The sequence below is a fragment of the Gossypium hirsutum genome, chromosome D08 (assembly GCF_007990345.1).
Source record: "Gossypium hirsutum isolate 1008001.06 chromosome D08, Gossypium_hirsutum_v2.1, whole genome shotgun sequence".
Taxonomy (NCBI): domain Eukaryota; kingdom Viridiplantae; phylum Streptophyta; class Magnoliopsida; order Malvales; family Malvaceae; genus Gossypium; species Gossypium hirsutum.
In genome coordinates this window covers 61,076,725-61,338,564 of record NC_053444.1, presented here as the reverse complement: position 1 = coordinate 61,338,564, position 261,840 = coordinate 61,076,725, and the positions used below count along the sequence as shown (strand labels likewise).

The window sequence follows — 261,840 nt, the reverse complement described above, 5'->3', positions numbered from 1 at the left end:
ATCTGAATTAGTTCTAATGTTACAGGGATCTCTTCTGCAGTCCAGTTATTCAAAACACTTCCAGGTTCGCAAAGACGAATGCCTGACAAATTTCTTTCCACCCTTTCTTCCGCGGATATGGCATTGATGTCCAACCTCTCAATCCTTCCTTCTGTAACCTCATCCTTCTCTTCAGGGTAGACCATTCCCCTTGAAACAAAAGTCTTAGATATATGGGGAAAGGTCATCGGTCCCCACTTGACTTCTATCCCGCACAAATGTGCTCTTCTCTTTTCCTGCTTTTTCTCCATCTCTTTCCTCCTTTCCCTCGCATTAGGCTTATATCCCAAACCATAACGGTCCTGCTTGTTAATTAGGATCGGCACTCCGACCCTTCCCTGGAGGTATTTTCCCAATCCTCTTCCAGCAATGCTCCTTTTCCCATCGTTAGCTGTAAGCTCATTAACGTAGCTTTGGATATCTTAGGCTCTGGGATTTTGCTCATCTCGATGACAAATGTGGCATTTACGAATTCCATGATCGGAATGAACATTCTATCGCTTCACTATCGGCCTCTATGTATGGCATATCATCGGTGACTGATGCAATGATGTCTTCTTCTGCATCTATAGTCACCAATCGACCCTCCATCACCAATTTTAACTTTGGTGAAGTGACGATGGTACAGCTCCTGCAGAATGGATCCAAGGCCTCCCCAATAGGCAATTGTAAGATGGTTTAATATCCATTACCAAAAAATCCACCTCGTATGTATTTGGACCAATCAATAGAGGTATCTCGATTCTTCCCATCACTTTCCTCTGAGTGCCATCAAATGCTCTCACTATATTTTGGCATGATTTCATGTGAGAACTGTCCACAGGTAACCTGTTTAATGTGGACAGGGGTAAAACATTCAGGGCCGATCCATTGTCCACGAGTACTGCCGGTAGTATACACCCCTTGCAACGGGCAGTGATGTGCAAGGCCTTGGTAGATCCCATACCACCTGGCGGATCTCATCATCGTTGAAGAAGATGAAATTATCGCATTTATATTGTTAACCAGGCGATCCAATTTGTTCACTGAGATATCTTTAGCGACATAGGTCTCATTTAGCACTTTTACCAACGCATTACGATGTATCTCTGAACTTAGAAGTAACTCGAGCACTGAGATGCGAGCGGGTTGCTTATGCAATTGTTCCACCACGCTATACTCGCTATGCTTCAAGAATTTTAGGAATTCTCTAGCCTCATTTTCGGTCACCGGTGTGTTAATTTGCGGTTCATTCCGGTCGTCTTCGTTTTATTTTGTTCAACCGCCAAGGCTTTTCCTTTTATAGGTTCCCTTTTTGTATTTCCCAGGTCGTAACGTTTTCCACTACGCGTATAGAACCTGCGTCATTACCCTCTTCTGAAGCATTTATCGGGTTCTCCTCTCCCGTGATCATCACATTGCAGTCGTAATTCCAAGGAACCTTTTTGCTATCCTTGTAAGGAAGGCTACAGGTTTTGGATTATGACCCTTGGCGCCAGTTGTATTCAGATCCTGTACTCGTTGGCCTTGAAAATCACCACTGGGTGATTTGGGCCTTCCCTTAGACCCCTCCTCCGAGGCATAAACTTCTCCATTTTCAAGTCCTTTGATCTCTTCATAAATTCTAGCTCTTTGTTGTCCATCAGATTTTGCACCAAGGCCTTGAATTCAGTGCAGTTTCGAATGTCATGGTCTTCTTTAGCATGAAACTCGCAGTACGTCTTCGTTCCTTCGGGCCTTTCTTTTGAATCTTGTTTGATGAGACCTCCTTCTATCATTTGTCTCCAGACCCAACTCAATGGGGTTTTTATCTCTGCAATGTCGGTTTTGATTCTCTTTTTCTCACCTTCGATTATTGCGTTTACCCCTTTATCAGCATGATTGGGTAACGGATTCGCTGCTACGTTGGGTCCTAATGGGTCGTCAAACTTCACAATCCCATCTTAATGAACCTTTCCACGCCTTTTTAACCAGTACAGTTCTCATTGAGTGTCCTGGTATCCTGCATGTATTCACATTGGGCGTTCGTGTCTACATTTGGGATATGGAGGTTGCATGGGCTCGAGATAAATGGAGATACTATGTGTGCATCAATAATTTCTGATACAGTTCCCCGTATGTTATTGGAATGGGCGTGAACTGAAGTCTCTCTGTGTTAGTCCTTGTGTTGGCCTTGTGTTGGGTTCCTGCCTCGAGGGGGCTTGGTGACTAGTGGTTATCATTTTTGGAGGGCCAACGGTATCGGTTTGAATGGCTCTTGCTATATGTGCTTACGTTGTTTACTTCGCCTCCTTTTTCCTTGGGGCTGGTCTTTTGAGCTTTCTCCCGTGTCGATTTTACCGCTCCTTACCGCGTTCTCATCATTTCACCGGACATTACCATATCCGAGAAGCTCTTGGTAGCACTCCCCAACATGTGGTTGATGAACGGGGCTTTCAAGTGTTGATAAACAACATGGTGACCTCTTTTTCCAAAAGGGGTGGCTGGACTTGTGTTGCCACTTCTCTCCATCGTTGGGCGTACTGCCTGAAATTCTCGCTAGGCTTTTTCTCCATGTTTTGTAACGTAATTCGATCGGGTGTTATATCCGTTACATGACTGTATTGCTTCATAAAGCTTGCGCCAAGTCTCTCCATGAACTAACTTTAGCACGACTCAGTTGATTGTACCATTTGGCTGCAGATCCGATCAAACTGTCCTGGAAGCAGTGGATTAACAGCTGATCGTTGTTGACGTATCCTGTCATTCTTCGACAGAACATAGTTATATGAGCTTCAGGACAACTAGTCCCATTATATTTTTCGAATTCCGGCATTTTGAACTTAGGTGGGAGTACTAAATCGGGGACCAAACTCAGATCCTTGGCGTCAACCCCGCGATGATAGTCGATGTTCTCCATGACTCTAATTTTTCCTCTAACCATCTACATCGGTCCTCCAGCTGTTTTGGCAGGTTCATTCTTGTTTTTTCTGTTTCTACCACGTCATCGAGGTCTGGGACCACAGGATTAGTGGGATTATCCCCGGGATTAGAACCCGAGCCCATTTGAAAATGCACTGGTACCGAGGCACTAGCCAGACATTGAGGTCTAACGGTAACCGGTATCCTCTGTGGGTACACCTCTGGTTGTGCTTGGATGTTAGTTGGGGTAAAACCTGGAGGATAAACAGGGTCATCGTGATCCTCCCCAGCATCAACTACGGGGTCTTTCCTTTGTTATTCCCTCCAGCCAATAACTGCTTTAATTGGTTCATCACAGTGTTCTGGGATTCTAACATGTCCTGCTGGATTTTTTCCAGTCGTTCATGCATCTGATCTTGCATCTCTCGTTGCAACTGTTCCAATCTTTCCATCCTTTGATCCATTACTTTTGTTTGGCGACGAGTACCGTAGTGATATTTGATTAGATTTTTGTTGGTTTCCAGGGTAACTGTCATAATTTAATTTTATTAGGGTCATTTTATGAAACTTACTGCATATGATGTAATGCAAATGTATGAAATGAATGCAAAAAGAGGCATTGATTCGAATTCAATTTCATTAGAAAACTCAACTAGAAAGCAAATTTCTTTACATAAAATAAATTACATATACGACTTCGCCTTTATACCCAAGGCCTTAACCTTCCTAAGAAGCCAAGCTAAATCTCGACCTCGGCTTGATTCTGACTCATATTTTAAACTCAATACATCGGCCTGAACTGCTAATGTTTGCAGATGATCAGCCACTTCCCGCACTTGAGTCACAGCTTCGCCCATAACGTAATCTCTGTCTCTAATCTGCCTTTGAGAATGATAGAATTGCTCTTGCCATTGATCATTACTCCTCTCAAGAAGCTCCATTCGTAACTCAGAATTGTGTAATGCGTCCTCAAGCTCCTCTACCTTTTCCTTCAGTTCTTCGATCTTATTTAAGCTTGCTCTTAATTCGATCATGGAGTTGCGACTACGGTACGAGTGAAGTGACTTTTCTAGCTCTGTCACCTTGGCCTTTAATCCTGCCTTCTCATTTCGGCACTCTAACAAACTCCTTTCCAAAGCATTTTCTCGAGCTCGAACATCTTGAAATTTCTTTTCCCACTGATCGGCCCTATTCTTTTCCTCATTGATCTCTTGTCGCCACTGCTCTGACGTTTTGCCCAGACCGACAGTTCTCATCGACAATCGCAGCTTCTTGTAATCTGTTTTTAGACTATCCAAATCCTCTTCAGCTTTGTTCTTTCCCTTCCTTAATTTCTCGGCTTCTAGCTTGTGGATATCAATGTCTAATCCCAAATGCACTTTTTCTTCTTCTAACTGTTCTATCCTTTTTCCCAACTCAGAATTCCTTTTCTCAAAGTCTCGTTTGATGATCTCTAATTCTGACGGAACTACTTGTAGATGCTCTTCTATAGACTGAACGCAATCTTCCCTCGGTTTAGGGATGTTGTCATTGACTCTTTTACTCCACCACCCATAATATTCTGAAGTTGCCATCGCTCCTATGGTAAATTTTTTCATTCGGTGAACCTGTTTCCAGGCGTTAGATATTTCTCGAGTTTTTCTCTTGTAGTTTTCATCTTTATAAGAAAACTCACATTGAGCCAACCCTTGTGTTGCTGGTATGAACTGTCTCGATCTATATTGTCTTAATACGAGTAAAGGGGCATAACCGGTAGCTCCCCAAATTCCGAGTAAAGGGACCCAGTCAAAATCACCACATCGATACAGGATCTTGTCGGGTACCATCCAAGGAGCTTTCCATTCAACGTCATCCTCCTGAAGATTTTGGAGAATCGTCATCCACTTCTCTTCCGTGATGTCGTCTCGTCTTGGTGTAGCAACTTGTTCCTTCAATGGGGAATAGTCTTCTGAGAAGACTCGATAGGAGACATTTTCCACCTTCCAAAAGTGACTATGGAACCACACCAATAGTAGCTGTGCGCATCCGATGAACCTTCCCTCCCCTGCTCTTCGACATGCGCTTAGAGATCTGAAGGTTTCTGCTAAGATTGCCGGGATGGGCGTGACTCCTTTACTAAGCCGATCGAACAAATCAGAGACGGCCTCATCTACATGCCCTAAAGCTCTAGGGAAAATTACCAAACCATAGATACCTAGAGCGAAGACATCCACTCTTTTTTTCACATCGGGGTGTGCTAATACTAAATCTCGCAAGCTTTTCCAAGGAACACATTTACTGTCTCCCTTCTGTTGGATCCGGGCAGCGACCCATTGTTCGCTCATCCCTGTAATGCTCATCAATTTTTTTAATAATGTTGGGACACTAGCAGCTCTAGAATAGGCTTTGTCAATTTGAATCTTTGGACACCGAAGCAAGGTCGTATATTCTTCCACGGTGGGCACCAAGTCCACTTTTCCAAAAGTGAAACAACTGTAAGCAGGATTCCAAAACTGGGCTAGGGCTCGGAATAAATGCTTGTCCACTTTGACATCAAGTAGGTGAGGCAAGTCCCCGTAATCACAGTAAAACATCTGCTTGGTCCCGTCGTCCCATTGATCCCATACTTCCTTCATTTCTCGCAGATCATTTTGGACTACGCTGATACGGGTGAAGTCCCATAACTCTGATACGTACCCTTCTGCAAGACTATCGCCCTTCTCTTTCCACATCGTCTCAGCCCATAATCGTACAGCTGCATTGTCTTCTACTTTATCAAGAAACCTTTTTTCCATGATAAGCTTTCTATCTATACTGAACGTGAATCGACACCTCTTTTGAAATGAAAATGCCATGCAATTACAAATAAAGCAAATTAGATCTAGGATTTAAAATAAACAATAATAAATAAAGCATCTATTCGGTAAGCACTAGGGTCTAGAATAGCTCTATCTCGGTGGGTTCTTATGGCTCGCTATGTGTGGTTTGGTTCTAAAGTGAGGGTACCTGAACCAGCAGATTCCTCGATCCTCACCCATTATAGGCTCATATGGACCGAGTTCAGTTCAGGGGAATACATTTCCCTATGGCCATGCGGAGATGAAAATCTCACGAAGACATAGGTACGGATGTATCCCGGAAGCGATTCACTATCCCATGCGGAGGTGAAAACCTCACGAAGGCGTAGTTTCTCACTCCCACTTAAAAGGGTATGACCAGCGGTCATGCAATGCAATGTGCGGGGGTATAAAATAAAATACAGAACACGATAAAATATAACTCAAAACAAAAGAGATGCAATGAGAGGATCGTAAATTTAAATCGAATTTTTAACTTTCGACAAAAAGACAAGAAATAATCAACACGTGGCTTGACTCTCTTATTCGTCCCCAGTGGAGTCGCCAAGCTGTTGACACCATTTTTTTGATGAAAACGGGGTCGACTTGGATTTAAAAAAAAATGAAAACGGGAGTCGCCACCAATCCTTTTTTGACGAGGTGTGATCGGGTCACCTCAAAAAGTGGTTGTTTTTAATAAATGATTTAATTTTATTAAAACAACGATTTTGGTCTACGAAATTCAGAAAGATGAGTTCGGGAGCCGGTTACGCACAAGGAAGGATTAGCACCCTCGATACGCCCAAAATTGGTACCTAGTTGATTAATTAGTGTCTTAGTGTCGAAAATTGAAAATTTGGAGAGCTTTTAAAATGCGATCCTTAAAAGAAAATCTGATACCATGAATTGAAACATAAGATTCTCTTGTTCCGAAGGAATATCACATCCAGCACGTTAGGACACGATACTCTAACCATCGAAACCAAGATCACCTTATAGTTTAATGAAACCATACTTTGAAGCTTTAAGAGGATATTTGGCTATTTAGTCAAACGAGAAATCGAAACCCAGCACGTTAGGGCACGTTTTCTCGAGTTCCCAAACGCGAAATATTGCCTTATTTAGAAAAATTTTCCTTTTGGTGTTTAGTGTCAATACTTGACAAAACAATAACGAATGCGACAAGGTGAGCAAAGTAAAATGAGTAATAACAATGCAGTAGGCAAAATGAAATGACGAGGCGATTACATAAACAAAGCATGCAAATAAATAAATAGAACTAACATTGTAGAAAAAGCACAAGTGTTCATGGATAAATAAGCAAACACCAAATAACAATGATGACAATAAACACAATTATGTAAAATGTATATATGCATGTATAATTTTAAAACCATAAAATAAGAAATATATAAATTACAGAATATGAAAACATAGATAAGTATGTACACATATATGAAATCGGTAAATACTATAAAAAATGTAAATGTGTATTTATATATTTACAAATCATGATAATATAAAATATATGTATGGGAATTATAAAATATGTGAAATATACAAAAAGCATTTTTAAGAGTATAAAATATATAAGTATGTATATGATGTAAAATATGCATAAATATATGTAAGTGTATAAAAATTATGAAGTGTGAAAATATGTTTAAGTAGGTATAAGTACGTATATCTACGTATATATGTAAAAAATATAATATTAAAAGGGGGTATATATATACGTAATATATATAAATACATATATAATATAATGTTAAAATATTCACATAATATACATAATGATAATGTTGAAAACATCTATTAATAATAAATATATACTTATATGTATTAAAGATATATTCATAAATATAAAAACATATACTAATAATCACAATAGTAAAGATAAAAATGTATATGGAACATAATGCGAAAATATATAAATGTTGTGATATCTAAAACATATACATGAAAATGAAAGAAATGTATGACGAATAATGCAAAGATATTTGTATGAGATAATGGGAAACATACGAATAGCACGATATTTACAAGTGTATGCTTAATATAATTATTAAAAATGATATAAGTAAATGGATACATGAAAATAATGCCATATACACAAAAATACCTATATATATATATGTGATGAAATATGTGAACAAATATTAATAATAATGAATATAATATATGTATATAATAATAGAAACGAAACAAAATATATATATTTAACTATAATACAATAATAATAAAACAACAGTGATAATAATATTGTATATAACAATTAATATTTAAAATTGAATTAAACAGCAAAAATATTATGAAATTTAAGGTAAAAAAAAATAGATGAAAAAGGGATGAGATTGGATTAAAAACCAAATCTCTGGGGCGGATTTTGAAAGAAATTAAAGGAGAATGGTCTTATTAGAACGCGCGTTAAACTATGGGGGATCAAATAAGTAATTTATCCAAACACTTGAAACGACGCCGTTGGAAGGGGGACTAAATCGCAAAGTGTAACGGATTTCGGGGTCAATTTATAAACAACGAATAACTTAATTGCGAAAAATAAAAAATGCGGAAGGGCCAATTGCGCAAATAGCCCTTCCGCTCAAAAACACGCGGATCCTGCCCTGGTGCGGGTCGGGTCGACCCGCCCCACGTCCGAAACGACGTCGTTTTATCATTAAACAGGGGGGGTCAAAACGGTGCGTTTTGACCCCCTATAAAAGTCAAAAAATTTTCAAAAAATCATTTGTAAGGCTGAGGGAGAAAAAAAAAAGAAAAGGGAGAGAGGAGAGGGGAGCCCGGAGCGATTTCCGGCGAAGGGGGGTCACCGGACGGCCGCCGGAGGCTCGCCGGCGCCGGCGCCGGCCACCGCACGCGGTGGCCGGAAAGGTAAAATTTTATTTTTTTTTGCTGTTTCCTTTTTATAAACCTATGCTATGTAAAAAAAAATCTAATAGATGAGTTTTTGGAATAAAAAAAGGACCTTAGATCTCGGCCTTTTCTGTTTTTGGTCTTTCTTACTTCGATCTGCTTTTATTACTTGTATTCTTAAGCAATACTACAATTGAAAAATGAAAGGAAAAACTCCCGAAGAGAGAAAAAAAAGAAAAAAAGATCCCTCTGCTGTTCTTGATTTTGGCTTTTTAAAGCCGATTCATTTCTCTTGTTTTTCGTTTCTGTTTTGTTTATTCTTTGCCCCCATTCCTCGCATGCTGCTTTTGCTGTTGTCTCTGTCTCTGTTGCAGGTCGTGGGCGCGGTGGACGAGGGGGGTAAGGGGCCACCATAGTGGAGCAGGGTATGGGCAACGGCGCCAGAAACCTTAGGGTTTCTGGCTTTCCAAAAAAAAAATTGGAGACTTGGGCTTATCGGGCTAGGCTATTTCGGGCTGGTGTTGGTTTGCTGGTATGGGCCCGGGCAAAATGGGCTTGTACAATAATCATGTATTCTTAGTTTTGGTCAATTGTTCGTGATGAAATTCTCTTTGAAACTTTGAACTGTACATTGTGATATGTGTGTTCTATGTTGAGTTTCAGTATACATTGAGTTTTATAGCTCACCCCTTTGTTTTATTTCTGACGTTTCAGGTAATTAGTAAAGTTTAGCATCGGACGGGGTGCGGGAGCTCGGATTGAATTTTTGATCAAGTAAATAAATCTGTTTATGATTAGTTTATTTTTTATCTTTTGGTTAGTAAATTTTTTATGAATTTGTTTTGTGGTTTCTACTCATTTTTGTCAGATTTTGGTATTTTTAACGTAAAACGAAGGTAACGCATGATTTATGAGATTAGAAATTGGGTTTCAAAATTAAATTCGGTAAAAAGAAAAATTTGCTGCTACAGGACTTGGTGGTTTTACTATGAAATAGAAGTTTTCAAGTACAAGTTTTTCTAAAATATGTAAGAGCTTTGCCATATTTATATTTTCGAAACTCACACTGAAATTAGAAGTTTCCAAATGACATCAGGTTAAGAGTTTTCTATAAAATAAATAAGTTTTGTGCGTAATTTTCAAAATAACATATAATTGTTTTGCCAAAAGTTAATATTTTTAGAATTTACAATTTATAAAGCTGGGATTCAAACTTTTGGGTTTTTACACAAATTAATGTAATTTCTCTAAATTCGACTATAATGTTTAAGCCGGATTTGAAGTGTTACAAGTAATTTAAAATTTTATAAATAATAAAATATCTAAATAAAATTTTTTTCATTTTAGAGGAGGCGGGGCCCTTATCAGCCCCCTTGGCTTCACCACTATGGAACACCTACCACTGCATAAGCTTCACTTTGGTTGGAGCATGGCTCTTCTCTTTAGCTTTCTTGCTATTTTTTTATTTTTATTTTTGGTTCTCTCCTAAGCTTAGCCTTCTTGTACATGAGTAAGATGCCATTTTCACCTGCTTTTCGACAGGTTGAATCTCATTGGGTTTGGACTCATCGCACTGACTCGGTTTTGTCTGGCGGTTGATCTTCCTTTGATGGTTGCGGTTGGTTTCCACAATGACTCTAACATTGCTTTCACTTTTAAGGTCTTGCCACATGTTCTCTTTACTGGAGAAGTGCATGTTGTTGATGATATGGTTAACTAGCCTTGATCATCTTAGTCGCCCTCTTACTCTTCTCCTCCAATCACAATGCCAATAGGGTGTATGGCGACTAGGGTTTGTGTTGCTTGGGATTGAGTTTTTCTTTCCTCATTTGTTACATCTTCTTGAGCTTTCTAAGCTCTTTTTTTTACTATACTATCCTTTATGGATGGGGATGTTTCCCATGAACAAAAAACATAATGTCAAATTTATCCCATTTTTTGTCAATTTGATCTTCATTCTTTCTTTTTTAGTTAAATATGACCCTCAACCTTTTTATAAAAAAAAAGTCAAATTTAACCATCAACTTTTTAAAAAAGAGTCGAATTGATGTTTTTAACGGAAATACTGACTAAAATGTTTAATTTTTAAATATGAAAACTCACACGGTAATTCACATGTACTTTATGTCAAATTTTGAATTTTATGAACTTTTTTTTTATTTTTTTGAATTAGTATTTTTACAATTTCATATTTTTTAAATCCATGTTATTATGAATTGCATGCGGATTATCACACGAGTTGTCACGCCAACATTATTAAAAAAATCATTGTTTTAGTTATTTTTGTTAAAGAAAATAAGTTAAATTATTTTTGAAAGGTAATGGTAAATTTAGATAAAAAATAAATATACACATTAAAAGCTAAACTATTGCCAAACATTGCTTTACTAGCTTGTATTATCTGTTTGTTTTATTAATTGAAACCAATTAAAGTATTGGTGGGTACAGGTCATGGAGATGTTCCACAAAGGGGAAATTTACTTGAAGGAGGTATATTGTGGAAATTTTAGATACATAGAAATAAAATAATTTAATTGGAAGAGGAGTACACAAATCAAGTTCTAAAAGTAGACTTGGAATGGATGGAATCAAGACCGGGATATAAGGAGCGAGTTTCAAATTTTAATCAAAAGAAAGAAGGCATCATGACAATCATGCTTGTTCTAGGTAAATGACAAGTTGTTGGGCAAAATCATGACAATCATATTTGTTTCAATGATCAAATATGACAATAATATTCATATTCAAATGAAGAGTTTTCAATGATCAAATATGAGATTCACTTAATTTTCATAGATGTTCCTAAGTTAAAAAAGTGTTGCTGTAATACTAACCAACAACATGATTTCCAATTAAATTATAGTATAAATTCTTATTTTTGGAAATTGTTTTCCATATATAAGAGTAAATTATATGGTTGGTCACCCAATTTTAATAAATTTTTATTTGGGTATCAAAAATAAAAAGTTTTGCGATATAGGCATTATCGTTATATACTTCATCATTTTAGTCACTATTGTTACCTATTTTTATCATGTTAGTCATTTATCATTAATTTTCCATTATATATTCTCATTTTAGTCAACTAACTTTAGTAAGCTTTCATTTTGGTCACTCATTTTTATTTTTAGAATTAATTTTAAAATTTACTAAAGTTTGATGATTAAAATGAGTTTATGTAATGGAAAATTAACACGGGTGGCTAAATGATAAAAGTATGTAACAACAATGATTAAAATGACAAAAGTATAAAACCACAGTGTTGATATTGCAAACTTTTTTTTTTTATTTCTGATGCCCAAAATGAAAATTAATGGAAGTTGAGTGAATAATTCTAGTTTACCTTGCATTAAATATCTTGTTTTTGTTTCTATCCAATGTTTTCTTTTCGTTTTCATAAATACTCTGTTTTCCTCTTCATTTGATCATCCAAATAGGTCAATCTATTTCCTTTTAACCTCTAATTTAATTGTTGTTTTTTTAGCATATATTCCCCAGTAACCAGCCTTTCTTACTTATTCACTTTTTTTATAATATAATTTTCTTGTCCATAGTTTTGTTTTTATACCCATATATATAGAAATACTAACAGTGTAGATCGATCGTTTTAGGCTTTTAGCCATCTGGGTATCTTTGTTTTAATCCCAAAAAAGAAAAAGAAAAAAAAAACTCTTTTTAAGTTTACAGTGTAGATGAATTGTTGCATACGAGTTCGAAGTGTATTTAGATTAGTATTTTTGTTGGTGGCTTATATGAGATCGTATGTATTGTATAGTTTATATTTACTTATTTGCTTCTATATGTAATCATGTATGCACATAGCTACATAGTTTACTGCTGCTGGCAGCTTGAATGGTGATTATGAGATGCTAACTTTGGGAGGTGTATTGTTTTTTAAGTCATTTTGTGACTGTTTGCTAATTTGGCAGCTTCAGTCTAAAAGTAGTGTTCTTTATCATAGAATAAACAATTCCTTGAATTATTTTTTCTTGGTACTATGCTTGTCTAGCTGAAAATTTATTTTATTTTTATTTTGGTTAAGGGCACCTGTAGAAGGAATTTAAGGTTTCCTTTTCTTCATCTTAGTTAAGTTGCTATGTTTTGCATATAACCATTTTTGTTCTATCCCATTGACACATGCTTATGTGCATGCATTTATATGGAAGTCCATAATTTGTATTGGGAATTATCCATATTTATGGAAAATCAAAGATATGGGTATCAAATAATAGAAAGTCAAAGATATGGGTATCAAATATTGGAAAGTCAAAGATATGGGTATCAAATATTGGAAAGTCAAAGATATGGGTATCGAGATATTGGCATAATAAAATCTGAGATATTTGCAATATATGGTCCCTAATTGTAAAGTGACTTTGCAAGTTGATCCCTGAACCTCAACTATAAATAGGCATAACCATCTCTCATTCTGTATCTCAAACTTGCCATTCTCTACTTAAGGCATTGTTTTCTCTCTCTCTCTTTGTAAATTCTCACTTGTATTTTGGAGTGAAATATATTTGGTAGTGCCCGAGGACGTAGGCAAAATTTGCTGAACCTCGTTAAATTCTTGTGTTCTTTATTGTATTATTCTGCATGAATTGTGTGTGTGATTGTAGTGAATTATTGTGCTATTAAATTACGATTGAGGGATATTCTGGCTAGGAAAGACCTGGTACTTAAGCGATCCTTGTGATCCACCTCTCTTTCCTGGGAATTGAACTTAGTGTGATTTTTTAGTACAATAATTTTACTCTTTTACACGCTTCCGCACAACAATTGGTATCAGAGCTAGATTCGTACTTGGGGAATACGATCGTTCACGGCACTGTTAACGTACTGTAGTTGGGATTGAGGAGAAAAAAATGGAAAAGTCATCGTCAAAGACTACTGTGACCAATGCGAAATTTGAAGTAGAGAAATTTGATGGTACCAATAATTTTGGTATGTGGCAATGTGAGATCCTGGATGTCTTATGTCAGCAAGAGCTGGATATAGCCCTTGAAGAAAAACCTGACAAGATGGATGACAAGGAGTGGGCCAAGATCAATAGACAGGCATGTGGAACAATTCGCCTATGTTTGGCCAAAGAGCAGAAGTACTCTGTCATGAGGGAGACATCAGCGAAGAAGTTGTGGGATACACTGGAAGAAAAATTTCTAACAAAAAGTCTTGAAAATAGGCTTTATATGAAAAAGAAACTTTATCGATTCACGTATGCACCCGGTATGTCGATGAATGACCATGTGAACTCATTCAATAAAATTTTAGCAGACTTGCTAAATTTGGATGAGAAATTTGAAGATGAAGATAAGGCATTACTGTTGTTGAATTCTCTTCCTGATGAATATGATCATCTTACCACCACATTGCTTCATGGGAAGGATACAATCACATTTGATGCAGTCTGTAGTGCGTTGTATAGATCTGAGACTCGAAAGAAAGATAAAAAAGATCACAGAGATACAACTACAGAAGTCTTAACAGTAAGAAGTCGTTCGCGCAGCAACAAATCTGGTAGAAGGAGTAAGTCCAAAGGGAGACCTGCCAAAGATGAATGTGCTTTTTGTCGTGAGAAAGGGCATTGGAAAAAGAATTGTCCTAAGTTACAAAAGGGTAAAGCTATTTCTGATGCATGTGTAGCGGAGCATGATGAGGAGTCAGACTTTAGCTTGGTTGGCATGGCAATGGCATGTCATACAGATGAGTGGATTTTGGATTTGGGATGTACTTACCATATGTGTCCTAATAAGGACTGGTTTTCTAGTCTTAAAGAACTAGAAGGTGGAGTTGTTTTTATGGGCAATGATAGCGCTTGTAAGACAATGGGAGTAGGTACAATCCAATTGAAGAATCACGACGGCTCAATTCAAGTCTTGACAGATGTTCGCTACATACCTAGCTTGAAGAAAAATCTTATCTCATTAGGGGTCCTAGAATCTAAAGGGCTCACAATCACTTTGAGAGATGGATTACTAAAGGTAGTAGCTGGGGTATTGACAGTGATGAAAGGCACAAGAAGGAATAATCTGTACTATTTAAATGGAAGTACAGTTATTGGATCAACATCAACAACTTTTACGAAAGATGCAGATTCAGAGGCTACCAGGTTATGGCATATGCGATTGGGATATGCTGGTGAAAAAGCTTTGCAGAGTTTGGCGAAACAAGGCTTGTTGAAAGTTGCAAATTCTTGCAAATTGGAATTCTGTGAACATTGTGTTCTGGGCAAGCAGACAAGGATAAAATTTGGTTCAGCAATTCACAATACAAAAGAAATTCTGGACTACGTTCACAGTGATGTGTGGGGACCTACTAAAGTGGCTTCTTTGGGAGGTATGCACTATTTTGTTACTTTTTTTGATGATTATTCAAGAAAAGTATGGGTGTATCTAATGAAAAGGAAAAATGAAGTTTTGGATGTATTTCTGAAATGGAAGAAGATGGTGGAGACCCAGGCTGGTCGAAAAGTCAAACGACTTCGATCAGACAATGGTACTGAGTACAAGAATGATCCATTTCTACAAGTATGTCACGATGAAGGTATTGTACGACACTTCACTGTTCGAGATACACCACAACAGAATAGGGTGGCAGAACGTATGAATCGGACTATACCGGAGAAAGTTTGATGTATGTTGTCCAATGCTGGATTGGACAAAGAATTTTGGGCTGAGGCAGTTACATATGCGTGCCATCTAATTAATCGGTTGCCATCAGCTGCAATAAATGGAAAAACTCCTATGGAGAGGTGGGCTGGTAAACCTGCTATTGATTATGATTCTTTACATATTTTTGGTTCCACTGCATATTATCATGTAAAAGAATCTAAGTTAGACCCAAGAGCAAAGAAAGCATTATTCATGGGTATAACTGGTGGAGTAAAAGGATACCGTCTCTGGTGTCCTGATACAAGGAAAATAATTTTCAGTAGAGATGTGACTTTTGATGAATCAACCATGATGAAGAACAATGATTCACAAAAGGATAACACAACCAGTGGCACTTTGCAGCAGGTGCAGCTTGAAAAGGTTAATGATGATCCAGCTAATATTGAAGGAACAAATGATGAAGAAGTTTCGACCCAAGAACTTCTACAACAACATGATTCAATTGCATATAGAAGGCCAAGAAGAGAGATTCGTATGCCTGCTCGCTTTGATGATATGGTGGCCTATGCACTTCCAATTGCAGATGATGATGTTCCTTCTACTTACACAGAAGCAAGAAGTAACTCTATTAGTGTAAAGTGGAAGCAAGCTATGAATGAAGAAATGCAGTCTCTTCATAAAAATAGGACTTGGGAGTTGGTGACACTACCTAAAGGAAAAAGGCAATTGGATGCAAATGGGTATATGCAAAGAAGGAAGGATTTCCTGATAAAAATGAAGTTCGATACAAGGCTAGATTGGTAGCAAAGGGTTACGCTCAGAAAGAAGGAATAGACTACAATGAAGTATTTTCTCCAGTTGTGAAGCATTCGTCTATTCGGATTTTGCTAGCCTTGGTTGCGCAATATGATCTTGAACTAGTTCAGCTCGATGTGAAGACCGCATTTTTACACGGTGATTTGGAAGAGGAAATCTATATGACTCAGCCAGATGGATTCAAGGTTGCTGATAAAGAAAATTGGGTTTGCAAACTGACAAAGTCGCTTTATGGATTGAAACAATCTCCAAGGCAGTGGTACAAGCGATTTGATCAGTTCATGAAAGGGCAAAGGTATACAAGAAGTAAATTTGATCATTGCGTGTATTTTCAGAAGCTACAAGAAGGATTTTTCGTATACTTGCTCTTATATGTTGATGATATGTTGATAGCATCTAAGAGTAAAGTTGAAATTGAGAGATTGAAGACTCAACTCAACCTTGAGTTTGAGATGAAAGATCTAGGTGAAGCTAAGAAGATCCTTGGCATGGAAATATGTAGGGATAGAGCTCATGGCAGAGTTAGTTTATCTCAGAAGCAATATTTAAAGAAGATACTACAGAAGTTTGGCATGAACGAGCAGACTAAAGCTGTAAGTACCCCGTTGGCTTCCCATTTCAAGCTTTCTGCACAACTATCTCCTTCGACAAATACGGAACAAGAATACATGTTACAAGTTCCGTATTCTAATGCAGTAGGTAGCTTGATGTATGCAATGGTGTGTACAAGACCCGACGTTTCACAGGCAGTTAGTATAGTGAGCAGGTATATGCATAATCCTGGAAAAAGACATTGGCAAGCTGTGAAATGGATTCTACGGTATATTCATAAGACCATGGATATTGGATTACTGTTCAAGCAGGATACTACACTTGGTAAAGGTGTTGTTGGGTACGTTGATTCTGATTATGCCAGTGATTTGGACAAACGAAGATCAACCACTGGTTATGTGTTTACTCTTGCTGGAGGACCAATAAGTTGGAAGTCTACACTGCAGTCTACAGTTGCGTTGTCAACCACAGAAGCTGAATACATGGCTGTAACAGAGGCTGTAAAGGAAGCTATTTGGTTACAAGGTATGGTTAAAACCTTGGGATTGGTACAGGAGCATATTAATGTGTATTGTGATAGTCAAAGTGCTATTCATTTAGCAAAGAATCAAGTCTATCATGCACGTACAAAGCATATCGATGTACGTTTCCACTTTGTGCGGGAAATTATTGATGAGGGGAAAATTCACCTTCAGAAGATTAAGACTGCAGATAATCCCGCAGATATGATGACCAAGGTGGTAACAACAATCAAGTTCGAACATTGTTTGAACTTTATCAATATTCTGCATGTTTAACAGTTGAAGAAGGCACTATCAAGTGTTGTTGACAAAGGCAGAGAGAATTGTGTGAAGATAAAATTACTCGAATCAAATCTTCAAGGTGGAGATTATTGGGAATTATCCATATTTATGGAAAATCAAAGATATGGGTATCAAATAATAGAAAGTCAAAGATATGGGTATCAAATATTGGAAAGTCAAAGATATGGGTATCAAATATTGGAAAGTCAAAGATATGGGTATCGAGATATTGGCATAATAAAATCTGAGATATTTGCAATATATGGTCCCTAATTGTAAAGTGACTTTGCAAGTTGATCCCTGAACCTCAACTATAAATAGGCATAACCATCTCTCATTCTGTATCTCAAACTTGCCATTCTCTACTTAAGGCATTGTTTTCTCTCTCTCTCTTTGTAAATTCTCACTTGTATTTTGGAGTGAAATATATTTGGTAGTACCCGAGGACGTAGGCAAAATTTGCTGAACCTCGTTAAATTCTTGTGTTCTTTATTGTATTATTCTGCATGAATTGTGTGTGTGATTGTAGTGAATTATTGTGCTATTAAATTACGATTGAGGGATATTCTGGCTAGGAAAGACCTGGTACTTAAGCGATCCTTGTGATCCACCTCTCTTTCCTGGGAATTGAACTTAGTGTGATTTTTTAGTACAATAATTTTACTCTTTTACACGCTTCCGCACAACAATTTGTATACAGGATTGTCAAATTTTCATGGATGTTTTTGTCACAGAATACCTCTTATGATTACTTCTCTTATTTTTGTTGCTTTGGCAACTTTGTTTTAGAGGGTGAGGGAAGCCAGAAGAAGGGAGCTTTGTTCCTTTGCAATAGAATCTTTACCTAAGGAAGTTAGGGAATCCAAAATGAATACACCTGAAGAAATCTTTCTGAAGGACTACAAGTCCCCTGACTACTACTTCGATACGGTATGTATGGGAAATAATTAAATTAGAGTATGCATTGGCTAGGGTTCTTAACCGTGCTTCTTGTTACTTAAGAAAATAGCATTTCAGGTGGATTTGAATTTTTCATTGGGTGAGGAGAAAACAATTGTTGCTTCTAAAATAACTGTTTTCCCCAGGGTTGAAGGTATTGGTATCATTATTATTTGCTGCTAAGTGCTAAAGCCTGAACATATCATTCATTTTTAGACCATTTTTCTGTTTTTGACAGTTTTTAGCAAAAAGTATTGCATTCGGCTAAAGGATCTGCGTTTTTCTTCCAGGAGAACCCGGTGCTCAAGTTTTATGTTGAAACTTGAAAAACTCACTACTTTTTTTTTATGCTAATTTTTCTTGTAAAATAGGTTCTCCTTCTCCATTGATTTTGGATGGGGTAGTACTAAAGCTAATTTCAGTCAAGGTCAATGGCAAGGAACTGAAGGTATATCATACCATTCTCAAAGTAAGTTTGATGCCATAAATGATTATAATTTATTTTTCATTTGCAGGAGGAAGCTTATATGTAACACCCCTTACCCAATACCGTTGCCGGAGTCGAGCATGAGGCGTTACTTGACTTAACTTAAAAGTTCGGGCATAAAAATTTACTTTCAAATTTAATTTCATCATTCATAATAAAGCTGTCCACCTGTACAGCAGTCACTAAAATAATTATAATTCAAGCTACGAAACTCGAAATTTAGATCCGTAAATTTTCCCTGAAACTAGACTCATATATCTATTCACCATAAATTTTTCAAAATTTTTTATTTAGCTAATTAGTACAGTTTATTAGTTGAAGTCTCCCCTGTTTCACTAATCGACTATCCTAAACACTCATCACTAAAATTTAATTATCTCTTATTAAAGGCTTCATATGGTGATTAAACTTATTTCTAATGAAAATAGACTCATTAAGGAATCTATACATATAAATTATAACTCATAATTCCTTCTGTACAATTTTTAATGAATTTCTAAAGTCAGAACAGGGGACTTCAAAAACATTCTTTCCCTGTTTCACTAAAATTCAAATATCTAAAAGTATATAATTCTTTTGCTTACTCCACTTCTTTCATATGAAAGTAGACTCTTTCATCTTTAATTTCATATCTCACTCAACTTCTAATTCTATTTCCACTATTTTTGGTGATTTTTAAAAGTTACATCAATGCTGCTGTCCAAGAACTGCTCCATTGCAATTTTTAAAAAAAATTCAATATAACCCCTTTATAATTGTCTAACCTTCCCTGCAAATTTCAAATCACAACCAATTCCAGTATTTCATCTACTTCATTTAAATACTAATGAAGTTCAACCAATCAACCATTTCAAACTAAAAACATGTATATATTTCGATATCTAACTCAACCATAACATTCAAATTTACTTTTTACTTCAATTCCCTATACATGCCATATAAATCCAAAAAGTTGCTTAACATAATCTACCGGAGTATATCTGGATAGTGTGATTCTTGATGTAGATCCGATCCTCCGAATGTATAAATACGTTAATCTACAAAAACAATAAACACACACATGTAAGCTTATAGAAAAGCTTAGTAAGTTCATAGGCATAAAACATAAATCTTACCAAACACTTGTACACTTATACAATATACACCATTACTAAATTTACCTGTCAACCACAATCTTTGGTGAGTTCCTTGGTATAAACTCACTACTACTTATTCTATTACCATAATTCCTTTGGGCCCATTTGTCACTTACCATCCTTGATCAAAATTAAGGAACGGTTACGGAAAATTGAGTACTTCACTTTCACTTTGACATATGACCACTTATCACTTGTCCTTGATCAGATAAGTGTAGCTAGGCTACCACTTATCACTTTGCCACTTGATCAGATAAGTGTAGCTAAAGCTACCACTTATCACTTTATCACTTGATCAGATAAGTGTAGCCACTTATCACTTTGTCTCTTGATCAGATAAGTGTAACCACTTATCACTTTGTTTCTTGATCAGATAAGTGTAACCACTTATCACTTTGTTTCTTGATCAGATAAGTGTAGTCACTTATCACTTTGTCACTTGATCAGATAAGTGTAGCTAAAACTACCACTTATCACTTTGTCACTTGATCAGAAGTACTCAAATCCGGCGTTCCACTTAATTTGATCATTTATTCGATTTTCACATTTTTATTTTATTCTCACTTCAACAATAAATACATTTCATCATACATTGTATAATTCATGAAATTAACATTTAATCATTAAATTTCAGCCATATGAACTTACCTGGGTCGATTTGCAGAATTTGCAAAAGTTCAGGGACTAATCAACTACTTTTTCTTTTCCTCGGCTTGCTTCGGATTCTCGATCTAAAATACAAATTTATTCATTCATCAGCATATAATTCTATTCTAATCCATTTCACAATTTATGCCCTTAAATTTTTGAAATTACACTTTTACCCTAAACTTTACAGTTTTTACAATTTGGTCCCTACTCAATTAACCCCTCAATTGATCTAATTTTTCTCAATTAACACCTTTTACAACTATTTTAAACTACTACATATCCTTTCATACTCAAAACCGCAACACCAAACCTTAATTCCCAACTTTTTCACAATTAAGTCCCTAAAATCAATTTCTATCAAAATTACTTAATAAAATCATCATATAACAAAATTAAAGCTTTAATTCCATGTTCATTAATCATATACTTCCAGCATGTATTCATAGAAACTTTCAAAATCAGCCATGAAATTAAAAACTAATGAAATAATTAGTTGGGCCTAATTGTAAAAGTATCAAAATCACAAAAATTAGAAGAAATAATCAAGAATTAAACTTACATGATTCAAATATATGAAAAACCAGCTTGTTTCAGACCTCCTATGGCGTTTTTGCTGATAAATTGTGAAGAGATCTCTAGATTTTTCACTTTTGTCTTTGTTTTAAATGTTTAATTTGTTAAGTTTCCAATTTTGCCCCTATTTCTACTTACATTCTGCTGATTTTTCTTACCCAACCGTCCAGCCCATAAAATTTGGGCCTAATTGCCTTTTAAATCCCTCCTCATTAGTCACTTAAGCTATTTAATCACAATTTAACAAATTTTACACTGTTTTCAATTTATTCCTTTTTAGTTAATTAACTATCCAAACGTTAAAATTTTCTAACGAAACTTTAATACCAACTCAATGACACTCTATAAATATTTCTAAAAATATTTATGGCTCGGTTTAAAATCTTCGAGGTCTCAATACCTCGTTTTTGATTTTAATTATTTTAATATTTATTCCTAGTACACTATTCATTATTTCAAAAATTTTTCTAACTTCGCATTTAACTTATACTTACTAAATTTATAATATTTTCTACTCGTTTGTCAAATTTAGTGATCTCGAATCACCATTCCGACACCACTGAATATTCAGGCTATTACATTATATCCTGTACTCATGCCATTTGAAACTTCCATCACTGCCAGGTAACAAATTTACTTTGGAAATTGATACTGAGATACAACCTCAGAATAATACATTACTGGAGGTGAGGCGTTATTAATTTGGTTCTATAATGTATACTATTTCACCTTAATAACTATATTATCAAATTACTTTCTCATTCTAGGGGCTTTACAAGTCATCTGGGAATTTCTGTACACAATGTGAATCGGAGGGTTTCCGGAAAATCACATTTTATCAGGTTAGGACATGGAAACATATATTGGCTTTATTATTTTCATTTTGATGCATGAATCTGTTTATATCTCATTGACATGTTTAATTTGCTTACGGGACCATCCTGATATAATGGTGAAATACACATGCCGTATAGAAGCTGATAAGTCATTGTAACCATTATTTCTATCTAATGGAAATCCTATAGAACAAGGAGAGCTTGAGGCAAGCTTTCACATATTATGGTTGGCTCTTTTGGTTAATATTTGACTGTTGTTCAAAGTTATTTTTCTGGTTTCATTCTAGGGTGGTAAGCATTATGTTGTATGGGAGGATCCCTTTAAGAAACCATCATACTTGTTTGCCTTAGTAGCTGGCCAATTGGAGAGCAGAGATGACATATTTGTTACTCGCTCTGGCCAAAAAGTGTCGCTAAGGATCTGGACCCCAGCTCAAGATGTACCCAAGACTGCACATGCCATGTATTCACTTAAAGCAGCTAAGAAGTGGGATGAAGATAGGTCTATATATCCTTCATTTTCGTTTTTGGTGGCATTGAGATTATTTTGTTTCTTCATTTAAAATCTTATTATCTTGTAGGTTTTTGGTCTTGAGTATGACCTGGATCTCTTCAATATTGTTGCTGTTCCTGATTTTAACATGTAAGATGCTTTCTCTCTTATACAGATTGGACATTTGATGTACATGTGCTATCCTTTGCTTCTTTTCTAGTTATTATGCAGCGTTTATATCTTTTATAACCAATATGATTTGTTTTCCCCTTTTCTATATATTTTCTAATGTAGGGGAGCCATGGAAAACAAGTCTGAATGCATGCCTTCTGGCTTATCTGATCATTCATATTGAATACTTTTACTGGTATGTGTTGTTCATATATGTTTTGTATTTGTTGTCTTAGAATTTCAATTCAAAGCTAGTTTTGGCTTCTCCAGAAACTGCTACAGATACTAATTATGCTGCAATTTTGGGTGTTATCAGTCATGAGGTTTGTTGTGGATGTGGATTAAAAGTGCTCTTTGTTTTCTTCTTTTTTGACACATTTGTTACTGTATGATGTGTTGTGACTTGATTTTATTTCTTGCTTTGATGCAGTATTTTCACAACTGGACTGGCAACAGGTTGGTTTAGTTCCCATTTAGGCTAATTGGCTTTTCAAGAATTACATCCTTTTCTGTTGTTTCTTACTGTTTTATTTGTTTTTGGAGGTTTGGTCTGTCATAGATGTGTTATTGCATCTTACCACGATGTTTAGATCTATGTTTTGTGATTATTTTGCTAATAAAGGAGGTTAAATCATGTGTTGTTCTAAAGACATCAACTGAAACACTGCAGAGTGACATGCCGAGACTGGTTTCAGCTCAGTTCAAAGGAGGGTCTCACTGTTTTCCGTGATCAGGTATGATGCTTCTGTTGACAAAGAGAGTAAATTTCACCTCATTACAACTTAAATGTGTTTATGGTTGTTGGTAGGAATTTTCATCTGACGTGGGAAGCCGTAAAGTGAAGAGGATCGCTGATGTTTCAAAGCTTAGAAATTATCAAATCCCATAGGTTATGTTTTTTGCGTGACTTGATAGTGATCTCATATCCAATTATATGAGCAGTTATGTTGAAACTACTACGAAAAGGTAGAATTATATCCTTCAGTGTTGACATACTTGAGAGATGACTTGCCTTTGTTTCTGTATTGCTCGGGATGCTGGTCCCATGGCTCATCCTGTTAGGCCGCATTCTTATATTAAGGTCTTAAATTATCTCCCTTATTTATTGGCATTTACTACGTTTTTGCTTGCTCATAAGCTCTCAAAAGTTTTTGCTTCTAAGCTGTTTTCCCTTTTTCCCTTTGACAGATGGATAACTTCTACACAGGCAAGTTTTTGTTATACCTAATAGAAATGTGTAATGGGTGCAAGGATCAGTTTTCTCTTTCTATATTGATTTATTTTTTAATGTGTGAATGTTTTATTTTTTTGTATGATCTTGTTGTATATGAATCTGTTATGGGGTTATCAACAACTGCAGTGACGGTAAGCCCTATCAACTTGCATTTGCATCTTCGTTTCTGTTTTTCTTTCACAAGGCATCTAATTTTAATTGTGTCTTCTTGGTCATTTTGTTTCCTTTTCCAGAGGTTTATGAAAAGGTTCGATTATCTTAACCCATGTCTGTCTTGTTTACATGTGTTTGTGTGCAAGGGCTATATTGACACATCAATGAATTTCCTTATGATTCAACTTCCCAGGGAGCTGAAGTTGTTAGGATGTACAAAACACTCTTGGGGACTCAAGGTTTCCGTAAGGTAAAATTTTAAGCATGTTTGTAAGTCTTCACTTGCATGCATTAGCATGCATTTGAAGTTGCTTATGTTGAACAGATTTGTTGGGTAATTTGTTCATTTCTCAGGGTACGGATCTTTGCTTTAAAAGACATGATGGGCAAGCAGTAACATGTGAAGACTTTTTTTCTGCCATGAGAGATACAAATGATGCGGATTTTGCTAATTTCTTGCTCTGGTATGGATCAGTATCTCTTCTTTCCAGTTACAGTGTCTGTCTGATAATTTTGATGCATAATGAAACTCTCAGGTATTCACAAGCTGGGACTCTGGTGGTAAAAGTTACTTCATCCTACAATACTGATGCTGATACTTTTTCTTTAAAGTTTAGGTATACTGCTGGAAACTTTGTTCCCACTTCCATGAACGATCATCGATTCCCTCCTAAATCTGTTGCTGCTGACTTTATGCTTGATTTTGCATTTTCCTAGTCAAGAGGTACCCCCGACTCCTGGGCAGCCTGTTAAAGAACCCATGTTCATTCCTGTGGCTGTTGGTTTGCTGGACTCAAGTGGAAGAGACATACCTCTATCCTCTGTGTATCACAATGGTACACTGCGGTCTGTTGCATGCAACAATCAACCAGTCTTGAATACCTTTCTTCGAGTAACTAAGGTCTGTAAAGAATCTTCCTACGTTTCATCTTCTTGTCTGTAAGATACTTCCATCATGGAGGATAAAAGGCAGAGAACTTGCACTCTTTTCTGGAATGTCTAAAACTGTTCCCAAGCTGCCACATATTGACATTTAGGCTGCTATAATGTCTGTTGCATATCTTTACAGTGCTCCCATCCGTCTTGAATCTGATCTCACTGACAATGATCTATTTTTCCTCCTTGCTCATGATTCGGATGAGTTCAATCGGTTTGTCCTTCTTGAAGTATGAATGTGTTAATCTATTAAATTAGGAATATATGAGAATTTGTTCGATATGTTTCTTTTCTTCTTTTTTTTTCAGTTAGGAGGCTGGACAGTTGCTAGCAAGGAAGCTCATGCTTAGTTTAGTTGCCGTTTTCCAACAAAACAAACCATTGGCCCTAAATCCCAGATTTGTGCAAGGTCTGAGAAGCATACTCTGTGATACAGGCTTGGATAAGGTATGATACTTCTCTTACCAGATAATATAAGATCTTTAATATTCAAATTCACTCTTAACTGCCTTTTGTTATCCAGGAATGTATCGCAAAAGCAATAACTCTCCCCGGTGAAGGAGAGATTATGGATATGATGGAAGTTGCTGACCTTGATGCTGTTCATGCAGTTCAAACCTTCATTAGGAAGGAGATTGCCTCACAACTGAAATCAGAGTTTCTAAACACGGTATGCCATATGAAGTTTGACTTTATATAAACAAATCTTTATTACTTCACTTTTAGACTAGAGACTGTTTTGCAAGTGGACTTGATTTTCCTTCTTGGCATTTTAACAGGTTAAGAACAATAGAAGCTCAGATGAGTTCGTATTTAACCATCCTAAGATGGCTCAATATGCACTCAAGAATGTTGCTCTTGGTTTGTATTCCTTGAATTTTATTTTCCCAAGATTTGTCTGGCAAAATTTTCATCATCTAATTACCTTACATGTATCTATTTCCAGATATAAAGGAGCTTGCCCTGCATGAATATAAAGCTGCTACAAATATGACAGAACAGTTTGCAGCTTTGGCAGCCATTACCCAGAAGCCTGGTAAAACTTGCAATCACGTATTGACAGATCTCTATAACAAGTGGCAACATGACTTCCTGGTAAATTTGCAGCTCAGCTTCCTTTTACCTGCCAGAATGTAAGCTTGAACTTCTTTTATCACTTGGTATAATCTTGTTTTCCTTCTTTGTTAAGGTTGTAAACAAATGGTTTGCCCTTCAAGCCATGTCTGACATTCCTGGTAATGTTGAGAATGTTCGCAACCTCTTAACTCATCCAGCATTTGACCTGCGTAACCCAACTAAGGTAATCTTTCTCTCTCTTACATGCATGTGTGGGCACGATTTGGGCATTGGTGGTGACTTGTTTTGTTAATGTAGGTATACTCACTCATTGGAGGATTTTGTGTATCTCCTGTGAATTTCTATGCCAAGGATGGATCAGGCTACAAGTTATTGGAGAAATAGTATTACAACTTGACAAGCTAAATCCTCGGGTTTGTTGATAATCCCAATCTACGTATCTTCCTTTGTTCTTTTGGGTGAACTGCAAAAAAACAATTTCCTTTGTGAAGGTTACATCTCATCCGGATATGGTAACTCTCTTTTCACTTCTTCAGTAACATTCCCCCCCCCTTTAATGTTGCAGGTGGCCTCCCGCATGGTGTCGGCCTTCTCAAGATGGAGGCGTTTTGATGAAAGCAGGCAAAAACTTGCCAAGGTAATAAGCTGGTAGCACTTATCTAAAATGTTTTGATTCATTTATACCTATCAACCAGTGCGTAAAGAGTCGATGCCACTATCATATAAGCTCAGTACATGCAATTTATAACTAACATGTTTTGCAGGCACAACTAGAGAAGATCATGTCTGTCAACGGTTTATCAGAAAACATATTCAAGATTGCTTCAAAGAGCTTATCTGCTGCCTTAAATTAACTTTTGCTGCTATCCCTTGTTATAGACAAATAGAAAGAACTTCATATAGAATATGCAGCAACAATTTGTTCTGTTTTTCCAGTGATTGGAGTGTAACAAGACTCATAGATTATGAACTGAAACTGCATAAATCTATTGAGCTTTTGTTTTAGAATTATTATTGAAAGATCTTGTATTTATTCTGTTTTGCAATGCCAACCCGTTTAATTTGTCTAAACATTAGATTAAGCCTGCAGTTGCCAAACAATTCTCTTTTAACTTACAGAAAATATGACAGCAACAATATATATATGCCTCCCATTTTTGTGGTCTGAGAATAATATGGTAGACTTTGCCCCTTGTGGCAATGGGCAGCTTCAAAATATCAGAGAAGCCGGTTTGGCCTTTATTTAGGAATGGCTGAAAGTGAGAATAGAGAGGGAGAGACAGAATTGCCTCAAAACCTGTCAGGGGCTGTGGAATGTGGATGTTGGATTTGATGTTGTTTAGACTTTTGGGATATATAGTTGCTTCCTCCTTTTAGTTTAATTCTTTTGATTCAATTTGATATTTAAAGTATCATTTCAAAGAAAAAATGGACTAATAAAAATGCACTCTTCTTTTTAATGGCTAGAAAAAAAATATACTTTTGAATAACTATTATATTCTCAACGCCTATTGTCATCCACAGTCAACTTTACATTAATTTGTTTGTGGGTCAATTTATTGTGTTTTTGAGTATTTAATAGCTGAGTTTTTCTGGTTTCCTTGACCTCTAGGAGCGTGAAATCGTCCCTGTTCCAACAAATATTCGTAGTTTCCAATGACTAAGTTTTGATACCAAATGTCACAAACTTATAAGATAATTCAATTTCGTAAACATTACAGCTGAAATATCATTTCACTAAAATGTAAAATTAAGTGTTTGGTTGTTGATATATAAAATTATCTACATTGTATTGCCTTTCTAATAAAATTATCTTTTCAAATTTACTTCCTTTAACATTTTTTAATATCAGAACTTTTAATTATAAAAAATAATATTCAAAAAAGACAAAATAATAAGTGATTATTATTTTAACTATTAAATTATATTAATTAATATAATAAATAAGGGGTATTTTTGTTTTATTATTTAGATTCTATCAATAACTTGTAAAAAACCTGTATATTACTATTTCCATAATGTGAAATTAGGGGATAATCACGTTGACAATCCAAACACTTTAATATTACATTTGGCAAACCAAACACTCTCTTAAAAATAACTCTTCTTTTCAAGACTAAGACAATAGACATGTTGTAGTTTTTTCTTTGGAAGTTTCTTTTTCTTGGCAAGGGGTTGAACATGGAGATTAATGATTTACAGAGACAGATGATGTAAAGTTATTTTCAAGAAGAGACAATGTGATATGAACAGAAAGAGATGATCAGAGTGACACCCAAAATCAAAGCCCATAAATTTAGGTTGAATTAATACTGCAGCCTCCAAATTGATCATCATCATCAATGAAAGTTAATACAGTTGGGTGCATTAGATATTATAATACTTTGAGCTATCATGACCTTCCATAACATTAATTAAAAAATAAAAATCACCAAAGTGGGTTAACCAAGTCAGCTGTGGTGGCAATCAATGGCATTGTTTTAAGTAATTTAAATTTTATAATAAATAAAATGGTTATACTATTTTTTTCAAAATTAGGTACTATAGATTGAGACTCAAATAATTTAATTATCATCTATAGCATATTCAAAGTGGATACAAATATTAACTATCTATTATATGTATTTGTTTTACTTTTGAAGATAATAGATTCAGATCAGTTCCGGAAAGTGGATGGGTAAAGCCTAATATAGATGTACAGTTTCACTTAACTCTTATTCGGCTGCAATTAGAGGAATCATTAGAGATGTTGGTGGTAATTGGTTACATGGTTATTCAATGACATTAGGGAAAGATGAAGTGTTTAGGATTGAAGCGAGATCTATGTTAGAAGGGGTTCGACTAGCTTGGGACAAGGGTTATCGACAGGTTGAGCTTGAATCTGATAATGTTCTGTTAGTGGAATCAATTTTAGTCGATAATTCTATCGATAGTCATATTATAGAATTATGGGACATTCATAAGCCAATACAGAGGAATTGGAAAGTTCGTATCCGTCACATTTCCAAAGTTCACAACGAAGTTGCAGACTTTATGACCAAGCATGCTGCTATAGGATTCACAAGTATTCAGGTATTCTTCGAACCTCCTCAAGTTGTGCAAAGTTAAGTTCAAAAAGATATTATGAGCTTTTGACTTTATGCTTGTTATTATAATCGTCTAGTACTGTTTTATTTACCAAAATAATAGATTCAGATTTGAATTAATCAAATCAATTTTAAGGGATATTGAGCATATTCGGATATTTGATAGAGTATAGATTTGAATTGTGATAATCAGATTTAATGTGAATAATAAACGAATTCGAATTTTAAAATAAATTTGTGGTTGTAGATTCAGACTTCATAGAGATAATAAATATCTTACTCATTATATACAAGGTATTTTAAGGAAATATAAAAAAGTTGTGGTTTTTATTTTTCATATTTTAAAGTGTTATAAATGTATTTTTTTTAGAAAGATATATCTTAGAAGTTGTTGGCTTAATTTCAATTTGAACTTTTGGGTTAGGACAAGTAAGTTAGTGTACTAAAAATGTGTAAAAGGTCATAAATGCATATAAAATTTTACATTCTACTAATTCATGGTTTATGAATATGATTTGTACATTTTGTATTTATGTTATTTTTTCTATGATATTTTTATATTATATTTCATATTTTGTATAGTTTATTGATTGTTGTGTTGTGTCTCAGTTCGTGACATGTTCTGTATTATTTAATTTTTTTTAAAATTATTTTGTATTCATGATTTGTTGAATACATTTGTGCACCGTGTTACTTTTATATATTAACAAGCTAATTAAATTCTTATAGACTCAACTTTGTTATTGAACCAAAACCCCATTGGTACTCTATTTAAAATTTAGATAATTATATTTCTCACACATTAATATAAATGTGGTATTTAAAACTTTAATTTAATATTTGTCACTTCAATTTTTTTGAAAATTTTAATTAGGGTCTTTTAATTTTTTTTAAATTCTCATTTTATCTTTTAATTTTTTGGGTAAACTATATCCAAGGTCGTTAAACTATTAGTAAGTTTATGTTTTGGTCACTCAATTTTAAAAAATTACAAGATGGTCACGAAACTATTCAAAAGTTTTCATTTAAGTCACTAGACTATTAAAGTTTTCATTTCATACTGCCTGCGCCGGTCGAAAGCTCTCCTTTCTCTTTTCTTCTACAGTTTAATTCTTTTCATGAAACAGTTTTGAACGCCACGAATTTTTAAACAAAAATACAAACATCTTTATTCTCTGATCTCTAACACTGGCCATCAATTCGACTTGGATCTAAGGTATGTTCTTCTACTTGTCAATAGGTATCGATCCACTGTACCGCTCATCAAATTGCCACTTGAAGTTTATTAGTCGGACTTCAAAAAAAACCAACAGCCCCGTGACTGAAAACTTTTAAGTAATTCAATGATCATTTAGTAAATTTTTAAAGTTGAGTGACAAAAAAACATAAACTAGATGTAGTATTTTGAAACCCTTTCAAACTGTGGAAAACCATGTCAAAGTTTTACATCCTCTCAACTAAGAAATGCTTGCAACGTTGTGGCCCTAACTGGCAGACCATTAAATATTCTTGCTGTGTACTCATTTATATATGTATATGTGTGAGTGTGGGGTTATGGCTCATGCATCTAAAGTCAAAATTAAAAGTCCCCACGACATTGATGAAGGTATTTGAGTAAAGAAAGGGATTATTTATTAGGTACTGAATTCCAGAAGAAGAAAAAGATGATTGGCTACTAAAATTAATCATTGTTGAATTTGTTTGTAATTATTAAGTCACATATTTGAATTTGTTTCCCTACCCTACACCTTAACGTCTTTCATATTAATTCTTTGGGGTTGGATTTCGAACTCAAGAATGTTTTTTATACAATATTAGGATAAGAAATAGGGTAACGCAGGTTAAACTCGTGTCAAATAAATGTTTAACTAATAATTTGTATAATTTAATCGGTCTAACAAAATATTTAATTGTCGATTTATATAAATTAATCAGTCAAACTGATAACTAAATATACGTGAATTTAAATAACAATAATAATTTAGGTAAAATGAAACTTGAAATTAAAACCCTTAATTTTAATTATTAGAATTTTATATGATGGAGCTGTACTTTTGACTTTTGGAAGGGAACAAACGCAAATTTATGTAGAGTCGGTGGAGTTTATACAAATTATGAGATGAAGAATTAAGTGATCCATCCAAAAAAAAGTAACTTTTATGATTTATCTTTTATGATTAGCGCGATTTGAATTCGGGAACTTTAAATCATATATATATTTATTAATAAGTATCGGACGCAATAATAATGTAATTATATTTTTAATTATTAAAAATAATATTATTGAGAGGAAGGATTAATTTCTATAAATTGTAAAACGAATATAACAGATATCTTAATTTTTATTAAAAATATTATATACTTTTGGAAATTATTAAAATCACCATCGACTGTGCAAAAAAAAGATATTATTATTTACTATTTTTTAAAATAAAATTTTTTGTTTAATTAAGGCTTAATTATGCAATTGGGCTTCAACTTGACACATTTTTTTAATTTAACACTATTTTTGGTCGCACTTGATATCCGAACTTTCCATTTATGTATTTTGATATTTTTTGTTGTACACTACTAATTCTTTCAGGCATATGATACTTTGAAATCATGATAGGTGACAATAATTACATTATAATGTTGTCATCATCTATAAAAAAAATATGTATATGCTTTTAAAAAAAAGATTATAAATTATTTTTAAAATTTAAAAGTATATAAAAAGCTAAAATTTTATTTAAAAACCTAAAAAATAGCCAAACTTTCTTCTCCATTATACAAAACCAACAAAAACAGAAGAAGAATTCAAGCAAGGACACTCTCGAGACAGAGATGTTGTCCGTAAAGGGTGAATTTAAGGTGAGGCAAGAGGGGCCTATAAAATTTTAAAATTTTAAAAGAATATTAATTTTATATATTTTTATAATTTTTTGAATAATGATGTCATAGTCATATCATTATTGCCACATGCACCTATATCTCAGATTTAATGGTTTTACAAAAATATACTACAATGAAAAAAAATTTCAGACAGCATAAACACTAAATTGAAAGAATATGTTAAATGCATATTGAAACCTTGAATTAAGTTATATGAATAGAGTTTTCTTTATGATTATCGGTGTCTTTGTCCAATTTACGATTTAGAATTAATTTTCTTTTTAAATTAAAGTGATGTTAAAGTAAAATCCGATAATTTCGAAATTCACTAATTGGTGCTTTTGAGCCTAATAGTAACCAAACGAAATGATAAGAATGCTAGCTGATGTGTGCTAGCTGCTCACAAAAATCCATAACCAGTCACATGGTATGAAGAACAGATTTTCAGCATAATAATAGATTGCTAAGAATGAGGAAGAAAATGGGTTATATACATGTTCACATATATATATATGAAAAGAAATACAAAGAGAGAGATTGTATGTTTATATTTAAAATTTTTTAATGATTATAAATTGGGTAATCTATAAAAATAGTCATTTTTGTTTGTCTCAAATTACATTTTAGTTACTTATATTTGAAACGTTACGTTCTAGTCACTCATGTTATTGTTTTGTTACGAAGTGGTATTCTGCCATTAAGCTTCGTTAACTTCCTAACGACATCCCTACGTGGTAGTTACCCATATTTCCCTTTTTAAGGTGGAGAAAATTAGGTTTTAGGGCATAATTTTGTGTTCTATTATCATAAGAAAAATTAAAAATCTATTCTCCTCCCAGCTAAACATCCAAGTTGGCATTTAAAATCCATTTGGACTGCCACATAGGATTGTTGCTAGGAGGTAACGGAACTTAACGGCAGAGTGATCACTTCATAACAAAACACTAATATAAGTAACATTTAAAACATAAATGATTAAAATATAACCGGAGGTAAACAAAAGTGATTATTTTTATAGTTTACTTTATGAATATTAGTATGCTTATGAATATTAGTAGGCATATATAGGGAGAATAGTTGCTCAACCAATCTAATTTACATCTTCATTAAATGCTCCGATAGTTGGAATTTAAGGAGAACAAGCTCTTCCCTGTAAAATTAGGTGAGCCCCCTTTCTTCTTAAAGTTGTTGGATCTTCATTTTAAATATGTATATATATATATACATTACAAAAGTCGACTATCGTGGTCATTTCACTTATATGACTTTCCAACGACCCTAGTCGGCCATTAATGGCATTGTGTTTAGTAGAAGAAGAAGAAGAAAATTAAGTCATGTATAATCTCAACAAATGTGGTTGCCCTTATTAATTACTTTTTGCCTTTCTCACTTTCTGTGCTATCCTATATAATCCTTTTCTTCTTCTGTATCTTCCCTTCACTCATCATTCTCACAGCCTTCTCCTCCTTTCCTTTTCTTCTTCATAATATAGAATCTGGGTTTCGTTAGGGTTTACGAAATTGAAGGTTATTGTTTTACGTGTAAATTCTTTTTAAACATGGATGGATCTACGGCTCTGATGATCTTATCAGCCATGGTGGCGTATTTAGTGTGGTTCAAGTTTATTTCAAGGTCGCTTAATGGTCCACGTGTTTGGCCCTTATTGGGTAGTCTCCCTGGGCTCATCCAGAATTCTACTTGCATGCATGAGTGGATCGCGGACAATCTCCGCGCGTGTGGTGGCACGTACCAGACTTGCATTGCTGCAATTCCATTATTGGCCCGGAAACAAGGTCTGGTGACTGTCACGTGTGATCCGAAGAATTTGGAGCATATTTTGAAGATCCGGTTCGATAATTACCCTAAGGGGCCTACTTGGCAAGCTGTGTTCCATGATTTGCTGGGTGATGGGATCTTTAATTCTGATGGAGACACGTGGCTGTTCCAGCGGAAGACTGCCGCATTAGAATTTACCACCCGGACGCTGCGCCATGCCATGGCACGGTGGGTTAGCCGAGCCATTAAGTATCGGTTTTGCCCGATTCTTGAATCGGCTCAGCTCCAAGGGAAGCGAATTGATCTTCAAGACTTATTGCTTCGGCTCACTTTTGATAACATATGCGGCTTGACTTTCGGTAAGGACCCTCAAACACTTTCCCCAGGACTTCCAGAGAACGGCTTCGCAATGGCTTTTGATCGAGCCACGGAAGCCACGCTCCAACGCTTTATTTTGCCTGAAATCGTATGGAAGCTGAGGAAATGGCTTCGGCTTGGGATGGAAGTTAAGTTGAGCCAAAGCCTTAAACACATGGATAAATACTTATCCGAAATCATAAATACACGTAAGCAAGAGTTGGTGAGTCAGCATCAAAGTGGGATCCAACACGACGATTTGTTATCCCGTTTCATGAAAAAAAAAGAATCCTATTCAGATGAATTCCTTCAGCACGTGGCACTCAATTTCATCCTAGCTGGACGTGACACGTCATCAGTTGCCCTTTGTTGGTTTTTTTGGTTAGTAAATCAAAACTCAAGGGTGGAAGACAAAATTCTCATCGAGATTTGCACTATTCTAATGGAGACACGTGGATCCGACACTTCCAAATGGGTTGATGAACCATTAGTGTTTGAAGAAGTAGATCGAATGATATACCTTAAAGCCGCACTATCTGAAACACTAAGGCTTTACCCATCAGTGCCACAAGACTCAAAGCATGTAATCGCCGATGATGTCTTGCCGAACGGAGCATTTATCCCAGCGGGATCAAATGTCACATATTCTTTATATTCAACCGGTCGGATGAAATTTATATGGGGCGAAGATTGCTTAGAATTCAAACCGGAAAGATGGTTATCAGAAGATGGCAAAAGATTCGAGACCCAAGATTCATACAAATTTGTTTCTTTCAACGCAGGTCCTAGGATTTGTTTAGGAAAGGATTTAGCTTACCTGCAGATGAAATCAATAGCCGCGGCGGTGCTGTTACGCCACCGTCTGACAGTGGTGGAAGGACACCGGGTGGAGCAGAAAATGTCACTAACATTGTTCATGAAATATGGTCTAGTGATGGACGTGCACCCAAGAAATCTAAAGCCTGTACTGGAAAAAATAGGCAAAGCTGGTGAAGTCATTGCCTCTAATGGCAACTATATGACGAATTAATCACAGCAGCTGGAGTATTAATTAAGATAGTATCATACTATTATATATATTTATTTTAAATCATATATAAATGCAAGTGAAATAAAACCTGAAACCCAACTGTATACATGGCTCAAATATTGAAATTGTGTACATTAATTTGAGGAATGATGACAAAAGTCATTGCTTCAATTGCTAATTTTTTTGTTTCCTTTTAAGTAATATCTTTTATTAACCTATAATATAGTTTTCCTATTATTTAATATAATACATCAACTTTGGTTAAATACATAATGTTATACATGAATTATGATTTTATACAATTGTATACATGAAAGTTTGATGGTAAAAGTACTATAGAGACCCCTGTACTAAGAGTTAGATTGCATTTTACCTCATCTCTTCTCAAAAAATGAGCAAATCAATCCCTATGCATTAGATCAAAGAGCAAATTAGTCATTTTGTTAAATATTTCATCTATTTCTACAGTTAAAAAACCAATCCTTATATGTTAGCACGAGGCACACGTGGCATGTCACATGTTACAGTCTGGTTATTTGTTAATCGCTACACCAATTTTTAACAATAGAAGTGAATGAAAATTTTAACAAAAAGGACCGATTTGCTTTTTGATCAAACGTACGAGGATTAAATTGTCCATTTTTTGATAGAATGGGCAAAATGCAGTCTAACTCCTAGTACAAGAACCTCCATGATACTTTTACCAAATTTTGATTTAATTCAAATTTCACAAATCACTAACACAATTATTGGTAGTGCACCATTTTACATATCTTGTACATAAATAATTTTATTTATCTATACAAAAATAAAGTGGTGTCTTTATTTAAATGTGTACACTTGAATCAAAATTAAAACTTCATGTATACATTTAAACCACAATCAAATTTTATACGATTAATCAAATTCATATATCAAAATATATATTTAAAAAATTGATAATATAAGGAGATAAGTTTAGATATAATTGCAGTGGCATCTGATATAATTGGAATAACACCTTTATCATTTTGGAAATTTTGTTATGATTTCCACTAATCCTTTATATAATTGGGCATTCCATATGATTTTGATCATATTTGTACAAATTATGATAACTTTTATAAATTATTTTGATAATATTTTATATTTCAATAAATTTTTAAATAATTTTTTTAAATTTTTAATATAATTTAGTTTAAATATGACAAAGGTTTTCACACTTTTTTGAAATTTAAAATTTAATTTGTGTACTTTAATTTTGAGATTTTAAGCCATTGTATTTTTTATTTAAAAAACTTGATTCTTTCGTCCTATTTTGTAATTATAAAAAAGGTAAAAATATTTGTTAGCCCACAATATTTACAATTTTTTTTGTCAAATTAATTTTTATTATTTAAAATTTTTAAAGTTTATAAAAATAAAAAAATTCAAAATATAAAAAAAACATTTTTTAATAAATTCATAAAATTATAAAATATATAATTAAAAAATATTAAAAAAATTGTTATTTAATTTTTCTTCTGATCAATACATATTGGAATAAAATTTGGATAAGTATTTTTTTAATTTAATTAAAAAAAACTATATTAAAAGTTGATTTAATATTGATCAAACAAATTGCTCAAACTTTGGGCATACCTTGAAGAAGTAAAAACTTTTTATACTTTTTTTTTATTTTTTAAGATATTATTTTTTCGGTTTTTTATTGAAAATATTAACAAAATTTGAATAATTTTATGTACTTTTAAAAAGTAAGAGACAAAAAAGGTAAATATTGAAAGTTAAAAAAATATATTTTATCTTTGTTATAACAGTAAAATTGGAAAATAGAATCAAAGTTTTTAATGTATTAAAAGATTAAATTTTAAATTAAAAAATATAAAAACGTATATAATTTCCACTATCTATGTCTCATATATCTATAAATAATGAAAACAATCCTGCGTGGAAGGGGGTGTGTTTGGTTTCAAAATTAAAAAAAGAATTAGTGAAGAAAATATGTTTGGTTGAAATGATTGCAAACAAGGGTTGTGCGGTTAGTTACGGGACAGCAGCGGCAGTTTACGTTAAACATGTGTATAGAACAGTGAATCAATTTGAGGACGGCATGGAGAAGTTGGCTCACGCAGAAGCGGGTCTGATTTTAATATATTTTCGTGGGTAAAAATATCATGCACCTGACTTTATAAAATACAAAATTGAAAAGGAAAGTTGTAATTATACATTTGACACATTAATACCCTAACCATATGTCAAAACAAAATTCTACACCCTAATTCCTGGAAGTCAACTGGTATGTATGGTATTACCAAATTTAATATTCATCATTTTGAAATGTTGGATCTATATTTCTTCACTTATTAAAAATATTACATCTTTTAGTATATATTCTAGTTTTTTTTTTTTTTGTACATCGATTCTATTTTATATTAATTAATTTTAAACTAATTTCCAAAAAAAGATAAAAGTGATGATGTAAAATGATTTAATTTTTTTATAGAGAAACATTTTTTATGTGGATTTTTCTAGACTTTTTTAAAATTAATTTTGTAAAATTATTAATGGTGGGTCTACTTGATTTTTAATATTAAAATACCCTTATTATGAATAATTAATATGATTATTATATAAATGATTAGTTTTAAGCAAACTATTGAAGATTAATATTAAATTATAAACACATGTTTTATGAAATTAAATAATAAATATATTATTTATAATTTAATAACTTTATATAAAATAGAAAAGTCAAAGTTCTAATTTCTATCAAATAATTGTCATTATTTATGTAAATATCAGAGTATAAAAAACAATTAAAATTTTAATCTCCAAAGATTACTTACTTAAAAAATATTAAAATTTTGGATTATAATTGTAATTTTATTTTTATAATTAAAATTATTTTAACTATGTATTATACTCATTTGAATCTTCGAATAATTTTTTATATTATTTTATTTATAATTAAATTGATAATATTAAAATAATTTTTTTGGGTTACTTAAAAAGATTGTACGTGTTTCCATTTTAAAAAAAATTCATATTTAATAAATTTAAAACTATATAATAATTATTAGAAGTGTAAAACATGCTATGAAAATTAAAATGTAAATTAATTAAATATTATGCAGCAATGAATAAATTATAGATCTTTTAATTTAAGAAAATTAATCTTTTATCTATGAGAATGAAAAAACAAGTTAATTAAAAACTTAAAAAATAAATAAATATTTTTCTTACATTAAATATTATAAAAATAAAATAAAAATAAATTAATTGCGTCAGTTTTGCAGAGGCTTATAGAAGCAATTATCAATCAAATCAAATGAAATTTCCTTTATTTTTTTTCCTACATTCAATTTTTTTTTTGTTAAAGTTGTTGTATTAAAAGTTAAATTGTCTTTTATCCTTTTTACTCAATAAATAAATTAGTCTTATAAGTTAAATTAAAGAGCAAAATAGTCATTTATCTTAAAAATTGCATCCATTTCTACTATTAAACACATACGTGGTTGACGAAATAACTATATAGTAAAATGTGGTGCGCCACTTGTACCTCATATTTATGTATAGAGTAGGGGCGAAGTAGAGGTGCTCATGGGCCGGGCCAAGCCCAGGAAAAAAATTTAGCTAGTAACCTAGGCCCGGGCCCGGCCCAAAATATGGGCCTGAGATTTTGTCCAGGCCCGGCCTAGGGAAAAAATATAAGGCCCGAGCCCGGCCCGGCCCGTTTTTTTACTTAAAATTAATTGTTATAAAATTATATCAAATATCAATTTATATTTTCTTTGTATATAATGAACAAAAAATAAAATAAGATTACTTATTTGAAGAACCAACTCAAACATTGACTAATTTTATAACAGTATATTAAAATAATATATTACAAATTTTATAACAGTATATTAAAACAGTATATTTATAACAATTTATTAAAACATTATATTAAAACAATATATTAATAACAGTATACTAAAACAATATATTAAAACAATATATTAAAACAGTATAATAATCTAGTTATTTAACTACAATAGATCAAACTTATATTTACACTGTTATAACAACAAAACATGTACTTGGAACCTTCTTTTAATTTTCATGAATAAACAAATCATAGATGAGGAATATCAAAACAACACAAGATCCTTATGGCTCCTATATATATACTATATATTTATATATAGGTACGTATGTACAGTAAGTGCGTATTCAATTAATTAGCTTGGCTGGCGGCACCACACATTAACCCATTATTCAAGTTACTGATGAAATATATATATATATATATCTATATACACCTGCATATACATAATTATTATAATGTAAGTGATGGTCTATAAGTTCATACAATATTAATTAATGGAGCATATTGTGAACATACTATAAAAAAACACAAATATAACAGCAATAATTTTAACAAATAACATCTTGCAACTCACTGAATAACCTTTCATGATGGGGTAAAATGTGACATATCGCCAGCAAAGTTAAATTAATTGAAAACATACGTATAAAACTAGTAGGAGCATTGAGTTCATTCACTAAAACACTATCAACAAAAGCACTTCACAACTCATATTTCTATTAAGTTCCTAAAGAATCTTCTAAGTATTGCTCCAAATCAAGAGAAACTTTTCGGGACAACCACAAAGTATCTCTTATAACCATTTTACGTTCTTTTAGGGGATTAATCCTTTCGAGGTTCAAATCAACTAAAGAGAAACTTTTCGGTGTAATCACAAGTTATCTTCCATGACCACTATGCGATCCATGGGTACTAACCTTTTCATGATTTATAATTGTCCCTCCCAGCAATATCGTTATCAAAAACCAACAAACAAAAACTTTTATGCATATATACTTTTAAACAAAATAATGCAGTTTCCATATATTAACTTACCATTGACCTTACCAACCAAGTTGCTACCTTTGACACTTTCATTTTGGGTCTTATAAGATGAAGCAGTACAATCCTGCAAAGAAACATAGTTAGAAAAAAAAATTATTATACACATATTTTCCAAATAAAAACAATTTCTCCTTCTATTGATGTTCGTTAAAACTCCAACACTGCAGTAAGTCAATATATATATATATATATAAGCCAATGGTGAAAAGATCAAATTCCTACGAAACCTAAATGATACATAAATGGTTAATTTTTAGTTACTTCACTAGATTGGGGTAATTTCTGTTGCAGCCTTGATATGTTAACACTTGTCGGATCATTAACCTGTATGAAATGAAATTCCATGAGTAAAACAAAACCCTAACATTATTTTCTACAAAAAACAAAACAAAACCCACCTCGGTTTGGATGGTACTATGAAACAAAAATTCTTCTGATTTGGTAGAAAAACAACTAACAACATGAAGTCCTTCATCAACAAGAACAGCTAACACTCTTGATGAAGACAAATCTTGGTCTTCAACGCCACAACGGAACATGATCTCAATACCTATCAAACATGGTCGGATTATGAAACAATGATGTGAAATTGAAGCAGCAGCTGGTTTGGTTCTTGAACCAACACTTGCTAAGTCAGACACTCTCTTCAGTTCATGTCTTTTAGCATCAAGGTCCTTGAATTTCTTCTCCAAATGTTTTATATAATTCACTGCTTCGTTCATGTGATCCGACATCAACCGCTTTCCCTAAAAATTTCAACTATTCACAAAATGGCAAAACCCTAGGAAATTTAACATAGTCATGAGAAAGAAAAAATAATAAAAAAAACTAACCTTTGATTTTGGAAATGGGTGGAGCCATGGGTTAGGGATTTGTGGAAGAGGGGAAACGGGAAATGGGGGAAATGGGTGGAGCCGTGGTCTGTGGACGACCGGAGGTGGATCGGTGGAGGACTGGAGGTGGATTCACTGGATTGGTGCCAGACCGGAGGTGAAGGTTGAGAAAAAAATTTATTTTCAGTCGGGCAGTAGGGATTTGTGGGGAAATGGCCTGGGGAGTGGGGAACCAAACTAAAAAGAAATGTTTAAAAAAAATAAAAATATATATATTATTTTCGGGCCGGGCCGGGTCGGGTCGGGTCGAGCCCGGGCTAAAAAATTTTGCCCGAGGCCCGGCCCGTTTTCTAAACGGGCCTACTTTTTTACCCAAGCCCATATTTTGGGCCTATATTTTTACTCAAACCCTCTCATATTTCGGGCGGGCCGTCGGGCCGAGCCGGGCCGCCCGACCCATGATCACCTCTAGGGCGAAACCAGAAAAATTTTTTAGGGTGGCCAAAATTAAATTGTAATTTTTACCATTTTAATAGTCTATATCTTTATAATTTTTAACAGATTAAATCAAAATTTTATCATTTTAGGAGGGCCAAAGTGCAATTTTAATAGGCCTAAATGAAAATTTTCCGTTTTAGAGGGGTCGGGGCCCCTGCCAGCCCCCTAACTATGCCTCTGGTATAGCGGCTAGTTTTTAATAATAGAAATTGATGAATTTTTTAATAGAATGGTCGATTTGCTCTTTAGTCTAACATATAAGGACTAATTTGCCCTTTTTTGAGTAAAAGAGACCGAATATAATCTAACTTTTAATACAAAGGTTTTCATAATATTTTCACCAATTTTCTTTATATATTTTTCATAGAGCACATTCCTAATATGTTCAAAAGAACACTATTAACAATTAAATTGCTATGGATGATGGGAAATTTTGTAGGCTATTTGTAACACCCCTTACTCGTATTCCGGCTCGGAACAGAGTATGAGGTATTACTAAGTTTTTTAAAAAAAATTTCGACAGCATTTCTGCTTAATTTTGCTTAAACCTCCTGCAAATTTAAATCACAATCCAATATATATATATCAACCAAACTCATTTATAATAATACTCACAATTTAACTATTAATGAACACCACATTTTAAATCAAACCATAACATATATTTACATGATGATTCCATATTTCATAGGTCGTCTATACATGCCATAATTTTCCGGAACGATAGTAGCAAAATACCCCAAGTGTGAAGGATAGTGTGGATGATTGTCTGACTTCGTTCCAAATTTCCGAGTTGTCGGAAGTCACTATAATCAAGGGAAAAATAAAATCGAGTAAGCATATAGCTTAGTAAGTAAACACATGATAAATAAGTAATTACTCACATAACTACACCAAAATATAAACTTATTCATGAATAACTTCATTGTTTAGGCAATTTCCAGCAAACTGTTTTTCTGCGTCATAGTCGCTAATTTATTTTTATCCGGAGCTACAGGGATCCAAATTGAGTTTCGTAAATTTTCCCTGAAACTAGACTCATATACCATTTCACCATAAAAATTTCAGAATTTTTTACCCAGCCAATTAGTACAGTTTATTCATTAAAACTTCCCCTGTTTCACTGTCCAACGGTTCTGACCCTTCCTCAAAAAAATTCACTTAACTCTCTGTACAAAATTTTAAAAATGGTTTCGCTTGTTTCTATTAAAAATAGAGTCAATAAGGAATCCAGGAATATAAATTTCACACCATAATTATTTTTGTACAATTTTTGGTGATTTTCCAAAGTTAGAACAGGGGATCCCGAAATCAATCCAGCCCTGTTTCAGTAAAATTCAGATATCTCCAAAAATACAACTCTTTTGCTTATTCTATTTATTTCATATGAAAATAGACACATTCAGCTTCAATTTCATATATTATTCAGCTTCCCATTCATTTTCCACCATTTATGGTGATTTTTCAAAGTTACCCATCTGCTGTTGTTCAACACAGTTTATAACTAAATCGTTCCTTTTTTCGTTTTTGATATTTTCTCCCATCTCATACATGGATCGATTTAGTATCCAACTCAATATTTGCCCCATAAAAATTTCCACCATATGGAAATATTCACCTTCCACACTTTTTCGTTGAGCACTCGGAATGTTAACCATTATTGGTGGATCTCGCACTTAGCACCACCACTTAATCGGGGAATCAGCACTTAGCAACCCCTTGGGGGAATCAGCACATAGCAACCCCTTTTTATTTTAGAGATACGGTGGATATCGCACTTAGCACCACCAATGAACTGGGGAATCAGCACTTAGCAACCCCTCGGGGGAATCAGCACATAGCAACCCCCTTTCACATTTCAAAGATACGGTGGATATCGCACATAGCACCACCAATGAATCGGGGAATCAGCACACAGCAACCCTTTATGTACAACATACTTCGGCTTATTCCAAGTGTTCAACCCATAAATCATATATTGCAACCCTTTACCACCTTTCCCGATTTAACAACATTTTTAGGATATGGCCAAACATTTATTTTAATTCCAAATAAATCTCAACATATATCAATTAATGTCAAAATAATACATCAAGTCACGTGTTTACTTACCTCGGTGCAAAATATCGTAATTTTGCACTTCACTCCACTATCTTTTCTTTTCCTCGTTTGAGATAATCTTCACGTCTTTCTTGATCTATAATAGCAAATTTAACTCATTTAATGTTCACATTCATTAAAATAATCCACCACCCAACTTTTTGAAAAATTACAATTTTGCCCCCAAACTTTTGCATAATTACACTTTTGTCCCCAAGCTCGGAAATTAAACTTCATCACTTATTCTTAGGTTTTATGACATGCTGAACATTTTTCCCTTCTATGGCAACATCAAATTCTCACTCTAACATACACTTATGAACAATAATTATTTTTACCGATTATGCCTATTTACCCGTTTTCGCTTAAAATCGCTTAGCAAAAGTTGTTTAACATAATTTATAGCTTCATATTCCACCATAAAACAGCAAAATAAACACATTTCACCTATGGGTATTTTTCCAAATATGAGCCCTAACACGAATTATTGCTAGAATAAGCTAAACCGAGTTACGAGGATTCCAAAAATGCGAAGAACATTAAAAACGGGGCTAGGATGCACTTACTATGAGCTTGAGAAAGCAAAGAAACCTTAGCTATGGCTTCCTTCAAATTTCGGCAGCAACTAATGAGGAAGATGATGATTTTTGTCATCTTTTTCCCATTTTATTTTTTTTATTACCAAATGACTAATATGCCCCCACTTAAAAAAATCTATTTCTCTCATTTCTTATGTCTATTTTTGTCCATCAACTAACTAATGGTCTAATTACCACATAAAGACCTCCAATTTAAAATTTCATATCAATTAGATACTTCTACATATAGAACTCAACTTTTGCACTATTTACAATTTAGTCATTTTGACTAAATTGAGTGCCCAAACGTCGAAATTTTCGAACGAAATTTTTACGAAAATTTTCCGTGAAATTGTAGACCATAAAAATATAATAATAACCATATTTTCCCTCGTCGGATTTGTGGTCCCGAAACCACTATTCCGACTAGGCCCAAAATCGGGCTGTTACACTATTATAATCCATTTCCTTAAAAAAAATTGTGTTTGCCCAAAAAACTTTGAATGCCATAGAAAAATATTGGTTAACCAAGATGGCTTTTGCTAGACACACCGTCCAAAAGATAAAATATAGGTTATGTTCAATTGTGGACCTAGCAAAAGCAAACAAATGATAATACAAATATTTTGAAATTTAAATACTAATTTAAAATGAGAATCATAGTTTAAAGATATTTTATGCAATTAACATTTTTCATTAATTACTAATATAAATAAGAATGTTCACAAACAATTACTAATAATTCAAGTAATGACACAAGTTATAATAGTTATTCTAATTACCATTGATAACAAAACAACATCTTTTCATCTTTGCAAGTGAGACACATAGACAAAATATCAATCCCCCATTTGTGCATCAAATTTACTTCAATAGTGAATATCTTTCTAAAAGTTTCAAGTATGATAGCATTGAAGGTAAGTCATTTTTTGTCTATTCATCTTCATTAAACCTAAATTATTCATTATGTTTTGCATCTCAACTAAAAGTTTGAAGATTGATGTTGTGTCTAATATGATAGCATTGATGGTAAGTCATTTTTTGTTTATTTATCTTCATTAAACCTAAATTATTAATTATGTTTTGCATCTCAATAAATCTCTTTAATGTTTTCTTTTCCCTTTGTGGGTCATTTTAATAAGAAATGACAACTATTGAAATAACATTTGTTTTTATAAATAAATAAAAAACTATCAAATAGATAGAAACGATAAAATAGGAGATGAATATCTTCGATTCAATGATTTTTTTACTATGTTAGCACAAGTGAGAAAGGAGAGTACAAATATTGAGTTACAGTATTATAGAAGTATATTATTGTTATACTCACTCCTTTCAGACACACTATTTGAATGTTCATTCTTCAGAGACACTTTTCAGATAACTCCTCAAGAACAATCTTTTGAACACATTTTCTGCATCCATTCCTCGGCTACATACCCATGTGGATCTCGCACGTTAACTGCAACTTCTAACGTCAACTTCCACGTCCCACCTAAAGTGATTAATAACGTGTCCAACCGCCACCCTACCTAAACCTATGATGGAAGACCACTTGGCCAACTTGCCTTGGTTTACCTATAGGAAGATGACACATAACACATTGGGATAATAACTAAAAGTATATAAGCATTTAGCCCTAACCAAAAAGGGCTTTATGTGTGTATAACACCCTATACCCGACCTAATCATCGGACCTAAACTATAAGGTGCCATATTCGTTGTCGAAGCAACTATAATTAAATTTAATATGACTCACACCATCAACCATATACAAATAAGAATTATAAGCAAAAATACAACAAATATTCATTATCGGGTCTTGTACGAGCTTCCAAAAGCTTTAAAGTTAACTTGAGATCGAATTAGGATTGAATTGTAAAGTATTCAAATTACAGGGTTAACGTCATGACGTCACATTTCCACGTTGAAACATCATCACATAGTTTGTCACGTTACGATGTCAAGCCACTCAACGTCATAACGTCACTTACTGTTTTGGCCTCGTCAAGACAACGAGGTTCTTCGTCTCAACGTGACATTATAGGTCATTTCTCATTGTGACGTGGTACGTTCGACATCGCAACATCACATATTATTTCTGCAAATCTTTTTCTTTCAAATCTACAGTTTTTAAGCAATATCAAACGTAAATCAATCTCAACATCCTTCAACCACACATATATTTCTAAAACATTTCTAAAACATCTAATATTGAATTGTACCTCTATACTCACATATAACTATTCATTTCTTTTTCACCAAATTCCTTCAATTACCTGATCAAGTTCATTAACAAATCTAACATTCACAACCTAATGATGCAAGCTTATAAATGCTCATGCATATCAGTTTAACCATGTTACAATTTCATGCCATATATCTTAATAAACTAAAGCAAATATAAGTTACATTTATATATATACATACATCAAACACACACATATCATTACTAGAACATCAAAATGCAACATTTACTCATAGGTATCATTTTATTTCAACAAAGCTTAACATATTAGGTACATGCCAACTAGAATATGAAAATTTCACACACATTGCTGAGTTGGGTTCGAATTCTAGATACTAAGAAAACCTCCTCACGATCTACCAGGAGTCTAAATTACCTGTGCACAAAGAAAACAAAATCGTGTGCTGAGCAAATCACTCAGTGGTAATTATACAATTCAAATCAATATAAACAAATTCATGCAAAAAATATGTTCAAATCATATTTTAACTTGTGCCAATTTATAAACATACTACCACTTTCATATATCTATGCTTATATTTATTTTAACTCAACAATTCTTTATGCATACATATTAAATTCTCATATAACATTTAATTTATTAGCATTTAGTTCATTTCTATATCTATTCTTGAATAATGTTAACTATTCAGTTATTAGCATAACAATTAAATTCATCAATTCCTTTTTCACTTGAACACTTCAATCATTTCCGAGCTTGATAGCTTTTTTATACATATTTGGCCCCTAGGGTTCGTTTTCAACTCAAATCGAATAATATCACATTTCATATTTCCATCACATTGCATTTAATTATCATTTAACCAATTATTATATTATTAACCCTATTAACCAGACATGGGCTTAATACGGATACACGGATCCGTCACCACGGGTTGCTTGGCAACGATAACGCTATAAAAGATATATAATACCATTTTGGATTACTTGGTAACAATGATTTTCTCAGCTCGATCAGTCTGTCACTCTAGGTTGCCCGGCAACGATAACTCAAAGCATAATATCTATCACCCTAGATTGCCTAGCAACGATGGTTTTACTCAACACTCTAAACCTATAGTATATCAACTATAACCGGCATAGTTCAAACAGTTAATAGGGTACCCAATTTCCAATTTTGTTATACAATTCAATTTATACCTTAACATGCTAAATTAATAATCAATGTATCAATTAAACACATATTATAACATGTACCACCTCAATTTTTATACCAATTGTATATGTATCAAGCAAGTCATGAAATTTTCTATTCTATTCAATTTAGTTTGTCACACCCCGAAATGTCAAATTTGAGTTGGAATGGTGAATTTGGGGACTAATTTGAAAAGCTTACAAATTGAACGGGTTCTAGTGGAAATAAGAAGAAATGGCGGACCGGTTATGATAAGGTTGGACTTCAACCTTGGTTCTATTATATTTGAATTAGAAAGTTTCCTAGTTGGATACATAATGGTGATGGATATGCACACTTGGCTATTGGAATTGAAATTAGTGAAAAAAGTGCGTGAGTAGTATATAAGGGAGAAACATTATTCTCTGGTGTGGTTCTTTCATTTTTTCTGTTATTTTTTTCATCTTTTTCATTAGTCTGGATTGAAAAGGAAAAAGATTAAGGAAGGATTTGCATGAAAGAAGGTAGCTAAAGTTTATCCATAAGTAGCTGATGATTTCTCAAACTAGTAAGCTTCTTAACCTTTCTATGTTTCTGGATTCAAGAAAAGGGAAGAAAGTTAAAGATTTCAGCTATCCATCGATTTTGTTCCGTTTTGGACAAAATTGTAGGTAATCATTATTATGGCCTTTGCATGCAAACAAATTTTGGTTTTTATGATGATAAATTATCTTTATTGGAAATTCTGAAATGGTTGTTATGTTTTGTAAGCTAGAGGCTCGGGTAGCAAGAGAAAAGCTAAGTTGATGGATTTGGCGTCAACCTCTAGGTGAGTTCCAAAACTCAGGCCTTAGATGGTTATTCATTTATTTCAGTATCATGTGTTGAGCATGTTGGTTGGGAGTTGTGTAAATGATGCGTCAATTTATAGTTGAATGTTGTGTAAATGGTGAGTTACTTTATAATTGAATATTGATGTATCGTGAGGCCTATTGTGTTGATAAGAACATGCATGAAATGTTTGGCGTAATGTGTGTCATACATGAATAGTGGTATTGGTTGTTTACTTGTGTATGAATTATGCAGAGTTGTGGAGGGTAGTCGAAGTGTGATTGAGATGGAAGACAGAGAAGGGAATATGATATGTGATTTGCCCCGGTATGGCATGTAAATGCAAAACGTGATTGGTGAATGCCCTAACCTTGCGGGGGAACACGTAAGTGTTTGAATTAACAAGGATGATTTACGGAGGTTCGGGTGAACTATATTGAAAATGAATATTGCTAATATGTGGCTTTGGCGGAGTTTCGGATGGATTGTACGAAAAAAGGTGCACACTAATATTAGAGCCCTTTATGAGACGTATGAAGGCCTTTATGGGTGGTAAAGGACTCTATGGAGTCAAACTTTGAGCCATATGAATTAATGCAAGTCTATGGCCATGGTAAGAATCGTAGAGGTTTGCGAAACAGATCGTGTTAAGGATTTGCCCAACTTGCCTAGGTGGCATTATCCAATGGAGGTTCACCAGATAAAATCGCTATGTGGATATGTGTATATATGTTCACATCTATGTCTTTGCAAATATGGGATCCACTTGATAAGTTTGCCAAGAATGAACTATTTGTTTATGCGAATCCGTATGTGCAAGATATGACAATTTGTTAGGACTATCTTACATATATGATTTTGCAAATAAGGGATTCACTCTTAAAGAATCCACCTACATGTTATTTATTTCTAAAAGTGAACCACTATGAATGGGTTATCTATTATTGTGAGACAAAGGCAAGATACGACAGTTCGCTAGATTGGTCTGTTTGATTAAGATGAGTTGGTTTTCTTTATTAACCCGTAATGAGGGATCTTTTTTATGAATCCACTGGTATGTTTCATAAAGGATGAATTCGCATACTTGGGTCTGAAACATGAATCCATGAGGATTGTACTATGAATCTATTTCCATTGGGGCAAGCTACTGTTAGCAGGTTGCAATAAGAACTATCTGCCAAGATCCATCTTATTTGGTTATCTATGATGTGAAGACTACGCAAATGAGATTGGTGAACTGTCCTAATATAGACAAGTCAAACGTGAATGCTAAGCCATGAAATACAAGCATGCTAGCATCATGTTGATAAGGTATGGAAAACTCACTAATTTCAGTTGAACTTGCATATGTGTTATTATGTATTGTAGGTAAAAAAGGAAGTTCGAGAGTTCGTAGAGGGACCAGGCCAAAATTCGTCGTACTTTGGCAAGTTTGCTTCTTAGTTGTAATATACATACAGCAGGGCGACCTAGAGGCGGAGTCTCAAGGTCAAAGTCGTGTTTATAATTAGCTTGATAAGAATATTATTTTCAAAACTAATCAAATATTCAACATGTTTAAGCTACCTTGTAAAATATTTTGTATCTTAGTTTAAAGTTTCATAATCAAATTAAATTCAAGTATATGGCAGGGTCAATTAGATATTTGTGTTTTAATAAAAATTGTATTAAGTATGAATGGCAAGATATATATATCGATAAATGTGTAGTTAAAATTTGGATTTAGAGCGTAGCACCCTGTAGCCCGGATCCGATGATTGGGTTGAGTATGGGGTGGTACATAGTCCCTACTTCGATATTCAATTTAAAGAATATCATTTTAGCTTAAGCAATGATCAATAACTCACTCCAAATCCATATAAGGCAAAATGATATAAATATGTAGAAAATAAATGGTTCCCAAATCATAAAATTACAAACTAAAAATTCCGAGCTATTTGTCAATGACTTTAGATTTTCCTTTCTCTCTCGACAAATCCAGGTCAACGTTGGCTATGAATTAACTTAAATAAATAACACTATCAATATTAAGCTAATTCACAATCAATTATCAATTTATGCAAATTTTACAATTTATTTAATTTAGTCCCTAAAATCAAGACTAACCTAACTTTCTATTTAAAGTTCCAAATTAAATTCCGATTTCACTATTACTCATTAGAGACCACCTATTTCTTATTTCTACAGCCAATTTTACATTTTATTCAATTTGGTCACTAATGTACAAATCTATCAATAATGATTTACAATTTAGTCCTTTTCTTAAGCTAAGTTTAAAATCTATCAATTTAACTCCTAAAAATTCAAGAAATCAACAATGGCAACTTCCTAAAACTTTAACAATTTTACAAATTGGTACATAGGCTAGGTAAATCAAGCTTCCATGACCTCAAAAACATAAAAATTACAAGAAAATGGATTAATTTGCACATACCAATCACGGTTGAAATCTTCAAACTTCTTAGGTTTTCTTTCTTCTTCTTTTTTTTGTTTTGGTTTAGAGAGGAAAAAGATGATGAAATGTTTTCTTCCTCACTATCCCTATATTTTAAGTTATTAAATCTTAATTTAATTAAACTAAAATTTATTTTAATCAATTAATGGACATATAACCTTACCATCCACTAGTGTATAAATTAGCATGGTGTGGATTTATTCACTTGTGACGTTCATAGTGTAGCATACCTAAATCCTGAGTGGATTGCAGATTATGTATGTGTGACTCGTACACTTTGATGTAAGTAAAAGTCTGAGTTCAAATATATAAAGAACCGAAAGCTGATGCATTGAGTGTACGACTTCTGTAGTATGTAGCATCATTCACAATAGTGGAATTCATAGCTCAAAACATAGGTAAATGATATTCTCTCATTGGCATTACATGGTTGATGAAAAGTAAACGTGGTCACGGGTTGTTCGTCTTTGTGATGGATGACTTGATCACTATTTGATAATGATTGACTTTCCATAAAAGAAGGTGTAATGGTTACTATGATATAAAATAGAATCATATTGGGAGAACAGATATTATCCCAAAGAGATCAAGAATCATATTGGATGAGAACTGAGTAGTTGTTATCGTAATGGTATGTCGTTGGGGAGAGCTTAGTCACGATGCTATAGTGGAATGACTTCGTGACTAAACGAGTTTATAATTAATAGGTGAAAAGCCGTAACTTAATTATAAATCATTTGAATCTCAACTACATATGTCCAATCTGTCCCTCCACCAGCTTGTTGAAACCAGAAATGAATTGCATGTTTAAATAGAAATAAATAGAATGAATAGGAAAAGTGAAGTAGGAAACATTCAGGAATGATTATGGTTTTCTCCGAAATAGAAAAATAGAAATGGAACTAAAAATGGAAAATATTCATTTGCAATCCTATATGGATTACTTAAAAAATAATTAGAGGAATTAGTTTATGTTTTTTGACTATTTTGAATGCCAAAAATAAAAATAAATCATTCGGTCATAGTGAACATGTTGAGTTGTGAAATATTGAACATATTTTTGCGAAATTTTACAAAGGGCAAAATCATCAAAATTTTACTAGGAAAAAATAGGGATGAGAAAATTGTTTTATATATAAATATTGAAGCTTATTTTGGGAAATAGAAAAACTGAATTGGGTTGGATCACATTACAGAGTACTAGGTCAAAAAGGCCTAAGAAGTACTCATAATTTGACCCGATGTGAGAGAGGCCCAAAAACCCCTCATGGACATGAAGGGGGTGGCAACCCTAGTAGGAATACTAGGGTGTGTCGTCCACCATATTCCTATTCTAAGTAAGATATTGTTTTTCTATTTGAAATAAACCACTACAACTCAATAAGGGTTTTACCTTCTCTTTCTATAAATAGATAGCACCGGTAGAGCTATTAATACAACTTTGAGATATTTTTATTTTTTTCAAAAAATAAAGAGAATTTATTCTCAACTATTACATATATTCTTTCAGAATAACAATTTTACCGGTTTCTATTAAAAAAAGAGAATTTTTGTTTTCACCCCAAAAAGAGAGAAACCTTTTTCTAGTTCTGTGTTTTGATTCAATTGATTCGAGCTCACACTCGAAGTAGTTCGTGGTACGAGAATAGTGGAGAAGATTGTTTGATTGAAAGCCAGAAACAACGAACATCTACTAAGCCGAAAGCACAGGTACAAATTTGATTAAGGTTTATTGATATAAATATCACAAACTGGGTCAGTTTTCAAAATTTTAATTTTCTGCTGTGTAAGAAAGCCATTTTCAAACCAGGATTTTTCTAACGCACAAAATGTATAAATACATGGAAAATAAGATCGTAATGGCTTCCGAGTTGAGCTTGAGTGTTGGATGCTTGACTGTGAAATTTCTTTAACTTTATCTGAGACCTGCACACGGAAACAAACAAATTCGTACTTTGAGTAAAGTATACTTTGTGGTGCTAACATAATTTGAATTCAATCATAAACATAAGTAAATCATATATAAACAACTAGCTACCAAACATAATATATTAATTAATAACTAAATCGTTACCAATTTCAATAACACGTATATACCATGGAACTAAATAATTCATTATTGTACGATCATATTTATTTCATTTAGATGTTCATTTACATGATAAAAATCCCAATACACCCTTAGGGTATTGGCATCTGAATAATTATATCCAAATCATATTTCATATTAGCATTAATTTCTCATTTCAATTACATACGTGTTCAACATTCTATTTTGACATTTTAGTCCCTATTAATGATAACTAATACTCAAATCAATCCACCATCACACCAAATATGCACCGAAGTGCTAATTGAGCATAAGTGCACCAACCACACCAGAATCGCTTGTACCCCTAAGGTATTTGAGCTGGTGATACGTTCTTGACTCTCGAGTTATTAGAGAATTATCACAATATATACACGCATAATACTAAATCTCCTAACTAAATAAAAACCTTATGACATGCCAACTATACCCGTGACTGTATTCAACAACGTTAATTAGGCAATATCTCGTTATTAAGTTTCAAATATCAACAAGTACTCATATATAATTACGATCATTTCAATAAATGATTACAATTCACGTATTCAGGTATATATGCACCTTTCAACATAATCACATAATTTATTTACCATTTTCGAACATTTAACGAATCAACATCTACATATAATATTATTTAACGAACTTGAATTATGACAACACAAACCAAGATTATTCACTAGTCGATGGCTTTAATCTTCCCTTTGTCCCGAGAAAATCCCACTGTCATCTTTAGCAATTTTCCAATGGAAGCTACTGCAATGGTGAAGTTTAAACAAAATATTCTTCTTTTCTTTCTGTAATTTGGACCACAAGAGTGGGTGAGTAAAATAACCTTCTCTCTCACTTACATTTCATATTATATTTTGATTTCTAAGTTAATTAAACTAATTATAATGCTAATTTAATGGATTAATTAGCTTAACAATTGTTAGTAGGAAATGATGACTTCATTAACCATTAAACATAGTTCATCCTTTTATATTTGGTTTAGTTATTAATATGCTCTTAGATTATTTTGTAAAAATAAAACGCTGGTAATGACAATATATCACAAAGAAAAGAGAAATAAAGAACACACAGATTTTTACGTAGACACCCTTTAGGGAAAAAAACCACATGCAGAGGAGAAGAAAATTCACTATATCAAATTCGAATGATTACAAGAGGAGTTTCGATTATAACTATTTATAGGTTGAAAAAACCTAATTCTAATCAAAGTTAAATATATTGTGCTAATAAATGCTAAATATATCATACTCATAAATACTAAATCTTCTAGAAAGAAGATATATTTTGTTTAACTTGACTTGTAAGCAATCTCTTAGAATTTGGGTCACGCAACTCTAGCAATCTCCACCTTGACACGAATTCTCAACGAATAAGTTTTTCACCTCTTCCATAAAACCCCTTAAGGGTTTAACTTCAACAATGAACACCAACCAAGTCTAAGTAATGCTCAAACTTGGTTATAGGAAGTGACTTAGTCATCATATCTGCAGGATTTTTTTGAGTACTAATTTTGCTCATAAAAATATCACCACGAGCAATAATATCTCGAACAAAATGATACCGAACATCAATGTGTTTTGTTCTCTCATGAAACATTTGATATTTTGTAAAGAAAATGGCACTCTGACTGTCACAAAATATTGTACTGATTTGAAGGTCTTCATTGAGTTCACTAAAGAGTCTCTTCAACCAAATAACTTCTTTATAAGCCTCAGTAATCGTCATGTACTCAGCTTCAGTGATAGATAAAGCGACTGTAGTTTGCAAAGTGGCTTTCCAACTGATTGCACAACCTCCAATTGTAAAGACATAACTTATGAGAGATCTTCTTCTATCAAGGTCTCCAGCAAAATTAGCATCAACATACACAATGACTCCATCTCTAGTTCTTCAAAACTGTAAGAAAATATCAGTAGTACCTCGTAAGCATCTTAAAATCCACTGAACTGCTTTCCAATGTTCTTTATCGGGATTCACCATGTATCTACTAACTACACTAACTGCATAAGATAAATCTGGACGTGAACAAACCATAGCATACATGAGAGACCCCACAACACTAAAGTATGGAACATGTGGCATGTACTCAATCTCATCATTTGATTGTGGAGACAAAGTCAATGAAATTCTGAAATGGACTGTTAAAGGAGTACTAACAGGCTTAGCACTCTACATGTTGAACCTGCAAAGCACTTTCTCAATGAACCCCTTCTGACTTAGGTACAATTTACTTGTTTTTCTATCTCTAAGAATCTACATACCAAGTATCTTCTTTGTTGGTCCCAAATCTTTCATATCAAATTCTTCATTTAGTTGGGTCTTGACCTTTCTTATCTCTCATTTATCTTTTGTTGTTATCAACATGTCATCAACATAAATGAGTGGATACGTAAAAGAACCATCACTATTTTTCTTAAAGTAAACACAACTGTCAAAACTACTTTTTTTAAATCATGAAAAGTCATAAAGGAATCAAACCTCTTGTACCACTATCTTGGTGACTGTTTCAAACCGTAAAGGGACTTTTTTAGCAAGCAAACATAGTCCTCTTTTTCTGAGACTGCAAAACCCTCTGGTTGTTGCATGTAAATATCGTCCTCAAGTTTCCCATGCAAAAATATAGTTTTTACATCTAACTGCTCAAACTCCAAATCATGCATAGTCACAATACTAAGCAAAGCTCGAATCGAACTATGCTTCACAACTGGGGAGAACACATCTGTAAAGTCCATTCCTAGAATTTGACTGCAACCCTTTGCAACAAGCTTTGCTTTATATATGGGTTCTTCAACTCCTAGATTCCCTTCTTTCTTTTTAAACACCCATTTACAACGAACAACCTTTTTACCTTTAGGAAGTTTTGCAATGTTTCATGTTCTATTTTTGTGGAGTGATTCCATCTCCTCTTGCATAGCAAATATCTACTTTTCTGAGTCTTCACAACTAATCGCCCCAGAATAATTAGATGGCTCTTAGTTTGCATATATATATATATCTTTAGCCACATTTAAAGCATAAGCAACTAGACTAGCCTCGGCATAGTTCTTTGGAGGTTTAATTTCTTTTATAGTTCTATTTTTGGTGATAGAGTATTGTGGTAAAGAAGCAACTCTATTCTGAATTTTTGTATTGGCTTGAGGAGTCGACTCTGTTGTAAATTCTGGATTAAATCTGATGCTCCACCTACTTTTGATTTTCTTTATTGAAAGAGTCTTTAAGAGATAAGTTAGGCAGCATAACAGTTTCATCAAAAACAACATCTCTGCTAATCACAACTTTTCTATTTTCAGGACACCATAACTTATACCCTTTTACACCAGTTTTATAACCAAGAAAAACACATTTAATGGATCTCGGTTCCAATTTTCCATTATCAATATGAGCATACACAAGACACTCAAAGATCTTTAAATCAGAATAGTCAGCAGGATTACCAGACTATACCTCTTGTGGAGTTTTTTTCTCAATGTCAACAGATGGATATCGGTTGATCAAAAAACATGCAGTAGAGGTTGCTTCAGCCCAAAATGACTTTGGTAAGTTGGCATTTGACAACATACATCGAACCTTTTCCATGATCATTCTATTCATTCGTTCTGCAATACTGTTTTGCTGTGAAGTATGACAAACTGTCAAGTGTCTCACGATCCCTTCAGACTTGCACAATTTATTAAACTCATCAGAATAGAACTCTAAGATATTGTCTGTGCGGAGGTATTTTATTTGTTTTCCCATCTTTTTTTCAATCATAGTTTTTCAAGACTTAAATGTGAAAAACATATCGCTTTTCTGCTTCAGGAAGAACGCCCAAATTTTTCTGGAAAAATCATCAATAAAAGTTAGCATATAATTAGCTCCACCTCTCGAAGGCACTCTGGATGGCCCCCACAAATCAAAATGAATATACTCCAGCATTCCCTTCGTGTTATGGATTCCTCTAGTGAATCGAACTCTCTTTTGCTTCCCAAAAACGCAGTACTTACAAAACTTTAGTTTGCAAATTGCTTGCCTATCAAAAAGTCCTATTTTGTTCAATTTTGTCATGCCATTCTCACTCATATGCCTTAGGCGCATATACCAAAGTTTAGTAATATCATCATCTAACAAGGAAGAGGAAACGACAACTGCATAACCAGTAACAGTAAAACCCTGTAAAACATATAACTTGGCAGTCTTTCTCTGCCCTTTCATCACAATGATGAAACTTTTGGAAATCTTCAAAACCCCACTTTCAACTGTGTATTTGTACCCTTTTGAATCAAGAGTATTCAACGAAATTAAATTCTCTTCAATTCTGAAACATGTCGCACGTCACTAAGTGTTCTGACAATTCCGTCAAACATCTTAACTTTAATCGTTCCAACACCTGTAATTTTACACGAAGTATTATTTCCCATCAAAACAACACTTTCAGACACTATTTCGTAAGTTGTAAACCAATCCCGATTGGGACTCATGTGAAAGGTACAACCCGAATCAAGGATCTACTTATCGCTCACTTTAGAATTGTTGATAGAAGCGAGTAGAAGTTCACCATCACTGTATTCTTTTACAACATTAGCTTCAGCGAAATTTTCTGGTTGTTTTCCCTTTTGATTCGCAACCTCCATTTTGATCTTATTCTATAGCTTATAACACTCAGATTTAATGTGTCATTTATTCTTGTAGAAGTTACAAGTTTTACCTCTGTTTGAAGACTTCGATCTACCCTTAGATTTACCTCGAGGATTTCGTTCCTATGTTATTCAACGATCATCATCAACATTCCATTATTGTCTCCCACGAACAATGAGACTCTCTCCCTTAGATTCGAATTTAACCACAAGATGCTTCATCTTATCATACGAGGTCAAAGAATCATAAATCTCATCAATTGTGAGAGACCCACAGCTATATAAAATTGTGTCTCTAAAGGTTGAATAAGACGGGGGCAACGAACAAAATAGAATCAACCCTAGATCTTCCTTATCATACTGAACCTCCATGGCCTTCAAGTTTGAGAGAATTTATTTAAACACTGTTAAGTGTTTGTGCATAGACGCATCTTTCTCCAAACACAGCTTCATATGTAACTTGCTGGTTAGAGTTTTCGACATACATATTTATTCCAACCTCTTTCATAATGCAGTGACGGTCTTTTCCTTCATTACATCCTGTAAAATTTTGTTAGACAAATGCAGATGTAATTGTGTTAACGCATTTCGATCCTTACGCTTATTCTCTTCATCTGTTAATGTCGAAGGCATATTATCTATCCCTAGCAGGGCATCTTCTAAATCCATTTGCGCAAGAAGTGCTTGTATCTTAATCTGCCATGATGCAAATCTGGTGTTGCGATCCAACAGCAAAATTTCATACTTCAAAGATGTCATTACCATGATCGAGATGAACAACCCAGAACTCGGATACCAATTTGTAAAAATAGAACGTCGGTAATTACAATATATTGCAAAGAAAAGAGAAGTAAAGAACACATAGATTTTACGTGGAAACCCTTTCGAGAAAAAAACCACAGATAAATGAGAAGAAAATTCACTATGTAAAATTCGAATGATTACAAGAGGAGTTTCGATTACATCTATTTATAGGTTGAAAAAACCTAATTCTAATCAAAGTTAAATATATTATGCTAATAAATGTTAAATATATTATGCTAATAAATGTTAAATATATTATACTCATAAATGCTAAATCTTCTATAAAGAAGATATATTTTGTTTAACTTGACTTGCAAGTAATCTCTTAGAATTTGGGTCACACAACTCTAACATTTACCATTTAAGACACTTACTAATTCAAGAATTAAATTTCCGTTTATTTTAGTCATTAACGATTAATCATTTTAATTCAATAACACATACTAATTCGACATTTTCAATTCCCACTTGACTCATAGTTATTCTGTTTTAAATTATCTATTAACTTTATTTAATTAATTCGGTCCAAAATCAAATTTTATGACACCGTTAGAAATCGGGTTGTTAGTCTCTCTCTTATCTTCTCCTTCTTCTCCCAACAACTCCATAACCGTCATAATTGGACCACCATGCACGACTCTCCGTTACCCTAAGTAAGGTGAGCCGCCCTACGTCATCGTCACCTCCACTTTATATGATCCCAGCATCAACAGTTATATATGTAATTTAATCACTAACGAAAAGATATTGTTCTCCAAAACTGGTGGAATAAGAAGCATATACAGAATGGTCGTTAATGTATGATAGAAATGAGAGTAAAGAATACTTATAGAAGAAGGGAGGGATCCAAGGTGCAATTTAATAATGAGTGTCGTTTGTGACTGGTAATATAAGGGGAGGGTTGGGTAGGCTCGGTTCATACTCCAAAACAACAAGACAAAAGTATATATTATGTTTTGTTTGGACATAAAGTATATAACATGCTATTAAATTATCATATTCGATAAAAATAATATAATTTTAATTGTGTTGAAGTTTTTTAAATATTTATCGTGATTTATCGATTGAGTCTTAGTTTCGTTGGTATTAGTTTTATTGTCAGTGTAGGCAAACTTAGGTTCGAGCGTATTCGAAGCATGTTTATCCTCTTATTTAAAGGTCGTGAGGGATTATAAGTAAGTATAGGTATGGTATAAAAAATATTTATCTTGAAGTATAGGTATGGTATAAAAAATATTTATCTTGATTTAATTCTAAAATATTTACAATTTTATTATTAATTAAATTGTGTATAATTTTTTTTCTAGTATTTATATAATTTAGTTCTATAATTTAAAAATATATAATAGTGAAGGATTCGCTTAAATTGGTGTAAACACATCATTTCGTATATATTTGTACCAATAATATTTAATGATTCAACCGTTGAATTTATTGATATAATTATATTTATCATGCATGTAAATTTTTTAATTGATCCGATATCTCTATTATATCGACTTAAAATACTATATGTATTAATTTTTATTGAATGGTTGGAAGTTTTTTTACATAAAACAGATAGTTATAAATTTTTGGTTTGCATCAAATTTGACATGCATGACCTAAATAAATAAAAAATAAAATATGATGATTTTACACTAATATAAATGATCCCTACCCTAAAAAGATTAATTAAATAGTATTATAACAATGAGAAATTCATACATCGCTTGGGTTTAAAATTAGTGTGATATTGGTAAAAGTACTACAAAAAATCTTGTACTATATCTTAGATTGCATTTTAGCCTCTCTACTAAAAAATTATAATTATTAAATTTAAAAGGGCTTAATCATTTTTTTAATTTATTACTAAGGATTTTTTGACCTTTTAGCCTTATTAGTTAAAAAAAAATTTTCTAAGTTGCTTCCAATTAAAGAGTAAGAGTCAAATTGAATACATGTGTAAAGATTGGGGACTAAATTTGTTATTATATCTTACATATAAACACCAAATTTTAACAAAAGGACTATTTTGCTCACTCATTTGACGTACAAGGCTAATTTGTCTATTTTTCAATAAAAAAAAACTAAAATGCAATCTTAAATATAGTACAGAAATTTTGTGATACTTTTTATTTTGCGATATTATTTTGGTAACTTCTTTATATAATTTTGGCAACTTTTTAAAACCTTTTAATATAAATTTTCTTATTTTTTGAAATAATATTGATAGTATTTACTATAATTTCGTAATACATTTGTTAAACTTTACTTTTATATATATATAACATTAAATTTAATAAACTTTGATGCAGTTTTATACCAAATTATAAAAATATATATATCTACTATAGATACACCAAAAATAGTAAAAATTAAGTAATAATAAACTTAATTATTATTACGAGGGATAAATATCAAAACTATACATGAAGTATGTTTTAATGTGTAATTGTATACATGAAATTTGATTTTGTGTAATTCTATACATTAAATTTTAATTTGATCCAATTCTTGTAAATTATTAACACAAATATTGATATAACATCATTTTATGTTTATATATTGCATACATAATTAAATTTATCCAATATAAAAATAAATTTATGTATTTTATTTCTTTAAATGTGTAATGATTAAATCAAATTGAACCAATTGCACATATATAATTTTGAAATTTATGTAAGTAATAGTAAAGTAATAAAGTAGACAGAACGAAATAAATAATGTGGACACATTACATTATTCCCTTAGGAAACGCTTATAATATAAAGGCTAATAAACGCGTCTACTATACATTATAAAAATAAATAAAAGGAGGCATAAACAAAAGGACAACCATTTTGATCCAAAGCCACCATGTTTGGTTGGGTGTAATGGATTAGCCATTACACCCCGATTCGGTGGCCCCACCCAATACACCGTTTGGTTCACCGTTTACTGATTCGGAGGTTTTGCTATTCCTTGCCTATTCTCTCAACAGTTGTAATAGGTATTCCGGGCTTTTAGTTTGTAATAGCTATTCACCGTTTTCTTTTTTAATTTTGAGACCAAAATAGCCTGCCTTCTTCTCCCCAAAAATTTCCCATCGATTTCATATCCTCAAATCAAGCCAAATCGATTCGCCTTCACGTTTTCACATATTCTTCCAGCCAAATCGATTCGCCTTCATCTTCTTCCAGCCAAAGGTATGCTGGCAGCCAAAGGGCTTCACCATTCTTCCGCTTCTTGCAGCGACTGGGAAACAGTAGCGGGAAGGGAGGTAATCTTTTTCTGCCCTCATCAAGCTTCATCCTCTCCGACTTTTCCCTTCCATTGATTGCAGAGGTAATCTGTTTACTTCTTTTCTTCATTGATTTTTCCTTCTTACGTTTGAAAACTTAAAACCGATTTCTGCCCTCAGCTCCATCTTCTCCTACGTTTTTGCTCTTCATTTTATCAGGAACGAAAAATGTCATCACTTTCACATATTTGAACTTCCAGCACCGCCGCCTGCGCCTCTACTACCAGTGAGAATAGCTTGTCTCCTTTCCTTTAATTTCTAGGCTTCAGATCTTTATCTATGTTTCCGATTATCCTAAATTTTAGTGTTTTTAATTTATTTAGTTTAAAATTTTGATTTAGCTCCAATCTTTTCTTTTTCTATCTGTGTTTATTTCGTTGTAATATTAATAAATTTTATAATATTTTCTGTTAATGCCACTATGCAGTATCAATTAAGCATTTTTTTACATTTATTTCTAATTATAAATTTAGCGAAGCATTTAATTTTGTTTAGAACTTTCGAGAAGGATTTTGATGAGGTGAAGAAACTATGGCAAGCAATTCAGGAAGAGGATACCCTACAAATGGTTCCATCTATGTTTGTAATTTACCTGAGGGAACTGATGAAAGTATGTTAGCTGAGTATTTTCGAACCATTGGCTTCAGAACTTGAACTTCTCCAGAAGTGCATAATTAAAAGTTTAGAGTTTATGCAGTAGTTAACATTTACTTTGCAGTAATTGTAGAAGTTTGGGGTTTTACTTGATCTCTTTAGTCAAATAAGATAATGGACAAGAGGAGAAATAGTAAGTTTCATTATCTTTTTTCAAGTTCTCATAGATTTCCAACATCATAAAGCTGTCATTGCTACTTTGCTTTTTCCTGAAAACATCAAATCAGAAGCTTGTAAGCAATATGAACCTGCAATTGTAATTTGTGTTTTTAGATGTATCTTGATGGTGTTTCATGTTTTCAGTAGGAAAAATAATGAAATTTCGTTTTCAAATATTGCTTCTATACTGCGGCTAGCATCCGAATCCTATGTTTTTGATTAATGTGATAAGTGATAATTATGTTTATTATATGTATATCTAGAGGGAGATTTGTTAATGTTTGCCATGAAATTATATGATAATGTGGTAAGAAGGAAATTTTGTGAAAATATGTTGAAAACCAATGCTAGTTGTTTGAATGAATGAAGTCAAACAGTTATGCTTTGGGTTGTGTTGGCTATCACTAGAGCTTCTGGATTGTTAAAGCAATTGCTGGTTTTGATTAATTACATCTATGGTCTGTCCAATAGGAGGATTGAATTGCTTTGCACGTCATCAAGGTCTTTTCTTTTAGAGTTTCTAGTTTGCTTGAGCTTAAAATGTGGATGTGTTTTAATAGCATTTTGTCTTTATATGTTTCTTACAAAAGTTCCTCTTATGTGCCTTTTACTTTTGTGAATCATGAGGATATTGATGGAACTTGAGCTTCAGTTTAGGTTTCTGGATTGGAGTGTTTCTCCTTGTATTAGGGCTGTTAATACCACCTTGTGTTTATCTCAAAGCTAAAGAAACGAGGTGTCAAACTACATTTCTTTCTGCTTTCATTTAAATGGGGCCTGCTTGCTACTGCTGCCATTACTGTATTGAAAACCTTGTTTCTATAGGAAGTCTCCAATGATACCGTAATGTTGTTACTGACTATTATTGCAGTGAGTGTTGGAGCATTTCGGAATTAGTTCGTTTGATTAGTGCTTTTTTTTTTGCCTCATATTTTGTGTAGATAACTGTTCTGACTTGCTTGAGCATCATATGTTTCATGTATGTTGAGTGCATTCGTTCAGTCCCTATATTGTGAGCCAAAAATTGGAGGTTATGCTATTTCACTGCTGCTGCTGTTGGCGCTGCTAACTATGAATTCTATTTTTATCTTGAAAACAGGTTGTGGTGGTTGATCCAGAGGCGTATACCTATGACGATGAGGTGCTAAAGAAAGCTGAAGCTATGGGCAAGCCAGGTCTTGTGGAGATATATGCCAAAGAAGACAGTTTCATCTTTACAGTTGAATCCACTGGTGCGATCAAAGCTTCTCAGTTGGTTCTTAATGCTATAGAAATCTTGAAACAGAAGCTGGATGCAGTTCGCCTGTCTGAGGATACTGTGGAAGCTGATGATCAGTTTGGTGAACTAGGTGCCCATATGCAAGGAGGATGATCTGCTTGTAATTAAGAACTAGCCATTGACATTTGTAGGTTTCAGAAAAGGCGTGTTTACATCTAACTAACTACCTTTTGTTTAAAACTCTTGAGATATTTTGGGTAGAACAGACTACTTGTTTTCCTCGATGAAAATTGTCAGCTATATGCCATCTGTTTTAAACTTAAAAGCCAGCAAAGCATGGACTGGCAAATCTTACTTGTTTTGAACCGATACAGTTGAAACTAAATTTTACTTAATTTATGTAAATCTTGGCGGTCCAAGAATTCTCTTATCAACTTAAACATGAAACAAGCCAAAATAATACAATGACACGTTTAATAATCGTCTTCTTTGGCACGTATGTTTGGAACTCGGATTGAGTGTTTATGCAGATTATAATTCTCAAGTTATATTTTGATTTTAGTAAATTCATATAAGAACATTTTATTATTAAGAATTTTATGAAATTATATATCATTATTAAATTATATTTAATATTAATTATTTTAAATTGTATAAATTCATATAAGAAAATTTATTATCAAGAATTTTATGAAATTATATATTATTATTAAATTATATGTAATAATAATTATTTTAAATTATACAAATTCATATAAGATAATTTATTAGTTATAATTATTTTAAATTTTATTAAATCATATATTTTAATTAAAATATATTTAATATTAATTATTTCAAATTATCTTTTATAGTATCATATATTATGATTTGAGTAAATTCATATAAGAATATTAATTATTAAGAATTTTATTAAATTATATATTTTAATTATAATATATTTAATAATAATTATGTTAATTTATATTTTATAGTATCATATATTATGATTTGAGTAAATTCATATAAGAATATTGATTATTAAGAATTTTATTAAATTATATATTTTAATTAAAATATATTTAATAATAATTATGTTTAAATATGATTAAATTATTTATTATTGATAATAATATTATTAAAATTTAAATAACAATAACAATAATCATTTACCAAAACAAATTTATGCTAAGGGTATTCTAGTCATTTTAGTTTTTTCCATTATGCTATTACACCTCTATTCCATTCAACCAAACACAAGATTACTATTACGCCTCTATTCCATTACATTCAACCAAACAGTGGATTAGTTATTACACCTCTAATCCCAATACACCTCTAATCCAATACACCTCTAATCCAATACAGCGAACCAAACGCACCCTAAATTTCATTATTTCTTAACATAGGCTCCGATTATTCCCAATGTACTGCCCTGCTTTCAATATCCACTCTCATTAACTCCTATCATTTTAACACCTTTCAATATCACACTCAGGGCACGTTTGGTTCGCTGTATTGGATTAGAGGTGTATTGGATTAGAGGTGTAATGGAATAGAGGTGTATTGGATTAGAGGTGTAATAGCAAATCAACTGTTTGGTTGAATGTAATGGAATAGAGGCGTAATAGTAATCTTGTGTTTGGTTGAATGGAATAGAGGTGTAATAGCATAATGGAAAAAACTAAAATGACTAGAATACCCTTAGCATAAATTTGTTTAAGTAACTGATTATTGTTATTGTTATTAAATTTTAATAAGATTATTAATATAAATAATAAATAATTTAATCATATTTTAACATAATTATTATTAAATATATTTTTTTATAATATATAATTTGATAAAATATATGAATTTATTAAAATTATAATATATAATATTATAAAATATAATTTAAAATAATTATTATTAAATATAATTTAACAAAAATATATAATTTAATAAAATTCTTAGTATTAAATATTCTTATATGAATTTACTAAAATCATAATATATAATACTATAAAATTATTATTATTAAATATAATTTAACAAAAATATATAATTTAATAAAATTAAATATTCTTATGATTGTATCAACAAACTTCATCAATTTCTTCTATCAAATATTAAAATATTTGAACTTGACTTTGAATAATGATTTTATGATTGTTACTTTACCATCAGCAACCCAAGTTAAATTTACTTAACAATATAATGAATTAGGGTTTTTCTTCATATTCCCAATTATGTATTTTGTTTCCCAGTAATGAATTATGTATTCAATTTCATTTTTGTTTCTAGATTTGACTTGCAGCAATTTTGGTCTTCAATGTTGTTTTCTTCGTTTATTTTAACTTTTTTTTTGTTATATTTTCTGTAGAAAGATGGATTTTTTATGATTAAACTTTTAGACATGTTTATTTTCAATTTTTTCCACGAGCATTTAGATAAGAAAAATATTAAAACTATTCAAAAGTTACTTGTTTGCTTCAAAACGAATTATATAAGGACTAAATTGCTCATTTTTATATTAGAGGACCCAATTTGCTCTTGAATTTCTAATAGTTTAACCAACAAAAGTCTTACATGACCTAACAAAAAACCTCTCCAACTAAATTGCACGCATAACTTGTTTAGCAAAGTTCATTATATTGTGATACAAGAAAACTGATCTGAGGCAGTACATGAACTGTCCTCTTTCTCTTCCAATGTTCGGCACAACTCATCTACTTCTTCCCTGCATTAGTAAACTGATCACTTAATTTGCTTATATAAAATTCAACATGCAAATACTATACACATTCTCTTAGACATGCTAAAGAGTAAAGACTTCAAAACATGGGGCATATACCATATACACACTTCTAGACATGTTCATTAGAGGTTTAACACTACTTTCTTTGTTTTTGGTTTGATTGCAGTTCTTTATGGGACACATACTTTCTTTGTCAATGCGAAGATATCACCTACTTTAGCCTCAAATCTTTGAACAAACATTTTGCAAATTACATGGCAGGCAGTGCATTAACTTTTCATATTAAAAAAACCATGCAAATGATAAAAGAAATCCACAAAGTTTCTAAACATGTTCCATTCCAACACAATCAAAACCGAAGCATGTGAACATAGCAGGATCTTGAAACAGAAGTAAGTCATGGCATAAAAAGACAGGAAAATGCACAAAGAACAAATAAGCACAGATGTGACTACCACACAAATGATGCAACTAACAACATCAGTAACAAAACATGGAAACCTTAAGTTTAGTTGTTAAAGTGACATACTTGTCTTGATTAAATAGGTCAATGATCTGTGTTCTTCCATTGTCATGGTTGAAAAAGATGAAGAGGCTCCAATGCATAAGCCATATTCTACTCTGAACTTGGTTCAAAGGTGATGAGAAGCTCTGCAGCAAAAAGACCAATAAATGAGTCAACGAATAATCGGAAAGCAAATTGTCAAAATAAAAACCGAATAATCAATGGGGATATAACCAAAACCTTGGAATCGATTATTTCTTTCAAACGATTAAGTTCTTCAAGAGCAATATCCCAGTTTTGCATCAGTATCTCGGCAGCAAGCTTCCCCCACAATGCACTCAAGCTCCTTTCGTTGTTAGTACATAAACCTACAAATCTGCCCCTAGAATTCAACTTTCAGAAGCTATCAACCTACAAATATATAAATAAGGCAGGCTCAAAGGAGATGAATGCTGAATTGGCAGCTGTATTAAAGCAGCAAATCAATCAATTTTAGTCAGCTGAGATTTGTCCTTTTTTATCAGTATATGGCATGCAAACATAGCTGAAGTAGAGTCTTGTCATTGGCGCAGAATTTGCTGGAGCTGAAGCACTTGATTCCTTTGCTCTGTAGGCAAGAGATTAATCTGTTCCGGAGTGAGGCTCATCACCTGCTGAAGTAACGCCTTCTCCATCTCAGGAGTCAACTATAAAGAGCCAATGGAAACTGTTAATGGAACCACTCAAACTACTGACTAATTCTATTTGCTTGTATGAAACTCAAAGTTTGGATAATCACCGATGCTGGACGAGGGGGCTGATTTCCTGGAACCATCTGACTGGAAACCAATGGTGAGGATCCTTGCAACTGAGTTAGTGCTGAATTATCTGGTTGACTATGTGTCCACGAAGATCCTCTATCTGCCTGCATCGAACCCCCTACTTGGTTGCCAAACTCGGATCCTAAATGCAAGGCTCCTGCCTGAAAGAATAACCATAACACATACAAAAGATGTTGTCAATTGGCAGAGTCTATTAAGCCATAGACATTTCCCACAGGATACTATTACATTAGAGATGGAACTTTAGTTTCAACTAAAAATTGAAAATCAAGTGCAGGAGATTAAAACTCCAGTTAATATGTAACTTTCCTCATTAAGATCTCATTATTTGCTCTTTGATTACTCAAAAACTACTACATAAATAAAGTTGAATAGTAAAAAATAAACCATATTTGATTAAAAATGACTTATAGTAAAAAACAAACCATATTTGATTAAATATAAGTAACTTTAAATTTAACATTAATCCATATCTTTTAGCCCCATGCAAAACTAAAATCATGCTTCCTTATAATGTTATTATAAACCTTTATTCTTTCAGAAGTACCTTTTTTAATTGGTATCCAAAACACTTTTCTTATTTCTTTTTGCATTTGGTGGGATAATGTAACAAAAACAATAACTAAAAAAAAAAAGAAAATAATTTAACTACTTGCACACAAATGTAAAAGCAACTAAAGAGCAAACTTGAAAACAATGATCCCATCTTGCATGTTAAGGATAATTTAATTCAGTTATTAAAGCTTTACCTTTTATTAAATCAAGACCAGTTACAAACTCATAACCTTTCTTCACCTCATTCAATGGATTATAATTACTCTAGCCTGAGCCAGAACTCTAACTTACATAGCTAGCTGAACGAATTTAATTATTCAAAGACAGCAAACACTGCTCAATGGTAGCTACAAATATATTTCCCCTTATTGACATGCGTGCAGTGGAAGAGATACCACATGTAATCAGACATTTCTCCACCTTGAAGTACATAAATTCCACCTAACTGCTATTGCAATCACAATTGTGTGCACTTCTAACTTGCAATTGTGTTTTCATCTACATGTACAAGAATTATCAAGGAAAAGGGACTCAAAAACAGATTTTCACAATTTTAATGAAGCCCGAAGCCAATCAGTTCAACAATCTGTTAGCAGTGGTGTGAATAACAAGGCAGACATTTGTCAGACTTTTTCAGAGAGACAAAAAATAATCTAGTACACACACAAGGTAAACTATGGAATGTTTACAGCCTGCCACTTAGACCAGTAGCGTGATAAAAAACATGAGCTCATTTTTTTTAATAATCAACCCAATTAGAATGGTCCACTAAGTGATAAAACCAATACACATCAAACAACTAAAATTTGCACATACCTGATTTTGATACGTTAATTGAGCTGGCAGCTGATTTGCATGCGGTGGCTGCCCTTGTGGAAACGAAGGTCCAAGGCTAGGAGGTCTATTACCTGACTGAGTAATTCAAAAAATAAGAGAAATTATTGCAGAATATGTTATGAAGGAGACACCCAAGACTGACTTCCAAATTGTAACTTTTTACTTACATGGAACATCGGCTGTGAAAGATGCTGAGCACCAGGGTGTTGGAAACCAACACTAGGACCCATTTGTGGGGCATGCTGATGATGGAAATTCGGTGCTGATGAAAGTCATGCCTGTGGTTGCATTGGTGGCTGCTGATGCATATGAGGAATTCCAGTTGTTTGAAATGACTTTTGCAACGGGCTGGAGGAGCAGATCGAAGAAGCATTCTAAAACAGAGGATTAATTTGCTTCCCTCGATTGAACTCCCTCAAATTGAAAGATCTTCAGAAACTCATTGGATTTTTCCATGAAGATTATACTATTGACTTCCCAGCCTTAAAGATTATTGAGATAGAAAACAGTCCAGACTTGAAGACAAAGATAACCCTACTGGTGGAGTTTTGTTCAACGAAAAGGTACTGTTTTTAACGCAGTGAATTGTACCTTATTTCCATTTCTCTTGTTATAATTAACTCTTCTAATCATTTCTTCCACAGACATGAATACTGACATCAACTATATTACTTCTGTTAAATTCACCATCTCTAAACAACATAAATTCAAGGATTAACTAAACATAACAATAAAAAGAATTCAAAACCCCAAAAAGAACAAATCTTGCAGAGACCCAAAATTAAAAAAAAAAGGAAACATGATTACATATGGCTTGTAAATTGAAGGTTTAGTTGACCTGTAATGAATATGGATTTCCTTTGAAATAAATTGAAGCCTTGAGTGGAGCCTGGAAAGAAGCAGAAATGGCGATAACTAGGCGCAGGCAAGGCAACCAAGAAGAGGAATAAATTAGGAGGAATGGAAAGCTTAAAAACCCAAAACACTAACCTGTAATAAATGACCAAATTCGGGCACAGTGCGATGAAGAAGAAGCTGTAATCAGAAAAGGGGAAACCGATTACATGCAGAATCAGCAGAGTGAAACAAATCTGGAGGTATTAACTTACCAACAAGGAAATCGGCAGAGGCTAGAAGGAACAGAAGAGAAACGGGGAAGCAGATGGGAGGGTATAACAGGGATGGTAAACCTATGCGGCGCCTAATCTGAGCAAATGGGGTGTATTAGAAATCGGTGGATTTCACCGATTAGGTTAGTATTGTATTACAGGCGTAATAGAAAAACCATGAACCAAACAACGGCATAGAGGCGTCTTAAGTGGGCCCCACCGATTAGGGGTGTATTGGCATAGCCAATACACCCAACCAAACATAGTGTCAGAGTCAATTTGGATTACGAAGACAATTTCTTTTTAGTTATTTTCTACGGAGCATTCAAATTCTTTCCGCTTGACTCAATCTCAATCTTACACTTTAACAACAATTGAGATTTAAAAAATTAAAATTAACTCCTTTTTTTTTATTTAAAAACCACAATTTAGTTTTAAAATCGTAAATATTTTCTGTCAGAATTTGTCAACTTGAAATTTTAATTAAGTTGTTCTCGCATGACGTGGTGTATAAATAACAAAGAAAATAAACATGTTAAATTGATAAATTTTGAATTAGAAATTTTAAATTGAAAAAAGAAAGAGGATTGAATTTTTAACTTTTAAAGTACAAATACCAAATCTCAAATTCTATACAACTATAGGGACTAGCAACATATTTTTACCAAAAAAATTACAGCAGTTTTGGGGGTCGCATTCATAAAGTATACTTCACTTGTGGCCCCACAATACTAGTTTTTTATTTGGTTTATTTAATAATAGTGTAAAAAACCTGGAAAATGCAATATATAAATCTAATCTCCAGCAGTAACTATTAGTTGGCAACCTATCCAGCTAGGTAGGTGCATTCTTTTTTCTAAAGATGAAATGATTTTATTTGTTGTTATTTATTTCTATTGCCAATTAAGCACATGATTCTACAATTCCATCTTATATTTTTATTCATATTTATTTCACCATCTATATTCGAAAATTATATTCGTTCTTTTACATAATACCTAAAATTATTCATAAATATGAGGATAACGTGTTTTAGCGCATTCTAATCCACGCTCTCATATGTTGAGAACAATACTCATACTAATCAAACTAACTATTGTTAGATTGTTTATACACTTGCCCTTAATCTCATTATTGTGTTTTCTTTCTTATGATAAGTTTAATTTTAAAATGTCAGCAGAGTTTACAAATAAAACCAAATTAATCCAGTTTGTCAGAATGTCATTTTCATGTGTCAGTGAGACAAAAACAATGTTTGTTAGTTTATAATTAGAATAAAATTTTAAGACTAGAGATTTTATATGTACGTTTTGTCAATTTGGATTATTTTCTTTTTCTTTTTAGTTATTTAATCTTTAATTTTTTTAAAAGAGTTAAATTTAACTATTAAATTTTGAAAAAGAATTGAATTGATTTTTTAATGGAAATACAGATTAAAATGTTAACTTTTAAACATAACAGTCGACATGATAATCTATGTATACTTCATGTTAATATATATTTTGAATTTTTATGAAGTTTTTATAATTTTGATTTATTTTTTAGTTTTATAGTTTTTACATTATTTGTTAATGTGACATATAAGGCAAATAATGTTATATCAACATAAAGTGCATGTAGACTGTCACGCAGTTTACCACACCAACTTTAATAAAAAAAGAGAGTAATGTTTTAGTCAGTATTTTTATTAAAAAACAATTTGACTATTTTTAAAAAGTTAATGGCCAAATGCAATTAAAAGAGAGAGAGACCAAATTGATAAAAAAATGTGAACGTTAAAGACTAAATTTATCATCATGCCTATTTTTTAATCTGTTTTACGATTTATGTTCGAATTTTATAATTGTTCCTCCTAACAATGTCATTTTTAAGGTTTGAACTTGTATTCTCCTATTGAGAGTGGAATGTATCTTATCACTACACCAATATTTTTAGATTTTATCATTACAATTTCAACCTTAATAATTCGATTTTATGATATATATTTTAAAAAAAATTGACTAAAAACTAAAGATTTTATTTAAACAAAATAAAATAAAATAAAAACTTTACATAACATAGGTTTAGATGGGATAGAAGAAAGATAAAATGACAAAAGATTAAGGTACCAAATTCTGAATGATAGGAGCAAATATAAATTGATTGAAAATAAATTGAATTTTATTTTGTTTTTTTAGATAATTTATTTTAATTATATTTTTAAACAGAAAACATTTAAAATAATTAATTAAATAAATATCTTAAATAGAACTAAAAAATAAAATAAATAAAAGACACGCAATTGCGTAAAGCATATGGGATAAATGATAATGGGAATATTTTTTTAAGTAAGTTGCCGTTTAAATAAATGAGGAAAAGGGGGGAGTGATCAATCCAATGCATCAGTTAGCACGGTAATCATAGCACACCCATTTTGCAATCAAGAGTTAGAGTCAACAAAATTTAATCTAACGGATATGATTTATAGATAAAAATAATAAAATCTAATGTAGTTCTTAGTAGATCATTTTTCTATTTTTTAATAATTAATTTTTCTGGTTCTTATTTAAACGCACAAAGACAGCACTCTATTATTTCACTCACTCAAAAAAAATATATATATAATTATTAAAAAATAAAATTAAAAAAAATCTCTCTTTTCTCTCTCTGATTTGCTTTCCTTTTTTTTTTTTTTCCTTTTCTCTTTCATTCATTCATTTTAGAGCCTTTTGAGCTTTCTCTTTGCCGTCTCTCTGAAAACTGACACTTCTTTTAGACGGGCTATACTTACACTTCACTTGTAAGTAATGGTTCTTTTCTTTTTTCTTCTTTATTTTGTTTTTCGTTTTTTAAGTTTTTTTGGGGGGTATTTTGAGCTGAAATTTTGGATTTACTTTGATGATTTCTGAAGGTTATCAGCATTTGATTTGTGTATTGTGTTCAAGTTTGGAGCTAGTGAACTGAGGGGTTACTCTGTTTTCTAGAGTGAAATTTGAGCGTTTCTTTCTTCATTTTGAATCACTTTGTTTTATTGTTTTAACTTATGGGGCTATGGGTTTTCTTCTTCTTTTTTTAGGTTGTGATGAATTTAGAGAAGGGATTCTGATTTTGGAGTTGCTTTGTTGTGTAAATTGTCAGATTTGAGTTCTTAGCTTTTGTTAATTGTAGTAAGTTCGTTTCATTTTTCTTTATTTGGATATATGAATTGGTTTAATTTGTAGATCCAGCGTTTAAAAACTGTGTTTTGGATTTTTGAGATTGAGTTTACATCTCACTTTGTGTAAAAGATGGGTACCCGAATCTTGGATCTGTTTTGGTAATAATAAATTGAGTGGCAAGGTCCCCCTTTTTTGTTTGTGCAAATTGTTCAATATCTGCTCTATTTTTAGCTGTAAATTTGAGCTGGATTGCTATGTTTATTGATTAGAACTTTAAAAGTAGTTTTGGACTAAATAGTCTAAGCTAGAATGCGTCTTCTGGTTGTGGACCAATGATTAGTTAAGCAATAAATTCAAAGTTATGACTTTTAGATGTGAAATTTGAAATTAATGCATCTTATATGGCTGTTTTTTAAGGAGGAAGTTAATGCCAAATATTTTTTGACATACTAAGATTTTTGCCGTCTAACTCGATTCTTAACTTACTCTTTCTGTGTGCTTATTGAGGGTCCTTTCTGCTTGTATGTTATCATTGTCTTCCTTCCTGCACTTTTAGTTTAATTCTTGTTTGTGTTTTTATTCTTTTTTTTTTTTTCTGTTACATCATTTGCTTGAGGTTTATAATGCTTTTATACAGGTTCTTACAGGATGATGTATTTTTAGAGACTGCAACATGCTTTAATTGGCAAACCCAATTCATGTCCATTCTTTGTGCTTGTACTGTAATTATGTTACGGAAAAACTTGTTGGACTTGGTTCAATTTTAATCAGTGTGTTAGCAGCAAGTATGATAACTGGTGTCGAGGTCGGCACCAACTGTAATTAAGAAGGGGATCTTGTACTCTGAATTTACCCTGTATTACGTAAATATGCCTCCATGGTGGGGAAAGTCTTCATCCAAAGAAGACAAAAAGAAAGCAAGCAAAGAGAGTTTCATTGATGCTATAAATCGTAAGCTTAAGATCACATCTGATGAAAAATCCACTAGCAGATCTGGGGGTTCTCGAAGAAGCCGTAGTGGTGCTGTCTCGCAAAGGGGATCTCTGTCTCGAGTCCCATCGCGATCACCATCGCCCTCCACGCAAGTATCACGCTGTCAAAGTTTTGTGGAAAGGCCTCATGCTCAACCACTTCCTCTTCCTGGGGGGAATCATGCTAATGTTTTACGCTCTAATTCTGGAATTAATGCATCTATAAGACCAGGATTTGACAGAGGGTCAAAGCCATCACCCTTGCCAAAACCTGGACAATTCTCTAAGAAACTGGATCGTGTAGATGGTGAGGGAGATTTTGCTACTGCTTCTATTTCTAGTGATAGCTCTATTGATAGTGATGATCCATCTGATTCCCGTCTACTTAGCCCATTGACTTCTGATTATGAGAATGGCCAGAGAACTGCAGCAAACAGTCCATCTGGGTGAGTTTTAACTAATTTGTTATCATTTTAACTTATAGTATTTCTGAACTGCCCCTCTTTCAGTTATTGTATGTTATCCCTGATCAATTGTCATTTTAATTTTTAATGTAGCACAAAGCACATGGATCAGTTGTCTGACGTCAGTCAGGAGTCAAAAGAGATACTGAAGCCATCTAATATATCTTTTAATAATCAGTACCCATCCACGTCACCTAAGCGAGGATCAATGAACAATCATGTGCAGAATTTACAGATACCTCAGCGTGGTGCTTTGTCTAGTGCCCCGGACAGTTCAATGTCAAGTCCTTCTAGAAGTCCATTGAGAGCATTTGGTCTTGAGCAAGTTTGGAACTCTGGTCCTGGTACCGGAAAGCCTTTCTCTGACATAGTTTTCCTGGGATCTGGACAATGCTCTAGTCCTGGTTCAGGCCATAATTCTGTTGGTGGAGATATGTCAGGGCAGTTGCTTTGGCCACAAAGCAGGTGTAGCCCTGAGTGTTCTCCTTTACCTAGTCCCAGAATGACGAGCCCTGGTCCCAGCTCTAGGATACACAGTGGTGCTGTCACCCCTTTGCATCCGCGAGCAGCAGGGGCTGCTGCTGAGTCACCTACAAGTCGACCTGATGATGGGAAACAGCAAAGCCACAGGTTGCCTCTTCCCCCAATAACAATATCTAATACTTGCCCTTTTTCTCCTGGGTATTCTGCAGCAACATCTCCATCATTACCCCGAAGTCCTGGTAGGGCAGAAAACCCAACAAGCCCTTGCTCCCGCTGGAAGAAAGGACGATTGTTGGGGAGGGGTACATTTGGACATGTCTATCTTGGTTTTAACAGGTATGTTAGAAGGATTATGCTCCAGTATCTATCTTTTGTTCTTTTATTTCTTTTATATGTTCACTTTTGAGTACTGCATTTGTGACATTATTTGTTTCCATAGTCACCACTTTATCTTCATAAAGCTATATGTTAGATTGGCCCCAGCTATTTTTCTAATTATAATGTGTCTTGAGTTTGGATTATCATCAAATTTGAATGTGGGCACTCCTTGTTCAAGGTTGTTGATTTTCGTGTTTTCCCCAGTGGTCCTTTTTTATTTTTGCAATTTTCCTCGCTATTTTGATGCTTGAACTGTTTTCTATCTCCTTTTTGTCTTTTCTTTCTCTTGGATCAGTGAAAGTGGGGAGATGTGTGCAATGAAGGAAGTAACCTTGTTTTCTGATGATGCCAAATCAAAGGAAAGTGCACAGCAGTTGGGACAAGTATGTCCTGTTTTTTTAGTTTTATTTTTTTATTAGAAAGAAAGTTGCTGGCAATTGTGGCTATAAGAACTGAAATATTTTTCCCTGGTGTTCATTGAGGACTTGATTTCTTGTTTTGGTGTTAATAATTTTAGTGATCTTTATACTCATGGGTAGTGTTTTGGCAGGAAATTATGCTGCTTAGTCAGTTACGACATCCAAATATAGTGCAATATTATGGATATGAAACTGTGAGTTTTCTGATCTTTTGATTTTAAGATCTTGTAAAGGCGTCATTCCTGTAATGATTTTGTCATCATCAGAAGTTCCCTTGACTTCAAATATAAATAGATCAACAGGAGCAGTTGATGATTTATTCTAATTACGTTGTATACCTTTTCATTCATGAACAGGTAGATGATAAACTTTATATATACTTGGAGTACGTTTCTGGTGGCTCCATTTATAAACTTCTTCAGGAGTATGGTCCGTTTGGTGAAAGTGCCATTCGGAATTATACTCAACAAATTTTGTCTGGGTTGGCTTACTTGCATGCTAAAAATACCGTTCATAGGTGAGTTTCTTTTCCAGTTATACTTGGGTTTTCACATTGGGAACATCATAACTCCTGTGTGTCAATCATGCTGGAGTATCATTTGCTACATTGTGCAATATTTTCAGAGACATAAAAGGCGCAAACATACTGGTTGATCCCAATGGACGTGTGAAATTGGCTGATTTTGGGATGGCAAAGCATGTAAGAGCACTTTATCTATAATTTCGTAATTAATGGTTTTACCTAGAAAACCTAAAATAAGTCATGCATATGTTGCTTTGCTTAACCAAATCAGACCTTGGCATATGATATTATCGTAAGTAATTTAAATTCCTTAGTCATCTTCTTACATAAATCCTACAATCCTAATCCTAGTAAGAAAAAGTATTACCTGTAATTTACCGCTCCATGAGTTAGAATACTTTATGCATAATTGCTGATTTTGCACATCTCTAGATGCTAATATAGGTTGTCTGAAATAATTTGCAGATTACAGGGTCATCTTGTCCGCTATCGTTCAAAGGAAGCCCCTATTGGATGGCACCTGAGGTCTGCATGGTTTTGTAATTTCTATTCCAAGGTCATCATTTCTATGATGATTTCTGTTAATATTGTTTATTCCATTTCCTGTTACAGGTTATTAAAAACTCAAATGGATGTAACCTAGCTGTTGACATATGGAGCCTTGGGTGCACTGTATTGGAGATGGCTACCACAAAGCCTCCTTGGAGCCAGTATGAAGGGGTTAGTGAATATCTATACAGAGGCATGAATTTTGCTTTTGCCTATTGTAAAAAATAGATGTTCATCACTAATTCAACAAAATTTTATTTTTTAAATTTTTTTCCCCTCCTGCATGGGCATCCTAATGCTTCACATTCCTTTCTATTGGAGTATGCTGTGTCTCCATGTGAAAATATCTTAACCACTTAATTTCGTTTTTATTCTTTTATGTACTATTTCAAAGGTTGCTGCTATGTTCAAAATTGGCAATAGTAAAGAACTTCCAGCAATTCCTGATACTCTTTCAGAGGAGGGAAAGGACTTTGTGAGGCAGTGTTTACAAAGAAACCCATTACACCGCCCCACAGCAGCTTGGCTTTTAGAGCATCCTTTCATAAAAAATGCAGCACCGCTAGAAAGACCCATTTTTAGTGCTGATGCATCAGACCCATCACCTGCAGTTGCAAATGCAATGAGAACACTGGTATAGAGATAATTACTAATTTTGTATCATTGATCTGTCTAATGATTTGATTTGATCATTAGTTTTTTTACCGACATTTCTGACTGCATTCTGCTTTTTAATTTCTCATTAGGGAATTGGAAATGCTAGAAATTTTCCATGCATAGATTCAGAAGGGACAGCTAGCCTTCCATGTAGAGCTTTAAAAACGGTATCAGGATCCAGGTCTGTTTTTCTCTCTAACATGGATGCACACATGTAAATAGCCAATGATACTTGTATGTGTAGCCTATCATGCATGCTTAAATGTGCCGTAAATGTGCATATGAGTGGTTATGCTCTATACAAACTTTGGGCGGACAGAAGGCCTTCGGTTGCTTTGCAGCTTAAAATAGCATAATTTTTAAAAGAACTAGCAAAATATCTGGCATATGCTATAAATTTTCTCATTCTGCTTGAACAATGAGGGCACTGATGTTGTTGGCCTTTGAGGGGAAGTTAACATTGGTAACTGCTTTTCGAGCTATCATTTCCTTCACAGTGAAGTAATAGCAGCCATAGCTATGTCAGCTTCTGGTCAATGCTTAGAACACTTTCTTCTTAAACTGACTCCTAATGACATTTTGTATCATTATAATATGTGTCATCATATGTTGTGCTATGATTTCATGTATGGTAATAGATTGTTCACGTGTAGCTAAGGTATTTTTTCTGCCAAATCCTTTTGGTCCTAATACCTTGGTCCGGTGTATTGATTTTTATCTACTTTTATGATTGCATTTAGAGAAAATGTGTCTGCAACCAATATTTTGACATGTCAACTATATCTGCTCCTATCTATATATGATCATTATCTCTTGGTTTTATCATATATAATTTTTAATCATCTATTGCAGTGACATTCATACACCTAGGAACATGTCATGCCCAGTTTCGCCCATTGGCAGTCCTCTACCACATCCAAGGTCACCGCAAAATTTTAGTGGAAGGATGTCCCCGTCTCCTATATCTAGCCCTCATGCTCTCTCTGGTTCATCCACTCCTCTTACTGGTGGCAGTGGCGCCATTCCATTTCATCACCAAAAACAGCCAATGGCCTATTTGCATGAAGGTCTTGGAATAATACCAAGGTCTCAAACTAATTTTTATGGAAATGCCAACAACCCTTATCAAGAACCCAAGCCTGACATGTTTCGAGGGATTTCACAAGCTTCTAATGTTTCTCAAGAAATGATTTCATCAGATACTGGTGCTTTTGGAAAACAGTATGGATGGCCAGGGCATGGGGATCATAGGGATTTCTACAATGGACAGCCAGCCCTGGCTGATCATGTGTCTCAGCAACTCTTAAGGGACCATGTGAAATTGAAACCATCACTGGACCTTAATCCTGGTTCATCGATGCTTGGTCGTAATGGTGGAATCTAGTTTGCTCCCGAAATCTCTGTCAGGGAAGGGCCTCCAGGCATTTTAGGTGCAGCAGTTGTTTCTGGAAATTTGAATGGCAGAAGGGAGATAATGTTATTGAAGTGGCACTTTGCTTGCTTCAGTTCTTACAGTAAGCAACATGCAAGAGGCTTTTGAGGCTGGATATTAACCGCACTCTAAATTGTTGCTGGTGTCTAAGACTCGGCACATATTTCACCATCATAATAGCAGCAGACAATCTGTGTTTTTGTGAGTAGATTGCGCAAAAATGGAGGCAAAGTAAGTTGAAAACCAAACTAATCTCTGGAGTCCACTTAAGCAGTTCCGGACAATGAACATTTGCTAGTGTAAACAGAACTGTACATTTTATTACACCCAAGAAACACATAGTTAGAAGAAGAGCTATTCTTTTGCCATTTTCCCCTCCCTCTTACATTTTTACAGGTTGGGGATTAAAAGTTCTGTACAGAAGGTGGGGAACCAAAACCAAATCTAGGCTTTTGTCAAAGATTGACTTGTGGAAATTAGCTGAGACTGGTTCTGGTAATTTTCTTTTTCTTTTTAATATATCAACTGTAGAGCTTAGCCGAAAACTTAATTGTGGCTGTTGATATTGATGTACCTATATATATCACACACTGGCAGCATATTGATAAAACTCAAATTTGACCTGTATTCACTTTCCAATGTTGGAAAATGATTTATGTTGAAAATTTTTTGCTAGTCTTTGTATGGATTTGGTTTTAGCTCCAAATTGTCCAAATTTCAGACAGATTATTATAATTTTAGTAATTGATCCTTTGCGTGAGTAGCAAATTAATGATCTAAGAGGAAAAGATTGGCAGGTTACCACTGCTGCTTTGGTATTTGTCTCATGCAAAATTTTCTACATAAAAGTCCTACGTGAAGCAAATTACTAAAAAAAAAAAAAATGACAGCTCTAAGCCTAAGGTTTCTAGAACCGATCATCAGTTTCCGACGTTTTTAGTTTTAATTTGGTTTAAATGAATAAATTATTAAAAATTATTAAAATTAAAAATGATTCAGAGCTTTTTCATATTTATACCGGTTTATGGTAAAATGGTTTAATTTCTTGTTCTGGAGTAATTCGTTTTTGAAAATAGTTATCTAATCTGATCCATATAAAATCAAAGCGAATGAATTTTGGTCAATTAATTTCCAGATTTATGCGGCCTAGTTAAAACAAAGTCAATACCATTGGTAGACACACCGTTTTTTTTATTGAAATTAGCATGTATTACTATCGATACGATATATTGTACCATTTTAGATAATGATATTTTATAAAATTATTTAATAAATATTTACAAATATTAAATGAAGGTGGTACTAAATAAATTGTAAATATAAAATATAAAATATAACATTCTAATTTTTTAATATTATTTATGCATCAACCACTGCACTACCTTCAGTCACCGAAATTTTAACCAATGAATAAAAAAGAGTTAATTGCATCAGTTTATTACTGCTACTGTGTGCACCGGCTGGAACGACCGAACCTGAACAGACTACATCGGTTGAAACCACCTACAGATTTCAGAGACTAGAGTTTTCCGCATTAAATCCTGTCCCTTCAAACTGGGTGCATATCTGCAACTCTAGAATCTTATACCAAAAATATATACATATATTTTTTTATTTTCATAGTTTCCTTAAACAGTGAACATCTTATACCGAGATCTAGTCATGCAATTTGGATTTCTTAGATCAAAGGAGAGTGCATCTCTGTCACTCCTCCCCCAATGGGTTACTGTTAACTAACTACTTGGGATTGGTCAAGCTCAAGCTAAATTCTCACAGCCTTTTTGCCAAGTCTTCATCTTTAGCCTTAAAGCTTGGTAGTAATACAAGCATCAATTAAAACATTAGAATTGTTTAAGACATACGAGACTCTCCAATCTGCTGCAAAGGGAAGTTTGTTCATTTTGAAGTATAGAAAAGTAATCTAACTTGTTTTTAATTTGGGTTAAATCACTACTTGGAACCTGAACTTGGCAACTATTTTCACATTGGGACGATTGTTCCTATATTGGAGTTTGAACTTTTTTTTTTGTCTAAATTAATCTCTGAATTTGACAAATGTTCTCACATTGGGGCTTGAACTTTAGACCTCAACCTGGGAACAATTGCCAAGTTCTAAGGCCTACTAAAAAAGAGTTAAGGCCCCAATGTGAAAAAAGTTGCCAAGTTCAAATCCAAGAAAGTGATTTAACTCTTTCGATTTCCAATATACAAAGATCTTTAAAAGGCAAAAACATCAACTAAATCTTATATGATTTGAAGGATTACTCTTAATAAGACCGTGATGGCGCATAAGATCGGTCATAATAATTGATCCAGGATGAAGTGAATTTGCTGTAATCTCCACTCCCTCGTCCTGTTTATATCAAGAAAAGAGAAATAACATTGAAAGATTTGAACTCATTGGGCACATTAATGGCATATGAGAAGCTGAACTTGTAGTAATTAATTAAAAATGGTATAATAAAGAAAACCTAATGAGATACTATATTCTCTGTGTCAACATGCTATAACCTACATAGGTTGTACATCAAAGAGAAATTGATCATGTTGTGTACCTTTAGACGCCTTGAAAACTCATTTGCATGCAATATGTTAACGAGCTTTGATTGTCCATAAGCAAACCGAGGGAAGTATCTATATGTCAACAAGAAAAATAAGAGAAATGACCTAGCATTTTAGGAAGTATTCAGCCAAGATTTTGCACTCCATAAGGGGGCAAATTGGTGAAGCTTATCATCAGTTTTACCCTGATTCATCATTGATGTGATCAAAGGGATTTCCCTCACCATACACAATCCGGTGACCTTTTGAAGATAAATTAACAATCCTCCCTTCTCTTTTACTTTCACGTGCGGTGAGTTTCATAGTATCCAACAAAAGGTTTGTTAGAAGAAAATGACCTGCAAAATAGTTGCTATATCTCATTAGGTTTGATACATCACAGCTAAATTGCAATCCGAATAACCTAAATGGTTGGTCGCAAACTGCAGTTCTATGTTGTCATGTGATAGCATGAAAGGAGTTGCCATAACCCCTGCATTGTTACTTTCAAGCAAAGAAAGAGAAGCTATTAGTCTTTGCACGCACAGACACGAGCAGTTCTAATTTCTAAAATATGTCCTATATCAATTATAGTGGATAATAAGTGTAAAGGATCATTAGGTGAACCACAAATGATTGTAAATGCACACATAAACGCGTGCAGGAGGCCGTAAACAGTCGAACTTGCAGCACTTTATATGATTTATTACATTAGGATATTTAAGGGAAGAGTCGAGGACTGAAATTCTGATGCGAATTTCCTTACAGACGCCATGGAGCTAAGATCTAATTGCATCACATCAATCTTAGCACCATTTATTTCTTTATGTATAGCTTCTTTGACATTCCTACCAGCATCCAAGTTCCTTACTGCCATAACCACAAGAACACCACGCAATGCAAGAACTCGTGCTGTCTCTACACCAATACCACTTGATGCTCCTGAAATGGAACTCGTACAAGCTCTTGGGATATATATAACATCAAAAACACCATTATAAAAGGTTATACAGTAGTAGTATTTAATAAATATAAAATGTGCTTCCCTTGAATGAAGAAGACTAAAACTTTCATCTACCGAAGAGATTTCAGCAAATAATATAAACTTAACCGTATATATAACCAAAACCCAGAAAAAATTATACGCCGCCTCAATGCCAACAGATATCATCAACAAGTTTATTAAAAATCCAGATTAAAAAATAATAAAAAAAACCGGTAACGATGGCAGTGAGAGCAGTTCCATCAATCCCTTGAGTAACGTCGTCTGCTGTAGAATATGCAGAGAAGCCAGATGCTCCTTTCCTGCTAAAAAGCCACGTACTTTCTTTCACAGATCAGTTTCCAGCTACAACCAAGATTGATGGGTGGGTAGGAGGAACTGTTATCGGACCGCAAATCGCTGATCGGTTAGTAGGAAACTAATAATCTTTTTTAAACTAGGAGAGCTATAAGTTACTGTTGCGGAAAGGATCGATTCGAGAACTCCGATATGACTACAAGTAAATTGACCGGAACGAAAAATAAAGTGAACACAAGGATTTACGTGGTTCGGCTTTAATGCCTACGTCCACGGGCAGAGGCGAAAAGAAATTTCACTATAACAAGATGAAGATTACAAGTGTTTTACACTCAAGACACAACCCGAGAACCTCACAACTCTCAACCCCTATAGAAAACCCGAAAGCTAAAATCCTAGCTTTCAAAGAACAAGCTTTGCTCTCTCTTGGTTTGGGATGATTAATATGGCTAATGAACCTCTCTATTTATAAGAGAGTTCAAGGACATAATTGTCCAAAACTTTGGCAAAGATTTGTGGTTGAAAATGGACACCAACAACCATCCACTAATCCACTACCACCAACAACCCACTACCAACAACAACAATCCACTACCAATTTTAAGCCATTTCTTAACAAATCTCCACCTTGGCTTGAAATTTACCAAGCTGAACATCATAGTGAATTCCTCGAACTGGATCACCTCTTCCAAACGCCTCTCTGGCGCTAATCAATCCCGAATACCTATCAAGTCCAAGCAATGCTTGAACTTATATGCAGGGATCACCTTAGTTAACATATCTGCAGGATTCTTCTCGGTAGCAACCTTGCTGATAACAATGTCACCTTGCGTAACATGTTCCCGAACAAAATGATATCTGACATCAATGTGTTTGGTCCGTTCATGAAACATCTGATTTTTAGTCAGATGTATGGCACTCTGGCTATCGCAAAATACAACAGTGAAATCCTGTTGTAAACCCAAACTGCTTACTAGACCTTTCATCCACAATGCTTCTTTCACTGCTTCTGCTAACGCCATATATTCCGCCTCAGTCGTAGATAAGGCTACGGTAGACTGTAACACAGCTTTCCAACTAATGGCTCCTCCAGAATAAGTGAAAACATAACCCGTCAGAGATCTTCTTTTGTCCAGATCTCCAGCATAATCAGAGTCCACATAGCCCGTGACACTGCTAGTGCAGTCACTCTGATCATATACCAAGCATAAATCTGCAGAACCTCTCAAGTACCTGAGAATCCATTTCACGGCCTGCCAGTGTTCCTTGCCAGGACAACTCATGTATCTGCTGACCACACTAACTGCATGTGAAATGTCTGGACGAGTGCAAACCATTGCATACATCACGCTTCCAACTGCACTCGAGTATGGAATGTGAGACATTTGCTGCTTTTCTTCATCAGATTGTGGTGACAACTCTGCAGAGAGTTTGAAATGTGGTGCCAACGGAGTACTCACAGTTTTCGCTTTATCCATGCCGAAGCGTTGAAGAACCTTTTCAATGTAGTTCTTCTGCGACACACGAAGCTTGCCCGCCTTGCGATCTCTGTGAATATCCATGCCCAAAATTTTCTTGGCAGCACCCAGATCCTTCATCTCGAACTCACCACTCAACTGCGACTTTAACTTGTTGATTTCCGACATGTTTTTGGAAGCAATTAACATGTCATCAACATACAGCAACAAATAAATGTGCGAACCATCTGAGAGCTTCCGATGATAGACACAAGCATCATAGTCACATCTTGTGTAACCATGCTGAATCATGAAGCTATCAAACCGCTTGTACCACTGCCTTGGGGATTGTTTCAATCCATATAAAGACTTCTTTAATAGACAGACATGGTCTTCTTTACCAGGAACTGTAAAACCCTCTGGTTGACGCATGTAGATTGTTTCCTCGAGCTCACCATGCAAGAACGCCGTTTTTACGTCAAGCTGCTCAAGTTCTAGATCAGACTTGGCCACCATGGCAAGTAATACACGAATGGAAGAATGCTTTACGACTGGGGAGAAAACTTCATTGTAGTCAATCCCCTCTTTCTGAGTGAAGCCTTTAGCAACCAATCGTGCCTTGAATCTAGTTGCTTCAACCCCTAGGATGCCTTCCTTTTTCTTGAAGACCCATTTGCAACCAACTATCTTCTGGTTACTTGGCGGCTTAACCAACTCCCAAGTATGGTTCTTGTGAAGAGATTCTATCTCCTCACTCATAGCAATTGCCCACTGTGCCGACTCATCACACGTGACAGCCTCATTATAACTGGAAGGTTCTATACCAATGGACTCCGCCACACTGAGCGCGAAAGACACCAGATTAGCGTAACGCGGATTTGGTTTGATTTGTCTCTTCGTTCTTCCAGTGGCAATGCTATATGGTTTTTCTTGAGGTGACTCATCTTCATCGGAATCTTGCACCTCAACTTGATCATCCTGGACTGAAGTACCTTCCGTAGGAATTGGAGCGTCCACCTGACACTCCACCTGCTTCTCAACACCGTGATCTCCCATTCTATCTGACTCCTCCTTTTCCCGGGAATTTGTGGTGGATCGAAGCATGGATGACTCATCAAAAGTCACATCTCTGCTGATGATGAACTTGGACGAAACCGGATCAGGACACCACAACCTGTATCCTTTCACCCCTTGGCCGTATCCAAGAAATATGCATTTCTTCGCCCTCGGTTTGAGTTTTCCCTCATTTACATGAGCATACGCAGGGCAGCCAAACACTCTTAAACCAGAGTAATCAGCAGGAGAACCAGACCATACTTCCTCAGGAGTCTTCAGCTCAATAGCTGTTGACGGAGATCTGTTAACCAAATAACAAGCAGTATTAACAGCTTCAGCCCAAAATTCTTCACCGAGCCCAGCATTTGATCGCATGCAACGAGCTCGCTCCAAGAGAGTTCTATTCATGCGTTCTGCAACTCCATTTTGTTGTGGTGTTCGACGAACAGTGCGGTGTCTCACTATTCCTTCATTTTTGCAGAACTCATTGAATTCACCTGAGCAAAACTCCAAGCCATTATCCGTCCGGAATCGCTTGATCTTCTTTCCTGTTTGATTTTCGATCAAAGCTTTAAATTGCTTGAAGTTGATGAGAACCTCATACTTGCTCTTCAGAAAATACACCCAAACCTTTCTCGAGTAATCATCGATAAAGGTAAGCAGATATCTGTAACCACCTTTAGAAATTGTCGGAGAAGGCCCCCAAAGGTCAGAATGGAAGTAATCCACTGTGCCTTTTGTCTTGTGAATCCCAGTGCTGAACTTTACCCGAGTCTGCTTACCGAAGACGCAGTGCTCACAGAAATTCAACTTTCCTGTACACTGCCCAGACAATAATCCTCGTTTGCTTAGCACCGATAAGCCTCTCTCGCTCATATGCCCGAGCCGCATATGCCATAACTTCGTGGTGTCAGAATCTAGATCATCTGATGATGACACTCCCGCAACACCTGTAACCGAGGAACCATCGAGGAAGTAAAGGCCCCGCTCCAAATTACCACGTATCACAGTCAAAGCACCCGAGAATACCTTGAGAACTCCACCTTCAGCAGAGTACCGAAAGCCTTTCTTGTCCAACGTACTCAAAGAGATCAAATTTTTCTTCATTTCTGGAATGTGCCGAACATCAGTTAGAGTTCTAACAATACCGTCAAACATCTTTATACGAACTGTGCCAATCCCCATGACTTGACATGCGTGGTCATTTCCCATTAGTACTGAACCAGAATGCTTCTCGTATGTTGAGAATGCATCTTTCGAAGTACTTATATGAAATGTAGCTCCCGTATCAAGAATCCATCTCCCACCAGCGTAAGAGTCGGATACTGCAAGAACGATCTCGGCATCACTTGAAGAATCTGCATCAGCTACATTCGCACGATCATTTTGTTGCTCCTGTGATTCTGATTTCTCCTTCCTTTTCGGACAATCTACCTTCATGTGCCCGTACTTCTTACAGTAGTAGCACTGTATTCTCTTCTTGGACTGCGATCTAGGATGGCTTTTACTTGAACTTCCACCCTTTGCCTTGGATCTTCCTCGAGCAACCAAGCCTTCGCCTTCATTGTTTTCGACCACCTTACCAGTGATTTTCTTCCTCAACTCACTGGAACTTAAGGCATTTTTCACCTCCTCTAGAGTCAGGTCATCACGACCGTACATCATTGTATCAACAAAATTCTCATACGAGGGAGGCAAAGAACACAAAACAATTATTGCTTGGTCCTCATCATCGATTTTGTTATCGATATTATTCAAATCCATGATAATGGAATTGAATTTATCCAGGTGCTGGGAAACAGGTGTACCTTCCTCCATCTTCAGGGCATAGAGTCTTTGCTTGAGGTAGAGCCGGTTCGTCAATGACTTCGTCATGTACTTGCTCTCTAACCGGAGCCACAAACCGGACGCGGTTTTCTCATCCGCTACTTCTCGTAGCACTTCATCTCCTAGACATAGCAGAATAGCACTATGTGCTCTTTCTAGCATGTCATCCTTTTGCTCTTCCGAAAGCGTGCTTGGTAATTTATCTTTACCAGACAATGCTTTTAGCAATCCTTGTTGAACCAGCACTGCCCGCATCTTGATGCGCCATAAACTGAAACTATTTTTCCCGGTAAATTTCTCGACATCATACTTAGTCGATGAAACACTTGTAGCCATAATTTGGAACCTTTGAATGAATGATAATATTTTCTTCCTGATGTGAAAGATCAGACAAAGCTGCAGTCACAGGGCAATTCAGAAAATATTATCACTCCTTCAACTACGCTCTGATACCAATTTGTTGCGGAAAGGATCGTTTCGAGAACTCCGATATGACTACAAGTAAATTGACCGGAACGAAAAATAAAGTGAACACAAGGATTTACGTGGTTCGGCTTTAATGCCTACGTCCACGGGCAGAGGCGAAAAGAAATTTCACTATAACAAGATGAAGATTACAAGTGTTTTACACTCAAGACACAACCCGAGAACCTCACAACTCTCAACCCCTATAGAAAACCCGAAAGCTAAAATCCTAGCTTTCAAAGAACAAGCTTTGCTCTCTCTTGGTTTGGGATGATTAATATGGCTAATGAACCTCTCTATTTATAAGAGAGTTCAAGGACATAATTGTCCAAAACTTTGGCAAAGATTTGTGGTTGAAAATGGACACCAACAACCATCCACTAATCCACTACCACCAACAACCCACTACCAACAACAACAATCCACTACCAATTTTAAGCCATTTCTTAACAGTTCTAAATAAGTCTTAACTCTTAACTTCTGTTGTTATTTGAGTGAATATTTGATATATTGATAATGTACTTTATTTTAACTTCTGTTCTTGTTTGAGTGAATATTTGATATATTGATAATATATTTTACTCTACTTGTACCTGTAGAGTCTAAAAACTTTTCAAACAGTGTACTCAATAATTTTCCTCCTTATTTTTAGAATTTTGTTTTCATGTATTACACTAGAAATTAATTATCCTTATATTCTTAATTTTTTATTAAATAGACTAAAATTTTATTTAATTTCTATGATTGTTCACTCTCTTTTTTTTAATCTTTTTACAGCGCCAATTTCTTTCCTTTATGAATTCACCCATCAACATATGTTTTTGTTTCCTTCTGCACAAGCTTTGTCATTTGGGTTTTTACAAAATTACTATTTTTTTTCATTCATGGTCAAAAAAGTATATTATATAAAAACAAATAGTAACGATCAAGATGCGATTTTTCTTGGGATCTTTCGAGATTCAAAATAATTAATGGATGAAATTAAATGTCAGAAAAATAAACTCTATTCAACTTTTCATCATGTCACATTAGATTTTTGGGAAAAACAATTGTAAAATTTTAGGAATTATGAGTAAAAAGAAAAGTATTTAATATATATTAAATATAAAATATGATAAATAATAAAAGTCAAACCTTTCACTCCAAATGCTTAAATGATTTTCATTTTGGAATAATTTCTGTTTGAAATCTTCTTTATTTTAAAAGTTTATGATTAAGGCTGCGTTCGGCATTAATTATCTAATGAGCTTTTAAGGAAAAAATACTTTTGTAGTAAAAGCAATAAAGAACGGGATAAAAATTAGAAGCTTTTTCAGCTTAAAAAAAGACATTTTTCTCAGATGAAAAAGCTAATTTTTGGTGGTTTTTTTTAGCCAAAAGTGCTTTTGAGGCTGATATTATATTTTTTACCTTATTTGTTGTCTTCCTTTTTTTCTCCTTTTTTTAGACGTTAGAACTCATTTTTTCCCCTTTTTTTCTTTTGTCTGAACTCACTTTTCCTAAAATATTTAAAATTAATACTATATATTAAAATATTAACAATAAGTTATAACAAATAATTTTTTATATTTTTGTTAAAATATCATAATATTAACTAATTTGAATATTATTTAAATACATATTTGTTACTTTATAATATCATGTCTAAAATGAACATTTTATTTCTCAAAAGTACTTTTTTACAGCAATACCAACCACTCAAAATTTTCAAAAATACTTCTCAAAAGCACTTTTCCACAGTATTTTTCAAAAATATTACCAAACTAGCCCTAAGTCTTTCTCTACTTATGTATTTATATTATGATCCTTTATTGGTTTTAAAATTTTTTAAATTTTATCATTGCCTTTAATTAAATTTATATTATTATTGAATTTTATTTATATTTACGAATGTATTATGAAAGTGAGTGTTATTTAAGCATCTCGTATTACGTGGGTTGACTTTCTAAAATTTATTTCATATATTTGATTTAGTTTAATTATTGCCTTTTTAAAAAAAATAGTTATTTCATGCTATCAATTTTGTTTTTACAATTTTGCATTGTATTCATTTATTAATTTTACTTGGGAATAAATAGATAAAATATAATTTTATGTTAACTATTTATTGTTTTTGGAATTTGTTATCAAAATCATATGATATAAGCTAAAATTGCATATTTTATGATAATAGACAATCATAATTACTTTCGCCAGTTATAATTAAAACAAAATAATAATTTAGTTTATAAGTATTATTTTTATTAATTTTTTAAAATATATATATTTAATTTAAGTTCGTATCATTTTGAGTTACTTGTTTTAATTAGTTCGAGTTTAAGTTGGATGCATTCAAATTACTAACTTTTCATAGTAAAATCGGATTGGTTGAGTCAAACTTTCATGTTTGAATCAAATTTAAAATACTTATGCTATTAGTACATCAATCTTTCGTAAATAATAATTCATTTGTAATTGGACCAGTTAATAAATTAAAATAATGTTTGATTTAGTCAAACAAAAATAATTTACGGTATAATCATTAGGCTCACGTTAATGTGATTATGCTTTATTTTACAAAAAAAATAATATTTAACTTGTAGAAAGTATAAATATTTGATCACAGTCCAAGTCAATTACAAGATAAAAATTAATCAAACAAATATATTTTTCAGAAAATAAAAAAGCATAAATTATAATTTTAAAAAATATTCCCAATTGTTAAAAAATAATAAATAAACCCAGACTGACAAGATTTATTTTTCTTTTAATTTTTTTTCTCGCAAATTGATAGATCCAACTTTCCCCGAGTAAACTGCCTCTCATCAACAGCTGTTGCTGTTGGTGTTGCCTCTTCCTCAGGTCCCCCCTCCCCATGTGCCAATTTTTTTCCCTTTGTAAAATTTTATCCATTGCATTTAATGGCAAAACTTTTTTTTCTTTTTCAATCTTAGAATTTTCAAAATTCATTATTCATATGAATATCGATTAAATATAAAACTTGAGTCGAGTTAAAATTTTAAATAGAGATAAAATATTTTTAATATTGATTTTTTTTTATAAATTTGAACTGATAAATTATTTAAGGAGCATCAACATCTTTATCACTCAACTTAATAGTAGGTGTTAATAAAAAAATGTTTTCAAATGTTGTTTAATTTTAGAATTTGATCAATCAATCACTATCAATAGAGACTTTATTTTGGTCAATTAACCATTTGTTCAAAGCAAAAGAAAAACTCAAGTCACTATACAAAGCAACCAAGAAAGAACCGAAACCAAAAAACTTAACCAGGCAGGACTGGTAGGCCATATTTGTCTAGAATATGGACTAAAGAAGATGGTGGCTGCAATCAGTCAAAAAAACACATCTCCTTCCTATAATAAGAAGCCACTCAATCAACAGCCAAATTAGCAGCACGATCATTAGAGATTAAAAGTAATTTTTTTTAAAGTTATGGTTTAGCTGGTTGAATTACCTATGAATTAATTTTATAATACTTTTAATTGATTTTTTAAATTTATTTAATTGATTATTGTTAAGCTTGAATATATGATATTTAATATTTAAATATTTAATTTAAAAATTAAATTCCAATCAATAAAGCATATCCATATTTAACAGAAGTTCAGTTAACATTATTATCATTTTAAGTCAAGTAAAAGAGATTAAATACTTGAAATTAAAAATACATTTTAAAAAGTATATAAAAATTAAAATTCAAAAGGTCAAAGAGTAAAGGGATTGGATGCAAAATTACACCAATTTGGAAACAGTGGATGAGGTAACCTTCGCGTAGCACTGATGCAAGTAAAAAAGGACTAGCTTAATTATTTGTGAAATATTTATTTATTTTTGTACATATTGTGAAATATTTATTTGTGGTGGAAAAGGTGAATCATAAAGAACGTTACTTGAAAAAATGGACAAAGGATATTGCAAATTTGCTTTTCAGCAATAATAGAGTATGAAGAAAAATGACAAAATTAAAGTAAATAACATTATCATTTTAAAAAAAAAAACTTTGTACTGTATATGTAAAAAAAAAGCTAGGTGTCTAGGTGTACATATCATAAATAAAATTAAATACAATATCAAATATAACATAAAAGGTAACCCTAAACACTTTAAAATAATTAAATACAATTACATATGTGTGAAATGTGGTAATATTGGTAGTATTTTTATACAATGCCTAGAATTATCCATAGCTTTTCCCTAACTCTTAAATAAGAGGATAATACGTTTCAGTAGACTCAAACCCATGTCCTCCTTCACTAACAACAATATCGATACCTATTGAACTATAACTCAATCAACACTTGAATTATTTTAGTACTAATAAAAAACTTGATCTAAATTCATCTTAGTCAATTCCTTAAATGTTACATGATCTAATATTAAAACTCTCTCTAAAGCTCAATTTAAGAATGTGAGATCATGATTTTATGACAATTAAGGTAAGGAAATAATTCTTTTTAAGGAAATAATTTTGACACATTTACGTTGTCTTAATATTATTTTTCATATATGATATTAAAAGGATTAAACTTTATTGTTCCTACCATTTTAATTTGCAATACACTAAACTTTCTGTAATGCTTTCGTCTTCATCGATCGATACTGAGAACAGGAATGGAGATGATATCTCTATTCTTGAGGATTCCAACACAAAGAAGGTTCGATTTAAGGAATCAGATGCAACTCCTGATGATGTGATGGTTGTGGATCCAGTACTAGTGCCTTCGTTGTCATGGAAGGATATGTTAATGGGAAAGGAAACTTTAGATTAGAATAACAAGAATGATGACCAACATTTTGCTGATAGCTTCTCCCTTACAGAGCAGGATGTCAAGAAATCTTTTGTTGATGGTGTTCCTTCCATTGACTTTTCAGAGAGAGTTTATCAACTTTTGGAAAAGGAAATGTTAACTTCTGTGGTTCTTAAGATGCTGGGAAGAAACCTTGGAATCACGACACCTTGGATCGAACTAAAAAAGGAAATAACTTGAAAGGGAAGAAAAATTTGGGATCGCGCTTTCAATCTTTAGCAGATTTGGAGGCGGTTTCATCGGAAGAGGAAACGATTAAGGATCCCCAGACTGATTTGAAGAAAAAAAGGGAAAGCAACTTTAATTGGTTCTCAAAATAAGGTTTCAACAGGCAGGAAATCCATTAATGATGGTTTTAAGAAATCCAATTTGGGTCTGTCGTTAGGAAAATTTCATAAGGGCGAAGCCCAAGTATTTCAAGCCATTATCACTTCGGTTGACCAGTCCACGGGTGGGACTAAGACGGGTGTAGATTCATAGGCTCCCTTGGCTGCTAAAAGTCTTTCTCCTTTTTAATAAAGAACATGCCTCTAGCAATACCTGCGGTGGGTTACAGCAGGAGGCCCAGGATCGGGAAGTACCTGAAACAACACTTTCTAAAGTCTCAAGTGCCATGCATGATTCTCTACCAAACAATGAAGGAAACAACAGACCTTTAATTTCACGTAATTCTGGCTCGTTTTTTCCTTTGGTTTTAAATTCACAAAATGTTGCTGTTACAGGTCAAATACAATTATACAAGTGAAACCCTAATTTTCTCTTCACAAAAAAGTAGACCATGTAGTGCATTTTAATCCTACTTTTGAAGAGAATTCTTTTGTAAATGTAGAGGTAAATGAAGGTGTTTTGGAGGCCAAAAATCATTTGGCAGTTGTGTTTACTAATAAAAGTCTTCTGGTGACTGTGAATGAGGAATTGGGGGGCAATCAATCGGCTGGAATTAATTTGCCTAGGGACGTTTTTAATGGACAGAATGCTAAAGGGACTGGTCCAAAAAGAGGTAGGAAACTTAATAAAACATTAAAAGGACCAAGAAATCGTTTCAAAAATTCTAAAAATATTTGAGTTCCATTTGCAGATTCTATGAAGAGGGCAGTGAAACTTATTGCATCTGAAATTGATAAAAATTCTGCTAAGGATTTGTCACAACAACTAGGAGAGAAAGCGGAGTTTTCTTCTTCCATTCATCAATAAGATAAGTTTTTTTTACCTTTTTAATATTTTATTATTATGAATTTGTCTATTTTATCTTGGAATGTACAGGGATATGCGTCTGATAAATTTTTACGAGCTTTTCGTGAGTATAATAATCAGCATAGGCCTGATATAGTTAGTCATCTTGAGCCAAGAATTAGTGGGAACAAAGCTAACATTATCATTGCAAAGTTGGGATGGGATAAGTCTCATCGTGTAGAAGCAGTAGGATTCTCTAGAGGTATCTGAATCGGATGGAAAAATTTGATTGACTTAAAGGTGGTTGGTAACCATCCTGAATTTATTTCGGCTCGTATATGTTCTAATTTTCATCCTAAGCCGATCTTTGCTGCTTTTGTGTACGGGAGCCCTGATAAAATGAAAAGGAAGATTTTGTGGAATGATATAAGTCGCTCAATTCCACTTGGGGATCTCCTTGGATGGCCATTGGAGATTTTAACGCCATTCTCTCTTCAGCTGAAAGAAAAGGTGGTCATATCGAAGGTAACAGATGTTAGTTTTTTTGTGAGTTTATGGATAAAGCTCAATTGCATGACCTGGGTTTTTAGGGACCTCCTTTTACATGGTATCGTCGTAATCTCACTGAAAGACTTGACAAGGCTGTGGGTAATGACGTTTGGATGGAATCTTTTCCTAACTATTCGGTGTCCCACTTACCCATAATTAAGTTTGATCATCGTCATCTTCTTCTCAAATTTTGCCATGAGGATAGACTTACTCCTAATCGCCCCTTCTAGTTTTTAGCTGGCTGGTTGCATCACAAAATTTTTTCTGATTTTGTCAAGAAAAATTAGAGTTTTGACAGTAATATGACTAATGTGATTGCTGGTTTTACGGGTAAGCTTAAAAGCTGGAACAAATATGTTTATGGACATATAAACCAGAGGAAGAGGCAGTTAATGCATAAGCTTTCTAGAATCTAGCATGCCTTAGACCTTTCAGGGTCTAATTCTCTTTTTCATCGCGAAATTTTGATTCGAGATGAGCTTGAAATATTCTTCATCATGAGGAGATGCTCTAAACGTAAAAATCAAGATGCGAGTTGCTGAAATTGGGAGACCGCAACACTAGTTACTTTCATAGACGCACAGTTCAGAGAAAATTTTTTAATAAAATCACTGCTTTACGTAATGCTGATGGGGATTGGATTTTTGATCCTGAGGTTCTCAAGACTGAAGCGGTTAATTTCTTCCAATATCTTTATGGGGAGAATCTAGGCTCGTTAGGAATTCTGCATCCTAGTGCTTTTCCTTGCCTTAGTTCTGAAGATGTTAATTTTCTCAGGAGAAATGTTACGAACGAGGAAATAAGGGTTGCTCTTTTTGATATGGCACCATTGAAAGCCCTAGGTAGCGATGGTTTTTAAGGTGCTTTCTTTCAAAATTGGGGATGCCATTTGTAAGTGGGTCAAGAAAGCTTTCGATTGAGGTACCATCTATCCGGAGTTCAATAACACACTTATTGTGTTAATCCCCAAAGTTTAAAATTCAAAAAATTTCTCTCAGTTCCGGCCTATCAGCCTTTCCTTGATGTTGTACAAGTTGATCATGAAGGTCATTGCTAATAGATTTAAGAGTATTTTCCCGAAGATCATAGGTCAAGAACAAGCAGGCTTCATTGTTGGAAGAAGTATTATCGATAACGTCATTATCGCTCAGGAAGTTTTACACTCTATGCGAACTAAGAAGAGACTCTAATGGATGGTAATCAAGATTGATTTGGAAAAGGCTTACGACAGAGTCAGATGGGACTTTGTAAAAGCCTCTCTCAATGCAGCAGGTATTCATTCTCATTTGGTTAAAGTTATTATGAATGCTATCTCGTTTTCCTCTATGCAAGTATTATGGAATGGTGCACCAATTTAAAAGTTTAGGCCAGTAAGGCGTATTCGACAAGGCTGCCCACTGTTACCATACTTCTTTCTCCTCAGTATGGAATGGTTGGGTCATAGATTTCACAAAAGTATCTCTACAGGGGAGTGGAGTCCCATTCAACTATCGCACATAGGACCGAGTCTTTCGTACATGTTCTTTGCAGATGACTTGGTGATTTTTAGTCGAGCTGATTTGATTCATAGTGGCCTCCTCAAAAATTTACTGAGTAACTTTTGTAAGTTATCCGGTCACAAGGTTAATGCTAGGAAAACAAATGTATTATTTTCTTCAAGAGTTAATGAACTGTTAATGAATGATATTAATGACATCATTGGTTTTCAAGAAGTTAATGATTTGGGCCACTATCTCGGGGTTCCACTTCTTCATCGAAGAGTTACTAAAAGCATATTAGAATTTTTGGTGGAAAGAGTTCACAGTCGACTTTCTAGTTGGGATGCTAAGAGACTTTCCTTTGTTGGAAGGGTTACCTTAGCACAGTCGGTTCTGTTGTCTATAACTAGTTATCTCATGTAATCGACTCCTGTCCTTAAAGGAATTTGCGACTCTATTGAAGAATTAGTAAGACAATTCATTTGAGGAGCTGCGAAAGGCAAAAGAAAGATGGCTTTAGTAGGGTGGGATGATATCTGTCAACTTAAGATTCATGGAGGACTCGATTTTTGTCACTTGGGGGATCAGAATAAAGCTTTCATGTTGAAAATTGGCTACAACCTTATTACAAAGTCTGAAGCTCTATGGGTTCAGGTCCTTAGAGCTAAGTATGGACTGTGTAAAAGTATGCCGAACTCTATTATGAAGAATAGTTGCTCCTATATGTGGAAAGTAGTTGCCAAAGCTTGGCCTCTGTTGCGTAGTAATATGATATGGTCCACAGGAAATGGGAAAACTGTTCGGTATTGGGAGGACAATTAGGTTACTAATATGGGGCCTCTTAATCAATATGTTCCGGGTCATGAAAACATTGATCCTAAGATCAAAGTTAATGAGATGGTTTTGGTCAATGGTGATTGGAACCTTAATCTTTTCAGATTGTGATTGCCAGAAGAAGTGGTTAAACTTATCATTAGCATTCCCCCTCCTTTAGACCATGCTGGACCGGATATTCTATCTTGGTCTAGAATGACGACCGAGGTCTTTTCTGTGAAGGGTGCTTACTATTTGTTGAAAGAGGAATCTTGGAATCCGAAGGAAGAGAATTGGAGCATGATTGGGAAAATTCTATAGCCCCAACGTGTGAAACAATTCATCTGGTTAATCCTCAAATAGAGACTTTTAACTAACTTTGAAAGAGTTAGAAGGGGTATTGCGCAAGACGGGTCGTGCCATCTTTATGGCCATATTACGGAGGATATCCTTCATATTCTTAGGGATTGTTCTTTTGCGAGGGAGATTTGGCACCATATCATACCTGCTAATCATATTGAAAGTTTCTTTTCTGGTAATATTTCGGAGTGGCTTTTCTCGAATTTACAATATCTTTCTACAAACAAGTTGAGTGATTCATCTTGGGCTTGCCTCTTTGGGATCATTCTTTGGCGCATCTGAAAGAATCGTAATTTCAACATTTTTTAAGGAAATGCTATGAATCCGAAGGATATTATCAGTGTCTCTTACAGTTGGGCAAAACACTTTCTCTCCACCCATAATGAAGTGTTGGTTTCTCAGTCGAAGCAGTACTCAGTTCGCCAAAACTCAGGTATGTGTGTATTCCTTAATACTGATGGTACTGTTCACTCGGTGTCTGGTTTCTCTGCTACAGGTGGTGTGATACATAATAGCAAAGGGGAGTGGATCCTAAGTTATAATCGTTTTTTGGGGAAATGCTCAGTAGTTGTGGGGCGTATTGGATGGACTACTTATCCTTCAGAAATAAGGCTACGATGAGGTCATTATTCAATCAGACAATCTTGAAAATGTGATTTCTATCAGCAAGAGCAAGTTTGGTGGTCCAAAAAACTCACTGATAAGGAGAATTCAACAAATTCTAGCCTTTAAAGAGAATTGGTCCTTGAATTATGTTCCCAGAGAGACCAATCGGGTAGCTGATGCTTTGGCAAAAATGGCTCTGTCGAGTGTTGAATCTTTGCATATATTTGAGGATCCCCCTTTGGAGATTAAAGAGATCTTGAAGGATGATAACTCTTTTGACAACTTGTTTATGATCTACTCTATGTAATTCTTTGTTTGATTTACCAAAAAAAAATTATTTTTCATATTATAATGTATTTTAATTATTTTTTATGTTATATGCTGTCTTCATCTTAAAATTTATATAATTTAAATTTAACTTTAAATTTATTTATTTGAAATTAAATAATTTTGAATATTATATATTAATACAAAATATAATATTCAAAATTTGTCTGGAACATTGTGAATGGCATTCTCTAGTTAAATAAATATTGGTGTATTCGATTTTTAAAATTTTAGATTCAAGATATATAATTAAAGCGACTCATATTTCCTAAGCTAAACTCAAATTAATTGAATCTAATTAAAGCTATCTTCTCTAAAAGTATAAACAAATAAATTAATTATAATTAACATGAAATTAATGTTGGTCTAGCTAAGCTAGAGGTGATCATGGGCCGGGCCAAAAAAAATTTCAGCTCGCTTCTTACGTCCGGGCTCGGCCCGATCTAAAATATGGGCCTGAAATTTTGTCCAGGCCCAGCCCGGGGAAAATACTAAGCCCGAGCCCGGCTCGGCTACGCCTGTTTTCAAAAGATTAAATTAACTTTTTTTATCATTTGAGGGGCAAAGTGTAATTTTACCATTACTATTTTAAAATTTTATAAATTATAAAGAGTTAAAAAAAGAATTTTTAGTGTTTTTTACAATAATATTATAAAAAAATAAAAAATAACCAAAATGTTATAACTTTTTTTTATTTACCAAAATATATATATTTTATTTACCAAAATATATAAAAAAAACAAAAAAAATCTGCAAAAAAAATCTAACCGATGTTACGGGGCACCTTGGTCACGCCAAAGCCATTGGCGGCACCAATGGTGCCAATGCCATTGGCGGCACCAATGGTGCCATACTGATTGGCGGCACTACTCGTATTATATAATCCAACCCTGTCCAGCTGAAGAGAGAAAAATCAAAAGAAAAAGAAGAAGAAGAGGTGCTGCGGAAAAGAAGAGAAAAAGAGAGAAAAAGAATGTATTTTTTTTAAATAATTGATTATATTGTTGTTATTATTTTGTAAATTTTGTAATATTTTTTGTTTTAGTTTAGTTATTAAGATTAATAAAACTCAAAATAATAGTAATAGTTAGTATTATTATTATTATTGTTGTTGTTGTTGTTAGTATTAAGATGTTATTAATGTATTAAGATGTAACTTAGTAATATTATTGTTAGAAAAAAAACTAGTATATTATTATGGTTACTTATTATTTTTATTTACCAAAATAAACTAGTTAGTAAAAAACTAGTATTATTATAGTTAGTTAGTTAGTTAGTATTTTTAGTAAAATTAATAATTTTATTGTGTATTATTTTGAGTATAAAATTATTAATATTATTAGTGTGTTAGTTATAAGGATTAGTGGTTAAACGGTTTTCATGTACAAAATTGCATATTTAAACATTAAATTTTATTTAAGTAATTTAGTTGCCGTTCGAGAATTTTTATGAGATTTTTTTTGACAGATTATATATTAAAGATGGATGCTAAGTTTCTTGCATGCGTTTATTTCGATGGAGTGATCTTGACAACAAGTGTTGGATGTGTATTTGAATGTCGGCAACAAATAGTAATGAGATTTAATAGAAGTGTATCGTTCGATGAAATGAAGGCAAGGATTAATGCAAAAATTCATAGACGTTGTGGGAGAAGGATATTAAAAATTTTCTACAAGTTTCCAGTTTCGACAAATCCGGTCAAATTCGTGGAAATGGAACTTGTAGACGACGAAAACATGGAGACAATGGTCGATCTATACTGTGGGAATGGGAGTGAGAAGAACGCACCGATTCACTTATTTGCTGAGTTAGTCGGTATGGAGCAAAATGAAGATGTTAATGCATCTGATGAAGAAGACGGGGCTGAAGAACCGTGGATGGTGGCTCCAATATCATACGTTGATAGTGAATCAACTATGGGTGGGATCGGTATCGACCTAAATATTACACCCGATGTTGACATGGTTGGTGGTGAAGAAGAAGGTGGTGGCGAAGAAGAAGGTGGTAGCGATCATTGGGATGAAGAGGTCGATAGTGACGGTGATCCCGATGTGGACAATATACCTGATGATATTGACGATGAAGATGTCAACAACGATGAAGGCATTAACGCTTCTTCGGTCGGGGAGCAGATGCGGCGTATTTTGATACACAATAATCCTGGGCCACACATGTCGCTCATAGACCCCGACGCAGCGTATGTAGCTGAGTTTCTGGAGTACCCTGAAATAGTTCATTGTCACGGGCTGGCCGTAACATCTGATGATGATGAGTTATTCATAGGCCAGAGATTCGCTGTAAAGAAGAGTGCGTATATGCCATTAAATGGTACAGCATGAAGATATCGGTGGATTATAAAGTCTCCGTGTCTACTCTGACAATATATGTTGGGGAGTGTTGGAAGGCAGCGAAAGGCTGCAATTGGTGGGTACGAGCTGCATTCATTAGAAGTTCTCAGATGTGGGAGATACGAAAATTTATTGGTACTCATACATGCACATCAACACGTATGACAGAAGATCATGGAAAACTTGATTCGAAAACTATTTGTACGTGTATCATGCCGATGGTGAAGGACATGCTGACCATTAAAGTTTCGGTACTCATTGCGGAAATGCAAGCACGATTGCAGTATCGAGTCTCATATCGGAAGGTATGGATAGCTAAACAGATGGCGATGGAGCAACTGTATGGGGATTACGATTCGTCGTATAACGAGCTTCAAGGTTGGATAGCTGCTATGCGGGAGTACGTACCGGGGACTGTGATTGAGTTGTAGACAAGTCCATATTACGGCCCAAATGACCAGTTACAGCCGGCAAAAAGGATTTTCCATCGGATGTTCTGGAAGTTCAATCCATGTGTGCGGGCATTTCCCCACTGCAAGCCACTTGTGCAGGTGGATGGGACCTGGCTGTATGGAAAATATACACAGATCCTACTTGTTGCAGTTGCTCAAGACGGTAACAGAAACGTGCTCCGGTAGCATTTGCTATCGTAGATAAAGAGAACATAGAGTCTTGGGAATTCTTCCTCACAAATCTGCGGAGGTATGTTATTAGGATCGATAACATTTGCATCATCTCTGATAGAAGGAAGGGTTTAATTGCAGCTATTAGGCGTTTCGGTGTGCCGTGGAGATCCGTTTACTGCATTCGCCATATTGCGTCTAACTTCCATAAAGATTATAAGAATGCAGACTGGAAGAGACAACTCGTGGCAAGGGTAAATGATAACCTTATCTTTTCAATATAAGTTGTAATGTTTGATGTTATCGACTTACTAGAACTTATTTTTCGTTAATACGTATGCAGCGTACGAGTTAGAGCCACATATTTTCCGGCAAAGAATGATCTGACTTGAGAGTGACATGGAGGGGCAGACAAACGCATCTTTCTGACAATGGCTGCGCACAATGGAGCCGTGGCAGTGAGCTCAAAGTTTTGACGAGGGCTTTCGTTATGGCCACATGACCACAAACTTAGTCGAGGGGATCAACGTTGTCTTGTTGAAAACACGTCATCTTCCGATTGCATCAGTATTTTCTACTACTTTTTACAGGCTGGCTACTTTGATGCCAAGAATGGGTCAGCAGCAAGTCGACCAGATTCAGGCGGGACATGTGTTTGTCGAACATGTAAGGGATGCAATGGTCGTAAACCGTCAGTTGGCGAGGTCAATGAACGTGGAAATATATTCACACGACTGGAAATGTTTCGAGTTACAGAGAACATCGGTCATCAACCTAGGTCCTACGAAGTTGATCTTCGGAATAGACGGTGCGAGTGCAGGAAGTTCGAAACACTTCATTATCCCTGTGCGCATGTCATGGCTGCGTGTGCTAGAGTCAACCTTGATGCTGAACAATATGTCGATGATGTGTACATGCTGGAGCGCACATTGCATGTCTGGAAGAATGAGTTCCCCGTCCTGCTGGACCTATCTACGTGGGACGTGCCACCGATCACTTTCGAGCTTCTCCCAGACAGAGGGCTAAGGAGGAATCCAAGGGGTCGTCCGCAGTCAAGCAGAATCCGTAATGAGATTGACATTAGGGAAAAAATCTGACGGAAAGCGTTGTGGAATATGCAGGTTAAGTGGTCATAGCCGGAATAAAGGCCCTAACCGAAACTTTCATGTTGGTTAGTCGTCCGGATTGGGGCGAAATTGATTTACTTTGTATTTTGTTATAAACAGTAATTTAATTAATAATAATTTTTTTATTCGGCTTATGCTTACGCTTAAATTGTATCCAATTTGTTTCCAAATTAAGTTATAAAATACCATGTGCGCATTTGGAATTATTAAGATTGTATCGAAAATAGAGGCATTCATAATTCGATTGAGCTTTAATATAATAAAAATATAATAATGGATATTTATACAAAAAATTCAGAAGTAAGGTCAATTAAAATACAAATATGGCTTTTTATACAGAAAGTGCATCAAACCCCTAAAATCGATGGTTCGATGGTGTTGTCGGGGGGGTATACCTCTGCGCAGGTCGACGCTTACGGTCTGGGCGACGACCAACATCCGCATCGTCCGCAAGTGGGGGCGTGGAAACCATAGACGAAAGGTCCTGTGCCTCGTTCGCCGCAGACGAACTTGAACCATAATGCTGCGGATACCTGTCGGACGGGCCAGGCATGCCGTACTACGGCCGGGGGGATCCAAACAGTTCAAACTCGTACGCGTATTCGCCCTCTGTGAAGCTCAAATAATATTCACCTCCCACCAAATCCGGACGATAGCCATGTGAATCCACATTTGACTGTGATTGTCCGGGATCTGGCTGGCTGGGGGTCCTGCTCCGGCTCTGCCAGTTGCGGAGAACAATATGCCATCGGATCTGGATCATCGGGCTCGCTACGTCCGATCCCCCAACTTGCTGCACGTACGGGGGATTATAGTCGATTGCCCTCCAAGCAAATATGGCTTCCCGCAACTATGATGCCGTTGTGTATACTCTAATGATGGTTGCAGGTCCGTAGCCACAACCATTTGAGGAATTCGGTACAATCGATGGTTCCACAGTGCGACGTATTTTCGGTGCTTAATTCCCCAGTCCAATTGAACTCTTCCTCTCTTTGTCAAGCTGTGATCATCCCCCAACTGGCACGGCGAATCCGGGATAGGTTGGATGCACCCAAACTGCCGAAGCACCCGATCGCCGTGATACAACTCGACGAAGTTGAAATTAATAATTGGTGTGTTACTGCACCATATGTGGGAATCAACGAGTGTGGACGAGGGTACAACATTTGTAATTTCCAGCCTCCGGTATGGCATCTATATAAACTGCATGAGTAATAACATTGTAACGAGTTAGACCAATAACATGTGAGTAAGATATAAAAATAGAATAGATGTCACGAGTTAGACCGGATCAATGCTACTGACCCAAATCCGGCTAGCTCCAGTTACGGCAGCAATCGATCATCCGGAGCTATCTTTAAAACACTCACACGGCCCCTTAATACTCGGAATGAGTTCTGATAGTGTTAAATTACAGAAACAATATTACGATAACATAATTTATTTATATATACTGCGTATATCCTTTTTAAATAAATAGAACTCCTGATTAACAAATAATAAATCATACCGCGTTATTAGCCGTATCAGATATGTGTCTAACATCGCTTCGAATCAATCGAGCCATTGCGATGCCTGCAAGTTGAAAAAAAAGTTAGTAAAAAAATATCATAATTTCTAAATTTATAATTTCTAAATTTATTAGCCGATCAGATATGTGTCTAATATCGCTTCGTATTTTTCTCCGCATTTTATTCCTTTAAAAAATATCGTAATTTCTAAATTTATAATTTTACATTATTTTAGTGCATAATGTTTGAATTTTATTAATCTAGTGTGTTATTTAAATTAATTTTCTGTAAAAAAATAGCCCTTACCCCTGCCCTTTGCTCGTATTATTTTCTCGATTTTTATTACTTTAAATAAAAATATATTATTCTCGTATTTTATTATTTTACATTATTTCAGTACATTTTTGTTTCAATTAGTTGTATAACTTATTTCTGAATTTTTAAAAAAAATTTACTAATACACTCTTACTTCGGCCATTTGTTCGTATTTTTTTATTCCCCTCCATCACCCTTTTTTTGCAGGTTTTTTTTATATATTTTGGTAAATAAAATATATATATTTTTTGGTAAATAAAAAAATTATAACATTTTGGTTATTTTTTATTTTTATTTTTAATATTTTTGTAAAAACCCATTATTTTGGTAAATAAAAAAAAGTTTATAATATTTTCGTATTTTTTTTATTTTTTTGTAATATTTTGGTAAAAAACCCGAAATAAACCCTTTCCCCTGCCCTTTGGTCGTATTATTATTTTCCCGATTTTTTTTACTTTCAAGAAAAATACATTATTTTCGTATTTTATTATTTTATATTATTTTAGTACATTTTGTTTCAATTATTTGTATAACTTATTTTTGAATTTTTTAAACAAATTTACTAATACACTCTTACTTCGGCCATTTGTTCGTATTTTTTTATCCGTATTTTATTATTTTTAAAAATATCGTAATTTTTTATTTTATAATTTTACATTATTTCAATTTATTATGTTTGAAATTTATTACATGTACATTTTCACATTTTTATTCGTATTTTATTATTTTCGATAAATATACAATTCCCGTTTTTTCTTTTCGTATTTTATGTTTTCTTAAAATACTTCTTTGTCACTTTACTTTTAATGCTATTTTCCTAAAATTTAAATTTCAAATTCCTAAGTAAATTTCATAAAAAAAATCCCTATTCAACCTACAATGTACATTCCATTATTTTTTCATTCTAAATATATTTCATAAAATATATATGCTAAACAAAATAATAAAATAACTATAATGTACATAATATAAATTTTAAACACACAAATATTACAAAAAAATTTAAATTTATAAAAAAAATTACCTTTTCTTTTCTTTTTTTTTCCTTCCTTCCCTCTTCTTCTTTTTTTTTCTCTTCTCCTTTCATTTTCTTTCCTTCTTTCTTTCTTTTTTCTTCTCCTTTCCTTTTCTTCTTCTTTCTTTCTTTTTTTCTCTTCTCCTTCCCTTTTCTTTCCTTCTTTTTCTTTCTTTCCTCTCCTTTCTTTCTTTCTTTCTTTCTTTCCCTCTCCTTCTGGTCCCCCCACCACCGACCCCCCTAATATACATTGGTGCCGCCAATGGTATGGTGCCGCCAATGGCTTTGGCGTGACCAACGTGCCCTGTCACATCGGTCAGTTTTTTTTTTGCAGGTTTTTTTTTGTTTTTTTATATATTTTCATAAATAAAAAAAATTATATATATTTTGGTAAATAAAAAAAGTTATAACATTTTGGTTATTTTTTATTTTTTATTATAATATTATTGTAAAAAACCCGAATTTTTATTTTTATTTTAGAGTAGAACCCTTGCCCATGAAATATTATATCAACAAATTTAACAATACTAATAATTAAAATTAAATTTTAAAATTTGAAATATAAAAATTAAAAATTTTAAAATAAAAAAAAATTCAAAATATACAGGCTTAGGGAAATGGGAAATGGGGAGGGGAAATGAGAAATTTATTTTTAAAAAATATATATTTATTATATTCGGGCCAGGCCGGGCCAAAAATTTTGCCCGAGACCCGATTCGTTTTCTAAACTGGCCTCATTTTTTACCCAAATCCATTTTTCGAGCCTATATTTTTACCCAAACCCTCTCATATTTTGAGCGGGCCGTCGGGCTAGGCCAGACCGCCCGACCCATGATCACCTCTAAGCTAAGCTAGCTAGTTTGGCATCCATCCTTCGACCGTGGTTATTTATTTAATAAATTAAGGAAAGACATTCGTTTCTTAAGCATATCAAATAAGATATTTTTAAAGTGTTTTTTTTATAACTTCGGCAACGTTCAGAAGGATATAACACCAATTCTATGATAGTGATGTGAACAATGCCTTTAGCGGTTAGAAATTTCTTTCCTATGTTATATTATTGTGTTATATTATTGTCGAGGGGTTGATTCCCTCTCAATAAAAATTTCTAAGCATAATTCATCGAATAATTGATTGGATTTTTAAATAGTGAAAGTATCATGTTCGATTTTATCAAGTAGTAGTATTTTTACCTATTATGATCTTTTAAGGGTATGGGTTCAAACCCCACTCAAGATCAAATGCTAAACATTTTCTTAGTGGATTAAGCGTTCAGGTCAACCTCCATAAATCATTTTAAGCTCTTCTCAGAGTTGGGAAATAAAATTTGGAGCTAAAATCAAGTATAGACACCTCAAGCATAATACCTCCACTATTTGAGAGTCCGATCGACTGCTCGATGGATGATAGTTCAAAGACTTCTCCTAAAAAAACCCAATCCCCATCAATAATTATATATAACATTTGTTGAGTAAATTGATAAAGAGTGAAATTAATAAAAGTTTAGATTTGAGTCTTGTGGATGAAAATGAGAATAATGTTGAGAAGCTTTAGTTCTCATTTAAATGTTCAACCTGACTCGAGTATGAATTTAATATCTGTATTTTTTAATTTATCTCGATTCGTTTATTATTCATAAATTATATGTATAATACTATCCAAACCCAATTTTGAATTAAATATTATCCTTTATTGTGAAATTTCCAATAAATTTTCGAATATTTAAATCTACTAATTTTCAAAAATAGATAATTAAAATTATAAACATTTTGATAGCAAATAATAAGTTTAAACTTCAAATTTGGATGTTATATTTGAATTAAAAGCGAAAATGGGATAGGGAAAAAGTATGGTAATATAGATGGGGTACACAAGGTTTGACTAAAGAAGGAAACATGAGAATGAAAGTATTTTTTCATACCAAAGCAGCTTAGACTGTCAACACGCAAATATGAAGACTGTCGGTTCCGTCCTGTTATAGGCCAATTTTGGCCCAGTCTATTTACAATAAACCACAATAAATAGTTTTTTTACAATGGCCCGGCAAGCCCAAAACCAAATTACCCGTACCCAATTCCCAAACCCTAAACTAGCCCATCTACAACCAAAACCCTGGCCCCATTTTCAGCTTCCACTTGTTCTGACACCAGCCATCAGCCCCATACCCTGGCGCCCCAGCTCTCCATGCCACCATGTCGGCCACCACGTACGCCACTGTGCCTCTGAGGGTCAACTGACACCTGCAAAGTGAAGCAAGCACCAAGACAGAGCAGGCGACAAGGAGCAATGGCAAGTAACTTAAAAAATGTTGTATAGAAATGGATATAAAGGCCAGATCCGAATGTAATATAGGGGGCTTCTTCTTTTATTTTATTCGGCAGTAAGAAAAAACACAAAAACAAGAAATAAAACACTCCATTTTCAGAGTCAATATAGTGATTTCAATCAGTGTTTAAAGATAGAAGTAGCATCCAGACAAACAAAAAAACACCAAGATCAACAAATCAGAAGCTAAAATCAGAACCGACCTAAGGTGATTGTTTTTTTTCTTTTATTTTAATTTCATTTTTTGGTCGATTTCATACACATATATATATCAAAAAATATAATAAAATAATAGAATAAATAACAAAAAAATAAAAAAAAAATTTACCTTTTTCGGCCACCGCGTGCGGTGGCCGGCGTCGGCGCCGGCGAGCCTCCGGTGACCGGCCCCTGGCCGGATTCCCCTCTCTTCTCTCTTCCCTCTCTCTTCTTTTTTTTCTTTCCCTCTCCCCAAATGATTTTTTTTGGTTATTTTAGGCCTTATATAGCCCTCCAAAACGACGTTGTTTTGGGGGCTACACTTAAGCCCCAAAACGACGTCGTTTTGACCATGCCCGACCTATCCGACCCGACCCGTCCGGCCAGGGTCCGCGTGTTTTTTGAAGCGGAAGGGCTAATTGCGCGATCGGCCCTTCCGCATTTTTGCTATTTTACAATCAGGTTTTTAATATTTTAATTTGGCCCCAGAGTTTTGCCCATTCATCAATTTAGTCCCTCCGTGCTGTGCTGCGTTTTGGTAATAGAGAATATTGCACTTTTGGTCCTCGTTGTTTTCACGCGTGTCCATTTTAGTCATTTATTTCTTTATTTCTTTTTAAATTCGCCCTGAAATTCTGTTCTTATTCCTATTTAATCCTTTTTCGTTTATTTTCCTTTTTTTACATATTACTAATATTGTTACTATTATATTTATTATTATATTATTTATTTTCACTATTATTATTATTATTTTCATCATTATTATACATATATGTATATATTTATGTAATATTATTAATAGGCGTCCCAACATTATTATTATGTATGTATATACATTTTAATACCGTGCATGTATATGATTCTATTTAATTGTTAGTTTTGTATACTAAATTCATACGTATATTTCTCATGTCATTTCATATATCCATTTTTATTATATATGTATATAGGTAATAATTTTTCAAAACTTCGTTTTAATCTTATGCATTATTTGTTTCGTTCCCTTTCATAATATTATTATATATATTGGTATATATATGTTCTTTAGGTGCATGTGTTCCTCAATATTTATTTTATGTACATATGTAAATATTATGAATATATATTTAACATTACTAGTTATATATTTTTATTATCTTATATATCTTTCTAATACCATTAATATTTATATATACATATTTTACATATATACTCTTAATTATTTTCATGTGTATATTCATCGTATTCTCTTTACGTTCTCGTATTCAATGCTAACATTGCATTTGATCTTGCATGCGCGGTTATTATTTTCCAATATCATTGTAATATTTGTTATTTGTTTCAAATATGTTTATAGTTCTTCCATTTATTTATGTTTATTTCATATCAGCTTGCTTCACATTATTTCGAAAAATTATCCATGTTTTCTTATTCACTTCAATAATCAAGGAAATGTACCGATTTAACATTAAGTCATCGAGTTCATCGCTATGTTGGGTGAACGTCAATTGACTCGTGTTAAAACGGCATATCCTTCTCAAAAACCGGAATAAACTAAAATCCCTCGTCCTCTTTTAATTGGATCACGACTAAATTTTAATATTGAACTCGTATTTTTAAAAGTCAAGACAACACGTGTTTAGGAGATACCAATTTTTGGGCGTCGCGAGGGTGCTAATACCTTCCTCGCGCGTAACCGACTCCCGAATCCTAATTTTTCTCTGCCTTTTAACGTAAACCTTAACTCGGCCTTTTCCTCGTTTTTAAAGAAAAATCTAATAGGTGTCCGATCACACCTAGAAAAAGGATCGGTGGCGACTCCCGGTTTATTTTAAAACCAAATTTCAATTTCCAATTTCCTAATAAATCGCCACAATTTAGCGACCCCAAACCAAAATTTTTACGTCGCTACAGCTGGTGACTCCACTGGGGAAGATTTTTGAGAGTCGAGTCGAATTAAACTCGCGTTGTCAAAAATTTCAAAGTTTCTTGTTCAAATTAACATTTAGTCGTGATCCTTAAATTTTTTGTTTTCAAAAAAATCATGCATTTGCTCGTGTTGTATATATTCTAACTTGTTTTATCAGGTTGTTTTTCAGCTTTAAATTTTTGCGATTTTAGTTTTGGTTTAGTTTTTCTAAATAAAACGTAAAGGTTTACAAGTTTCTCCCCACACACCGTGCACGTACATTTTTGTTGCATAACATGAGCTCTATACCCGGGCTCCGTCCCTGTTAAGAGAAAGTAAACGCTACGCCTTCGTGAGTTAACTCGTTCCTCCGCACAGGCTAGTGAATACTTTCGGGTTACATATGACTTATGCTTTCGTGAGTTAACTTGTCCCTCCGCATAGGCATAAGTAAATGTAATCCCTCGAATTGATCTCGTAAGCCTATGATGGGCCATGACCGAGGCTCTGTACTAATCTTAGTAGATGACAGTGCATACGATTCGAGTACCCATCTAGAACCAAAACCGCATATAGTGAACCATACGAGCTATCCAATTAGAGCCATGCCGAACCTCTGTCCGCTTATAGTCATCAAAATAAGTACACGGGGAAAATGCCTTTTGCCTTTCATTTACACTGTTTATGCAAAATAATTGGATTGGGTAGTTTAATTTGTTTTTCAAATTATATTTGTTGTGTTTACTAACCAAGTTTGTTTGTTTTTACTTTTATTTTCATCATGCATCATAGGCATCATATTAGGAAGGTGTTGATTAAAAGTTGGTTGCCAAAAAATGGGTTTCTGATGGAGGAGTCAATTACACAAATAACCGAGAAGAATGTCGTGATTCGGGACTGGTCTCTAAAAATTCAGAGAGAAAAGGGGGATAGTCTAGTGGAAGGGTGTGTCGCCAATCTGCCCGACCATATAACTGTAAATGTTCGCCAAAATAACTTTGAGGATTTGGTTCGAATTTGGAATCAGTGGGATTCAGACACTAGAGACATTTTCACTGAGAGGTATGGAGATATAGCTCACCTGATCACCATCCGTTTAGACGAACAGTTGATTCAAGCCATGGTTCGGTTCTGGGACCCAGCTTATCAGTGTTTCACCTTCAATCAAGAAGACATGACTCCAACCATAGAAGAGTATGCTGCTTTACTCCGCATCGACAATGTAAAATTCGGTAAAATATATGTGAATGAGCCTAAGCCGATGACCTTCAAGAAAAAGTTAGTGAGACTGACAGACATGACTGATGCATGGGCCGAAAAACAGATAAAGAAGAAGAATGAAACCATTTGCATTCCATGGTCCTCCCTACGAGATTTGGCTCTGAACCATCCCAACATGCTGAAAAGGGTAAATCTATTCGCGTTGGCCATTTACGGTTTGGTCATTTTCCCAAAAGTTCTCAGACATCTCGAAGTTGCAGTAGTTGATTTCTTCGAAAGGTTAAAACAAGGAATCAACCCTGTCCCGACCATCCTAGCCGAGACCTTCAGGTCCCTGAGTAGTTGTCGAAGAAAAGGGGAGGGACGATTTATCGGATGCGCGCAGTTGCTCAATGTTTAGATTTTGAGTCACTTCTGGAAGGTAGAGCGCACTCCGTTCCATATGTTTTCTAAAACATTCTCCCCGCTAGAAGCTTACCTCAATAAAGAATGGCCGAAGGAAGTCACCGAGCAACATTGGGTATCAGTTTTTCAAAATCTTCGCGCCGAGAATATAACATGGAGAGCACCCTGGATCCGTCCTTCAGTTCTGCTATACAAATGTGGAAGCCAAGATTGGGTACCTTTACTCGGGTTATGGGGAGGAGTTGGATATGCTCCGCTATTAGTTCAAAGGCAATTTTCTTCGCGACAATTCCTCCCCGCAACTGGAGGATTAGCACAGTTTGAGTTCGCTTTCGCGGGTGAAGGATATATGAAGAGAGTCCGAGACACTGCAAAGTATTGGAAGGAAATTCATTTCATGGAATTAGCTTTGTATGTTGATACCCTTACCCAAGATTACGACATATGGAGGAAGCAACGGGTAAATAGTCAGCAAATCTCATCAACAAACTACACCATCCAGAATCCTTTCTCGGAGGAAACGCCGTCTGAGCTAGAAATGGCAAGACAAGAATTCGAACGAGAAAAGGCCAAGATGTCTCGGGACCTTAGTGCCCTTCAAGAAGAAAACTATCAACTGAAGATTGAAGTTCAGGTTGAAACGACTTAAGTACAAAGAGAAGCCGAGATTGTGAGAAACGACTTAAGGGACCTTCATTTGGAAAACAAGAAATTAAGAAACACTATAAAGAATAGCGGGTTGGGCAAGTCGACAGCAGAATGGAAGGAAAAAATTAGCAATATCAAGGGAGGAATGGAGTTTTGGAAGGGAAAAGCAAAGAAAGAGGAGAAAAAGGCTGCGCGCGCTGTGATAGAGTTAAGAAGGAAGAACACCGAGTATGAAATAGTGACTGTAAAATTGGCGAATAGTCAGTCTGAACATCAAGAATTAAAAAGGAAAACACGAGATCTAGAAAATATGCTGCAATCTGGTCAACAACAATTAGATAACCTCTTGAAGGCTCTAGAAGAAAAGAGTGAGCAGTACGATAGGGACATTCACGCGTATGAAGGAACTCTCAAAGAAAAAGAAATGCAACTTGACTTCTTGATCAATGAAATTCGTAAAGCGGCTATGCAAGTTGTTCAATTATCAGATGAAGCCGAAGTTCTCAGTTGCCAATTCCCTCCGAGCCAAAGATCGAGCATATCAGAGTTTTTAGAGCAAGTGAAGAAACAAGGCAATGTGACTAGGAAATTTGTGTAACTGTTGGAAAAATGAGAACTTTGTGTAATAGACTATGTTGATAAATGAAATGCCTAAATATGGGGCTATCTTGAAATCAACACCAATTTCTTGCATTTCATTCATAACTGACATTCATTTGACATTTATGCATTCATTCATGCATCAATTCATTCATTGCATATCCCATACTCGTTCGCTGAGGTTAAAACGTACAATTCGCAGTTGCAAGACTTCAAGACTGGAACCACGTCATCCGTATAAAACGCGCCGACAAGCTAGAGTAATGGAGAATGAATTCAATGAGAGAATTGAAAGGATGGAAATGGCTCAAAAGGAATTACAAGAGCAACTGGCCAAATCGCAACAAGAGACGAGAGACCTAATGGTGAGATCTCGAGAGGAATCTTTCGAGCAAAGAGATCAGATGGCTAAAATGATGGAGATGATGACAACTTTGGTCAAAGGAAAAATGCAGAACCCCGATGTTATGGAACCTCGGTCAAGAATTCACCATTATCAGGATCCACTCTATCCCCCGGGATTCACTCCACCGCCCGCATATACAATACAAAGAGGGTATAGTCAAGAGGAACCCACTGGCTTGGAACATCGACCTATGCCACCTGCTCCACCCACTAATTTGGGGCAAGGAATGTTAGCGTCGAACCCAAGGGCTAGTCCTGCTAATTCACTAGTTCCAGATCTGGATGACCCAGCAGAGGTAGCCAAGTTGAAATTGGATAACCATGACGCAAAATATAGGAGTCTAGAGGAAAGACTCAAAGCAATAGAAGGCACTGAAGTCTTCTCCGCACTAGGTGCCAAGGAACTCAGTTTGGTACCTGATCTAATTTTGCCTCCGAAGTTCAAAGTGCCTGATTTTGAGAAATATGATGGGACAAGGTGCCCAAAAGCACATCTCATTATGTTCTGTCGAAAAATGACCGGTTATGTGAACGAGGATAAACTACTCATACATTGCTTTCAAGATAGTCTAACAGGGTCAGCTCTTCGGTGGTACAATTAACTTAGTAGAGAAAAGATTCGATCTTGGAATGACTTGGTGTCAGCATTTTGCGAGCAGTACAAGCATGTATCGGATATGGTGCCAGACCGTATGACCTTGCAAATGATGGAGAAAAAGCCATCAGAGACCTTTAGACAGTATGCGCAGAGATGGAGAGACGTCTCAGCTCAAGTGGAACCCCCACTAACAAAAACGGAGATAACCGTTCTCTTTATCAATACTTTAAAGGCACCGTTTTATGACAAATTAATGGGAAGTGCCACGAAAGATTTCGCGGATATTGTAATATCCGGTGAACTCATAGAGAATGCCGTCAAGAGCGGTAGAATGGAAGGATCAGAAGGCTCAAGAAAAGCAGCACCCTTAAGGAAGAAAGAGCCAGAAGCCCACATGGTGGGAACTGGGAGTCGTTACATTCCCAATTCGTATCCTAACCAACCCCGACCTCGAAATTATCCACCCCCGAATTTCTATTATCCCCCTCAAACACCTTACTACCAAGCACCACATCCGTCCTACCCCGTATACGCCACGAACAACCAAAGACCCGTCACCACTTTCCCACAAAACACGGTACCCGCCCAAAGCCAATCAAGGCATAATCCCGAGAGACCGCAATTTACCCCCATCCCTGTGTCGTATGGGGAATTGTACCCAAAACTTTTAGAAAAACAGCTAATATCTCCCCATTACATGACACCCCTTAAACCTCCATACCCAAAGTGGTACGATCCAAACGCTAGTTGTGCATACCACGCAGGGAACCAAGGGCACTCTACTGAGAACTGTCTCGCTTTCAAAAGGAGAGTTCAAGGACTCATTGACGCGGGTATCCTACGATTCGATAGTGCTAGTAACACCACGGGGAACCCGTTCCCTAACCATACCGAAGGAAATGTGAGCACAGTGGGGAAAGAGGATGAATGGAAGGTCAGAAGATGTGTATCAGAAATAAGGACGCCTCTGCAGAAAATCTGGGAGGTATTGGTTAAGAAAGGATTGCTCTGTCACTCTGATAGAATTTTTGGAGAAGAAGGTCAAAGTTTTTGCAATTTTTATGGGATTGTTGGACATGACATTCAGTCATGTGAGGACTTTAAAAGGTTACTTCAAGACCGGATGGATAATAAGGAGATCAAGGTCCTTAACAAAAGTGAAGATGCCAACGAAAGAGAAGTATGCGTCTCTGATAGCCAATCATCAGGGCCCCCTTATAGTGCTGATCGACCGTTGGTAATTTATTACGACGCGATGAGAGAGCCATTGAAACCACAGATGGTAATTGAAGTACCATCTCCTTTCCCGTATAAGGATAACAAAACAGTACCGTGGAGATATGATGTTAATATCGTTACACCGGAAGTTGAAAAGTCCAAACCCATAATTGAAGATGTTGGGGAGGTAGGTCATTTTACTCGAAGTGGACGATGCTATTCTAAAGAAGTTGAACCGATAAAGAAAAGTAGCGACTCGAAGCAAAAAGGGAAAGCAGTGATGCACGAGGTCGAAGTCGAGCAAGAAATTCCACCCGTGCAAGAAACTAAAAAGCCTGTGAATGAGGAAGAAGCTCAAGAATTCTTGAAATTTATTAAGCACAGCGAATATAGTGTGGTGGAACAATTGAGCAAGCAGCCAGCACGAATCTCAGTTCTATCTCTACTGTTAAATTCAGAGCCACACCGGAACGCTTTATTGAAGGTGTTAAATCAAGCTTACGTGGCCAACAACATATCTGTCGAAAAGCTTGATAGGTGGGTAAACAATCTGAATGCGGACAACTTCATCTCTTTTAGTGATGATGAGATACCGCCAAATGGTAGAGGCTCGGTGAAAGCGCTGCATATCACGACCCGCTGCAAGGGCTACATAATACCGAACGTACTCATCGATAATGGGTCAGCGTTAAATGTTATGCCATTGGCTACGCTTTCCAGAATACCGATGGATTTGTCCTACTTAAAGCCCTGTCATTCCATGGTAAGGGCATTCGACGGGACGAAGCGCGAAGTCATGGGAAAGATCGAAATCCCTTTGGAAGTGGGCCCCTACATCTATGAGGTCGAATTCCAAGTCATGGACATTTATAACTGCCTTTTGGGAAGACCTTGGATTCATTCTGCTGGAGCAGTCCCATCATCCCTCCATCAAAAGGTGAAATTCATCATGGATGGCTGTTTGGTCATAGTCGAGGGCGAAGAAGACATCGTCGCATCTATCTCTGCTGATGCGCCATACCTGGAAGTAAGCAATGACGCAGTGGAATGTTCCTTTTGATCCCTTGAATTCATCAATGCCACTTTCGTCGCTGAGGGAAATAGAATTTCGATGCCAAAACTGTCGAGAAATACCAGAATGGGTGTCAAGTTGACCGTAGGAAGGGGAGCTCGTGCGAGAAGAGGTTTAGGGAGACATTTACAAGGAATAGTGAGGGCTTTAAAGCCAGTGCACCACAAGGTCCGATACGATTTGGGGTTCCAGCCTGACATGCGCTAAAGAAGAAGACAGTGGAAGAAGGATCAAGAGAGAAGAATTGCAAGAACTTTGGGCCGAGAAACAGAATGGGAACTAATAGAGTACCCTCCTTTGTCAAAAACAGTTACATCTGCGGGAATGATGTACCCTGGACAAGATGATCCACGAAACATGCTGGGATTAATTAAAAGGGATTTTCAGAATGTCAGTATAAATGTCATTGACAAAGAAGCTGGTGCAAGTAAAGATGTCTCGAGGATACGCCCTTACCCTCATGCTTTCATGTTGAACAATTGGATTGCTGAGGAGCTTCTTGTAGTTTATAAGCCTTCAGAGTAATGCTAAACATCAACCTTCTATTGTGTCCTTAGATATAATGGAATTCCTTTGTAGGAGCTTGCATTCGCTCTTTATCATTTAAGTGAATATCAATGAAGATGCATTTTGTCACGATTTTTCGCATTATCACTAATTTCATAATCATTTTCTCATTTCATAGCCTATCCTTACATTTGCCTCATTGCCATGACATAACATTTTGTTTGTTGTTTCCAATACTTGGATGTCCCCCGATAGCTTCCTTTTCCATTCAACTTCCAGGTGCTCAGATATTGACGACATGAATAAGCCCGTTACGAATCTTGAAATTGATTTTGAGAAGGCTGTTTGCTTAGGAGAATTTGAAGCCGAAGAAAATGCTGAAGATTATGTCTCGTCTCCTGAATTGTTAAGAATGGTGGAACAAGAGGATAAACAGGTTCTGCCTCATGAAGAATCTGTGGAAACAATAAATTTGGGCACTGAAGAGAGGAAACAAGAAGTGAAGATTGGGACTTCTATTTCAGAAAGTACCAGGCATAGTTTGATCACTTTACTCCGCGAATACAAAGATGTTTTCGCGTGGTCATACCAGGATATGCCAGGGCTAGATGAAGATTTAGTGGTCTATAAGCTCCCATTAAGGCCAGAATGCAAGCCCATCTAGCAAAAATTAAGACAGATGAGGCCCGAAATGCTGTTGAAAATAAAAGAGGAAGTCAAGAAGTAATTTGACGCTAGCTTCCTACAAGCCTCTAAATATCCAGAATGGGTGGCTAACATAGTCCCGGTACCAAAGAAAGATGGAAAAGTACGAATGTGCGTGGATTACCGTGACCTGAATCGAACAAGCCCAAAAGATAATTTTCCCTTGCCACATATTGACATGTTGGTGGACAACACAGCAAAACATTCATTGTTTTCTTTCATGGATTGATTCTCGGGGTATAATCAGATCAAGATGGCCCCTGAGGATATGGAGAAAACTACCTTCATAACAATGTGGGGAACGTTCTGCTACAAGGTGATGCCATTCGGGTTAAAGAATGCTGGGGCAACATATCAGAGGGCTATGGTGACGTTATTCCATGACATGATGCATAAAGAAATAGAGGTCTACGTCGATGATATGATTGCTAAATCTCGAGGAGAAGAAGAGCATGTAATGAACCTCAAGAAGTTGTTCGAAAGGCTGAGAAAGTTTCAGCTAAAGCTTAATCCAGCCAAATGTACATTCGGGGCTACCTCGGGAAAGTTGCTAGGCTTCATTGTCAGTGAAAGAGGTATCGAAGTTGATCCAGATAAAATAAAAGCCATCCAAGAATTACCACCTCCGCGCACGCAAAAGGAAGTTAGAGGATTTTTAGGGAGATTAAATTACATCGCCCGATTTATCGCTCAACTTACCAACCAATGCTACCCAATCTTTCGGCTTCTTCGAAAACATAACCCGGGAGAATGGAACGAGGAATGCCAAGTGACCTTTGATAAGATAAAACAATATTTGTCCAGTCCTCCAGTGCTAGTACCGCCAACTCCGGGAAGACCATTAATTTTGTATCTGACAGTGTTCGAAAATTCAATGGGTTGCGTACTGGGACAACATGATGAGTCAGGGAGAAAAGAAAAGGCGATCTACTACCTCAGTAAAAAGTTCACTGAATATGAGGCAAAATATTCGTCCATTGAGAAATATTGTTGCGTTCTGGTTTGGGTAGCTCGGAGACTCAGACAATATATGTTGTATCACACGACATGGCTAATTTTAAAGCTGGACCCAATAAAATACATAATGGAATCACCGGCACTATCAAGAAGAATGGCACGATGGCAGATCCTCCTTTCGGAATATGACATTGCCTATGTAAGTCAGAAGTCGGTAAAAGGGAGTGCAATAGCTGACTTCTTAGCAACTCGAACGACAGAGGAATATGAGCCTTTAAGATTCGATTTCCCAGACGAAGACTTAATGTGCATCACAGAAATAGAATCCGAGTCATCAAAAGAGAAGTCATGGAAGATGTGCTTTGATGGTGCGTCAAATGCTTTAGAGCATGGAATTGGAGCAATCCTGGTATCACCAGACGGGAATCATTATCCGTTCACTGCAAGACTGAACTTCTTCTGTACCAATAATATCGCAGAATATGAGGCCTGTATCATGGGGCTTCGTGCAGATATCGAACGAAACATCGAGATCTTGGAGGTGTACGGGGACTCAGCCCTAGTGATTTACCAAATCTGTGGAGAATGGGAAGTGAGGGACTCAAAATTGATTAAGTACAGCGATTTAGTGTCTGGATTGATCAAGGAATTCAAAGAAATAACTTTTCATTACTTCCTACGAGAAGAGAACCAACTGGCTGATGCCCTAGCCACTTTGGCTTCAATGTTCAAAGCAAGTAGAGAAGCGGAAATAATGCCCTTCAAAATGAGCATATACGAGGTCCCTGCACACTGTTGTAGAATTGAGAAAGAAGTAGACGGACGGCCTTGGTTCCATGATATCTTAGAATATACCAAGAATCAAAGGTATCCCGAACAAGCGAATGAGAACGATAAAAGAACAATTAGAAGAATGGCAGCGGGATTTGTTCTTGATGGGGATATCCTGTATAAAAGAGGAAAGGATCAGATGCTTTTGAGATGTGTGGATGATGTTGAAGCCAGAAAAATACTTGAAGAGGTCCATGAGGGAATTTGCGGAACGCATGCCAATGGTTTCAATATGGCCAGAAAGATCATGAGACTCGGTTATTATTGGCTGACAATGGAAAGCGACTGCATCAATTTTGCCAGAAAATGCCACAAATGTCAAATCTATGGCGATAAAATTCATGTAGCCCCTTCACCCCTTCATGTCATGACTTCTCCGTGGCCTTTTTCTATGTGGGGCATGGATGTCATAGGGCCAATTTCTCCAAAAGCTTCAAATGGACATCGATTCATTTTTGTGGTTATCGATTACTTCACAAAATGGATTGAAGCCGCTTCGTTTGCCAATGTGACGAAGACTGCAGTGTGCAAGTTTTTGAAAAAAGAAATCATTTGCCGATATGGTTTGGCTGAAAGAATCATCTCAGATAATGCCACGAATCTGAACAATAAGATGATGAAAGAAGTGTGCGAGCAGTTCCAAATAAAGCATCATAAGTCCTCGCCCTATCGCCCAAAGATGAACGGGGCTGTTGAAGCAGCTAACAAGAACATTAAGAGGACCATTGGGAAAATGACTGAGACATATAAAGATTGGCACGAGAAACTTCCATTTGCTTTGTTTGCATATCGCACATCTGTGCGAACATCTACGGGAGCAACTCCTTTCTCTCTAGTCTATGGAATGGAAGCTGTGCTATCTATCGAGGTTGAGATCCCCTCTCTGCGAGTATTGATGGAATCAAAGTTAGAAGAAGCAGAATGGGTTCGAGCTCGATATGATTAGTTGAACCTCATTGAAGAAAAACGTCTAAGGGCAATTTGTCATGGGCAAATGTACCAAAAGAGAATGATCGCAGCCCATGACAAGAAGGTACGACCAAGAGAATTCCATGAAGGAGAACTCGTTCTGAGAAAGATTCTTCCAATACAAAAAGACCTGCGAGGAAAATGGGCACCAAATTGGGAAGGACCATACGTTGTAAAAAAGGCATTCTCAGGAGGAGCTTTAATCCTTACCGAGATGGATGGGAAGGAGTTACTGAATCCGGTGAATTCAGATGCGGTGAAGAAATATTATGCTTAAGATGAAAACCCGAAAAGGGCATCTTAAAAAAAAAGGGATCAGGGCGAAAACCCGAAAAGGGCGTCTTGATTAGTACAAAAAGATTAGGATGAAAACCCAAGAGGGCGTCCTAATGAAACAAACCTGGCGGTCGAACGATAGGTCAAGTAGTGAGACTACAGTATTTGAAGCACTTCTGAAAGCTCGAAATTTTCTACGCAAGAAGCCATGCTCGAAAAGATTATTGATTGAGGAACGTGGAAGAGTTCATGTGTTGAATATCTAGAGCATTTGTATCCGTTGAATACGACCTTTTCTTTCTTTTTGACATTTTTACTCTCATTGGTTAACTTTCTTTGTTTGCCACATTTGAAATAAAAGAATATGAGATATCCTTTTTGTCCCTACCTGACCATTTTCATGCATCTCATTATGTGTTTATTTAATGATAAATAGTGAAATGACATACTCTAAACAAAAGAAATGTCAAGCATTACCTGGATAAGAATTTGATAAGTGCAAGATCTTCAAAGCAAGAACAAAGTTTAACCAAGAGCAAAAGGGTGATATCTGAGAAACGTCGATTACTCGTAAAGCTCGAAGACAGGTATGAGGCCTGAAGAGAAGGTCGAGAATCAAAGCAATGAACGCAGATCCTCAACAATCATGGCGAAAATGACATATGACCAATATGCTTAAGGAGCACTGCATAATCATGTAGGCATAAAGGCATTTAAGACAAACATGTGCATATCATGATGACATCATGCATGGCATATACGGGTAATCCAGTAAAGCAAGAAATCATGAATGAGAGTCGCACTGAATCAAAGGAAAAGATACCCGAGTTCTACCAAAGGACTGGTTTTGGTATTTTGATGTTTAATATTCATGCTTTCCAAGGAAAATCAACTCATATTGCGAGAGATGAGTTGAGCCTCAAGACACGTTGAGGTATTTTTAATTTTTTTTCAAAATCAACTCATATTGCGAGAAGTGAGTTGAGCCTCGGGGCACGCCGAGGTATTTTTAGTTTATGTTTTAAATTGACTCATATTGCGAGAGGTGAGTTAAGCCTTTTAATTTTTGTTTTTCAAAATCAACTCATATTGCTAGAGGTGAGTTGAGCCTCAGGACACGCTGAGGTAATTTCAATTTCTGTTGTTAAAAAAAATCAACTCATATTGCGAGAAATGAGTTGAGCCTCAGGACACGCTGAGGTAATTTCAATTTCTGTTTTCAAAATTCAACTTATATTGCGAGAAATGAGTTGAGCCTCAAGACACGTTGAGGTATTTTCAATTTCTGTTTTCAAAAAAAATCAACTTATATTGCGAGAGGTGAGTTGAGCCTCGGTTCACATGCTGAAGTATTTTCAATTTCTGTTTTTAAAAAAAATCAACTCATATTGCGAGAGGTGAGTTGAGCTTCAGATTACACACTGTGGTATTTTTTTCAATTCATATTGCGAGAGGTGAGTTGAGCCTCAGGACACGATGAGGTAATTTCAATTTCTGTTTGTCAAGAATCAACTCATATTGAGAGGTGGGTTGAACCTTTTAATTTCTACTTTTTCAAAATCAGCTCATATTGCAAGAGGTGAGTTGAGCCTCGGGGCACGCTGAGGTATTTTCAATTTTTATGTTTTAATTTCAACTCATATTGCGTGAAGTGAGTTGAGCCTCAGGACACACGCTGAGGTATTTTCAATTAAGCCTTTTGATTTCTGTTTTTCAAAAAAATCAACTCATATTGCGAGAGGTGAGTTGAGCCTCAGGACACGCTGAGGTCTTTTCAATTTCTGTTTGTCAAAAATCAACTCATATCTCGAGAGGTGAGTTGAGCCTCGGCTCACATGCTTAGGTCTTTTCAATTTCTGTTCATCAAATCAACTCATATTGCAAGAGGTGAGTTGAGCCTCGAGGCACGCTGAGGTATTCTCAATTAATTTTTTTTCAATTTATACTTTTCAAGAATCAACTCATATTACGAGAGGTGAGTTGAACCTCAGGTCACATGCCGAGGTATTTTCAAATTTGTTTGGCAAATTCTGTTTTCAAAAATTAACTCATATTGTGAGAAGTGAGTTGAGCCTTTGCTTACGTGCTGAGCTACTTTTCAATTTCTATTTTTAATGTCTAGTTTTTAAAAGTCAATTCATATTGCGAGAAATGAGTTGAGCTCAGGACCACATGTCGAGTAAAGAATGAAGATTGGAGCTGATTGAAGACACCGGATTTTGTCTCCCTGAAGTTATAGTAGAGCTGATCGAGGATATCAGATATTGCCTTTCTAAAGTTGCAGAAGAGAAGACCACAAACCTTATCTGACTGAAGTAATAGAAGAGCAGATTAAAGCCATAGATCTCATCTTTCTGAAGCTACAATGAGGCAAATCGAAGCTAGGAACCTCATACCCCTGAAGATGCGGGCAGATTGAAGCTACAAGTCATGTCAAAAGATGCAGTGGACTGGAAGGAGACTACTTGAACAAAAAGAACATCAAAGAAGTCAAGACTCAGCAAGACCAGGCAAAATTGGCCTCTCTTTATGTCTTTGCTCTATTCCCGTTATACGATAATGAGCAAAATTGACCTCTCTTTATGTCTTTGCTCTATTCTCGTTATACGATAATGAGCAAAGAGGGGCAGCTGTTATAGGCCAATTTTGGCCCAGTCTATTTACAAATAAACCACAATAAATAGTTTTTTTTACAATGGCCCGGCAAGCCCAAAACCAAATTACCCGTACCCAATTCCCAAACCCTAAACTAGCCCATCTACAACCAAAACCCTGGCCCCATTTTCGGCTTCCACTTGTTCTGACACCAGCCATCAGCCCCATACCCTGGCGGCCCAGCTCTCTATGCCACCATGTCGGCCACCACGTACGCCACCGTGCCTCTGAGGGTCATCTGACACCTGCAAAGTGAAGCAAGCACCAAGACAGAGCAGGCGACAAGGAGCAATGGCAAGTAACTTAAAAAATGTTGTGTAGAAATGGCTATAAAGGCCAGATCCGAATGTAATATAGGGGGCTTCTTCTTCTTTTTTATTCGGCAGTAAGAAAAAACACAAAAACAAGAAATAAAACACTCCATTTTCAGAGTCAATATAGTGATTTCAATCAGTGTTTAAAGATAGAAGTAGCATTCAGACAAACAAAAAAACACCAAGATCAACAAATCAGAAGCTAAAATCAGAACCGACCTAAGGTGATTGTTTTTTTTCTTTTATTTTAATTTCGTTTTTTGGTCGATTTCATACACATATATATATCAAAAAATATAATAAAATAATAGAATAAATAACAAAAAAAATAAAAAAATTTTACCTTTTTCGGCCACCGCGTGCGGTGGCCGGCGTCGGCGCCGGCGAGCCTCCGGTGGCCGTCCGGTGACCGGCCCCTGGCCGGATTCCCCTCTCTTCTCTCTCCCTTCTCTCTTCCCTTTCTCTTCTTTTTTTCCTTTCCCTCTCCCCAAATGATTTTTTTTGGTTATTTTAGGCCTTATATAGCCCTCCAAAACGACGTTGTTTTAGGGGCTACACTTAAGCCCCAAAACGACGTCGTTTTGACCATGCCCGACCTATCCGACCCGACCCGTCCGGCCAGGGTCCGCGTGTTTTTTAAAGCGGAAGGGCTAATTGCGCGATCGGCCCTTCCGCATTTTTGCTATTTTACAATCAGGTTTTTAATATTTTAATTTGGCCCCAGAGTTTTGCCCGTTCATCAATTTAGTCCCTCCGTGCTGCGCTGCGTTTTGGTAATAGAGAATATTGCACTTTTGGTCCTCGTTGTTTTCACGCGTGTCCATTTTAGTCATTTATTTCTTTATTTCTTTTTAAATTCGCCCTGAAATTCTGTTCTTATTCCGATTTAATCCTTTTTCGTTTATTTTCCTTTTTTTACATTATATTTATTATTATATTATTTATTTTCACTATTATTATTATTTTCATCATTATTATACATATATGTATATATTTATGTAATATTATTAATAGGCGTCCCAACATTATTATTATGTATGTATATACATTTTAATACCGTGCATGTATATGATTCTATTTAATTGTTAGTTTTGTATACTAAATTCATACGTATATTTCTCATGTCATTTCATATATCCATTTTTATTATATATGTATATAGGTAATAATTTTTCAAAACTTCGTTTTAATCTTATGCATTATTTGTTTCGTTCCCTTTCATAATATTATTATATATATTGGTATATATATGTTCTTTAGGTGCATGTGTTCCTCAATATTTATTTTATGTACATATGTAAATATTATGAATATATATTTAACATTACTAGTTATATATTTTTATTATCTTATATATCTTTCTAATACCATTAATATTTATATATACATATTTTACATATATACTCTTAATTATTTTCATGTGTATATTCATCGTATTCTCTTTACGTTCTCGTATTCAATGCTAACATTGCATTTGATCTTGCATGCGCGGTTATTATTTTCCAATATCATTGTAATATTTGTTATTTGTTTCAAATATGTTTATAGTTCTTCCATTTATTTATGTTTATTTCATATCAGCTTGCTTCACATTATTTCGAAAAATTATCCATGTTTTCTTATTCACTTCAATAATCAAGGAAATGTACCGATTTAACATTAAGTCATCGAGTTCATCGCTATGTTGGGTGAACGTCAATTGACTCGTGTTAAAACGGCATATCCTTCTCAAAAACCGGAATAAACTAAAATCCCTCGTCCTCTTTTAATTGGATCACGACTAAATTTTAATATTGAACTCGTATTTTTAAAAGTCAAGACAACACGTGTTTAGGAGATACCAATTTTTGGGCGTCGCGAGGGTGCTAATACCTTCCTCGCGCGTAACCGACTCCCGAACCCTAATTTTTCTCTGACTTTTAACGTAGACCTTAACTCGGCCTTTTCCTCGTTTTTAAAGAAAAATCTAATAGGTGTCCGATCACACCTAGAAAAAGGATCGGTGGCGACTTCCGGTTTATTTTAAAACCAAATTTCAATTTCCAATTTCCTAATAAATCGCCACAATTTAGCGACCCCAAACCAAAATTTTTACGTCGCTACACGTCCCTTTTATAGGGTCTTGTTGACCATTGTTTTTTCAATTTTATTTTCCAATTAAAAAAGATAAGATGTTAAAATGGATTAATTTTTCAAACTTGTAAAGACTTGAATCTCATTGTTAGTCCTCTTTAATAATAATTTTATTTGTTTATCAAAATTTTGAAGGTTATCAAAAAAGAAATTACTACATATCTATAACAATATTTGAGATTTAGATGATCTTTTAATAAATTTTACAAATATAATTTTATTTTATTAAAAATTATTTACATTTATTAAATATTTTAATGAAATAATATATTAATTAAATTTTATTATATTTGAAATAAAATTAATTTACTAAAATTTGAGATAAGAAATTGTTATAGAAAACAAATTTAATAAAGAGTATATTTAATACTTTATTAATTGTTATGTTATATATAGAAAGTTGTTACAAAAAGAAGAAAAATAAAATATAAAAATAGGCTGTACAACAAAATTGATTGTTATAATGAAATGCTATTATAAAAGTACCATTGTAGAGAGGGCTATTGTCAATGTTTTAAAAGCCAATCTGATGATCAAATCATTGATGCCCGATTCAACTTATCTAACAATCGGTCCTATAATTATAAATAAAAATAATTTTTTATTTGTTTTGAGTGATTTACTTCAAGATTAGTTTGAATTTTTAATCTAACCGATTTAATTCCAACAATAATAGTATTATTATTGTGTACTAAAATGTCTAAATTTATTTTAGGACATTTGGAATTTGAACGTTAACTTTTCCCAAACCGTGTCGCTTAAGTTTTTAATTTTTATGGTGTAAACACAAGGTTGATTATAGAAGGTGACCAATTTATTCTATTTTATTTCATTAATCAACAATTAATTTTTTATAAAATATTTAAATATATCAAAATGTTTTATATAAAGATGTCTTTAAAATATTAAGCAAATCATATCTCGATTGTGTAAAAAATAATGGTTAGAAGTAGAAAATCCTTTGACTTAAATGCAAGAGTTCAAATCTTATGATTTTGAAACTTGCTTGTCTTTGCATATATGAACATACAATACTAATTTTTAATTTAATTTAATTGATTTATTCAATTGTAGATTGAGTTTTAATTTAATTAGTATTAGTATAATTGTTAGTGTAGGAGGATATAGGTTCGAATACGCTGAAGCGCATGCATTAAAAAAAATTTATTCAATTTTTAATGTTTTTTTATCTATTAAAATTTTAAAATAATTCAATTTTAATTTGATGTGACAATTTTGTTTATAAAGAAATATTTGATGGCTTGCATGTGACTTTTGAAACTCTTTTTCCTTTATTTATGATTGATGATGATTGACAAAACTAATATGAGTGTGTATGAAAAGTCAAGGACTTCTTAGAAAAAGCATTAATCCTTATACTTATACATCCCAAATTAATTTGATAAATGCCAACCTTTTCTATTGATTCCAATTAATTGTTTTGCTTCAATTATTACTACTATTATTGGGTAGCCTTAATCATCACAATTTTATTTGCTTGTTTGTTTATTTAGAAAGAGCAATGTTAAATAAATAAAAATTATTAGTTTAAGCATTTGAAATGTGAACAAAAATATCGAAGGTTTTTTTTTCTTCTACTATTCGTTAATTACTTATCTCAAACTTTATTTTAATTTTACAAGTTTATATCTAATTAGGATGATGTGGGTTCGAGTGTGCTAAAACGCATTATCTTCCTATTTATAGGTTGATGAGAGGCTATAGATAATCCTAAACATTATGTCAAGAAAAATAGATTTAATCAAAACCTAATTTAATCCATGGACTAGCAAAAAGAAATAAATAAAACTATGTTTCTCATTTGTCAGTTCAATTCCAAAGGAAATATTTCAAATAAAAAATCTTTAAAAACATTAGCTGAATAATATATTTTAACCATAAATATCCTAATAATTAATTAATTAATATAGGGATTAGTTCAAACTAGTCGCTACAATAAAGAGACTTAGTAGGTACTTTACCCATATTCTTGGTCCCCAAGCTTAATACATGTCAAACTCTATAATTCAAAGTAGTGGGCCAATCCTTTCGATTTTAGTCCCCCAATTTTTCTATTCCCCCGTACCTGCTGTCACTTAATTAATTAATTAAACAAAAAATAATTTATTTTTTAATTCACAATAATCGATACACCGAAAGTCTGAAAACAAGTTTTTTTTTTCCAAGCCAGAAAACTTGTCGTGGAAACTTGATAGAAAAATTTCACACCAACTACGTACTCACATTTCAGACCCTATTTTTTAATTACTTTCCCTTAAAATAAAGTTTCCTTTTTCAAAAATTGGTCAAAGTTTATAAAAAATCCCTATATTTTTATGTAAAGTTCATTGTTGTCCCTCTACTAAAAATTGCTCTAAATTAATTCTCCTGTATTAATTTTTTTCCAAATCATGACATCTTTATAATTTATTATTAAATTGTAGATAATATAGATGAAATATATAATACTCAACTAATTTACCCATGACTTGATCCGGCTTATAAAATAACCTAACTATCCCAAAAAAATTATGTATTTTTTAAGCAAGAGATGATTAAAAAGTGCACTATTTTTTTTAAGATGGTTGAGCTTTTTTATATGGGTAAATCAGTTGGGTAAAATACATTTTATTCAAATTCACGACAAATTGTAATAATGTTGTGATTTTAATAAAATTTTAATATACAATGACTAATTTGAAACAATTTTTAATAAAATGACTAAAATGAACTTTATACAATAATATAGGGACTTTTAGTTACCTTAAAAAAATCCATTTAATTCAACATATAATGTACCCATTTTCTTGTCCCTAACACCTCCCTCATTTATAGCCCGCCTGGTTTTTTCTCTTTTCTTTTCCCCCTCTCTTCTCCATCTTCTTCCCTTTTCACATGTCTCTTTGATTGACCCCCTTTTTGCTCCTCTTTCAATGTGTAAACCTTTGTATGTTTGATTTGTTTTGAAGATCCAAATAAACCCTTTTCTCTGCATTGCTTGAACTTTGAACAACTTGTTCTTTTCCGTGTGTTTAAATGGATCTTGTGACCAAAATCCAATCCTCACAACCACTTTCACCAATCACAAGTCCAGGTAAGTCAATCTTAAGCTCACATTCCCATTCATCTGATACAAGTTTCCCTATCATAGCCATCGCTGTCTTAGGAATTTTAGCAACAGCTTTCTTATTACTCAGCTATTACATCTTCGTCATCAAATGTTGTCTCAATTGGCAAAGGATTGATCTTTTAAGACGGTTTTCTTTATCACGAAGACGACCCGAAGACACTTTAATGGTTTATTCGCCGGCAACGGAACAACGTAAAGGACTCGATGAATCGGTGATAAGGAAAATCCCGATATTTCAATTCAAGAATGAAGGAGAGAGTTGTGAATGTGCGGTTTGCTTGAACGAATTCAACCAAGACGAGAAGCTAAGAATAATTCCGAATTGCAGCCATGTTTTCCATATAGATTGTATCGATGCTTGGCTTCAAAACAATGCTAATTGTCCACTTTGTCGAACGAGTATATGTATATCTAATGATCGGTTCCAACTTGACCCCATCATTGCTCTGAGCTCAACATCACGAGATCCCAATCCGTATAACGAAGCTGTCATTAGTGGCGATGAAGATTTCGTTGTGATTGAAATAACTAACAACAACCAAACAGGGGATGGGTCAATACCCGTACCGGTGTCGGCTTCGCCATGGAAGATTGAGCTGCCGAAAAAAGAAACAAGGAAGTACCGTAAAGGGAGTAGTATGGGAGATGAATGTATTGATATTAGAGATAAAGATGAACAGTTTGTGATTCAACCAATAAGAAGGTCAATTTCAATGGATTCATCGGCGGATCGACAGCTATATTTAGCGGTACAAGAAGCTATAAGGTTGAACGGTGGCCGGCAAGTGAGTGAGGTTAGCCCCATTGAAGCTGGTTGTAGTAGTAATAGAGTGAGAAGATCTTTTTTTTCTATTGGTCATTGTAGAAGGTCTAAAAGTAGTGCACTTTTACCTGTTTATTTGGAGCCTTAAAAAAGAAGAAGAGTTTTTAGGGGTTTTTCTTTTTTGCGTTTTTTGAACATAAAGATTTAGGAGAGTTAATTAAATTTGTGAGATAGAAATGTTTGATTTCAAACTTATTTAAAAAATTGATTATTTTATTTGAATTTCTCTATGGGGTTTATAAATTATAATTGTTCATGGAACATTGGGTTCTCAGTTATATACATATATGATTATAAACATCATTATCGATTGCTTAAACAAACAATTCTATTTTATAAAGTACTTATTAAATTTTGTTTTACTTGGCCGATTGAGTCTTAACTCGATTGGTATGAGCATTATTATTAGTGTAAAAAGACATAAGTTCAAGTACATTTATCCTCTTATACTATTTAAGGGTTACAAAGGATATATGAGTAATTATAAGCATTATATCAAAAATATTTCTATGAAATTGTATAATTCAATTTCAATCCATTTAAATTTTTTTTTTCTTAATTCACCTGTAAGTATCGGAAGTAATTACTTCACGATTGCTTGAGCTTTATGAAAATGGCAGAAAAGGGTCGGCTTCAATTCAATTCAGAGAATCCGACAGCTACCAACTTATGTTACTAATAATGTTATGGTTGTTGAAGAAGGAATATATGGTTTGCTCTAAGTTAGTATGTCCTAATTTTTTCTCTTCAAAGTACCCATTAAATTTCCAGCCTGTTAGAATTCACTCAATACTTATAGGGATTAATATAATAAACGGTAAAATTTCTGCAATAAAATTACAGTTTAATTTTAAAAAATAATTTCTGGATTCGTGGACTTTTCTGCAAAATTGAGGGTGCTTTGAATGTCATTGGCGTGGTCAAGTCAAGGGGTGTACTATTTATCTTCCACCTCGTAAAAATCTATATTCCAGCTCAATGTTTCGCCATTTTCAGTGACAAAACTGTTCAAAAAATAAATGCTAAGAGATTCAGATGGGGGAAAGAGTTGAAGACAATGAAATAATTTGCAATTTCTTCAAAATAAATAAATAAATAAATAAAAACCCTTAAATGTTGCATTGCATTGAAGATAAATGGTTAAAACATTATCATGTTCAAAGCACCACTCTTTTGGAGAGATAAAAATTACATATCTATATATTTTAATTACTAATTGTTACGATAAAACAATACTGTTGCGGAAAGGATCGATTCGAGAACTCCGATATGACTACAAGTAAATTGACCGGAACGAAAAAATAAAGTGAACACAAGGATTTACGTGGTTCGGCTTTAATGCCTACGTCCACGGGCAGAGGCGAAAAGAAATTTCACTATAACAAGATGAAGATTACAAGTGTTTTACACTCAAGACACAACCCGAGAACCTCACAACTCTCAACCCCTATAGAAAACCCGAAAGCTAAAATCCTAGCTTTCAAAGAACAAGCTTTGCTCTCTCTTGGTTTGGGATGATGAATATGGCTAATGAACCTCTCTATTTATAAGAGAGTTCAAGGACATAATTGTCCAAAACTTTGGCAAAGATTTGTGGTTGAAAATGGACACCAACAACCATCCACTAATCCACTACCACCAACAACCCACTACCAACAACAACAATCCACTACCAATTTTAAGCCATTTCTTAACAAATCTCCACCTTGGCTTGAAATTTACCAAGCTGAACATCATAGTGAATTCCTCGAACTGGATCACCTCTTCCAAACGCCTCTCTGGTGCTAATCAATCCCGAATACCTATCAAGTCCAAGCAATGCTTGAACTTATATGCAGGGATCACCTTAGTTAACATATCTGCAGGATTCTTCTCGGTAGCAACCTTGCTGATAACAATGTCACCTTGCGTAACATGTTCCCGAACAAAATGATATCTGACATCAATGTGTTTGGTCCGTTCATGAAACATCTGATTTTTAGTCAGATGTATGGCACTCTGGCTATCGCAAAATACAACAGTGAAATCCTGTTGTAAACCCAAACTGCTTACTAGACCTTTCATCCACAATGCTTCTTTCACTGCTTCTGCTAACGCCATATATTCCGCCTCAGTCATAGATAAGGCTACGGTAGACTGTAACACAGCTTTCCAACTAATGGCTCCTCCAGAATAAGTGAAAACATAACCCGTCAGAGATCTTCTTTTGTCCAGATCTCCAGCATAATCAGAGTCCACATAGCCCGTGACACTGCTAGTGCAGTCACTCTGATCATATACCAAGCATAAATCTGCAGAACCTCTCAAGTACCTGAGAATCCATTTCACGGCCTGCCAGTGTTCCTTGCCAGGACAACTCATGTATCTGCTGACCACACTAACTGCATGTGAAATGTCTGGACGAGTGCAAACCATTGCATACATCACGCTTCCAACTGCACTCGAGTATGGAATGTGAGACATTTGCTGCTTTTCTTCATCAGATTGTGGTGACAACTCTGCAGAGAGTTTGAAATGTGGTGCCAACGGAGTACTCACAGTTTTCGCTTTATCCATGCCGAAGCGTTGAAGAACCTTTTCAATGTAGTTCTTCTGCGACACACGAAGCTTGCCCGCCTTGCGATCTCTGTGAATATCCATGCCCAAAATTTTCTTGGCAGCACCCAGATCCTTCATCTCGAACTCACCACTCAACTGCGACTTTAACTTGTTGATTTCCGACATGTTTTTGGAAGCAATTAACATGTCATCAACATACAGCAACAAATAAATGTGCGAACCATCTGAGAGCTTCCGATGATAGACACAAGCATCATAGTCACATCTTGTGTAACCATGCTGAATCATGAAGCTATCAAACCGCTTGTACCACTGCCTTGGGGATTGTTTCAATCCATATAAAGACTTCTTTAATAGACAGACATGGTCTTCTTTACCAGGAACTGTAAAACCCTCTGGTTGACGCATGTAGATTGTTTCCTCGAGCTCACCATGCAAGAACGCCGTTTTTACGTCAAGCTGCTCAAGTTCTAGATCAGACTTGGCCACCATGGCAAGTAATACACGAATGGAAGAATGCTTTACGACTGGGGAGAAAACTTCATTGTAGTCAATCCCCTCTTTCTGAGTGAAGCCTTTAGCAACCAATCGTGCCTTGAATCTAGTTGTTTCAACCCCTAGGATGCCTTCCTTTTTCTTGAAGACCCATTTGCAACCAACTATCTTCTGGTTACTTGGCGGCTTAACCAACTCCCAAGTATGGTTCTTGTGAAGAGATTCTATCTCCTCACTCATAGCAATTGCCCACTGTGCCGACTCATCACACGTGACAGCCTCATTATAACTGGAAGGTTCTATACCAATGGACTCCGCCACACTGAGCGCGAAAGACACCAGATTAGCGTAACGCGGATTTGGTTTGATTTGTCTCTTCGTTCTTCCAGTGGCAATGCTATATGGTTTTTCTTGAGGTGACTCATCTTCATCGGAATCTTGCACCTCAACTTGATCATCCTGGACTGAAGTACCTTCCGTAGGAATTGGAGCGTCCACCTGACACTCCACCTGCTTCTCAACACCGTGATCTCCCATTCTATCTGACTCCTCCTTTTCCCGGGAATTTGTGGTGGATCGAAGCATGGATGACTCATCAAAAGTCACATCTCTGCTGATGATGAACTTGGACGAAACCGGATCAGGACACCACAACCTGTATCCTTTCACCCCTTGGCCGTATCCAAGAAATATGCATTTCTTCGCCCTCGGTTTGAGTTTTCCCTCATTTACATGAGCATACGCAGGGCAGCCAAACACTCTTAAACCAGAGTAATCAGCAGGAGAACCAGACCATACTTCCTCAGGAGTCTTCAGCTCAATAGCTGTTGACGGAGATCTGTTAACCAAATAACAAGCAGTATTAACAGCTTCAGCCCAAAATTCTTCACCGAGCCCAGCATTTGATCGCATGCAACGAGCTCGCTCCAAGAGAGTTCTATTCATGCGTTCTGCAACTCCATTTTGTTGTGGTGTTCGACGAACAGTGCGGTGTCTCACTATTCCTTCATTTTTGCAGAACTCATTGAATTCACCTGAGCAAAACTCCAAGCCATTATCCGTCCGGAATCGCTTGATCTTCTTTCCTGTTTGATTTTCGATCAAAGCTTTAAATTGCTTGAAGTTGATGAGAACCTCATACTTGCTCTTCAGAAAATACACCCAAACCTTTCTCGAGTAATCATCGATAAAGGTAAGCAGATATCTGTAACCACCTTTAGAAATTGTCGGAGAAGGCCCCCAAAGGTCAGAATGGAAGTAATCCACTGTGCCTTTTGTCTTGTGAATCCCAGTGCTGAACTTTACCCGAGTCTGCTTACCGAAGACGCAGTGCTCACAGAAATTCAACTTTCCTGTACACTGCCCAGACAATAATCCTCGTTTGCTTAGCACCGATAAGCCTCTCTCGCTCATATGCCCGAGCCGCATATGCCATAACTTCGTGGTGTCAGAATCTAGATCATCTGATGATGACACTCCCGCAACACCTGTAACCGAGGAACCATCGAGGAAGTAAAGGCCCCGCTCCAAATTACCACGTATCACAGTCAAAGCACCCGAGAATACCTTGAGAACTCCACCTTCAGCAGAGTACCGAAAGCCTTTCTTGTCCAACGTACTCAAAGAGATCAAATTTTTCTTCATTTCTGGAATGTGCCGAACATCAGTTAGAGTTCTAACAATACCGTCAAACATCTTTATACGAACTGTGCCAATCCCCATGACTTGACATGCGTGGTCATTTCCCATTAGTACTGAACCAGAATGCTTCTCGTATGTTGAGAATGCATCTTTCGAAGTACTTATATGAAATGTAGCTCCCGTATCAAGAATCCATCTCCCACCAGCGTAAGAGTCGGATACTGCAAGAACGATCTCGGCATCACTTGAAGAATCTGCATCAGCTACATTCGCACGATCATTTTGTTGCTCCTGTGATTCTGATTTCTCCTTCCTTTTCGGACAATCTACCTTCATGTGCCCGTACTTCTTACAGTAGTAGCACTGTATTCTCTTCTTGGACTGCGATCTAGGATGGCTTTTACTTGAACTTCCACCCTTTGCCTTGGATCTTCCTCGAGCAACCAAGCCTTCGCCTTCATTGTTTTCGACCACCTTACCAGTGATTTTCTTCCTCAACTCACTGGAACTTAAGGCATTTTTCACCTCCTCTAGAGTCAGGTCATCACGACCGTACATCATTGTATCAACAAAATTCTCATACGAGGGAGGCAAAGAACACAAAACAATTATTGCTTGGTCCTCATCATCGATTTTGTTATCGATATTATTCAAATCCATGATAATGGAATTGAATTTATCCAGGTGCTGGGAAACAGGTGTACCTTCCTCCATCTTCAGGGCATAGAGTCTTTGCTTGAGGTAGAGCCGGTTCGTCAATGACTTCGTCATGTACTTGCTCTCTAACCGGAGCCACAAACCGGACGCGGTTTTCTCATCCGCTACTTCTCGTAGCACTTCATCTCCTAGACATAGCAGAATAGCACTATGTGCTCTTTCTAGCATGTCATCCTTTTGCTCTTCCGAAAGCGTGCTTGGTAATTTATCTTTACCAGACAATGCTTTTAGCAATCCTTGTTGAACCAGCACTGCCCGCATCTTGATGCGCCATAAACTGAAACTATTTTTCCCGGTAAATTTCTCGACATCATACTTAGTCGATGAAACACTTGTAGCCATAATTTGGAACCTTTGAATGAATGATAATATTTTCTTCCTGATGTGAAAGATCAGACAAAGCTGCAGTCACAGGGCAATTCAGAAAATATTATCACTCCTTCAACTACGCTCTGATACCAATTTGTTGCGGAAAGGATCGATTCGAGAACTCCGATATGACTACAAGTAAATTGACCGGAACGAAAAATAAAGTGAACACAAGGATTTACGTGGTTCGGCTTTAATGCCTACGTCCACGGGCAGAGGCGAAAAGAAATTTCACTATAACAAGATGAAGATTACAAGTGTTTTACACTCAAGACACAACCCGAGAACCTCACAACTCTCAACCCCTATAGAAAACCCGAAAGCTAAAATCCTAGCTTTCAAAGAACAAGCTTTGCTCTCTCTTGGTTTTGGGATGATCAATATGGCTAATGAACCTCTCTATTTATAAGAGAGTTCAAGGACATAATTGTCCAAAACTTTGGCAAAGATTTGTGGTTGAAAATGGACACCAACAACCATCCACTAATCCACTACCACCAACAACCCACTACCAACAACAACAATCCACTACCAATTTTAAGCCATTTCTTAACAGTTACCGTTAATCAATCTTTGAATTCTTAAGACCTTCTTGGCGTCATTTCCCATTTTTGATAACGATTTCTTCTTGTAAAATGGGGAACCATAAGATCAAATGAAATCATTTCATGAAACATCATAAACTCAGAGGATGGGTAGTTATTATTACTGCATAACATAAGGTTAAAATCTCTCATAGGTCCCTTTACTCTTCACGAATTAAGAATTTAGTCTCTCTCTTTTTCAGATTTTCAAATTCAAGTTTAACAATTAGACCTTTTCATGGGTCGGGCTACACATTCAACTCAAGCCCAAAGACCCACTTGAAACTTAAGATGATTTAGACAAAAATATTAGGCCGAGCTCGACCTAACCCATTTTATATTTTTATAATATATTATATTATGTTATATGTATATATCATAATTTATAACACAAAAATTAAATCTATAATAATATATAATATTATAATATAAATATTAGAAAAAGTAAGATGTTTATGTATAAAATTGTAATAAATAAAAAAAAATATAAAATTATTAAATATTAAATTAAAAATAATATAAATCGTTTTTAAAAAATAAAAAATAATATGGATGAGCTTTGATAAATTTATGGGCTCATATTTCAAGTAGAGTCGATCTTGGGCAAGCACAAAGTATGTTAATATAATGCTTTAATCTAGTTCAAACTCGGTCCAACTCGACCCATAAACACCTCTAGTCCAATTGCTAACTATTGATTTCATAAACTAATTTTCACGTCTTAACAATTTGATCTAAATTTTGATATCTAAAAAATAATTAAATTTCAAAATATAAAGTATAAGGACTAAATTTTAAATTTGTGAAGGGTAAAAAACTGATATATTAGCCTTCAATAAATTGCTATAAAAATTATGATTTAATATTATTTTTATATATTTAATAATTTGGTAAAACACCATATTTAAAACACTTTGGCATCTCATTTCCTCACCTGTATAAAAAAAAATCAATAAAACACCAATAGTGTTAAAGTAGAATAATTTGACATTTACAAACTCCAAAAAATTGAGATTAAATGGACATTAAAGTTACTTTTAGTTCTACTTCCCCGAAATGATTGATGTCTGAAAGAATTTATAAATTAAAGATTAACAGTAAGTATTTGTAAACATTTAAAATATTTATGAAAAATAATAAAAATAAGTTCATTTTCATTAAAAATATTTTGTAAAATTGGAGAAAATTTGAAAATAAAAATTTGTAAAAATAATTTTTTAACAACCTTTAAATACAAAATATCGAATGTAATATTTTTTTATTCAACCACTTATTTATTAAATTAATTTTATCCAATAACTATTGAGTAATTATTTCTCATATATCTTTTATGAAAAGAATGCACCAGTTTTCATATTTTCATTTTTGGAAATAAAGTTTCACTTTTATACAATAATCATTTTTCTTTCAATTTCTCATAAAACAATTGATAAAGTAAAATGTGTTTTACTGAATCATTGAAACATTACATATAAAATTTTAAGACCGCATCTTTTTAATTTCATTGCATTGTTAATAATATCGTCTTTAAAGTTTGAACTTATATTCTCTTACAAATACAATGTGTCTTACCATTACACCTAACATTTGTTGGTAAGTTTTTTTTTCGTTAACTAACTATGAAAAATTATAAAATAATCACTTAATTATTATTATTTAGACTTTTTTCTTTTTTTGGTTATCAACCATGAAATGACCAATGGAAAGATGTCGTGACAGCCTTTAAATTTAACATAAAACAACTTTAATTCCCAACATTTATATATTGTGTTAATTTAGTCTCCATTCTATAAAAATTAACCCTCAACGTTTACACATTGTGTAAGTTGGAGGTTTTTTTTTTTGCAATTTTACTTTTTTCTCTTTCACCTAAAAAGCTAAAAAAAAAGTAAAAATAGAAACACCAAAAAATCCAAGATAATAATATTCATCTCTTTTCATTCTTTTAAAATTAACTTTTATGGCACAATAAAAAAACCGAACAAACAAATAAACAAACTAAATTACACAATTTGTAAATGTTAGGAGTTAAATTTTTTTAAGACTAAATTGACACAATGTATAAACATTGAAAGTTTATGTTACTATTATGTCAATTTTAAAAACTGCTAAATTATTTTTCCCTTAATAATTTCACTGGTTACAAAAGAGAAGAAGTCGAATAGTTGAATGTGCATTTTGTAATTTTTTTATAATTGTTGCATAAAAAAACCCTTCCTAATAGTTAGGTGATTACAAGTAGACTTGATTATAAGCCGGGTAGGGCTGAATTTGAACAAAATTTTAAACTTGTTTTTTTAGGCTTAGCCTAAAAAAAATGGGCCTAAAAATCTACCTAAACCCAGCCTAACCCACTCATATTAATTTTTTAAAATTTTTTATATAAAAATAAAGTTAAAAAATATAATACATTAAATATACTAAAATTAATGCTTTAGGAATGGATTAAATTATTTCTTTTAATTTGGAAAAAATCAACAACCAAATTTATTCAAATATCTGGTGTTGGGGTAGCAAGTTTTAATAACGCCATGTACACTTTGCCCTAAAATTTCGTATCAGTTAACAAAGAACGTGGATGGAGTTTGCCACCGCCGAGGTGAGTTAAATTAAACACTGATAGGGCGATGGACCAAATCACAAGGAAAGTAGTAGTTGGAGGAGTCATTCGAAACAACAAAAGTAATTGGGAGATTGGTTTCAACCGTAACATTGGGATAGCTTCAGCTTTGGAAGCAGAGTTGTGGGCTGCTCTTGATGGTCTCACCATTGCTCTGGAAAGGGGACAAGACAAAATATCGCCAGAATCTCGGAACAGAGAAAAAGAAAATAATCAATTATATTTTTGTTAGGGATTTAGAGGGCTGCCTGTTAGGGATTTAGAAATTGGAGTCGAGGCTGATTCGAGCGAAAGGAGAAAAAGAAGAAGCAAGTATTATCCACAGGATGTCAAGCCCAGGCCAAAAAGCCTAATTCAAAGCATGACCCGTTTCAAAAACGACCTGACCATGATCAAATTTAATTACATGCTTATTTTTTATTTTTTGAAGAAGCTTTCAAGCTATGCTTATTTTTTATTTTTTGAAGAAGCTTTCAAGCTTTCGAGTTTAAATGAGTCACCCAACCAGTTCAATTACATGTTTATGTTTTCATAAGAAAAAGAGACATTGGGACATGAAATCAAGCCCACAATCGATGTGGGCTCTGGAAGTTCATTAATTAATTTTAATGCAATTCCAGGAGTGAGGACGGAAGTTGGTATGGAGATCGTGCATTAATGTTGTATGCATCGACATGGGTCCTAATCAAACAAATGTCGACTTGCCCATTGAAAGACGGAGCATGTTCCGTTGGCAGGCCAAGCTCTGTAATGGTGGAACACAATTGCAAAATTGATGCTAGTAAGCAAAAAATGCCTCCCCAACCTATTTGAAGGAATTGAACTACTACCCAATAAAATTAGGAAATACATAAAAGAATCCTCCATTAATAAAAGCTGAATACAGCACAACTCTAGGGATAATTTACACACATTAACACCATAATTCAAAATGCAGTTCAACACAACAAAGGACTAGTAGGAACACAAAAAGTAGATGAAGATCCCAACACACACACACACACAGATTTAATCATTTCAATCTCTGGTCTTGAATGGAATAGCTCTAATGATTATCTGGTGGTAAACTGCAGCAAGTGCAGCTCCAATGAAGGGTCCAACCCAGAACACCCACTGTAAAACAAAACACAAACACACTTTACTCAATCTGTCTTAACAATGCCAAAGCTAAGAAACAATAGGGAATGAGGAATGATACTAACATGGTCATCCCAAGCATGGTCTTTGTTGTATATGATGGCAGCTCCAAGACTCCTTGCTGGGTTAATACCAGTTCCAGTGATGGGAATGGTGGCCAAATGAACCAAGAACACTGCAAACCCAATCGGAAGTGGAGCCAAGATCTGCATTGTAGTTGCAACAAATACATTACAAAAAGTCAGGCAATTTATATAATATATATGCACACTTGGCAGTGGAATGTGTTACACCATAGATTGCAATCCTTTTTCATATTGATGTGGCTAGTATTTAGTTTCAAACATATAAAATTTATCACTAAATTCTTGCCACATCAGCATGAAAAAGGATTGTCCACTTAATCCAATCACTTTAGTCCAAAATGAATAAAAGTATAATGGAGGTTCTTGTATAAAGAGACAAATTACATTTTACCCCTCTACAAAAAAAAAGAAGAAATAAATTAGTCCTTTTACGTTGGTTCAAAGAACATATTGCTATTTTTCCATTAAAAATTTCATGCATAAAACTAATTTGTCCATTTTTTTAATAGAGGAAACAAAATTGCACAAGAGCCTCCATGTTACTTTTACCTCCAGAATGCACAATTTATGTATCTCTTGTTCTCCAAGCTTCTCAAATCTTTTGTGAAGCAAAGGACTTTGCTCGAGTCTTATTTAACACTTTCTCTTTCATCCCCCCCCCAAAAGAAGCGTCTCAATAACATGATTTGGTGTTGAACCTAAACTAAAACCCTTTTGAATACTAAATACTATTTACTTTTAAGCCAATTTATATATGATATGTAGTGGTTAGACACCTAAAAGTTCCCTTCCACTTGACACCTCTAATATAGGCATATATATAGTTAGATCAACTACATTAAGTAATAATAATAGTTCCTGCAAAATCGAGTTATGGCAAGTAGAAAATAGTACATACAGGAACATGGGAGTCTCTGGCATTTCTCTTAGCATCAGTAGCAGAGAAAACAGTGTAAACAAGCACAAAAGTCCCAATTATCTCAGCACCAAGACCATCACCCTTAGTGTAGCCATGGTTCACAACATTAGCTCCACCACCCAACATCTCATATCGGTTATCTCCTTGGAATCCCTTCACCACACCAGCTCCACAGATAGCACCCAGGCACTGCATGATCATATAGAACAATGCCCTTGTAAGTGACAGTTTCCTTGCTAGAAACAATCCAAAGGTCACAGCAGGGTTAATATGACCACCTGAAAAACAAACCCAGATCTGGTTATTAAACATCTTTTTACCACTAAATCTTCGTCATCTTCAACAAGTTCAAGATAAAAAAAGAAGGGGAAAGATGACCTGAAATGCCGGCAGTACAGTAAACAAGGGCAAAGATCATGCCACCAAAAGCCCAAGCAATGCCTTGAATACCAACGGTTGCACATTTGGTTTTAGACTGAGACACACCCATGACAGTCAAGACGGTGATGTAAAGGAACAAGAAGGTGGCTACAAACTCGGCAATACCAGCTCTGTAAAAAGACCATGATTTGAGTTCACCAGGCTCAAAGAAGGGTGCTGCTGGTGGCTCCTTGTAGTCCTTGTCTGTCTGGGCTGATGTCCCAATAGGTTGTCTCTCTGAGAACTTGTTTGCTCCTAGCTTAACATCTTCTTCTTTACCCTCCATCTTCAAAAAAATAGATTCAAGCTTCTTCTTCTTTTTTTTTCTTTCCCTCAAGTGCAACCCAACCTAAAGTAGTGATGGTAAGAGAAAGATGAAGAATCTGGTGCCTTTATAGATGGGATAATGTAGTGAGTGTAATGGAATTATTTGGCTCAAAGCAAAAAAGTTGGGTTGTCTTTTTTTGTTCATTATTTAAATTAAATTTAAAGAATTTTATTTTATTTAAAAAACATATTAATCAGAAAAAAATATTTACTTTAATATAAATATAACATGAAATAATTTTTATTTAAATAAAATGATTGCATTAAGAGTATGATTAGGGTTTTTGGAATTGGAAAGATGGTTCTGGAAAGAGCAGGAGGATGTTGACAGGTTTCTTGTTGGTTTATACCCTTTGTTCTTATCCTCAACAGAGTTTCTTTCAATTTTTTTATTACAAACAAAATAATAATAAAAAGTATCAGTTTTTTATTTTGGTTAAATAGTTATAATGTCCCTGTACTTATTGTAAATTTGTAATTTAATCTTTTTACTTTTTAAAATTTAAAATTTAAGTCAAACAGTTAGCACTATTTAAATTATTTTATTAAATTCAAGTCTATTATGTCATTCCTTTAATTACATAACTATTAAGTGAGTATTTTTTATTACAAAATACCACACCAATAAATTTAATAATGTTAACTATTGAACTTAAATTTTAAAATATTAAAAATAAAAGAGTTAATTTTATAAAAATAAAAATATAAAGAATAGTATATGGTTAATTTTATTTTTAGTTTTGATTACCTGTTTTGGGCCTTGTGATTGTCCACTCAATGTCCTCATCGCAACAAAATAAAGCAAATTCTCAGAGTAAGCAATAAAACACATCTGTTTGTGAAGGTAGTAGTTGATTGGGCGGTTACAAAGCTTACACCACCACAATGAATAAAACAAATCCAGACACTTGCCTGCTTCTTTTCAGCCTTTTGGACGGTTGTGATTTTGTTTTGCAAAACACGTTGTTTCACTTTCGTAATATTTATTTGTCAGTCTCGTGAGCTAACAGGAAGCAAAATTAGGATAAAATATGTCATTAGTTCTACTTTTTATTAATTTAAAATTTAAAATTTTTATTTTTATTTTTCAGAATTTAATTTTATTATTTTTAAATTTTATAATTTAGATCCAATTAAATACTGTTGAATTTTTTATTAAATATTTTAGTGTGATATTTTAAAATAAATAAAATATTTATTTGGTTATAGGTTAACTAAAAAAATAATATTATAATGTATCTAAATTTGACAGTATTATCAGTTAAACTTACATTTTTAAATTTAAAAAAATAAAAGAATTTTTTAAAATTAAATTTTAAATTTATAAAGAATACATAAATTTATAACATATTTTAACAGAATAAAATTATAGTTTAATTTTAAAGTAATGTTAAGATATTTTTTCAGGAAAACGGGAGCCAGAAGCAGAAAAAAGGGAAATGGGAATATTATTATTATTTATTTATTTATTGGATGAAAAAAGGGGAATATTATTAAAAAAGAAAGCAGAAAAAGATGGATAAAAAGTGACCCGTTGGGGGGGGGGTTACCGTTGGGGAAAGTGACAGCCACGTGAGGAGTGGGCAAAACAACAACGGCTTTGTATGTGTGGGGTAATAGAACAGGAAGCGAGGGAAGGCCAGGGTAAATGACTGTTGTTGATTCCGTATCACCACTCACCCTCCTACGTTTAATAACATTTAATATAACATATAAAAAATATTTATTTAAGTTTTGTCAGCATAGCATCAATAGTTTGTAAATTAAAATTTAAATAATTTTTTTATTTTTATATTATATATTAATTTAATTTAAATCTAAGATATATTTAATAAAATATAATATAATAATTCATGTAAAATTTAATATTTGGTTGAAACAGTCATACTTTATAAAAAAAGAATATTAATATAATTTTATGAATCCAAAAGAAATTAATATAAAACGGGTTTTCATTGTGGTTGATTTTTTTTTTTTTTTGCAAAAATGGTTTTAGCATATTTCCAAGATTAGAAGCTTCATGGAATGGTAAGGCAGAAGAAGAATCCTTTTCTCGTAACAATCTGTAAGAGATTTGTTCCTTCAGCTCTACTATCCATGAACAAACCAACTAATATTTGTTTACTTATAGACAAGACACGGATTCAAGATTTTACTGCAAAGGGGTAAAATTTTAAATCTCAACATTTTTTTTAACGTAAAAAAGTTTTTTTTTTTGGATTTTTTCTCATTAAATAAATTTAATATTTTATAAAAATATGAATAGTTTAATTGTATAAAAATTAAAAAAATCACACTATATAAAAATTAAATATTTCTTTTCAATATATAAAAAGAAATAACTAATACTATACTAAATTTCATCAATATTATTATAATTCAAAAAATTAAATTAAAAAAACTTGACATTAGTCCTATTTCTCAATACTAGGCATCCTATATTACACCATCCGTTTTTTTATAAGATCAAACTCATCAATGATAGAATTTGTTGAAAATTCTCAAGGTATCTCTTTTTCGATATATGCCACCAAGTAAGTTGAAAGAAAGTCATCCTCCATTCTATTGTGAAGTTTTGTCTTCATAATTTTATTGGCTAAAAATACTTGTTCAGTTGTTGTAGTAGACACGGGAAGAGTTAGTACAAGATGAATAATTCTATCAAGGAGAGGATAAATACTTAACTTATTTGTTTAGCTAGCACTTGATACAAGTCAATAATTGTAGAAACTTTCTACAACTCCATTTTTTGATGAGCATCAAGTTGAAAATACTTCAATTTAATCTTCACGTGTAGCTTTTCTTATTCCGTAAAATCATTTATAAGTTTACAGATATTTCCACACAAAAAACTTTGCAATTATCGCATGGATCCAAAGCTAAGAACAAGTAACTCCACTACCTCATCATTAAAGCAAGAATTCATTTTTGTTAGCAAGGAATCAATACTAGCAGTGAATATATCAAACCGAAAGTAATGTTCAATTGTGAGGTTCTCTTTGGATGCAAGACATACAAATCAAAATATAAAAAAAAAAATCACTAACCTAATATATATGTATGTGTATGAGCCAAATCAATTAATTCTAAAATTTAACTTTAAAGTTCATATTAGGCCTCTAAATATAATCTTTCAAGACTCGTCATACATTAATATTTAATTATTATTAAAATTATATGATTAAAAACTAAAAAATACTTTGTTAATATAAAATATAAACTTATAGGTTAAAGGGACCGAATTGTATAAAACACAATTTAGCCAAGAAAAACGAATGTCATAAAATTCATAAATCTGAAAATTTGAAGAAAGTGGTATCCCCATCGCCTGTATCCATCCCTGTATACACATGGATTGTACTAGATTATCCTTTGATAATTTTTAAGTATTTTTGCTCTACATATATTAATATTTCCATCACCTAAACATACGACATGATAATAAACAAGAACAAGTATAAAGTTCCTGTCACTTTATTTATTTATTATTTTAATTTTGCTGTTAGCCAGAGAGGAAGAGGAGAGATCCTCCTTGGCAGAGTGATATACTCTTGTCTTTTCAACTTTATATGAAAAAGCAGGAAAGCCAATCATGGTAGACAACTCACACTTATGCTCACATGCTGCCATAGCCCCACACCCTGCACTTGTGCAGCCCTTTTAGTTCCTCCCAACATCAATTTTAGTTTCAAAAAAACTGATTTATTCAGGAGCTTTCTTGTAGTATTAGAATTACACTCCTAATCATCATCATCATCATCATCAACCAACCACCCTTTCCCATTGGCACATGGCATTTGCCCATTTGTCTTTCTTTTGTCAACAAGGTAGCAGGTGGGTATCAATTAGACAACTGGCAGCTACCTAACGGTCGGTTTGACTGATAATCAAAGTTATTATCATCCCAATCTTTCCATTCCCTTCATCAACATGCAACTGTATTCTTTTCTTCTTCTTAGTTCTGCAAAAGATTTCTGCCATATCATATAATGATATGTGCATGTACAATTTAGTCATTGAATTTTTGGCTTCCATATATATATTCTAATTTCTTCTCCAGTCAATAATTTCAGCTCAGAGACATCTAGACATTATTGAACCGTTCATGTTCCATGAAGGTAATCAATTATTTTTAAGCCTTCAAATCTCTGGTGCTCTCTTAACCTTGAGCTGTCATGATCCTTGCATGATTTTAGGAAATATGCTTGATAATGCAGCATGTTATATATAGACAATATAATATAATCTTAGCCACAGGGGAAACTAAAAGAAAATTTAGATTTCTAAAAGATTACATACTGAAATACTTACAGCAAAATGGAGCTGGGCTGAAAGCTGTGAATTATTTCATAAGCAATTCTTCAACATTATCAAATACTGCAAATTACTTGTATTATTTCTGTTTAAAAAAAAATGGGACATACTAATGCTAATTGATAACATGCCCTACATAGCTTTAAAGGGCATTGAGATTTATGCTAGAGCAAAAGTAGGTTTTGAACGATCATCAGCCTCAGCCACACAGTTACAATATTGTAACTACGGAAAAAGGTCTTACTTTTCATCGTTTAACTCATCACTATGTTGGGTTCGAGTTGGATAGGTTCGAGTTGGATATGGGGGCAGGGTCTTTCTGATTCTCCTCTTGTCCAGAGAACTCTCAAATCACTTAGCTTTCTCTCCAGAATAAAAAAGGTTCCTGCAACAAGGCATGGAATTTATCAAGCTGACAGTAAAGAGACTAAGGCGTTCAATTTCTTGACAGTAACAAATTTTACGGAGTGTAAAAGGGGCAATGTAAAGGAGTGCAGGTTGACCATGTCCATCCATCAAATTTAGTGCCACGTATGTAATGAGAAGATGTGCCATAGGTGAGAAAGGAGTTATATTTTAATTCCTTTACCAACAACAAACAAACCATTTTTTTCACGGGCACTGTAATATCATCTCTTACCTAAGCCATAAGCAATCATCACCCACAGGAAGTATCCAGCTCGAAGAGTCTTGTTTGCCAGCCAATCATACCTGTAACCGTAAGCAGTTCGAGTGATATCTAACTTCTAAGCAGATAAATAAGCAATTTCAGAGTTCAATATACAAAAAAGTATGTATACAGCATTTGGAAAGTAGTATGAAAAAGACGAGGTTGCCATCCCAAAATGGCAGGTACAATAAGGAACAAGTTCGCAGGAACAAACATTAACAGGAACAAAATATTTTGCAAGTGAAGACCGCAAAGTTCCAAACTGAGGGAAAATGCTATCAGCAATCCAGGTAAAAGGATATCACCGAACCCTATTATGCTATAACCAACCCATGGATCAAACATGCGTGGGATCTTCAGTGGCATTGGAATGCAATCCTCTCCACTTTTATCACCACGAGCTACCTATGAAATAGACAAGCAATCAATATCACATTCCAAAGACTAAACCTTCTAATTCTGGTGTAGCATGTGGGCTAAAGTTTGATAAAGTAGATACTTATACCACAATCATCACACTTTCATGGAACAACTTCTTTGAAACAAACACCCAAAAGATGTCATATAAGAAGGCACAACCGAGTAGAGTTGTTCCCACCCGATTCACAAACCAAAAAGAATTATGTTATAATATAAATAGTGTTTGGGGAAATCATTACATATTCAATTATTGAGAAATTCCAACGAGAATTTACAGAATTAAGAAGCATTCATGCTAATCGAAAATACACAAATGCTACCTTGAGATTAGGTACATGGACAATTTGCAGAACTGTGATTATCAGTGCAATTCCTGAGAAGACAAAATATTATAACTTAAAACTTTGCAGTGTAAAATCTCGCATCAACTTCTTGTCAAAATAAGTAAACGAAGGGAGAGACTATAGGACCTACAGGAAAACATGACTCGTATACCTAAGGTGGTTGTATGCACTAATCACTAATGTGATAATGTAATGCGTATCACATGGATGGTTCCATTAATGAACAATAAGAGTATTCTAAACCCACTATTTGGAGTGAATATTCTAGGCAAGCAATGACTTGATGAAAAAAAAAAATCTGGATAATGAACCCAGAACAAGAATAAAGGTTGTCATCCATCAATTCAAACACTTGTTTTGAACTCACTCTTCAGCATTAATGGGAAAGAACAAGATAGGGTGTCAATGGTACATTAAGATAGGCACAATTAAATATTTAAGCACATAGCTATTGCATTCATGATAGTACTCATGTATCGAATTCGCTTGTCTCTTATTACCATGGCATCCACTATTTATTGCATCAACAAGTGGAAGTGGAAAACATTTATGCCAAAGAAAGGAATTTTTAATAATTTATAGTACAAGGAACTTGGACAATCTTGAAATATATTAGGACAGTTAACAAGAAAGTACATTCTTACTAGTATATCTTGATCTATCCAAGCAAAGGAAACATTGCGGTAAACAGCCCAAACAACAGCAAATGCTACGCAGATAGGCAAAACTGTCAATGTAAGGTATGAGAGATGTCCAAAGTGTTGAAGATTTGCTTCAGTTATCATAATAGCTATTTTTAGATATAATCATATCTGTGATTTATTTCAGATTTTTTAGAGATTTTTGTTAAAGATTATGATTCTGTTATTAGCTTATTTTTAGTTAGTAGTTGTTAACTTGTTTACTATATAAACAACTAGTTTCAGTTCAATAAAATGTACCTTTTTCATTTCAATTACTTGACTTTTCAGTTCAGTTTTCTTCATCATTTTAGTTTTCTTTTCTGATAAAATACCAACAATTGGTAATCAGAGCTTTCTTCTTGAGGGACCTGTGTTAGTGTTTGCTGCATTATGAAAGCTGAAATTAATTTCTCTTCGATTGCGCCGCCTATTTTTGATGGAGATAATTATTAGATTTGGGTTGTGCGAATGGAGACTTACCTGGAGGCTATAGATCTTTGGGAAGCCGTGGAAAAAGACTACGAGATTCCTACATTGCCTACCAACCCCACTGTGGCACAGATTAAAACACAAAAAGAAAAGAAGACAAGGAAATCAAAGGAAAAAGCCTGTTTGTTTACTGCAGTTTCACTAACTATTTTCACACGAATTATGTCTCTAAAGTCAGCAAAGGAGATATGGAATTATCTTAAGACTGAGTACGATGGAGACGAGAGAATTCGCGGGATGTAAGTGTTGAATCTTGCACGTAATTTTGAGCTGAAGATGAAGGAGACTGAAATAGTCAAGGAGTATTCTGAAAGGCTCCTTAACATAACCAATAAGGTCAAGTTGCTAGGTTCATCTCTAGCAGATTCAAGGATTGTGGAGAAAATTCTTGTAACAATACCTGAAAAGTTTGAGGCTACCATCACCACCTTAGAGAACACGAAGGATAAGTCAAAGATTACTTTGGCGGAACTCTTAAGTGCTTTACAAGCACAAGAGCAAGGGAGTATAATGAGGCAAAAAGGGGATGTTGAAGGTGCTCTACTAATTAAGCATCAAGATGATGGAAAGAACAGGAGGTCAAAGAACAAAAAGTTTCATGCTACGAGTGGAGAAAGCTCTGTTTTTGGGAACAAAGTAAAATTTGAAATAGAAGATCAGGAGTGAAGAATGGTTATCCTCCATGTCAACATTGCGACAAGAAAGTCACCCTCCTTTCAAGTGCTGGAGAAGACCAGATGCAAAGTGCAATAAGTGTAACCAAATGAGACATGAAGCTGTTATTTGTAAGTACAAAAATTAGCAAAGGACATGAAGTGCAATTGGCAGATCAAGAAGAAAAAGATCAGCTTTTTGTTGCAGTTTGTTTCACTAGTCACGAAGCAAGTGAAAGTTGGCTCATTGACAGTGGTTGCACTAATCATATGACACATGACAAAGAGTTGTTCAAAGAACTGAAGAGTACCGAGTCTAAGAAGGTCAGAATTGGGAACGGTGAGTACATTGCAGTCAAAGGAAAGGGCACTATAGCCATTACAAGTTGTTCAGGACAGAAGATGTTCGAAGTTAAGATGGCAAGAAGGAGTTTTTCCCTCAATCCAATGCAAGAGGAGCAATAAGCTTTTCTAATCAAAGAAAGCCTCACAATGCTGTGGCATAAAAGGATCGAACACTATCACCATCAGGGGATACTGCAAATGAAGTCCAAAAAAATGGAAATTAATATTCCAGAACTTGATGATCACCGGCATGTAAAGCTTGTCAATTTAGAAAGCAAAATAGAAAGCCATTTCCCAAGACAGCATGGAGAGCCACTTGTAAGTTGTAGTTGATTCACACAGACATTTCTAGATCTCAAAGAACTCTTTCATTAGCAGGTAGTCGGTATTATGTTGCTTTTATTGATGATTTTACAAGAATGTGTTGGATTTTATTCTTAAAATTTAAGTCAGAAGCGGTTGGAGTATTTTGGAAATTCAAGAAGACTGTGGAAAATCAAAGTGGCAACCACATTCAAATATTGAGGTCCAATAACGGCAAGGAGTATACATCAGAAAATTTCAATGCATTTTGTGAAGAAGCTGACATTGAGCATCAATTAACAGCTCCCTATACTCCGTAATAGAATAGAATTAGTGAGAGGTGAAACAAATACATCTTAGACTTGACCAGATGTATGTTGTATGAGAAAAATTTACCCAAAAAGTTCTAGGCAGAAGCAGCTCATACCGCAGTTTTCCTACAGAATAGATTGCCCACAAAAGCGGTCAAGGATCAAACACCCTGTGAGGCTTGGTATGGTCATAAACCATATTTAAATTTGCTCAAAATATTTGGTTGTTTGTGCTTCACTCACGTTCCTCAAATCAAGAGAGACAAGTTAGACAAAAAGGCACTTCAATGAGTCTTTATCGGCTATAGCACTGTTGCAAAAGCTTACAAAATTTTCCAACCGCAGTCTGGGAAAATTGTTATAAGCAGAGATGTTCATTTCGTGGAAAATGAAGAGTGAAACTGGGATGAGAAAAGTGGCCAAAGCACAACAGATTTAAAGCTTAAATTTCATGTTTCAACCACAGATAAAGATAAAAATTGGCTGAATGATGCTCTAACAAGGGGTACTAGATTGCTCACTGACATTTATGCAAGATGTAATATAGCTGTTTGTGAACCTGGAAATTTTTCTACGGCAATGAAGGACATAAAATGGGTGGTTGCAATGAAGGAGGAGTTGTCCATGATTGAGAAAAACAAAACATGAGAGTTGGTTGATCGAAGCCATGATAGGAAGGTGATTGTAGTCAAGCGGGTGTACAGAACCAAGCTTAATGCTGATGGCTTAACCAACAAGCACAAAGTAAGACTTGTGGTCAAAGGCTATGCACAAGTTTTTGGCGTGGACTATTTAGACACCTTCGAACCAGTTGCTCATTTGGACACCATAAGACTTTTACTTGTTATAGTTGCTCAAATGAATTGGAGAGTGTATCAGCTTGATGTAAAATCAGCTTTTTTAAATGACATTTTGCAAGAAGAAATTTATGTTGAACAGCTTGAAGGTTTAGTGAAGAAAGAAGAGGAAAACAAGGTGTTTCTTCTCAAGAAGGCTCTTTATGGATTGAAACAAGCTCCAAGAGCTTGGTACAGTAAGATAGATGATCATTTGCTAAGCTTGGGTTTTGAAAAAAATCTGTCCGAGACCACTCTTTATGTCAAACATCAGAATAATGATATTTTGATAGTCTCTCTTTATGTTAATAATCTCTTGCTAATGAGAAATGATGCACGGTTGCTTGAGGAATTCAAGCAAGAGATGATGAAGGTTTTTGAGATGACAGATCTCGGATTGATGTCTTTTTTTATTGGAATGGAAATTAAACAGGCTGAGCATGAAGTATTCATCTGCTAGAAGAAGTATGCCAAGGAAACCTTGAAGAAATTCAAGCTTGAAGAGTGCAAGGAAGTAAACACTCCTATGAATCAAAAGGAGAAGCTGTGTAAAGAAGATGGAGCTGATAAAGTTGATAAAGGATATTTTAGAAGTTTGATTGGTTGATTAATGTATCTTACAGCAACACGTCCTGATATTTTAAATGATGTAAGTACTTTGTCAAGATTTATGCATTATGCCAGTGAATTGCATCTCAAGGCTACCAAGAGAGTAGTTTGTTATATCAAAGGCACGAGTAATTTTGGTGTTAAATTCACAAGAAGCAAGGAGTTCAAGCTTGTTGGCTTCTCTGATAGTGATTGGGGAGGTTCCATTGATTACATGAGGAGTACATCAGACTATTGTTTTACTTTTGGATCTAGTGTCTTCTCATGGAGCTCGAAGAAGCAAGAAACTATGGCTCAATCCATTGCCGAAGCAGAATTTGTTGCTGCAGCAGCCACTGATAATCAAGCTTTGTGGCTTTATGGTTGAGAAAATTATTAAGTGATCTTAACCTTGAACAGAAGGAAAGCACAAAGATTTTCGTTGATAATCAAGCTGCCATTGCAATTTCTCATAATCCAGTATTTCATGAGGAGACTAAACATTTCAACATTAAGCTTTTCTTTTTAAGGGAAGTGCAAAAAGAAGGTAACGTTATACTGGTTCATTGCAAAACAGAGGAGTAGGTTGCAGATATCTTCACCAAGTCACTCCCAGTAAGCAAATTTGAAGTTTTGAGAACAACATTTGGTGTTTGCAGCAGCTGAAGCAAGGAGAAGTGTTGAAGATTTACTTCAGTTATCATAATCTAGCTATTTTTAGATATAATCATAACTTTGATTTATTTCAGATTTTCTAGAGATTTTTGTTAAATATTATGATTATATTATTAGCCTATTTTTAGTTAGTAGTTGTTAACTTGTTTACTATATAAACAACTAGTTTCAGTTCAATAAAATGTACCTTTTCCATTTCAATTACTTGACTTCTCAGTTCAATTTTCTTCATCATTTTAGTTTTCATTTCTGATAAAATACCAACACAAAGAAAGGCACTTTAATGTATGATTCTCCAGCATGCTTGAACCACCTGTGACTGTGAGATATAAAAACTTAGTCACAACCTTGAAAAGACAAGTTAGATAGTTTAACTAATGAAGGCTGTAAAACTGAAAGAATGGTATTTGTATCTACACAGTTGGACAATATACTAAATGCCTCAGCATCCAAAGAAACAAACTGCAACCATTTTTCTTCGTTTATTGATGAAAGTTGACGCTATTATGAACAAAAAAGTTTTCAAACTAAATCCTTTTATTCGGCTTCTCATAATGCTTTGATGGTTATCTAGTTATGTAAAGAATAAAATAACGATAGATGTTTGGCAGTAAATATAAAAATACTGAATCAACAATGATCCACAAGTGTGACATGCAGATTGAGCATGTATTTAAATGCAAACTTCTTCTAACATACTTAATTCAGATTAAGAAATACAAGCATACCTACAATAGAGAAACCACGCAAGTTTGAAGGCCCTGCATATACATAAAACTTCCAAGTTATATACTAATACTTCATTGAAATATCTGGTATATACATAAAACTTCCAAGTTATATACATAACGGACGCTATTGCGGTTATTGCGGATATCGTGGTCGTGAATTTTTTTAAAATTTGCACAACTTATTATAAAACATAAGAATTATAATTATAATTATAAAAAATCATTTTTTATGATTTTTAGAGTTTTAAATATTTGGACTTTGATTGCTTTTTGCTGTTTATTTGGACTTCATTTTTCTTTTTTTTAATAACATTATATTAGACTTTTATTAATAGAACAAAATTACAAAAATTCTAAAAAAGGGCCAAAGTAGATGGGCCCAAAATAAAAAAATCTAAATATTTTTAAAGTAAAAAAATCTAGATATAATCCTAAAAAAAGGCACCGATTCCTTGCCCTGCCCTCTCTTCTTCCCATAATCCCGTCATTTCATTTTTAATTTGACCATTTCCTTTTTCAAAACTTTTCCTTCCGAACCGTTCCATTTTCTTATTGTTTTAAAGCTTTCTTCCTTCCGTTCTTCCTCTCCTGGTTCTTTCTAGTCTGGTTCACATAGTTAATCGTATCTTCTTTGTTCTTCAGCGTACTCAGGCCCTCAGGGAGCTCCATTTCCAGGCATACCTCCTCTTTTTTGTTTTTTGTTCTTTTTCCCGTTATCTTCTTTGTTCTTTGTTCTTTTTCATTTTTTTGATTGAACTGTGTTTCAGTGTTTCTGTTGATTTTTGTTTAGAGGAGATGATTTTTTTTTAATTTGCTGTTAACGGGAAATAACGGGAATAGCGGCCCGTTATTGCCGCAATTGGCCGTTACCCGTTAAATTGCGGCCGTGATCCACCGCTATCGGTGTGACTCCGCTTCTCACCACTATTTTCAGCAATTGCAGTTTCGGACGACGCCGCTACCGCTATATAACGGCCGCTATTTCGGTAACGGACCGTTATTTAAATCCCAACCACCAACAGCTCAACAAACCAGTATGACATAAGTTTGTAAAGCATAACCAAGAAGCAAGAAGCAACAACAACGAATAAGATGGCTGACTTGGTGTTGATGTCTACTACACCACCAGAACCTACATGTCTACTTTCTGGGATTTCATCCAAAGCATCCTGCATTGACAATATAAGCTCTTAATAAGAATAATATAGCTGTAAGCATACAGACACAGATGTAGATATGTTGCATTGTGTAATACGTTAAATTAACTCCAAGTGACCTTTAATAGTTTGTCCTGTTCAATAGCAGCTCCTCTTGCACTCCATACTGACTAATATGAAGCACATATTATGGTACCAATAGCCATCAACCATAGGAACACTTCGGCTATGTCATCTAGTGGTCGCTTTGGGGAGTAAAGCTGTACAGACACTGCAAAAGCTCAAAGCATTTAAAAAGATATCATATATGTCCTAAAAGGAAGACCATATATGTGGATAAAAAAAAGTAGAACAATATTCAATAGAAGCTTACCTGATGGAATTACTTGTTAGCATTTTTTCCAAGCTTGCACTAGCATCCTGTGGGAGCATGACAACAGGTATGTGTATATCTAATCAGTTTCATCAAAAGCTCACATACCATCTTGTAGAGTTCTGCAGTAGATGAAACAGGGTTGACCTTTAGCAAGGTACATATTCTCCAATATGTCTCTTTCGGTCAAACTATTTATCCAAAAAATGATTTAAAAAGTGAATACTATCAATCTCATACTTATTCATTGCAATCCAAAAGGGTAAAATTCAAATTAGTGACAAAAGAACATTTTTTCCAGTTAACATAATAATATCACCCTGGTTATTTGTCAATAATGCATTTAAAAACCTCAACTACTCGCATCAAGTAACAATTTAGATCATCAATTACCTTTTTGGTTATTTATAATGAGAACAGCTGATGCATGAGCTGCTTGTGCATTATTTGCCTTGGTTGTGAATTTGCAGTGGCCTCGGTCCACCATAATAAAATCATTAGCAAGCTAACGAAACCAAAGTTATGCATTGGTTAATAGTATCTAAAATATGCTATACTTGCTTGTTGTGATGACCATACATGAATGCATGAGTATATCAATACCAAATAAACAAACCTTATTCTTTGGGTGGCTACAACAATCACAAGGGTCAGAAAGAATGAGGCATCTTTGGTTTGCATTCTTCTCCTTTGACACTATCGTAGTGCCAAATCTGGCACCTACACCAACATACTCAGAATCCTCTATGCAATTAACCTAAGTTTGAACTTTAACCTAAAAAAATCCGTGATGATTGACAGTTAAACTCAATAAACGAAACAAAACATGGATAAAGCTAAACTTTATACAACAGAGGTCCATAATAAATGTTGAGAACAACTTTACTCCAACAACGTGGACATGGAGAGTCCAAAACTAAGAGAAACAAATTGACAAAAAAAGGGCAAGTAATCGAATATTTTATCACTATGAGCAATGAAAGTAAATCGCTATTAATAAAGGGGAAAATTTACTAAGACCAATAGCTGACTATCAATCTAGAAATATAATCTAGAAATATAATAATATATCAATCAACAAAGAAGGGGAAATTTTTTCATAAAATCAGAGAGTAACAATTGCTGAAGAAAAAAAAGAGAAAATACAGACTCACCCACCAACTTAAGAAAATAACTAAATGCTATATAACTTACTAAACTAGAGCTAAATTAGTTTTACTAAATGCTATACAATATATACCCAAAATGCCAAGCCTTCAAGATTCCATTTTGTCTCGGGACTTGAAACATCGAAGTTAAATTGTTGAAAGTACGACTGAAGATTGAAGTCTCGCTATATAGTGTGATTGTCTCAAGACATAGGAGTCAAGGTCTTGAGACATGACGAGACATGGGTCCATTGTCTCAAGAGATGAAACTTCAAACTTAAAATTTATAAACAATGACCTATCTCAAGACAGTGACATGACTTCCTTCTTGAGACATAACCTACATTTTACTAGTTTAACCCAGGATTCTTAACGTACTCTATGTTTAACTATCATTGACCTTGGATGGTTGTGTATGGATTTTTTTGAGTTCATTTATGTTGGTTTAACATTTGTATGAACTTCTTATTTTAGTTTGATTTTTTTTTAGCTTCGGTTATCATTTTAATATTTGTTTGAGTTGCTTCAAACATGGCGTATTGTATTCTATTGGCTTTTTGGTCGGGTATAGAGTGATAGGGAAAAGCAACATTATTGAAAGTGCTTGGTTACTTACCACTACCAAATTCAATAAGAAAAACAAAATTAAGGAAACCAGTGGAGAAACAAAGAAATGAATAAATAAATAGAAGAAAGGATTTAGAATAATTACTAGAACAAAATTGTTCTCACAACCAGGCTTCTTGGGAGCTAAATTGTCGTCGTGTACTATATCACCGGCAATGACAGAAATTGGCTGACAGACAAATGAAATCAGAGCTGATACTAAGATTACTCCACAAAGTCTCTGCAAACCCATTAATGGGAGAGAGCTTTTCCTACTCCTCTCCCTATTAATAGTCCTTGTTCAGGTGATCCTTTGAAGTGGGATCACAGTAATGATTGCTTTTGGTGTTGTCTTCTCGGAAACGATAAAAGTTAAACAGGAATCGTAGACTTTTGGGGGCTGCAGGTAATGATAAATTGATAATAAGATGAGGAAATGGATCTACTAGTTTTGGAAGGAAGTGGCAAAGCAACCCTCTAAACTCCCAAAGCTTTAATGGTCACTATCTACGAGCTACTCAACTCATTACTCCAAGGCGCATGGAATACACTACCCTCCTACAGTTGAAAACCCGCTAAAAGAAGTTCCCGGATATTAAGGATTTTATTTGGTTAAAATCTGCCATAAGTCCCTGCACTCTTCTTAAATTTAAAATTTAGTCTTTTTACTTTTATTTTTAAGAATTTACTCTCTCTACTTTTCAGATTTCAAAATTCAGGTCTAATTATTGATAGTATTAGAATTATTTTGTTAATTTCAAGTTTATTACGACGACTTTTTTTCACTCGCATCATAGGTGTGTCATAAGTTATAATAAAATCACTGCCTAAATTGGTATCATAAGTCAACAACCTATCAACTCAGTTAAGAAATGATTAAAAAAATCTTTCTTTATACAAAGTTACTTATATAATTAATAAAGGCTAATAAGCCTCTCCGTGAAAAATGCACTCAATTAAATCCTTTGACCAACGTTTTCCGTCTTTGATTGTTATAGCGTTTACGTGGCCGTTAATAGTGCTGACATGTTGCTCCATGTCAACAACAATTGCTGACATGGCAGTGCCACATCAACATAAAAAATTCTTTTTTTAAATAGAAAAATTAAAAGAAATATATTTTTATTGGAATGAATTTGGATAAATGATTGTATATTTCGAATTTATTGTTTATAAATATTATAATTTGTACATTTTTTGAATTTTAAATCATTTTTATAATTTTTTATATTTTATTGAAAAATGATTTTTTAATATTTTCCTTCCTATTTTTTTTTGGAATTTATTAGAATTAGGACTAAATTGATAAATTTTGTTAATGTTGAAGGCTAAATTTTTAAACATTTTAAAATTACGACCAATTTCATAGAAATATTGAAGGACAAAATTTGTTATTAGGCTAATAAAAAAGCCCACGTTAGACTTCCGTTATTCACTACATGACAAGGTAATTAAAAATGTAATTTCCAAAAATTTAATAACTAAATTAAAAAAAATTATAGTTAGGTGGCCAAAATATACACACTCTCATAATTGGATGAACATTTATGTAATTTACCCTTAATATAATTGCAATTTTTAACTCCAAATATTTATAAGTTGACTCTTACTTCTCAAGTGAATGTTTTAAAAATCGGATTAGTGATCAAATCGATTAGACTATTTGATTCTCGGTTTGATTATTGATTCAAAAATAATTAAATAAATAGTAAATATAAAAAATATAAACCGATTAAACCATATTTTTTTTATTCTAAACAGTTTGCTCATAAATCAGTTCAATCCCTTTATCCAGACCAATATATCATCTAATTTCATTCCAATAGGTCTAATCTGATTCCATCAACCTTTACACTCTCTCTTTATGTAAATGGATGGCTTATCCAAAGCTTATGCTGTAACACCCCCTAACCCCAAACCATCACCGGAACAGGGTTATGACATTTATGGTACCACATTATTCTTAAATAATTTGCTACCACATTTGCCTTTCATGGATGATAATCTATAACACAATCATAATCTTTTAAAAGTTCTATCCATCGTCTCTGTCTCAGATTCAACTCCTTTTGTGACAGAAGATATTTGAGACTTTTATGATCAGTGTAAATATAACATTTCTCACCATACAAGTAATGCCTCCAAATCTTCAATGCAAAAATTACAGCAGCTAACTCCAAATCGTGTGTCGGGTAGTTGCGTTCATGTGGCTTCAACTGTCGAGATGCATAAGCTATTACTTTTCCATCCTACATCAATACACAACCCAAACCATTCAACGAAGCATCATTGTACACTATGAAATCTTTCCCCGATTCTGGTAAAGTTAGAACTGGTACCTTTGTCAGCATTTGTTTCAATGTCTCAAAACTCCTCTGGCACTGATCATCCCAAATAAAAGGAACATTCTTCTGTAGTAACTTGGTCATCGGCAAAGCTATATTCGAAAGCCCATTTACAAATATTCTATAATACCCAGCCAAACCAAGAAAACTGCGTACCTCAGATACATTCTTCGGTGCTTTCCACTGAACAATTGCTTCAATTTTCTTCGGATCAACTCTGATTCCATCTGCCGATATCACATGTCCCAAGAATACTACCTCTGATAACCAGAATTCACATTTACTCAATTTCCCATACAATTGTTTTTCCCGCAGGATCTGTAACACGGTTCTAAGATGCTGATCATGCTTTGAATCTAACTTCGAATAAACCAGTATATCATCAATAAAAACCACCACAACTGGTCTAAATACGGCTGAAAAATACGATTCATCAAATCCATGAAAGCAGCTGGAGCATTAGTTAACCCAAATGGCATCACCAAGAATTCATAATGACCATATCGAGTAAGAAATGCAGTCTTCGGAACATCACTTTATTTTACTTTCAGCTGATAATACCCAGATCTCAAATCAATCTTCGAAAATACCGAAGCTCCTTTTAACTGATCAAATAAATCATCTATACGGGGCAACGGATACCGGTTCTTGATCGTCACTTTATTTAACTGCCGGTAATCAATATAAAGCTGCATTGATCCATCTTTCTTTTTAACAAACAATACCGGAGCTCCCCAAGGTGAAATGCTCGGTCTAATGAATCCACGATCTAGTAAGTCCTGTAACTGCACCTTCAACTCTTTTAATTCAGTGGGCGACATTCGGTACGGAGGTATAGAGATTGGTACTGTACCCGGATAAACTTTAATAGCAAATTCAACCTCTCTGTCAGGAGGTAAACCCGGTAATTCTTCAAGGAATACATCTGGAAACTCACATACGGTTCTGATCTTACTGCATTGACTACCAACCAAATTAGAATTAATAACATAAGCTAGATATGCTGTACAACCTTGTCGAAGTAATTTATTAGCCATTCACATCAATTTTGTCCCCGTATTCTGTCTGAATACTAAACCTCTTTTTATAGCAATCCAATACCACTCCATGTTCAGACAACCAATCCATACCCAAGATTATCTAAAAGTCATCGAAAGGCATGATCAATAAATCAACGGAAAACATTTTATCATGTATCATCAACGGGCATCTCCGGCATACTCTATCTACAGATATAGTTTGTCTCAAAGGGCTAGACACTTCTATTAAAACTCTAGACATTTCAGATTTTAACTTTCCCGACTCAACCAGTTTGGAATTAATATATGAATGCGACGACCCTGGATCAATTAAAGCATAAATAGACTCAGAATGTAATAAGAATATACCTGTTACAATATCATGGGCATCGCCTTCTTCCCGAGTCTGAACTACATAGGCCCTGGCTGGTGCTCTTGCCTCTGACTGTTGTGTAACTATATCACCGTTCCTACAAACACCTCTACCTCTGGATACCGAACTACCTCTACCTGACCCTCTGCCTCTAGTAGATACTGATCTCTGTGATGTCACGAGTGCAGTACTATCAGCCTTTGGACAATCTCTGATGAAATGGTTTGTAGAACCACATCGAAAACAGCCTCAAATTCATTTCCAGCATTCCCCTCTATGTTTCTTTCTGCAGTGCTGACAGTCTGGAATTTCTACACTCAGAGGTGGACCTCTCACACTACTAGTAGATACTGTTGTCTGTTTCCCTCTGCTTCTACCACCTCTGTCTGATCTATAACTGGATCTCCAACCACCTTGGGATTCCTTTAATCTTTTCGGCTGAGGATTCGAACTGGTAGTTCCTGTACGTTTCCCGGTTGGTCTAACAACTTCAGTCTTTTTGTCGAGGCCCAGCACTTGTTCCACCATTTTGGCTCGTTCAATCAAATCTACTAACTCAGTAATTCGATGCGATATTAACTGTACCTTAGTCTCGTCTCGCAAACCCCGTAAAAATCTTTTACAACTATTAGCTTCTGTTGGAATAAACTCGGAGGCATATCTACTAAGTCTCGAGAATTCTCTCTCATGATCTATTACAGACATATCACCCTGTTGTAACATTAGAAACTCTTGTTTCTTATCTTCAATATACATTTCTCCGACATATTTCTTTTGAAATTCCTTCTGAAATAAATCTCATGTTATATGATCCTCCAGTAAATGTCGAATCACTGATTCCCACCATAAATAAGCTTCCCCTTGTAGCAACGATACAACGCAAATTAAACACTCCTGGGGGGTACAGTCCAACTGCTGCAAAATTCTTTTAATCGACTCCATCCAATTTTCAGCTGCGGATAGATCGACTTCTTTTAGACCCATAAATTCAGTAGCACCATATTTCCTCAGTTCTTTTATCAGGGCCTGTCTTGGAGTAGGTGCTGAACTCGTAGCAGGAACAATCCCTGCTACTTTTTGCAAAGCATCGATAATAATTCTTAATATATCAGAATCATCTCTATTATTTCTTCTATCTGCTCTAGGAGATTGATTCCTTATCGGGTTAATACTAGGTGTTGCCGATTCAGTTTCATCTAACCTATAAGTTTTTCCTTCTCCGGGATACATTTCTTCATCAGTATTATTTATTCTTTCATTAGATATCTTTAATCTATAAAACAGAAACAAATAAATAGGTCAGCATCCAAAAATCCCGACTCAGTTTGACTCAATGGTGGCATGTACATCTAAACTCAATTCCGAGCTCGATTTAGACCGAGAATCGGCTAAACTTGATAGCTCTAATACCAATAACTATAATACCCCCTAACCCTAAACCATCGCTGAAACATGGTTACGAGGAATTACCGGACATATCAAACAATTTACAGATAATTCTTAAATAAATGACAAACATATTAAAATATAACCATAAATTTATATGTTTATTTTATAAATTGACTTCATTCATTTCTTTTCAATTTTTTTTTATAAATTTCGACAACATTTCTACTTATTTTAACATAAACCCCCTGTAATTAAAAACCGCAACCAATTTACAATTAATACAGAAACCAACACATTTTCACATTCAAACATGTCTAAATCATGCCTAAACATTTACTTATCAAATTGATCAACAATATTCATAATACTTTATAAAAGTTAACTAATAAACTTTGCTCATCTCATTTCAATTTTAATACCGGACATACCATTTTATAACTTAATGTTTCATTTATCATTCAATGATGGGTGTCGAATCCACCAATATAAACCTACACCTAATTTTCCAAATTTAAGCAGTATAGGGAGTAGGGTTGATCCCTCAGAGACTAGGTTTACTACAAATTGTTTCTCTATTGACTAGATTTATGTTGGGACAGCTGTCGTGCCCAAGAAATTCGGAGGGATAAAATTTGAAGTCCTGAAAATAAATAAATAAAATGCGTGAAAAGAAAAAGTTGAAAACAGAATAATAAAAACAGTGAAATAAATATTAAGAAAAATTAATTAAAATAAGCTCAGCCTTAGGTACGGATTTTCCCTCGTCTTTAAACCGATCATCGAAATTAAATGAACTCCTCTTCTCCAATAAGCTCAAGGACGCCTCGGACACCAACTCTTCCTTGTGTAAATTAGTTATGAAACGTCCAATAACTAACCCTTACCGATCGAACAACCACGAAACGTTCGTGATTTAGAACTCCGGCAGCTTTGGGTTCTAAAAGAGCCTAGCTCAAACTAATGCCCTCAACCGCGTGGGACATTTAAATCCGATTACTACTTCCCTTGACGGAACCAAACAACTATCTCCACTTGGCACGCCAATGTGTTCACAGAAAATCGATTAGAAACGTTCCTTTCGGAATTCCAACTATACATCTAACCACACTAAATCAAATGACGTCTTTTTGACTTAATGTTGATCTGACTTTGTGAGTTGACAAAATCATACTCTTAATCCGGAGAAATAATAAGTACTGGAATTTAGGAGTTAAATCGGTCGAGTTCGTAACTCACGGGTTTTGACGAGGCTAATTCCGGCCTAAAGCTGAAAATGGATTTAGTTGGCTAAGGTTTGAGGCATGTTGGTATTGGAATAATTAAATAAGGTAAAATGGATGAAAGGAATGGGAAGCATGATTTAATTTGGGGGGGCTGAAATTTTGGTGGTGAAATAAAGTAATAAAGTGAATTATCTACTGGAGATGGAAAGAAAGTTTGAAAAGGAAATTGAAAATGGTTTAAGTGGTAACAAGCTGGAAAATTAAGAATTGAAAGTAAAGGAAACTAAAGACAACAAATAAATTTGTGAGAAAAGAGAGAATGTATTGAAAGATGAATGCTTGATATTTCAATTGATGATTAAAATGAACAAATGTAGCCTCTATTTATACTAGTGGCCTTGCTAAATTAAGAGCCAACTAGTATAGAAAATCAAGAAAAATATTCCATAATATAAAAAATATCCCAAAATAATCTCCCACTAAGTCAACAATTTCAGCTAATTATTCTTGGAAAAATCCTGCTTTGGCCCTCATTCTTTGCTTCTTTCTTCAATCTAGCCCAATTTAGCCCCAAATTGCATTCCTGCACAAAATTCAATAAATATGGCAAAATTAATGGTGCATTCTCATAAATTAACCAATTTAATTACATAAAATATGTAAATTTAGCATTTAATCATTCAAACATTAGAAGCCAATTCTTTACAACCAAAATTTACAAAACTCTTTAGTAAGACCTAAGTACATGCCATATTTACCAAAAGGAAAAATACATCACCGAAGTTATGTTGAAGTCGGGATTGATCTGGATGCTGAACCGAAACCTTTGACTTCTATCGACCTGTGCATGGAAACAACCGAAGTTATGTTGAAGTCGGGATTGATCTGGATGCTGAACCGGAACCTTTGACTTCTATCGACCTGCGCACGGAAACAACCGTACGCTGAGTATTTCATACTCAGTGGTATTACTATAATTTAAATTATTTAAGTAAAATAACAAATAAACATGTCAAATTATATAATAATTAATTCATTCATAAATAAACTAATTTATTCTTAATTTTCATTTCTCAACAATAACTACTCAATTTGGCTATTCATCAATTTAATATCATATAACAATTTTATTGAACATAAATCTCTTCGTGAATCTTTGGTTCATTCTTTTCATTCTCATTTCTCAATTCCAATTTCACTTTCCATTTCATGAATAAAGTCGATCATTTTCATTCGATTTTTTCTATTCCATTTATTTGCCCCTATTAACAAGATTCAGACTTTGTCGGATACACGGATCCAACCAAACACACCAGAATGGCACCTAGTGCCTCATCGGATAGTTTGAAGCAACGTTGACACCCAGTGTCTCATCGGCTAAGCCGAAGTAAGTTGGTACCCAGTACCTCATCGAATCTATCCGAAGAAATATAGTGACACCCAGTGTCTTATCGACTCGAGGTCGAAGTATCCCTGAACTCTTCCAATCCTATGGCATGCCAACTATATCCGACTCAGCCCGACTAGATAATAGGGTATTCAAATCATTTTTCTATTTTAAATTTACTTTCGATTCAATCACAATTCAATTCAATTTCACTTTCCACTTTTTAATCAATACACAGTTCAGATAATTTCACTTAGATTCAATTCATTTCATTCACTTTTACTCAATGCAATATTTTTAACACTCACCTCAATTTCATTTACCAAGTACTTTAATTGAAATTTAACAATTGAAAATAAATAAATTCAAATTATAGTACTACAAACCGTAAATCTCCCGTTTTAGTCCTTGATATCTTTCTCCTTTCCTTTTGATGCCGATGCGTCGGGTTTTTTGTTAGCTACGAAAAATAATAATTTACACTATTAATTACAGCACTAATTATGATAAATAATTGAATTTCTATTCAATTTCTTCTTTATTCTCAATTTGATCCTAACTAAGTTCACTTACTTTCCTAATTCAATTCACACTCTATTTCTATTCAAATTTCATCCAAACTCAAATTTAACTATTAAAATTTCAGCATATTTTCCTAATTTTGAATTTCTCTAAATTTAGTCCCTAAAACTCAAAACTTATAGCTTAGTTTACAATTCAATCCTTTATTTAATTCCAATCAAAATTTCTATCAAATAAACCCTCAATTCCATCATTTATTCAACATAAACCCTACTCAAAAATCTATTAACTTTCAAAATTTCAACTTAAATCCAAGAGTATTTCACTCTTGGATTCCAAAAACATCAAATTTATAAGAAAAAGACTTGATTAAACTTACCAATTAAAGTTTCAAGCTTCAAATCCCTAATTTTCTCTTTTATTTTTCTTTCCCTTTTTCTTTCGCTTTTTCTCCCCTGCTTCTCGTCTCATTTCTGTTTCTATTCTTTGTTTTTGTTTCTTTTTATATTTTATTTATTTTATTAACATAATATAATGATTATAATAAATATCTATTTTAATAACAATATTTATTTTACATTTGGTCACACCTATATTTCTATATTTGTACCAATAATTTTATTACAATTGTCATTATTTAATTTGTTTATCAAATAAAAATCACACAGTTTAATTATTTAATTTAATAAATATCTTTACCTTAATAATAATAATTAGTAAATATTTATCTTCATCATACACTTGTCATGTCTTTAATTTATCATTATTTAATTACCTTATCATCATCATACACTTGTCATGTCTTTAATTTATTTATTATATAAAAATCACATAATATAATTAATTCAATTAATAATTATAAAATATCTTCATACTTAAATTATAAGTAATTTAGGTGTTTAGTTTACAAATGTACAAATAAAATTTTTACACATGTATATTTTATTACCATACAATTGTCTACTATTTACTTTATTTAATAATAATAATAATAATAATAATAATAATAATAATAATATAAGACCATAATAATGGTTAATAATTATAATAATTATATATATAATATTTATGTATAACTTAAATAAAATCTTGGATTTTAATGCATATATGCCGTCTCATTTCATATAAATGGCTTAATTTCCATTTTAGCCCTTTTTACTTTCTTTTAATCGATAATTAGGCTTTCATTCTTTATTCAATTTGATCCTTTTTCCTAATTACTTTAAATTACGCTAAATTCACCTAATTAATATCTAATTAAACACTCAACTAAACTCATAATTACTTCTAATAATTATTTATGACTCAATTTACTAAGACGGATGCCCGATATCGTACTTTTCCGGTACCCGTGAATTTTGGGTCATTACATATGCATAAGCCATAAGGTTGTAAAATAAGTTAAATTAGAATGGTTGTCTCGTGTTGGGTTCATCATTTATTTATGTTAAATTATGAAGTTTAAACCTTTTGTATATTTGAATTTTAGGTCTAATTGATATTATTAATTATGAAGTTTAAACCTTTTGTATATTTGAATTTTAGGTCTAATTGATATTATTGTTAAAATTGCTCTATTAATTTTTTTAATGTGATATTTTAAAATTAATAAAAATCACTTGATAGTCATGTAAAAATAAAAAAAAATGTTGAAATTATTTTTTTAGATTAAAAAAAATTATTCAAACTCGTTATGATAAAATGATTTTTTGTTGGAATAGCATTCTTAAGAAAAATTGATGTTAGCATTTTGATTGAAATAGTTAACAATGTTAAGTATTTAAACTGACAAATGTCATTATAAAACTAAAAAGACTAAATTATGTCAAAAAGTAAAATATATAGATTAAATCTCTAGTTTCAGTATAGTATAAGGAGCTAAATCTGAAATTTGATTATTTTTATAATGTTAAAAAAAAGAAGAAGCAAAGCAAACCCAAAAGAAATGGAAAGTTATGTATCCATCTCTGATACCCTTAGAGCATCCAAATTATATATATCCACATAACATTTTGACTAAAAAATTAATAATATTAATTGTTTGGACTAATTAAAAAGTATATGGATCAAATTATATTAGAAATTAAAAATGGAGCAGCTAAATCTCAAATGTAGACATAATCGAGAGATCAAAACTAAAATTTAATATTTTTAAAAGGCATAATAACTTATTTGCCTTTTAACTTTACAAAAAAAAAGTCATTTTAACCCTTTATTTAATTTTTTGTTGCTTTTAACCCTTAAACTTACATTGTTTGTCAAAAGGTTAACATGTAGTTTGCCTCCTGAACTTGTCAAAAATTACCTAGTTGGTATCTGAACTTTTTTTTTAATACCTAGATGGTACTTGAACTTGTATTTTGTTACTCAGGTTGATATTTCTGCTTAACACCATTAGTTTCTTCTGACGTGGTATTGATAGCCAATCTAGTGGTGACATGTGACAATTTCTCAGTATAACATATGACAAGCACAAATTATTTTTTTTCAAATCTTTAAAAATAAATAAATAAGAATATAAATTTTTGTCCAAGTTCATTCTTGATGTGAAAATTTTATACTTCTTTTATTAATTTATATATTTTAAAAGTTTTTTTATTTTTAAAGTTTATATATGCCACGTGGCATACTGAGAGATTGCCACATGTCACCAACGGATTGGTTATTAGTGCTTAACATAAACTAACATGTTTGTGTAGAGGTACCCATATAGGTGACAAAATACAAGTTCAGGTACCAACTAGGTACTTTTTGACAAATTCAGGGGGCAAACTACTTATTAACCCTTTGTAAAATCACCCAAAAATGGATGGAAAAGTTAACCTCTATTAACTTTGATGATGTGGCATTCACGTGTATACCATATCAACAATTAATTAATTATTTAAAAATTTAAAAAATATATGTTATATATATTATATTTTATATACTTTTTTTAATAATGTTAATAATTTATTTAATAAATTTTATATTTTTTAAAATTTTTAATATTAAAAAAATTAATTAATTGTTGGCATGACTTATGTCACATCAGCAAAGTTAAAAAAATGTTGAATTTTCATCTATTTTGGGATGATTTGATAAACAACGCAGGTTCAAAGTCGAAAAGAGGTAAAAATTTAAATGAATGGCTAAAATGATTTTTTTATAAAGTTGAAGGGCCAAATAGGTTATTATACATTTTTAAAATGCAAAAGAAGAAGAAAAAGAAAGCACCATGGTAGCCCACGTGTCAGTAAATAAAATGTGTGTACTATGCATTTTTTAGTGGGTTTAATCTTTTTATTATTATCCACTTAATTATAAGCAGAGTGAAATATATATAATATATATTTATATATATTTAAGACCTCAGTTGATATTAATATAAAATTTGATCCATCAATAATTTTTACTGCTTACTTTTCTAAAGAAAAGTCCTGTTATGAAACTTTTTTTTTATCATTTCTAATTCCTTTATTTTTTCAAAATCTGTATTTTAATCTCAAATTTTAATTTTTTTAATTAATTCCATCTTTGACATTGTTTATTTATATTACATATACACCCTTATATTTGGACAAAAAAATACAAAATAAAAATAAAAAATGTATAATATTTGTTTAATTATATAAAAATGCAAAATGTATATAAGTCATAACACTATTTAAAAAAAAAAAAGAACATTTCATGAAATTAACTGAAAATATTTGCATGTTGAAAAGTTAAATTGTCCACAGATATTAATTTTGCCGATTGAATCTTAGCTTAGTTAGCATTAATATTATTGTCAATGTAGGAAAGCGTGAGTTTAAGTAGGTTAAAACGCATTATCCTTTTATTTAAGTGTTGGAGAAGGATTATGGGTAGTTCTAGACATTATATAAAAAATAAAGACTAAAAATCTACACTCATATGGAAGGAGATAAATAAATAAAAAGATAAAAAGGAATTTTTTTTTCTAAAAGTGGTAGTATTCCTTTTAAAGAAGTTATGTATAGTGGACAAAATGAAAAAAAAAATTGTATTATTATCCTTAAATTCATATAATTCCATACATTAAAATTAGGGTTTTTTTACATTTATTTAATTGAATTAGTGTTCAGTTAATTATTGTTACAAATTCAATTAATCATTTAATAATAGTATAGATTAAGAATAAAATACAAATATCACTAATTAAAACTAGATTATGGCGTCGATTAAGTCTTAATTCAACTGGCATGAGTATTGTTGCCAATGCAGGGAAATGAGTTTGAGTGCATTATCCTCCTATTTATATGTTAGTGTAAAAATTATTTTTATAGTTTCTTAAGTTGAAATGGTGAAATTGAAAATCTAAAATCCGTAGTGTTGAAGATTTAAATCTCATTTTGACTAGATATTTTTTTAATTTTATTTATATAAAAGGATAAAAACACCATCATAATAGTATAACTTAGTTTGTGAAAATGCTCTCTTTTTTTTTTGTAATTTTTAATTGATTTGGTGCCAGGTTAATTTGTGACACCAACTCGATTTAAAACTTAAATAATAGTATAGATAACAAGAAATTTATAAGATTTACTGATATGCAGTTTTGTTTGTGATTACCTTTTTTTTTATTTATTGTAATGTCAAATATTTATTGAGAGGCTTAAAAATAGTCAACATTATTTGAAAAATGTTTTAGAAAGAAGTTGATGCAAGCAAGAAGTGGAATTTTATGAATGATGCCAATTACAATGTATATAAAAATGGATTAATTTGTGATTATTAAATATGAGTGTGTGGAATGACAAGGCTAGTTGTCTTTATTTTATTATTTCAGAGATTTGTAATTCATATTGCTGACTTCAAACCAAAGATAGTATTTTTTTAAACTCAAAGTTAGCATAGAATCTTCTATTTGACTGGATTCTGAAATGTGGTTTATTTCCTGTAAAAAGATTTAATTTATTTGTAGTGAATTCTTTTTAAAACAGGAGAAGGTGATAAAATATTATTTAAATGTTGTAAAAATGTGATAAACACTTATATATATATATTTATTAAATTATGATAAATTTAAATATATTTATAAAAAAATCTTTACTTAAAATAATAAAGTTAAATGTTTAAAATTTATTATGCCATAAGTTTAAATTTTATTGTGATTGAGCTTTATTGATTTAATATAAAAGTGTAAAAATAAACACTCTTACAATAATATAATTTACTTTGTATATAAAAAATATTTTAATAATTTTCTAATTGGGTTGACTTTTGATTGACTTGTGACACCAACTCAATTAGGAGCTTAATACAAACTAAATTTTGACACACCCTTGACGTGGATGAAAAAAATTATTTAACAAATCTATAAAAAATTGATAAGAAATTATCATGTATCTTTTATTAGAAATGTAAAAAGATAATGCATTAAACATTCATCGCATCAAGTATTACAAAAGCATGTGTATAACATTAAAATAATTATAAAATAAAAATAAAAATATTGCACGCCAAATTAGTTAAATGGTGTGCAACTGAATTATTAATACATAAGAAAAGGAAATAGAGGAGGTAAATATTATTTATAAGCCTCCCAAAGGTGCACGCCAAGCAATAATAAGTCTGTGCCTCTCGAATGAAGTCTATTGATCATAATCATGGACTCACCCTCGATTGCTACACCAAAATAGCTTATGCTCGTAGCGGATTTGAGAGCCATGATGAAGGCTTTTTGCTCTATTAGATTCGCAGGGTAAGTGCCTTTGGATGGTTCTGCAATGCCTCCAAGAATAAAGCCCTCAAAGTGTCTCGCCACCACACCCCATCCATGGCTATAGTATCTCTCGAAGTAGGCATTGCCCAATCTTAATAATAGAATCAAGTGGAGGAACCCATCTAACTTGCCTCGGTCTTTTGGGGAGAACTGGATTACGAGCGAAATTGAGTAAGTAAAAAGCAACATGCAAAGATTGAGCCCACTCAAACACCACTCTAGGAGGAGTCATCTTTCCCTACATCATGAACTCATTACACATGCTTCAAATCTGGCATAGTAATACAATAAAGTTGGAAAAGTCAAGGATATTTGATGGTTTTGGATAGCCTTATATACTTGGTTCTGAAATTTATTTTTTATTTTTTAAATACTAAGTAAAGATACTTGGTGTTTTTAAGCCTGTTCGTATATTTAAAACTCTTAACTACTTATATATTAAATAATTATCTATAATACATAATAAAAATTTTAATATTATTTGTGAAATTAAAAAAACTTTTATACTAATTATGTATTTAAATTTTTTATAAAATAATTAATTGTGTCTTATTTCAAGCGTGCTTAAGCATATTTTTTCTTCAATTTAAGAGTTTGAGGGGTAGAAGTGTGGATTGCATAAAAAAAAGTTGAAATATCAAATAAGTCTTCTGAAAATAATTAAAAAATCAATTAAGTCCATCATCGAAAAGTGCACTCAATTAAGCTATTTGAATTAATTTTCCGTTGAAGGCCATGACATGTCATTAAGTGCTGGCATGGCAGTTGACATGGAAAGATGATTACTAATAGTTTTATTAATTAATGACTTAAACAAAAGCTTTCGAATAGTTTAATAATCATTTTGCAAATTTTTTAAAGTTAAATGATCAAAACTTAAATTTACTAATAACTTAATGATATTAAGTGTAGTTTACCTTTTATTTTATTTTTATTTTTATTTTTATACAATTATGATTCGAACTCAAATTATTCCTCAGAAAATAAACTCCAAATACATATATATAAGGCTGAAGGGAAAAAAAGGAAACATCAATGAGAGAATTTGTGATGAATGGTATTTTTGCTTCATTTGAAAGTTTACCCCTACAGTCGCTCCGCCCCTTAAAATGTATAATTGCAATATTGATCTCTTAAAATTTACAAAATTTTAATTGAGAAAAAATTAAATTATATTTTAATTTTTTAAAAATAATAAATTTTAATTTAATCTTTTAACATTTATAAAAAAAATAGGTTATTAACATTGAAAAATTATATTTTAACTCTCATAAAAATATACAACTTAATTTCAACACGACGATTACCCCATTGCCCATTCATTGCCATAAAGGCTGATATATGATTTGTATATTAAAATGTCTAACTTATAATAACTCTTTTACCATTCTTCAATCTTCATCCAAAATGGCTCATATGAACCAAATGCCAGACCACCATTCTTATAACAATAACTCTTCAGACCTCATATATTGACCAAGCTAAAGAAACTCATTAAAAAATTAAAATAAAATAAAATGAAAGATGCTCACATGGGTGGATGAAAGGACAGTTCTTTTTTTTTTTTAATTGACTTTTGGAGATGATGAACAATGCATGAAAAATTGAAAATGTGTGTGCATTGCAAGTTTTTGTATATATTTTATGTGAATGGTTCAGAACTTCAGAGAGAGTTGAAGCATGAATAGAAAGCCCTTGTTTCCACGATACTGAAACAAGGGAGGTTGATTCTGTCCCGTCCTGTCCTGTTCTGTTCTTTCTCCTCTTCTACTACTTGAAGAAGACAACATTTCAGGTACTTTCTCTTGTTCTTGTTTGATTCCTTGTGTGCTTTTGGAATTCTAAATGAGCCGTAAATGAAAATGGAGGTTGTTGTTTCATGGACAGGAGACGCAAAATGTGCCATCATAATTAGTAACTCATCATCCACCCAAAATGGGCACGACATTGCCTCGGAGCCCTATGCTGTCATCTAAAACTCCTGTAATCTACGAAAAGTACAAATCAGGATGTGCCTGGGGATTAATTCGCTTCCTCAATTTTCGCCGTCGTAAGCTCGCAAACAGACCGTCTAAAGGTAAGAATCTCATCATAATCTTATGTACTGATAAGTTCTTATGGTTGTAACGATGCCCAACCAGGTGTAATTATACTGCAGGAGGCAATGGTTATACAAGGAATAAGCCTAATTTTCCCTCTAGTGAAGACCTTAGGAAGGTAACCAAGAGTCGTTATCCGGCTCGAGCTAGTAATGCAGCAACGGAGGGGTATAGGCGGTTTTCTGATCGAAATATGGTAACTAACAGAGGTAGGAAGGATGATCATCACACTAAGATTAATCTTCGAGTTCGCATGAATGAAGCGGTCGAAGCATTCATAAATCAAAGGTTAATAAGTAACCAGTCTACGGATTTTATCGATGCATTGGAGATTTCGAACTCCAACAAGGAATTGTTGATGAAACTCCTGCAGGATCCAAATTCACTGCTGGTGAAACATGTTCATGAATTATGTGATTCTCAGGCAAAGAAACAGCAAACAAAAACATCATCACTGTCCCAACCATTGAACACAATAGTTGTCTTGAAGGCTGTCAAACAAAACTGTCCTAATAGAATCAGTAATTGGCCATCACCAAAGTCTCATTATAGTAAAAAAGACAGGGGTGTTAGGCCAACATTGTTGTCTTTTCAACACATAAAAAGGAAATTGACACATGGTTTAAGGGCGAAGAGAAAAGAGCAGTGGCAGGTGTCCCATGATCGAAAAAAACCCGAATCATCCCGTGATGTCAATATAACTCAGGACTTTGGTTCATGCATTGGAAACAAAGCTGCTTCATCCACTGAAATTTGCTATACAACCTCAGACCTATTAAAGTCTTTGCCTGAACATGACGTGTTGCCTATGGTTACACCAGGAAGGGACAGGGAACATGGGTTTGATTCTCCACAGATGAGATTTTCACCCTTTTCAACTGTTAATGGATACAAGAGGAGGGTTCAAATAGAAAACATGAGTGGTTGCTTAAGTTCTGTTACCATTGAAGCTATAGAGGCACAGCCCTTGTATGATGGATTGCATGGTGGTGCAAAGAAGAGTACCATTGGCCATATATCTCCTAGCACTGTATCTCCAGCAGGTAAAATCCTTAAACTACAAACTACTTTAATTGTATGTGTTTGAGGGGACGTCGGTCTCAGATCAAACAGTAGAGTTATTGTGCTCGGGATGTTTATACTCGGTTTTATTATCGGGTTTTGTCTCCCAACTCCAAGGAGAGGCCTGATGGGTTCATGAAATTTAAGGAGAGCCTTAAACCAAGGAAATGTGAGCATTTGACCTTGGCAAGGTTTGAATCCATGCCTTTATATGGCATTAGTGGGTAATAAGACTACCACTTGGTTAGACTATATTGTCTCTGGATTGTCTATGCTTAGTTTTATACCTGGGTTTGTCTCCCGACTTCCTTGGTGATGAGGCACTCCCTAAACTCTTTGAACCCATTGGGGCTCTCTTCAGAGTTGAAAGACAAAACCTGAAGATAAAATTGAGTATAGACACGCCAGACATAATACCTCTACTTTTTGAGGGACTGAAACCGACCTCCCCTCTCTCAACAATATGTATTATAGAGTAATTTAGTTAACATCTGCATATGGTGCAGCTGAGCCACCAGTTGAATCATTTTGTATAAATATTGAAGAACTCTATGAATCTTCTCATGTGGAATCCCATTTGGACATGAAGAACAATGCAGGCACTTCAATAGATAAGCAAGAATCTTTGTCCAAATACATAAGATCAGTTCTGCAAATCTCTGGTCTGAATTGGGATGAACTCTTTAGGAAATGGAATTTGGCAGATCAAATGCTTGATTCATCTATGTTTGATAATGTCAAATTATGGCATCACAAGTCCTGTAGTACTGATCATCATAGACTGATTTTCAGCTACATCAACGAAGTCCTTTCGGAGATGTATCGGTGTTATTTTAGATGCTCTCCATGGATATCACTTCTTGACCCGAGACCTCGACCGGCTCGGTTCTCCAAAGACATCGTTCATGAGGTGTTGAGACATGTTGATTGGGTACTCTTAACAGAGCTGCCCCAACAAACATTACAACAACTTGTTGAAAACGACTTGGCCAAATCGGGAACGTGGTTCAATCTCCGGTTCGTTACAGAGGAAGTTATTATCAAGTTAGCAGACAGCATATTGCAGGATTTGGTAATGGATGCTGCAATTCAGCTTCAAATTTAAAAGCAGTGCAGCACAACATGTGTTCCATGTTACCGAGACATGATCAGCAACTTACAGCAGTTATCAGTGCGATGCGCAGTGCACAAATTCAATCTATGTCCAAGAATCCCCCGATACTCATAGTTTACTAGTTTACATTAAATCCATATTACAATTATGATTCATGTTTGGAGTTAGTGACTATTCATTTCAATAATATTGTCTCCCAAATTCGAACTTAAATTTTCCTTTTAAAAGTACAACGTGTCTTACCATTATACGTAACACTTATTGATACCAATTTAAATGATTAATATAGTTCTTCGTGCCATTAGTTTATTTGTCCTATTTTCTCTTTCTTTTATATGTATATATTACTTTATGCTATACAACTCAGATCAAAGGTATCAAAATTATATAGTTTAATGTAAAATTTAATATCTTAATTTGAAACTTATTTTAATTTGGTATTTAATTTTTTTTATCAAATTTGATACTTAAACTTGTCAATTGTTATAGGAGTTACTCTAAAATACTAATAATGTTAGTTTTTTTTTATGAGGTGATAGAAATAACCAATGTATGGCTATCAAGAGGCTAATGACAAGAATTTTTTATACATATATTTTAAATGGTAGACTACCTAGCTGATCACCAAATTTGTAAGGTGTTTTCATTTTGGTCACTTAAAATAAAATCTTGCAATTTTGTCATTCAACTTTTTTGGGTGCTTTCATTTTAGTTACCCAATTATTAAATCTCTAATGACAATTAACTTGTACATATCATATCATGTTCAACCTTTCGTTTTGGGTCACTCAACTTTTAGGTCGTTGTCATTTTAGTCACCAAAAAAATATTCAGTATTGATTGGAGTAAAAAAAATTAAGGATTAAAGTGAAAAAGTGGTAGAAACTAAAATAATGCATTAAAAAATTGTCAAATTGTACTTGTTTATCATATTGCCGAAAATTTTAATTGTTTATTTCAATATTGAAAATTTAAATTTCAAAACATAAAAACCAATTAAATAAATTGTTGGAAAAAAAGTTATCCCTTGATAATGTTAATCGATTTGTTACTGTAATATTGAAATTAATTAAATTAATCTCCTTCTAAATTTTAAAATGTTTCCATATTATTCTTAATGAAATCATTTTGATAACTCATTGTACCAACCCGTTTTCAGTGAAATCGGAACAATGATTTTGGAACCACAAATTCGAAGACAGAAAAAATTTATCATTATTATTATATGGTCTATAGTATGATAAAAATACCATAGAAAAATTTTGTTAAGAAATTTTATCGTTTACATGTCTAATTTGATAAATAGGACTAAATTGCATTAAGTGCAAAAGTTGAGTTCTAATAGCTATTGGTATTAAATAGCTATAGAATTTGAAATTGGAGGTCCTTATATAGTAAATAGATCATTAAAATGCTTAGTGGATAAGCATGAATAGTCATCATTAGAAATTTCATGAAACATTAAGGTTAATTTTTGAAATTATCAATTAAAGTTATAATAAATAAAATAAAATAAAATAAAATAATCTATTATCATCATCTACCACCAAAAAGAAAAAAGAAAAGAGAGAAAACCTAGCCATGGAAGCTTGAGATATTAGCAAGCTTGTTTTGCTTAATTAGGTATGTATTATTTCCTGTTTTTAATAATTTTTATGTTTCCAAGATCGTAATAGCTTAATCTAGCTAGCTCGGGGATTAATTTGCAAAATTGTTAAAGTAATAGGGTTTTCCCATTGATGAGTATATTTTGAAGTTTTATGATAGAAAATGAAAGGTTGTTATAAGATAAACAACTTTTGTAAAGAAAATTTTGATGAAATTATTAATTAGGGATTAAATTGAAAAAGATGATAAATTTATGGTAAAATTGTGAAATTTTGAATTATGTGGGCTGCTATTAATATGTATAAAAATTTAATAGGCTTGAGTAAGGATTAAATTGCATGAAAGTCATTTTCCAAGCCTAGGGACTAAATTGCAATGGATTAAAAGTATAGGGGCACAATATTAATTTTTCCAAAAATGTGTGTTGGACTAAATTGAATGAGAGTTATATTGAATTGAATTAAATTCATTCGTATAGATTCAGTTAGACCAATACGGTGTAACACCTCTAACCCATATCCATCGCCAGAATAAGGTTTCGGAGCATTACCGAAACTTATCAATCAAACAAACATAAATTTATACATTGATATCACATAATATTCATGTCAAAAACCAATTAAATTCATACGTAATGTCCCTTATTTGAGCCATCGAGGCCCAAAATATGTGTTAGAAACAAATCGGGACTAATTCGGAGACTCAGAGAATTTTTCGTAAAATATTAAAAATTTTCAAAGCTGCAGGGTTCACACGCCCGTGTGTCTGGCTGTGTGGACTCAAAATGTACCTTTAACAACAAGTTTATCATTCCCTGCAAGCTTGGACAATAAGCAACTCAAAAATCATTCGTTTAACCAATTTAAAACACAATTAAATACATCCAAAATATGTCAAACAATCATCCTAGGTGACTAATCAATGTATCCTCATAGGTACCACAATTATATCATTCAAATCCAAGTTGTAAACATGTCAAATTCAATCTATTTTACCTATTTCATATTCATTTAAACATTAACTTAAACTTGTTATAATATGACCTCAAACATCAACACATATTTATATGTATAAACCATCCAATATTAACTTATAATCTTATTTACAATCAATCCACAAAATGATTAATATTTAGACACCCTAGGTACATGCTGACACAAAAGGAAAAACATCACCACGTTTGAGTTCGGGATTGTTGTTGGATGTTGAATCGACGATCAAAATTAAGTACCTAACCTGCGCACGGAAAACAACACCATACACTGAGTAAAAACTCAATGGTATTTCTATAATCTGAATATTTAAAAATAAAACAATATAATATGTATAATAAAATGTTAAGCACAATTGAACATTTAAAACCATACAATACTAAATTTTCCATCACTTGCTATAGAAATAGCTTTTCACGATTTTAATCACATTTCATTTATGCAATTGCTTTATCCATACCATATTCAATTCACTATTCCACTTTATTTCTCATATCATTCCATTTCAATATCAATTATAAGACTTTATTATTCATTTACCCATATTAACATGACTTGGACTCGAACAGATACACGGATCCAACCAAAACACACCAGTTTGGAACCCAGTGCCTCATCGGATAATTCGAAGTAATAAATTGACACCCAATGTCTCATCGGTTAAACCGAAGTAAATTGGCACCCAGTGCCCCATCGAATTAATCCGAAGTAATAAATTGACACCCAATGTCTCATCAGCTAGAAGTCGAAGAAATCTCTGAACTCTTCCAATCCTATGGCATGCCATCTATATCCGACTCAGCCCGATACAGTTAATGGGGTTTCAATTCACTTTCCAAATACAACAAATATCCAATATTCAAATTTCACATTAATATTCATAATATATATTAATTCAATCCATTCAATCAACTTTTAATTCAATTCAATGTCAAAGTGCCAAATATTCACCTCAACACTTACCATATGCATTAAATCATAAAAATAAAAATTAATAACTAGTTTCGGATTATAGAAATACAAACCAGAAATTCCGAGCTATTCCTCGTCGACTTTATCTTTTCCCTTTTTAGTCGAGGATTCCGGTATAACGTTAGCTATGGAATTAAAACAATTAAAATTCATCAATACAACACAATTCAATCTCATATTTAATATTTCAATTTTTACTCAATATTTACCTAAATTCCAATTTAGTCTCTAAATCGAGACTAATTTTATTTCTTCACAATCAATCTTATATTTTCATACAAATTCCACTTTAGATTAGATTTAACTCCCCAATTTCACTTAAATCCCTAAATTTTGAATTTTCACAATTTAGTCCCTAATACTCAAACTTTACAATTTATTCTACAATTCAATCTTTTTTTCATTTCTAAATTAAAAATTTATCAATTTAATCTCTAATACTAAAATTATTCAACATAAACATCACTTAAAAACTTAATAATTTCTAAAATTTTGACATAGTTCGAGTAGTATTTAATACCGGGATTCCAAAAACATAAAAATTACAAGAAAAAGGGACTAAATTGACTAACCAATTGAGCTTTGAACCCTTGAAACCTTAACTTTTCTCCTTCTTTCTTTCTTTTTTTCTTTTCTTTCTTTCCTTCTCTGTTTCGTTTCTTTCTCTCATTCTTTTTCTTTTACTTTATCATTATAATATAACAATATATATACACTTAACTTTTAAGTTTTAATATTATAATATTATAATATATATTTTAAATTTAAATATTTATAATATATATACTTATGCCGCCTCAATTATGACCATTGGCATAATTGCTCCTTTGGTCCCTTTAATTTTACCTAATTACTCTTAATTCATACAATTTCACCTAACCAAAGCTTAATTAACTACACAACTAACTTCGTAAATATTTATTATAAATATTTACAAGTCCGATTTACAGTAACAGAGTCTCGAAAATGCACTTTCTGACACCCGTGGCTATCGGGTCATTATATATGGAGTTAGATCGAGGCAAAAGAAAATTATCGGATTAGTCGCCTTCGTATCTACGTAAACTCGTTGAGGTAAGTTTGTGTAATTAAAGTATACATTTATATGTCTTTAATTGAATTATTGTTTGTGAATTGTATAATTGCCATAAATAAATACCGGTTGTATATTTGACAATTATTGAGCCCCGATTGAACCTTAGGAATTCGTAGGATACAAATGACATGTCATTAGGGTTACTAATTTGGTTGGGGCCCTACATGTGTTGCGGACACATCACAGCTCTTATGAGCTTCCCGATACTCAGCTCGCATGAGCTTCCCGTTATTCAGCTCACATGAGCTTCCCGTTATTTAGCTCGAAAGAGCTTACTGTTTACAGCTCGTATGAGCATACATGTATAAGAATTGACAGATTACAGTTCAGTACACCTCGTGTGTAATACCTATGTATCCAATGATATTCTAAATGGTTTAACGGCACAGTTATGTTACGAGATTAGATGAACTCTTCTTTTCTAATAAGCTAGTTATAGCTACCAAGGATGCCTCGGACACCAACTCTTCCTTGTGTAAATTAGTTATGGAATGTCCAATAACTAACCCTTACCAATCGAACAACCAACGAAACGTTCGTGATTAAGAACTCCGGCAGCTTTGCGTTTTAGAAGAGCCTAGCTTTAACCAATGCCCTCAGCCGCGTGGGACATTTAAATCTGGTTACTACTTCCCTTGACGGAACCAAACAACAATCCCCACTTGGCACGCCAATATGTTAACGGAAAACCAATCAGACAATTGATCCTTTCGGAATTCCAACTGTACGTCTAACCACACTAACTCAAATGACGTCTTTTTTGACTTAGTGTTAATCTGACTTTGTGAGTTGACAAAATCATACTCTTAATCCGGAGAAATAATAAGTACTAGAATTTAGGATTTAAATTTCTCGGGTTCGTAACTCACGGGTTTTGACGAGGCTAATTCCGACCTAAAACTGAAAATGAATTTAGTTAACTAAGGTTTGGGGCATATTGGAGTTGGATAAATTAAATAAGGTAAAAATGGGTAAAAAGAATGGGTGGCGTGATTAAGTATGGGGGCTGAAATTTTGGTAGTGTATTAAAGTGGGATGGCTAGCTACTGGAAATGAAAAGGAAGTTTGAAAAAGAAATTGTAAATGGTTTAAGTTGGTGACAAACTAGAAATTAATAAATTGAAAGAAAAAGAAACCAAAAACAACAAATAGCTTCGTTAGAATGAAGAAGAGATTGCATTCAAAGATGAAAGCTTGATTTATGACTTGATGAATAAATAAACAATGTAGCCCCCTATTTATACTAGTGGCTTTGCTAAATTAAGAGCCACTAACTATAGAAAATCAAAGAAATAAAATAATCCATGATATAAAAATCTCAACATAATCTCCCACTAAGTCAACAAAAATTTCATCTAATTACATCTTGGAAAAATTCTGCTTTGGTCCTTCTTCTTTGCTTCTTTCTTCAATCTAGCCCAATTATTTTCTTTTTCTTTTATTTAGCCCTAAATTGCGCCCCTGCACAAAATTCAACATAAACATGGAAAAATCAGTGGTGCACTCTCATAAATTAACCAATTTAATTACATAAAATATGTAATTTTAGCATTTAATCAAATCCCCCTACTTAGCTCATGCTAGTCCTCGAGCATTTTGTATGTATCTGCAAAAGGAAAACTTTCCTCCATAATAGGACTTGACCCCCATGGTTTGCACAATTCAACAATTTAGTCTTTTCATATAATCATCTCAAATAACTTAGCCTAAGAAATAAGAAAGACTTACCACTCATTTTATTATTTTTGTACTTAGGGTATTTTCAATTTTTTTTACGCGAGACATGATGACAACCCAAGCACCATGTTCCGGTTACTCGTTTCTGACGTCTATAAGCGGGTTATTTCGCCCTACTCATGATAACTTGTTAGCGAAGTGAGTGCAAAGAAATTTGGACAGCTACACGAACCTTTTTACTCGAGATGTGATGACAACCCAAGCACCACATTCTGGTTACTCGGACCATTGTACAACCCCAATTTTCACTCTTAACATTCATATCAGAAGAGTATTGTTTTTTCTTTTCTTTTCTTTTTTCTGCATTCAAAGATGAAAAATCTATTGAAAAGTTTATACATAAAGTTCTAAATAGCTAAATATGACAAACCATAAGTGGACCATCCTATTTTATCAACGAAATTATTTACCTTCTATGCAAAACATGCAAAAAGATGATAACGTATAAGCAAATTTGAACCAATTTATATTTCCCTCCCCTACTTATTTTACATTGTCCCAATGTAAGTTAAGGAATAAAAAGCAAAAATAAGTAAGAAAAATAAAGAAAAAAAGAAACTCCCCATGTATTTCAACATCGTGGAGGGTGGTCTCATAGGTGTGTAAGAACGTCTGTCACTAAGGTGCGTAAAGATTCGAGTCCTTCCTCAATTCGGGTTAACCGAGATTTGACGGAAGTTGGAGGCTCCGTTTTGTGCTGGTATCTTCGTCGAAATACACGATGCAACCGATCTGTTCTCGTACCTAGAGAAACAAAATAAAAAGAAGAAGGGGTACCGGCAAGTAACCCCATAGAATCTAAGCAGTACGTATCTAAAGAGTCCGTTTTGTATGCCAAATTCAAATAACTAAAATTGATAGCTGATGGATTCAAATTGGAAGCTAAAAGTGTGATGTAAGTACCCAAAATTAGTGGCCGATTCAACCTCAAAACATGTTGAAACTGAATAGCAAACCAATAGCCTAAATTTACCTTCCTACCCGAATGCATGCACCATAGAAAAATAATTCAGTCCTAGTTAAAGAGGCAGGCGCATCACTACATCCAGAAAAATTGAAAGCAAGGAATCGATGTATGTATCGAAGTGCAGGACTATGAATTCCTATGTCCTTGTAACGTTTCGGATCGTACGAAATCTGTCTCATTTCGGTTAACAATGCTAAAGCTTCATTAGCATCAAAGTCAGATGGTATGTCGAGAAATGAGTCATAATAGTCATTAGTTGCTAAATAGTCGTCACTAACGAATCCCAAAGCAACATTAAACTCAGAAATGGACAGATTATGATGCACACCTAGCAAGCGAAAATTGACAGCATGAGGCGTATTTGTGGTGTTAGCAGAACGCTCGAAGTAAAATGTAGAATAAAATTTAAAAACCAACTCATAATATGCAGGTTCATCAATGGCAGCAAAATCAGTCCACCCAATAGCATCAAAATATTGATTAACAGATTCTTCAATATCTAAAGAATATAATGAGAATGAGTCGACGTGCTTACATATCAGAAGAGGGCAATGTTAGATTTGTTCGAATTATGCTTGATATGCCGGGTTCGTGAACGTTAGATTCCCGTGAAATCTGTTCTTCGGGGGTATGAATCCTCTTTCTTGTCGAAATTGACCTCACTCACGTGGGTGATACTCAGTGTCCTGATTTTCCGTTTCATTTTCGCAATATTCAGTATCGTCTGCTGACGGAGTTGATGAACCGGCTAAAGGTAGCTGTTGGCGACCTCGGGTTCGTCTTTGCGTTGAATGTGGTTTAGCACCATCATTCGGAGGTCGCGAAATTCTTCTCGAAGGCCCCAGTTGTGTTGGTTGATGTGTATGGACGTTTGGTCGGGGGGATAGGCGGTCTTGGCTGTCGGATGAGTTTGGTGGTTCGACTGGGCTGTTTGGAGGATGGTCAGCTGAATTGGGTGGCTCATGGGACGGGTAGACTACAATTATCGGAGTTGGGCTACAGTTTCTTCTAGGACGGCGCGGTTGCAGTAGCGGAGATGGAGGAGACTTATCGGAGTCGATGGTGCCAAAGGGTGGAGCGGAGAAATGGTGTTGACGTCGGTTTACCACTGAGGGTGGTTCTTGTGCTGCGCGGTCGTTGGTGCGGACCATGGTGGGGTGGTTGGTTTGAAAGAAAGAGGTGGTGGGTGGTGGTTTTGAAGATGGTAAAGGGAGGAACTTAGTAAAAATAAAAAAAATTGTAGGATTTGAAAAAGGGGTTTTAGTTTATGGCAGGTCAAATGGGGGGTAACTAGGTATTTGATTGGTGAAAGTGTTTTATTTGTTTGAGGAGAGTGGTAGTGGAGTTTTAATTCCCTAGGTGAAAAAGTATGATTTGATGGGTGAAAGGTTGATGGGTGTAGGGTTTTTTTTTATTTGAAAAGGGGTGGACAGTTGAGGGTAAAAATTTGGGTTTTTGATTTTTAATTTTTTTTGTTTTTTTATTGGAAAGGGTGGTTGGGGTGTTTTTTCCTTTTTTTTATTTTTTGGGCTTAATTTTTTTTGGGGTTTGAATTTGGGTAGGTATGATAGGTTTGGGTTTTGGTTAATGGGTTAGCTTTGGTATTAAATTGGTTTAAATGGTGGGTAGGTGGAGTTGGGCCTTGGCTGAAATAAAAAGAATTTTGTGGGCTAACATGGGGAATTTAATTTTGTCTTGAAATGTTTCCCTGCAAAAATAAAATAATAATAATAAAAAATTAAAATTAAAATGTGTATATTTTATTTCTCGAATTTATTAGCTAAGCTATAAATTCAAGAAATAAATTATTTGAAAATCAAGATTACGAGATTTAGTAAAATAGTCGTGATAAATGTACCAAGTAAGTTCCTAGGAAAGAGAGGTGAGTCACAATGGACATTCTTATGTACCAAGTCTTTCCTTAGACAGAACCAATCCTCGACATGCATTTTCACTTCCATTTTACCTTCCAAAAATTTATTTGCATAAAGGGAAAATTTGGGTTGCCTCCCAACAACGCTCTGTTTAACGTTGTTAGCTCGACCTGTTATTCAAATTCTGGGCTCCTCGAGAACAATCTCCTCAACTGTGTGTGTTTGAAAATTCTCGTAGAAGGGTTTCAGTCATTGACCATTCACCTTAAAGCACTTTCGGGTTTCTTCGCTTTGAATTTCCACTGCACCATTTGAGAATAAATTAGTAATAGTAAATGGACCTATTCATCTGGATCGAAGCTTACCAGCGAAAATTTTTAAGGTAGAGTCGTATAGGAGAACTTTTTGTCCTATTGAAAACTGCTTCCTAGTGATTAACTTAACGTGGAACGCCTTCGTCTTTTCTTTATAAACTCGAGTATTTTCATATCCATCGTTTCTAATTTCTTCAAGTTCCTGATTGTCCAACTTTCGAGCCCTTCCTGCAGTCTCTATCTCCATATTACATTGTTTAACTGCCCAAAATGCCTTGTGCTCTAATTCGATCGGGAGATGGCACGGTTTACCAAAAACGAGTCGATAAGGTGACACGCCTATTGGTCCCTTGTAAGTTGTCCTAGTGCGTCATTTAGTCTCAAGCTCCAATCCTTTCTGTTAGGTTTAACAGTCTTCTCCAAGATGGACTTGATTTCACGGCTTGACACTTCAGCTTGCCCGTTTGTTTGTGGATGGTAAGCAGTGGCAATTCGTTGAGTCACTCCATATTTCTCCATAAATGCACTTACGAGCTTATTTCAAAAATGAGTTCCTCTGTCACTAATTAATGCTCGTGGAGTGCCATACCTGGAAAAAATAGAACTTTTAAGAAAGTCAACCACAGTCTTAGCATTATCATTGCGAGTAGCCTTTGCCTCTATCCACTTAGAAACGTAATCAGCAGCTAAGTGTATATAAAAATTACCGAAAGAAGAAACAAAAGGACGCATAAAATCAATACCCCACATATCAAAAATTTCACAAATATGAATAGGAATAAGGGGCATCTCATTTCGACGACTAAGATTGCCAACTTTTTGGCATCTTTCACAGGTTTTGCAGAATAAAAAGGTGTCACGAAATATATTTGGCCAAAATAGTCCACACCCGAGAATTTTATGTGCGGTGCGTTTAGGTCCAAAGCGTCCTCCACATGCATAAGAATGACAAAAAGTTAAGATAGACTGTACCTCTGTTTCTGCTACACACCATCGGATTACCTGATCGGAGCAATGCTTCCAAAGGTAAGGATCATCCCAAATGTAATACCGAGCATCCTTTTTTATATTATCTTTTCTCGATATTGGTAATTCTGAAGGAACAGTACCTGTAACGAGATAATTTACTATGTCTGCGTTTCAAAGATGAATCGCTTTTGCTGAAAACAAGATTTCATCTGGGAAGTTGTCTTTCAATGGTGTGTCGTCTACTGGAATCGACAATCGACTCAGATGGTCAACTACTAAGTTTTTGCATCCCTTTTTATCCCAAATTTCAAAATCGAACTCTTGTAGGAGCAGAATCCACCTAATCAGTCAAGGTTTTGTCTCCTTCTTCCCTATTAAATATTTCAAACTTGTATGATCAGAAAAGATAATCACTTTAGTTCTCAACAGGTAAGATCTAAATTTGTCTAAAGTAAACACAACAGCTAATAATTCTCTCTCAGTGGTTGTGTAATTGTTTTGGGCAGCATCCAAAGTCTTCGAAGCATAATAGATAACATGAGGCTCTTTCCCTATTCTTTGGCCAAGAAGAGCTCCCACACTTCAATCACTTGCATCACACATGATTTCGAACGGGAAGTTCCAATTTGGTGGTTGCACTATGGGAGCGAAGACCAACTTCTGCTTCAGCATGTCAAATGCGTGTTTACAAGTCTGGTCAAATTCAAATTCTTTATCCTTTTGTAACAGATTGCAAAGCGGTTGCGTGATTTTCGAGAAGTCTTTCATGAATTGTCTGTAAAACCTTGCATGGCCAAGAAACGAACGAACTTCCCTCACAGATATGGGGTAAGGTAATGAGTTAATAATATCTGTTTTCGCCTTATCAACCTCAATTCCTTTCGAGGAAACTATATGACCTAAAATTAATCCTTTGTCAACAATGAAGTGGCATTTCTCATAATTTAAAACAAGATTAAATTCTAGGCATCTTTGTAATATCTTAGCAAGATTATCAAGACATTCGTTAAAAGAGTTACCGTATACCGTGAAGTCATCTATAAAGACTTCAATGATTTTCTCGACATAATCAGCGAATATGCTCACCGTGCATCTCTAGAAAGTAGCCGGAGCATTACAGAGTCCAAATGGCATTCGTTTATACGCAAACGTTCCAAAGGAGCACGTAAAAGTTATTTTGTCTTGATCCTCAGGAGCGATCAGAATTGGGAAAAATCATGAGTACCCATCGAGACAACAATAATGGGTCTTACTAGCTAATCGCTTGAGTATTTGATCGATGAAGGGAAGTGGAAAATGGTTTTTCTGAGTAGCCGCGTTCAACTTCCTGTAATCGATGCAAACCCTCCATCCATTCTGGACTTGGGTAGGGACCAGTTCTCTTGACGAGTTTTTCACCACTGTCACGCCAGTTTTCTTGGGCATGACATGAACCGAGCTAACACAATCACTGTTGGAGATCGGGTATATCATGTCAACATCTAGCAGTTTCTAGATCTCCTTCTTTACTACCTTCAACATGGGTGGATTAAGACGCCTTTGAGCATCTCTCTTTGGTTTCGTGTTATCTTCGATGGAAATTCTATGCATACAAGTGGATGGACTTAGCCCTTTTATGTCGGCTATTGTCCAACCAATAGCTTCCTTATAATCCCTCAGAACTCGAACTAGACTTTCCTCCTCATCTTTGGTTAGTTTGTTTGACACTATCATCGGTAAGGTGTCTTTCTCTCCCAAAAAGACGTACTTGAGGTGGTCTGGTAATGGTTTAAGCTCCAAGGTTGGTGGCTGCAAAACCGAAGGCAACATTTTAGTTTGGGAAGGTAATAGTTCAAATTAGTTACCTCGATTCGTCAATGATGGTTGTGTCTCTAAGTGTTTGACAATTTCTCGCAACGGATCTCTTATAATTGATAATTCCTCGAGACGACTTAAAACATCCATGTCAATACTTTTGTAAAGGACAGTTTCTAACTCATCAAAGTCATGATATTTGAAATAAGATTGAGTTAAACAATCTATACTATCGATACTAGAAATATTTAATAGTGAGTTAGGATGACTCATAGCTTCATAGACATTGAATTTCACGATTTCGCCATCAAACTCGATTGTCAGTGTTCCACTCCGAACGTCAATTTTTGCGCTTGCGGTACTTAGGAACGCCCTTCTAAGAAAAATGTCAGACGAATTAGTTGAGTTATCGTCATCTATATTAATAATATAGAACTCTACAGGGAAAAATAATTCGTTAACTTTAACAAGGACGTCTTCAAGCAACCCTTTGGGATAGACGACTAACCTGTCCGCCAACTGGATAATTACTCCTGTCTTTTTCAAAGGGCCCACATTAATCAACTTATAAATAGGATAAGACATAACATTAATAGAAGCCCCTAAATCACACATGGCTTTCTCAATGCCTACATTACCTATCTCACAAGAAATAACAAACATACTTTAGTCCTTATATTTGGGCGGAACTTTCTTTTGCAGTACTGCGGAGACATTTTCTCCTATATTTACTCTTTCGTTACCTATTAACCTCCTCTTGCTAGTACACAATTCCTTGAGAAATTTTGCATAGCGAGAGATTTGTTCGATAGCATCGAGCAAAGGGATATTTACCTCCACCTTCCTGAATGTTTCGAGGATTTCTTTTTCCTCTTTCTCTATCTTATCCTTTGCGAGCCTCCCTGGAAAAGAAGGTGGCATCACGAATGGTTTTCGAATTTCTGATTCTGGTCTGACTGTTAGATCAAAGATTTATTTTTCCCGTTCCTTGTCTTGCCCATGACTTTTTTCTAGAACTATTTCCAGAACTTTTCCGCTACGAAGAGTTATTGCACTTGTATTCTGCCAATGATTCAGCTCTGTCTGGGAAGGTAATTTACCTTGAGACTCCAAACGATTAACTACCATCAAGAGTTTACTAACTTGATTAGTTAACTCTTGTATTGATGTGTCTGTCCTTTGTTGGTATTTTGCAGTATCGACGGTAAGTTTTTCCATAATAGCTTCTAGAGATGTGCTCGGCTTGAATGGTGGTTGCGGAGGTTTCAGTTGGTATGACAGGTTATATTGGGGATTAGCTCCGTAATTCAAGTTGGGATGATCCTTCCACCCGGGATTGTAGGTGTTGGAGAAAGAATCATAACGCCTTTGCAAAGGTCCCGAAAAACCTCCGACAATGTCAACATGTGCCGTTGAATTGTAATTAAGGATTGGGCAGAAATCCGTCGGATGTTCAGAAGTAGTACAAATTCCACACAGTTAGGTCAGATTCTTCTTTTTTATAAGCATAGATTGAACAATATTAGTAAGCTTATCCAATTTAGCTTCTAAGGATGAAACGTTTACCCCATTAACCCGTCTTGTGGGTTCTGAATTCGGCCGATACTGTTGAGAATTTACCGCCATGGTAGATATCAGTTCTCTTTCCCTTTGAGGAGTCATATTGACAAGCGCCCCTCCACTAGCAGCGTCAATCATCTTCATTTCCATAGGGAGCAAACCCTTGTAGAAATACTGAAGAAGTGATTGCTCGGTCAAACCGTGTTGAGGACAACTTGCACACAGTTTTTTGTACCACTCCTAATAGTCGTAGAACGATTCACTCTCCATTTGGTGAATTCCCACTATGTCTCTCCTAAGTTCAGCTGCTCCCGATGTTGGAAAAAATCTATCAAGAAAGACACGAGATAAGTTATCCCACGTTGTAATAGAACCGAGGGTAAGTAAAATAACCATTCTCTTGCTGTATCAACTAAAGAAAAAGGAAAGGCCCGAAGTTTCATTTCATATTTGGTTACTCCCTGAGGCTTCATGCTTGAGCAGACCATGTGGAATTCTCTCAAGTGAGTGTGTGGATTTTTATTCTTCTAGCCTCGAAAAGTGGGTAAAAGGTGAATCAGGCCTAACTTCAACTCGAACAGGGTTTCTCCGGTTGGATAGTTGATGCATAACGGTGCTTGCTCGTTGGGAGCAGCGGCTAGTTGACGAATGGTTCTGTTTGCCATCCTTTCTGGTTCACCGAGGTTGTCTTCTGCTTCTTTCATTTCAGGAAGTGGTTCAGTCTCAGGTTCAACCACTTCGACTTATTTCCCACGTCGAATTGCCTCTGCACGAATTGCTTGGCTCAACTTTTCGACGTCGAATTCTAGGATCCCTTGTCCTAGCTCAACGTCTGCTTTACTTGCACGTTTAAGAGCTTGTCTCTTTTCTTAGTGCTCGTGTTGATTTCTCAATCTCTGGGTCATATTTGAGATCTCCGGATGAAGATCTGGTCATGAAGACGATTTAAACAATTGTAAGTGTTGCCAATCCCCGGCAACAGCGCCAAAACTGATGGCTATCGATTCCACCAATATAAACCTACGCCTTATTTTACAAATTTAAGCAGTATAGGGAGTAGGGTCGATCCCTCAGAGACTGAGTTTACTACGAATTGTTCCTCTCTTTCTCGACCAGATTCACGTTTGGGCAGTTGTCGTGCCTAAGACCTGGAACCTAAAATAAACAAAAAAAATGCGTGAAAAGTAAAAGCTGAAAATAAAATAATAAAAACAGTTAAATAAATCTGAAGAAAAATTAATTAAACTAAGCTCAGCTTTAGGCACGGGTTTTTCCTCGTCTTTGAACTGATTCACGACCAGATTGTTCCTCTCTTTCTCGACCAGATTCACGTTTGGGCAGTTGTCGTGCCTAAGAAATTTAGGGGGGGATAAAATTGAAAACCTGGAACCTAAAATAAACAAAAAAAATGCGTGAAAAGTAAAAGCTGAAAATAAAATAATAAAAACAGTTAAATAAATCTGAAGAAAAATTAATTAAACTAAGCTCAGCTTTAGGCACGGGTTTTTCCTCGTCTTTGAACTGATCCTCGAAATTAGATGAACTCCTTTTTTTCAATAAGCTAGTTATAGCTACCAAGGACGCCTCGGACACCAACTTTTCCTTGTGTAAATTAGTTATGGAACGTCCAATAACTAACATTTACCGATCGAACAACCAACGAAACGTTCGTGATTTAGAACTCCGGCAGCTTTGCGTTCTAGAAGAGCCTAGCTCGAACCAATGCCCTTAACCGCGTGGGACATTTAAATCCAGTTACTACTTCCCTTGGCGGAACCAAACAACAATCCCCACTTGGCACGCCAATGTGTTCACGGAAAACCAATCAGACAATCGATCCTTTCGGAATTCCAACTGTACGTCTAACCACACTAACTCAAACGACGTCTTTTTTTACTTAGTGTTGATCTGACTTTGTGAGTTGACAAAATCATACTCTTAATCCGGAGAAATAATAAGTACTGGAATTTAAGAGTTAAATTGCTCGGGTTCGTAACTCACGGGTTTTGACGAGGCTAATTCCGACCTAAAGCTGAAAATAAATTTAGTTAACTAAGGTTTGGGGCATATTGGAGTTGGATAAATTAAATAAGGTAAAAATGGGTAAAAAGAATGGGTGGCGAGATTAAGTATGGGGGCTGGAAATTTGGTAGTGTATTAAAGTGGGATGACTAGCTACTGGAAATGAAAAGGAAGTTTGAAAAAGAAATTGTAAATGGTTCAAGTTGGTGACAAACTAGAAATTAATAAATTGAAAGAAAAAGAAACCAAAAACAACAAATAGCTTCGTGAGAACGAAGAAGAGATTGCATTCAAAGATGAAAGCTTGATTTATGACTTGATGAATAAATGAACAATGTAGCCCCCTATTTATACTAGTGGCTTTGCTAAATTAAGAGCCACTAACCATAGAAAATCAAGGAAATAAAATATTTCATGATATAAAAATCTCAACATAATCTCCCACTAAGTCAACAAAAATTTCAGCTAATTACATCTTGGAAAAATTCTGCTTTGGTCCTCCTTCTTTGCTTCTTTCTTCAATCTAGCCCAGTTGTTTCCTTTTTCTTCTATTTAGCCCCAAATTGCACCCCTGCACAAAATTCAACATAAACATGGAAAAAACAGTGGTGCACTCTCATAAATTAACCAATTTAATTACATAAAATATGTAATTTTAGCATTTAATCATTCTCCTATTAATTTTCAAGTTTAAAAACTTAAAACCTAAAATCAATTAACTGTGAACACTTTTAGCTTTGAAAACCTAAAGCTCTACCAAATTGTTTGAAAATTCATGTAGTACTTGAAAGATTGCATCCGGTGGTTTGCTTGAATATATTTTTATCCAACAGTGTTGAGAACATCATCTTTGCCAATCCATCTGCTACCCTGTTATCCTCTCTGAACGCATGTGTTAATCATATCATCCAATCTTGTTGAAGTAAGTCCTTAATGGTGCGTATCACTACTGAGCTACCTCGCTTCTCTCTAGTTGCTTGAATTTCTTGAATAACTTCTTTACTATCTGTCTCAAGGATCATTCTTCATGTCAAAACTTCATGCAATTTGGAGTCCATCCAGTATACTCCATAGCTCCGCCATGATCGCCGAGCAATGCCCAATATTCCTTATGAACCCTACAATTCTTTAAATACATTTGATAGGGATTACTTAATATACCTTGTGAAAATTAATATTTTTAGTAACATAATTCTTTAAATACATTTGATAACCTATGAAAACTACTATACAACAATTTTTTTCTAAAAAAAGTGTGAAAAATGATAAATAGATAAGGATTATTTATTACTTAATAGAGAATAAATCCAATTTTTATTTTATTTTATTTATTTTATGATTATATTATTTTTATCAAACAATCTAATTATACTTGTTATTTAATTTTAAGTAATATCAAACAGATTTTTATCTATCTATAATCTACATAAAAGCATGAATTTGATAAAACTCTTGAATCAACGAAAATACATTTTATTTTCCATCATATTACTATATTGACATTTTAAAATAATTATAATATTTTTACATAAAATATATAATGATAATAATTCTATAGTAATGATATTTTTTTGCTTAAAATAGTTATATTATGAAAATAAGTCTAAATATAAAATTTCTTGATAATTAAAATATTTTTTACACAAATTATGCTATGAAAATAACTCTATAGTAATGATATTTTGTTGTTGCATAAAATAAAGTTAATATAATGAAAAAGAAGTATAAATAACTATTAATTTATATGTTTTTTTTACAATTCATATGGTAAAAAAAAACTATTGCAGTGATAAATTATTTTTTATTTTTATTTTTCATTTAACTTCTATTATTTTATGATAAAATTTTAAATCAAAGTCCAACTCAATTAATTTCATCTAATATTATTTAATTAATTCATACCACTGATTTTATTACTTTCAAATTTTTTGGTTAGAATTTTATAATAAAATTTCAAATCAAAATCCACAGCTAATCTCATTTAATTAATTAATAAGACAATAATTGATTTTATTTTTAAGAATTTTTATTATATATAATATGTTATAATTCATTTATTTTAATTAATGATTAGTATTAAAATTATATATCAATTAAAATTAAAATTTTAGATTTATAAATAGAATTCAATAGTTAAACATTTTCAATCATGTAGCATCTAAATAAAATTATGTATAAAAAAGTAAAGATTATTGTTATTAAAATACCTATAAAAAGTAGAGATTGTTTCTATTCCAAAAAAATAGATGGAAGATTATTTTAATTAACACCTTTGTGTTTTGGGTAATTTATATAATATTTGACGATAATAAATACCTAATTAAATGTCAGATTTGGAAAAAAAATGAAAAATTCAAATAATACTATAAGTCTTATTATATCAAACATTTAGAGATAAATTCAACCCAATTTGTTTTTATATATTTTTGGTTTATCAGACATTGCCTAAATTTATTTATATATTTTTTTCAAAAGAGCTAACTATATCTGGAAATTTTTTTTTACTTTTTTGGCAAAGAATCTCCAAAAAATATTTTAATGTGTATTTAAATTATTTTCTATTTAGTATTAGTTACCATTTCTGAGAATATATGTTGAATGTAATAAGGTTGCTTAATAAGCCCTTATCTCCTACCTGTTTTATTGAGACCTTTCCATTTGTGAATTTCATGCCAACTATCAGCAATAAATAATCAATTATAGCACATTATCATTTAATTTTTATGATTCTTAGCCAAAAAAATGGCAAAGCCATAATGTTTCATGTATTCAAATGACTATATATTGCAAGAACAATAAGACAAAACCAGTATCATTTGTTTCAATTGTTGACAGAACATGGAAGCAAGTAGGTTGATGATAATGTCCGCAAGACAACCTAGGAATTTGGTTTTACTTACAATGTTAATGCAAATAATGTTTGGTCTCTTACAAGCAGTTGAAGAATGGCAGGCAGTATCGGAAGAAGAAAAGCTGGGGATGGAAAGACAACTCAAAATTATTAACAAATCTCCCGTTAAGAGTTTCAAGGTAAGCTTGAAAAATGATTCAAACATGGCATTATATTAAATCTACATCTCTTTTGACTATTTGTTTTCATGTAAAAAACAGACAGATTATGGGGATATCTTTGATTGCATTGATATTTACAAACAACATGCTTTTGATCATCCTTTGCTCAAGGATCACAAAGTGCAGGTCAACAATCTCTTTCTTTCTCTCTCTCTCTTTTTTTTTTGTTAAAATAAGTTGTTAATCCATGTACTCTATAATTTGAGATTTAAGTTAAAAATTCAATTTTTATTTTTCAATTTAAATATCTTAGTCCAGTCATTTATCGTTTTGATAGTTTCTGCCAAAATTTGTTAACTTAAAAGGAGGGGGCAAGCAAGGGCAGTAGCCCCATAAGTTAGTCCCTAAATTTATAAAATCTTAAGTTAATATATAGTAAAATTATAATTTACTCTCCAAAATACTAGAATTTCGATTTAGTCTTTTTGAAAACCATAAAGATATAAATTAATATAAACGGTGAAATTTCATTTTAGCTCTCATAAAAAAAATATACAACTTTGGGCTCTAAAAAGATCTACCTTCACCCTTGCATAGTCAAAATTCTAAAAACAATTTTAAAAAATAGTTATGATTTTAATAATTGGATTGATTTTTTTAAATAAAAAAGTAAAGAGGACTTAACCTCTCAAATTTTATACAAATATAGAGAATAATAATATATTTTTTTAAAAAATTATCGCTTTGGTTTTGGGTAATCAGTCTATTAACATTTTTTTTAATACAGATGAGACCAAAACATATACCAGAGTCGATGGTGAGAGGCAAATCTCCAAGGTTTTTGCCCAAACACATAAAATGCCCACCAGGATCAGTGCTCATCAAAAGGACTACCCAAGAGGATCTAATCATGGACAAGAAAATAAAAGCTTTAGGATTGATTAATTATCCTACAAGCTCCCATTTTAACACCACCGGTGTTGGTCCAATTGATTTAACAATAGGCAATGCCGTAAGCAAAATCTACCATAAATTTGATTATTGGTTTTATATACTTACATATATGTATATATATACTGCTTTTCACAACAAGGTCATCCATGGTTTTTTCCTTTCTGTCTGTACAGTATGCTGCTGCTCATTATGAAAAGCACAATTTTGGAGCAAAAACAATCATGAACGTGTGGAGCCCGACTACTTTATCTGATCAAGCTAGCTTCGCTTATCTATGGATTGCAAATGGCCCTGCAGATGCACTTAATGTTGTACAAGCTGGTTGGGGAGTAAGTAACACTTGCCACCTCTTTATATTCTTGCCAAAAAGAAAGCCATTTGCTAATGGTTGGACGGAGGAATGGGGTGGTGATAGAAGGTTCACTCTGTTTAGGACAAGATGGAGAGTCGTTTGATTGGCTGGTCAGAGTTTGTGAATAAAAGAGAGATGTATTTGTAGAAGAGGGAAAAAAAAGAGAGTCTTGTCCCAATGTATCACATATCAACCCATGGTTGGTGGACACTAAGTGGTGTGATTTTATAGGCTTAAGTAGAGTGGTATTATAACATGCCCTAAGTTGCCTTGGATAGGATGTGGTAGTTAGAAGTTGGAGTGAAGGTTAATGAGTGTATCCCATTACCGGAGCTAAGAGATCCTGCGAGGGGTTATTCTTGAGGAGGGGCGAATTTAAAAGACACATGCAAGAGCCTTGGCTACTCTCAAATGGAAAAATTGTCTTTTAATCCCTTAATAAATGATAGAATTAAAAGTTATTATGTGATAAAATTACACTTTAATTTCTCAAAAATGAAAAGATTTCTAATTAATCTTTTCAAAAGTTATGAAATAATAAGATAATACAACATAAAAATACACTTCAACCTTAAAAGTTTGTAATTTAATTCCGTTCCCTAAAACAGTTTCTAAATTCATCCCTCCTCAAGGGGTCTGCATGTATTGCTGGCGACGCCTAACGGGGTGTAACACATTGAATTTTTTTCAGGTTCAACCACAGCTTTTTTCAAGCAACTACACCAGGCTCTTAACTTACTGGACTGTAAGGGTTTTATTTTATTTTTCCTTCAAAATCACTATTCCTTGTTCGTGCTAATATTGTTCTTACACCCAACAGGTAGATGGTTACAGAAAAACAGGTTGCACTAATTATCTTTGTCCAGGATTTGTACAAGTTCACCGTCAAATAAGCCTTGGAATGGTTCTAAACCAGATTTCCATTTACAATGGAACACAAAGTGATATAGAGATTGCCATACTTAGGGTAACCATTTTTTAGCTGTCAAATCTAAGCATTAACGTGTTTAACTGAAAATCTTTAACAACCAATTGTCTTATAGGATGGAGAATGGTGGCTTAAGTTATTTAACCAGTTCATAGGGTATTGGCCACAAAAACTGTTTTATTACATGTACGGTGGTGCCAATGTGGCTGTATGGGGAGGAATGGCTGCTAGCCCTACAAACGAGCTTAGTCCTCCGATGGGGAGTGGCCATTTCCCTAAAGATGGTCATCAAAATAAATCAGCCTACTTCAAACAAACACGAATATGGGACAATGTGAATTTTGTTGATCCAGAGGCCGACAAGCTTGTGTTGTCTGCGACCAGACCTGATTGTTACGGGTCTGAGACTGCTCCCGATGATGCTGCACCCAATGCTATAGATTTTTTTATGGGGGACCAGGACAATGTAATCTTTGAGACAAGAATGAAGTATAGTTTTTTAAAGAATTTCATTCTCGGGGGGGGGGGGAATAAAAGTGATTGGACAAGAATGTTGTTTGTTATATGAGTTGAATGAATATGGGGTTCGTTGAAATGTGTTGGAAAATTGTTACTCGTGAAATTCTAGTCCACAAGTTTTGTCTGAATATTATTTTAAGAATCAACCAATTTTGTTCAGTTAAAGTAGGGTGTGATTGAGATATTGATGTTCACATGTTATTTAAGTTGAATTTGAAAAAACACAGACTCAATTAAGTTATTATTGAGTTTAAGTAATTAAGTTATTAATCGAGTCGAATTCGAACTTAATAATACTTGATTCGAATGACTCTCGAGCTTTATAGCTTTTCATATATTTTATATTAGGGTAAACTATACCTAAAGTCACTAAATAATGACAATATAGAACTTTTGTAAAGCAATAAGAAAGAAAAATAAAATACACAAATTTTATGTGGAAACCCTTTAAAAAAAAAGTTACGAGTAGAGAAGAAAAAAATTCACTAGTGTTGAAAATCGAATGAGACAAGAGGAGCTCCGACTACATCTATTTAAAGGCTGAAAGTGTTGCATGGTCCGTGCTGTAGATCCCCTAGTTTTACCACTATATTATTTGTTTATTAGGAATTTAAGTCACATAACTCTAACAAATAGTAATTTTATGTTTTGGTCACCCAACTTTAAAAGGTTACAAAATAGTTATTAAACTATTCGAAAGTTTTTATTTAATTCATTAAACTATTAAAACTACTGTTGTATAGCCTTCTCTATTCATATAGCCTATATCAACAAAAAGCCCTTCCTCCCATTCTCTTCTACAGTTCAATTTTTTTTTCATGAAATAGCTTTGAACATCATGAATCTACAAATCAAAATCCAAATAATTTTCTTCTCTAATCTCCAACGCTAATTGTCAAATTGACTTAGATCTAACGTATGTTCTTCTACTCATCGATGTGTATTGATCCACCGCACCAATTATTGAATCATCACTTGGAGATTGCTAGTCTGGCTTTTAAAAAAAAACCTTTAACAGCCTTGTGACTTAAATAAAACTTTTGAATAGTTCAATGGCTTAAATGAAAACTTTTAAATAATTCAGTGACCAGAACATAAACTTACTAATAATTTAGTGGTAATTTATCCTAAAATAAAAGGGTTCATTTATGCTAATTTATGAGAGGATATTGGAGTTTTGATGGAGAGATGCAACTCAAAGTGTGCCGTAGGTGAAGATTTTCTATTATTTAAATGTTTAGTCGTTGAAATGTACCAAAACGAAAAGAAATGTTTAGTGGTTGAACTTGTACAAGCATCTATGCTAATTTAAACGGTTTAAAACATGTAGAAATCTTGGAATTTTTCCTAATTTTTTTAATTATATTATTATTAAGTAAGTATAATCGGTGTAATGGATCAATTGACGAGTAAAAGTGTTTGAATTTTGGTTTAGAATAATTAAATTTACTAATAGTGTAATTTACCCTTGCTAATTAAATATCACTTCCCGCCGATTTTTTTCCCACTTTCCCAAACCCCATTGCCCCTTAAACCCTTCCTTCCACCAGCACTTCCTTTTCTATCCAAAACGAATACACATTCATCACTTGCCACAATGGACCCAAAAGCCGTGAAATCTGACTTAGTCCTCATCCTGGACTTCGGTTCGCAATACACCCATCTCATCACTCGCCGCATTCGCTCTCTCTCCGTCTTCTCACTCTGTATCTCCGGCACTTTCCCACTTTCCTCCATCACTTCCCTCAACCCCAAAGTCGTTATCCTTTCCGGGGGACCTCACTCTGTCCATGCCGATGATTCTCCTTCATTTGCTGATGGGTTCGTTGAGTGGGCTCAGTCCAACGGTGTTTTTGTTCTGGGTATCTGTTACGGACTTCACTTGCTTGTTCAGAGACTTGGTGGAGAAGTTAGGGTTGGGGAGAAGCAGGAGTATGGGAGGATGGAGATTGAGGTTGAGAAAAGTTGTGGTATTTTTGGGGGAAAGAAGGTTGGGGATAGACAGGTTGTTTGGATGAGTCATGGGGATGAGGCTGCTACTTTGCCTAATGGGTTTGAAGTGGTGGCTAGGAGTCAGCAAGGGGCCGTCGCTGCCGTTGAGGATAAGGATAGGAGGTTTTATGGGTTGCAGTATCATCCCGAGGTAGCTCGAGCTTTTTCACCGTTTGTTGATATTTTGGGTTTTATTTTGTGTTTATTAAGGTTCTTTTGATTGTTACTTTTTCTTATATTTTTTATTTAATGACTGATAATGAACACATGATTTAAATGCAACACCAATTTAAACGTAGTTTTTTTAGTATAAAAATTAAATCATGCATTTTGCACTTTAAAAAAATTAGTTCTTTGGCAATTCTTGCATCTTGGGAGTAACTGGCAAATAGGACCTAGGTTCTATTTTGAGGTTGGTTTTTAAGAAGTAATTCTTTTTTGGTGATGGGGGCTTATAGTTATGCTTTTGATTCATTTGAAGCAGTTGAATAATTTTATGTGATTATATATAGGTCACACATTCCCCAGAAGGGATGGAAACGCTGAGGTCTTTCTTGTTTGAAGTTTGTGGAGTGAATGCTGGCTGGAAAATGGAAGATGTAATGGATGAAGAAATTAAGGTGATTAACAACATGGTGGGGTCTGATGATCATGTTATCTGTGCTTTATCTGGAGGTGTTGATTCCACAGTTGCCGCAACTCTAGTTCACAGGGCAATTGGAGACAGGCTTCATTGTATTTTTGTTGACAATGGTTTATTAAGGTATGAAAGGAACTACTTGAATTGTTTGAAAAGAATTGCCAAATAGTACCATTCTTAATAAGTTTTTTTAATTCTTTGCCTGTACATTTACTACATGTTTCTGTAGGTATAAGGAGAGAGAACGTGTGATGGAGACCTTTGAAAGGGATTTACATCTGCCTGTTACTTGTGTTGATGCAACTGAGCAATTTCTTAGTAAGCTAAAAGGGGTTGTAGACCCTGAGCTTAAAAGGAAGATAATTGGGAAAGAATTTATCTGTGTCTTCGATGCTTTTGCTAAAGAATTGGAGAATAACTTAGGAAAGAAACCTGCTTTCTTGGTTCAAGGAACCTTGTATCCAGATGTGATTGAATCTTGTCCCCCACCAGGAACTGGAAGAACTCACTCTCACACAATCAAAAGTCATCATAATGTTGGAGGTCTTCCTAAAGACATGAAATTAAAACTCATTGAGCCGCTTAAACTTCTTTTCAAGGATGAGGTTTTGATTCTTTTCCTTGATGGATGACATTTAGTTCTAAAATTGGTTTTTCACCCTTTAAACTATTTCCCATTTTCTTCTTTTAATATGCAAGGTTCGTCAACTTGGGAGGATATTGACAGTTCCTTATTCATTTTTAAAGCGCCATCCATTTCCTGGGCCTGGCCTTGCTGTACGAGTCTTGGGTGATGTAACTGAGAACAATGCCTTAGATACTCTACGTCAGGTATTTTGGTATTTACTTGAGGAAGTGCAAGCTTGTGTATAATTTGTTATGATTTAGCATATTTTTCCTCAAGAACTTGTTTTCCCCAGGTGGATGAAATTTTTATTCAGTCAATTAAAGATGCTGGTATTTATGACTCCATTTGGCAAGCTTTTGCTGTATTTTTGCCTGTAAAATCAGTTGGAGTTCAAGGTGATCAAAGAACACACTCTCATGTTGTTGCTCTCCGGGCTGTTACAAGTCAAGATGGAATGACAGCAGATTGGTACGTTTTCATTGCTCTGCATTGCTTTGCTCTCCGTGATTGGTGCAATGTTTATGTGCCCCACCTGAGCCAGTTGTATACAGTAACAAGCATATGCTCAAATGTGTCTGTAACTTCGGGCTGAGTTTATAATATGACTATATGCAAGAAGGATTAATAACCAGATCATATGGTTCTCATGACTGGTTGTACTTAAAGCAGTTTAAGCTGGAAATCTTGGGAAGAAGATTGTTAGTGTTCTACAGTATTGATTCTAATATGTAGTAGATTCAATCCAATTCTAGTGGTGGCTGAATAAAATGTGACAACTTCCTACGTTAATTAATATGGAAGTCTCTCCATCCTCTTATTTATTATACGTTATAAGTTTCTCAATATTTATTAAAAATCACATTTTCCTTTGTCTTATTGATTGTGGTGCGGCTAAAACCAAAGAATTTAACTTTAGGTCCCTTTTCCCACCTCTTAACTCCAAAATTCCGAAGTTCTCATTTTCCTCTTGCAATTTTGGAATTCCAGGTACCATTTTGAACGTGAGTTCCTTGATGATGTTGTCCAAAAAATTTGCAACAATGTTCGTGGTGTGAATCGTGTTGCTTTAGACATTACATCAAAGCCCCCATCAACAATTGAATGGGAGTGATGCCATGTTGGATGTCAGTAACAACTCCATAGCTGTTAAGAGTGAAGGTGATATATTCATTGTGTCTTTACTCCCCGTTCTTGGTGACAAGAGAGAAAGCTGTGTTTAGCAGGATCTCTTAATACAAGTTACTGGATATGTAAAGTCTATACCATATGCTATTTCTGCATTGCCTATTTCTCACAACGAAATTGTTGTCAACAGTTGGTGTAAAATATTTCTATTAGAAAATTCTCACTATTAAACATTTTTTCTGTGAAAAATTTTCACTTTTAAACATCATAATATACAGGTCATTTATTTTTCTCGAGTGATGATTTTTTTTTTGCCAAATATGAAGAGCATATTTCTCCGAGTGTGCCTACAAGTGTTTGTATTTTTATGTTGTTTTAAAACTGTATCCTAGAGTAAATTGCATATGATCTGACCTGTCATTTATATAGTTTCTTACCCTTCTGTTCTATAAGAAATTTAGCATATGAGAACAGAGTGCAAATGTTTACTTTGGCCATGTGCTCTAAAATCGTTTTCATCTCTTGGATTCAGTGGATGTAACCATTAGGTTATGCCTACCAGAGTTTTATGCCAAACCAATTACTGTAAGTGTCAAAGTGTTGCTATGTTTTCTATGATGCATTTTATTATGGATAGTTGGTGGTGGTAAATGATGGCTAATTTTTACTAAGCAAATCATTCCTGAAAGGTACTGGTATGCTATAAGCAGATTCTTCTACCATGTATCCTTAGATTGCAATCCAATTGAAGGATCTTGTTATGTTTCCATATATAATAATTTGTGAACTGCAAGATTCTATGCACTTTCAAATGATATTATTTAACAAAGTTCGTGCACTTTCAAATGATATTATTCAGCCTTTTCCTCAATATACCGAACTCAATCTAGGTCTATCATTATCTATCAAAACATACACTCATTCTGAATGTTTAAGAATAAGTGGGCTGGATTTGTTTGCCTCTCTGATGGTCATTAAACTAGCTATAAATACGATTAAGGCAAGCGCACCTATCAAGTAATAATATAGTTATGGTGAGTAGGGAATATGGCATCCACGAGGACTAAAAGTATTAGTAATTATCGTTTTTCTATTATTTAGCCGATAAATTGGAGTGATTGTTTTTAATCTAAAATAACTAAACTAATTTAACTAAGAATGTAACAGAGAATGAAATAGGAAAATAATCGAAGATAACCAATGAAATAAACAATACCCAGGAAAGAATCCACTTAGACTTTACCTATTATTATAAATCTGAATTAAGTGCTAAATTATGTTAATATCTCTTTTGAGAGTAAAAACAACTGACTCTAGGTTGATTAATTAAAATCTCTTTCTAATTAAAATCCCTATTGTCGCATTAACTCTATCTATGGATTCTCCTATTAGATTTGACTCTAATCTGGTAGATTTATATCGTCCTATTTATAGAATTGCATGCAACTCCACTCAATTATGTTAGATCTACTCTTAAACAGAGACTTTTGCTCCACTGAAATAAGCACATTAAACTTGAATTAATATCTCAGAAATATTAAAACAAGAAATAAGCATACATAATTGAAAACAAGAAGCAAGTATTTATCGCGTAATCAGAAATCAAATGATAAGATTCATCATAGGTTTTGTCTTCCCTAAGTATTTTGGAAATTTAGTTCATAATCCTGAACAGAAACATCTCAAAGTTAGGATAACAACAAGACATAAAGAAACTTAATAAAACCTCGAAGTAAATTAAATGGAGATCTTCGATCTTGAAGGAGATTTGCTTCTGAGTTGATTCTGCCAGCGTTCTTCGAGTGTTCTCTTCAATCTTCTCTCAGTGTACCCTTAGATCTTCTTCTAATTAGTATTTATAGATTTAGAATGCTCGGAAAGCTTAAAAATTGAGTTTTTTCGCGTATTTGGGAAGCAAGGTGCAATATCAACACGGGCTGGCACATAGGCATGTGGTCAGCCCGTGTGGAAATGCCCAGGCTGTGTGGATCCTGGAAACAGCTCTATTTGTCCAATTTTGGCTCTTTTTTGTTTCTTTTTGCTTCCAAATGCTCTCCTAAGTATAAATACATGAATTTAAAGGATTAGGAGTATCAAATTCACTAATTTACATAATTAATCATCTAAAAACGCATCAAGAATGGGATTAAAAATATGTTACTTTTATGGCTTATCACTCTCCGAAGCTCCTGTTAATGTTAATTTACTGTCAGACCTAAATAAATTTGATTTTTGGTATTAATTCTAGTCAATGCTTGAACTCATTAAAGAATTTAGAAGAAGGTTATGAAAGGGAGTTCTATGAATGTGAAATTGGAAACCGTCATGGACATATGAGGATATTAAATTATAATCCAGCTGACCAGCATATGATATGGAACAAAAGAAAAATTGGAGTGGGAATGCACATTGATATGAACAGCATAACAACTTTATACCATGATGAGCTTGGTGGGGTTCCAAATGAGATCAAAGGAATGGAGCAATGGGAGTTCAAGATCATCACAACACCAGGTTTTTTTGAAGCAATTCTTCAAAAGGTTCTCTCTAGCATTCTTCTAGTGATTTGATGATTTACCATCCATTTATGTTGCTTGGATTACATAAAGACAATATGATTCAACAGTGATTAGTCATGAATTCTGAAACACATACTGTGATTGGTTTTCTTTATGTATATGGAATCTATGGTTAGAATTATGAATGATGAGAGCTTGTTAGTGGACTCGATGTGATTGTTTTTGTTCTCTTGCCTTTATACAAACTAAAGTATTAATACCCTTTTTGAGAGTTACGATAGGGTATCATGCAAGGATTGTTGGGTCCCAATTGGACCCTGTTTGGTCAAACATGGCTTGGGATTTTGATTGGGATGCTTGCTGCTGCCAGCTTAGGTGCCTGACAAATGCTTTCATAAGATCTGACTGAACCCTTTGTTTCTTATTTAGTGATAAACATTGAATTAAGACTAAACTAACTGGTTAGATATAACTAAAGATTGAGAGTAACTTTTTGTAGTGGAATTTGTAGGGAATGATGAATAGCCATGATTAACTACACTATAAAACCCCTTCATTTCAAGGTCCCCACACTTCACTGCAATGCAAAGCAATCTTGAATTATTATAGTTTTCCTGGTAATCAACTTCACTATGTTTTGACTATTCCTTCAGTTACAGAATTTAAGATGCTTTTGTTTTTATTTGAATGAACAGGTTAGGGCAGGGGGAGGTACTGACCAGTGACCACCAAATCTTGGCAGTAACAAAGCAAAGGTTCAACAATATTTTCGGTGGAAAAGGTAATTGAGTTATTGGAAATGAGGGAAAAAAAAAGGTGCACTTTAAAACTCATCAAAGCCTTCAAAAAGAAAGAGAGAATAAAAAAATTAAGACTATTGCTAGGGGGTGAACTGGTTCCTGTCAACTTACATATATTAAAACCCTAAAATTTGTCATGTCTTTGCAAACTTTGTCAGCCTTTTTCTTTTTTTTCTTGGTTTTTTTTTGTTCATTTTTAAACTTAACACTTTTTTTTACTTTGTTTTTACCTACCCAATCGTGCTCTGCTCCCTCTTCTTACCTTGTTTAAAGCTAGAAAAATACTTCACTTTCTTGGCCCAAGAGAAGTCACTATTTGGTTAAACCTAAGTTGAATTTCTTTTTTATTTTTTAACCAAGTTGAATTTTATTAATCGAATTCTAGCATGTGAATGTTTTGAGGGGATTTTTCTATATTAGTAGAAGAAATAGTATTTGGGTAATTACTATAGCAATTATAATAACTAAGCGTAACATAGTGGTTATTCATCTCGTTATTTAATTATATAGTCTGGGTTTTAGTTTATACTTTTGAGAATAAAGCACATTCGTGACTAACTGATTAGAGCACTTACAGAATGTATACAATTTTGATTTTTAGCATTTATAGGCTATACTCTCTTATTGCATTTATGTTATGTTTGGTAGGATTACTATTATTTTCACATGTTTACATGTTTTAGTCATGTTAATCACACGACTTGTTTGTGGTAGAAGGAAAGAGAACTTTTTACCTATTTTAGAGGACTTATTTTTTATAAGAATTTTTACACATCTTTTTAAATTTATACTAATTATTTTTATTTTATTAATCACTATTTATTAAATAAAATTTTTATTCAGATTATTACGGTTAGGCTGCTACTTTATGAATTCTAAGTAAGTATCTTCTCTCTAGGTGTGTTTCATTATGATGTTGATCAAGTTTGCTTGGTGTTGTGTCTTTTCCAACCTTGTGAGTCTACACTTTTGTTCTATTCTTTTTAGCTTTAAAAAAATTATTTAGAAAATTTTTATACCCACATCATTACCCAATGCTAGAAAAAAAAATCCCATGTGAGCTAAAATAATATAACGCACCCCCATTAGGTGGGTTGTCAGAAAAAGAAAGAAAGAAACGGGCTTCATCATATCAGAAGCAATAAAGCTATAAGTAAGGAAAATGGGAACACCATTACCAACATAAAGTGTAAAGCCAACTTCCTCAAATGAGATCATGGAAACCTAGATTAATACCATTATTATACCATAGTTGTTGAAATTCGAACCCCTACCAATCCTGTTTCCATGTTCGAACAAGGCTCAAAGCTGTTTTCCTGTTACAGTTGCAAGGAAAAGTTGATATTTCTCAAAGTTAATGCATGGTGAAAAAGATTGATGTCCTTGGTCAAGCTTTGTTACAAGGCTCCAAACAAGGTTTAATTGCCTTTACTTTTACTACTTGCATGCAGGATCAATCTTGCTTCTGGCACCTTATGACATGGGATCTTACAAAAGAAACTGGTAAAATCTAGAACAAATAGCTTCAACACTTGCTAGCAATTCTTTGCAATGCTTGCTCGATTGGTCCTGCTTTTGCAACACTTGATCCTTTGTACTGCAATAACCACAGATAGTTTTGTTTAGAGTTTGTTTGTTTCAACATAAGAACGTTTGCGAACGTTCTGAATCGGTAGCAGATTCGGTTTTATTTACCTTGGATTTTATGGTCAGGGAGAGAATCCCCTCAGTGGTAGATGACTGAACTGAGTGGCAATCCAAATTGAGAATGCTTAATGCATCCATTACCTCAAGCAAAATTCCTTCTCGCCATGGACACTTGAACTCGATTAGAAGCTCCTTGTTGTTCATACTGAGAGTAACTTTATCTGTTGAACCGTCTTTAGATGCAACATAGCCGATCTCTTGATCAGCTTCATCAACAACATCATAGGCTTTCCTTTTACTTAGGGACGATTTCTTTCCGTTGTTGGTTTTATTATTGCCGTAGTTATCTGATGTTCGCTCGATTTTCGTTCTTGCTTCTGACTTTCTGCAAGATTCCAATTCCGCAACCCTTCTTTCGAGGGTTTGTAAGTATTCTATCGTGACATCTAGTATAGAAACCTTGTCAGCCTGCGTAAAGGATTGAAGAAAGCTAGTTACTAATTAATGTTCAAATTATGAATAACTTAAGGGGAGTGTTAATTTAAGCTACCTTGTTATTTGCAGGGACAAGTGATTTCAACATCATAAGTCGTTCGTTTATTTTTTCCCTCCGCTTCCTCTCCGATAACACATGGTTTCCGCAAATTTCATCAGCTTCGGGTCTCCAAGCTGCATCTCGAACAGCATTAGTTTCAGGAGATTCAATCAATCCTCTATCATGCATATGAGGAACCAAGAACAATATCTTCTTCAGTAACTTTTGAGGGGTTTCATCTCTTTCTTTTTGAGGCTTCACCAAGCCATTTTTCTGCCATCTGATAAAGCTCGATTCCTTGTTAGAGTTTCGAAACTGTGGTCCTAAAATCAACGGGTGTGAGCTCTTGAATAAGGCCGAGAGAACTTCATGGAAGTGCCGATCATCGTTTTGACGATCAAAAGATGTTAGTTTAGTCTGATTGCACTCTTCAACATCTTGCAAACCATTATCATTTTCTCCCCGGCAAAGAGGAACGACCTTTCGATGATCCGCAATGGTTTGAGATATGCAGTCACTTGAATTCAAGGAATGGTGAACACAATTGCTGAACTCTTCATCCATGAATTGCCAACTTTGTACTTGAGAAGCTCCACCATTTATCCCTTCAATCAATAATGAATCTTCTCTTGATTGCTTAGGCTCCAAGCCGTCCGGACTATCATCAGGAGAAACCGTTTCTAGTTGTTCACAGCCTAATATTGGACTCAATTTGGTGGCAAGGATCAAAGGATCAAGAGCTGGACAAGCAAGATCGTTGTTCATCCCATCGACTTGAATCGATCTCTTAGAAACAATCGGCTGTGGATCATCCAAGAGCAAAGTTTTAACGCGCTGAATGAGGCTCAAATCTTCAAATACCTACACAAAAAGCAATCAATATAACAGCATTAAGTAAACCGAAAGCAAATTTCCTCAAACCAAAAACAACAGCGAAAACCAAAAAGTTACCAAATCAGTCACACCGAGCTCAACCACACCTCCTGAAAACGGAAAGCATACTGCAGTCTGAAATTGAAACAAGTACAAGGATTTCAGTAAGAAACATCGACATATATGTAATAATACTAAAGCCCTTCCAAGGTTTACCTGAATCGATGCACTCTGCGAGAGTCGGTTGCCGGAATTTTGAGCCATGAAAACAAAAACCAAATTGTCATTTCTGAGACCATATGAACTTAGCTTGAACTTTAGCCAAAAGCATAAAGGGACATACCTTAGCTAGTAGTGAACGACCAAACACTTTACTGTCAGCACAATGAGCATTACAAAGCCAAACAGGTTGACCACTAGACAATGTTCTTCCAGGTAATCTAACAACAAATTAGATGAATAATTAACAACCAGAAACATTGATTTTTGTTTTTTTTTCTTTTAAGAACAAAGAACATGTAAGAAAGATTACCCTTGGCCAATGTTGAATACAAATGACATACAAACCAAGTAATACCATTCAGTATCAGTAAGATCTTCAGGAGATAATGCTGCTGAAGGTCGTTTAGCTTGAGGACTGCTTTCACCAGCTGAAAGAGACTCATAAAGCTGTCTCAGTTGCTCACTTCTCTGTAAACTCAATTGGTCAGTGTTGAGTTCTACAGATTGAACTGTTTTCCTTGTCTTTATATCTCCATTGTAATAACCTTCTCCCCATTCTAACACCCTGAAAAGTGTTTTAAGTTAACAAACAATAATAGCCAGAAAAAAGACAAACAAAAATGGAGAATCTTGTACCCTGGTTGTCTAGTTGATATGGACCAGAAAATTGCATAACTCCATTGAATGTTCCTCACAGCAAGAGCAAGTTGTTTCTTCAGGTTCATTGGTACTCTCTCTTGATGTTGAACTCCAGTAGACATTTCAAAGCTAAAAGCTACATGTATGTGTGTGTGTGTGTGTGTGTCCACCAACAATTAGATCAGATGCAAATAGATTCCAACTATACTGGACAATGGTGAGTGGCGACTCTTTATTTCACAAACACTCACTGTAATGAAAACTCTAGAAGGTTGTGGAATATTCCAACCAAAGCATCAAGAAAAAACATGTGGTAGAGTTGAAGTTCATGATTATTTTACCCCTAAACAGCAAAATCTAGATGGGTTTTGGTCTCACTGCTGCTGTTTCCTATACCAGAAACAACCCAGAGCTCAATACAAACATATTATTTTGTCTGAAACAGAAACCAAAGATGAAAACTTCAATAGCTATGAAGTCAAAGGAATGGGGTTTAGAGGTAGCTATGAAGGTTGAAAGGAAGAGGAAAAATGGGTACGGAAAGGAACTTGCGAGGATTATTTGCAGATATACTCAAAACTTCAGGCTAAGAATAGATGCAATTAGTTTACTATTTTGTGTTCAGAAAGGAGATACTGTTTTTGAAGATCTGTGTTTACTTATATGCTAGAATTATTGCCACGCATTTGTATTTTGGGGGGGGGGGGGTTTAACAAATTATTTTAATAAGATTAATCTAGTTATAAAAAGTAAAATTTTTAAAATTATTTGATTATCATAACTCTTTTTCTAGTAGGTCGGGTAGATTTAAATCTTCGAGTGAAAGTGTGGATTATTAAACATACATGTAAATTATCCGCTATAAATAATTTTAGACATTATATAAAAAAATAAATATGATACAAATTTATAACAAGATTAATATTAAAAAAAAATTTAACATCCAAATTAATCACTTTAATTAAAATATTCTTTTAAATATTTTGTTTCTTTATCATGATAAATTATTATATACATCATTTACTTTAAATAAAATATTCTAACACTAAGAAACAAATAATATAGGGTCTATTATGTATCGTATTAAAATAATGTTTTAAAATTTTCATACAACTCTGATACATATTTCACTCGACTTATAAATTGAGGGTAAATTAGGGGTTTTCAGAAAATAATTAAGGCTTTAGGTATTCTTTGTGATATTTAAAAAATAAGTCGATTTTTAGAGAGAAATAGAAAACGTGTCTTGCAGAAAAAGTATATTTTTTTGAATAATTTAATTACAGATTTTGATTATATCTGTTTTTTATACAAGATTTAGAATTATTTATAGTCTTTTTTCAACCCATAAATAAAAAAATAATGCATTTCAACGCACTCGAATTAACAATAATACCAATATAATGGAAAGAGATAATAAAATCTTAATTGGAAAAATAGATTATATAAACGCAAATTGACAGAAAAAAAATGGTCCAACAATCATAGTCAACAAAGGCACGCAACTTTTTATTTCTTTTAATTGTTGTGAAACCAAAGAAAACACTGTTTTAAATTTAAAAAATTTGATTTTAATGGGAAATAAATGAAACGTAAATAAGCCAACTTTCTTTCTTAATAACTTGAAAGAAAAACAGGATTGTGTCAGAATAAACTATTACATCAAATACCCATATGCTGTGCCAATCAGATTTATGTCTATCAGGATGAATTTTGAGAGGGTTTATTAGAATTCTTTTAAAAATTTTATAAAATTACTGAGAAATTTTTAAAATTTATAAAGAAATTTATTAAAATTTTCAATGCATATAAAAGTATAAAGAGAATTTTTAAAAATTTAGAGACTTAATTAAAAAAATTAAAAAATTTTAAAGGAGAAATGAATCTGGTAAAAATCCTGAGAGGGCAAAGGCCTCCCTTGGCTATCATATTATTGTCTACCTCTAGTTTTGTTAGAGACCGACTCGTATAAACAAAAAAATATAAAAGATAAAAGTAGATAAATCAAACACACAAATATTTAAGTGGAAAAATTCCTCCGAAGAGGTTAAAAAATCACAAGTAAAGATAATTAAACTAATGGTCTGTTTGATTGCCAGTAAAATATTTTCCGTAAAATGATTTCTGAAAAATGTTTTACTTTTCTGTAAAATGATTTACTGGAAAATATTTTCTGGTGTTTGATTGAATCTGTGTAAAATATTTTCTGCTGCTTGGCAGATTTTTTAAAAATATTTTTCGGAAAAGTTGTTTTTACATATATTAATATATATTAATAAATTTTTATATTTTAAATTATTTTTACATATATTGCATTGATTTATTTATAATAATACTCAATTATTAAGCTACAATATTAATCGTTATAAATTGAAAAAAACTAATATCAAATAAATTATTTGTAATTGTGTTAAAAAAACAAGTATTGAATAATTAAAAAAACAAGTTATTGGAAAATCGATAAACAGAAGCAATTTTCTACCGGAAATGAAGGAAGGAATGAAGGAGGTGATAGAGAGGAGAGCACGGAAAATGTCTTACGGAAATTGAAAGGGTAAGACATTTTCCCTAAAATGTAACCCATTTCCCCTTATTTTGGAGTTCATTTTCCAAATGGAAAATATTTTCCGCCAATCAAACGCTGGAAAAGTTGGAAATGATTTTCCGGAAAATCAATTTCGTCAATCAAACAGACCCTAAATCGACAAAAACGAAGAGTAAATGATATGGAGATAAAAACTAAATCCCAAAACCTAAAAATAAGAACTCACAAAACTTAAACACAAAATTCCCTAAAAACTTGAAAAAGCTATTACATAAATGTGTTGTGGGTTAAATCTTTCAATGGTAGAAAATTGCCTATTTAGAGGCTAAATTTCATGTACAAATTTGACTAAAACATCCCCAAAATAATCAAAGTTTAAGTAGGGAAAGAAATCAAAATTTAATCGGAAGAAGAAAATCGAGAAGCCTTGTGAACACATCGCTACATCATGACATGTCGAATCTTCTCGTAGTGACGTCGATGGTCGTCTCATTAGGACAACGCTTCTTCCTCGTCAGGACGTCAACTCTATTTCGGCCAAAAATTGCGAGGCACACTCCACAAGTTCAAGTTCTACTTGTGTACATCATGTGAGGATGAGTTAGTTTATTGAGTTTATTGAGTTTATTGTAAAAGGTATAATGTCAAATTTAGTCTTTCACATTTACATCTTTTATCAATTTGGTCATTATTTTTTTTTCACTTAAATTTGTTTCTTAACTTTTTTAAAAGAGTTCAATTTAACCATCAACCTTTTGAAAAAAAATCAAATTGATTTTTTTTAACAGAAATACTAGATAAAATGTTAAAGTTTTAAACATAACAACCCACATAGCAATTTGCATGTACTACATACTTTTTTAAAATTTTTACGAACTTTTTATAATTTGTTTGATTTTTTTTAAAATTTGTAATTTATTTGTTGATGTGGCATATAAGACAAACAATGTCACATTAGCATAAAGTGCACGTGGCCTACCACGACAACATCGCTAAAAAATTAACGTTGCAGTCAACATTTCTATTAAAGAAAAATAATTTCTCTTTTTAAAAGGATAATGGTCAAATTTAATTACTAATTTGATAAAAAAAATTGTTAAGAACTAAATTTATCATTATAAAATTATAAAATTATAATTGTTGTGGGGGGCCTCTTTCCAAATTTCGTAATTTATATTCATAGTGTGTTTTTCTCATTTTTGGAACAAAACTCAAAGATTATGAAGAAAAGTACAAGATATAGAGGTACTTCTTTCCATTGAAGTAGGGTTGGCTTTGCTTTTATATTTGATCCCAATGTACAGGGATGTGTGGCCAAAGACGAAAAAGATATAGAGATAAAGATAGAAGGGGGACACCATTGAGCATATTTAGATAGTTGCCTGTCTACTTGTGTTAAAATGTTTTCATAGATACGATTTTGGTGAGAAATAATTGAGAAAACAACACAACAATATTTACCAAATCCAGAAATAATGGTTCGGGGAAAGATACTTAACTGCTTTTTATTGTAAATGGATGAAATTTTAATAGAGGGATCAATTTATTTTTTTATTTAATATATAGGAATTAATTTACTTATTTTTAGTATAAAAACTTTCATGATACTTCTTTTTCGATTGTGCATAATTTTATGCATTATCACGAACCGAAAAATAATTCAATAACACATCACCTAAAATGAAATTAATTAAGTTTATTTATTTAAAAAAATTCTGATGTATCATCGTCTGGTTGACTAATGTTGTTTTCTTATAGAATTTTTAATTTATAAATATATTGATCAAAATAGGTTTCAAGTCCTTTTATTTTTTGTATATTTAGAATATAACATTTTTATTTTTATTTTAAGAATTTAATCACTCTACTTTTAAGATTTTAAAAATGCAAGTTTAATTATTAGCATCGTTAAAATTCTTTTACTAAATCTTAGATCATTACAATGCTAATTTTTTTTATATGACTATCAAGTGGATCATTACAATGGTTTAATATGTCCCTTTTCTGATATAAAAAAGGAGCAGCTTGACAGGGGTATTGATTGGTTGAAACATTCGATGAGGAAGCTAGATAAAAAAGCCTTTACGAGCCTCCTTGTGATCTTGTGGCTGCTTTGAGAAGCAAGAAATTCGGGCAATATTCAAGGGCTGAACCTTGTCTCCTCAAGATGTTATGATTTGGGCTAAGACTATTCTTTGGGATTTCTGAGTCTAGAATCTCATGTTTGTACCTTTGCTCCATAGGAGGTTAAGAATTGCTTATTGGGATCCCCTCTTGTGACGGAGAGCTAAGCCTAATGTCAATACAACTTAGATTAGTGATGAGAGACGCGTAGCGGTTGGAGCGATCGTTCGAGACTAGAAGGGTTTGTCCATGCTGAGTATGTGGGCACCTTCGATGCCCCTTCCACCGAGGCTTTGGCAATTATTGACTCTCGCAAGAAGGCGTGCAAGTTGGGATTTAACCATATTATTGGCAAGTCAGACTGTTTATTTATTGTTAACAAGCTTAATAGTGACATTTTGGACTTGTCAGTGACATTTATTCTAAGGAGTGATTTTTAGTTTATTTATTTAAAGATTTTATATAAAAATATTTAAAGTAAAAATACTATTGTAATAATATTTAATATTTTTTTAAAGTTTTTAAGTTATTTTCTAATTAAGTTAATATCTTGTCAACTTGTGACATCACTTTATTAAATATTTTAAGTTAATAAAAATGTATATAGATGCATGAATAGGAGTTGTTGAAGAGTTGATTTATTCATCCTAACTTGAAATTTCCTCAAGGAAAGTTTTTGTTATAACCATTAATTTACATCTAAAACCTAGCTTGACAAAGTCACTTTTAATTTTGTTTATTGTGTATGCTTTGCAAGAGACACCTCCTCCGCACTTCATGAAGAGGTTATTTTTGCCAAATCTCACCTAGGATCGAGGATATGTCACTCAACCACTTTGATAGATGGTTGTCAATCACACCATACAAAGAGGTTATTTTTGTCATATCTCGCCTAAGATCAAGGATATGTCACTCAACCACTTTGATAGATAATTGTCATTTGCCATTTATAACCCAGTTAGATCAAATCTTATAGTCAATCTAATAAGTCCACCCTCCAGTTGAACCCTCATCTCTATTTTCATCCGCATTTCCCCTAGCAAGAGGTAATGTAAACCAAGGGTTTGATGGATGAATGGACTATCTTGTCATTTAACGTAGGTGTAGCCCACCATCACCTAAATATGCATTAACTAGTGACCAACTAGAAAGACTTTTCAGCTCTATATGAAAAGACACAAATATACAAAAATTGAAGAGCTTCGGGAGCTAATATGCAATCTGCTAAATCCTTCGTCGAACCCCCACCTCACAATTTCAATAGCTCACATAGGAGCCGCACTCTAGAATGGTTAGAGTTGTGTAATTCGATTTGAAAAGTTTGAAGTGTAACTCACTTGTTAAAAAAATAAAATAAAAAAAATAGGAGGATATGCGGCTTATTCCTTAAAAACGTGTGTAGTCAAAAATCTCTTATATTATTATTTTTCAATATTAGTAAATTTTTCCTCCTTTACCCGTGATTTTTTCTGATAAAAGTTTTTCACGTAAAATTTACGTGTTCTTATTTTTCTTTTTTATTTTTTTACAATTATTTTTATTATTATTATCAACGTATAGTACAACAAAAAATCAAAGGCGAAACCGTAATGTTAGCATACATAAATTCACTACACCAAAACAGGCTTTTAGCGGCACTTTTAGCGGCGTTTGGATAAAAAACGCCGGTAAAAATCAAGCATTAGCGGCGCTTTCTGGAAATCGCCACTAAAGATTGAGCATTAGTGGCGTTTTTAAAAAAATGCCGCTAAAAATGAGCATTAGCGGCGTTTTTCAAAAAAATGCCGCAAAAAACCTTAGCCCAACGGTGTCGTTTTCTAACATTTCGTGGCTTTAGCGGCGTTTTTCAAAAAGCGCCGCTAATGCCTGGGTCTTTAGCGGCGTTTTTGGAAAAGCGCCGCTAATGGTAGGGGCTTTAGCGGCGTTTTTGATAAAGCGCCGCTAAAAACATTTTATCTTACTTGGTTTATTTATATTAATTAAATAAATTTCAATTTATTTCTAATTGAATATTTAAAATATTCAGAAAAAATAATAACACGTAGAAATAATTTGAAAATAGAACACATGGAACAATTAAAATACCATTATTTAAAATAATTTTAAAGTTTTTTAGGTATATGATTAATTTAAGATTTAAGGCCGGTTTAGGAGTTACTGTTTTAAGGTTTATGGAGTATGGATTTAAGGATTATGGATTAGGGATTATGGTTTAAGGGTTGAGATTTAAGGTTTAGGGGTTAGTGGTTAGGGGTTTGGGGGTTAAAAGTTAGGGACTTAGGGTTTATGAGTTCATGGGTCAAGTTAGGGTTTTGGGTTTAGATTAATTATTTTTTAATTTATTTTTAAATATTTTTTTAATTTATATATTAAATAATTTCATATATAATTGAAAAAGATAAGATAGTATTAATTTTAAAATAATTAATTAATTATTATTATAGTTTAGGGTTGATATGGTTTACGGTATATGGTTAATTTAAGATTTAAGGCAAGTTTAGGAGTTACTATTTTAAGGTTTGGGGATTATATATGGATTTAGGGATTATAGTTTAAGTGTTAGGATTTAAGGTTTAGGGATTAAGAGTTAGGGGTTAGGGGTTAAGAGTTAGGGATTTAGGGTTTCAAGGGTCGAATTAAGGTTTAAAGTTTAGATTAATTAGTTTTTTTAATTTATATTAAATATGTTATTATATAATTGTAAAAGAGATAATAATAAATTTAATATATAGAAATTATGAGTATAGTTTATATTATTTAAGAGATATATAATAGATAGACTTTATATATATTGAATGGTTAATTTAGGGTTTAAGGTTTATTTGAGATTTGTTAAATGATACAATTTTATACAATTAATTAATTTTTTTATATTTAAAAATATTTAATTTAAACCATTTGATATATTTGATATGGATATATAGGTAATTATTTAATTTGGATAGGACCAAATTATAAGAAAAAAATACAAAAATAAAAATGAAATAAAAAACTAAAATTTATAATATTATCTAATTATTGTAAATATTACTTAAAATTTTAATAATTCTTTATGTAAAATTTATATAAAAGATACAATAATTGAATATAAAAAATATGTGAGCTTTAGCGGTGTTTTCAACAAAAAATGCCATTACTATGTATTAAAATTTCCCAACTTTTCAATAGAAGAATTTAAATTTTTTAGTGGCGTTTTCAAGAAAAACGCCAGAAAAAGTAGACATTGCCGGCGTTTTGATAAAAAACGCCGCAAACATGTATTGTAATTTTTCAATACAGTGTCGTTTTGATAAATTTCTTAGTGGCGTTTTTTTCTTAAAACGCCGCAAATGTGGAAGGAAATAAAAGGTAAAATCCCGCTCACTCCCAAAAAATGATTTTTGGTTACCCGCTCATTACTCCCTTTTCTTCTCATCTCTGTCGGTCGTCCTAAATCCCCAAATAAGAGTTTGTTTTTCTTAGCTGAAATCCCCCAAATAGAAATCGGACCGAGCAGCTTTGCATCAAGGAAGAAGAAGAGTCGGGAAAGCACAAGCAGTTAAGTTGCCCTCATGGCTTGTGAAGGCGAGTATTTTTGGCATGTAATTCAGTTACAAAATTTTCAGTATTATGGAACCATTTATGTTGGGTTGATTTATTGGGATTAACTCTCGCGCTTCACGGTGGTTGTAGGTAGGCAGGCAGTAAACAGGAAAAATTATTTTCAGTCCCGCGGTTCTCGTCAAAGGTCCTCAAGCTTTAAGCTTTTTTAATCTTTTCCTTCTCTCGCGCAAGAATAAATAAATAAATATATTGTTACAGTATAGTCGTTTTAGATGTTATGTGTAGCAGTGTTCTCTATGTATAGATATTTACATTTTGTGATTCCTAGCAGCTCAAGCTAAAGGATAAAGTGTAGTCCTAAAGCTTCTTGGTGTATCCTTGTGTGTTCCTTATTCAGCTAAAGGCTAAACCCTCTTCTTGATTATTTAAGGAGGATTTATGCTTCTTCCCTAGTTATGATGACATAAAATTCCCAAACAAACTTGAAGGTGATTTATATATCCTCACTTTTGCAGCATCTACTTCGACTGCATTCCATCCAAAGCATGTCTGAAGAATCTTCTAAGCAACTGAAGAAAAGAGGTCAACCAAACCATTTTCCAACCGGCAACCAAAAGACGAACAAGAGAATCACCGATCAAAAAGCTCGACTGGAAAACAGGGTTAGAGCCTTTTGCTTTCAGGTTTCAGCTTTGAATAAATGTATGACTAAAAAATCTTTACTCTCAGGAAATTGTAGTGAAACTTACAGAAGCAGCCCCAATTGTTAAGCAGCTCTTGGAAGCCTTTAGCAGCATCAATGAAGGCAACTTGCTGCAGACAGTTACATATATACGGGTAAGTCATGATGCCTTATAGGTTTCTATATGTTACTGAATTTGCAGCTTGGTAATATTATTTTTGATGAACCATACAATACAACAACATCAAGTTTCAAGTATTGGATTTAGGAAAGTTATCGTTAATAAATCTGAAATAGCAGCTGATGTAGTTTATACAAATGGAGTTCAATTTAATTTATTGAATCATTGAAATTTGCCTTAATCATTTTACTTAAAATTGAATCATTGAATTTCATTTTTGATCCTATAGTTATCTGGTTGGCCTGCTTGCATTGGCATCCTATATATTTTGAGCTCAATATTCCCACTTTGCAGCACCAGCTAGTCTACTATATATTTGATTATTGACAGTGAATATGATGGGTGGATGGAGATTGATTTTGCCTTATTAGCCTCGACCCTTGCTTCAAGCTCCACTACTGGGGTCTGGCTTCCAAAACTATGATTTCGTCATTCTTGATTCTTGAAGCAATGTTGTTGAAGATTCTTTGCATCCTAAAGACATTTGTTTTAGATTCTTATTTACTGATTCCTTTCTATTTAATGGATGTTTAATTATGTATGCTTGAAAACATATAACTAGTATATCTTTTAACTCTTACCGTGTGTTAGGAAAGAAGATTTGCTGTCTTGGTATCATCACTACTATCTAGCCAAACCAAAGATCATGTTACTCATGGTAACTCCCTAATCTTTTAGTTTAGTTTACAGTTATATATCAATTCAACTAATCATCTTCTTGAAGTATTAGACATTCTAGTAATAATTTGCAATAGTAGGAAATTGGGGCATCTAGTGCTTGTTTTGCTTGGGGGTTGTAAAAAGTTTTGCATCATAAAGTTCTTAAGCATTATACTTTCATGACTATTTATGATGAAAAAGTTTTCTTCAAAGTATATCATGGTTATGCTTACTTTTAATATATATTTTTCATAATCTAAATTCTTATAAAATCTCAGTCAGGGATTTTTAATGTTCTCATTTCCCTTTTTCTACTGGATCTGTAAGAAGTTTTTTTCATGTTTTTATTTTTGGCGAAGAAGTTTATCATGGATGAAACTTGATGTAATGATGAAATAAGTTGTTCATTGTGGTTGCTTGGTTGGTGACTTTCTATCCTAACATCTAGATACTTGAAAATAAGTATATGCTTTTTAATTTAATGCGTGCCTTAAGAGTTTGTGCTTGTAATCTTAACTGCGAAAGGGAATGATATGGAGAAATGTTTAAAAGCTTATATAACTGTGGCTCAACATGAACATGAAAATTCTTAAATAGCTCATAGTTATGGGCAGTGGGCACTCGAAGTAGGACAAGGACATTACCAAATCAAATTAGTTTATGATTTTTTTCCATTACTTTAAACCAGACTTATTTTTCTTAATGTTGTTAAGTGAATTTAAAATCCCCCATATAGTTTGCTTTATGACCCCTCGGTTTTTAAAGTTTCACAATTTACTTCATATTCGTTATTTTAACCCTATTTATAAAGTCTAAAAACTCTATTATATAAATCAGAAAATGCCCCTCCCCAGCACAAAAATAATTAGAATCATGTTAATGAGTTGATATGTAGGGATTTCTTTGACTGGTTAGAGCAATTCTTATGAAATACAAAAATTACAAATGATTCTTTTTAGTAAAAAAAAAAGGAAGATTAGTTGATGATGACAAGCTAACAATTAGTTTATGATGATAAGATTGATATTGTGAGCTATTAGGAGTGGTTTTATTTTTAGTGATTTGAACTTCATCTAGTGTAGCCAAGCTAACAACTAGTTATCTTTTTTGTGAAAAGAAAATTCTTTGCTCTGTTCTTATTTTATTTAAGATGTTATATGTTAGAAAATATTGACCATTGTAGATGAGCAAAAGAGGCAACGGCTATGGCCAGAGGAAGGCAGAAAATCTTTCTGGTTTTGAATTTGTGAAAAAACTAAAGCATAGTTGACTGCTTACGTGTGTCAGAGGAAATTAGAATCCTAACACAGATATTTTCTGCCTTATGCTGTCTATACGGTACCACATCCCAAAGGCCTTTTATTTGCTAATGCTTGTGGTATTTTCTTTCAGCTATGTTTTTGATGGGCAGCCTCTAGATTTGAAAAAACAAGAGCTTGCTAAGCGGTACTTTATTGCAAATTATTCAAATTGTTTTTTTGATCGTTTCCTTCAATATGACCGGAGCTTGATGAGTAGAATGTTGATTTTTCATAATTTTTATACTAAATTTGTTATGTAGTTACTCAAAGAGGGCAGATGCTACTGAGGATTTGCAAGAAGCCATGGTGGTATTTTTCTTTGGTCAAACATAGAGTGATAAGTAAAGTTTTCTTTTGTTGTTTCACCACTACGGAAATTAAGGTGCTGTTGTTTTTACCATTAGACTGGAAATAAGGAGAACATTGAAAAATTAAATATGTAGCCAAAATTTTGTCAGCTGTCAGTAGTAGATACTCGTAGAGTTCAATCAATTCAACGCTGCAAGAAAACGGAAGCGTATGTATAATAACCGTATTTGTAGTAGTACTAATTTTTGTTATATAATACTGAAAGGAATATATGTTCTTTTCCCATATAATGAAATTTATTTATTTATTTTTTGTTAGGAAATTTAATTGTTTATGTTAATTTATTTATTTATTATAGGTGAATGTTGAAATTTATTACTATAATTTCTTTTACTTTTATTGTTAATGAAAAGTAATACATTCAAAATAAAATTTGACCTTTCCATTTGTTATTACAAAAATTTATTTAATAAAAATGTTTAGCGGAATGGCACTTTTAGCGGCGTTTGCGAAAAAAACGTCGCTAAAAGTCATGATCTATAGCGGCGTTTATAAAAAAAGCGCCGCTAAAGGTCTTGATCTATAGCGGCGTTTGTGTAAAAGTGCCGCTAAAGGTCCTGATCTATAGCGGCGTTTGTGGGAAAAGTGTCGCTAAAGGTTCTGATCTATAGCGGCGTTTGTGGGAAAAGCGCCGCTAAAGTTAGCGCCGCTAAAAGCCTATTTTGGTGTAGTGATTGGATTTATAACACTGAATCAATTGATGAAAATAATGAAATAGGGGTTGAGCCAGGCCCTAGTCATGGCTTTCATGGCTCCTGTGGGGTTAATCAGAGCCAACCCTCCTAAGTTCTCATCTTAGAGTTATCTAAACAAAATCAAATTTCAATTAAATAAAGGTTAAAATGTGGCATCAATCCTTAAACTTTTTACAAATTTAGAATTTAGTACATATATTTTTATTTTCAGTAATTTAATCTCTCTATTTTTCAAATTTTAAAGTTTAAATCAAAATTCAATTGTTAATACTGTTAATTATTTTCATTAAATTTATTAGTGTGACTATTAAGAATAATATTATAATAAATATAAATTTAACAAAATAAGTATTGAAGATGTAATTCTCATATAAAGTTGAAAGCATGCAGTACAGTTGGAGTTTGGTGATGTCTGGACAAGATAAAAGTAGATCCATATTCATGTGTGTGGTTGGTACAAAAGAATTGATAAGTGGACATGATAATACATAAATTTTATAATAAATTTAAGTGAACTAAACTTTACCAATACCTCCCTTTGCACGTGACTAGCATTTCAATGGACTTGTCATGTTAGGCGACTTTTTGCTACCTTTCTTAGACTTAGCTATGGGGTCTGAATCAAACATTTTTTATTAATTAATGGGTTAATTACCCCAATAAATTCCTAAACTACAACTCAATTTTTAAATTCATCCTAAACTTTCAAATGTTATAATTGAATCTTCAAGGTAATTGTATTTCATCAACTTCATTGTTAGCTTAAATATTAAATTTCAACTTAAATCTAACGTGGAGTACATTTCAAATACATTGATCAAGTAACAAACCCGCAATATAATGACACTTTTACATTTTTAACACGATAAATCCAAGTTATTCATATAATCCCTATAAACATATTTACAGTATAATCTTCATGTTAAATCTATATTTACATACAAGACTTAAATTCAGAACCAGGTTAATGAAAAAACTTAATTGATACCATATTTATATTTTTAGAGTTGAGACTAATTTAAAATATCGGGAATTACTTAGAAAAAACATTTCATATAATTAACCTTTAATAATATTTTTTTGGAAAAGAAGTGTCTTTTTCTTTAAAAAGAATATCCTTGAATCTGACTTGGAATAGAGACAAAAATCCACGGTCTCTCTCTCTATATACCCATTGATTTCTCAAACTTGTGGCATCGAAAGCCACATATTCTATGCAAAGGTGTAGGTGTTTGGGTTATAATTAATTAGTTTTAGTCGATTCTTGAATTAAATATTTAATTTAATACTTGTAAAGATTTGTTTTAGGTTAATGTGAAAAACTCTATTAAAATTTATTTTGATGTTAAAGGTGCATATAATTTCTATTGTATCAACAAGAAATTAAAATAATAATTTGAAATACAAAGTAATTTTACTTTAATATTAAAACCATACGTAAAAATCATAGGATAGGGACTTATTTAACTACAAAAAATAGTTTAAAAGTTTGTTTAAACAATGTGTAGTAGTTTAAGGGCTTTTTTAGCATATTAGCCTTTATTCTAATTAAAAGGGTAATATAATTGTAATTAAAAAAAGGCTTAATGATAACGTTTGCATGTTTTGTCAAAATGGTCCTAGTTGTATTTTTGAGCCTTTTTTGCCATCAATTTTTGTTCTTTTTTCCAATCTGCTTTTTCTAATAGATTTAATGAATAAATTTAATGTTTCAATTTTTCTTTTCTTTCAAAAAGTTTCAAACTAGACCTGTCCATGGGTCGGGTGGCCCGGCCCGACCCGACGGCCCGCCCGAAATATGGGAGGGTTCGGGTAAAAATATAGGCCCGAAATATGGGCTTGGGCAAAAAAACGGGCCGGGCCTCGGGCACCACTTTTTTGGCCCGAGCCCGGCCCGACCCGACCCGAATATAATAAATATATTTTTTTATTTTTATTTTTTAATTTTAAAATACTTTTAAAATAATTTTTTTATTTTTTTATTTTTAAAATAATTTTTTAATGTTTATTTTAAAAATGGGTTGGGTCGAGCCGGGCTCGGGCTCATGATATTTTTCCCAGGCCGGGCCTGGGAAAATTTTTAGGCCCATATTTCGGGCCAGGCCCGGGCCTAGGAAGCGGGCCAAAAAAATTTTCAAGCCCGGCCAGAACCCGGCCGATGGACAGGTCTATTTCAAACGTTAGTTTACTGATAAGTTTTTCTACCGAGTTAATTTCTTTTAGATAATTACGTTTATTTTCTTTAAATTAAGAATTTTTTAATTTAATTTATTATTTATTTATTTTATTATTTTTCACGTGTAATTATCTTATTGAGTTATCCAAGTAATAAATTTCATCTCATTAAAAATATTCCACATAATCCTTGTTAACTTTTTTAATGGTACTTTCATTAAATCTGCTAGAAAAAGTAAATTGAAAAAAAGAATAAAGGTTGATGGCCAAAAAAGGCTCAAAAATACAATTAGGGTCATTTCGATAAAACGTGCAAATGTTAGTGGTCAAATTTGTCATTAAGCCTTAAAAAAACTAATGTTGGAGTGAAGAGATTAACCACCGTTAGATACTCGGATTTGAAAAAAGAAGAAGGCTTAATATATAATTTGATACTTGAGTTTGACACTTTTTTCTAATGCGAAACGTGTGTTATTTTTTGGTCCAATGTGGTAGAGGTGCTCATGGGCCGGGCGGCCCGGCCTGACCCGACGGCCCACCCGAAATATGGGAGGGTTTGGGTAAAAATATGGGCCCGAAATATGGGCTTGGGTAAAAAAACGAGGCCCGTTGGGCCTCAGGCACCACTTTTTTGGCCCGGCCCGGCCTGATATAATAAATATATTTATTTTTTAAATTTTTTTAATTTTAAAATACTTTTAAAATACTTTTTTTATTATTTTTTAATTTTAAAATATTTTTAAAATACTTTTTATATTTTTTTAATTTTAAAATACTTTTTTAAATTTTTAAAATAAATTTTTGGTATTTATTTAAAAAAATAGGCTGGGCCGGGCCGGGCCCAGGCTTATGATTTTTTTCCCAGGTCAAGCATGGGCAAAATTTTAGGCCCATTTTCGGGCCGGGCCGAAATTTTTTATAGGCCCGGCCCATGAGCACCTTTACAATGTGGTACATGTATTTGCAGGGGCAAAACCAAAAAATTTATTTTAGGGGAGCGAAATTAAATTGTAATTTTTACGATAGAAAATATGCAATTTCACCATTTTAATAAACTATATCTTTATAATTTTTAAAGGACTAAATCAAATTTTTATATTTTTAGGGAGCAAAGCGCAATTTTACCTTTACTAATTTAAAATTGTTTGCTAATTTAAAATTTTAAAAATTTTAAAGGGGCCATATGAAAAAAAAATTCATTTTACCCTATCAGCCCCCCTAGTTTTGTTACTATGTCTTTGGCAAGAGTTGCACATTTTGATACTTGAAGGTAATAATGTTAACTTTTCAGTATTTAATTTGAGTTTTAAAGTTGATTTAATAAAAATTCATAATTAGCTAATAATATCAGCAATTAACTTTCATCAAATCAACCTTAAAACTTGAATTATATCACAGTCATCGGATTCTATTTGACAAAATAAACACAAAATTAAACAAATTCACAATTAAAACTGAATTTATTCTATTAACAAAATCATGAAAAATTCAGACCTAATAATGTTAGCAACTAACTTTCATCAAATCTGCCCTAAAACCCAAATTAAACATTATAAAGTTAACACCATTACCTTTGAATATGAAAAAATATAACTTTTGTCAAATATAAATACCAAATCGGACCAAAAAATAACATGGATATCAAATTAGAAAAAAAATACGAATTTTAAAAACAGTATTGGTGTACTCAGATAATAGCATGGGAATGGAATGGTGCATTGATGAATTGAATTCCAAAAGGTTGTTTTCAAAGTAATGAACTTCCGAACAACCAATATAAATGTATTGAAAATTATGTCGTAGGGGATAGGGCTTCTTCTTTATACGTTAGAATTCGATATCTTATTCTTTATACGTTAGAATTCGCTATCATAAATAAATAATAATAAAAAGCAAAGAATGTCGACAAGGCATATTTAACTTTATTATAATCTTGACGAAGTGAATAAGGGCTAAATTAGGGAAAAAATTGTCGATTTTAAAAATTAATTGAGTGGTTAGGTTGATTTGTAGCATATTTATTGGAATATGTCGGTTTTAGAGAAAAAGGAAAAAATACGTCGCTCATCTAATGGCAACTAATGGAAGAGTCACTAAAATATTTGATTTCGAAAAGTCGAGTGATTAAATTAAAAAAATTAATAGTTCGGTGACCAAAATAGAACTAAAAGCATAATTTAGTGACTATTTTTATAATTTACCCAAAATAATTTTAATTAATAATCAATCCCTAATAAATTTGAACTCATTCTTGAGCTTGGTTAATTTGATTCAATCATGTCAATTAGGTTAAAATATGTCATAATTTCCTGTATCTTCCACAAAATTAAAAATTTGTCTCTTTACTTTTATTTTCAGGAATTTTGTTTATCTACTTTTCATATTTCAAATTTCAAGTCTAATTTTTAACACTATTATTTTTTGTTAAATTTTTTAATATGACATTTTAAAATAAAAAATACTCGCTTGGTAGTCATATAACTAAAAAAAGGTTATAATGAACCTAAATTTAATAAAATAATTTTAATAATATTAATAGTTTGACCTAAATTTTGCAACCTGAAAAGTAAGACTAAATTCCTAAAAGTAAAAGTATAAAGACTAGTGGCATATTTTAACCTTCAATTATTATTGAAAATATATATTTATTTTTATATTTAAATTTTAGGGATAATATAATTTTTTTATCCCTAAACTTAGCAATTAGGTTCACTTATGTGACTGGTCTTCTTCAAACAAAAGAGTTGAACGAATGGAATAAGAAACTAATTGAAATCGGTAAAAATTGAAAACTGTGACAAAAACTCGTAGTTGAACATGTTGAATCAATTCAATATTTTATTTTTATTTTCATGAATTTCTAGTTATTTATTTAATTATCGTTGGTCTAATAGTTGAACCGATCAAAATCAATTGAATTGGGAACCATTGGTATGACCAGTTCAACCACCAGTCCAGTTATTAAAAAGTTATACGTGACACTCTAAAATTGTGCGACGTCATCACTTAAAAATTTAATGTCATCACTTGAAAATTTATATATATATTTTAATTTTCATGTGATAATGTGATACAATCTCAAAGTGATACATTGTTTATTTTTTTATATTTTTCAAAAGTTAACAAATATAAAGGAGAAAATATATTATTGGAATGAATTGAGGTATTTTAAACATAAAAGCAAAATTATGATTATGGGATAATGATAAAAGATTAGTGGGTTGAGTGAAGGTATGCAATTGCAAGTTGATTTATAGTTGAATGGAATGGGACGAACCCGACCTTGATGGAGACATTGCCAAATGCACATTCATTTATTCATTTCTTCCATCCACTAAAGGAAGAAGCTTCATAATTTGAATACCTAGTAATCATGCTTTCGTCTGATGTTGTAGTTGAGGATGGAGTCCACCCTGTTCTGTCATTTTGCATTAAACCCCTACACCTTTTAACCCACTAACTTCACTTCCCTTTTTTATATTTCATTTCCATGACAGAAGACTATACTCAATGCGGAATTAAAGGTGGGTTTGGATGGACGGTACAGTACGGTGCATTTAATTTATTTTTTGCCTTATGTTATAGTATCGTTACAGTATCTAATCTCGCTGTCATAACTGGTTTTACACTAACTGCAGGTAAACGCACCACCCATCCAAACCCACCCTAAATTTTGGACAGCTTAATTATTATTTTTTATTTTAAGAGTTCAATAAAAAAAATTTAATATATATAAGAGGCCTAATTAATATTTTAAAAAATGTATAATGAAAACTTTCAGAATTTTAAAGGTCTAATAAAAAGTTTCAAAAGATTTCAAAGGAATATTAAAAATTTTCAAAAAGGGGAGGCCCCCTCGGCTATACTCCACAAAAAAATGATATTTTGGCATTGGCCTTAGACAATACGAGATTATTTGAAAATTATAGTGTTGCGTTGATTTAAGGAATAATGAAATGTTTCTCACATTTGGATATCAAATCTAGATAACATTTAGATTTCGAAATTTAGGAGTAATCTCAATATCATTTCTTCTTACATTTGCTTAGTAATGTGGCATTTTTGACAAATTTATTCTATTTTTAATAACTTTAATTCATTTTACTTAATCATAAAAATTAATGAATCAACATTTCTTGTTTTTTATAAGCTAATTAGCCTTTTTCTCATGGACATGGACTCCAATTTCAATGTCAAGTAAATAAAATAAACAAATGAACAAAATAGACAAATAGGGTTTGACGTATCAGATGTTGGACTTTGTTTAATGGCCCTAATTTGGGCTCACTTTTAGCTTATATGCATATCATTTAATATTTTAATACTGCATTTCCATTTAACTTAATTTTATTAGATTTTATATGTCATTAGGTTTTTATGTAATTTAGTTGTTTATTTTAATTCTTCCTGTTCAGGTCCTTTTCAATTTAGTTTTTGAAATCAAATGTAACATAAATAAACTATTTCATAAGTGTTTTTTTTTATTCAGATAACTTATTTGACAAAATTTTGTTACTTTCTTAGTTACTCTTATTTAATGTTTGATTAAACAGATGGAATAAAATAAAAAGTTAATTGCATTATAAAAAAAAACTCATAAATCTAATTAAAAGTAGTTGCATATTTTTTTTATAAATAAACAAATAAAGATATATTGATATATATAATTTCCGATGTTGTCGGACTGAATGTGTTTCTTAGTGGTTGTCGTTATGTTTGAGATTCCATCACTGTAGTATTCATGTGTACTTCATATTAACAATGTACTATTTGTCTTATATGTTTTGTCAACAAATAATTTAAAATTTATTAAAATATTCAAAAAAATCATAAAAAATCAAAAAAAAATAGTATGAAGTACATGTGAATTGTCATGTTTAAAAATTTAATACTTTAGTCAATATTTTTGAAAAAAATATATAATTTGACTCTTTTTGAAAGGTTGATGGTTAAATTTAAACTATTTTTAAAAGATTGATGGTCAAATTTAACTCAAAAAAAAAAAGGTCAAATTGACAAAAATGTAAACATTAATAGCTAAATTTATCATTTTTTTGGTATAACAGAGAAAAGGAAAAAACTACAGATGCACACTATCATGTTCCCTGGAATCCTCATGCAAGAGCGACAACAAACTTAAAGGCGGATTGGACAAGTACACGCCAACACCAGCAATAGATTTCGCTTGAGCTAAATTAGCAAGGTGATCAGTACACTGGTTCCCTTCCTAGAGAATGTGACAGACATTCAGCACCCAGCCCTCCCCTATCAAAACTAAACAATCATCCACTAGTGTCCCCAAAGGGTGGCCAGCGTCAAAAGGTCAAGGCAACATATTCACCACCCAAAACCCAAAGCGCATCAATATATGTATATTATATATATACCACAATTATACTAAATACCTTACCATCTCGGCTCTCAGGCTCGTTAACCAGTTTGCAAATTAAATCAATTCACAAATTATATCACTTATAAACATGACTTAGACTCGAACAGATACATAGATCCAACCAACACACCAATTCGGCATCCAATGCCGCATCGGAAAGTTCAAAGCAATTTAAATTGTGCCTAGCGCTCATCGGTATAACCGAAGTAAAAGTTGTACCCAGCACTCATCGACATGTTGCCGAAGCAACCCGTACTCAATTTATCCTAAGGCATGTCAACTATATCCAACTCTACCCGAACAGTTAATAGGCTAACTAATTATTCAATTTATCATTTAGCTCAATTTCACATTACATCGTTTTCAATTCATTAACCAATTCATCAATTTATTATATAACATAACATGATTCAACCTAATTCAAAGTTAATTTCATATTTTCATCAAGTTACTCTATTTTTAATTCTATTCAATTTAGTCCTCTATTCGATAATCAATCTCAAACATAACATTTCAAAATAAATTAATTATTTTCAAGTTACCTTGATATCTTACTATACAAAATAGTGTAAATATGTAATAATTATGATGATTCGAATTATAGAAATACAAATAAAAAATTTGAAATACTTGTCGTCTACTCTCGTCTTTCCTTTCCCTCTCGACGTTCTCGTGTTGTCTTTAGCTACGAATAATAATCCTATAATACATCATATTAAATTCCAGCTCAAATCACAATCAATTACAAAGTCACACATATTTTGTAATTTATTCAATTTAGTCCCTAAAATCGAGACTAGCATAACTTTTAATTTAAAGACTCAAATTAAAATCCGATTTCTCAAAAACACATTAGGGACCCTCTATTTTTTATCCCTACCAATAATTTATGGCAATTTTTTATTTTATTCAATTTGGTCCCTAATGTACAAAAATATCAATTAAGCTTTACAAGAAATCAAGAAGTCAATTTCACACCTAAATCTTCAAGAAATCAATAATGGAATTTTCTAAAACTTTAACATATTTATAAATTGGTACATGGGCTAGCTAAATCAAACTCACATGACCTCAAATCTACAAAAATTACAAGAAAATGACTTAAAATTTGCTTACCAATTTTAGCCGAATGTTTCAAGGCCTCAACTTGATTTTCTTTCTTTTTCCTACTATGACTAAGTGAGGAAGATGATGATATTACCTTTTCCAACTTTCTTTAATATATATACTATAATTATTCTTAATTAATCTTGTTTAGTTTAACTTAAGGCTTAAATCATACTAATCTAATATTAATTAAACTAAGTGGTTTCTCACATCATCATCCACCAATTGTATAGAATTTATGGTTTAATTGTAATTTTGGACCTTTGATTACTTGTTATTTAAGTCCTCAAACCATTTACTAATTAAAATTTTATAGTGATTAGACTTTTACAGTTTAGTCTCTAGGCTTTAATCAACCACAATTCTAATTAAATTACTTAATTGAATTCCAATTCATTAATACACTAACTCTATAAATATATCTATTTAATCTTTACGGACTTGGTTTATGGAAACAGGATCCCAGAACCATATTTTCTAACACCATTGGAAATCGGGTAGTTAAATGAGGTATGGAAAAGCTATGACATTATAACAATGTGGATATAGCTAAACTCCAAAGAAGCCACATAAGAACAAAACACATTGATAGAAAGTATCATAAGGGAGACGGTAGTATTTGACGGAATAGTTGATGTAGTCAAAGATCGCATCTGAGGACAAACCTTAGGGATTTGTTTTACCAAGACTCTGTTAGCTAGAGAGTTCTCTGGGAAACATATTAAGGGCATAGGAATGTGAAACATGACTCATTTACTTCACTAGGGCAAGTGGGAGATTGTTGGATCTGGTGCCCTAAGTGTAGTATTTTCGTCTATATACACTTGTAATTTTTCGAACAGATTTGTTAATAAAATTATTTTTGAATTACATTGATACCTTTTGTATGTTATCCTTACATGGTTTTTGCATATAGCGTAAAATAAAAGAAAATATTGACTCATTGGTTGTCTAATGTTTAAACTAATACTAAACGGTATTAAGTGGTCAGATCGTAATACGAAAAGATAGCTTATATTGGTAGATGAACCTAAATATGTCCTTAGTCTAATCAGAAATGAGCAAACTGATTAAAAGACTAATATGTCTTCTATTAAGCCAATTGGAGAGATGTATAGTCTTTGAGTATCGGAGCGAATTACTCCCAGAAAATAGAGACATAGATGTGACTGACTGGACTGATAGCACATCGAACTGGACAAGCACTGATAGAGTTGTTGGCCAATTTGTTGACTCTTCCATTCCTTATTAATCTTAACTGTCGGAATAGCGGAGAAGTCACAGTCACTGTCATCCATTTTAGAATCAGAATTCGTATCATCCTCCTCCACCAATAACGACCCATGAAACATGTCAGAAAACATCGAAGACTGAATGAGCATGTCTTTAAAGCTTGCGGTGTGCTTGCGCCTTCAATCACGTTAATTTTCTTACTACTGCGCACTAGATGATCCTGTTTATCATATGAGAGTTCGTCAGTTTCCATCAGTTTAACAAAACTATTAGGAACCGAATTATATCGTTATTTGACTTTAAATATATTGTCAAACACTAATTAATTCAAGTTTATTTTAAATAATTAATTCTTTGAATGGAAAATAATTTTTTTTTATCATAATGTCTTATAAGCATCTTTAAATTAATTATGATATTTGCAGGTTTACCATGTTTATATTATGGCATCTTCTCCTCTAATGTCTACCTACCTTATACTTTCATGATTAAATTACTTAACCCATCCTTATACTCTATAAGTTGAAAAGCAAATTAATTTTCTACAATAAACTATACATTTAATTTTAAAATAAAGTGGTAAAAATTTTAAATAACCATAAACTTACTTTCCAGTTTTGTTTCTTTGGTAGATTGCATGGTTTCAAAATGATATGGTTGGATTATTAAACATACTGACACACACCTTGTTGCAATTCATTTGGCTTGATGCTTGAGAAAATAATGTACTGAGCCATACTGATTTAACCATCATAAAGTCTGCAAAAACAAAACCCAGAATGGCAAACTTGGTTCTTGTCTCTGACAAGTTTCCCAGCAGTGTTATGTTTTACCACAAAATTTTCACATGTCCTGTAAGGGTAACAGTTATCTGGCAAAACAAGTCAAGAAACAATCTTAGAACAGGACTAGTTGCAGAAACAATTGAATTATTGAATATGAGGGTCAAAACGGATAAAATGGACTAATATTATTAAGGATGTACAACACTTTCTTTTTCTTTATGAACGATGTTGGCTCTAAAAACATAGTAAAATGACTAAAAGAGTACTTTTAGGTAAATTTTTCTATGATATACCATTACCTCAGAGTCTCAATAGCTACATCACTAATTTTCCTTGCCACCAAAGTTACAATATGAACGTTATGGTGTTTCTATCATAGAACGAATTGGTAGTGCAGTGAAGTTCTTGCTCAAGTGATGTAACCATCGATTCGTGCAAGATAAGACGTTTTTGTATTTACCGTGGATCAGTGCTGCTCTTAGTCTGAACATGGCAGAATGCTTGGAGAAGGATCAATAGGCCAGTTTCGATTCAACAAGGCATTATTTCGGGCTTAGACACGAGCGATTGGAGAGAAAGGAGGGTTAATCACATAGGATGGTGGGATAGCTTCTACCTTCTTGCTGACTTTCTTTTTCTTCTTATTCTTCGTCTCCTCCTCTGTGACCGCTTTTATTAACGATTTCACTTCCTCCTCGATAAGCATTTTTAAGGAATTGTATTGTGATGAATGTTTGCTTTCTATCTCCCCAGTAGCAGCAGCAGAGGTTTCTGTACAATGTAGTACTGCAACGCAAATGGAAAACGCTTGTAATGCGGATAACTTCGCATGAAAATCGATTGCATACCCTCCTTCAATGGCCATCATGGTCAACGCCGGTGTACTCTCTTTGGCACCCTACAAAGCAATTACCAATATGAAAAATGAAGCAAATCGCTTTCCAACTATCCATTTTCGAGGCAGATTCTGTATATTATCCACATTAGCATATGAGCAACTAAAATCTCACCTGATGAAAAAGTTGAAAAGGCTGTTCATTATCCACTAGTGGTCGATCTTCAAAACAATTTAGACCAGTATTGCCAAAAACAACAAGGGGACAAGCCATGTCCCAGCCACCACAATCACAGCCTCCACCAAACCTCCACCTATCAAGTAGTGATGAAGGACCCCGAGTCCCAGCACAGGGAAAGCCGTGGTTTCCGGTTGGAATAACGACCTTCACCTTCTCTTTGCTCCTGCTGTCTTGTATCGTGCTTTTGCTTTCTTCAGTCATAGAGACATTGAGTAGGTTTGAGTGGTTCCTATCATCAATTTTATCTCCTCTTCTGTATTTTAAGCTCTCTCTATTCTTAAATGGTACTTGAATGACTATGGCTGCTATTTCAAGGTTTGGATGCAATTTGGCAGGTGGTCCATTTATGAATTCAACCTCATCACTGTCACAAGCATGGTTTAAATGATCTTTAAGCGTCACCACATTAGAGCAGGCAGGGGCTTTATGAACATCAGTGGATCCAAGGACAGTAACACGTTGTTTTGCACGTGCGATATCATACAAAACAAACTCGGTAACCACGGAGTTGTCAACCTCCCCACCCTCCATCATTTCTGAGCATAAACGGCTTGAAACTTGCATCTGCGCGATAATTGAAGCAGCATCTTTGCTACTATTATCACTTGGTCCCGATATACCAGCATTGGTTTTCTTTTTATTGCCAACAGAGTGAAAGGTATACACCCAATTGAAACCATTATTTGCCTTCAATGTTTTGGCTAGAAAAACATCTCCTGGTTCATTCATTGAGAACTCGAAAAATGGTACCCCATGTTTAGCTCCCAACTTAAGACAACCATGTAGGTGAATCGGTGAGTGAACGTTGTCTTTCTCGAAAAAGTCGAAATCCGATTCAGCATTATGCGAGAAGTCATGTAACAAAGATTTCCGACATGTCTTATTTCTTCTCGTATTTCCCATCACACTAGTATCAACATTGTCAGCATCCGTGACCGTGAGATAACCCAAAGGACTCGGTGGAGACTTTGATTTCACCAATGGATCCAACATTTTTCTAATAGGACTAAAGTTAGCCCTTGAGCTGGTCCTGGAGAATGAGTCACCTTCAAGCGGTTTGTGCGGATTATAAGCTGCGTCATCGTCGGGTTTAAATCTGAAACTAATGTCCATCTTGTTATCTGAACTTAGACAGAATTCAATGAAATCATCTGATGAACATGATTCCAAATAAGGGCTGCTAGAGGATGCTAAGTTCAAGTTCGAGCCGACATACATCACCAGATCTCTTCCTCGTGGCAAGCTTTCCTCTTCTGAATTACAAAGAGAATCAACAATTCTGAAGGAAAAAGAAGTGTCACTACCACAAGATAATTCAATTTTTCTCCTCCCCTTGACAGTGCTTGTACTTTTCATTTTCCTTACCTCTTCGGAGCTTCGATATGTAGAATCGCTTCAACCGAGCATTACAACATGGTTTTCCCCTTCCGATATCGCTTTAAGACACGGAACAACAGTCTTCGGACTCAGATCAGACGTGAAGTTTTCCCTAAGTCTTCAATTCATACATTTACAGTCCTGCAAGAATGCAAAATCATATAAACAAAGATAACATCCTCATTAATACAGAAGAAAATAAGCTTTCCCTAAATTAATTACAGGACAATGTTTCTGAAACAATTGAAGGAAAAAAAACAATTTTTAGTCTGTAAATTGAAAAATAAGACCTAATAATCAAGCAAAAAGCATTTTCCAAAACAAAACCAAAAATCTCTGGTCATAATTCATACACAAGCAAAACTGGTAGCCTGATAAAAAAAAAACTTTGTAAAAAAGCAAATGGCTGTGATCACATAAATAAAGCTAAAACGTTTGAGACAACCAGGAATCTCGTGATCTCTATAAACACTCAGGAAAAAAAAAACAGAGTAAAGTGACAGGGATAAAGGCATATACAATTATTAAAGAAAAACAACAACTTTAGTTTCACTTGCATTCTAAGCCAACAAAAAGTAGGTAAAAGCTAGAAAAAAGAATGGGGATACCCCAATATAGATCATACAGAATTGAATTAAAAGAAGAACCAAAGAAAAACTGTAATAAAATGCAAATCATACCCTTCAAACTCTTGAGCTACACATCAAAAACCTTTGTTTAAACAAGAGTTGAGACATGTTCCTCAAAGGGTAGTTGAAATTCTAAGAGAACCCAACAAAACAGAGAAGTACAACAATGCGAAAGCAACAAGAACAGGGGAACAGTAACTAGGAAAAAGCGTAAGAGACACAAAAAGGTCGGAAATTTTTAAAGAAAAAACATGGCTTGCCTGTGTGATGGATTGTGCTAAGAAATTTGGAGGAGGGACAATGAGTTGTTCAGGTTTCTTCTGTTCATGTCTAGAAAAAAAGCAATCTTGTATGTTTCAAGTCATCATATGCGTGCTGGTTATGTCGTCGTCACTAGTCATTTTATGTGTTTATATGTCTTTTTTTCTTCTCTTTAGCCTGCCTTTTACTCTCTTTTTTTCTCTTTTGGTCGGATACATGATAATGGGAAATGACCATAGTACCCACAAGTCGTACAAGTCTCATTTCATTCCCATGGGTGTTTTCGGCTTTTTCTACTTTTAGTCATTTCCTTATTTTTAGAATCAAAGTATCATTCATATTCGATTTACGTTAATGTAAATTAATTTTTTCAAAATTCGTGTCTATTCTAATTAATAATGTCATCTTTAACTTTTAAATATCTTCTTCTTTAATTTAAAATTTTTATTATAAAAAGAGAAAATATAAACATATTTAGAATTAAATTTAAGTTCAAATAATATAAATTATAAATTTATCAAATAATATAAGTTATAAATTTATTAAAATTTTATAAAATACATCTATCATATCTAAAGTTATTATACGAGTGAGATCCACTTTACACCATTCATGTTTTTACTTTTTACACCTTTTTTATAATTTTTTTTATGATTGATATTTTAACAACATCGGATGTTATCTTTCATTCATGTAAATCATGCATATTAAGTTCGAAATAAAAAAAAATTAACTATTTATTTTATATCAAAAAAGAATTTCAATCGTTAAATATGTATTAATATAAACAATATTTTAGATTAATATAATAGAGATATTAAATTAACTTGAAACTTTCGTGCATAATAAATATAATTATATTAATAAATTTAATAGTTGAATTATTAAAATATAAATAGTAAAAGAAAAACATAAAATAGTGCAAAACTAACAACGGGAGTGAGTGGATGTCTTCGTTATTATGATAGAACTTTACATCAAATATAAATCTTGAAATCATTCATTAGCAAACCCCAGAGATAATAATGTCCTGAATAGTAAAATGGTGATGAAGTTAATTGCATTAAATTTTGGAACCAATGGGATCAACTTAAAAGTGGCTCAACTGAGTTTGCATGAGAGTAAGACAAACCCATATGGAAATAATTACCGAATTCAGAAATTAATTTGGTATATCAATATAAAAACACTTACCAGGTTGGAACTTCAAAGAACACATCAACCCTAAAACAAATGGATGAAGGATTAGAGACCCTCCCATTGTATCATGCAATGGGACCTAAGGAATGTACTAAAATCAAATGAATGCGTTAGGATTAGACATTGAAGCCTCTTAAATTGAATTAGCAAAAACAATCAATTTCATTAGTTGTTGGTAAATTAAGGAGGAGATGCTAAAAAAGGGCATGTTAGTGTAAGGTAATTAAGACGCAATTGGGATGATTTAACTCTATTCTAATATTCATCTTCATATGAAAGAGTGGATAGATGAAAATTTTATGAAAAGAGGAAAGTGAGATTTCTCGTGTGGGACAGGCATTTTTTGCTACAATTGTTCTAAGCATTTACCTTTATATGCATGTGGCTGGTTATTATTATTATATGTTTTGGCACATTAAAACCAAAGGTTGTTCGGTATTAATAAATAAAAATTAAGTCTTTTAAAAAACAACAACATTGTAAAAGTATATATGTACCCTTACATGGAAGCTTTTACCACTTAGAACTAAAGCCATGTAGAAGATGAAAACAACAGGAATAATACCTTTTGGTGAAATAAAGAAAAACTTACTAAGAAAGAAAGTTAATTATGAAAATATGGGAAAAAAATTTAAGCTAATAATATCATACAAAATGAAAGTAATATAATCAATAAAATGTTAAACCTTCTCAATTAATAATAATTAAGATTATCATTGTTATATAAGATTAGGTTGTAAAGCATATGAATTTATTAAATACAAGTAAATTCTAATTTTACCTTAAAACAAAATACATAAGAAATTGCATTTAACATGAGATGTTAAAATATAAAATCAATTTAATTAGGGATGAGTAAGTAAATTAGGTTTGGCAAATAAAGAAATCAATTATAAATAGCTCATATTATATAGATATTGAAATTTGTCATTATGTTTCGTTTTGAATAACCTCAATCATTATATTTTAAGAATATGGATAAATTTATTATTCTATTTATATGAGCTATTAAAATTTGAATTTTAATTAATTTTTCCATCAATTTTAATTTTTAAAATAAAATTCTACCATTAGATATTAATTTTTAATGATTTGGAAACAAAATTTAATGAAAAAAATATCATTTCAAATATTTTGTTTTAATAGCCAACATTAAGTTATTTAATAATAGGAAGAGCTAAGAAATTTTAAAATATATAAAAAAATGAATGTTTTTTTTTATAAATAACAGTTTTTATTAAAGTTTAATATTATGCTAATTAATAAATATGTTAATTACTTAAATAAAATATTTTATTAAATTTAATTTAATTTAAAATTTAATAAAAAATTACTTTAATTTCATAATTTAATCAAATAAAAGTGAAGTGACAAAATTCAATATAGAATTAAAGTGATAAATTTACTTTTAATTTAAAAGTACAATGACAAGTATCAATAGTGATAAATTTTAATTTTTTATCTAAAAATAGTGACAAATTTACATAATAACCCGTCATAAATATTTGAACCTAAATTTAAATCTTAAAATCGGAATCACTAAGAGACCAGAGGGGCCATGCCCCCTAAAATGATAGGTTTTTAATTTAGGTCCTTTATAAATTTTAAAATTTTAAATTAATAATTATAAAATTACATTTTAACCCCCAAAAATGATAAAATTTAATTTAATTTTTTAAAAATTTATAAAGATATAGAATATTAAAATGATGAAATTACATTTTTACTACCATAAAAATATACAATTTAATTTCAACCAAAAAGAATTCTAGCTTAAAATAATTACAAAAATAATTACATTATATAATAAGAGGATAAACCTATATCTTTAAGAGTAAAATGATAAAAATGTTAAATTAAAATTAATATAAAAGTAACATTCCCTTGAAAATTCTGTATCTTTTTAAGAAAGAGGTATTGACAAGAAAAAAAATATTAACTCTCTATTTTGAAATTTTAACACTATTGTAAGATTATTGTATCAAAGTCATCAAAGTCCACTATCTCAAAAATACGAGATTCTAAAGAACCAAACATATCCTTCTAATTATTTATAATAAAATAGTAAAGTTCACCGCGTAAATGAGCACATTATAATAACCTGATACAGCTTATATTTTCGAAAATATGTTCTGCACATTTTAACCCTAATAAATTTTTGAGATATAATAAATTCAACTTTTAATATTTACATTTTCTTTTAGAAGTCGAATTTTTGAAAAAATATTGAATTATATTTTTAATGATTAAAATATTAAAATCTTAGTTTGACAGTTCACACCCATATTTTATTTTATTTTATTTTTTAAATATTTTTATAATTGTAAAATTTATCGTTAATATGATATACAAAAATAATACCATCTTAACATTAAATCTACATGGACTATCATACGAATAACTACACCAACATCATAAAAGATTCTTATTCTACTTAAAATTTCATTAAAAAATACAATTTAACTCTTTTTTATAAACTAGGGGTCAAATATAATTTTAAAAAAAATCTTTTTAAAAGTTAATGATCAAATTTAATTTTAAAAATACAAATTAAATTGACAAAAAAAACAAATAGATGAACATTATACATATGAATGTTTCCAAATATACACATTTACCCTACTGGAAGCTGCTGCTTGTGTACGTCTCCTACTTATTCACTTCCAAGATTTCCTATTATGCCTTCAAGATGGAGTGGTTAGAGATTTCTAATCTAAGATTAACACGGCCACCTGCAAGAGTCAATAAGTTGGTATAGCTTTTAATAGCTAAAACGAAAATGGAATCTCTTCTCTTGCTATAAAAGTAGCATTAACTACTACAGCTGGGCAACCACCCATACAAAACATGGCCGCCATATTAATCCTTTCAAAAAAAGATTGATGGCGTAGGCGCCAACCTACGCAACCCCACTCCATTATGTTAGCCACCCCTTTACTTCAGATGGCTCTAGCCACGTTTCTTGGCAAAGTTGCTTAAAAATAACCGGTAAGAAGAAAATGGTAAAAATAATCTTATGGCTCAAAATGGGGATCTAAATTGATTTTTGTACATTGTGCTACTATATATTCAGTACCTTGTAAAAATAATACTGGTTAATTCGACTTGTTTCAGCAGAGATCAATAATAATTCTTTGCTGAAACGTCTCAATGTTATATCCTAACCTTCATGTGGATGTAATGTATATGCGTATGTACTCTGGGTTTTAACTATCACTAGATCGCCATTCAACTGTACAAATGGTCAATTTTGTTCCTAACCGTAGTGATTTTCCTACTCTACCTTCACTGTAGATTCTGACTCACGGAGACTAACTAGCTTCTTCTCTGAATTTTCAGGCTTAGCTGTGGCTGATCACTCCTTACCGGCAACTTTGGCAGTGAGGGCTCTATTGTAAGTGAAGCAGCCTCGTCTCTAGAAGCATACCAGGAATGTCCACAAGCACCACATTCCAACTGTATCGAGAATGGATGTTCAAAGAATGTTAATGGTTAAAAATGGAAATTATATGACGTATATTAAACAAAAAACCATATATACCATGCTTAGGTTTTTAAACTGCAATATGTTTTACAGTGCACATAGTAAATAGTACTAAGCTGCACGCAGTTGCCTCTAAATATCATAATAGATAACATGGTCTGTTTTCAATAATGTCAAGGCCAACAAACCCGAGACTTACTAGGAATTCCAGTCCTAACTCAAAATACTCATCCTTGAAGTTAAATTATATGTTAGCGATTCCATACATAACATTCATCCTTGAATCATAATTGCCATCTTGAACTTTTCTTCATAAGTCTGAGAGTCTATTACTCTCCATCACCCCTAACATACAATTATCTGTTCTGATGCTCATTATGCGCTTTATAAATGTCATATCTCATCAAATTTTTAAATAGAAACATAGACATTGATGGATGAAGGATGCATGTCTATATCCAATTCATATTAATGAAACAATAATAATATCTGGCAAGTTGCAAGTCTGATATTTTAGCTGGGCCTACATTTTGCCCTAATAAAAGATAATTTGTACCCAAAAATAGTCTTCTTGTTCAACATGGTTAGGCAAGGAACATGAGGTTTTATTTTAAATAGTAAGAGTGACTTCATGATAGAAGAAAATATGAGATCACCTGGTAACGGTCTCCATGTCCTGCTTGGATGATGTCCCTTAGACCAACTTTAAATTCCATGCATCTTGAGCACCGAGCATCAGTCATCTGCTTTCACGATAGTAGAACAACTGACGAGCATACATCAGCCACAATAACAGAAAGGTCATTAAATTCTATGCTTAAACAAAATTAGGTAGAGAGAAGTGACCTGCATGCGCTCTGACTCATCAGGCTCTTTTTTGGCCGTCTCTTCTGCAGTTAAACCCTCCTAGAGTTGAAATTGTTAGTATATATTTTTCGACTCACAAAAAACCAAAATACTAGTGTCATAGATGCAATAAAATGGTGCAGAATAATAGTTAAATGCCATTGTTCGAAAAAATTTTAAATAAACACCTTAAAACTTAATGGCACGGATAATTACTAACAAGTCAACGTAAAACTATTAATAAGATTATGTGTATAAAAGAAGACTTCTATAGCCAAGGGCCACCACGTCTATGCAGACAAGATCATGTCAAAATTCTACTCTCCCACAAAAGGTATATTTTATCACATTCTCCATTCTAAATTTAATGAGAACACAACTCCTAATAGATGACCAATTTATATTTCATGTGTTCAAGAGTCATCAGATTCAACACATTAGACATTTCAACCTACATAAGGTTTCTATCACTCTCAAACAAGCAGGAAAGAAGCCTACTCCTAACAGACTCAGACTGTACCTTTAACTCATTTGGCGACATGTTCAGTATTGTTGAAGGTTCTAATTCTCCATTTAGTAAACGACGAGCTAGCAATGCATTGTTCTGCCAAAAAGAAACAAAAATTAACATCATCCTAAATGCAAATAAGGCAACAGCTCTAGAGATTTATAAGCAGAAAGCCCTCTACCTTCAGATTGAACTCAAGCTGCCGTAACTTCTGGTTATACTTCTGGAAATCAGAACAAAGTGCATCATGTGAGGCCTTCTCGAGGGCAGTGATAGCAGGAACAGCAGCATCTGGCCATGTAAAAGATTTGCCACTCTGCAAAGCAAGAGAGACAATAAATATTGTGCAAACCATAGAATCTCATCAATTAATAACACCTATACTGTTTTTTTAGTAAATAAAACCTATTCTTGTTAATCATAAATTGGGAAAAGATAAAGATATTCCTACTATAGAAACTAATTATAGGCCAAAAAGGAAATCACTGCACACATTTGAACTCTTCTCTTGAGATCCATTAGCAGTTCTTGGACTCTTAATGTCTCTTTCACGTTCCAAGCCATCAGGACAACTACACATGTACTGAACTCCTTGAAGAAGCCTGGTCATCCACTTATCACGATGGGTTTCTCCAGTTAGCACCTTAGCTTTTGACAAAATTGTGTAATATTCATTGGTATTACTTGGACAGCTTCCAGGTGTTTCAGCTTTCAAACTTTGATCAGACCTGGTACTTCCTTCATCATTCCTGGTAACATCAAGGGGTGAAATGTTCTTTTTTCTGAGAGTTCTTTTTGCCTTCAACTGCTCTTCCTGATCAAAAACTGCAGCAGTAGAATCAAACTCAAGGTCAGGAAGGTCTCCCAATCGCGATAAAGTTTTCTGAACAAGAAGATCAATCTCATGCTGTTTATTATCCTCATAATCTTTATCAGTCAGCTTCCAAAGCTTCTGTTCCACTGTGTCATAGACCTTCTGCACAATAAAACCTGGATGCTCTTTACGGTTTGGAATTTGCTTGTGTATGGGAACAAAGTGAACCACACACTTGTGCATCACGGATTCTGCTGGAACCTCATCACGGTGGAAGCTATAGAAAAGTTCTCTTGTATCATTTAATGGCCAGCTTCCACCACCTTTTTTCTCAGCCTCTTCAGGGCGATAAAACCACTGCCCAGTAACCATAATGCTCCCATCTTTAGTCTGACTAATGTCCTATCAATATATAAAAGCTCCATTATTTGCGAAGGAATATGACTAAAAACTCTTTCGGAAATAAAGAAACTGTACCTGTAATAGAAGGCAATCTAATTACCTTAATGATAGCCACATAAGGCTTTTGCTTTGTATCTTCAGGAACTAAAAGAACCGGATCCTCCTGTAAACCAACACTAGTAAACACAAATAATAATGCAAAAATGCAAAGGTATAAATCAGAAAAATAGACCATGTATGGGCACAAATAACTAATACCGAGTTACAGAATACTAGCAACCAAAATAAAACAGAGCACCACAAAAATAAACCGAATGAATCTTCAGTAACTACTCAAAGCAGCTTCACAAGTTATTATTCAGAAAAAAAAAAGTCCAAATCCACCAAAAACACACACACACACACACAATAATAATCCGTCAATCAGTTATCAGTCTTCACGAACTTGGGAAAACAGACACAAATGACAAAACCAAACATCCATAAACCAAAAATATACGCTTCTCCCAGCAACAACTGAAAATAATATAATATCAAAATCACCATAAACAAATATTAAAACAAAACGAACCTCAAGCAAGCACGAAAAATACATTAAGAACATTCAAATATCCTAACGGATCATATAATTGTCCAATAACCAACAAATCAGATCATAAATCCCTATATCCAGAACGCAATACATTAAAAATCCTAAAACCCACGAAACATAGCAAACAAAAATCAGCAAAAAACCAGAAGCCAGAAAAAAGAAATCACTAAACTCAAAAAACTTAAAAAGCCATTCCAAGAGATAAAGCCTTGAAAAAAAAAACCCTAAATGTAAATAAGAACTTACGAGATCATATCGATTGCCATCAAACTCAAAACTCTCATAATGACTCCTCCTCCCTCTCCCTTTCCCCGAAACCCTAACGACTTTCCCTATCGGCTTGGCATCCTCCTGAATTCCCTCTTCCTCCGGCTCTTCTTCTTCTTCCTCGTCTTGCTTTTTCTTCTTCCTCCTCTTATTGGATTCCATCTGTTCATCATCCTCTTCTTCGTCTTCGTCTTGTAACTTCATTTTCTTCCTCTTCCTTTCTGGTCTCTTATCTTCGGACCGAGACCGTTTGCGAGTCATCGGTACTTCATCCTCGTCGTCGCTAGTGGACACCTGAGCAACCCTTCGGTTCCTCATTACGTAACAGGGATTTTGACTTTCGCCGGTTCTTTTTTCTTTCTTTCAAGTGGATTTTCAAATGACGATTATTAGTGGGAAAATTTGGAAATAAAGGAGATTGAAAACACGCCCGCCACACCCAACTGTTTGTACTCTTTTTGAGGTATATATATAGTACTAAATGTTTTTTATTATTGGAATTGGGTTTGTTTTTATATTATATTACCATTATGCCATTTCCACTTGTTTCTAGATTCTTCCACAGCCAAAAAGAAATATCTCTAGTAAGTAACAATGAGTATAACACATCCCCTATTGAAGAAATAATCAGTGAGGCATGGAATTCACATGTTATAGGTTCTGCTGCCTTTTCTTTAATGAGGAAATTGAAAATCAAGTATTTTCTACCAAACATGTTGGGATGTAGTTGGGATGTGGTAGGCTTTTGATAGTGAAGACTAATTTAACCTTTTTAAACTCAATACTCCTTATGGAGAAACTAAATAAACAATTATAGCAGTCGATTAAGTCTTAATTTGATTACGATGTCTTAAGGAATAGAACGATTCTTTTATGCTTAAGCTAGGTTTCAATTTTATAGGTTAGAGTCATCAAAACAAAATATAAGTTTACTGAGGTAATTCCAGAAGACATCTATCGTAGTAAATGTTCTTTCGTCTGGAGATCGATTTCAAAGGTTTGGCCTCTACTACGCCAAAGTCTACTATGGTCTGTTGGTGATGGGAATCTTGTGAATTTTTAGACTGATAATTGGATAGTGGATGTAGACCCTCTTCTCAATTTTTGTAGGTTCCCATCTTTTATTGCTGATTCTATCACATTGAATGAGGTTGTTTCCACCGATGGAAATTGGAATTGGAATTACTTACGTTGCTTTTTGGATAGTGATACTCTCTTATATTGTTGAAATCCCAACCTCAAATTTTCTGGTTGGTCAAGATGCTCTTATATCGAAATGGTCTCCAAATGGTATTTATACAATCAAATCCGCTTATAGTATGCTCTTGGAAAATTCTCTTAACCTTTCGGATGACAAATCGAAGCTTGTTTGGGCTTTGGATGGTCCTCAGTGAGTTCATCATTGTAACACTCCTAACCTGTCTCCATCGCCGGACTAGGGTTATAGAGCATTACCATATAATCGAGAATGTTAAACATCAAATCATTCAAATAGGCTAAACATATTATAATTCATCCAATCGCATGCGCTTTGTCCTTAAATTGAGCCCTTAAGACCCTAAAAATAGCTTAGAAACATTTCGAGATTAATCTGAAACAAATTGGAAAGTTTAAGAAAAAAATGTAAAATTTTCAAAACAAGGGTCACACGGCCGTCTGACATAGCTCTAGGCTGTGTAACTTTCGAACAAGGGACACATGACCGTGTCCCAACCCGTGTAACTCTCTGAGTAAGTCACAAGGTCGTGTCACACGCCCGTATGCCAGGCCATGTAACTCATTAACTTGAACCCTAAGAAATCCTCATATGACACACGGTCGTTTCTCTAGGTCATGTGCCTTACACGGCTGTGTCACACGCCCATGTTCCAAGCCATGTGTGTAACACCCCTACCCCGTATCCATCGCCAAATTTAGGGTTAAGAGGCATTACTAATCAAACATAACTCAAAACAAACATTCGTTATAGTTTAATAATTTTGAGAAAATTATTATTAAATATAATAAGCAAAGTCTAATATTAAAATAAGTATAATATATAAATTCTACTTTGATCATTTTAAACAGAACATAAGATTTGAATCCAGTTAAACTATAATAAAATAAGCCATATTCGTATGGCTATTAATTACATATATTGTACATCAAGTACGACTTTCAAAATATTATCCAGTCTATACATGCCATAAGTTAAAATTTTAAAACATTTAATATCGAGACTGTAGATAGAGTGATGATCTTGCTGACGATCCCCGAGCCTGAAACTTGCTCTTTAAGTCTATAAAACAGAGAGACGTAAACAAACAAAGTAAGTTTTTATAGCTTAGTAAGTCTATAGGATAACTAAAATACTTATAAAAGAATCATATAATTCCTTAAGTAAAATTGTTAAGATCACAAATATCCAATATAATTACTGTTCAAACACTAATATCTTAAGTCATTTTGTTGATATCTAAAAGAATTTATATTTAACTAATACATATAAACGAACATATGTATATACATTATATGCATATAACCGAGTTATTAACATTCTCATTAATTTTATATTTTGATTACTAGTGTACTTATCACTTGCACTTCTTCGAATGCATATATATATTATTCAAATACATATGCCAAAAGCAAATAATTATACTTATCAACCACATGTGACGATGCACATATATATACTTATAATTCACATATGCCGAATGCATGCATATATATATCCAACAATTTCATGATAACCAATATATATATATACTCACCAAACACAAAGATTCGAGCTTTTATATGCTTATCAAAAACATAGAAACAGATGTTCATATATTTATCCAATACAAATAACCAAATCATATACATATATACCCAATGTATATAATCATTTAATTAAAACAGATTCACCGGCACTTAGCCTGCTAGGCTTTGAGCCTGAATACACAATTCACATCAGATATAATTCATTTTCAAACTATATTTGTATACAAAGTCCATGCATAAAGATTTAGCTTAAAATTCATAACTTATATCATTGATACACATGGTTATATAAAGTTCAATCACCAATTTCGAACTTGATAATTCAATGATTCAACCGAATACATTTATATATATATATCTTTATACTATAGATTCAACTACTACCATCATAATATATAACTTCTATTATACTTAAATAATATACATTTCACATTCGAACATATTAAAATAATCTAAGCTAACAATTTCATACTTTTGATTCAATGCAAATCTTAAACATATATATACATATACATTCGACCATATATATCAATATATAATTCCATACCTAATTTCAATACAAGAAATTATACTTGTACGTATATATATACATATTCGAATTTATCATGTACTTATGTAAATTCATACTTAATTTCATAACAAGAATTTATACATGTATAATGCATAATCAAACCTCACACATTTAAATAATAACATATCTAAATTCAATACAAAAAAACACACGCATGTATATTTACATGCTTAATCGAATTTATTATATATTTTTAAAACATACATATTATAAATCAAATCCAAAAGTTTACCGTGTATATACTTATAAATTCATTCGACCCTTTCGTATATATTTATGTTATCCAAACTTTTGATTAAATCAATAATTTATACATGAATATACATACATGAACTTGAATCTTGTATATAAATATAAAATTCTCATACTTCAATCATGATCAAGAACATTTATAAATATATATGCTTATATACCTTTCATACTTTAACCGTTTGCAAAAATTTATATAAGTATAAACTTATATGTTCGAACATTAGAAATATATATATATAAATCATTCATACTTTAAATATATTAAATAGATATACTTTAAATTATAGTTCTGCAAAAATACAATACATATACATGTATATATATCAATTTAATAACATTTAATAGCTAATAGACTTGCCTCGGACGGTGAAAAGTCGAAACTGGACTATTAATCGACAACTTTAGCTTTTCCCCGATCCAACTCCGATTTCTTCGGTTCTTGATCTAAATATATTAAAAATGAGCTAGTTTAAATATAATTACATTCAATTTAGTCCAAAAGCACATAATTAGGAAAATTACTATTTTGCCCCTAACATTTACACTTTTTTGCAATTTAATCCCTATTGCATAAAACACAAAATACACAAAATTTCCCCACATTATACAAGGGCCGAATATCCCTAATGCTCATACAAGTCCACACATTCCATTTATTTTACATTTTAGTCCCTCAAAAATTTAATTTCACAATTTAGCCCTAATTACTCAATTTCACGAAAAACTCAAAGACAAAACATGTTAATCTTCCACATATCTTCCATATTTCATTATCAACTATTACAAAGCTCAAGCATTCATCAATGGCATATCACAAAATCAATATCAAATTCAAAAATTAAAGCATGGGTCTTGTAGTACACAAAGCAACGATCTCAAAAACGTAAAAATTATCAAAAACCGAAACAAAATTATACCTTAATCAAGTTTGTTTTGTGCCGAAACCTAGCTTGGTTTTTCTTTCTTTTCTTTTGTTAATATTCGGCCATGGAAGAAGATGATAGCTAGTCTAAATTTCATGTATTTTTAATTACATATAATGTAATAATAAGCTATTTATTTGACTAACCTTTTTTACTAAATAATATATATTTAAACATTAAGGTTAGTCTTGTCCATAAACATCCACTATCTATATAGTGGGTTTATTGCACTTTTAAGCCTCCTAATTAATAAGACATCAACAAATAGATGCTTTTAAATTAGATCCCTAAGTTTTCATTTTACACGATTAAACCTTTTTTATCAAATTGAGCACTCAAACGATCAAATTTTCATACGAAATTTTCACACTGAAATTCACATACTATAAATACTAAAAATAATTTTAAAATATTTTTCTGACTCAAATTTGTGGTCTCGAAACCACTTTGTCCGATTAGGGTCAAAATCGAGCTGTTACAATGTGAACCCAAAATTTACCAAAAATCCAGCTATTTCAAAACCATTTCATACATAACTATTTAAACTATTTGTGCACACATTCAAGGGGTTCAATCACCATTCAAACTTGCATAAACATATCATTTCAAGCATCCTAATTTACCCAACCAATATATCATTCAAAGGCACCACAAATATGCCAAAACATAACATGCTAACATAAGTCAACATTACCTTATTACAAGCATTATATATTGTTTCAATTACTTACCAAAACATACCACAAATTGGCCATTATCAAGTCATTGCAAACATACCAAAAGAACCTTATATACATGTACTTAAAAGTGACCAAAATGACATGGTTAGGTAAGGGACTATAGTTCACCAAATCAAGCATAACTTCAAAGCTTAAACTTACCAGAACTTACATTAACACATTCATTAAATACCATTACACAACAACCTATACATGTTAATATTCTCATTTCCATACATAATAGCCTAGTTCAAATATGAACTAAAACATGTCACAAGTAACCATTTTCAAGCCATCATCAACATGCCAAGAGAACCTTATAGACAAACACTTTATAATTACCAAAACAACATAACTTGGTAAGGCATCAAAGTGTACCAAATCAACATAGCTTTCTAAAGCTTATACTAGCCAAAACGCCATTAACACACACACCATAATACCATTACAAATCACCCTATACATGTCATTATAAATCTTAGCCAAATCACTCAAAAACTACTGAATTGATTGCTGGATAGTGTGATAGGTCTTTGATGAGCTTCCAACCGATCGAAATTCTGATAATCTATAAAATAAAGGAAAATAACTACGTAAGCAACGAGTGCTTAGTAAGCTCGTATAAACTTAAAACATAACTTACCATTTTAATAATACAAATCATAGAATAAACATAAGCCACTACTAATGTCATAAACTTAGTAAAAGCCTATTCAACACCATCAAATCCACAAGTTAGTATACTTGTTCATGATACGTATGAAATCAACCATGTATAAACATAACATTTAACTTATCATCGTTACCATCAGATTATGATTAATTCCATTTGCATACTTACCATTTCACATACCATGAGTTTAATACAAGCTTTTTTAAGCATCATCAAGCTTACATGTTAGTAGATTCATTGACAAATCATATAAACTCATTTATAACATGAATAGATTTCATAAGATACCTTACATATGCGTCGAATCTTTTATAAAGTCATGAACCTTTCCATTGAGTCACTTACCGTTCCATTCTTTTTCTTACCCGTTGAACCATCTAGAATTACATCGGATACTCGGGAAAGCTCACACGAAGTGTACCTTTACATATAACTGTAACATTTTCTTTACATCAATGCTCACACAAGCTGTGAGTCAGAATGTAAGCTACACGATGCTGCTCACACGAGCTGTGGAGAATCCGCGACAAATGCAGGACCTCAACCATCGGTAGGACATTCAAGACCAACACTCGAAACATGAAATCTCTAATGACATGTCATTTGTATCCTAAGAATTCTTAAGGTTCAACCGGGATTCAATATCTGTCAATTCGTCATAATATGGATACATTCTCATATATACTGATTCATTTACATTAAAAACAACATGGTAAACATTTAATTTAAATAACATTATAACGATTATAGTTCATATGAACTGACCAGACTAAATTGCAGCAACAGCCAAGTACAAGGGCTATTTGATAATTTTCTCTTCTCCTCAATTTTTCACTCCTTCTTGATCTAAAATAATAATTCCATTCAATTCACCAATTCTAACAGAAAAATCAATTCATTTTATGTAATACCCCGAAAATTTTTACAGTAAGATATTATCTTTGATATAGTAAGGAAATAAAGTGACAAAAAGGAGAATTTTGAGTTTTGACAACATTGGGAAGTATATTATGACATATTAATTAAAGAAAGGATTAAATTGCAAAAGTGAGAAAATTTTTGTTATCCAAGAGTAAATACTCAAAATTTGAGGGGTTAAAGTGTAAATATGAAAAATTTGAAGGACCAATAGTGTAAATATTTTAAGGGTGGAATAATCTAGAAAAGTAATGATGATGTTGGAGATATTTTAGATTAAATAAATAAATATTAGTTTATTAACATTTTAATTTGATTTTTAAATGACATTTTATCATTTTATTATTATTTTATTTAGTATATATATATATGTGGAAGAAAAGTTGAAGAATTACCTTCCTTTCCCATGCATTTCACGTTAGAAGAGAAGAGAAGAAAGAAATTTTTGCTTTCTTTACAATTTGGTCCTTCCACCAAAAATTTACCATTTTCACCTAGAAATCAAAAGAATATCCATAGCTACCAAAAGAGAAAAATGTTAAGGAGACTATGGGGAGCTAGAATATCAAGTTAGATTCGAGAATAGAAGCTAGAGGAGAGAGAAAATTAAGTTAAAGATTGAAATCAATAGAGCAAGGTAAGAACATCAAGATTTCAATATATTTTTAAGTTTGATATTATTGAAAAAGTATGAAATTGATGTTAATGTAGGGTTTTATTATATAAGGTTCTATTTTCTTGATATGTTAGTGAAGGGAAACAAGAGGAATTGATAGAAAATATTTTAGAGAAAAGAAAGGAGGGTGTTATAAATTTGATTATCAACATCTTGCACTAAAACAGTTTTGGACAGCAGCAGTAGGTTAACTTTGAAAAAAATCACCATAAATCGTGGAAATTGAATTAGAGGATGAAAAAAATATAGAATTAAATCTTATTGAGTCTAGTTTCTCATAGAATAAATGGTGTAAGTAATGGAATTGTAAATCATGAGATATAATGAATTTTGTTAGATAAGGTCAGAATGAATTCGGGTTCCCCTGTTCTGACTTGGAAAAATCATTAAAAATTGTATAAAAATAATTATGGGTTATAATTTATATATTTAAAATCATTAATGAGTCTATTTTCAATAGAAACAAATGGGTACATCATCCGAATTCTATACAAAGAGATAATTAATTTTTAGTGAAGAGAGGTTGGAACTGTTAAACAGTGAAACAAGGGAAACTTTAAAGAATAAACTGTACTTATTGGCCAAACCAAAAATTCTGAAAATTTTATGGTAAGAATATATGTGAGTCTAGTTTCATGAAAAATTAACGGATCTTAATTTGGAGCTCTGTAGCTCAAGATATAAATAAATTAGTGACTCTGACTCTGACAAATAGCTTGAATTTACATACAAGAAAATAGTGATAGTATGGATAATGTTGTTTAAATGTGTTATACACATTAAGGATGTGGAATGGAGAGGAGGAGGAGGAAAATTGGGAAATATATGAATGATTTGTGTATAATTGGTCATATGCTTGATTATAATTGATAAACGATGAAATAAAAATGATGCTTATATTTGTGCATTATTGGTCATGGTCTAAGCTCATATGTGAAAATAAAGTTTTATAGAATGTGTGTATGGTATATTCGGTATATGATTTGGCATGAAGTAATGTCATGAATGGTTTATGAATTAACACATGTTGGTAAGTGTGATACATGAATAAATGTTGTGCTCATCCATGCTTATAATGTTTATGCTATATGTGTATTTGGCTAACATATTTGGTGTACATGCTTAGGCTTTGGCCAAGTAGTGGTTGGATTATGCCACGTTAAATTTATAAGTTATGCATTGAAATGGTAAGTGCCTAATTGGAAATATGCTTGTGATCATGAAAAGGGTGGTAAGGTTTAAATTATGTAATCTCTAGTGAAATGGTTTATCATGTGGTTAGTTCCAAAAAGAGTTATGTTTAAATACACTAGCTTGCGACTATGGTTGAATGATATGTTTATATCTTGTGTGATGTGCATAGGAAACGAGTGTGGAAAGATAATGAAATAGTAAGTTCATATGGCTGAAATTTAATGATTAAATGTTAATTTCATGAATTATATAATGTATGATGAAATATATTTATTGTTGAAATGAGAATAAAATAAAAATGCAAAAACCGAATAAATGATCAAATTGAGCGGAACGCCGGATTTGAGTACTTTTGATCAGTGACAAGTGATAAGTGATAGCTTCAGCTACACTTATCTGATCAGTGACAAGTGGCAAGTGATAAGTGATAGCTTCAGCTACACTTATCTTGTAACACCTCAATCTGAGTCCGTCGCCGGATTAGAGTTACGAGGCATTACCGATCAAAATCCGACTCAAAATTATTATTATTTTAATTGAATCAAGTAATAGATATTTATTATTACCAAAATTGGTCAACAATTTACTTACAAAATTCGGACCAGATATTAAAACATAAATAGACACAACAATTGCCACTTTTGGACAGCATTGCTACAAGTTTCAGTTAATTTTAACCTTTATTACTCCAATCATTTAATGTTCGCATGACTCAATCAAAGATGTCCTATTTTGGACAGCATAATTACATGCTTTAGATAGCAATAATCCTCCTCCTAACGGCATCATTTAACAACTAAAATACAATAAGTGTCTTAAATCGGACAACCAATGATTCACATCACAACATTAGCATATTAATTATCTAAATACCATAATTGTGCTCTAATTAAGACAGTCAATGCTTCATAATATAACAGCAGCATATTAATTAGCTAATAACTTGTCTTAAGTTCAACTTTAACTCCCTCATGCAGTACAAATCGAACAGCATGTAAATTAACTTCAATTTTTTTATATATATCGAATGCAATAATGAATAAGCATCAAACTAATTAAAATTTCAAAGTATTGAGTTCAGCAGATTAAATAACACTTACTTATCTATCATAGCTTATAATTTAATCAACTATGCATAAATAAAATCTCCATCTTAATGACATTTAAAACTATATGCATAGGCACCAAAATGGTCAAAACAAAGTAAGCCATTTTCGCATGGCTCATATTCACATATCCCAAATTTAAACCTATTAACTAGACTATACATGCCATAGGTTCGAGTTCAAAATATATAAAATACCAAAGACGGTCGATAGTGTGATAGACTATGCTGACGATCCCCGAGCTCGTAACGCGACTTCAAAATCTATAAAACAGAGGTGAACAAATACAACACACATTAAGCTATTAAAGCTTAGTAAGTCATGAGCAAAAATTTAAATATATATATATACTTATACTTATTCCATCATTAAGTTAAAATAAACTAACATCATTTATATCTTTATATATGTATATCAAATGCATATAATCACTTAATTTAGCATATTCGGATCACCGGTACTTAGCCTGCTAGGTTTATAACCTGATTAATATCACCGGCACTTAGCCTGCTAGGCTTATAGCCTGATTCAGATCACCGGCACTTAGCCTGCTAGGTTTATAACCTGATTCATATCACCGGCACTTAGCCTGCTAGGCTTGTAGCCTGATTCAGATCACCGGCACTTAGCCTGCTAGGTTTATAACCTGATTCAATTCACCAATTCCAAACTTGATAATTCAATAATTCAACCGAATACATTTATATATATATTTGAGTCTATCATATACATATATAATTACGTACTCATAATCAAAGCATGAATTTATACTTGTATACTCATACATATTCAAATCTAATATATACATCCATAATTTCATTCTCAAATCCATATAAGGTATCATACATGTATATGCAAGCTTCTTCGATCCACACATATATATATATTATATATATATGCCTTTGATTAAAAAAAAACAAAAATTGTACATGTATATACCTTAATATATTCGAATCTTTTATAAACTTATATAACATTCATACTTCAAGTAAGATCAAGAATTTAAATATATATATTACACACATATATATTCGCACATTATATAAATACAACCATAACATTTGAACTTTTAATTGAATCCAAAAATTTATACTTTTATATACATACCGATTCGAACATCACATATATATGTATAAAATTCACACATCAACTAACATAAATTTTATACTTGTAGTTATAGCTCATTAATTATAAAATAAATATACTTATATATATATTGATTTGATAACATGAATTTTTCTAACAGACTTACCTCGGATATCGGCGAACACGATCGACTATTCGATTACTTTCGTTTTCTCCCGATCTAAATTCGTTTTCTTCGTTTCTTGATCTAAACATAATCAAATTTAACCTTTTTATTCATCAAAACATTCAATTAATTCAAAAAATACATAAATGGGCAAATTACCATTTTGCCCTTAATATTTTACACTTTTTGCAATTTAATCCTTTTTGCATAAAACACAAAATACACAAAATTTGTGTATACCATATCTAGGCCGAATCTTTCTATAGTCCATCTAAGTTCACACATTTTATTTATTTCACATTCTAGTCCCTAAAAATATTGTTTTTGCAATTTAGCCCTAATTACTCAATTTCACCAAAAATTCCAATACAAAATATATTAATATAAAACATATCTTTCATTATTCATTATCAAACATCACAAAACACAATTATTCATCAATGGCATAGCTCAAAATATTCATCAAAATCAAAAATTCAAGCATGGGTCAAATAGTAATCGAAGCAACGATCTCAAAAACATAAAAATCATCAAAAACCGAACAAAATCCATACCTTAATCAAAGCTTGAATGTGCCGAATGAAACAAAGCTTTAAACCATTTTTTTTCTCTCTCAAATTCGGCTAAAAGGTGAAGAACATGACATATTAATTTGTTATATTAAACATATACTAACCTTATTATTTATTTACTATATTAACCTTTACTAATATATATATAAAACATATATAATAAGGTTACTTTAGTCCTTTGCCACCCACTAACTTACATAGTGGCTAATTGCATAATAAAACCTCTAAATTATAAAAACAACAACAATTAGACACTTCCATATTTAACCATTACATTTTTATTTTACGCGATTTAATCCTTTTATTTAATCAGACACTCAAACGGTGAAATTAAAGCACGAAATTTTCACACTAGTAAATTCACACATAATGAACACAGAAAATAATATAAAAATATTTTTCTAATTCGGATTTGTGGTCCCGAAACTACTGTTCCGATTAAGGTCAAAACCGGGTTGTTACATATCTGATCAGTGACAAGTGATAAGTGGTAGCTTTAGCTACACTTATTTGATCAGTGACAAGTGGAAAGTGATAAGTGGTAGCTTAGCTACACTTATCTGATCAGGGACAAGTGATAAGTGATCATACGTAAGGCCATAGTTATACTATGGAAAGTGGAAGTGAAGTACTCAATTTTCCGTAACCGTTCCCTGATTTGATTAAGGATGGTAAGTGACAAATGGGCCCAAAAGAATTATAGTAAATGGATAAGTGGTAGTGAATTTATACCAGGATGATGAGTTGAATTGATGTTGTTATATAAGCTAAAGTGACATTTTCATTGCAAAAATTGAGAATTTCATAAATGTGTTAATGAATGGTATAATCAATAAACGTTGAGTTAAATGATAAATACGTATTAGTATTGAACTTAATGATTTTAATTGTGAACATGAGAAATTTGTGAATTGAATGAAATTGAAATGAAGCATTGAATTATTAAGACTTGTGAATTGCATGAATATGTATCGGGTCTCGTAGGTCCTATTTATTATGAATATAATATTTTGAGGATATATTATGAAGAATTATAAAATCATGTTAATAATTTAAAAGTTTTAATTTAGATGAAGTTTTATAACTCGGTTAAATACGTTTACAAGTGTATGTGTTTTGGTAATGCCTCGTACCCTATTCTGGTGTCGAATACGGGTAAGGGGTGTTACATTTTATGTAGTTAATCCTAAGTCCAAAACATGCAAATTAATCATTTTTATTCAATTTTAAGTTTAGCCGAATTGTTTTGGAACCCTATTACAGCTCATATTTGTTATTATTTCATAGCAAGTCCTTGTACTTTTACTAACTTCACATTTTAATCATTCAACATTAAAATTACCAAAAATACTTTACACAATAGTCTTATTTAGCAACCAAGCTTAAGATTTTACCATAAACTTTTAAGAAAATCTCAAATTCATCAATGATAAAATTTTAAATATTTAACAATTTAACAAATTGACCCCCGAGTTAGTTACATTAAGCTGCAACGATTTTAAAAACGTAAAAATTATTAAAAACAGATTTTGAGAGCATACACATGCAAGGGAAACAAAATACCAAAGCTCCAAGCTCTTTAACAATGGTGGTTCGGTCAAAGAAAGGAGAAAATAAAAAGATGGCTTTCATGTTTCATATTTTAACATTATTATTTTGTTTTAATAATAAAAATAACATATAAAAATAAATGTAATTTAAGCTCAAACCATCTCACTATCTTAAGAATGGGTAATTTACCAATTAAGGCCATCCAATCATGTTTCTTTAATAAATTAACACTTTTAAATTAATAGCGATTGACTTTTTCAACTATTACAATTTAGTCATTTTCACTTAATTAACTACTTAAACGTTAATATTTCTTAACCAAATTTTAATATGACCCTAATAACACTCCATAAATATGTAAGAAAATATTTATAACTCGGTTTATAGAAATGAGGTCCTGATACCTCATTTTCTAAAATCACTTGACTTTAGGCACATACCACTTGAACTTAATTATTCATTCAATTATTATAAATTGCCAATTCTTAATTTATTTTAATACTATATTTGACTCGTAAATATTAAATAATAACATTTACAAACTTACTTATCAGATTTGTGGCCCCAAAACCACTGTTTCTGGCACCACTGAAAAACAGATTGTTATAGTTATTTTCTTTGGTTGGTACTCAAAGAACACCTATTGACTAATGTGGAATGTTGTAAACGAGGAGTCTCGATGGGCCCTTCTTGTGTGATTTGTGGGAGAGCCGAGGAGTCTTGTATTCACGTTTTAAGAGACTGCTGTCAAGCATGGGAGGTTCGGAAACATATTATTCCCTCTAGTTTGTTAACTCAATTTTTTTCTTACTCATATTATTCCCTCTAGTTTGTTAACTCAATTTTTTTTCTTACTCCTTGTAGGATTTGGTGTTGGCAAACTTGAGGAATGTTTTTGGCTTAGAATATCAGGATGTGATGTGGCAATCTCTCTTTGGTATCATCTGCTGGAAGCTTTGGAAACAAAGGAATCTTACGATTTTCCAAGGGATCTCTTTTAATTCTGCCAATATTATACAGTCCTTGTGGTGTTGGGCGAGTTATATTAGGACGAGGCCTAGCAGACGTAGTGCATCTATGAGTAATCGACATCGGAATTATAGGTGGAGTCCACCACCTACCGGTTCTTTCAAAATAAATGTTGATGATGCCCGTAATCCGTCTTTAGGCCTTGCATCTTTCGCAACAATAGCAAAAGATGAGTATGGTAGGTGGCTATAGGAGATTGAGAGAAATATTAGAAGATGTAATGTTGAACAAGTTGAACTTTGGGCTATTTATGATGGTCTTCATCTTGTATGGGATTTCAAGTGGAATGAGGTTATTTTTAAGACTAACTATGCTCAGGCTATTAAAGGTATTCATGAGGGCTTTAAAGGACTAGCGAATAGAGATTTGATACTACGAATCCAAGAATTATGCAAACATGATTGACAAGTGGTCGTTAAGTAGATTCCAAAAGAAATGAACTTTGCTCCCCACATTCTAGCAGGTCTAATGAAAGAATTTCCAATTGGGCCCTATGTTTTTCATATTCCCCTACTAAAGTTGTTGATCAGTCCTGATTAGATAATCTTTCCATACTATCTAATTCTAATGTTGTCTCTGTTTGATTGTAACAGACTCTTTTTTTACTGCAAAAAAATTAAAATTCTTTTTAAAAAATCAAGTTTTATAAATACTTTAAAATGTGTACTCAAATGCTTTGACATGTATTTTTTTTCTTTTACGTTAATCTAAAATCATTTCAAATATTTAAAATCGTGTTTTTAACATTTTAAAAGCATAGTAACAATTCATTTCAAGGTAGGATCGATCCGTAGCTAGGGGTTGATTAATCCCTATTAATCCCCCTACTCAAAAGGACTACCCCTTACATATGGGACTAATCCCCCTGCTTGTTAATACCTGGAATTTAATCAATCCCACATTTCGTAGGATCAATCTCCCTACGCTTATATGTAAGCATAAGATGAAGTGAAAATATAAGAGAGCTTTATTTTCATCTTATTCTTGTACATATATTTTATAGAGTTTCTTTGCTATAGATTTATTCAATCTTCTAGTGAGCTAAAACTTTGTGAACACACCCCTTAGAGAGGGCTTTTATCTACACAAAAACCCCTAATTGTAGTCGAAGAGGTTTTTAGTTTAGCCTTGAAAGCTAGAGAGATTGCTTGTTGATCCTTGAAAGCTGAAGTGGTTCCGTGTTAGCCATTTTAAAGGAGAAAATATGTTCTATCTAATCATTAAAAAGATAGGAATCGTAAATGTTATACATTGTAACAATTCAAATTAGTGAAATGAAAAAAAATCCTTAACAAGAGGGGCTAAAATAGATGATGTTGGCAATTGAGGTTGAACTTCTATAAATCTATTTTGTCAATCTTTTCTAGTTCACCCTCTCTTGGTAAAGGCTAATCCATTAAGGCTTTTCATTTGGTATCAAAGCAATGTCTTCATCAAATATTTCACTATTGAAAGAAAATATTTTTAAACTCAAAGTGTCCGAATTGAAAAAGGATGTCATTTGATTTTGGGTCAACTAGTTTTGAATAAGGGTATTCTATCATGTATCCTCCACTTCTAATGGTGAAAATTACTCCCTTGGAAAGTTAAGATCAGTGATGGAGCTTAGTAGATGGCCCCCCAAAATGGAAAATTTTTAATTAGGTCATATATAATTTATAAATTTTTAAATTAGTAATGGTAAAATTGCACATTGACTCCCAAAAATGATAAAAATTTGATTTAATCATTTAAAACTTATAAAGTTATAAGCTATTTAAATGATGAAATTGCATTTTTACTATATTAAATATATACAATTTAATTTTAGCCCCAAAAAAGAATTTTTTGGCTCCGCCATTGGTTAGGATGAAATGTTTTTTTTTCCAAAATTTGATTAGGTATTTGGAGAACTATTATGAATGTTCCTCTAGAAGTACTTAAGAAGGGAAAAAAATGAGAATTTGGGTTTAAAGGAAAAATTGGTAATTTTTACTTCCCTACTCAAGCAACAATGTCGAAGACAGAATCGATACTCCCTCCAGAATTGCATGTCTGGAAACAAGAGAAGGAATAGTTTGATTGTTGTAGCAAGTCCTTCCACAGAGGATGCTGCAATTGCTATAGTGCCATTGACAAAAGAGGATCTTGTAAGGGCTAGTTTGGCAATACTTTTGAAAAGTGCTTTTGAAAAGTGGTGTGGAAAAGTGCTTTTGAAAATTTTGAGTGTTTGGTATTGCTGTCAAAAAGTGTTTTTGAGAAATAAAATGTCCATTTTAGACATGATATTATAAAGTAACAAATATGTATTTAAATAATGTTCAAATTAGTTAATATTATGATATTTTAGCAAAAATATAAAAAAATAATTTATTATAACTTATTGTTAATATTTTAATATATAATATTAATTTTAAATATTTCTAAGTAATTAACATTAATTATTTATTAAATTTAATTAGAATATATAAACTATATTTAAATATTTAAAATAATAATTAAATATTTGTAATTAGATATTGACACAATTGTATTATTTTAAAAATTATTTTTTATTAAAAACCCTAAAAGCCAAGAGTGCTATCCCTGGTGTCCTAGCGAAAACAGTGGCTGTTGTGGCTTGGGATGATGGAGAGTGGTGGCATCAACGGGGTTGGGAGAGACGAGATCTCCCTATTAGAAGAGGAACTTACTCAACTATCGGTCAAAAGCTCAATAGTGGAGCCAAACGGTAAACCTTCTCTGATTTGTTCTATATGGACAAATAAATCTTATAATCATGATAGTTTCAAAGCACAGATGAAAAGTATCTGGAAAACAAAGGAAAAGTTTGAGATTCAATTGGTGGGGAAAAATATTTTTTTGATAACGTTTGAATCATAGGACGATTTAGAATCTGTGATGGAAGGCCAACCATGGTTGTTTAGGAAGAAATTAATTTTTTATCAGATTTTTAAGCAGATAAAGAGAGACCAAATTACGTTTGTTTCATCTCCGTTTTGGATTAAAATTGGACCCTGTTTACCAGAGTTTGATAAAAAAGACCTTCTGCATGCTGTAGGGGTCACGTTCGGTGGAGTGATCATATCTGAAATTAGCGGTGAGTTTTGTCGCCTTAGAATACAGCTTAATGTGCAAAAACCACTCCGTAGAGGTATATTTGTGTCAACAGGGAATGGGAATAAATGTTGGATCCCATTCAAGTATGAAAAATTGCCAACCTTCTGTTTTGGATGTGGAAAACTGGGGCATGGTCTCCAGGACTGTACAAGCATTACACCTGCAGAGAAAATTAGAATTAGAGAGGATCCACCTTACTCTTTGGCATTAAAAGCAGAATTAAATTTGATTGGGAAAGAAAGTCTGAAGTTTAATGCTTTATCAAAAAAATTACAAGTGCAATGTTCGTATACAGGAGATAGTACAAAGAGTTCGAAAACCTATTTAAACAGTGAACAAAGGAGCGATACGATGGAAGGAGTACAGGAAGACGCTTGGCTGGAAACATTAGGAGCAGGATTACAGATACAACAGAATGAAGAAACAAATGGAAGAACTACAGAAAATAGAAACGCAAATATACTGAAGCATGGAAGGGAAGCTAGGTGGAAAAGAGCTGAACAAATAGAAGTGATGAAACAGTATGAGGCAGAGAGTAAGTTGCAAAAATGAAAATGGAAAGAGTTGGTACAAGAGGATTACGGTGTAAACGGGAAATAGGAAGAAGCAATTAAAAGGATGAAATTTGGCGATCAGGACTTAACACAGGAGACGGACATCAATTTGCCAATTGAATCACCCAACCAGAATGAATCGACGGCTGCCAAAAGGCAAGCCGACCGATCGCAATGAAAATCATATGCTGAAAAGTCCGTAGATTGGGGAGTCCACGGGCAGTGAGAAGGCTTCGGTTTTTACTGAAGCAAAATAATCTTCAATTGGTCTTCTTCATGGAGACTAAGGTTAGTGGAAAGCGAATGGAGAAAATTAGGAGGAGGTGTGGGTTTATGAATGGGATAGATGTAGATGCAACAGGTTCGCGGGGAGGCATTTGCCTAGCATGGAAAGAGGCGGTACAAGTTGAGCTTAAAACTTTCTCAACCAACCATATTGATGTGCTGATTGAAGAAGGAACTAATAAAGAGTGGAGATTCATCGGATTTTATGGATCCCCTTACTCACAGAATAAAAATACTTCATGGGATTTATTAAGATCTTTAGGACAGGAACAAGAGCATCCTTGGTTGGTAAGTGGAGATTTTAATGAAATTGCTTATTCCTTCGAAAAAATGGGAGGTCAACCGAGGGAGGAGAAAAGGATGGAAGTGTTCCGTGAAGTTCTAAAAGAATGCTCTCTTATTGATGTGGGATACTTGGGTAAATGGTATACATGGGAAAGGGGAAATTTACCGGAAACAAATATCAAAGAAAGACTAGACAGGAGTGTAGCGAGTGAAAAATGGATGAAATTATTTCCAACAGGTAGCGTACACCATTTAACGTCTTCACTATCGGATCATTGTCCTCTTTTAATTAGTACCAGTACTGAAATTAATTTGAAGAGAATCCCAGTTTTTAAATTTGAAGCATGGTAGACTACAGAGAAAACGATTGAAGAGGAGATAAAGAGTTCATGGGAATCATTAAATGGATCCGTTTTTTAAAAGATAGAAAGATTACAGACCAATTTGACAAGATGGGCCAATTCATTAAAGAAAAAACAGAAGGGATTGGTGGGAAAACTTACAAAAGAGCTTGAACGATTATTAGAGGAAGAACGAAATGATGATATAATGGTGCAGATTATTGACAAGAGAATACATCTGAATATGAAGATTGACAAAGAAGAAATGTACTGGGAGCAAAGAGCACGGGCTAACTGGCTTAAGCTGGGGGATAAGAATAAGGCTTTCTTCCACAAATATGCCTCAATGCGAAAACGAATCAACATAATTAGCAGGTTGGATACAGCTGATGGGAAGGGGATCTATGAGGAATCAGAAATAAATGCAAGTGCAACAAAGTATTTCCAGGAACTCTTTTCAACTAATGGCATAGGAGACCTATCTCATCTTCTATCAGGTATTAATAACAACATTTCTTCAGATATCAACACGGCCCTTTTAGAAAAATTTTCGGAAGAAGAGATCTTTAGTGCAGTAAAAAGTATGGGACCTACCAAAGCACCTGGTTATGATGGTTTTCCGGCATTATTTTTTCAAAAATACTGGGATATTGTGGGTAAAGATGTTGGGAAGTTTTGTTTGGAGTTTCTGAATAATAGAAAGGATATTGAAGATCTAAATTTAACGGAGATTGTTCTCATCCCGAAGAATTCCAACCCTACAAATCTAGCCAATTTCAGACCCATTAGCTTATGCACAGTAATATATAAAATCATAGCCAAATCTATTGCCAATCGTATGTAGACAATTATTGGAGGGTGTATTGATAGTGCTCAAAGTGCATTTGTTCCAGGGAGGCTCATTTCGGATAATATCTTAATAGCCTATGAAATTTTACACACACTTCGTCAAAAGCGTAACGGGAAAAAAGGTCACATGGCATTAAAGTTGGATATGAGTAAAGCTTATGATAGAGTCGAATGGGGATTTTTTAAGGCAGTTATGATCAGTATGGCATTTGCAGAGGAACGGGTGTCACTAATTATGCGATGTATCTCTACAGTATCTTATGTAGTTTCCATAAATGGAAAAAGAGGTAGAGTTTTTAAACCTACCAGAGGACTCCAACAAGGTGACCCGCTTAGTCCTTTCATTTTTCTTATTTGCAGCGAAGGACTTTCGTCTTTGATTAGAATCGCAACACGGGAGGGGCTGATAAAAGGAGTAAAGGCCAGCAGAAGAGGTCCGACAATTTCACACTTATTATTTGTAGACGACTACATTTTGTTTGCTGAAGCGACTAAAGACAGAATAAGAATCTTAAAGGAGATTTTGAAGGAATATGAGATTAGTTCTGGTCAATGTGTGAACTTTAATAAATCCTCAATCTTTTTCAGTTCGAATACAACGAAAGCGGATAAAGATAGCATCTCGGCTGAATTGGGGATAAGGTGCTCGACTAATATAGAAAAGTATCCTGGACTGTCAAGCATGGTAGGAAGAAAGAAGAAGGAAGCTTTTCAAAATCTAAAGGACAGAATTAAACAGAGGATAGATAATTGGAGTACACGTTTCTTATCTCAATGAGGCAAAGAAGTTTTCATTAAAACAATACTTCAAGCAATCCCTATTTATGCGATGACATGTTTTTTGCTACCAAAATCTTTCTGTGAGGAGATAGAAAAATTGTTTGCCAGATTTTGGTGGCAGAAAGGAAAAGGAAAAAAAGGAATACACTGGTGCCAATGGGAATATATGTGTAAGCCTAAAGAGGAGAGGGGTATGGGTTTCCAAAATATGGCGCAATTCAATATCTCATTATTGGCTAAACAAGGATGGCGGATTATGAATAACCAGGGTTCTCTTGTTACGAAAGTTTTTAAAGCCAAATACTTCCCAGAAAATGAATTTTTAAACTCCCAATTAGGAAACTCTTGTTCTTATGCGTGGAAAAGTGTTTGGGCAGCCAAAGCCTTATTGATAAAAGGGCACTGTTGGAAGGTGGGAACGGGTTCTAG

General features: G+C 33.4%; 15 protein-coding genes, 3 long non-coding RNA genes and 2 pseudogenes across 39 annotated transcripts in view; 12 read left to right on the top strand and 8 right to left on the bottom strand.

Annotated features, from left to right (window-relative positions):
• Positions 1-10,551, top strand: part of LOC121219907 (uncharacterized) — a 12,460-nt gene extending 1,909 nt beyond the window's left edge. Inside the window, exons 2-3 of the long non-coding RNA XR_005916975.1 lie at positions 9,321-9,380; positions 10,149-10,551. This is a non-coding gene — a long non-coding RNA (uncharacterized lncRNA). The remainder of the gene's footprint in view (positions 1-9,320; positions 9,381-10,148) is intronic.
• Positions 10,552-22,249: 11,698 nt separating this feature from the next.
• On the top strand, positions 22,250-27,145 carry LOC107941514 (puromycin-sensitive aminopeptidase-like; annotated as a pseudogene).
• A 6,289-nt stretch (positions 27,146-33,434) lies between these two features.
• Positions 33,435-35,375, top strand: LOC107941510 (cytochrome P450 86A22). Its single transcript, XM_016875061.2, has one exon. It carries the CDS (start codon positions 33,593-33,595, stop codon positions 35,195-35,197), a length of 1,605 nt encoding a protein of 534 aa, XP_016730550.1. The 5' UTR covers positions 33,435-33,592; the 3' UTR covers positions 35,198-35,375.
• Positions 35,376-39,166: 3,791 nt separating this feature from the next.
• Positions 39,167-41,056, bottom strand: LOC107941516 (transcription factor bHLH120; the record flags this gene model as incomplete). The annotated part of the gene is made up of 4 exons (XM_041100067.1): positions 39,167-40,155; positions 40,353-40,415; positions 40,490-40,837; positions 40,925-41,056. Coding segments are annotated over 4 exons (669 nt in total), but the record flags the coding sequence as incomplete, so codon positions are not given.
• A 20,433-nt stretch (positions 41,057-61,489) lies between these two features.
• Positions 61,490-62,198, top strand: LOC107941517 (uncharacterized). The gene is made up of 3 exons (XR_001695642.2): positions 61,490-61,593; positions 61,709-61,775; positions 62,045-62,198. It is a non-coding gene; the product is annotated as an uncharacterized lncRNA (long non-coding RNA).
• Positions 62,199-62,984: 786 nt separating this feature from the next.
• Positions 62,985-63,734, top strand: LOC107941515 (DNA-directed RNA polymerases II, IV and V subunit 3-like). The gene is made up of 3 exons (XM_016875064.2): positions 62,985-63,045; positions 63,304-63,341; positions 63,462-63,734. Exons 1-3 carry the CDS (start codon positions 62,985-62,987, stop codon positions 63,732-63,734), a joined length of 372 nt encoding a protein of 123 aa, XP_016730553.2.
• A 2,315-nt stretch (positions 63,735-66,049) lies between these two features.
• On the bottom strand, positions 66,050-69,345 carry LOC107941511 (cleavage stimulating factor 64). The gene is made up of 6 exons (XM_016875062.2): positions 69,186-69,345; positions 68,998-69,093; positions 67,584-67,766; positions 67,046-67,491; positions 66,830-66,951; positions 66,050-66,282 (listed from the first exon to the last, which is right to left on the bottom strand). Exons 1-4 carry the CDS (start codon positions 69,246-69,248, stop codon positions 67,366-67,368), a joined length of 468 nt encoding a protein of 155 aa, XP_016730551.1. The 5' UTR covers positions 69,249-69,345; the 3' UTR covers positions 66,050-66,282; positions 66,830-66,951; positions 67,046-67,365.
• Positions 69,346-72,699: 3,354 nt separating this feature from the next.
• LOC107941518 (mitogen-activated protein kinase kinase kinase YODA) lies at positions 72,700-79,767 on the top strand. 3 transcript variants are annotated; one of them, XM_016875066.2, is made up of 12 exons: positions 72,700-72,906; positions 73,902-74,681; positions 74,793-75,518; positions 75,856-75,943; positions 76,111-76,173; positions 76,336-76,496; positions 76,604-76,679; positions 76,968-77,027; positions 77,115-77,222; positions 77,446-77,685; positions 77,798-77,889; positions 78,561-79,767. In XM_016875066.2, the coding sequence occupies exons 2-12, from the start codon at positions 74,134-74,136 to the stop codon at positions 79,090-79,092; spliced, it is 2,694 nt and encodes an 897-aa protein (XP_016730555.1). In that variant the 5' UTR covers positions 72,700-72,906; positions 73,902-74,133; the 3' UTR covers positions 79,093-79,767. The 3 variants fall into 3 exon arrangements, with proteins under 3 accessions (XP_016730555.1, XP_016730557.1, XP_040954593.1); XM_016875068.2 differs by lacking the exon at positions 72,700-72,906 and adding an exon at positions 73,188-73,273; XM_041098659.1 differs by lacking the exon at positions 72,700-72,906 and adding an exon at positions 73,216-73,232.
• A 700-nt stretch (positions 79,768-80,467) lies between these two features.
• Positions 80,468-135,153, bottom strand: LOC107941513 (short-chain dehydrogenase TIC 32, chloroplastic). Of its 2 annotated transcripts, XR_005916974.1 has the most exons (4): positions 135,063-135,153; positions 81,887-83,062; positions 81,696-81,774; positions 80,535-81,493 (listed from the first exon to the last, which is right to left on the bottom strand). XR_005916974.1 is itself a non-coding variant. In XM_016875063.2 (3 exons), exons 1-3 carry the CDS (start codon positions 82,063-82,065, stop codon positions 81,374-81,376), a joined length of 378 nt encoding a protein of 125 aa, XP_016730552.1. In that variant the 5' UTR covers positions 82,066-83,253; the 3' UTR covers positions 80,468-81,373. The 2 variants fall into 2 exon arrangements, 1 of the variants encoding a protein (XP_016730552.1); XM_016875063.2 differs by lacking the exon at positions 135,063-135,153 and having other exon boundaries at positions 80,468-81,493; positions 81,887-83,253.
• LOC107929029 (RING-H2 finger protein ATL16) lies at positions 127,584-128,937 on the top strand. Its single transcript, XM_016860355.2, has one exon. The coding sequence runs from the start codon at positions 127,805-127,807 to the stop codon at positions 128,807-128,809; it is 1,005 nt and encodes a 334-aa protein (XP_016715844.2). The 5' UTR covers positions 127,584-127,804; the 3' UTR covers positions 128,810-128,937.
• Positions 135,154-138,553: 3,400 nt separating the features above from the next.
• LOC121202832 (aquaporin PIP1-3) lies at positions 138,554-140,905 on the bottom strand. Its single transcript, XM_041098658.1, has 4 exons — positions 140,227-140,905; positions 139,828-140,126; positions 138,909-139,049; positions 138,554-138,819 (listed from the first exon to the last, which is right to left on the bottom strand). The coding sequence occupies exons 1-4, from the start codon at positions 140,552-140,554 to the stop codon at positions 138,724-138,726; spliced, it is 864 nt and encodes a 287-aa protein (XP_040954592.1). The 5' UTR covers positions 140,555-140,905; the 3' UTR covers positions 138,554-138,723.
• Positions 140,906-147,791: 6,886 nt separating this feature from the next.
• Positions 147,792-148,181, top strand: LOC121220371 (uncharacterized). The gene has a single exon (XM_041100066.1). The coding sequence runs from the start codon at positions 147,792-147,794 to the stop codon at positions 148,179-148,181; it is 390 nt and encodes a 129-aa protein (XP_040956000.1).
• Positions 148,182-152,619: 4,438 nt separating this feature from the next.
• Positions 152,620-155,737, bottom strand: LOC107936683 (uncharacterized). Of its 2 annotated transcripts, XR_005916973.1 has the most exons (4): positions 153,881-155,735; positions 153,488-153,609; positions 153,234-153,385; positions 152,620-153,126 (listed from the first exon to the last, which is right to left on the bottom strand). It is a non-coding gene; the product is annotated as an uncharacterized lncRNA (long non-coding RNA). The 2 variants fall into 2 exon arrangements; XR_005916972.1 differs by having other exon boundaries at positions 152,620-153,385; positions 153,881-155,737.
• Positions 155,738-170,747: 15,010 nt separating this feature from the next.
• LOC107936684 (uncharacterized) lies at positions 170,748-173,712 on the top strand. The gene is made up of 4 exons (XM_016869430.2): positions 170,748-171,019; positions 171,112-171,301; positions 171,383-172,366; positions 172,892-173,712. The coding sequence occupies exons 2-4, from the start codon at positions 171,160-171,162 to the stop codon at positions 173,488-173,490; spliced, it is 1,725 nt and encodes a 574-aa protein (XP_016724919.1). The 5' UTR covers positions 170,748-171,019; positions 171,112-171,159; the 3' UTR covers positions 173,491-173,712.
• Positions 173,713-192,224: 18,512 nt separating this feature from the next.
• LOC107936688 (uncharacterized) lies at positions 192,225-195,262 on the top strand. Its single transcript, XM_016869437.2, has 7 exons — positions 192,225-192,434; positions 192,516-192,602; positions 193,204-193,428; positions 193,544-193,699; positions 194,414-194,467; positions 194,543-194,689; positions 194,766-195,262. The coding sequence occupies exons 1-7, from the start codon at positions 192,243-192,245 to the stop codon at positions 195,216-195,218; spliced, it is 1,314 nt and encodes a 437-aa protein (XP_016724926.2). The 5' UTR covers positions 192,225-192,242; the 3' UTR covers positions 195,219-195,262.
• A 1,418-nt stretch (positions 195,263-196,680) lies between these two features.
• On the top strand, positions 196,681-199,844 carry LOC107936680 (GMP synthase [glutamine-hydrolyzing]). Its single transcript, XM_016869427.2, has 6 exons — positions 196,681-197,312; positions 197,674-197,924; positions 198,031-198,406; positions 198,501-198,632; positions 198,722-198,897; positions 199,417-199,844. Exons 1-6 carry the CDS (start codon positions 196,767-196,769, stop codon positions 199,538-199,540), a joined length of 1,605 nt encoding a protein of 534 aa, XP_016724916.1. The 5' UTR covers positions 196,681-196,766; the 3' UTR covers positions 199,541-199,844.
• Positions 199,845-204,082: 4,238 nt separating this feature from the next.
• On the bottom strand, positions 204,083-207,377 carry LOC107936704 (transcription factor EGL1-like). Its single transcript, NM_001327402.2, has 8 exons — positions 206,787-207,377; positions 206,461-206,715; positions 206,272-206,368; positions 206,145-206,159; positions 206,007-206,063; positions 205,071-205,916; positions 204,569-204,988; positions 204,083-204,470 (listed from the first exon to the last, which is right to left on the bottom strand). Exons 1-8 carry the CDS (start codon positions 206,909-206,911, stop codon positions 204,399-204,401), a joined length of 1,887 nt encoding a protein of 628 aa, NP_001314331.2. The 5' UTR covers positions 206,912-207,377; the 3' UTR covers positions 204,083-204,398.
• A 7,893-nt stretch (positions 207,378-215,270) lies between these two features.
• Positions 215,271-218,155, top strand: LOC121219906 (uncharacterized). The gene is made up of 5 exons (XM_041098657.1): positions 215,271-215,663; positions 215,731-215,838; positions 216,456-216,522; positions 217,917-217,970; positions 218,086-218,155. Exons 1-4 carry the CDS (start codon positions 215,547-215,549, stop codon positions 217,940-217,942), a joined length of 318 nt encoding a protein of 105 aa, XP_040954591.1. The 5' UTR covers positions 215,271-215,546; the 3' UTR covers positions 217,943-217,970; positions 218,086-218,155.
• Positions 218,156-228,561: 10,406 nt separating this feature from the next.
• Positions 228,562-233,077, bottom strand: LOC107936705 (uncharacterized). 18 transcript variants are annotated; one of them, XR_005916967.1, is made up of 6 exons: positions 232,924-233,077; positions 232,023-232,175; positions 230,592-231,936; positions 230,042-230,479; positions 229,482-229,667; positions 228,562-229,016 (listed from the first exon to the last, which is right to left on the bottom strand). XR_005916967.1 is itself a non-coding variant. In XM_041098651.1 (4 exons), the coding sequence occupies exons 3-4, from the start codon at positions 231,873-231,875 to the stop codon at positions 230,135-230,137; spliced, it is 1,629 nt and encodes a 542-aa protein (XP_040954585.1). In that variant the 5' UTR covers positions 231,876-231,936; positions 232,023-232,175; positions 232,924-233,077; the 3' UTR covers positions 229,750-230,134. The 18 variants fall into 18 exon arrangements, 9 of the variants coding, with proteins under 9 accessions (XP_040954585.1, XP_040954588.1, XP_016724950.1 ...); XR_005916968.1 differs by having other exon boundaries at positions 232,715-233,056; XR_005916970.1 differs by lacking the exon at positions 232,924-233,077 and adding an exon at positions 232,388-232,411.
• A 4,047-nt stretch (positions 233,078-237,124) lies between these two features.
• On the bottom strand, positions 237,125-241,479 carry LOC107936679 (uncharacterized; annotated as a pseudogene).
• Positions 241,480-261,840: the final 20,361 nt, after the last annotated feature.

What these genes read in the sequence shown, in the direction of transcription:
- LOC121219906 (XM_041098657.1), top strand. Translation starts at nt 215,547, where the DNA reads ATGTCTGAAGAATCTTCTAAGCAACTGAAGAAAAGAGGTCAACCAAAC. An exon ending in AAGCTCGACTGGAAAACAGG is followed by an intron (nt 215,664 to 215,730) that starts GTTAGAGCCTTT and finishes CTTTACTCTCAG; the next exon opens with GAAATTGTAGTGAAACTTAC. An exon ending in AGACAGTTACATATATACGG is followed by an intron (nt 215,839 to 216,455) that starts GTAAGTCATGAT and finishes ACCGTGTGTTAG; the next exon opens with GAAAGAAGATTTGCTGTCTT.
- LOC121202832 (XM_041098658.1), bottom strand. Translation starts at nt 140,554, where the DNA reads ATGGAGGGTAAAGAAGAAGATGTTAAGCTAGGAGCAAACAAGTTCTCA. An exon ending in CCAGAGACTCCCATGTTCCT is followed by an intron (nt 139,050 to 139,827) that starts GTATGTACTATT and finishes ACTACAATGCAG; the next exon opens with ATCTTGGCTCCACTTCCGAT. An exon ending in ACCATGCTTGGGATGACCAT is followed by an intron (nt 138,820 to 138,908) that starts GTTAGTATCATT and finishes TTTGTTTTACAG; the next exon opens with TGGGTGTTCTGGGTTGGACC.
- LOC107941513 (XM_016875063.2), bottom strand. Translation starts at nt 82,065, where the DNA reads ATGAGATATAGCAACTATTTTGCAGGTCATTTTCTTCTAACAAACCTT. An exon ending in CACATCAATGATGAATCAGG is followed by an intron (nt 81,775 to 81,886) that starts GTAAAACTGATG and finishes GTTGACATATAG; the next exon opens with ATACTTCCCTCGGTTTGCTT. An exon ending in AGTTTTCAAGGCGTCTAAAG is followed by an intron (nt 81,494 to 81,695) that starts GTACACAACATG and finishes TGATATAAACAG; the next exon opens with GACGAGGGAGTGGAGATTAC.
- LOC107941518 (XM_016875066.2), top strand. Translation starts at nt 74,134, where the DNA reads ATGCCTCCATGGTGGGGAAAGTCTTCATCCAAAGAAGACAAAAAGAAA. An exon ending in GTGCACAGCAGTTGGGACAA is followed by an intron (nt 75,944 to 76,110) that starts GTATGTCCTGTT and finishes GTGTTTTGGCAG; the next exon opens with GAAATTATGCTGCTTAGTCA. An exon ending in ATTTTGGGATGGCAAAGCAT is followed by an intron (nt 76,680 to 76,967) that starts GTAAGAGCACTT and finishes AATAATTTGCAG; the next exon opens with ATTACAGGGTCATCTTGTCC.
- LOC107941511 (XM_016875062.2), bottom strand. Translation starts at nt 69,248, where the DNA reads ATGGGTCCTAGTGTTGGTTTCCAACACCCTGGTGCTCAGCATCTTTCA. An exon ending in TTTCACAGCCGATGTTCCAT is followed by an intron (nt 69,094 to 69,185) that starts GTAAGTAAAAAG and finishes TGAATTACTCAG; the next exon opens with TCAGGTAATAGACCTCCTAG. An exon ending in AATTAACGTATCAAAATCAG is followed by an intron (nt 67,767 to 68,997) that starts GTATGTGCAAAT and finishes TTATTCTTTCAG; the next exon opens with GCAGGAGCCTTGCATTTAGG.
- LOC107929029 (XM_016860355.2), top strand. Translation starts at nt 127,805, where the DNA reads ATGGATCTTGTGACCAAAATCCAATCCTCACAACCACTTTCACCAATC.
- LOC107936684 (XM_016869430.2), top strand. Translation starts at nt 171,160, where the DNA reads ATGGGCACGACATTGCCTCGGAGCCCTATGCTGTCATCTAAAACTCCT. An exon ending in CGCAAACAGACCGTCTAAAG is followed by an intron (nt 171,302 to 171,382) that starts GTAAGAATCTCA and finishes ATTATACTGCAG; the next exon opens with GAGGCAATGGTTATACAAGG. An exon ending in TAGCACTGTATCTCCAGCAG is followed by an intron (nt 172,367 to 172,891) that starts GTAAAATCCTTA and finishes CATATGGTGCAG; the next exon opens with CTGAGCCACCAGTTGAATCA.
- LOC107936705 (XM_041098650.1), bottom strand. Translation starts at nt 232,013, where the DNA reads ATGAAAAGTACAAGCACTGTCAAGGGGAGGAGAAAAATTGAATTATCT. An exon ending in CTTTTCAACTTTTTCATCAG is followed by an intron (nt 230,480 to 230,591) that starts GTGAGATTTTAG and finishes ATTGCTTTGTAG; the next exon opens with GGTGCCAAAGAGAGTACACC.
- LOC107936704 (NM_001327402.2), bottom strand. Translation starts at nt 206,911, where the DNA reads ATGTCTACTGGAGTTCAACATCAAGAGAGAGTACCAATGAACCTGAAG. An exon ending in AGCTCGGTGTGACTGATTTG is followed by an intron (nt 205,917 to 206,006) that starts GTAACTTTTTGG and finishes CTTTTTGTGTAG; the next exon opens with GTATTTGAAGATTTGAGCCT. An exon ending in TTGTCCCTGCAAATAACAAG is followed by an intron (nt 204,989 to 205,070) that starts GTAGCTTAAATT and finishes TCCTTTACGCAG; the next exon opens with GCTGACAAGGTTTCTATACT.
- LOC107936680 (XM_016869427.2), top strand. Translation starts at nt 196,767, where the DNA reads ATGGACCCAAAAGCCGTGAAATCTGACTTAGTCCTCATCCTGGACTTC. An exon ending in CCTTAGATACTCTACGTCAG is followed by an intron (nt 198,633 to 198,721) that starts GTATTTTGGTAT and finishes TGTTTTCCCCAG; the next exon opens with GTGGATGAAATTTTTATTCA. An exon ending in GATGGAATGACAGCAGATTG is followed by an intron (nt 198,898 to 199,416) that starts GTACGTTTTCAT and finishes TTGGAATTCCAG; the next exon opens with GTACCATTTTGAACGTGAGT.
- LOC121220371 (XM_041100066.1), top strand. Translation starts at nt 147,792, where the DNA reads ATGAAGGAGACTGAAATAGTCAAGGAGTATTCTGAAAGGCTCCTTAAC.
- LOC107941515 (XM_016875064.2), top strand. Translation starts at nt 62,985, where the DNA reads ATGAGGATATTGATGGAACTTGAGCTTCAGTTTAGGTTTCTGGATTGG. An exon ending in GGATTGGAGTGTTTCTCCTT is followed by an intron (nt 63,046 to 63,303) that starts GTATTAGGGCTG and finishes TATTTTGTGTAG; the next exon opens with ATAACTGTTCTGACTTGCTT. An exon ending in TTGAGCATCATATGTTTCAT is followed by an intron (nt 63,342 to 63,461) that starts GTATGTTGAGTG and finishes TCTTGAAAACAG; the next exon opens with GTTGTGGTGGTTGATCCAGA.
- LOC107941510 (XM_016875061.2), top strand. Translation starts at nt 33,593, where the DNA reads ATGGATGGATCTACGGCTCTGATGATCTTATCAGCCATGGTGGCGTAT.
- LOC107936688 (XM_016869437.2), top strand. Translation starts at nt 192,243, where the DNA reads ATGGAAGCAAGTAGGTTGATGATAATGTCCGCAAGACAACCTAGGAAT. An exon ending in ATTTAACAATAGGCAATGCC is followed by an intron (nt 193,429 to 193,543) that starts GTAAGCAAAATC and finishes CTGTCTGTACAG; the next exon opens with TATGCTGCTGCTCATTATGA. An exon ending in TAGAGATTGCCATACTTAGG is followed by an intron (nt 194,690 to 194,765) that starts GTAACCATTTTT and finishes ATTGTCTTATAG; the next exon opens with GATGGAGAATGGTGGCTTAA.